This window comes from Giraffa tippelskirchi, chromosome 5 (genome assembly GCF_054371585.1).
Source record: "Giraffa tippelskirchi isolate mGirTip1 chromosome 5, T2T-mGirTip1v1.2.pri, whole genome shotgun sequence".
Lineage (NCBI taxonomy): Eukaryota > Metazoa > Chordata > Mammalia > Artiodactyla > Giraffidae > Giraffa > Giraffa tippelskirchi.
This window is the reverse complement of record NC_137279.1, coordinates 89318102-89606459: the sequence shown is the minus strand read 5'-3', so window position 1 is coordinate 89606459 and position 288358 is coordinate 89318102. Positions and strand designations below refer to the sequence as shown.

Genomic DNA, 288358 nt, shown 5'->3' with positions numbered 1-288358 from the left:
ACTACCCAAAGCAATCTATACATTTAATGCAATCCTTATCAAGCTACCAATGGTATTATTCAGAGAATTAGAACAAATAATTTCACATTTTGTATGGAAATACAATAAACCTCTAATAGCTAAAGCAATCTTGAGAAAGAAGAATAGAACTGGAGGAATCAACCTGCCTGACTTCAGGCTATAACTGCAAAGCTACAGTCATCAAGACAGTATGGTACTAGCACAAAGACAGAAACATAGATAAATGGAACAAAATAGAAAGCCCAGAGATAAATCCATGCACCTATGGACACCTTATCTTTGACAAAGGAGGCAAGAATATACAATGGAGTAAAGACAATCTCTTTAACAAGTGGTGCTGGGAAAACTGGTCAACCACTTGTAAAAGAATGAAACTAGAACACTTTCTAACACCGTACACAAAAATAAACTCAAAATGGATTAAAGATCTAAATGTAAGACCAGAAACCATTAAACTCCTAGAGGAAAACATAGGTAAAACACTCTCTGATATAAATCACAGCAGGATCCCCTATGACCCACCCCCCACAGTAATGGAAATAAAAGCAAAAATAAACAAATGAGACCTAATTAAACTTAAAAGCTTTTGCACAACGAAGGAAACTATAAGCAAGGTGAAAAGACAGCCTTCAGAATGGGAGAAAATAGCAGCAAACGAAGCAACAAAGAATTAATCTCAAAAATATACAAGCAACTCCTGTAGCTCATTTCCAGAAAAATAAACCACCCAATCAAAAACTGGGTCAAAGAACTAAACAGACATTTCTCCAAAGAAGACATACTGATGGCTAACAAACAGTTGAAAAGATGTTCAACGTCACTCATTATCAGAGAAATGCAAATCAAAACCACAGTGAGGTACCATTTCATGCAGATCATACTGGCTGCTATCAAAAAGTCTATAAACAAATGCTGGAGAGGGGGTGGTGAAAAAGGAACCCTCTTACACAGTTGGTGGGCATGCAAACTAGTACAGCCACTATGGAGAACAGTGTGGAGATTCCTTAAAAAAACTGGAAATAGAACTGCCATACGACTCAGCAATCCCACTGCTGGTCATATACACCAACGAAACCAGAATTGAAATAGACACGTGTACCCCAGTGTTCATCACAGCACTGTTTACAATAGCCAGGACATGGAAACAACCTAGATGTCCATTAGCGGATGAATGGATAAGAAAGCAGTGGTACATATACACAATGGAGTATTACTCAGCTATTAAAAAGAATGCATTTGAATCAGTTCTAATGAGGTGGATGAAACTGGAGCCTATTATACAGAGCAAAGTAAGTCAGAAGGAAACACACCAATACAGTATATTAATGCATATATATGGAATTTAGAAAGATGGTAATGATGACCCTCTATGCGAGACAGCAAAATAGACACAGATGTAAAAAACAGACTTCTGGGCTCTGTGGGAGAAGGCAAGGAGGGGATGATTTGAGAGAATAGCATTGAAACATGTATATTAACATATGTGAAATAGATCATCAGTCCAGGTTCAATACATGAGATAGGGTGCTCAGGGCTGGTACATTGAGATGACCTGTGGGATGGGATGGGGAGGGAGGTGGGAGGGAGGGTCAGGATTGGGAACACATGTACACCTATGACTGATTTATGTGAATGCATGGCAAAAACCACCACAATATTGTAAAGTAATTAGCCTCCAATTAAAATGAATAAAAAGAAAAAAAAAGAATTGCAACTAGATTGAGAAAGATGGAAAAGAAAAAAAGAATAAATAAAATGGCCTTTGTACCAGGAAAAAAAATTATATAACTAGTACATAATTTCTAACACAAGCCTGTTATACAGTAAAGACTTAAGGCATACATGTTTTCTCCCTTGATATCAGAGCAAGACCCACCAGGCTAAGAGGGAATCTAACATCATAGCCCTTGTATGTGTGAATTCTGATTAGGAAGACATCCTAGGATGTTGGCAGTGTGAGTAACAATGACCATCAACTCAATGTATGTAAATCCGTACCTCTAGCTTTTGGCAGAATTTGGAATTGTTCTGATTCACAACAGCCAGATAGGCTAGTTCTGTATAGAATCTCTGTGTTAGGTCCCACCTTTGAAATAACTTCAGAACTTATACTTTCAAAACGCTCTTTTGACCAGACTTGAGTTAGAGAAATTGAAGGTATTCTGGTGAAGAGTAACAGTGACTTCAGCATTTCGGACAACTGGGGACTAAATAAAGACTCGGGGAAAGAAAGTGGCACCTACTTATTTCTAGACACCTTTTCATCTGTATAATCATATTGTAGAATTCTATAAGTTGTACAGTACATGACAGTGCCACATCTAAGGAAGTGCCGTTCACATCTTAGGCATCATAGGTTTATGATTATTTCCCAAGAGAGACAGTAAAATAACTGGCAATTCCTGACAGCAGTGTCTAGAGGAGGGTATGCTTTTTTCTCAATACAGAAAAGCACCTTATAGACTAATGGCCATCTCTGTATACTCTTCGCTGAAGGTCCTAACTTTGCTCAAGAAGTTTTTCTTCTTGTAACCTGATTCATTAGAAAGAGGAAGAAACAATGGTAGATGTCGATGTATGGCAGAAACCACCACAATATTGTAAAGCAATTATTCTCTAATTAAAATAGTTAATTAATTTTTAATAAATAAACAATGGCAGAAGAACTAGACCCAAATTCTGACTCTGCAGCTTTCTATTTTTACATGCCTGAGCAAATTAATCCCATCTTTATGTGCCATCGTTTCTTCATTTACAAAATAGGGATGATAACTCTCATCCTGCCTACCTTACAGGTTTCACTGAAGATCAAGTAAAATCCTGTATGCACAAGCACCTTATGAAGTGTAAAGTATGTGCAAATATAAAGAATTTTATCAGTGTGATATTAAGTCCCAGTCTTTATGCCCCATGTTAATGGTGGTGTAGAGCATGAGGTGGTAATAGAAAAGAGAAACAGTATACAGGCATGGCTCAGCACAGCTTCTGCAGTGTTGGGGTGAGAGAGAAGTGTACTTGTACCAAAGTTTGTAAGCAATAACATGACGGGAAATAGTATAAGCAACAATTAAATTGACAAATCTCAGCTTCCTTTCTCAAGGTTCTCCAACCTCAAAGCAGAGTAAAATTTCTAGAGCTTTTTCCAAGGTGCCTAACATGATTCTTGCCTGTTTTGTATTATTTGGCAGAAGTAAGAACTGACCAGACACTCAGGACCTTCTGGCTGGTGTCATGGGAATAGGACTGGCAGTCTGAGAGGAGACATCTCCTGAGACGACATTGCAAGAACATATCTCACAGGAGACTCCTGGTGTTGTGGAGAATGTTCCTGATCATAAACACTTTGGTGGGGTGAGTATATGAAGAGAAGCTCTCACAGTCTGGATGCACTGACGGTTGAGTGGTATCTTCAGTGTGGCTGTGTGAAATGCATCTCTGACCTCCTTGTTCCTTAGGTTGAACATGACAAGGTCCACCAGGGAGTGGACTGGTTGTTTCTCTGGAGAACTCTAATACAATGAGTGAATCCCACGGAGGGGCATTGCAGATGGCCACATAGTGTTCATACTGCATAGCTGTGTGCAGGAAACAGTTTTTGGTTGCACAGATGAAATAGAAGAGCCAGATGGCATAGTTTTGAATGACAATGGGCTTTAGAGCTCAGGATGACAGAAAATGTAGGGAATAATGACCAGAGTATAGCAGGTCTCGGAGATGGACAGCATGCTCAGAAAGAAGTACAACAAAGTGTGGCTGTGATGACTCAAGCAAATAGTCACGAGGATAACATTGCCAGAAAGAGTCAGCAGGTGCAAAGGCAAAAGGTCAAAAAACAGAACAAGCCCATGCTACCACCTAAAGCTGGAGAAATCTTTAAAGAAAATCTCAGTAACAACAATAGTGGTGGTGGTGATTCAGTTGCTAAGTCATGTCAAACTCTTGTGACCCCATGTACTATAGCCTGCCAGGCTCCTTTGTCCATGGGATTTCCCAGGCAAGAATAAGGGAGTGGATTTTCCAGGCAAGAATACTGGGGTGGGTTGCCATTTCCTTCTCTGGGGGATCTTCCCAACCCAGGGATCAAACCCAGGTCTCCCGCATTGGCAGGTGGATTCTTTACCAACTGAGTCACCAGGGAAGCCCCAAAAGCGGTAGTTTGGCACAAACTCTAAGGAAGATCTGCATCTGAATGAGCTGGACAAAGGAAAGGGAGGGGTGAGGCTCTAACCACACAGTGGATTACACAGTACTCTGAGATGCACTCATGAATAATGTTCCAGGAGTAGGGGAACATCAGTGCTCTTCCACTGGCCAAAAGCTCCAGCATCCTTGGGAATAAATTAATAAATTCCTCATGATTCACTGAATTTAGGACAGGGGTTGAAAGAAGGAAATTTTTCAACATAAAATGAACAGCAGAATTATGAAAACAACTACACTACTTGACCATTACAGAGACAAGTTCAGGTCAAAGAAGATGAAGGTGTTGAGTGAACTTCACACTTCAGCTCCTCCTGTGTTCAGCTTTGATCTGGGCCTCTGATGAAAAAATGAGGCAGCAACACAGCGAAGAATGATGAATATCTGTGACTGATCCACTCATGTCTGTCAAAATGTCTGCCAACACAAAGTATGAGCCCCGGGAGTATGGCAGAACAGTATCTCGAGCCCTGGGCTCTCTTTTTCTCAGCCCTGCTTCTTTGTGTAGAGAAGATGACTAGTACATGGCCAGGCCATTCAGGCTACCATGCTAACCATATATCAAGACACAGAGGTCAATGTTCTTTTAAGGTAAAATTTGACATGTCTCTTTCTTGATCTGTACAGTATATTCCCTAGAGAAATAGAACAGTACCTGGTGTTAAAAGAAAATGATGTTTACTTCTGTAAATCTCTTCCTAATGTGAAAATTTCCATGAAAAGTGTACATAGAGGTGAGTGAGTTATTTTTCAAGGATTTTTTTTTCTGCCCCTAAGCCTATACTTCACCACAATGGCTGATAATGTCATCCCTGGGACTGTAATCCTCAGTGGCTTTCACTTTCACATTCCCCCTGTGTTTCTTTTAGTGTCCTGTTTCCTTCAAAGATCTCCAGCATGGACATTATCTCATTTTGCTTTCAAGTCTTGTAGATGAGAATTCGTATCTCCTTGGGGAACTCTGAGACACTAAGCATCATCTTTGCTTTCTTATTACCAACAGTAATGGGCTAGTCCCATATCATGGGCATCTGCAACCCATTCTTACTCAATTCAAGAACTGGAGGACTTGTGTTCTGCTGGCATCCTCACTGTGTGCAACAGGATTGCTTCTATCACTGGTTCAGGCTGTGGCCCTTCTCTAGCTAACCTTTTGTGATCCACTCACTGATCATTTTCTCTATTATGTCTAAGTCATGTTGGACTTGTTTCTGCTAGTCCAATCACTGATCTTGTTACTGACAGTCTTCTGACTACTACTTTTGCCATTGTCCTTTGACTCTTATGCCTTCATTATCTCTACTGTTTTCAGAATAGCATTAGCCAAGTGCCTAAAGAAGACATTGCCTCTGTGTTTCCCATCTCACCATGGTGAGCATCTGGTAAAACTGTACATTTAGAGCTTAATTTAAACATGGTAGTGAGATCAGCAAAGGGTATGATTAGTTGATCTCAATGACCAACGCTAATCAGAGTCTGTAACACTTAAATATAAAGGTGTCAAGAATGCCTTGACAAAATTGTAAATAATAAAGCTCTTTCCCAGGATTATTAAAAAGGTATTAAAATCTCTTCTCAATAGTGTCGCAAATTTTTCATACAGAAATATTGCAAATAAAGCCATTGAAGTCAGTTTCAGGTTAACTGGTAACATGCCATGTGACACAATGAGGGCTAGCATAAAGTGAGCTTTAAGTACAAACTTCAAAATAAAAATTCTTACAATCTCAACCTATTGTTAATGAAAGAATATAGATTACTCCACAGGGCTCTAAATTGACGCCCACTGATTCTAGTCCCAAGAGATCTCTATGAGGACAAAATATGGTCTATAGTATAAAGTTCAAGCTTAAAGTGTTGAGTTTATAGCATACATTGAACCATAAACTATAATAAAACATATGTACATTAGTTTATACATGATATATGTATATCATATCCAACTCTTTGTGAACCCATGGACTGTAGCCCACCAGGCTCCTCTGTCCATGGGATTTCCCAGGCCAGAATACTGGAGTGGGTTGCCATTCCCTTCTCCAGGGGGTCTTCCCAATCCAGGGATCGAACCCAGGTCTCCTGCATTGCAGGCATGTTCTTTATCATCTGAGCAACCAGGGAAGCAATAAAACATATAGCTAAGTAAATATAGAATTAATTCAATTTGGATGCTTGAAAGGGAATTTATTCGAAAAAATTTTTGTAAAAAAAATCTGATTGGGAATTTTTGTTCCACACATAAGGAACAGGGAACACACCATTTTATCCTAACAATTAATGAAAGGCTGAACAGGCTGAACAATCAACAATTCTTGAATCCATAAGAAAGATGAAGACACAGGAAAACCTACTACCTTGAGGACTGAAGAGACAGGAAAATATAAGGAGTCAAATTTCATGGGAAGAGAGATGCATGAATGAAACCACTATGGGAGCCAGAGCTGGAGTAGGAAAGGAAAGGTTGCCTTTTTGTTGTCTTTAGAATACTGATTCCTTGAAAATACTACCCAAATAACCTACTGATAAACAAGGTTGAGTTTATTCTTACTTTGGTAAGGGAGAATACCACCCTGACAAAGTATTAGTGCAAGTTAGACAGAAGTGAAAAGTAAGGCTATTTATAAAGTTTTGGAGTATGTTTTATATCAGTCTTTCAATTCATGGACTTAATTAGGATTGGGTAAGGAACATGATATAATAGTTTTGGACTGGTAAACTCAACATAGTAATACTTTTGAGACTGGAGTTTCAATTGCCTTAGAGAGTTAACAGTCATTTGATGTTATTTATTAAAAAGTTGAACAATTCAGATGTGGTACAAATATACAATAGAATATTACTCAGCCATAAAAAGAGTGAATTTGAGTCAGTTCTAGTGAGGCTTTTATACAGAGTGAAGTAAGTCAGAAAGAGAAAAACAAATATAGTATATTAATGCATATATACGGAACTTAGACAAATGGCATTAATGAACCTATTTGAAGGGAAGGAATGGATATGCAGATATAGAGAACAGACTTGTGGACATGGTAGGGGAAGGAGACAATGGGACAAATGGAGAAAGTAGCATCGACATATATATATTACCATATGTAAAATAAATAGTTGATGAGAAGTTGCTATATAACATAGGGAACCTAGCCTGGTGCTCTGTGATAACCTAGAGGGGTAGGATGGGGGAAAGGGAGAGAGGCTCAAGAGGGAAAGGATACATATAGAATTATGATTGATTTGCATTTCTGTATGGCAGAAACCAACACAACATTGTAAAACAATTTTTCTCCAATTAAAAAATAAATTTAAAAACATGTAGAAAAATTTTCAAAAAAAGAGAAATGATATAGATGAATCTATTTGTAGGGAAGGAATGGAGATGCAGATATAGAGAACAGACTTGTGGACACAGTGGTGAAAGGAAAGAGTGGGAGGAACAGAGCAACATATATACACTACCATGTGTAAAGTAGGTAGTTGGAGAGAAGTTGCTATATAACACAGGGAGCCCAGCCTGGTGCTCTGTGATGACCTAGAGGGGTGGGATGGGGAGCAGGAGGGAGGCTTAAGACATATATGTATTATTATGACTGATTTGTGTTGTTGTACAACAGAAACCAAGACAACATTGTAAAGCAATTTTCCTCCAATTAAAAAATAAATTTTAAAAATCAGAATATTGGCGGGGGGGAGGGGAGGAGAGCTGAACAGTTCAATGGTCATTGACATAAGTTTATGGTGGAAGTTCCTAATAATAAACTTTTGTCTTCCTGGGAAAGAATTTTTTAAAATAATAAGGCCACATTGAGAAAGATAATGCAATAGTAGAGTTCTATTACTGAAAACAACTGAATAGCAAAGCCATGTTAAGTAGTTACCCTTCTCCTTGCACCCCTCCACCCTATATTCTTTCCAGGAAATAGATAGTATGCAAATAGAGATGCCGTATATATACTAGCTGGGCTTCCCTGGTGACTCAGAATCCGCTTGCAATGTGGGAAACCTGGGTTCGATCCCTGTGTTGGGAAGATCCCCTGGAGGAGGGCATGGCAACCTGCTCCAGTATTCTTGCCTGGAGAATCCTCATGGACAGAGGAGCCTGATGGGTTACAGTCCATGGACACGTAGCAAAGAGTCGGACACAACTGAGCGACTAAGCACACATATATACAAGCTAATAAAAAAAAATATGTGTTCACATACACATTAATACTTTCTCCACTATATTTAACAATATCTGCAATGAGCTCCATAGAGTACTTAAAGAATTATCTGAATTTTTTCAACGGTAGGATAACTTTTGACCTTATAGATAGGTCTTTTTTGTTAACTAAGTTTATTGCTAATGGATGTTTTGGTCTTGTTTCCCCCAGCTGTTGTCATTGCAAACAATTCTGAAACAGAAAACTCTATAAACATGCCATTTCACACATAAATGAACACCAGCAAGTGAAAATGCAAAGTTAAAAACTATGTGTATCCTAAAACTTAATAGAGTATTTAATAGACTATTGTTCTTCTCTACAAAATTTCTATCAAATGGTCTCTCACAACCAATGTGTCAAAATGCAGTTTGCAATCATTATGCCTATAGAGAAAATAGATAGTAATGAGAGACAGTAGGGCCTGGTGGTTAAAAGCATAGACTCTAGATTCACACTGCCCAAGACTGAATTCTGTTTCCTCCAATTCCTATGTAACCAAAGGTAGGTTACTTAACTTCTCTGTTTCTGTTTCCTTATCTTTAAAATGGGCTTAATGATGGCATCTTCTTCACAGAGTTGTTGTGAGGACTAACTTGTTGATTTATGCAAAGTGGTCGGGAAAGTGGCACCTATTAAAAGATATATAAGTAAACTCTAAGTATATATAATGTTTGAGGCTTCTCATTAGCAGAGATCCTTAAACATGAAGTAGTTAACCAGGGCTTCCCTGGTGGTTCAAACAGTAAAGAATCTGCCTGCAATGCAGGAGATACAGGTTTGATCCCTGGGATAGGAAGATCCCCTGGAGAAGGAAATGGCAGCCCACTCCAGTATTCTTGCCTGGAGAATTCCATGGACAGAGGAGCCTGGCAGGCCCCAGTCCATGGGGTCGCAAAGAGTTGGACACAACTATGTGACTAGCACACACACACACTTAACCAGGAAGACTTCCAATGATCAGTTTAGAGTAGGAATTAGAAGCTAAAACTAAAAGGCAATACCTACAGGAAGCTTGCATGAATGCAGTTAATTTTATATCTTATTCAGTATGGTTATGCAATTAACTCCTATATTTTTCTGTGAGATTAGCTTAAAAAATTCAAAATTGATCTTGAGGGGAAAAGAACCCCAAAGAAGAGTATTAATTTATTTGTCCATCAAATATTTCTGATTCCCCTACTATGTGCTACGATCTATGGATTCAATGGCTACTGCATACTTGTTTCTCGATAACTATTTATTGAATGGAGAAGGCAATGGCACCCCACTCCAGTGTTATTGCCTGGAGAATCCCAGGGATGGGGGAGCCTGGTGGGCTGCCGTCTACAGGGTCACACAGAGTCGGACACGACTGAAGCGACTTAGCAGCAGCAGCAGCATTTATTGAATGAATAATGAATTGGAAAGAATCCCTGATGTTAAAAAACTCAGAACATCATTAGAGAAGAAGGATAAGTGGGGATGAGAGTACAGAGTAATGAGTGCTGTGATGGAGATTAGTACAGGATGGTATAGAAGCATAAAGGAGGGGCATCTAACTCAGCCTTGAGGTCAGAGTGTACTAACAAAGAGGTATTATCCAAGGCAGTGAGGGAAAGGCAAATGATGCATGTGTCACTGGGGGCATTTAGAGGGACCAGTGCTTATAAAGATACAGATGAAGCAGCAAGAGAATCACTACAGTTCAATAGTTAAGGACAGAGGCTCTGACATCATAGATTCCTATGACTGAATCTTATTTCACCTTGGGCAAGGTTTGATCCTCTCTGCACACACTTTCTGCATCAATACTAGTCCTTAACTCAGAAGAATGCGCGAGGCTCAAACAGGTTAATGCATAGAACATTAAGCAAAATGACAGACGCAAAGTAAGATCTAAAAAAAATGTTGGCCATGATTATTATCATTATTAAAGAAAATCATGTCACTTTTAGGGACAAAAGTGTCCCTCTGAAGGAGTGTAGGGCTCTGCGGTTTAGAGCAGCTTTAAAGAGGCTGAGTCCTCGGGGCCTCCTGTAAGGAAGAAGGAGAACCCAGCTGAGAATGACCCTGAAGTTGAAGAGTGCCTTGGCGCGTGGGATTTTCCAAAATACAAAGGTTGAATTTGATTGAACTAAATATGTCATCACGTTCTTCCTAGTATTGTGTAAGCCAAATGAGCCTGTATTAGCTCTGTTCACACCATTCATAATGCACTGAAGTGAATTACATCCCCTCTCTGCTTCTGCCACTGCAGACTTCAGAGTCTCTGTCTTATCAGGCTACTTGCACAACGGACCCCTTGCCACTCTCTCGAGAGCATTTCCCAGCTCTTCCCTGAACCTTCTCAAGTAGCATGGGTGAAGAGTCACCTGCGCTGCACGAAGGTGAACCAAGGATTTGTGTGAGGTTTCTTGCTTTTGTTTGTACTGCTCCCTAATTAAATCCATTAAAAAAAACTTTAGGCAAGGATGCCCACTTTCACCACTACGATTCAACATAGTTTTGGAAGTTTTGGCCACAGCAATCAGAGCGGAAAAAGAAATAAAAGGAATACAGATAGGAAAAGAAGAAGTAAAACTCTCACTGTTTGCAGATGACATGATCCTTTACATAGAAAACCCTAAAGAGTCTACCAGAAAATTACTAGAGCTAATCAATGAATATAGTAAAGTTGCAGGATATAAAATTAACACACAGAAATCCCTTGCATTCCTATACTCCAATAATGAGAAAACAGAAAGAGAAATTAAGGAAACAATACCATTCACCATTGCAACAAAAAGAATAAAATACTTAGGAATATATCTACCTAAAGAAACAAAAGACTTATATATAGAAAACTATAAAACACTGCTGAAAGAAATCAAAGAGGACACAAACAGATGGAGAAATATACCGTGTTCATGGATTGGAAGAATTAATAAAGTGAAAATGAGTATACTACCCAAAGCAATCTATAGATTCAATGCAATCCCTATCAAGCTACCAATGGTATTTTTCACAGAACTAGAACAAATAATTTCACAATTTGTATGGAAATATAAGAAACCTCAAATAGCCAAAGCAATCTTGAGAAACAAGAATGGAACTGGAGGAATCAATCTGCCTGACTTCAGGCTCTACTACAAAGCCACAGTCATCAAGACAGTATGGTACTGGCACAAAGATAGAAATATAGATCAATGGAACAAAATAGAAAGCCCAGAGATAAACCCACGCACATATGGACACCTTATCTTCGACAAAGGAGGCAAGAATATACAATGGAGAAAAGACAATCTCTTTAACAAGTGGTGCTGGGAAAACTGGTCAACCACTTGTAAAAGAATGAAACTAGAACACTTTCTAACACCATACACAAAAATAAGCTCAAAATGGATTAAAGATCTAAATGTTAGACCAGAAACTATAAAACTCCTAGAGGAAAACGTAGGCAAAACACTCTCCGACATAAATCACAACAGGATCTTCCATGACCCCCCTCCCAGAATATTGGAAATAAAAGCAAAAATAAACAAATGGGACCTAATTAAAATTAAAAGCTTTTGCACAACAAAGGAAACTATAAGCAAGGTGAAAAGACAGCCTTCAGAATGGGAGAAAATAATAGCAAATGAAGCAACAGACAAACAATTAATCTCAAAAATATACAAGCAACACCCGCAGCTGAATTCCAGAAAAATAAACGACCCAATCAAAAAATGGGCCAAAGAACTAAACAGACATTTTTCCAAAGACATACAGATGGCTAACAAACACATGAAAAGATGCTCAACATCACTCATTATTAGAGAAATGCAAATCAAAACCACAATGAGGTACCATTTCACACCAGTCAGAATGGCTGCTTTCCAAAAGTCTACAAGCAATAAATGCTGGAGAGGGTGTGGAGAAAAGGGAATCCTCTTACACTGTTGGTGGGAATGCAAACTAGGACAGTCACTATGGAGAACAGTGTGGAGATTCCTTAAAAAACTTGGAATAGAACTGCCATATGACCCAGCAATCCCACTGCTGGGCATACACACTGAGGAAACCAGAATTGAAAGAGACGCGTGTACCCCAATGTTCATCGCAGCACTGTTTACAATAGCCAGGACATGGAAGCAACCTAGATGTCCATCAGCAGACGAATGGATAAGGAAGCTGTGGTACATATACACAATGGAATATTACTCAGCCATTAAAAAGAAATACATTTGAATCGGTTCTATTGAGATGGATGAACCTGGAGCCCATTATACAGAGTGAAGTAAGCCAGAAAGAAAAACAACAATACAGTATACTAATGCATATATATGGAATTTGAAAGATGGTAATGATAACCCTATATGAGAGACAGAATAAGAGACACAGATGCATGGAACAATTTTATGGACTCTGAGGGAGAAGTTGAGGGTGGGACGTTCTGGGAAAATAGCATTGAAACATGTATATTATCATATGTGAAACAGAACACCATTCCAGGTTCGATGCATGAGACAAATGCTCAGGGCTGGGGCAATGGGATGACCCAGAGGGATGGGATGGGGAGGGAGGTGGGAGGGGGGTTCAGGATGGGGAACACATGTAAACCCATGGCTGATTCATGTCAATGTATGGCAAAAATTACTACAATATTGTAAAGTAATTAGCCCCTAAGTAAAATAAATAAATTTATTAAAAAAAAAAAACTTTTGGAATAACTCATAGTAACTTCAAATTATACTTTCTTTTTAATCAATAACTCTGAGAACTTTGTGCTTTAATCATACTCTATGCTCTCTTTTTCTAATGCATTGGTTTTCATTTTCTCACTGAAATTTACCTGCCTCTTCTTGACAGCTGCAAAGAAATCCACGCCATTTATTTTCATTTGACTTCGGATTTTCACACCTTTGAAGAGTATATACATTTCTATGAAGATAAATAACCATTTATCTTGACCTTTATTACTTACATCTAATATACTCATAATAGATAAATCTTTTTCATTTTAATGGCTCAAATGTTACAGAGTTCTTCCAAATTTTGAACTGAAAGTGTATGATTTCTCTTATTTACACAGCAGATGGTTCATCTAGGCTCTTAAACAACTTATTCACCTTATAAAAGCCACACTGCTTTTCCTCCATAGGTGATCCTCAATGTTCTACAGTGTATTATAGAGGCCAACATTAACCCCCACCCACTGCCACACACAACACATCGTCCTTCCCTTTTAGATTTTGCTGTACGTATTTCAACTCTGACAGTTCTTCTTGGATATGTCTTTTTTTTTTTTTTTCCCTCTTCTCAGTTGATACCTTTTATTTTTTTATTTTTTTATAAATTTATTTATTTTAGTTGGGGGCTAATTACTTTACAATATTGTAATAGTTTTTGCCATACATTGACATGAATCAGCCATGGGTTTACATGTGTTCCCCTTCCTGGACCCCCCACCCACCGCCCTCCCCATCCCATCCCTCTGGGTCATCCCATTGCCCCGGCCCTGAGCCCTTGTCTCATGCATCGAACATGGAATGGTGTTCTGTTTCACATATGATAATATACATGTTTCAATGCTATTCTCCCAGAACGTCCCACCCTCACCTTCTCCCTCAGAGTCCACAAAATTGTTCTATGCATCTGTGTCTCTTATTCTGTCTCGCATATAGGGTTATCGTTGCCATCTTTCAAATTCCATATATATGCATTAGTATACTGTATTGTTGTTTTTCTTTCTGGCTTACTTCACTCTGTATAATGGGCTCTTATGAGCAGACACACTGACTGCCTTTGTTCCAGATTATTATTTCAAGGGTATTTTTTTATAGTGAACAGCCTTGGAAGATGGAGCATAGGGCAGGTTTAATGCACATTATCTCAGATTCAGGTTCCTTAAGCTCAGAGTTCTGCCTTTCTAATGTAACTTACTAAGTGTTCAGGTAGTCCTGGCTCTCTCTGTGTTGTAAGAATTGGGGCTCAGAGAGGTGGTGCAAATGTTGATATTATTGCTGTGAGTAATAACGTCTTTTGTCTCAGTCCAAGGTATCTCATGGCTTTTGCCTGCATTCATGGAACTATGGCAGGCTCACTGGTAAGCATGGAAGGAGGGTCAATCTCAGATCCTTGAGAGTTCTCAACAAAGACTTCATTCCAACTTTCTTAATTCTTTAAATGTGGCTCTTCCAGAACATGCAGAGTGGGGGTTCCTTCTCCACTCTGCATAGCAAGGTCAGTGTCTCTCCCACATTTAGGTAAAATACTGGAGATTTACATTTTCCAGAGATATTTGCAGAACTAAAGGAAAATGCTGTGTAGAAAATAGGGGAAGAAGAGAAAGCCCACGTATCAAGCAGAGAGATTTCCCCTCAGTCTCCTTCCTATCTCTCATGGTCTCCCACAATTCTGGCAACAAAATGTATAGTCACCAGAAAGAACATTAGAGGAATCCTCCCTGGGGAAATGGAGAATCCCCAGAAAATACATCTATAGATGTTTACATGAGTACTTCTCAGTGAGAAATGATTTGTCACTTTATTGCCCTGTATACATAGATATACATCTAGAATTTCCTATTGGTTCATTAAAGCTCCTCTCTTAGATATAAATGAAAAATCAAGGTGGTTTCTAACATGAAAGACCATGATGGAACAAACAGAAAAATATATGAACATTGGAGAAAGGAGAGACAATGCATAGAGAAGAGAAAATATTTAAATATATGTGCATGGGTATTTACATGTATTTAATATTCTTAAAAAGATGAGAAGTAGAAGTGAAAGTCACTCAGTCATGTCCAACTCTTTGCGACCCCATGGACTATACAGTTCATGGAATTCTCCAGGCCACAATACTGGAGTGGGTAGCCGTTCCCATCTTCAAGGGATCTTCCCAACCCAGGAATAGAACCCAGGTCTCCCACATTGTGGGCAGATTCTTTAACAGCTGAGCCAAAAGGGAAGCCCAAGAATACTGGAGTGGGTAGCCTATCCCTTCTCAAGCAGATCTTCCCGACCCAGGAATCAAACTGGGGTCCCCTGCATTGCAGGTGGATTCTTTATCAACTGAGCTATCAGGGAAACCCAAGAAGATGAGAGAACAGAGTGTATTCACAAAATTTAAAAAGGCTTATATAACAAAAAATTGTTATAAAAGATAATTTATTCCACTAATAAATTCAAAAATTGGAAGAGAATGTTGAAAAAAATCTTCAAGAAAGTGTATCAAAAAGAAGGAAAAAAGTTAAATAATGAAAGAAAGAATACAAAGTGTGAGGATCAATAGAAGAGGTTTAAATGTCCAACAAATAACAGATTCAGAGCAGTAAAAGAGACAATATCAATGAAAAGAATATTTCACAATATTAAAGATCATCAGGACTGAGTGACTAACATAGTGGGAAAAAATAACAGAGAATATATATTGAAAAGTATCATCTTATAATATCGAAATTCTAGGGATAAAAAAGAAATGCTAAAAGTTTACAAAAAGAGAAAGGGAGGGAAAAACATCACATTATAAAGATTGATAATTCAAATGAAATTAGATTTTTTAACAATCACACTAGAAGTTAGAGAGCAATGAAGCAATGTCTTCAATATTATAAAAGGCAATTACTTCTAAGCTAAATTAATATACTTGGCAAACTATTCACAACATATGTGAATATAATAAAGATATTTTCACAAAAGTAATATTTCAAGGAATATATACCACATATTTTGTTTTCAGTAAATTATTGAAAAGGTACACCCTCAAAATGAGGGATCAAGGAAATAGGGAAATTAACATTGGCAAGAGTTCAGGAGATCTCAGGATGCTGGTGGCCAGGCATATGAAAAGGTACTCAATACCCAATCACCAAGGAAATGTAATTTAAAACTGCAATGTGATATCACTTCACATCTGTTGGAATACCCATTATCAAAAAGACAAGAAATAACTAAAGCTGGCAAGGATGAAAAGGGGACCCTTGTACACTACTGGTGGGAATGTAAACTATTTACAGCCACTGTGGAAAATAGCATGGAGGTTCCTTAAAAAATTGAAAATAGGGACTTCCCTGGTGGTCCAGGGTCTTCCCTGGTGGCTCAGCTGGTAAAGAATCCACCTGCAGTGTGGGAGACCTGGGTTCGATCCCTGGATTGGGAAGATCCCCTGGAGAAGGGAACAGCTACCCACTCCAGTATTCTGGCCTGGAGAATTCTATGGACTGTATAGTCCATGGGGTCACAAAGAGTCAGAAACGACTGAGCTACTTTCACTTTCTGGTAGTCCAGTGGTTAAGAAACTGCCTTCCAATGCAGGGGATGCAGGTTTGATCCTTGGAGGAGGAACTAAGATCCCACATTCTGTGGGGCAACTAAGTCCACATGCTGCAACTAGAGAGCCTGTGCATCACAACTATTGAACCTATAAACTCCATAGCATGTGCACCAGAACTAGAGAAGCCCCATCATGCTGCAACTAGAGAAAAAGCCAGCACACCAGCATTATTCACAATAGCCAAGATGTGGAAACTAAGCATACATCAACAGATGAATGAATAAAGAAAATGTGGGATAATTTAAACACATCTATATACACACATTCATGCATACATACACTGTTGCTGCTGCTGCTGCTAAGTCGCTTCAGTCGTGTCCGACTCTGTGCGACCCCAGAGACGGCAGCCTACCGGGCTCCTCCGTCCTTGGGATTCTCCAGGCAAGAACACTGGAGTGGGGTGCCATTTCCTTCTCCAATACATTTAAGTGAAAAGTGAAAGTGAAGTCGCTCAGTCGTGTCTGACTCTTGGCGAGCCCATGGACTGAAGCCTACCAAGCTCCTCCGTCCATGGGATTTTCCAGGCAAGAGTCCTGGAGTGGGATGCCATTGCCTTCTCCCACATACATACACAGTGGAACATTATTAAGCCAAACAAAAAGGAGAAAATTATGGTATTTACAACAGGATGAATAAACCTGGAGGATATTATGCTAAGCCTAAGTGAAATAAACCTAACACAGAAATATAAATACAATATGATCTCACTTTTATGCAGTATCCAAAAAATGTTGAACTCACTAAAGCAGAGAGTAGAATGGTGGTTGCCAGGGGCAGGGAGAAAAGGGGAACATGTTGGTCAAAGGGTACAAGTTTTCATTTTAAGTCAGTTGTATAGTTTGGTGACTATAGTTAATGATGCTTTATTGAATACTTGAAATTTGCCAAGAGCGTAGATCTTAAGTGTTTTTAGTACATAAGAACACACAAAAAGGTAATTATATGAGGCAATGGATGTGTGAATAATCTTGACTGTGGTAATCATTCACAATGTAAATGTGTATCAAATCATCACATTGTAACGTTCTAAATATATACCATTTTTGTCTGTTATAATTTAATAGGTGTGGGGGATGGGAGGACTCCTGGTAAGGGAAAACTCCAGGATTACAGCAGCAGGCCTACAGAGCTACCCAAGAGTTGGATTAGCAAATGTGGGAAGAGATAAGCTTAATATAAAAAGAAACTGATTCATGTCAATGTATGGCAAAAACTATTGCAATGTTGTGAAGTGATTGGCCCCCAACTAAAATAAATAAATTTATAAAAAATAAAAAAATAAAATAAAAAAAATAAAAAGAAACTGAGAATTTCCTAGCAGTCCAGTGGTTAGGACTAGATTCTCTCACTTCCAGGCCCCTGGTTCAATCTATGGTCAGGGAAATAAGATCCTTCAAGCCATGCAGTGTGGCCAAAAATAAGATAAAAAGAAACAAACTAGGAGTCCAGCTAACAAGATAGATAGATAGACAGATTAATGTGACTTGGGAATATTACCTGATATGTTTGACTATATCTAACTATGTCGTTCAGTAGCTAAGTCATGTCTGACTCTTTGAAACCCCATGAATTGCATATTCATATTCATGAACTGCATATGCATATTCATATCTAACTATGGAAGAAGGTTTTGTTGTTCTGGTGGAAGATCAGAGACTGGATTAATTATAGCTACTTGAAAACTAAACAAATGAACTTGTCAACTGAAAAAATTACACAGCCTAAAAGTTGAGAATTACATTATATTTGGTGGACAAAACCGAGGACTTAAACTCAGGACACAGCCTCTCAGATAACTCTGAGAGACTACTCCAAAGAGGTGAGAGAGGAGCCAGGATATGTAGGCATTTTTGAAACAAAAATCAGATGGTAGGAGCTTCAAAAGATTATTGTTAATTACGGAAAACTGAGTATCTCAAGTTAAGGAATTTAGTGCTTTTCTATGTATGGGCCCATGGAAGAGTTTGGACTCACTTAAATCATCCCTTTGATATACACCTTATCATCCAGAGTCATGCGTGTGTGTGTGTGTGTGCTAAGTTGCTTCAGTCATATCCAGCTCTTTGCAACCCCATGGACTATAGTCCACCAGGCTCCTCTGTCCATGGGATTCTCCAAGCAAGAAAACTGGAGTGGGTTGCTGTGCTCTCCTTCAGGGGATCTTCCTGACCCAGGGATCAAGAGTCTCCTGGATTGGCAGCCAGGTTCTTGACCACTAGTGACACATGGGAATCCCCATCCAGGTCCAGTATTCATTTTGTCCCCGTTACCAGTCCCTTCAGAGTGCACTGTTGGGGTGGGGGTGGCTGTGGCGGCTGAGACTTGGCAGGAGGCATTCTGTTTCCATCTCAAGTTCCCTCAGGGCTCATCCCTGGGGGTGGCTGTAATGTGATGGCTTGATGGCAGCAACATCCTTTGTTTACTGATATGGCAGGCAACATTTTTCATTCACAGACTCAATTACTAAAATTTAGCAAGAAAACAATAATTGCACTGAAAGAGATGTACATTTATGACTTGCTGCATGGCTCAGTTGTAATATTTGCATATTATAGTAATGTATGTTCTGAAGGTAGATTTATTTTTGCTGAGAGTATGTCAAGAGGAGCAGTATTTGCACATGTTTGTCTTCATGTGTAAAAATGCTGGTGTTGTAAATGAGCTAGGAATAGATAATGTCTAAAATTTAGGAATTAAGAAATACTATTACATGCATTTTATATATGTTATAGCAGAAATATGAAGGTTAATAACATGAGAAACAGAGAAGAGTTGAAAATAGGTGCTTCTATGAAGGAAGAATTATGAGTGGATACACAAAGTATTTTAATAATATACTATTTTGTACTTTTAATTCTACATTTGAATTATTTATCAAAAGTAAAATTAAATTGTAAAAATTAAGGTTAACTATTAGATAAATAGAAAGGATATATATATAACTTTCTAACCAGAAAATGGAACAAACTAATCAGTCAAAAAAAAGATTTATTGAGAAACAGAGATTAAGAAATCTTAGTGGAGAAGGAAATGGCACCCCACTCCAGTACTCTTGCCTGGAAAATCCTATGGACAGAGGAGCCTGGTAGGCTGCAGTCCATGGGGTCGCTAAGGGTCGGACACGACTGAGCGACTTCACTTTCACTTTTCACTTTCATGCATTGGAGAAGGAAATGGCAACCCACTCCAATGTTCTTGCCTGGAGAATCCCAGGGACGGGGGAGCCTGGTGGGCTGCCGTCTATGGGGTCGCACAGAGTCGGACATGACTGAAGTGACTTAGCAGCAGCAGTGCATGGAAAATACAAAATAAGATGGCAGTAATGTTTAATAACTTCTCTAATTATAATAAATGTGACTGAATTAAGCTAAGCGATTGGATTACAGAGGCTCTCAGACTAGGTTTTGATAATCTACACTACACTATTAAAATAATATGTCACAGGTTGAAAATGAAGAGGTTGAAATGTTATCCAGGAAAATACTGACCAAAAGAAAATTGATATAACATTACGAGTATCAGACAAAATATCTTTCTAAGTGAAAACTTCAGCACTAATGCCAAAGAAGCCGAAGTTCAACAATGCTATGAAGACCGACAAGACCTCCTAGAACTAACAACAAAAAAAGATGTCCTTTTCATCAAAGGGGACTGGAATGCAAAATTAGGAAGTCAAGAGATATCTGGAATAACAGGAAAGTATGGCCTTTGAGTACAAAATGAAGCAGGGCAAAGGCTAAGAGTTTTGCCAAGACAACACACTGGTCATAGCAAACACTCTCTTCCAACAACACAAGAGACAATTCAACACGTGCACATCACCAGATGGTCAGTACCAAAATCAGATTGATTATATTTTTTGCAGCCAAAAATGGAAAAGCTCTATACAGTCAGCAAAAAAAAAAAGACCTGGACCAGGCTGTGGCTCAGATCAACAGCTTCTTATTGTGGAATTCAGTCTCAAATTGAAGAAAGTAGGGAAAACTACTAGGCCATTTAGGTATGACCTAAATCAAATCTCTTATGATTATATAGTAGAGATGGTGAATAGATTCAAGGGACTAGATCTGGTAGACAGAATGCCTGAAGAACTATGGGCAGAGGTTCGTAACACTGTACAGCAGGTAGTGACCAAAACCATCTTCAAGAAAAAGAAATGCAAGGAAGCAAAGTGGTTGTCTGAGGAGGCCTTACAAATAGCTGAGAAAAGAAAAGAAGTGAAAGGCAAAGGAGAAGGAAAAGATATACCCATCTGAATGCAGAGTTCCAGAGAATAGGAAGGAGAGATAAGAAAGTCTTCTTAAGTGAACAACCCAAAGAAACAGAGGAAAACAATAGAATGGAAAAGACTAGAGATCTCTTTAAGAAAATTGGAGATACTAAGGGAATATTTCATGCAAAGATAGGCACAATAAAGGACAAAGGTGGCAAGGACCTAACAGAAGCAGAAAGGATTAAGAAAAAATGGCAAGAGCAAACAGAACTATACAAAAAAGTTCTTAATGACCCAGATAACCAAATAGTGTGGTCACTCAACTAGAGCCAGACATCTTGGAGTGTGAGGTTAAGCGGGCCTCAGGAAGAATCACTACAGAGTTAGTGGAGGTGATGGAATTCCAACTGAGGTATTTCAAATCCTAAAAGATGATACTGTTAAAGTGCTGCATTCTTTTTGACAGCAAATTTGGAAAACTCAGTGGCTACAGGACTGGAAAAGGTCAGTTTTCATTCTAACCTCAAAGAATGGCACAGCCAAAAAATATTCAAATTACCATATAATTGCACTCTTTTCATATGCTAGCAAGATTATGCTCCAAATCCTTCAAGCTATGCTTCAGCAGTATGTGAACTGAGAAATTCCAGATGTACAAGCTGGATTTAGAAAAGGTAAAGGATCCAGAGATCAAATTGCCAACATACTCTAGATCATAGAAAAAGAAAGGGAATTCCAACTAAAAACATCTATTTCTACTTCATTGACTATGCTAAAGCCTTTGATTGTGTGGATCACAACAAACTGTGGAATATTCTTAAAGAGATGGGAATACCAGACCACATTACCTGACTCCTGAGAAACTTGTATGCAGGACAAGAAGCAACAGTTAGAACCAGACATAGAACAACGGACTGGTTCAAAATTGGGAAAGGAAGAAATACATCAAGGCTGTATATTGTTCACCCTGCTTATTTAACTTATATGCAGAATACACCACGTGAAATGCCAGGCTGAATGAAGCACAGGCTGGAATCAAGATTGTGGGGAGACATATAAATAACCTCAGCTATGTAGATGACACCATCTTTATGGCAGAAAGTGAGGAGGAATTAAAGAGCCTCTTGATGAAGGTGAGAGAGGAGAGTAAAAAAGCTGGGTTAAAACTCAACATTTCAAAAAATGAAGATCATGGAATCTGGTCCCATCACTTCATGCAAATAGATGGGGAAATGTGGAAACAGTGTCAGATTTCATTTTCTTGGGCTCCAAAATCAATGCAGAGGGTGACTACAGCCATGAAATTAAAAGATGCTTGCTCCTAGGAAGGAAAGCTATGACAAACCTAGACCATGTATTAAAAAGCAGAGACCACTTTGCCAACAAAGGTCCATCTAGTCAAAGTTATGGTTTTTCCAGTAGTCATGGATGGATATGAGAGTTTTAATTCAAGAAGCTTGAAAAAGAAAAATAAACCCAAAGAAAGTTGAAACAAATAATAGTGAAATAAAGTTAAATTACTAAAGCAAGTACAAAATAATTGTTGTTATTTAGTCGCTGAGTCATGTGTGATTCTTTGTGATCCCCATGGACTGCAGCAATAGTAAATGTGATCCCCATGAACTGCATTATAGTAAATATTATAAGGCTATAAATTTCTTTCTGAGAACTGCTTCAGATTTACCTTTTTCATTTAATTGTGATGCTGGAGAGGACTCTTGACAGTCCCTTGGACTGCAAGGAGGTCAAACCAGTTAATCCTAAAGGAAATCAACCCTGAATATTCATTGGAAGGACTGATGCTGAAGCTGAAGCTCCAATACTTTGGCCACCTGAAACAAACAATAATGAAATAAAATTAATTAAAATACTAAAGGAAATATAAAATAGAAATAAAAAAATTGATCTTTGGAAAGATTAACTGAAAAATATAGTCTCTAACAACTATGATAAATCAGAGAGATATCATAAAAAAATCAAATAGGAAAAAAGATAAGAGGGCAGATACAGATGAGTAAAATAATTGTAAAAGCATACTTTGAACAACTTTTTATTAATCTATTTGAAAAAGAATGCAAAATGGGAAAATTCAGAAGAAGATATAAATTACCATAACTATACCATGAAGCAATGGAAAATTTACTCGAATAATAATCCTTAAAAATGGAAATAAAGGAAAATCTATTCTCTCACAAAACAAGCAAGCAACAACAAAAAAGACACCAGGCTCAGGGCACAGAAAAGAAGCAAAATGTCCCCAGCATTTAAACAGTTTGCTGATTGAAAACTTTTGGTACCAAAGTTAAAGTAGGAAATGATAATTATTGACCAATAAGGAATGAATAAAAAAATAGCAACCTGAATTCAACAATGTATAAAAAGAACAAGCATGGTTTTCTTTTAAAATAAATAAATCAACATCAGAACAGTCTATTAATGTAGAAAGAAAGCATATTAAAGAATAAAAAGAAAGAAAGCATTCTAACCAATTAAAGAAAGAAAGCACATTAAAGAATAAAAAGCATAAAAATTGTATCAGTGGTTACAGAAAAGGAATGAGGTCATTGAACAGATTGTTAGTGATAAACTTGCAAACAAACCAGGAATAGAAGGGAACTTCTTCAATGTGATAAAGTTTATCTGTCTGAGATTTACAACAAGCATCACATTTAATGGTGACTGAAACATGAGAAGCACTTAAATTAAATTTGTAAAAAGACAAAAAGGCCTCTATAACTGCTTTTATTCAATCCTGTATTATAGTTCATAACTAATGCAATAAATCAAAAGAGGTAAGAGATTTTTTAAAAAATCAGAATGGAAAAGACAAAACTACCCAAACATACCAATGGCGTACTAATTCCATTCTCAGAAAAAGAAAAAACAAACAAACAAGAAAACCTACCAAACTTCCATCCATTCCAGATTTTTCAGTCTTTTTCAGATATATACAATAAGAATCATATATTTTTTAAAAGTAATTTCTCAGTTCATAATTTCAATATCAGGGTTTCTTTTCCTTTCTCATGGGTTTTGACTCCATTTCTATTTCTAATTTCAGAGATACGTATTTAAACAGAGCTACCACAAAAACTGTGAAGAATGGACATTGATTAATGCAGTCCAAGATTTAATGATTATTTTAAAGTCTTGCTAAGATCTGCTGCCAAGCTTTAAGCCTTCCTTTAGCTGCTCCCTAAAGGATTTCAAACAGTTCTAATGAGGCTATGCACTGGTCATTCCTAAGTTATAATAAATATGCTATGTATCTATTTCTTAGCTCTAGGTCTCTGGACCTCAATGGCTTATGAGCCTGAGTATTTGCAGTTTCTCTTGGATAAATGTTTGAGAGCCTTGAAAGAGATTACGTGGAACTGAATCAAATGTCTAGCAACTATCCCATGCTGTCAGCCTCTCTCAGTTTACTTGGCTTATCAAAACACCACAATGAACTGCCTTGCTTTCAGGTATTCATTTCTCATTCCACTGGTGTTTAGGAAAGGAATCTTTCCTACTTTTGGTGTCTCTAAGAAAAAGGCATAAGCAGAGTACCAGAACTAGGGATTAGAAGAATCCAAGTTTCAATGGAACCTGGTAGAATTGATATCGGATTCTCCTTCAACCTCTGGAAAGGCCCATCTTAGGCTTGCATTATACAAGGCAGACAAGGCTGGGCCTACTGTCGCTCAGTCATGTCCGACTCTTGCAATCCCATGGACTGTAGCCCATCAGGCTCCTCTGTCCATGAGATTCTCCAGGCAAGAATACTGGAGTGGGTTGCCATTTCCATCTCCAGGGGATCTTCACAACCCAGGGATCAAACCCAGGACTCCTGCATTGCAGGCAGATTCTCTACCGACTGAGCCATGAGGGAAGCCAATGAAATGCTTAAATGCTGGGAAAGAGAAAGAGGGCAAATGCAGGAAGAATTCCAATGGGGGCCTTCCTTCTCATCTCACTCAAGAAGGTGCTCAGCTTTTCCTGTGCAATGCACAGTGATGCTGATAGCTTACAGTGAACGATGTCAGATTTGTGATCTCCAAAGAAGAAGATTTAGATTCAGGACCAGGGACCAGGGGTGATCACTCAAGAGCTTTTGTGTAGCAAAGTTTTATGAAATTATAAAAAGGGACAGAGAAAGCTTCTGACACAGACATCAGAAGGGGGATGGAGAGAGCCCCCCCCCCCTGCTAGTCTTAGCAAGGGAGCTATGTACTTTTTCAGTTGGTTATTACAGTAAATCAAAAGAATGTCTCAATGCTGCAAAGGTCTTACTAGGCCCACTACCACAATTTACATTTTAAGATAACAGAATTATAACTAACAATAGAAAGATCTTACCAGACCCACTTACCATTCAGTATCATGGTAATCTAAGTCTATACCCTAACCAGTAACGCTGAAGAAGCTGAAGTCGAACGGTTCTATGAAGACCTACAAGACCTTCTAGAATTAACACCCAAAAAAGATGGCCTTTTCATTATAGGGGACTGGAATGCAAAAGTAGGAACTCAAGAAACAGGAGTAACAGGCAAATTTGGCCTTGGAGTACAGAATGAAGCAGGGAAAAGGTTAATAGAGTTTTGCCAAGAGAACACACTGGTCATAGCAAACACCCTCTTCCAAAAACACAAGAGAGGACTCTACTCATGGACATCACCAGATGGTCAACACCAAAATCAGATTGATTATATTCTTTGAAGGCAAAGATAGAGAAGCTCTATACAGTCAGCAAAAACAAGGCTGGGGGCTGACTGTGGCTCAGATCATGAAATCCTTATTGCCAAATTCAGACTTAAATTGAAGAAAGTGGGGAAAACCACTAGACCATTCAAGTATTACCTAAATCAAATCCCTAACGATTATACAGTGGAAGTGAGAAATAGATTTAAGGGACTAGATCTGATAGACAGAGTGCCTGATGAACTATGGATGGAGGTTTGTGACATTGTACAGGAGACAGATATCAAGACCATCCCCAAGAAAAAGAAATAAAAAAAGAAAAATGGCTGTCTGAATAGGCCTTACAAATAGCTGTGAAAAGAAGAGAAGTGAAAAGCAAAGGAGAAAAGGAAAGCTATAACCATTTGAATGCAGAGTTCCAAAGAATAACAAGGAGAGATGAGAAAGCCTTCCTCAGTGATCAGTGCAAAGAAATAGAGGAAAACAATAGAATGGGAAAGACTAGAGATCTCTTCAAGAAAATTAGAGATACCAAGGAAACATTTCATGCAAAGATGGGCTCAATAAAGGACAGAAATGGTATGGACCTAACAGAAGCAGAAGATATTAAGAAGAGGTGGTAAGAATACACAGAAGAACTGTACAAAAAAGATATTCATGACCCAGATAATCACGATGGTGTGATCATTCATCTAGAGCCAGACATCCTGGAATGTGAAGTCAAGTGGGTCTTAGGAAGCATCACTATTAACAAAGTTATTGGAGGTGATGGAATCCCAGTTGAGCTATTTCAAATCCTGAAAGATGATGCTGTGAAAGTGCTGCACACAATATGTCAGCTAATCTGGAAAACTCAGCAGTGGCCACAGGACTGGAAAAGGTCAGTTTTCATTCCAATCCCAAAGAAAGGCAATGCCAAAGAATGCTCAAACTACCGTACAATTGCACTCATCTCACATGCTAATAAAGTAATGCTCAACATTCTCCAACCCAGGTTTCAACAATACATGAACCGTAAACTTCCAGATGTTCAAGCTCGTTTTAGGAAAGGCAGAGGAACCAGAGATCAAATTGCTAAAATCCATCGGATCATCGAAAAAGCAGAGGAGTTTCAGAAAAACATCCATTTCTGCTTTATTGACTATGCCAAAGCCTTTGACTGTGTGGATCACAATAAACTGTGGAAAATTCTGAAAGAGATAGGAATGCCAGACCACCTGACCTGCCTCTTAAGAAACCTGTATGCAGGTCAGGAAGCAACAGTTAGAACTGGACATGGAACAACAGACTGGTTCCAAATAGGAAAAGGAGTATGTCAAGGCTGTATATTGTCACCCTGCTTATTTAACTTATATGTGGAGTACATCATGAGAAACGCTGGGTTGGATGAAGCACAGCTGGAATCTAGATTGCAGGGAGAAATATCAATAACCTCAGATATGCAGATGACACCACCCTTATGGCAGAAAGTGAAGAAGAACTAAAGAGCCTCTTGATGATAGTGAAAGAGGAGAGTGAAAAAGCTGACTTAAAGCTCAACGTTCAGAAAACTAAGATCATGGCATCTGGTCCCATCACTTCTTGGCAAAGAGATGGAGAAACAGTGGAAACAGCAGCAAGTTTTATTTTTCTGGGCTCCAAAATCACTGCAGATGGTGACTGCAGCTATGAAATTAAAAGACGCTTACTCCTTGGGAAAATAGTTAAGACCAACCTAGACAGCATATTCCAGTACTCTTGCTTGGAAAATCCCACGGACGGAGGAGCCTGGAAGGCTGCAGTCCATGGGGTCGTGAAGAGTCGGACACGACTGAGTGACTTCACTTTCACTTTTCACTTTCATGCATTGGAAAAGGAAATGGCAACCCACTCCAGTATTCTTGCCTGAAGAATCCCAGGGACGGGGGAGCCTGGTGAGCTACTGTCTATGTGGTCGCACAGAGTCGGACATGACTGAAACGACTTAGCAGCAGCAGCAGCAACAGCAGCAGCAGCAGACAGCATATTAAAAAGCAAAGACGTGACTTTGCCAACAAAGGTCCATCTAGTCAAGGCTATGGTTTTTCCAGTGGTCATGTATGGATATGAGAGTTGGACTATAAAGAAAGTTGAGCGCCAAAGAATTGATGCTTTTGAACCATGGTGTTGAAGAAGACTGTTGAGAGTCCCTTGGACTGCAAGGAGATCCAACCAGTCCATCCTAAAGGAAATCAGTCCTGAATATTCATTGGAAGGACTGATGCTGAAGCTGAAACTCCAATACTTTGGGCACCTGATGGGAAGAGCTGACTCACTGGAGAAGACCCTGATGCTAGGAAAGATTGAAGGCAGGAGGAGAAGGGGACAACAGAGGATGAGATGGTTGGATGGCATCACTGACTCAATGGACATGAGTCTGAGTAAACTCCCGGAGGTGATGGACAGGGAGGCCTGGCATGCTGCAGTCCATGGGGTCGCAAAGAGGGGGACATGACTGAGCAACTGCACTGAACTGAACTGAACCAGATCCAGTCCCACAATATACATTTTAAGATGACAGGATTAGTCAGAATGTTCTTAACAAGGAGAAACATGTCCTGGAGCAGGATACATTGTGGTTATATAATCATTGGTACAGAGTTTAAGGAAAAACACATCCTTGAGCAAGGTGAGTTGTTTTGTTGTAAAATCATTAGCTTTGGGCTGAAAAAAACACAAATGTTTTGTGTGCTTAAGACAAAGGAATGTAGAAAAAAAAAATCTGTCTTTTTCTCCTCCTAGAGAGCCCCAGAACCCTTCCTCATCCTCCTCCTTCCCCCCCTTCTCCTCCTCCTCCCCCTCCCCCTCCCCTTTCCCCAGGACCCCTGACTTCTTATCATCCTACCTAAGAATTAACTCTCTCAATGCCTTGCAGTCTGACAGGCAAAACCAGCAGGACTAGTATGTAGGACAGATTTCATGTCTTTGTTCTGCTATGTTCCATGTACCTTGATGTGAGAATCACATAATGAGTATTTGTTGAAGGATCAGTGAATGAATGATTCACAGTTTCCACAACATTCAAACTGGAAAGGACCTCAGAGACAGATCCTTTGACCCTGAGGGTACAGAGACCATAGCCTGTGAGTGGCTTATCTAATAAACCTGCACCCTTAAACACAGTTGGGTTCCACAACGTTATAGACCCTTTCTACAATGATGTTCATGGAGTCAAGAGCTCCTCTTCATCCTCCATCCACCAAGCAGAGCAAGACCAAGGTCTAATGAAACCATTTGTTCCTATGGAAACCCTAGATCATCTATGTAGGGGAACAAAACATGGCACACCAAAATGTCTCTCTGGCATGCAGATTATTTTGAGCTGAAAACAACTAAGCCTCAAAAGGCTCAGGAAGAACATTTGACCTTCCCCCAGCTGCCTTAAAGAATGTAAATGGAGGACATGTTCCAGGAAAGGAGCCATCACCATAGATAACTGTAGTATGAACCAGGTGGTAGACAGGGAGGAACCTAGGAATGTCTGTTTATTAAAATTTCTTTCTGCATTCCATTGTCTTTGCAAGGCCAGGCAAACATTGATTTACTAAACTTTTGCTTTTCTATCTATGTGGATTGCCTTTCTTCCCTTTGAAGTCCCAAATCACTACCTGCAACATTCTTGTTTGTCTTTGGTTGAAGTTGGTATTTAAGGTGAAGTTTTTGGACATTTTGGCAAGTTACTCAGTTTTCCTGGGTTTCTCTCACACATTTGTTGTTGTTGTTTAGTTGCTCAGTCATGTCCAACTCTGTGGCAACCCCATGGACTGTAGCCAATAGGCTCCTCTGTCCATGGGATTCCCAGGCAAGAATACTGGAGTGGGTTGCCATTTCCTTCAGGGAATTTTCCCCACTCAGGGATGAAACTCATCTCTCCTGCACTACAGGCAGATTCTTTACCACTGAGCCACTGGGGAACCCACTTCTTTTATATATACATGTCATTAAAACTTGTTTGATTTTCTCATGTTAATCTGTCTCACATCACTTTAATTCTTAGACTACTAGAAGAACCTGAAAGGACAGAGGAAAATTTCTTCCTCCCTGACACCTACATACTATCTACATGAGCGGGTTGATGAGCTCCATTGTTAATGAGATCTCCAGACATTACAGTGTTTGGATCTTGTGAATGTTACCTTGGGGAGAGTCACTGTGACTTTGGGGAGAGGGACCGCAGAGTCCTGGGGCACAAGAGAATTGTCCTCTCTGACAGACTGCAATCCGGATGAAAGGAACAGGGCTATGAGGAGGCACAGGAGAGCTGATATTGCTTTCCATTTGTTACTCCCAGATCTGACCAATCAGAGAAAGGAATTAACAAACTGACCCTGGTGGACCCTGTATTTTTCTTTTAGTCCTCCCTTTCAGAAGATTCTCTGGGAACCTTGTCTGCCACACAGAGCGGGAATCCTGCCAGTCCTTGTTCTATACTCACAAGTCTTCAGTTCAGTTCAGTTCAGTCGCTCAGTCACGTCTGACTCTTTGCAACCCCATGAACCACAGCATGCCAGGCCTCCCTGTCCATCACCAGTTCCCGGAGTTTACCCAAACTCATGTCCATTGAGTTGGTGATGCCGTCCAACCATCTCATCCTCTGTCACGCACTTCTCCTGCCTTCAATCTTTCCCAACATCAGGGTCTTTTCAAATGACTCAGCTCTTCCCATCAGGTGGCCAAAATATTGGAGTTTCAGCTTCAACATCAGTCCTTCCAATGAACAGACGACAGTGCTTCAGCCCTGCTTGTGAGATGTAAGTTACATTCCATGACTCAGCGAAGCATGGTTCTTGTCTGGCTAGATGTAGCTTTATGACCCTTGCCTCATGGACTATCACCTTCTTATTTTCTTTCCTAGGAATGTTGTCAAGTGGAAAAATGAATGTACAGCTGTGTCACAAAGCTTGGGAAATAAAGACCATTATAAATACTAAAAAAAATCATTTAGGAAGTGTTATTTGGGCATTAGTTGTATAACAAATCTTAGAAGTTTCAAAGAACTTAGCTGATGAATTTGGCTTAACATATATGGATGAAGCATGGTAATTGGGCGCATCCAGTCCCATCTTCTCCCCTCAACCCTCTATCACATTCCTGGCCTGTAGGGACTGAAGAAGAAAAATGGAACATCTGATTCTGGTTGAGCGAACCTGATTTTCCCCCTCTATTCTAGAAAAAGTGTATTCCCTGAACACAGAAGTCCCCACCTAGTCCTGCCCCAGATATCATACAGAGGCCAGGAAGGGAGAGTCAGTGAATGGCTGGCTGGCTGGCTGGCTGGCTGGCTGAAATATCGGGTTCAGAAGGGTAGGAGTTCAAGGCAGAGGTCCTGGACACAGGCACGCCTGTAGTATTGCTGCATTGGGAACGGCTTTTCCATTCCAACCCAATGCAGATCCTCCTCTGACCCTTGGGATTCTCTCCCCTCCTTGAACATTGTGTTTCCTCCCCCACTACCTCCTTATCCTCACATCTCCAAAAGGCAGAAAAACATCCTCTAATCTGCAAGCTGCACCACAAGTATTAGCTAGGTGGAGACCAACCACCTTCTTGAAGTCAGGCTTGGGGAGGAGAAAGGAAGATAACACAATAACCTGCATGACTCATATTTTGAAATCTATGCTCACCTTTTCCAATAGTTGCCATTTATTGATGGCATGACCTACACTGGGCCCTCTGCTAAGTGCCTTATGGGCATCTTCCCATGTAATCCTCTATCAGTCCTCTGAGATAGTTATTAGTACTGTGTTCATCTTACAGGTGAATAAACTGAAGCCTAAGAGATGAGGAAATGTTTGTAAGGTCACATGTGAAGTAAGAGGAGCTGGCTTTTGGTCATAAAGATGTCTGAAAATAGACCAGCTCTACGCCCAACCCCATTTGAGAATCCAGAGTTGGAGAGAAAGGGAAAGTGAGGATTGGACTTTTCAGTTAATAGAGATTAAAGAAATTCATGACAAAAATCATCCCCAAACACAAGAGAAAGAGAGTGAGAGAGCAAGAGAGAATGAGAAGCAGGAAAATGGGGGAGGGAGGAAGAGATGGAGAATAAATATATGTGTGTTTGGGTGGGTCTTACATGCAAGAAGAACCCAGAATCAGGCAGAGTGGGGTTGGGGAGAACAGATGAAGAGAGGGAAACAGAAATGTAATGTATTGTTTGTCTATTACGTATCAAGAACTGTGCTTGGCTATTTACATACAGTAATTCATGTAATCTCCATAGTAACACTATGAGTAGATATTATCCTCTCAATTTTATAGATGAGCCAATAGAGACAAATGAAATGAGTACATAAAAAAATTAAGCATCCCTCAACTTACACTGGGAGATTAAAGCCGGGGATTTCTATGAAGTTTAATATTTTGTTGTTTCCATCTGTTTACAGTTACTGGTACTTCAAACTCTTAATAAGTTTCAGTCTCTTTACTGTGTTCACAGACTAGACAATGGAAGCAGAAACTACAGATACATTCCACAAAGAAGAAAGGAGACTTGTGTATTAGAACAAATGGTATTTGGAGAACATAAGAAGAAAGCAGGGCTGAAAAGAAAAGAGTTAGCTCTGGATCACAGAATATCCTGGGTCCGCACACTAGAATCTCAAATAAAAAAGCAATAATTAATTTGAAAAAGAAAAAGTAGTCTCTCTTCTCATGGCCTTATTCCAGACATTAGCTATGGTGGTTTAGTCGCTAAGTCATGTCTGATTCTTGCCACTCCGTGAACTATAGCCTGCCAGGCTCCTCTGTCCATGGGATTCTCCAGGCAAGAATACTGGAATGGGTTGCTATTTTCTTCTCCAGGAGATCTTCTCCACCCAGGGATTGAACCTGGGTCTCTTGCATTGCAGGAAGATTCTTTACTGGCTTAGCTACAAGGGAAGTCTAGTAGACATTAGCTATTTTGAATTTAATTTGAACAATGAAAGCAAGTAGTGTTATATATCTTTATTTACCAAGCCCTTCTGACCAGAGTTGGAGCTGGCCTCTTACCTCTCAGAAGTGTGACTTAAGTAGATTTCTGTCCCTGGCTTGGATTCTCTCTTTAGGCATATGCCTTTACATTATGTCTCTAACATTTGTTGGGCCATTGCTGGTCTAAACAGATGACTCTGGATGGAGTTCCAGGGCTGTGTCTACTCTGGTCTATCAATCAATCTATTTTTCTGGTCCATCTACCTACCTCTCCACCTTTCAACTTCTAGCCAAGCTTTTTAGGTGTTTTCACTACTCCCTTTACATATCTACTCTCTTCCCATCCCTACTATATCTGCCTCCAATGCCAGGCCCCCAAGTATCCTAAGAGGTCTTCATGCACTTGGCCAGTGTCCAAATGCTGAGAGCTTCTGTAACCCAGAGCTACCCCTACTGTGAATCCCTGCTTATGGCTGATGATGGCCCTGGACCAGTATACTGTTTCCAGCCTGGATGTTCAACCATCTCACTTCATCTCTTTCAGACCCAGATTCTCAATGCCAAGACCTAATTTCACAGCTGTGGCAGAGTTTACCTTTGAAGGCTTTTCCATTTTTGGGTGGCAGCCCAGGCTCATCCTCTTTGTGGTCTTTTTGGTCTTGTACCTGTTGACCCTTGTCAGCAATGCTATCATCTTGACAGTCATCTGCCTCAACCATCAGCTTCACACACCAATGTACTTCTTCCTGAGTGTGCTGTCCATCTCTGAGACATGTTACACAGTGGCCATCATCCCCCGAATGCTGTCCAGTCTCCTCAGCCCCCAACATATTATCTCTATTCCAGACTGTGCCACTCAGCTCTTCTTCTATCTCACTTTTGGTGTCAACAACTGCTTCCTGCTCACGGCCATGGGGTATGATCGCTATGTGGCCATCTGCAACCCCCTACGGTATTCAGGCATCATGGGCAAGAAGACTTGTATACAACTGGCAGGGGGATCCTGGAGCATTGGCTTGAGCACAGCCATCTTTCAAGTATCCTCTGTGTTCAGCTTGCCTTTCTGTCATGCCAGTGTCATCTCCCACTTCTTTTGTGACATCCGGCCCCTAATGAAGCTTGCCTGTGCTGATATCACCATCAAAGAATTGATCACTTTGCTCATCAGTCTGTGCGTCCTTGTTCTGCCCATGGTCTTGATCTTTATCTCCTATGTCCTGATTGTCAGCACCATCCTCAAGATGGCATCTGCTGAGGGTCGGAAAAAGGCTTTTGCCACTTGTGCCTCACACCTCACAGTAGTCATTGTCCACTATGGCTGTACCTCCTTCATCTACCTAAAACGCAAATCACAAAACTCCCTACAGGACAGACTGATCTCTGTAACCTACACTGTCATTACCCCGCTCCTAAACCCCGTTGTATACAGCCTCAGGAACAAAGAGGTCAAGGATGCCTTGCTCAGAGCTTTGGGCAGAAAGTCCCTCTCTTAGGTGCTAGTCATTCTCAATAACATTAAAATTTTAAATGTTTGATGAGGTGTAGCAGTGAGGGAGATAATCAAATAAGAGATAGTATGAGGGCTCCAGGTACCTAATCTGGTAAGCATCTGGGAAATCAGAGGAATACAGTGAAACAGAAGGAAAAGATTAAAATGAAGGAAGTGATGGATGGATTTTCCAAGTCTGACAGATGGGTGTACCATGCTTGATAGAAATTAGATAAGATAAAGCATATTCAGGTGCTGTACTATAACGTTAGACATTGCTTTTGTTACCCTTGGCATAAGGATTGTAAACCAGCAGTGTGGGTGGGAAGAAAATATGGTATCATAACAGAGGAATTTATATAATCTAAACTTGGCCTCAGCATGAAAATCAGGGACATGAAATAACAAGTTCTCCATTATTAACATGTAACACTTCCTATGCTATATTTTACACTATAATTTTTTACAAAATCACTCCATTAATGATCTACCCTGTGCCTATTACTACATGTATAAACCCTAGAAAGCTATGTCAGACACAGGCTCTGATGGCAAACTTACAAACTGGTTGAGAAGTGTAAATTTTGAGCAGCCAAAGCAAAACCCATAAAAACGGCTTCCTGTATATCTGAAAATTGCAAAAGAAGAGCCCTCTTCTTCATATCCATTCCCCTAACTCCAAAGAGCCTGGGTCCTATAACAAACCTTATCAATGCTCTGCCCAGGTCTCCTCTACTTGTCTGGGCCACCCATATCCAGCCTTGTGAATGCTGGAGTGCTGACACCTCATAGCTGCCCTCCTCTCTGAAGATTTGCCATTGGCTGAAAGGGAACTTTCTTAGATGTGACATATACCCCACCCCTACCCCTTACAAGGAACTGTCTACAGCCAAGGCCTGGCTAAAACAGAAGGTACAAAAGGCTCTCATGTAGTTTCAAGATGGGACCAACTTTAGAGTGTAATTGTAGAGTCCTCCGTTGAATCAGGCTGAAGTTAGACTCCAAGTGAGACCACAGCCTTGCTCAGCTCTTCCCTCATTCCACCCTGATACCCTCACTCCTTTTCCTCAGAGAATACTCCATAACCAATTATCTGCACCTGGGTCCTTGTTTCAGCCTCTGCTTCAAAGAATCCTGACCCAAACCAGGTGACACCTATATCCATCACTTGGGTGTCACTCTTTGAGTGTCTTTTCTGCATCTGTTGTAGTTAAAACAGTGCCCAGTACATAGCAACTACTCAATAAATATTAAAAGAATGAAGAAAGGGGGACTTCTCTGGTGGTCCAGTGATTGAGACTCTGTACTCCCAAGGCAAGAGCTCAAGTTCAATCCCTGGTTGGGGAACTAAGATCCCACATGCCACACAGCATGGCCAAAAAAAAAGAACAGAAAGAAGAAAGGAAGAAAGGAATGAAGGAAGACATCTGTGGACAGCTAAAACACAACTAGCATCAGCAGACAGTCCTTCTCCCTCTTTTCTTTTTTTCTTTCATTACTCCCACGTTGTTCCACCCGCGCCCCCACACCCAACCCAGCCACATACACCTTGGTGATATCCCCTTTTGGTGCATGTATTGAATATCTCCTAAAAATCAGGCTTAAGTTTACTCACTTGACTCATTTAATCCTCACTGTAAATTTATAAGGTGTTTTATTAAACTTATTTTACAGATGAGAAAACTCAGACCTGAAAAGATTAAGTAAATTCCTTAAGTTCATACTACTAGTATGTGGCAGAATCAAGCTTTGAAAACAAGCAGTTCACCCCAGAATTTATAGCTGCATTATGATCTCATGATGATTATTTGAACTGGCCTTCTCCTTTATAGTTGTTAAAGATTAAAAGAAGGAGCTCCATATATTGTGGATGTATACACATCTCAAATCTTATTTGAATGTCCTTGGATCTTGGAAAATCAGTCTGAAAGTTCAGAGATCATGTATTGTAACATGCTTTCTCCTTAGATATCTTGGTTATCCTTTCTCCACTTAGCACAGCACCAAAGATGAAAGGACAAAAGAAAATCTCAAGTGAGTCAAAGTCCACTGGAGAAAAACAGGTATCTGGACCATTAGATCATTAACCTCTGTACCCATCATCATACCCACATTTATTTTTGTTCCTGTTCCCCCTTTCAAAATGCTGACAGCCTGAAGTATAAGATGCTGAGAAAGTGCAAAATTGAAGATGGAGTACAGCCTTTGGGGCCAGAGCAGCATGCATCCCAATCCTGGGCCCAACATTATAAGCATCTGTCCTAGGGATAGTCACTTAACCTCCCTGGCTTTTGTGTCCTATCTACACAGCAGGGCAGACAATATCAACCACCCAAGGTTATTGTGAGGAGTCAAAAGAGTTACAGACGCATAATGTCTCCAGGTAGCAGGAAGCAGGATGGTTATTAGCTCTACAACCCTGCACCCCCACATTGTTTTCTATCTCACTCTGAAGGGACAGTTTTAGCAGCAGTTTTACCAACAGAGTTCTCATTCGTAGCATGAGTTCCCTCTTCCCAGGAGGTCTTGAGTTTGTAAATAGGCTTCCCCTATATTCTTTGATCCCATGTTACAGTAAAAGGCACTAACTATTCTCCAGGGTCTTCCAAGAGTTACTCCCTGTATACACCTGCCATGTCTTAATAAACCACTCAGCTGCCTTTCTGTGTCCCTACCCAGATTTCCTTGACCTGTGCCCAACCCACTGACTGGTCTAACCAAATGCTCACAGCATCAGTCATTCTCACTTCTCTCCTTGGTGCCTCAGAGACATCGCAAGGAGTCTGAGAATTCATGTATGCAATCAACCTTCATAGGCAGGATGCATAAATACTTACATAGACATGTGTGGCTATTTTTAAATGTACCATAAATCATTTGAAAGCACTAATTACTAAATTTGCAGTTCTCTTTTCAGGAAGTTTTTTTCTATCAATTGTTATAAGTAGTACAACTATTATTATCCAACCATCATTAAGCTGGAGATATAAACTGTTGGAGCTTTCACGTCGAAAAAAAATGGAGACAGGGATAGTCTGAAAGTAGATATAAGTTCAGTGCTATGAATTGAACTGTGTACCCTTACCAAAAGCCCCATATTATAGAGATTAAGCTCTTATGTGATGGGATTTGGAGACAGAGCCTGCCAGAAGTAGGTTTAGATGAGGTCAGGAGGGTGGGTGTGGGGTCCTCCTGATGGGATTCAGCTCAGTTCAGTCACTTAGTCTTGTCTGACTCTTTGCAACCCCATGGGCTGCAACATGCCAGGCTTCCCTGTCCATCACCAACTCCCAGAGCTTTCTCAAACTCATGTCCATCAAATAGGTGGTGCCATCCAACCATCTCATTCTCTGTTGTCCCCTTCTCCTCCTGCCTTCAATCTTTCCCAGCATCAGGGTCTTTTCCAATGAGTCAGTTCTTCACATCAGGTGGTCAAAGTATTGGAGCTTGAGCTTCAGCATCAGTCCTTCCAATGAATATTCAGGACTGATTTTTTCCTTTAGGATTGACTGGTTTGATCTCCTTGCTGTCCAAGAGACTCTCAAGAGTCTTCTCCAGCACCACAGTTCAAAATCATCAATTCTTCAGTGCTCAGCTTTCTTTATGGTCCAACTCTCACATCCATACATGACTATTGGAAAAACCATAGCTTTCACTATACAGACTTTTGTTGTTAAAATAATGTTTCTGCTTTTTAATGCTGTCTAGGTTTGTCATAGATTTTCTTTCAAGGAACAAGTGTCTTTGAATTTCACGGGTGCAGTAACCATCTGCAGTGATTTTGGAGCACAAGAAAATAAAATCTGTCACTGTTTCCATTGTTTCCCCATCTACTTGTCATGAAGTGAAGGGATGGGATTAGGGTCCTTTAAGAAGAGATAAAGGGGTCTCTCTACCACTCTTTCTCCACCATATGAGGACACAGAGAAAAGGTTGCCATCTGCAATCCAGAGAGAAAAGTCTTACCAAGGAACCAAATCTTCCAGCACTTTGATCTTGGATTGCCAGCCTCCAGAAATGAGAAATAAATGCCTTTCATTTAAGCCACACAGTCTATGATATCTGTTATAGCAGCCCAAGCTAAGACATTCAGGCACAACGCTGACCTCAGTTAAGTTTGTTGTGAGTCCTATTCACGGCTCTGAAAGACTCCCATTGACAGTCCTAAAATATCATTAGGAGGGCTTAGACCTGGGATCCTAAACTACTGTGAATGGCATGAATAAACTAGAACTACTTGAATATGGCCCCCAAATAAAGCAGTTTATAGCAGATCTTCTTGGCTGTTTCTGCAGTTTTGTTTCTATAGTCACCACACACTCATTTCCATTTAGCACCAAATAGGGAAGCCTGGCGTATTGCAGTCCGTGGGGTCACAAAGAGTCAGACATGACTGAGCGACTGAACTGAACTGAACTGAACTGAACTGAACCAATAGACTTACTGTTGATGGAGTAATAGATTACTCATAATTTCTCCTCTGTAAAATGAAATAGTACCAATGACTTTATAGGGTCGTTTGGAGGATTGAGACAAAAAAGTGTGAAAGTATTCAATAAATATTAGCTGACTCAGAATCTGAAAACCTCTTTTTCCCAAGCACCACATTTTTATACCATCTACCCAGTGGCCCACTTCCAAAATATTTCTGATTTGTCCCAAAGCAATGGCATCATAAAGCACTGAACTATTTTGCCCAATTCTACTCTTGCTGCTGAGATCCCATAGCCACCAATCATACCTAATGAAAGAACATTAATATAAAGATCATTTATTTGATTTATCTGTTATTACAAAAAGCTATGCATATTATGAATAATCAGGGAACTGATGTGAATGAACCTGACGGGAGTAGTTTATATATATAATGATTTGTTCTTTCTTCTCCCTTGATCCACACATTGATTCAGTTATAAGCCCTCTTGGTTCACCTCATATGTCTGTCCTACCTCTCCCTCTCATATGGGCCATTGTCAACCCATATAGATCAATCCCAATTATCTCTGACCTGACCCGTTGTGTCAGCAACCACACTGCTTCTTTTCACCAACCTCAAATCCATCTTTGTACTGCTGCCAGATCAATCTATCAAATTCCAGTGCTGAGTATCTTTTTTTACCAGCATGAAAGCAAAATCACCAGAGAAACAAGAAGAGGGTGCAGGGTAGCTGATGAGGGCTGGTGGTCCTTTAGAGGCAAGTTGCTAAGAACAGTGAAGCCCATGAACAGGAGGGGTAAGTGAAATAATTTGAAAGGCCCTTAAAAGTGATGAAGTTTCTGTGTGTGTGTTCAGCTGTACCTACTCTTTGCGACTCCATGAACTATAGTCCACCGGGCTCCTCTGTCCATGGAATTTTCCAGGCAAGACTATTGAGGTGGGTTGCCATTTCCTACTCCGGGGGATTTTTCCAACCCAGGGATTGAACCCACAACTTCTGTGTCTCCTGCTTGGCAGGTGGCTTCTTTACCACTGTGCCACCTGGAAAGTCATTCTAAAATCTTTTGTAAGCTGGTCTTACTTTACCTACAACGTATTTTTCTGTAATCAACCTGAGTCTAATCAAGAACCATCTTCTTCCTGTCCCACTTACTTGAGGCATTATTTCAGTCCACTTGTCTATCACCTGTAACTGTATAATCATATGGGATTTGATTTAGGTCATACCTGAAAAGCCTAGTGGTTTTCCCTACATTCTTCCATTTAAGCCTGAATTTTGCAATAAGGAGCTCATGATCTGAGCCACAATAAGCTCCAAGTCTTGTTTTTGTTGACCATATAGAACTTCTCCATCTTCGGTTTCAAAGAATATAAGCAATCTGATTTTGGTATGGACCATCTGGTCATGTCCATGTGTAGAATCATCTCTTGTGTTGTTGGAAGAGGGTGTTTGCTATACCAGTGTGTTCTCTTGGCAAAACTCTGTTAGCCTTTGCCCTGCTTCATTTTATACTCTAAGGCCAAACTTGCCTGCTACTCCAGGCATCTCTTGACTTCCTAGTTTTGCATTCCAATCCCCTAGAATGAAAAGGACATCTTTTCTTGGTGTTAGTTCTAGAAGGTTTTGCATGTCTGTAGAACTTCTCAGTTTCAGCTTCTTTGGTGTTAGTGATTAGGACATAGACTTAGATTACAGTGATGTTGAATGGTTTGCCTTGTTAACAAACCAAGCTTATTCTGTCATTTTTCAGATTGTACCCAAGTACTGTATTTTGGGCTCTTTTTGTTGACTATGAGGACTACTCCATTTATTTTAAGGGATTCTTGGCCACAGTGGTAGATATAATGGTCATCTGAATTAAATTCACCTTTTCCTGTCCATTTTAGTTCACTGATTCCTAAATGTTGATGTTCACTCTTGCCATCTCCTACTTGACCACATCCAATTTATCTTGATTCATAGACCTAACATTCCAGACTCCTATGCAATATTGTTCTTTATAGCAGTGAACTTTACTTTTACCACCAGATATATCCACAACTGAGCACCATTTCTGCTTTGGCCTGGCCTCTTCATTCTTTCTGGAACTATTTTTTCACTCTTTCCCAGTAGCATAATGGACACCTACCAACCTGGGGGGCTCATCTTCTGGTGTCATATCTTTTTGCTTTTTCATACTGTTCATGGGGTTCTTGAAAGGAGTACATTAACACTGTATACTGTCACTTTGATTATTTAACTTAGGTGCAGAGTACATCGTGGGAAATACCAGGTTGGATGAAGCACAAGCTAGACTAAAGATTACCAGGAGAAATATCAACAATCTCAGATATGCAGATGTTACCACTCTAATGGCAGAAAATGAAGAGGAACTAAAGAGCCTGTTGATGAGGGTGAAAGAGGAGAGTGAAAAAGCTGGCTTAAAACTCAACATTCAAAAAACAAAGATCATGGCATCTGGTCCCATCACTTCATGGCAAATAGATGGGAAAGCCATGGAAACAGTGGCAGATTTTATCTTCCTAGGCTCCAAAAGCACTGTGGATGCTGACTGCAGCCATGAAATTAAAAGATACTTGCTCCTTGAAAGAAAAGCTATAGCAAATCTAGACAATGTATTAAAAAGCAGAGGCATCAATTTGCCAACAAAGGTTCATCTAGTCAAAGCTATGGTTTTTCCAGTAGTCATGTATGAATGTGAGAGTTGGACCATAAAGAAGGCTCAGTACTGAAGAATCGATGATTTTGAACTGTGGTGCTGGAGAAGACTCTTGAGAGTCCCTTGGACAGAAAGGAGATCAAACCAGTTAATCCTTAAGGAAATCATCCCTGAATATTCATTGGAAGGACTGATGCTGAAGCTTCAATCCACTCATTGGAAAAGACCCTGATATTGGCAAAGATTGAGAACAGAAGGAAAAGTGGGCAACAGAGGTTGAGATGGTTGGACGGCATCACCAACTCAATGGACATGAGTTTGAGCAAACTCTGGGAGATAGTGAAGGGCATGGAAGCCTGGCATACTGTGGTCCATGGGATTGCAAAGAGTCAGACATGACTTAGTGACTGAACAACACCAATCACCTGTAAGTGAGCCCTTCAAAGGTTTATAAAGTATCTCATTCACTGCTGTATGCCCACCAATGAGCACAAGGCCTAGCAATATGCTTAGTGCTCCAGGAATGAATGGGCATAGATAAGTACCTCATGTTAAAGGAAGAAAATGTTACAAAGTAATAAAGTAACTCATGGAAAGTCTTCAGTGAAAAGTAAATTCTGAGGCTGAGACTTGACAAACTAGTAGAAGTTTGCCAAATGGAGAAGAGGAGATAATCTGAGTAATGAGAACAATATTCAGAGCCTCATCTCTGTTTCCTAACCCCCAAGAGAGGATCCTTGGATCTAAAGACAATGTCTCCCAATTCTGAATGTCATAGGGGTGGAAAGACAGGCAGCATGAACTGTTCTCTGCAGAACCATGGCCATATTTGACTACTTTCATTCTAAAGAGAGAACCCTGCGTAGAAATCCTGCCTATATAAAAAAAAAAGGTGGGCGGTGGGGGGAGGGGGGGTGCTAAATTTCATGAGATCCAAAGTAATATGGTTCCAAGCTTGAGCTGCCTAGATTTGTAAACTATGGATTTCCAAGGGACATATGTAAAAAAGCACAATGTACTTATTCATTATTTTATTATTAACACCACACTAACCAACCGAGCTAACTGGCCAGTAATAATGTGTTTATTCAAACAAGTTACAATGAACTAAATAAACCAACTTCCTCTAATTCTGTTGCTACTTGAAACAAAAACTCTCCCCAGACTCCCCAAACGCCAGCCCTAGTATTGGGTAAATGAGCCCTACACATAATGAGCCCCCCAGGAACCTACTGTCTGAATCCTCCCAGCCCCAGGGTGTCTAAGGATGTCTACAGGGAGTCACCTCCAGGAGCCCCACTGGCTGCTCCTGGGGGAACGCCTTCTTTGGCTTTGAAGATTTCTCCACACAGGGGCTGTAAAGGATGCCTGCAGCTCCCAAGCCCGGCCACGTTTCTGCCAGTTTGTATTTACCTGCTACCGGCTCAACCTGTCACAGTTCTTTTTGGTTACCTTGCCCTTCCCTGACCTTCACACTGGGGGTAAGGGAGTCAGACACTTACATCCTCACTCCTCAGCCTCCTCGAGCTGAGCTGTCTTGCTGTGCCTCAGCACTAGGCAGTCACAGGCAAGTGTGCTTTAGAAAAAGAACTGACTTGTGTGTTATTGCTCACGGGCCGACTTTAATTTATGGCGCATAACAGTTCTTGTCATAGCTGGGGTAGGTCCTCATTAGGCTGTGTTTGCTCTTCTTGCCCTTGATTTTCTTGGAAGAATTATAGGCTCCATAGAGTGGTGGATACCAACCAGGTTATAGCAGCCATTCATCCACTTCAAGACAGTTAGACTTCAGCCAGAATCAGATGACACTCTAGCCCTGGGTTTCTCAGGAGAAGCCCTATTGGTATTTGGAATAGGACAGTTCTTCCTTGGGTGGGATCATCACATGTACTGCAGGACATTTAGCACCACTAATTGCTAGCAGCATCTGTGACCATTGCATCTGCCTGCAATGTGGGAGACCCGGGTTCGATCCCTGGGTTAGGAAGATCTCCTGGAGAAGGAAATGGCAACCCACTCCAGTACTCTTGCCTGGAGAACCCTACGGATGGAGGAGCCTGGTAGGCTACAGTCCATGGGGTTGCAAAGAGTCGGACACAACTGAGCGACTTCACTTTCACTTTCTGTGACCATCATTAGAACAATCAAAAGCTCTAACACACATTTTTTTATTTCATAGTAGAGGTGTCATACCACCCCATGGCTGGACCACTGCCTAGTTTATGCCTTGAGGCCTCTCAGAAGATAACTGTCTTTAGCCATGCATTTTAGAGTCAAATGAATTTTCCTATTGGGAAATATTTCCTGTTTCAACTTTACTCTCTTTTAGCATTCTTAATGTAAGTGATTAACAGCTGGTCTTCAATTTCTCTTAAATAATTTTTTATGAACTAGAAGGAGGTCTCCATGTCTACTAAGCTTCCTCACTGATATGATTTACTTTATGCAAAAAGTCTTTTCTGAATATGCATAAGGAAATCAGAATATAATTTAAATAGCCTACAGGAGCTTACTGTCCAAAAGGGACCTAAATGTGAAATATTACATGAATTGGACTGAGCCCCATCTTTCAACAAAATGATGTACGTTTAGTGTAACTCTGTTCTTTATATTCAGAGCCTGCTTTTACTTTAGATGAAGGACACATGAATTTGCTGCATCTTCCCTGGTACGATTGTTCACCTCTGCAGAGTAGGTGTATTCCTACTCACAAAGTTGTATTGGCTGTAAATTTGTCTTCTAGTTTAGGGAAAATGAAGATGTACCATGGTTTACAATATACATGAGTCAGTGCGGTGAAGCGTCAGCCAACTTCCATCATTCAGACAACAGTGTGGATGGTGGCTGGTTAGGAGTCACCTTTTCCTTCTTGAAAACAAGATGAACATTTCTGAATCTGCTTTGCTTTTATTTCCTAAACGATGTGCAAGGGGATGATTCACAGTCTTGAAATAAAAGAACTTTCCAGTCATTCCCTAAACAAGTTGTTTTCAAGCATCAAATTCATGCATAATCTTGAGTCAGTGAGATATGCAGATGTAAAAGGTATAAAGCCACAGAGAGCACAGAGGAGGGATGACAATAATCCAAACAAACATGAAAATTTCAGAGGACAATATGCATTAATGGAGGAGAAGACATGCATTAGTCTTGAGGACAATTTATTTAAGAGGAGGAAGATAGAAAGAGCATTCCAGATAACAAGGATGAAGAGTATGGTGAAGTGGGAATGTAGATGGTTATACAGTGCAGGGGAAAAAACTTAGATGATTCTAGCATGCATAGGAAATTGTATTGTAATAGATGGCCACAGAACAAAAATATTTTAAATGAAGATAAGTAAACCTAAAGATTAACTGTATTCCACTGCCACTGGAAAATATATCCCCAGGTTTATAAAGGAGAACAAAGTTCAATCAGTTTCAGAAATGGATTAAACTGCTTTACTGAGATTATGTAACTTTTGTTCTTCTACATTTCCAATCTAGTGGCCACTCAATGAAGAGAGAGAATACCACTCTCACCACTGAGTTTGTTTTACAAGGTTTCTCCAGCTTCCATGAGCACCAGCTAACTCTTTTTGTGATGTTTCTTGTACCGTACATCTTAACCCTAGCAGGTAATATAATTATTGTGATCATTATCCAAATCGATCATCATCTCCACACTCCTATGTACTTCTTCCTCAGCATGCTGTCCACTTCAGAGACTATATATACACTAGTTATTCTTCCAAGAATGCTGTCCAGCCTTGTGGGTATGAGCCAGTCCATATCATTGGCAGGTTGTGCCACACAGATGTTCTTTTTTGTAACCTTTGGGATCACTAACTGCTTCCTGCTCACAGTGATGGGATACGACCGCTATGTGGCCATCTGCAGCCCCCTGAGATACACAGTCATCATGAACAAGAGGGTGTGCATCCAGCTGGTGTGGGGGGCCTGCAGCTTCGGGTTGATTGTGGCCATGACACAGGTGACATCTGTATTCAGGTTACCTTTCTGTGCCACAAAGGTGGCCCACTTCTTCTGTGACATCCGACCTGTGATGAAGCTCTCTTGCATTGACACAACTGTCAATGAGATCCTGACTTTGATAATCAGTGTTTTCGTGCTCGTTGTGCCTATGGGTCTGGTCTTCATCTCTTATGTTCTCATCATTTCCACCATCCTCAAGATCACCTCTACCGACGGCCGGAAGAAGGCCTTTGCCACATGCGCCTCCCACCTCACTGTGGTCATTGTCCACTATGGCTGTGCCTCCATTGCCTACCTCAAGCCCAAGTCAGAGAACACCAAGAATCAGGATCAGCTGATCTCAGTGACCTACACTGTCATCACCCCACTACTGAACCCTGTGGTGTACACCCTGAGGAACAAAGAGGTCAAGGATGCTCTGCTCCGAGCCATTGGCAGGTAACTTTTCTGACAGTTTGGGGATGGGTTTTCTGAGGCTCTTAGCATTCTAAGCAGGACTGTGAGGAGCTGAGCCCCATGTCCTTGGCTCCCAGAGACCTGCCCCTTGTGGAGGAGGAAAAGAGAGGAACAGAAACAGCATCCAACTAGGAGTCTGGAAGCTTTAAATAAAGTCTCTGGATGAAGCACTGGCCCTGTTTTGATGCATAATTAAACAAACAAGGATGGGATATGCCTGAAGAAGAGGTGAAGAGTAGTGTGGGCCAAGGATTTTTCACTGACCTCTTGGTTTCCTTGTGGCTCTCTGCTTAGTGAAGAGGGTCCTTTAGAAAAAAAACAGAATCAAGGACATACATTCTTCCCTATTATCCCTTCCTTCCTTCTTAAGAGCATGAGAATGTCTCAACCTGGAGTCTCTGTTGGAGTCTGTTTACACATGACGTACTAAGTCATAAATCACTGTATGGACAGGAAAAGTAGCCTCAGGATGAGATAGCCCAGGGGAAAACAGATTTCCTCTCCCAGCTGCTTTAATTTATCCCAGTTTCTAGCAAAACTGTTTCTTAAAGATGGTGACCACTGACAGTTTAATTAGAGATCCTAGCGATTCCAAATCTTGTCAGCCATGTTAACAGTCATTTGAGGACACATCCCAAGATCCTCCCAGGTCAGTTCAGCTGCCATTAATTCAGAAAGCAAGTAATGGGCAGTGCGGATGAACCTGTGGGCTGGGTCTGGGGAAACAAAAATGAAAAGAAACCTTATTGCCTGGCTTCAAAAAACTCAAACTCTAGTGGCAAAGACAAACATTTAAAGATACAGATTTGGAACTTCCCTAGTTTAACCACTTCCAATGGTTAAGATTGGAGAAGGAAATGGCACCCCACTCCAGTACTCTTGCCTGGAAAATCCCATGGACAGAGGAGCCTGGTAGGCTATATAGTCCATGGGGTCGCTAAGAGTCGGATACGACTGAGCGACTTCGCTTTAACTTTTCCCTTTCATGCACTGGAGAAGGAAACGGCAACCCATTCCAGTATTCTTGCCTGGAGAATCCTAGGGAAGGCAGAGCCTGGTGGGCTGTCGTCTATAGGGTCGCACAGAGTCGGACATGACTGAAGCGACTTAGCAGCAGCAGAATGGTTAAGACTTCACCTTCCAAAGCAGGGGGTGCGGGTTTAACCCCTGGTCAGGAAGCTAAGATCCCACATGCTGGGCAGCCAAAAAACCAAAACATAAAACAGAAGTAATATTGCAACAGATTCAATGAAGACTTTAAAAACGGTCCACATCAAAAGGAAATTTTAAAAAAATATGTAGTTTCAGTTCTACATGTCAAGTGGTATATTGACAACTGAAGGGAAATAGGAGAGAGAGAAAGAAAAAGAAACTTCATTGGAGATGTCAGAAATCTTCAGAGAGGAGATGATCTGTAATCTGGACTGGTTTTAAAACACTCACAAGAAGAGATTGTCTGATGGGCAAGTTTTTATAGGAAAAGAATTTCAAAGAGAAGCAATAATACATTCACATGTATGAAAGTAAGAGGAATGTTCAGGAAATGAAAAGTGACTGTGTGCTGACACCAGGGTACAAGAAAAGAAATGGAGAGAGATAAGACCAGAAGGGTAAGATGGAGTCAGATTGTGGAGGACTTGTGGAAGGAATTCTAGCTTTAACTTTTAAACAGTGAGAATCACCTAAGACTCAGGAAAACTAGGATTCAGTTTATGAGACATCTATGTGAATTTCTGACATCCTTGTTGTCCTTACTTAGCTTCACCAAAACATCTGAGAAGTTGTATGAATCTATAGACTCTAAGCCAAGAAAATAATGGGGCAAAAGGAAACAAGGCTATAATATTTGGAGGTCACACATAGAAATAATTATGCCCTTGTGATGAAGTTGAATTAGACAGTCATAGAGAGCAGAGGAGCAGAGGCTGACCAAGGAACTTCATGTAGATTTGGGGCTTGTGATTCAAATGAGTACCCGGTGAAGAGAACAAGGGACTAGCTGTCAAGTCAGTGTCTAGGCTAGACCTCAGACATGGAGGCATGATGGCCCCTGAACACAACTTCCACTAGGATTAAAGGGTAGACTCAGAAGAGCCTTCAAAAGAAGGTACAGAGACCCAAACAGCACATGTGTCCGCTCTACAGACCATAACAGAAATACCAGGCCCACTCTCAGGATCAATAGAGGCAATGACAACAATAAAACTATACCTAAAGTTCTCTAAGAATATAAAATGGCTAAAAGAAATTAAGAGAAATTGTTAGCTGGAAAATAAAAAAAAAACTGAATAATTAAAAACAAAGTATTGCAGGCAAAAGGTTTGACAGTCATTCAATAAACATTCATGGAATCTTTACTATATGCCAGATGCTGGGCTAGACATGGAAAATATCAAAATAAACTGCACTATTCCTTGAACAAAGGAGCTCCCAGTCTTGCAGGGGAGATAGGCTTACACAGAACTCACCATAATTCAATGTGATAGAGAAATGGGCAAAGCATGTTTAATATTTAATGACAAAGACATAAACCTTGGGATACTTTTTTGTGATCTATATAAAGCTAATCTCATCAAACCAAGAAAGAGTCTTGCATGCTGAGCTTCAGTGAAATAAATGTTTGTTACCTGGGCAATAAGGCTGTCTTGATCTATGTATGGGACCATCTCCTAGGGCTAAGGGCTATGCAGCTGCTGACGGGCATCATTCAGAATACCTTATCACTGTGGACTTCTAGAATATTTATTACCCAGGTTTTCCAGAAACCTTGTTTGAACAGAATATTTTCACAGTCACACACTATAGAATCAGATGTTTTCAACAGCCTTTGCCACAGCCCACTCAGGACCCAGCCACAGAACTTCTTCTGACCTGCTAAACAGTTCCAGCCTCTCACTGAATATTTGGCTGGATTAAACAACCCAAAGAGAACCCTTCCTGTTCCTTGGGATTATTTTCGTTACTACTCATGCCTAGGATCATTTTATGGCAAGTAACTCTTCCATAATGCGGCCCTTAACACAAAATGCTTTTCCCGAAATTATCTCACGAGGTCTTCAGAACAGTCCTTGGAGGAAGGCAGGGATAAGGCTCCCAACTGTACAGATAATATGGCTAAGACATAAAAAGGGTGAAGGCAGAATTGAATTTGCACCACCTGGCTGGCATTTTCTGTTTACGTAGTGTATATGGTAAAGAAAATGCCTGTAATTCAGGAGACACAGGATTGATCCCTGGGTCAGGAATATTCCATGGAGAAGGAAATGGCAGCCCACTCCAGTATTCTTGCCTGGGTAATCCCATAGACAGAGGAGCCTGGCGGGTTATAGCCCATGGGGTCGCAATGGGGACATGATTGAGCAACTAACACTCACACAGAGTATATCACCATTCAAGGGCAACTCACAGTATGGATAGTGATGGACAAGAGAAATCAAGCTAAGCAAAGTTCAAATCCCCCAGGGCCTTAGACTTCCCAAATAAAGCAAAACCTCCTCCCTAAACCTTTTTCAAAAGAGAAGAATCCTCTGTGAAATAGCCACCTGGGATCCTCATTCTAGCCAATACAGATCCTCAAAGGAAGAGCATTTCCAGCAGCAGTTCAAGCTGTGCAGTCTTATTCATATAGAATCTTTAAAGATTTTAGGGAACATGAGTATCTACTTTCTCCCATATTAAATCAAATCCAAGAAGAGCATTTACAGCTTCACAAGCAAACCTGGCCATTACTTAAAGGTGTTAGATCCAGTGCTAAGTGCTGGGAGTACAGTGGTAAATTATGCTAAATGCATTATACGTAGTATATAAAATACATAGTGCAACATATAATATACAAAAGCATTATATAAAATATAATACATATATTTGACAGAATGATAAATGCTAAATGAAAACTTTAAACAGGTAATGAGAGCACAAAAGTAAGAAACTTTTAGTTCTAGTAAATGTTTTTTAATCAGAAATAAGGGAAGACAAATTCAGGTTCTTGGCCAGTCAGTTCACTTCTCCTTAATCACATATCACTCCCTATCACTGGTAGGCTACATATTTAATAGAGAGATTTGTAAGTCACTACTGTGGTCCATGGTGCTCTCATTTGTTAGAGAACCTCCAACAGCTCAAGCTGTAAGGCTGGTAAGAAACTCAGTTCTAACTCAAATAAAAATAAATATTCTTTACGTCTTTACTTTCCCAACCCTACTGAGCAAATCCTTAGATTTGCTTAGACAAATCTACTTCCCATAAGAGGAGAGTTCTCTTTTTGTAAATGCTGGGACAACATGGTGGACTTTGGTTTGGAACCCAGTTGTACCAGTCACGCACTGCCAGCTGCACCATGAGGAACAGGAAGAGTGGAAGTCAGTAGACTGAATTCAAGCCCTGGGTCTCTCAATTATTAACTCTGTATTCCTGGTTGAGTCACAAATGTTCTCTCAATTCCACAAGGTCCTGTGAGTGAATCTTTAACCAGCATCTCAGCTCATGGAAGTGAGGGGAGATGCAAGGCCTTTAGGATGAAAGTAAAATACGAGATGAGATGGAGGGGATATAGAGAATATTGAAATAGATTTCTGACTCATTTCTCATTTTTTAATTGAAGTATAGTTGACACGCAATATTGGTTTCAGGTGTACAGTATAGTGGTTCAACATTTGTATACATTATGAAATAATCTCTCCAATAAAGTTTAGTAATGATCTGTTACTATATAAATTTGTATTACCTACGCTGTACATAACACCCCCATGACTCATTCATTGTGTAAATGGAAGTTTATACCTCTTAATCCACTTCACCTATTTGGTCCGTTCCCACAATCCCAGCCCCTTTGGCAACCACCAAAGTTTTTATTTTTTTCCATAAGTCTGTTTCTGTTTGTTTTTTTAGACTACATATATAAATGAAATCATAAACGAATTGTCTTTTAAAAAAATCTTTACTTATTTATTTTCAGCTGTTCTGGTTCTTTGTTGATGTGTGGGCTTTTTCCTAGTTGTGGTCAGCTGGGGCTACTCTTCATTGCAGTGTGCAGGCTTCTTATTGCAGTGGCTTCTCTTGTTGCAGTGCATGGCTCTAGGGCACATGAGCTTCAGTAGTTGTGGCATGTGGGTTCATTAGTTGTGGCTCCTGTGTTCTAGAGCACAGGCTCAATAGTTGTGGCACACCAGCTTAATTGCTCCACAGCATGGGGGATCTTCCCAGATCGAGGACTGAACCCCTGTCTCCTGCATTAGCACATGAATTCTTTACCCAGGAGCCACCAGGGAAGCCCATATTTTTCTTTCTTGGCTTGACTTATTTCACTTAACATAATAACCTCTATGTCCATTTACATTGTTGCAAATGGCAAGATTTCATTCTTTTTTGTGAATGACTAATACTTCAGTGTGTGTGTGTGTGTGTGTGTGTGTGTGTGTGTGTGTGCGCATCACCTCTTCTCATGTACTCATCTATCAGTGGGTACTTAGGTTGCTTTCATATCTTGGTTATTGTAAAATTATGGTGCAATGAAAATAGGGGTGCATATATCTCCTCAAATTAGTCTTCTTATTTTCTTTTTATAGATACCCAGGAGTAGAATTGTTGTATTATATAATAAATGTGCTTTTAATTTTTTTGAGGAACCTCCATACCATTTTCCATAGTATATGCCTCAATTTACATATCCACCAAGTATACAAGGGCTTCTTTCTCTCAGCTTCACCAACATTTCCTATTTGCTATCTTTTTTTTTAAATAGCCATTCTGACAGGTTCAAGGTGATATCTCATTGTAGTTTTGATTTGCATTTCCTGATAGCTAGTGTTATGGAGCATCTATTCATGTGGTCTGTTGGCTGTCCTATGTGTCCTCTTTGGAAAAATGTCTATTCAGGACCTCTACTCATTTTTTAATCGGACTGCTTTTTTTTTTGTATTGACTTGAATGAGTTCTTTGTACATTTTAGATATTAACCCCTTAACAGATATATCATTTTATATATCAAATATCTTTTCCCATTCAGTCTTTATGTTTTGTTGATGGCTTCCATCACTGCACAAAAGCTTTTTAGTTTGATATTTATTTATTTATTTTTAACTTTGTTGTCCTTGCCTAAGGAGACAGATCCAAAAAATGCATTACTTAGACCAATGTAAAAGGGTTTACTGCCTATGTTTTCTTCTAGGAGTTTTATAATTTCTGATCTAATGTTTAAATCTGTTATCCATTTTGAGTTTACATTTGTATACAGTATAAGAAAGTGATCTAATTTAATTTTGGCAGCGTGTAGCTGCCAAGTTTTCCCAACATCATTATTGAAGAGAATTTTTTCTCACTTTCTATTTTTGCCTCATTTGCCATAGATCAGTTGACCATATGGGTTCTTAGATGGCATAGTGATAAAGAATCTGCCTGTCAATGGAGGAGATATGGGTTTGATCCCTGGGTCAGGAAAATCCCTTGGGGTAGGAAATGGCAACTCACTCTAGTATTCTTGCCTGGAGAATTCCATAGGCAGATGAGCCTGGCAGGCTACAGTCTATGGGGTTGCAAAGAGTCAGACATAACTGAGTGACTGAGAGCAACTGATCTTATAAACACTGGTTTCTTTCTAGGCTTTCTAGTCTGTTCCATTAGCCTATGTGTCTATTTTTGTGCCGGTACCACACTATTTTGGTTCTATAGCTTTATAGTGTAGTTTGAAATTGGAAAGCATGATATCTCCAGCTTTGTTCTTTTTCAAGATTTTTTTTGACTATTTGCTATCTTTTGTGTTTCCATACAAATTTTAGAAGTATTTGTTATACTTCTGTGAAAAATTCTATTGGTATTTTGATAGGGATTCCATTGAATCTAGAGACTGCTTTGGGTAAAATAGCAATTTGGACAAAATTATTCTTCTACTCCATAAGCTATATGTTTCCACTTATTTGTATCATCTTCAATTTCTTTCATCAATATCCTATAATTTTCAGAATACAGGTATTTGACCTCCTTGGTTAAATTTACTCCTATTTTATTCTTTTTGATGAATTTTAAATTGGTTTTCTTAATTCTGCTTCCTGATAGTTCTGTATTAGTGGATAGAAGCACAACAGATTTCTGTATATTCTTATACTGCTAATTTAGTGGATTTATTAATTAGTTCAAATAGTGTTTTGGTGCAATCTTTAGGGCTTTCTATATATAAGATCGTGTCATCTACAGTGACAGTTTTACTTTTTCTTTTCCAATTCAGGTTCCTTTTATTTCTTTTTCTTTTCTGATTGTTATGGCTGGGACTTCCAATACTGTATCAAATAAAAGTGGTGAGAGAGGGCATCTTTGTTTTGTTTCTGATGTTTGAGGAATTGCTTTCAGCTTTTCACCATAGAGTGTGATGTTGGCTGTGGATTTGTCATATATGGCTTTTTTTATGTTAAGGTATTATGTTAAAGTATGTTCTCTCTATACCTACTTTGTTTGGAGTTTTTATCATAAACAAATGTTCTATTTTTTCAAATACTTTTTCTTCATCTCCTTTGTTTTGTTAACGTGGCATATCACATTGGTTGATTTATGGATGCTAAGCCATACTTAAATTCCTGGAATGAGTCCCACTTGAACACGGTGTATGATGCTTTTAATGTGTGTTGAGAATTTTTACATCTAAGTTTGTCTGGGATATTGGCCTGTAATTTTCCTTTTTGTGATGCCTCTGTCTAGTTTTGGAAGTAGGGTAATGCTGGTTTAATAAAATGAGTTTGACAGTATTACTTCCTCTTCAATTTTCTAGAATAATTTGAAAAAGATAGGTATTAACTCTTCTTAAGATGTTTGGTAGGATTCACTTGTGAGGTCATCAGAACCTGGACTTTTGTTTTTGGAGAAATTTTGATTAATGATTTAATTTCAGTACTCTTCATTACTAATTTCATTAATCTATTAAGATTTTCTATTTCTTCATGATTCAGTCTTGATAAACTATGTACTTCGAGACGACTGAGCGACTTCACTTTCACTTTTCACTTTCATGCACTGGAGAAGGAAATGGCAACCCACTCCAGTGTTCTTGCCTGGAGAATCCCAGGGACGGTGGAGCCTGGTGGGCTGCCGTCTATGGGGTCGCACAGAGTCGGACGTGACTGAAGCGACTGAGCAGCAGCAGCAGGTGTTTATCTATTTTTTCTAGGTTGTCTAATTTGTTTACATCTTAGTGTTCATAATATTCTAATGGTGCTTTGTGTTTCTGTCATGTCAGCTGTAATTTCTCCTCTTTCATTCTGATTTTATTTATTTGGACTCTCTTTTCTTCTTGATGAGTCTGGCTAAAGGTTTGTTGATTTTATTTATCTTTTCAACAAAGCAACTCTTACTTTCATTGACTTTTTTCGATTGTCTTTTTAGTCCCTATCATATTTATTTCTACTCTGTTCTTTATTATTTCCTTCCTTTTATTAACTTTGGACTTTACTTTTTCTTTGTCTTGTTCCTTTATGTGTAATATTAGATTATTATATATTTGACGTCTTTCTCATCTCTTAATGTAGGCCTGTATCATTTTAAACTTCCCTATTAGAAGTTTGCTGAGTTTGCTGTATCCCATGGATTTTGGAAAGTTATGCTTCCATTTTCATTTGTCTCAGATATCTTTTATTTGTATTGATAAGGAAGGGAAGAGAAATTACTGTGAAATATATTCAGATCCTTCTCCATAACAAAGACCTACATGTCAAGGAAAACAACTGTGCTATATAGCCTCATCATAGGTTGAGGAAGGAAATAATCTCCAGCCTTCTTTTATCAATGAAGTTTTTTGAGTGAGGAACATAGTTAATAGAGGTCAGGACTTCAAGGAAATAGATAGGGAATTCCATAAGGAAGTAAAGACCTGGAGAAAATATCTACACTACTGGAGAAACACAAATGAAGGTCATGACCCTGAGACATTGGCCCACTTAAAGACTGAAATTTGATAGGAAGGTACTAGAATAACCTTCTCCCCCACACCTTACCACCACACAAACAGGGGGCGACGATAATAATAGTGAACTACAACTGAGGGCTGCAAGACACAAACTCTATAAAGAGAGAGAGATTAAAAAAAGGACACTAGAGGAATTTGAAGCCTCTAGTCCGATTAACATAAATCCTCACTTTAAAACATTAAAGTCCTATTTATATCACTTCCTATTACTCAGTACAACATGACTAGCTTTTAACAAAAAATTACCAAGTCAAGCTGAAAGAAAAGAAAAACAGTCTGAAAAGATGAACCAAGCATCAGAACAAGGTTCAAATATATCAGAGATGTTGAAATTATCAGAAAATTTAAATAACTATGGGAATTTTAAATATATATTAAGCATTCTAAAGAAAAAATGGACTTTCCTGTGGCTCAGATGCTAAAGAATCCACCTGCAGCTGGGGAAACCTGGGTTAGATTCCTGGGTTGGGAAGATTCCCTGGATAAGGGAATGACAACCTACTTCAGTATTCTTTCCTGGAGAATTCCATGAACAGAGGAGCCTGATGGGCTACAATTTGTGGGATCACAAAGAGTTGGACATGACAGTGACTAACACTTTCCCTTTCACTTTCTAAAGGAAAAAAGTAGACCGTATGCAAAAACAGATAATGTGAATAGAAAGTCTAAGAAAGAATAAAAATAAATTCTATAAATCAAAAGCAAAGTAATAGAAATGAAGAATATCTTCCATGTGGTTATGATTAGACTGCACAATACCAAGAAAGGAATTATTGAGCTTGGAAACTTGTCAATAGAAACTTCCCAAACTGAAATGTAAACAGAAAACATATGTGTAACTGAAATAACAAGAGGAGAAGGAAGAAAGGATATAACAGATGATATTCATGAAGTAATGTTGCCTGAGAACTTTCCAAAATTGATGTGTGCTGTGCTTAGTCACTTAGGTTGTCTGACTCTTTGCGACCTCATGGACTGTAGCCCACCAGGCTCCTTTGTCCACAGGGATTCTCCAGGCAGGAATACTGAAGTGGGTTGCCATGCCCTCCTCCTAATAGGTGTCAAATCACAAATCCAGGAATCTCAAAGAACACCAAGCAGGATAAATGCCATCCCTTCCACCAAATAAAAACAAACAAACAAAAAACACTTAGGGATATCATATTCCAACTGCAGTAAACCAAGGATAAAGAAAAAAAATCTTGAAAGAAGTCAGAAGAAAAAACAAACATCTTACCTACAGAAGAACAAGGAGAAGCATTAATACAGATTTCTTGTCAGAAATCATACAAGCAAGAAGAAAGTAGTGTGAAATATTCAAAGTTCAAAGAAAAAATTTCATCCACTTAAATATCAAAATAGAGCAGAATTATTCTTCAAAACTGAAAGAGAAATAAACACTTTTCCAGACAAAAAAACCCTGAGAATTCATTGCCATCAGATCTGTCTATTAAGAAATGTTAGAAGAAGTTCTTCATGAAGAAGGAAACTGATATAGGTCAGAATAAAGGATCAACAAAGGAAGAGCAGGGAGTATAAATAAAAGTACATAAAATGTAATATTTTATTTTCTTATTCTTAGTTGATCTAAAAGATAGCTACTTATTTAGAGCAAAAACAGTAACAATTAGTGGAAGGAATGACAGGAATATCACAAGTGACAGAAGGGAGGAACTGGAAATACTCTAAGGCAGGGGTCCCCAGCCCCTGCACCATGGACTGGTGTTGGTCCATGGCCAGTTAGGACCTGGGCTGCACAACAGGAGGTGAGAGGTAGGCAAGCTAGAGAGCAAAGCTTCATCTGTATTTACAGCCACCCCCTGTTGCTTGTATTACCGCCTGAGGTCCACCTGTCAGATCAGGGGCATTATATTCTCATTGGAATTGAAACCCGACAGTGAACTCTCCACGGGTTATGCACTGCTTATAAGAATCTAATGCCTGATGATCTGAGATGGGGCTAAGGTAGTAATGCTAGCACTGGGGAGTTGCTACAAATCCAGATTACCATTAGCAGAGAAGTTTGCACAGAGACCATAATAAATCGATTGTTTGCAAACTGCTTACCAAAACCCTATCAGTGAGTGGCAACTAAAGAAAGCTAGTGGAGGTGATGAAATTACAGTTGAGCTATTTCAAATCCTAAAAGATGATGGTGTGAAAGTGCTGCACTCAATATGCCAGCAATTTTGGAAAACTCAGCAGTGGCCACAGGACTGGAAAAGGTCAGTTTTCATTCCAATCCCAAAGAAAGGAAATGCCAAAGAATGTTCAAACTTCTGCATGATTGCACTCATCTCACATACTTGCAAAGTAATGCTCAAAATTCTCTAAGCCAGGCTTCAACAGTTTGTGAACCATGAACTTCCAGATATTCAAGCTGGATTTAGAAAAGGCAGAGGAACCAGAGATCAAATTGCCAACATCGGCTGGATCATCAAAAAAGCACGAAAGTTCCAGAAAAACATCTATTTCTGCTTTACTGACTACACCAAAGCCTTTGACTGTATGGATCACAAGAATCTGTGGAAAATTCTTACCACACCACCTGACCTCCAGAGAAATCTGTGTGCAGGTCAAGAAGCAACAGTTAGAACTGGACATAGAACAACAGACTGGTTTCAAATAGGGAAAGGAGTACATCAAGGCTGTATATTGTCACTCTGCTTATTTAACTTATATGCAGAGTACATCAGGCAAAATGCCAGGCTGAGTGAAGCACAAGCTGGAATCAAGATTGCCAGAAGAAATATCAATAACTTCAGATATCCAGATGACACCACCCTTATGGCAGAAAGTGAAGAAGAACCAAAGAGCCTCTTGATGACAGTGAAAGAGGAGAGTGAAAAAGTTGGCTTAAAACTCAACATTCAGGAAACTAAGATCATGGCATCTGGTCCCATCACTTCATGACAAATTTATGGGAAAACAGTGGAAACAGTGAGAGACTTTATTTAGGGGGGCTCCAAAATCACTGCAGATGGTGACTGCAACCATGAAATTGAAAGACGGTTGCTCCTTGGAAGAAAAGTTATGACCAACCTAGACAGCATGTTAAAAAGCAGAGACATTACTTTGCCAACAAAGGTCCATCTAGTCAAATCTATGGTTTCGCAGTAGTCATGTATGAATGTGAGAGGTGGACTATAAAGAAAGCTGAGCACTGAAGAATTGATTCTTTTGAACTGTGGTGTTGGAAAAGACTCTTGAGAATCCCTTGGACTGCAAGGAGATCCAACCAGTCCATCCTAAAGGAAATCAGTCCTGAATATTCACTGGAAGGACTGATGCTGAAGCTGAAACTCCAATACTTTGGCCACCGGATGCGAAGAACTGACTCATTTGAAAAGACCCTAATGCTGAGAAAGATTGAAGGTGGGAGGAGAAGGGGATGACAGAGGATGAGATGATTGGATGGCATCACCGACTCGATAGACATGAGTTTGAGTAAGCTCTGGGGGTTGGTGATGGACAGTCCATGGGGTTGCAAAGAGTTGGACACGACTGAGCAACTGAACTGAACTGAACTAGTGACAGGCTTTAAGTCAGAATCTGATGCTTATCTTAGTCTGCACATGGCCCTCCCATGATTTTATTCACCACTACTGTCCGTGCCTCTTTCCCACACTGTGCACTTGGTCTCAGCCACAGTTTTGGTAAGTCTATGAGCTAACCATAGCCAAAATGAATCAGAAAACAAACATCACTGGAAATCTTCTTCGAAAAGGGGGAAAGACCCAATGATGAGACAGAAGAAGACCCTGGACTAAGCAATTATTGAAGACCGCAATTTCATCAAATGTGCCTGCACTGAGAACATCATTCTTAGTGGCTAATTGCATTGCTAAAGCAAGAGCCCTTTACTATTGGTGAAGAGTTGATCCTGCCTGCCATTAAGGACGTTTATTGAGAACTTTTAGGAGAGGCTGCAGTTCAAAAGATGGCACATGTTCCTCTTTCAGCTAGCACCATAACTAGATAAATTGATGAAAGAGAAGAGGATATTGAGAGACACAATTGTCAGAGAGGATTAATGAGTCATCGTGGTACACAATCCAGGTAGACAACAAGGCAACGATGATTGTTTTTGTGCAAGATATTTTTGAGAAGGATGTGCATGAGGATATGTTATGTGCACTTTTGTTGCTAACCAACATTGCAACTATAGAACTATTCAAGTCTTTGAATGATTACGTATCAGGAAAATTGAAATTGGTCATTTTGCGTTGGTATATGCATGGACAGAGCAGCTATCATGACTGGATTGCTTTCTGGTTTCGCTACTTGGGTCAAACAGGTCACTTCTGAATGTGAGTTTATGCACTGTGTCATCCACAGAGAAATGCTGGCTAGCCAAAAAATGACACATGAACTTAACAATGTTTGGCAGGATGTGATTAAAATGATCAATCACATTAAAGTACGTGCCTTTAACTCACATCTGTTCACACAACTCTATGAAGAGATGGCCGCAGAGCACGCGTCCCCTCTCTTATACACAGAAGTGAGGTGTCTTTCTAAAGGTAGATCACTGGCCAGAGTTTTTGAGTATGAGAGTCACTCAAGAGACTTCTTTTAGACAAGCAGGCACCACTGGCAGCACATTTCATAGTATGGGTTGCAAAACTTGCTTACTTGTATGACATATCGAGCCTGCTCATCAAACTCAATCTGTCACTTCAGGGGAAAACAACAACTGTGTTCAAGTCAGCAGATTAAGTGTCTGCACTCAAAGCCAAACTGGAGTCATGGGGGTGATGAGTGAACACTGGGATTTCTGACATGTTTCAAACATTAGCAGAGATTTTGAAAGAGACTAAATTAGCGCATTCTTTCTCCCAGTTGGTGCATTATCACCCATCTCAGCTTTCAAAGAGCTTGAACATTACTTCCCAACCACAAAACACTTCAGAACTGGGAAAGGATGGATCCATGACCCATTTGTTAATAAGCCAGGTAACTCGACTTTGCCCATGCTAGTAGAGGATCATCTGCTTGAAATCACAAATGACACTGGCCTTAAGAGTATGTTGCAACAACTTCAAAGCTCCATACATTCTGGCTTAAAGTCAAGGCAGCATATCATGGGATTGTCACAAAAGCAATGAAAAAGTCTGCTTCCATTTCCAACATCCTATCTTTGTGGAGCAGAGTTTTCTGCAGGGCAGCAACCATAGCAAGATTATGGAGTAGACTGGACATAAGCAACACACTTGAGGTGTCACCATGTCTCCCATCACCCCCAAGAAGGAACCATCTGGTTGCAAGAAAACAAGCTCAGGGTTCCCACTGATTCTGCATTATGGTGAGTTGTATAATTATTTCATTATATGACACAATGTAATACTAATAAAAACAAAATGCACAATAAATGTAATGCATTTGAATCATCCCCAAACCATCCCCACCCCCTGGTCTGTGGAAAAAATTTCTTCCACAAAACCTAGTGCCAAAAAGCTAGAGAGCACTGTTTTAATGTTTGAAATACATTAAATAAAAGATAGATCAGAGTAGACTTTTAAAAATCAGACAAATTTATGGGTTATTTACAAGGAAACCATTCATATAGCTTTAAGAGATGAAAAAAGATATGACAGGCTAATACTAATCAAAAGAAATTGAGTTTGGTAACTCTTAATTTCAGACAGAATAGACAAAGTAGAATTCAGAACTAGGAAAATTGTCTAGAATAAAGGGTATTACATAATAATAAAGGGATATATTCTATGAGAAGATATAGTAATCTTAAATATGTATGCACTTAAGGGCATCAAAATACGTGAGGAAAAATTCATAGCAGAAAAGAGATAGAGACAAATTTATTATTATAGTTGAACACTTTACCTTTCTGTCAATAATCAACAGACTAAACAGGCAAAATAATAGTGTAAAGGCTACATGGAACAAATAGTGTAAAGGATACATGGTCCAATTTGGGAAAGGAGGATTTCAAGGCTGTATACTGTCACCCTGATTATTTAACTCATATGCAGAGTATATCATGCGAAATGCCAGACTGAATGGAGCACAAGCTGGAATCAAGATTGCCAGGAGAAACAATAACAACCTCAGGTATGCAGATGATACCACTTTAATGGCAGAAAGTGAAGAGGAAGTAAAGAGTCTCTTGATGAGGGTGAAAGAGGAGAGTGAAAATCTGACATAAAACTCAACGTTCAAAAAAACTAAGATCATGGTATCCAGTCCCATAACTTCATGGCACATAGATGGGAATAAAGTGGAAACAGTAACAGACTATTTATTTGGTCTCCAAAATCACTGTGGATGGTGACCAGAGCCATGAAATTAAAAGACATTTACTCCTTGAAAGGAAAGCTATGAAAAACCTAGACAGTGTATTAAAAAGCAGAAACACTATGTTGCCAATAAAGGTCCATATAATCAAAGTTAAGGTTTTTCCAGTAGTCATGTACAGATGTGAGAGTTGGACCATGAAGAAGGCTGAGCATAGAAGAATTGATGCTTTTGAACTGTGGTGCTGGAGAAGATTCTTGAGAGTCCCTTGGACAGCAAGGAGATCAATCCTAAAGGAAATCAACACTGAATATTCAGGACTGATGCTGAAGCTGAAACTCCAATACTTTGACCACCTGATGCAAAGAGCTGACTCACTGGAAAAGATCCTGATGTTGGGAAAGATTGTGGGCAGGAGATGGGGGCCACAGAGGATGAGACAGTTGGATGGCATCACTGGCTCAAAGGACATGAGTTTGAGCAAACTCCAGGAGATAGTGAAGGACCAGGGAAGCTTGGTGTGCTGCAGTCCATGGGGTCGCAAACAGTCAGACAGGACTTAGCTACTGAACAACAACAAAGGATACAGAGGAACTGAACAGAACTATCAATTTTATCTTAATAGTTGACATTTATAGAATTGACACTTATAGAATCCTCAATCTGAGAACACTGAAATACAAAATCTTTTTAAGTTTGCATGTAACATTCACCAAGACAGACCACATCCTGGGCCATAAAACACAATGTAACAAGTTTGAAAAGACAGAAATCACACTAAGTATATTCTCAGACCACAACCGGATTAAACCAAAAATCAATGACAGAAGATAGATAGAAAATTCTAAAATAACCCCAAATTTAAAAATTCTAAATAGCTCAAGTCAGAAAAGTTTAAATTGTAACTTTAAAGATATATTTTGAAAATAATTAAAATTTATCAAGGTTTGTGGGTTGCAGAGAAAGTAGTGCTTAGAGGGAAATTATAGCATTAAATGCATATTTCAGAAAATAAGAAAAATTGGGCATCAATAACCTAAGTCTTGCCTTAGTAAGCTCTACAAAGAAAAGTAAATTAAGCCTAACACAAGCAGAAGAAATTATGAATGTGACAGCAGAAATCGATTAAACTGAAAACAGAAAAGTAATGGAGAAAATCAACAAAGTCAAAGGCTGGTTATTTGAAAGGTCAGTAAAATTGATAAACCTATAGACAAGCCAACCAAGAAAACAGAAAAGACACATATTAACACTATCAAATGAAAGAGGGATCATAACTTCTGACCCACTGACATTAAAAGGATTATAAAGGAACATGAAAAGCTATATTCAGAAATTTGATAACTTGGATGAAATAGGTCAATTCCTTGAAAAACACAAAGGACTACAATGCATGCAAGGAGAAAGAAATAGCCTCATGTATGTCAAAGAAATTAATTAATAATTAACAGTCTTCCAAAAATTAAACTGCCAGGCCCAGATGATGTCACAGATAAATTATACTAAAAATTAAGTAATTAAAGAAGCAATAATATCAATTCACTACAATATCTTCTAGAAAGTAAAGGCAGAGAGAATAATGCTTAAGTAATTCTATGAGGCTGCTGCTGCTGCTAAGTCTATGCAGTCGTGTCCGATTCTGTGTGACCCCATAGATGGCAGCCCACCAGGTTCCGCCGTCCCTGGGATTCTCCAGGCAAGAATACTGGAGTGGGTTGCCATTTCCTTCTCCAGTGCATGAAAGGGAAAAGTGAAAGTGAAGTCGTTCAGTCGTGTCCGACTCTTAGTGACCCCATGGACTGCAGCCTACCAGGCTCCTTCGTCCATGGGATTTTCCAGGCAAGAGTACTGGAGTGGGGTGCCATTGCCTTCTGCATCTATGAGGCTAGTATTACCCTAATACCAAAACCAGATAGATATCAAAAAACAAACAAAAAACATAAGTAGCATACTAATACTTGTCATCAATATTAATGAAAAAAAGTTCAGCAAATACAAGCAAGTTGAATCCAACAATGTATGAGATAAAGTATACATCATTCAATATATATATAAAGTATATATATATATATGTATACATAAAGTATACAATATTCAAGACTAAGTGGTACTGGTAAAAGAAAACATGGATCAATGGAACAGAACAGAAATTTTAGAAATGACTCACTGTTTTTTGTGGGTTTTTTGCAAAGGCATTTTAGTGGCAAAAGGATAATCTTTTCAACAAATGGCACTGGAATGGTTAAATACCCATATATTAAAAACACCAACAAAATTCCCTAGTCATAGATGTTACACATTACACAAAAATTTAACTTAACATGGATCAGAGACTTCAAATGCAGAGTGAAAAAACTATTACAAGAAAATATAGGAGAAAATCTATCTAACCTTAGGTTTGGTGACGATTTTTTAGATATACCCCTAAAATTACGATCCATGAAGAAAACATGGTAAGTTGGACTTTATTAAAATTGAAAATGTCTTGTAGAAGACACTGTTGAGAGATGAAAAAACAAGTCACAGACTGGGAGAAATATTTCCAAAACATTTATCCAATAAAAGGCTTGTATCCAAAATATACAAAGAACTCTTAAAACTCAGCATTAAGAAAACAAGTGATCCAATTTAAAAATGGGCAAAAGAGCTGACAGCTCATAAAAGAAGATCTACAGATGGTAAATAAGCATATGAAAAGATGCCCAGCATAATTTTTCATTAGGGAAATGCAAATTAAAACAGCAATGAGATATCATTACAAACCTATTAGAATAACTAAAATCCAAAAGAGTGATAACAGCAATTCCTGGTGAGGATGCAGTGCAACAGAAATTCTCATTCTTTGAGGGCTGGAATGTAAAATGGCATAGCCACTTTGGAAGAGAGTTTGACAGTTTCATACAAAAGTAAATATATTATCACTATATCATCCAGCAACCACATTGATAGTTATTTACCAAGTGAATTAAAACTTATATCCAGACAAAAACCTGCACACAAAGGTTATATCCAGTTTCTTCATAATTGTCAAAACGAAAGGCAACCAAGATGCCCTTCAATAGATGAGTGAATGAACAAGTGTACATCTATTCAATGAAATATTTTTAAGAAATTTTAAAAAATTAATGAGCAATCAAATGATTGGAAGACACAGGCATATCTTAAATGTTCATTGCTAAATGAAAGAACCCAGTCTGAAATAGCTATATACTGTATGGTCCCATTTATATGACATTGCTGAAAAGACAAAACTGTAGAAACTACAAACAGGTCAGTGGTTGCCAGGTGTTTAAGAAGGAAGGAAGGTTGAATAGGAGCATAGGGAAATTTTTTTTTTGCCAGTGAAACTATTCTGCATGATACTATCATTGGGGATACATGACACTACATATTTGTCAAGCCCGTAAAACTTTACAGTAAAATGAACCTTACTATATGAAAATGAAAGAAAAATCTTTAGGTGTTTGAGATCCCAGAATGCAATGCAGGCTGATGCAAAATAACCCACTGTATTACAAATGTACAAAACAACCTCACTGAAAGGGGTAGGGGAAAGGTGCTAACCAAAGTAACTTTGGGAAATGAGTGAAGTCTATAGGATTAAAGGCATAAGCACTATCTTCTAACGTTTAAAACTATTTCCCACAGGGATTCAGGCTAACAATTCTTAAAGTGCTATAAATTTATACTGGAATTGAACAATTAAAAAATGGACACCACATGGTAGAAGCCAGATTTTTCACTGTTAAGATGTGAAGTTACAGACAAGCAAGAGAAGGCTAAAATGATCTACATGGTAATGGATCACAGATGTCTAGATTTTGGTTTCTAACACAATTCTCTAAGAAAAGGAATAATCCTTAGATAAATGGCTGATTCTAAAACTAGGGCCGTAAAGATGCACCATGATCCTGACCATCTTGTAGTGCCTGAAAGTAAGAAAGTGCTCACACAACTCAGTGATTTGGATATGTCAAGGCAAAGAAGAGCCAACTGAAAGAGCCAAATCTGGGACAATCTAAAACATATAAAGTAGTATTAGATTACAAACCAAAAGATAAAATAAATATCCACATGTTAATATTGATATGACATAAATAAATTACTGAATAAATAAATGGAGGACAATAGACAAATCTCCTGGGCAGAATTCCAAATAATTTTTACACACACTCTACTCTCAAGGAACTAAAGCATAACTTTCCTCTCATGTACATAGTAGCTTTCTTCCAAGGAGTCCAATTAAACGGTGAGATAAAAAGAGCACCTTAGTTCAGAAATCTGTAAAACACTACCTCATCCAGGTAATCAAGATTAACATTAACAGTGGTAAAGCCATACTGATTGGATGTTCCCTAAATATGACGTGATGAGAATGGTACTTTTTCTCTGTTCTTTCTCTCAAAATCTAAAACCTCTGGTAATTTTCTTTTCCCTGAAGTCTATTTTATCTGGTACTAACATTTACACTCCTATGTGCTTTTGATTAATTTCTGCATGATTGTTATCTTCCATCCTTTTATTTTCTATATTTAAAGTTAGCTTCTTCTAGACAGTATATAGTTAGGTCATATTAAATCCACTCTAATAATCTGTTTTAACATGGTATATTTAGAAGATATTTAGACCATTTACATTTAATGTTATTATTGATATGTTAGGGCTTAAGTCTACTCTTTTATATATTGTTTTACATTTTACCTCTGTTTTTTTTTTTCTTTCTCACGCTATCCTGTGAGTTACTCTAGCATATTTTAGAATTCCATTTTGATTTTTCTATATCATTTTGAGTGTATCTCTTTGAATAGCTCTTTTAGTGGTTGCTCATTTGGGTAAATAATAAAGAATAGGGTTTCTAGATCATATGGTAAGTACACATTTAATTTTTTTAATTAATTAATTAATTTTTTTAAAATAAATTTATTTATTTTAGTTGGGGGCTAATTACTTTACAATATTGTAATAGTTTTTGCCATACATTGACATGAATCAGCCATGGGTTTACATGTGTTCCCCAACTGCCAAACTGTTTTCAAAAGTAACTACACCAATTTGCTTTCCCATTATGAATTACAGTTGCTCTCCATTCTTGTAAGCTGTTGGTATAGTCAGTATTTTTTAGTTTAGTGATTCTGATAGGTATAAAGTTATATTATAGTGCTTTTAGTTTATATTTCTCTAATGGATAATAACATTGAACAACTTTCGTATATTTATTTGCCTTCCTTTTATCTTTTTGGCACAGTGTCTGTTCAAATACTTTGCCACTTTTAATTGAATTGGTTGTCTTTCTACTCTTAAATTTTGAGAATTCTTTATATAGTTGGCCCTTGAATGTGGGAATTGGGGGCACCCATCCTCTACCAGTCAGAAATCCATGTATAACATTACAGGCTGCCCTCTCTATCTGTGTTTCAACACCATGGATCATATAGTACCATTGTAAAGATTTATTGAAAAACATCCACATATAAGTGGACCCTCATAATTCAATCCAATGTGTTCAGGGTCAACAGCATATTCTGGATACAGTCTACTGTGAGATAAGTTATTTGCAAATATTTTATTCCAGTGTGTTGCTTGTTGTTTTTAATTCTCATTAGTTACTTTCACAAAGCATTTTTTAAAATTCAGGTAGAGTTCTGTTTAACAATTTTGTCTTTAATGATTGTTTTTGATATTGTGTATGAAAACTTGTTGCCTAACTCCAGTTCATGAAAACTTTCTAATGAAAATTTTATGTTTTAAGGTTTTATATATAGTTCTAGGATAATCTGAATCAATTTTTATATGATATATGAGGTTTAGGTCAAGATTCACTTTTTTACATATGGATATCTAATTGTTCCAGTATCCTTTGTTGAAAATTTTATCCTTCCATGGAGAGCAATATGGAGGTTCTCTAAAAAACTAAAAATAGAGCTACCATATATGATCATGCAATCCCACTCCTGAGCACATATCCAGAGAAAACACAATCCAAAAAGATATATGCACCCCCAATGTTCACTGCAGCACTATTTAAAATATCCAAGACATGGAAGCAACCTAAATGTTCATTCACTGATGAGTGGGTAAATATGTAGTATATATATGTACAACAGAATATTTCTAAGCCATTAGAAAGAATGAAATAATGCCATTTGAAGCAACATGGATGAACCTAGAAATTATCATACTAAGTGAAGTAAGTCAAAGATAAATATCAGATGCTATCACTCACATGGGAAATCTAAAAAAAAAAATACAAGTGAATTTAATCTACAAAAGAGAAATAGACCCATAGACATAAAAATAAACTTATGAAAAAAAAAAAGAAACTTATGCTTACCAATCGGGAAAGGGGGGATTAACATATCTATGCTACTGTATATAAAATAGATAACCAACAAGGATCTGTGTGTTTGTGTGTGTGTGTGTGTGTGTATAACTGAATCACTTTACTGTACACCTGAATTGTAAATCAACTATATTTCAATAAAAAAATTTTTTAAGTTTATCCATTATTTACTGAATTGCTTTTACACCTCTATCTAAAAAACAACTCTACATATTTGTATAATATTGACTATTCTAATACAGGAATAAGTGATATATCTCTTCTAAGATCTAACCCCCACACACATACACATACACAACATCTCTTGTGTATTGCTTCATTTTGTCTTCATTTGGTCCAATTATTTAGGAATGTTAGCAACCAACAGGCCATACACAGACTTCTACTGTGTCTTTGCAGTCTTCTCAAGAGAGTGGAGAAGCTTCCCCAACTTGCATTACTCTTTGTTACCTGAAAGCAGAGACAGACTTGCTTATGCATGCCCTTCATAATACCAGCAGCCCCTCTTTCCAACATCACACTAAATACAGAAAACACAACATCCCTCTCCAATCTCTTCCTTCACCTTCTCTATCCCATACAGATCCCTTCACAGAAGTTCTTTCACATACAAGTTACTTTATATAAATGGATTCCTGTGGGCCTGACCCTGACATATCTGAGTCCCAATAGAAACACAACTTAGCCTCAAAATGAGACCCTCATACTACATTCAGAATATTTTTCCATGTTTTCAGATGTCAGTGATGAAATGACTAGATGAGTAGAACTTGAACCAAAGTGATGAGAGCAGGATAAACCAGGCTCTAGTCCAAGATTTTAGGCTTCCCCAGTGGCTCAGTGGTAAAGAACCCACCTGCCAATGCAGGGGATGTGGGTTTGATCCCTGGGTTGGAAAGATCCTCCAGAGGAGGAAATGGCAACTCACTCCAGTATTCTTACCTGAGAAATTCCATGGACAGAGGAGACTGGCGGGCTACAGCCCATGGAGTAGAAAGAGTCAGCAATGACTGAGCAACTGAGCATGAGCAAGAGTCCAAGATTTAATTAGAACAAAGCATGAGGAAAAAGGTGGAATGCAAGATTGCTCTCATCATCCCCAGCAGAGAACCATGAGATGATTCACTAAAAAATGAGTTCAGTTCCACTTTAAGTGGAAATACTCAGCAGAAAGTTGGAAATGTAGGTGCAAACCTCTGAGAATATAAAATGGGGAGCTATCAATGTAAGGTGAAAAAGTTAAGCTGTGAGAATGAATGATTTCTCTGAGAGAGAAATCAGATAGAAAAATGAAAGACCAAGGATTGAGCCTTGAAATAAATGAGTAGCATTCAAGTGGCTGACTGTAAAGAACAGGTGACAAAATATATCAATTTAAGCAGAAAAGGGCTAATTGAAAAGGGGTAAAGAACTTTCCTCTGATGCAGACATCAAATTAATTTTGGTTTTAATGTATTTTTTTGCTTGTTTTGCTTTGTATGCAGTTGCTCTTGTTGTGTTTGTTCTGGTATTGATGCTCAGTAGCATCACTATCCCTTGACCTAGCCTTGCTTTATCCTCCTGAATAGGAAGGAAATATTCAGGTAAGACTGAAATTTTACACTAGCATCAACAATATGATACACCATAATAATCATTTTCCAACTTTATCCTTTCAAAAAAGAGATCATCCCTGCTTCAGTTATATGGCTACCAGATATTTTCTGATTATTTGCATCAACACATGACTATGCCTTGCAAAACAATCCTAACAGACTCCCTATATATCCAGGAATTCCACAGATTATATACAAGGTTTTCAAAATAAGTGTTTAGTTTTCCAATTATAAAGTAACATATGCCCATTCTGGAAAAATTAAGATTCTATAAAAGCACATAAGTAAATATGAATGATTCAAAAATTCAACTAACTGGACATTACAGTAAGCACATTGTCTATAGTCTGTTTAAAATATTATTAAGATAATATTCTGTATAAAAAGTCACATTTTATTTTTTCACTTACTATAGTAAAAGCTTTTGGCTATACAATTACAGGTTATTCATAAGCATAATATTTAAAGGCTTCAAAATGTTCCATAGTATAGCTGCTTAATATTTTCAGTCATTAATTACTTTTCAGCATTTGGACTTCAATCTCATTTTTCTTCAGTACAAAAAAAATTGTAAGAAATTGTGGGCTCTAATTTTTAAAAGAATCCATTTTGAGCCATTCTCAAATGAAACAGATTTAATATGAATATCAATTTCAGTTAAATGCAAAAGAGTGATGTTTCACTGGGTTCTAATATGTTAAGTTCCCCTCTATATATGAAATTACCACAGTTCACAAAAATGGTCCAATGATTTTTTTTTTCTGAGTAATGAATACAAACCTAGAGTTAATCCTTCCCTTCGGTGTATTAACCCCCAAATCTCTCTTCTAATAACTCTTAATTCCTTTCCTTAAAAAAAAAAATCAACCAAATTACTTTCAATCATTATCTGCCACAAAGTTTACTGGTTTTTGGTTATTTACAGATATTCTGTACAATAATGAGAGAAGAGCATCTATCTTAATTATATTCAAGTACACAGATCAGTGTACCTGTTGCTTTAAGAAATTATCTTAAGGCTTTCCTGATGTTTGCTTCTGTGACTTGATTCTAATGAAAATGTGTACACTGGGGTTGGGGTGTGTGGAATCTTAGGCAGATGGTTATGACTGTAGCTTAAAAATTCGTTGACCAACAGTTTGGAAAACATTTTTCAACTAAAGTGATTTTTGCAACAGGCAATCTGAGTAAGTATAGTTTCAAAACAGAGCCATAGAGAGTTTTCTCCACAACCTCTTCTCCTTCTATACCTTATGCTTTATTTTTGTCTCCTCATCCCTCTTTACCTACAAAGCTATAGTGTAGATCTTCAGTTTGGCCCTTATGTGGCCTCACCAGACTAGAAAAGACATGGAGCAATCTGGTACAGTCTTCATTTTATAGGTGATGTACCTGAGTCCTGAAAAACTTACAGGACCTGCCCAACAATGTGTAGCTCCTAGTTTGTGGCTGATTTGAAAATGTCATATTTTTCAAAAAGATGGAAAACTAAAAGTTAGCTAAAAATGTATCCCCCTGGAATAGGAAGTGATTCAGTAGAAAAATGTGAGATGACTTCAGGCTTTAATTAAAAAAAAAAAAAAAAGCTTTTGAAACTACAAATGCAAAGGCATGAATAAGCCAATGAAGAGCTAGGACACAAGTCTGATTCATGGTTCCTCTGCTCCACCCCAGCCACCATGAAGGGAAAGATGGCGATCTGGAAACTTGTTCTTCCCAGTAATCTTGTACTGAATACTTGCAAGGCTTATGGGTTAAGGCATTTTTGCCAGGTTGCAAAAAATTTGCACATATTCTCTCTTATCCTAGGATCAAACTTCCAATATATTTTCTTTCCAAGGCAAACAAGATCTTCCCCAAATTGACTTTTCCTCCACTTTATTTACATAAATAGTTGGAACTTTTAAATGACTGTTTGTCTTACTGAAGAAAGAGAAAAACAAGAGGGAAAATATTAGGTTCTGCTTTTGGGGGTGCTCAATGACTCAAGTCAATGAAAGCTTGAAGACAAGATACCTCTGTCTCTCCCAGTGTGACTAAGCACCTAGAATCATGTTTTGTACAACCCAGTTCACCACTAAATATCTAAGGGAGGAAAGAAATATCTAAGGAAAAGAGTAAGGGAAAGAAGGAGAAAGAAGAGAAGAAAGAATCATCGTGGATGAAAACTAACCATGTGTTGGACATTTGACTTATAGTCTTATTTTAGGCTAACAAAGATTTTATCTCTATTTAGCTGTTGAAGGGAATAAAGTTCAAATTTCATTTCTAGTTAAGGGGTCATGAAGAGAGAGATTTAAACTCTTACCACTTCAGTTTTCCCTGTCTTCATGACCACATTTTCCTTGGATTATTATCAACAACTTCCTAAGAGATCTCCTGGCTTCTATTCCTGCTCCACTCAAAACAGTCAGTACTCAACAACCAGAATCTTTATAAAAGGTAAGTCAGATTGCAGTGATCTCTGCTTTAATTATTCTGATGGCTTTCCTTTGTACCTAGAATAAAGTGCAATGCCTTTTCTAGGTCTGCAAAGGCCTACCTTACCTTTATCTCTAACCTCACAATCTCATTCTCATTTACTACCCTCCAATGACACTACAAAACCTAAATATAGCTTTCGGTACTTCAATTCTCTATTCCCCTTGCCTTCAGTGCTTTTTCCCATATATCTGGGGATGGCAATTCATGGCCTACAGGCCAAATTCAACTCCCAGACTCCTGTCTGTTTCTATAAATAAAATTTGATTGGTACACAGCCACAGCCTTTCAACTGTTTTATCAGTGAATGCTTTTGCATTCAATGCATACAATGGCAGACTTGAATAGTCAGGATAGAGACCACATGAGCTGCAAAGCCTAAAATATTTACTATCTGGTCTTTTTCAGGGAGAAAGAAAAAGATTGCCAATCCCAGTCCTAGATTGTGGTCAGGTTGGTTCTATCTTGTCACCCAGAAGAGATGTCCATCTCAAATGTTCAAAGAGAGGTCTTCCCTGACTATCCACCCTAGAATAGCTCCTTGCCACAAATCATTCCATCTTGTATTATAACACTTATGGTCCTTATAACACATATGGCTTTCCTGGTGGCTCAGCTGTAAAGAATCTACCTGCAATGCGGAAGCCACAGGAGACATGGGTTCAATCCCTAGGTCAGGAAGATCCCCTGGAGGAGGGCATGGCAACCCACTCTAGTATTCTTGCATGAAGAATCTCATGTATAGAGACTGGCAGGCTACAGTCCATAGGGTCTCAAAGAATCAGACACGACTAAAGTGACTTAGCACACATTCACTCACAGTGGCTCAGAGGTAAAGGATCCATCTGCAGTGTGAGACACAGATTCGATCCCTGGGTCAGGAAGATCTCCTGGAGAAGGAAATGGCAACTCACTTCCATATGCTTCTCTGGGAAATTCCATGGACAGAGGAACCTGCTGAACTATAGTCCATGGGCTCACAATGGAGTTGGACACAACTTAGCAACTAAATAACAACACTTATTTTACTCATTTATTTCTTTACTTGTTTACTATCTAATGCTCCTTTTAGAATATCTGCTCCAGGAGAGTTATGAGGCATTCTAAATTTTATTTACAACATTTGCAAGTTATTAACATAGAATAATCTCTTGATAAATATTTTTAATAAGTGAATACATGATGGAAATGCTTGGTTTTTATTATTCCAAAACTCAGTATTTTCCACTATGTTATATTTTCTAACAACAAAAGAATGTTCTGGCCAAAAGAAAGAACAATGTATAATTAAGCAAATTTTGTTCAATCCTGCAGATCTATTTTAGATTCAGTAAAGATAGACATCATACCGCCCTCAGGAAAACCATAAAGTCTATGAAATGTAGAGTACACATTTGTAGGGTGCACTGCAACTTAATTGGCAGGGCCATATCACAGATCTATCTGTAACCACCAGACAAAAGCATCTGGAAGGTTTCCATGGGGAGAGAAGTTTATTCTGGATGAATCCTAGAAAACACTTCAAAGTAAGCAGTTTGTCTTTTGAGCTCAGCAACTTTGTTTTTCTCCTTACAGCAATCCCCTTCTTCCGTTAATGCAATTGCTGACCTCCTGCTGACTAATCCTGGTGTATTTAAGACACCTAGTTCAAAGCCCACAAGCAAGACAGATACCTATGCTCCTGACACTCTTTTCCTTTTACTCTTCTTGATACTCAGTCCTAAAGACCTTCATTTGCTACTGAATGTTGATAGTAATACACTAGTCAGGTAAATAAAGAGCTGATGGCAAGTCAGCTCATGGATTGCACCTCTGTGAGTGGGCCCTTGTCCTAGAAAGTCAACTGCCTTTACTTAAATGGTCATTAAGAAATAAGTTATTTCCAATCCTTGGTAAGCCAAGTTACCAGTACTAACTTTACTTCCAGGATATCACTGAATGTGTAATACACTACCAAATGATTCTCGTTTGGAGTCAGAATGACTCCAACTAATTGGAACATCTGAATCACTTAACAAGTCTGTAAAGTGAAGGTCTAGGATTTGATGATCTCTAAGTCCTTTCAGTGACAAGAACCTATGTTTCTAAGATGACCACCAGAGACTTCAGGGCAGAGCAAAAGTGTGTGGATTATGGACATTGAGGTCACATTGGTGGGAGTTATAGTGCTGTATGCTTTGTGGAAAATTTCTTAATCTTTCAGAGCCCTGGTTTCCTGGTTATACTATGGAAGTAATAATGCCCACCTTTTCTGTGGTTATGAGATTGTAACATGCTAATTGCGTATAAAGCACTTAGAATTGTACCTTGCTAACAAATGGAAGCTATTTTCATTAGTATTTTTCTAATATGTTCTAATTTCAATAAATTTATGGTAGTATAATACTGAATATCGCATTAATTGTATTTTTACGAAACTATCATCTTAGAGAAGAGGCAAAACATACTAGCAATAAATTTCAGAAAACTGGAAGAGCTGAGAAGAAGTGATAATATGAACCAACATAGATTAGGTCATATATCAGAATTCAGGGGGCTAATTAGCACAGTTCCACAAAAGAACTATGACTTATTGTTGACCTTAAATCAAAACACCTGTTCTCAAAGGAAGCTATTACGGACTGGAGCTGAGAGGGACTTGAGTTGACCTTTACCCTTGAACTGATGGGCTGCTCCTGATAATGTAAAACAAATAGAACCTGTATTATGGAAACCAAGATTTAGAAAGGAAGGTACAAGTTGTAGGTAGTATTTTTTAGTCTAAATGTGGTTAGACAGTGGCTCTCCTATGATACCGAGAAGGCAATGGCACCCCACTCCAGTACTCTTGCCTGGAAAATCCCATGGACAGAGGAGCCTGGTAGGCTGCAGTCCATGGGGTCGCTAAGAGTCGGACACAGCTGAGAGACTTCAATTTCCCTTTTCGCTTTCCTGCATTGGAGAAGGAAACGGCAACCCACTCCAGTGTTCTTGCCTGGAGAATCCCAGGAACGAGGGAGCCTGGTGGGCTGCCATCTATGGGGTCACACAGAGTCAGACACGAGTGAAGTGATGCAGCAGGAGCAGCAGCTCCTATGATAAGGAGACTTGAGACTTGGTAAAGCTCCTTATTACATTTACCAAATTTTTTAGCATTGAAAACCTTTACTTTCCAAACTTATCCAATTTATTCTGTGTAATGAAATGAAGAAAATCATATTTCCCCAAATTCCTCTTAGGGAGACTTTGTATTTATTCAAAAGAAATTACTTTCTTTGGAGTATGAGACCCTAAGGAAATGCTCAAGTAACACAATACAGCAATTAAATTGTTCCGCCTAATAAAAGGATGAGGAATTTTAACAAGAGAGGATTCTAAAGAGGGAGAAAGGGGCCAGTAAGGCAGAAAGACAATATGAGGAGTGAGTGAAAGGCTTAGTGGGGAGAGAGAACCCCTATTGGTTGAGTGGCAGAGAAAAGAATTAGGAAAAGATCAGAAGTGTCTAATTTGGAGGGGGTGTTAGGCTGTTTGCTTTGAGTGTGCAATGTAAACTCCTTCCTCTGTTTCCTGTAAGGGATCTTCAAGAACACCATCTTTATTGCTCACTTGTGATTTTATGGGTTATTTTGTAGACCTGGAGAAGGGCTGAGCTCTGTGTTCAAGTTAGTACAGGGAGAAAACAATGTTCCTGGGAATCGTAACTTAAGAGAACAGTGAGGATGAGGGAGGGAGAGCTAATTTCTAAGTCAGACATAAGCATATTTCTTTATGGTTTCTCATAATATTTTTAATGAAGTTTTTAAAAACTGACTCATCTATACTAGTATATAGAAAATTAAGACCAGAGAGACAGGAAAACTCAAAATCGTGATAGGAATACCCTCCCAAAAGGGAGTCAGAAGATTAGAAGGTGGAGTTCAGGGAACAGTTCTGTAACCTTCCCATCAAACTATCCACCCCTCCCCTACCAGATACCTTTCCAGCTTATCCTTCAGAGAATTTTACCCTTACTTTATCTATGACAGTGCTGTCCAAAAGAAATATTATGCAGGCCACATATGTAATTTTAATTTTTCTAGCAGCAAAGCTTCAAAAAATGTAAAACTAGAGAAGTAAATTTAAATAATATATCTTATTTAACTTAATATTTCTAAAATATTACTATTTTACCATGTAATAATCAGCATAAAATTATTAATGAGGTATTTTTACATTTTTTACACAAAGTCTTTGAAATTCAATGCATATTTTATATTTGCAGCACAGCTCAGTTCAGACTGACCACATTTCATGTGCTCAATGGCTACATGTGGCTCATGGCTACAATTCTGAACAGCAGATAATTGAAGATATGAATCCTATACACAATTATAATCTCAGACAAGTAGAGGTCATTTCCAGCTGTATCCATGGACAAATGGACAGTGAATTCATGTTGGCAATATTAATTGTATAGCATTTAGACATGGAAAATTTATTCTTAAATTATGAATAAGTGGTTTAAGCAAGTGAACCCAATTATTGCATATTACTACATGTGGCTATTGAAATAAGCACTTCCATATATTACCACATTTAATCCTCTCAAAAAAACACCTGATGAAGGATCATTATTGAGATTGAAACAGTAGACCTGTGTCCAATATCCATTTCACCCTTCTTCTCATTTGCCTTTCTGAAGGGCAGAGAGCGAAATGCTAAATGCTGTATTTCCCAGACTCCCTGGAAACTAGGGTTCTCAATGTGATTTAGAGTCAATCAGATACACATATGTGAGACCTGAAGGCTGGAATTGAGGCAGAGACTGCATTTGGTGGGGGGGCACAGGAACTGAGTTTTCAGCAACAGAATTAAAGAGACATGCCATTGTCCAGTCTCTGCTTGTGAATATTGAGAAGCAGAGTCCTAGGGATCTGTGTTGCTGGGACAGATCAGAGCACATACAGCATGGGGAGGCAGTGGCAATAGTGGTAGTGTCTTTCTAATTAAGTAGACTTTTGAATGTTGTGATTTCCCAGTGATAGCCACAAATTGGGTAGGTTCTAAAAGAATCTGCATCCTAACTCTGAAAACAAAAGCAAAAAAACGCAGGAGTTTCCTGGATGACTCAGTTCTGCAGTGTCAATGCAGAAGCTATTCCTCAGTGCTCTTGGCTAGATTCTGTCTCTCTCTCCCAGTGGTTCCATAAGCCATTTCCACAGACCACCACACTCACCCTTCACATCAGTGATATGCTAATTAGGTGGGATGAGTTCAAGATGGATAACATACTGAAGGGTTTGGTAAGACACGTGTACTACAGATGTGTGTGTGTGTGCTCGGTCGTATCCGACTCTTTGCGACCCTATGGACTGTAGTCCACCAGGCTCCTCTGTCCATGGAATTTTCCAGGCAAGGATATTGGAGTGGATTGCTATTTCCTACTCCAGGGGATCTTCCCAACCCAGGGATCAAACACGTGTCTCCTGGATCTCCTGCACCTCCTGCACTGGCAAGCAGATTCTTTACCATTGTGCCACCTGGGAAACCCTCAGTACTATGGAGAGAGAGAAATAAATCCTGAACATTGAGAAATTTGCCATTTCAATTTTAGAGGTCCATTGATCAGAGTCATGGCATGACATCCCCTCCAAAGCTAACAGCAAATGACTATACCTTACCACATTTTGTGGTATTCCTTACCACCAAATTGAAAGCGCCAATGCCTGCTATGCCCCTTTGAATTCTGGAGGCAATATGGTCCCCATGTGGGTATAATGTTCTGGCCCTTATATTACATGAGAAGCTTCCAACTTGGAGCTTGACCTACAATATGAAAAGGCTCTGTTGCAGATCCAGGTTGAGGTACAATCAGCTATCACTTAGGTTGTATGAGGTGGCACAACTTATTGTGTTGGAAGTGTCAATGATAGGAAAAAGTGCAGTGGAGAATTTATGACAAACTCCAGGAAAAGGATCGCAGCACAGGTCTCTGTGCTGGTTTTGGAGAAAGGTTTTGGAGAAAGGTCGTACCGTCTAGAGCAGAGAATTACATGCACATTCTTGGAAAACCTACTTGGGCCCTGGTAGAAACAGAATGCTTGATAATAGGACACCAAGTGACCATGCATCTCAAAATGTCCTTTAGGAGTTGGATGCTATTTGACCCACAAAGTCAGAAAGTCAGTATCAATCCATTATAAGATCCAATAGTACATGTGAGATTTGGTACAAGTAGGACCCAAAGGCACACGCAAGCTCCAGAAACATGTAATCTAGATCCCAGTGTCAGCCACCATGGTTGCATCAGCAATGTTCTCCTTCAACTCACTGTGATGGTTGTTGGGTGGGGGTTTTGTATAGCCAGCTACAAAGAGGAGAGGGGAGCTGCTGCTTGGTTTATGAATGTGTTGGATCAATATGTGAGTGCAAGTAAATAATACATGGTGGCTGTACAGCCCAGGTGCTGAATAACAACCTATGACTGCCATCTGGACTTTTTCCATCCAAAGACTAGCAACTAAGAAAAGGAGACATTATCCTGGTCAGGTTAATCAACCCTGATCAGCAGGAAGAGATCTTTTTGCACAATGGGGACCGGGAGGAAGATATGTGGAACTTGATGATCCCCTCAGACACTTCTTTGTACTCCCTCGTCCTATGGTAATTGTAAATGGCTGGGTCAGCAACCTCTGCCTGTGAAGGATATGATTACCAGGAAATCAGAAATCTCAGGTGTGGAGGTTTGGTGACACCACAAGTGATCCACCAAAACCTTTAGTGGTGATAGCTGAGGATGAAGGAAACTTAGAATTGATAATTAAGGAAGGAAAATGATTAGTATCAGTTGTGGCTCCCAGACCAATTGCAGTGATGAAGGTTGTAATTTTCTTTAGTGTCCTCCATCTTCTAGGTTTTCCTTCAAGAAAAGAGACCGAATGGAACAGTTGATAAGCTACCTCTTGAATCCACTTTGGATATGGATCTGTGCAATGCAAGGTATGGACTGTGGCAGACATGGATCTAAAAGACTCTTTAGATTCCCCTTTCAAGAAAGGATTTATCGCCTTTGTCGCCTGTATGTGAGGAGTATGGATGGCTGAGATCCTCAAACTCCATCAGATCCACCTGGACTTCTGAGTCAAGGTGACAACACTTGTGGGAATCCCTCCAGTCAAGACTGCGGTAAAATGGCCCAGCCATTTCCACCAGTGTGGGATTTCTGTAATAGGCAGTAATTTTGCCACTGTTCCCTACTGGGCCAGCAGAAACTGTCAGATATATACCATGATCTGATGACTCACGCTCCCTAACCTTGCTTCCTCCCTTTTCCTTTCATAGGTGTTCCCTTTACAATAATCTTTTGTCCTCCTACTTCCAACTCAGATTCTGCTTACCAGTAGGTCCAACCAAAGCAAAGGGTCTTCTCTCTTGGTAGAGAGAAAGATTATAAATAAATATATAAGTATAAAATATAATGTTAAAATGTGACTTCTAAGGAAATAATACAAAACAATGGGATTTGTGAGTAATAGAAATACTATCAATAATGGGTAGGGCTTCCCAGGTGGTGCAGTGGTTAAGAATCCGCCTGCCAATGCAGGAGACACGGGTTCGATCCCTGGATTAGGAAGACCCCCTGGAGTAGCAAATGGCTTCCCACTCCAGTATTCTTGCCTGGAAAATTCCAAGGACATCAGAGCCTGGTGGGCTATTGTCCAGGGAGTTGCGAAGAGTCAGACACAACTGAGCATCTGAACACACATGCATTATTAGTGGGCAGGCTTTTAAAGCTTATCTCAGAGGATACCTGTGAGTAGAGACCCAAATAAAGTACAAATATATGACATACAAATAAATATTTGAAGATAGAATGAGTCTGCCTTTGTCTTTTCCCACATTCACCACACTGAATTTTCCCAATCAACTTTAGCCCTGTTTGTCCCATTTTTAGCTAACGATTTGCTATTCTGCATCACCAAGACTATCAAGATATTTTGACCTGTATTCTTTCAAGTATCATCTCTTAAACCAAATATGTCTCTGCATCTTTATTTTTCCTTTCTTTGCCTGTGACCCTCTCTCTGGGGAAGAGTCTGCTCTGATGGCCAACACTAATCTCTCCATTTGTAACCGAAGACAAGCAACGTAGTGGTGTTCTCGACTGCCAAGAAAAAAGTTATACATTTCTTCCTCCAGGGAACACTGCCATTTTCACAGAGAGGGAACCAGAAACTGCTGATGCTTCATAAAATAAGACAGATGAATCTCAGAACCACATTGCAAAGGACATGTTCAGTAAAGTGTTCGTTAATTCATCACTTAGTGACCACCTGCTTATATGCTTGGTTTTAGCAGTGATAATAGAAAGATAGCCAGGACCCCAAATCTTTGACCAGCTGTCTCCTGCTATAGATTCTTAATAGGATATATTAAGAATTCTTAAGAGGGCACATTCTTATAGACTATTAATAGAGCATATTTTGCGCAGATGACACTCTAGGGAAATGCATACAAGTGTCTTATTTTGATAACCTGGACTGGTTCACATATGCTGCTTGCAATGTCCTTCAGCCAAACTAACTTAAAGTCTAACATAAAGCCTTAGAATGATGTTTTGGTTTTTTTCTACCAGGTCTACTCTAGGAATTTTCCTGTATGATTTTTTTTTAATGAAATAGTACAATGAGGGACAGAAAGATGATCTTAAGAGTAAGAACCTGTCTTTGTAAGGCCCAGAGAAAAATGACCCAAGGAGCTCACTCTGTGTTTCCCTCTTTGTCCAGTACAATTGACCTTTCCTGGTGCATAGGTGCTACAATGCCAGAGGAAGTAGATATATTACTGCTCCAGCCCTGTTGGAAACAAGATAGAAAGAACTAGGAAAAATCCCAACTCACAATCTTCTGGAAAAAACATATCTAACCTCTTTGATCTATCTATTGTAAGATAAACCCACTCTTAGCTCTCTAACATCAACCAAATCATAGATCCCCAAGAAATCTAATAACTTCATTTATTTTATGACTGACAGTTATGCCTCTTGTCAAGGATTTACCCTGCTTTTCATAATCTTTCAGAAAATAAATATCCATATGATAAACAATTGAGAAAGCAATATTATATGAAGTCTGGCATTTTCTGTCTAAGTAGTTCAGAATTTCCATTCAGTTAGTTCTCTTGCCATTGTTGTCTGGATTTCTCTGACGAGTGGCCTCCACTTACAAACATCACCCACTTAAAACTTGCAGCTCCAGCTTCTTCCTCTCTCACAACAACTTCATCCACATTTCTGAAATTGAGATTTCCTGCCATTGTGGAAACAATGAAAACTTTAGTAGCCATGGTGATGAACTCGTACAAATCTTTACCCACTTCACCACTGGATGATTCATTCACTTTCTCTAGTTTAAAAAAAAATTAAGTCTGCTACTTGTCCAGAACCCAAATATAGCATCATAAACTTTAAAACAATTCCTTCCTATGTATACTATACAATTTGCAATGTGTTCTTGTTCATGATATATACACTGATCCTAAAAAAGTCTTGTGAAGTAAGCACAGTAGGAACTATTAGCTCCATTTTATTGAAGGAAAATGTGGTACACCTTTTTGTGAATTTACCAAACTCCACTTTCCTCAGGGTAACTACCCTAATCTCTATGTCTTACTCCTCAATACCCATCTTTGTATAATATGGCCCTATCTCTGGTCAAAGTTGGTTGAATCAGGAAATAACCCAACTGAATCATTCTCATTCCCTCAATTAGTAATCTGAAACTGGGACAGAAATAGAGATGGGGAGAGAAATGTTAAGAGAAGTGGGGACAAGCAAAAAGAAACAAGAAGTGGTAGGAAAAGGTGAGAAGAAGCTGTCCAAGTGGGTGGAACTGTAACATTAGAGAGCTTTTGTCAGAAAAAGTCACAAGAGTAGGTAAGAATTACATAGATTGCAGAGAAAAATAGAGACCAAAAAGTGAGAAAGAATGTTAAAACTTCAATTTCCATGGTCTATGGTCTTCTTAAAGTCTGACTATATTCTTATCCACGAGCTTTATGAGATGTTGTCATAACTCACAACGAACTTTTCTTTTCCTTAAGCGAGGCCTGATTTCTATATTGGCAACCAACATGAAAAATGTGATTCAAAGTGATTAAATTTATCCAAGATTACATTGTCAGGTAGTGGTTACAAAATCCAAAATCAAAGTCTAGTTCCCAGACTTCTAGTCAATTAATTATGAAGAGTTATTCTGTGCTAGAGACATCTACTTAGATCAAGAGATAATGAATACAGAAAGGTTTGTGCATTAAATTCAGAAGGAGAAAGCACAGAAATGGAAAAAGTCAAGATGATTGTAGGTTGACTGGTGTTTTCCCAAAGATACATCCACCTGGTACCTATAAATGTGACTTTATTTGGTAAAGGCTTTGCAGATGTAACTAAGAATCTTGAGATGAGATCATCCCCGATTATGATGGGCCTTAAATTAAATCCATTGGCAAGTGACCTTATAAGAGAAGGAGAACACGGAAGAAGACATACAGGAGAAGTCAATGTAAAGAGAAAGGCAGAGACTATGGTGATGTAGCCGCAAGCCAACAAACAGCAAGGACTGACAGCAGCCACCTAACACTCAAAGCCAGAAAAGAGGCATGAAATGGACCAGCCCTGAGGATGCGTGGATTTCAGACTTCTAGCCTCCAGAACTGTGAAAGAATACATTTCTGTTGATTAAGTTACCACGTTTGTTATAGCAGCCACAGTGAACTAATACAATGATTAAAAGTATAAATAAATAGAATGAAAAGAAATTAGAGAATGAGAAGTTAAGAATAAATTATGAGAGCATGGGATATTCAAACTACAATGTCCACATGAGAAGGCAAGGGGTTAACAATCACTTGGTTTTGTTTGGGGCATCTACCTTTATTTAACAGCTATGAAGTGTCAGGTGGGAAGTGCCTGTGGAGGATACAGAGGCTGGGAGAGGGTGCTGAACCCTAAGGAGCTCACAATTTGTAAGCCTGTATTGGAGTTGGACTATTAAGATTCAGCCTACCAAGTATTATTAAAGTATTATTCTAAAGTTGCTTTTCCTTTTTTAATTTTTGTAAAGAATTATTGAGGATTTTTTTTCTGCTATGTCTTTATCGGTATTAAATAAAACATCTCTTTTTTTCCCTTTTTCGTTAAAACCCACATATGTATTATTTGCTCCTCTACCACGCCCATCACCTCCAAAAAGAAAGTGAGATGTTTCTCATGCTAGAAGCTCCTTGATATGGGAGAGAGGTAAATAGCACTCTCTGTTTAAGTCTGAGGACTAGAAATCTTTGTGTTTCAAAAATGGAGCCCACCAAGGTGATCAGAATGGCTTGGCAACATGTAGGAATGATGGAACTTGTGGCTTTAAGAGGAGAAGTAGATGGCACAACTCCAAGGAAGTTTAGTTCCCTAGAAACGGGAGAGGATCTGGCAGATTGAAAGGGCTTGATGTATGGAAATCTGCAGGCTCCTCATACACAGCACCCCATAAATAGATTTCAGAGGGAAAACAGTTGTATGAATACCCATGGAGACTAAACTTTATTTAAAAAAACAGTTTCATATTATGTTGAAATCAGAATATCTAAGGACATCCTTTATTTGTTGCTGCTGAAAGGAGAAAAAGTAGATCATGGGACATGAATAGTTTCCTTTCCCTCTTCTTTCTCCTTCACAAAAAAAAGAATAACCTACATGATCTACAGAGTAATGAGTCATATTAACATATGGCTGATTAGTTCATTTGCAATTTCAGTGAAAAATTCATTCTTATATAACGTATAATGTGTAAGATTTTTATACACAAAATGAACAATGTATGTATTATATGCTCCCCAGGTAATGGTTACATCTTAGGCGAACTTACACAACTTGCATAGAGGTTAGGTATTTAATGAAAGAATATTCTGGGAGGAATTTGTGACAAATAGCTCCAAAAGAACTTGTGAGTATCTCAGAAAGCTTCTTACTTCTTCTTAATAGAACAGAGTTTCTATACATTTAGAAGCAGGGGCTCTTTATACTCTGTGTTTATAGTCACTGGATTGTAAAGGTCTCAACCTCTTCTCATTTACCTTACTAAGAAAAGAAATGACCATTCTGTGGTGACCAACATGGTAAGGAAATCTAAAAATAGAGTGAATATATGTATATCGTATGACTGATTCACTTTGCTGTATTGCAAGAAACTAACACAACATTGTAAAGCAGCTATACTCCAATAAAAATTAATTTAAAAAGAAATGACCAACTGTATGCTAAAAAAAAAATACAAACAACATGACACAACAGAAATCTTTCTTCTTTGGGTTATCCATTATAAATTGTACTTTAAAAAAAATTTGACCATGGCTAAATGAAAGATCATAATTTCTTCCCGTAACACTAATTAATGTTAGTGCAAGCATAACTGTAGTTTAGGACTGTGAATTTTTTTTTTCCCGGTTTCCCCCCACACACACTTTTTTTTAATTTTTTTTATTTATTTTAGTTGGGAGCTAATTACTTTACAATATTGTAGTAGTTTTTGCCATACATTGACATGAATCAGCCATGGGTTTACATGTGTTCCCCTTACTGGACCCCCCTCCCACCTCCCTCCCCATCCCATCCCTCTGGGTCATCCCAATGCCCCAGCCCTGAGCATTTGTCTCATGCATCAAACATGGAATGGTGTTCTGTTTCACATATGATAATATACATGTTTCAATGCTATTCTCCCAGAACGTCCCATCCTCACCTTCTCCCTCAGAGTCCATAAGACTGTTGTATGCATCTGTGTCTCTTATTCTGTCTCGCATATAGGGTTATTGTTACCATCTTTCAAATTCCATATATATGCATTAGTATACTGTATTGGTGTTTTTCTTTCTGGCTTACTTCACTCTGTATAATGGGCTCCAGTTTCATCTCAATAGATCCGATTCAAATGTATTCTTTTTAATGGCTGAGTAATATTCCATTGTGTATATGTACCACAGCTTCCTTATCCATTCGTCTGCTGATGGACATCTAGGTTGCTTCCATGTCCTGGCTATTGTAAACAGTGCTGCGATGAACATTGGGGTACACGCGTCTCTTTCAATTCTGGTTTCCTCGGTGTGTATGCCCAGCAGTGGGATTGCTGGGTCATATGGCAGTTCTATTCCCAGTTTTTTAAGGAATCTCCACACTGTTCTCCATAATGGCTGTACTAGTTTGCATTCCCACCAACAGTGTAAGAGGGTTCCCTTTTCTCCACACCCTCTCCAGCATTTATTGCTTGTAGACTTTTGGATAGCAGCCATTCTGACTGGTGTGAAATGGTACCTCTTTGTGGTTTTGATTTGCATTTCTCTAATAATGAGTGATGTTGAGCATCTTTTCATGTGTTTGTTAGCCATCTGTATGTCTTCTTTGGAGAAATGTCTGTTTAGTTCTTTGGCCCATTTTTGATTGGGTCGTTTATTTTTCTGGAATTGAGCTGCAGGAGTTGCTTGTATATTTTTGAGATTAATTGTTTGTCTGTTGCTTCGTTTGCTATTATTTTCTCCCATTCTGAAGGCTGTCTTTTCACCTTGCTTATAGTTTCCTTTATTGTGCAAAAGCTTTTAATTTTAATTAGGTCCCATTTGTTTATTTTTGCTTTTATTTCCAATATTCTTGGAGGTGGGTCATGGAGGATCCTGCTGTGATTTATGTCGGAGAGTGTTTTGCCTATGTTTTCCTCTAGGAGTTTTATAGTTTCTGGTCTTACGTTTAGATCTTTAATCCATTTTGAGTTTATTTTTGTGTATGGTGTTAGGAAGTGTTCTAGTTTCATTCTTTTACACGTGGTTGACCAGTTTTCCCAGCACCACTTGTTAAAGAGATTGTCTTTTCTCCATTGTATATTCTTGCCTCCTTTGTCAAAGATAAGGTGTCCATATGTGCGTGGGTTTATCTCTGGGCTTTCTATTTTGTTCCATTGATCTATATTTCTATCTTTGTGCCAGTACCATACTGTCTTGATGACTGTGGCTTTGTAGTAGAGCCTGAAGTCAGGCAGGTTGATTCCTCCAGTTCCATTCTTCTTTCTCAAGATTGCTTTGGCTATTCGAGGTTTCTTATATTTCCATACAAATTGTGAAATGATTTGTTCTAGTTCTGTGAAAAATACCATTGGTAGCTTGATAGGGATTGCATTGAATCTATAGATTTCTTTGGGTAGTATACTCATTTTCACTATATTAATAGGACTGTGAATTTTAAATCATTATAACTAGGCTCAAACACACCTTTATTAATCAAAGTGGGAACCATTACAATAAGCACATTTTTGTATTGAGAAATAAGTTTATTTTTTCCTATGGCATAAAAATACATGCTTTGGGATTCAATGAACTCTTGGAAAGCATTTTCTGAGTCCTGCTGGTTATGGAAGCATTTTCCCTGCAAAAAGTTGTCTAGATGCTTGAAGAAATATAGTAGGTTGGTGAGAGGTTGGGGGAATATAGTGGATGAAGCAAACTTTCATAGCCCAATGCATTCAGCTTTTGAAGCATTGGTTGCACGACCTGTGGTGAGGTGTTGTCATGGAGATGAACTGGACCCATTCAGTTGACCAATGCTGTCTGCAGACTTTGCAGTTTTTGTTGCCTGTCATCGATTTGCTGAGCATACTTCTCAGATGTAGTGGTTTCACTGGGATTCTGAAAGTTGTAGTGGATCAGACAGGCAGCAGACTACCAAGCAATGACTTTTTCTGTGGAAATTTGGCTTTGGGAAGTGCTTTGGAGCTTCTTCTCAATCTAACCACTGAACTGATCATCGTCAGTTGTCATACAAAATCGACTTTTCATCACACATCACAATCTGATTGAGAAATGGTTGTTGAATAGAATAAGAGAAGACAACACTTCAAAACAATGATTTTTTTAATTTACAGTCAGCCTTTGAGACACCCACTTATCAAGCTTTTTCACCTTTCTAATTTGCTTCAAATGCCAAATGACTGTAGTGTGGTTAACGTTGAGTTCTTTGCCAACTTCTCATGTAGTTGTAACAGGATCAGCTTCCATGATCCTCTCAATTGGTCATTGTCAACTTCTAATAGCCAGCCACTATGCTCTTTATCTTCAAGGCTCTCATCTCCTTGGTAAAACTTCTTGAACCATCACTGCACTGTACATTCATTAGCAGTTCTTGAGAGCATTCATTAGTATTCATTAGCACTATTGATATTGTGAGTTGTCTCCACTGTTTTATGACCCATTTTGAACTTGAATAAGAAAACTGCTCAAATTTGCTTTTTGTCTAACATCATTTCCATAGTCCAAAATAAATATAAAGCATACAGCAAATAATGTCACTAGCAAAAAAAAAAAGAAAAAAACCAAGAAATGTACATTAAAACAATGTATAACATAGCCCCATTTACTTGAGAACATATTCCAATATCAAATGGCAAATTTCAACAACACAAAACTCATAATTACTTTTGCACCAACCTCCCATAGCCAAAATGAAAAATGAGCAAGGTCTTGTAGGTCTTCATAGAACCATTCAGCTTCAGCTTCTTCAGCATTACTGGTCAGGGCATAGACTTGGATTACCGTGATATTGAATGGTTTGCCTTGGAAATGAACAGAGGTCATTCTGTCGTTTTTGAGATTGCATAGAATGTATGTGTATGACCACAGAAGTAAGTGATGGACGCAGTGTGAGAACAAAACTCACTGGGAGCTAAGACAAAAATCAATGCCTTCAAGGAAGAAGGAGGGGAAATGTCCTGGGAGCAGCAATGGGGAACCAAAAGCTATCCCATCCTCATGCTCAATTATAACAAAGGATGCAGGAGAGAATGTCTGCTATATAAGGCTGGAGAAGAAGCAACACTATCAAGGGAGATCCAAGTTTCAGTGTGAGCAAAAACATAAAACATCCAAAAGATGTGGTTTAAGATAGAAAACTTTTGCCAGGGATGGGTCATGGTTTCCTCATGGGAAAAGTTTGGGAGTTGAGAGGGTTGGAGGGCAAGATAGACTGTGACTAAAGATTGGGTCGTGAAGGATGGCTTGGTGTACTTCTGTGGGTGCGTGTAAACTCTTTTGAACAGCACCTGGCTTCAAGTCAGTGCTGTGTAAATGTCAGATATTATTAATATTTTGGTGATTCCTGTGAACACAGAGATACAAGAAACAATGGTATTAGCCCCAATAGACATTTGGGTTTAGGAATCAGCAAACTAAAATGGACTGGAATGGGTGAATTTAACTCAGATGACCATTATATTTACTACTGTGGGCAAGAATCCCTTAGAAGAAATGGAGTAGCCATCATAGTCAACAAAAGAATATGAAATGCAGTACTTAGATGCAATCTCAAAAAAGACAGAATGATCTCTGTTCATTTTCAAGGCAAACCAATCACAGTAATCCAAGTCTATGCGCTGACCAGTAATGCTAAAGAAGCTGAAGTTGAATGGTTCTATGAAGACCTACAAGACCTTCTAGAACTAACACCCAAAAAAGATGTCCTTTTCATTATAGGGGACAGGAAAGCAAAAGTAGAAAGTCAATGAAACATCTGGAGTAACAGGGAAATTTGGCCTTGGAGTACAGAAAGAAGTAGGGCAAAGGCTAATAGAGTTTTGCCAAGAGAATGCACTGGTCATAGCAAACACCCTCTTCCAACAACACAAGAGAAGACTCTACACATGGACATCACCAGATGGTCAATACTGAAATCAGATTGATTATATCCTTTGCAGCCAAAGATGGAGAAGCTCTATACAGTCAGCAAAAACAAAACCTGGAGCTGACTGTTGCTCATATCACGAACTCCTTATTGCCAAATTCAGACTTAAATTGAAGAAAGTAGGGAAAACCACCAGACCATTCAGTTATGACCTAAATCAAATCCCTTATGATTATACAGTGGAAGTGAGAAATAGATTTAAGGGACTAGATCTGATAGACAGAGTGCCTGATGAACTATGGATGGAGGTTCTTGACATTGTATATGAGACAGGGAGCAAGACCATCCCCACAAAAAAGCTAGGCAAAAAAGCAAAATGGCTGTCTGAGGAGGCCTTAGAAATAGCTGTGAAAAGAAGAGAAGTAGAAAGCAAAGGAGAAAAGGAAAGACATACCCATTTGAATGCAGAGTCCCAAAGAATAGCAAGGTGAAGAAGTCAAGTGGCCCTTAGGAAGCATCACTACGAACAAAGTTAGTGGAGGTGATGGAATTCCAGCAGAGCTATTTCAAATCCTAAAAGGTGATGCTGTTAAAAGATCTGCACTCCATATGCCAGCAAATTTGGAAAACTCAGCAGTGGCCACAGGACTGGAAAAGGTCAGTTTTCATTCCAATCCCAAAGAAAGACAGTGCCAAAGAATGTTCAAACTACTGCACAATTGCACACATCTCACATGCCAGTGAAGTAATGCTTAAAATTCTCCAAGCCAGGCTTCAGCAATAGATGAACCATGAACTTCCAGATGTTCAAGCTGGATTTAGAAAAGGCAGAGGAACCAGAGCTCAAATTGCCAACATCCTCTAGATCATTGAAAAAACAAGAGAGTTACAGAAAAACATCTATTTCTGCTCTATTAACTATGTGAAAGCCTTTGACTGTGTGGATCACAATAAACTGTGGAAAATTCTGAAAGAGATGGGAATACCAGACCACCTGAGCTGCCTCTTGAGAAACCTGTATGCAGGTCAGGAAGCAACAGTTAGAACTGGACATGAAACAACCGACTGGTTCCAAATAGGAAAAAGAGTATGTCAAGGTTGTATATTGTCACTCTGCTTATTTAACTTATATTCAGAATACATCATGAGAAATGCTGGGCTGCATGAAACACAAGCTGGAATCAAGTTTGCCAGGAGAAATATCAATAACCTCAGATATGCAGATGACACCACCTCTATGGCAGAAAGTGAAGAAGAACTAAAGAGCCTCTTGATGAAAGTGAAAGAGGAGAGTGAAAAAGTTGGCTTAAAATTCAACATTCAGAAAACTAAGATCATGGCATCCTGTCCCATCACTTCATGGAAAATAGATGGGGAAACAGTGGAAACAGCAGCAGACTTTATTTTTGGGGGCTCCAAAATCACCTCAAATAGTGACTGCAGCCATGAAGATCAAAAGACACTTGCTCCTTGGAATAAAAGCTATAGCCAACCTAGGCAGCATGTTAAAAACCAGAGACATTACTTTGACAACAAAGGTCTGTCTCGTCAAGGCTATGTTTTTCCAGTACTCATGTTTGGTTTTGAGAGTTGGACTATAAAGAAAGCTGAGCGCTGAAGAATTGATGCTTTTGAACTGTGATGCTGGAGAAGACTCTTGAGAGTCCCTTGGACTGCAAGGATATCCAACCAATCCATCCTAAAGGAAATCAGTCCTGAACATTCACTGGAAGGACTGATGCTGAAGCTGAAACTCCCAATACTTTGGTCACCTGATGCGAAGAACTGACTCACTGGAAAAGACCCTGATGCTGGGAAAGATTGAAGGTGGGAGGAGAAGAGGATGGCAGAACATGAGATGGTTGGATGGCATCACTGACTCAACGGACATGAGCTTGAATAAACTCCTGGAGTTAGTGATAGACAGGGAGGCCTGGCGTGCTGCAGTCCATGGGGTCGCAAAGAGTTGGAATGACTGAGCCACTGAACTGAACTGAACTGAGACTTTTGGGATGATGACATTGATGAATTTGTCATTTGGGGGGAAAGATGAGGACAGAGATTTCATAAAATCATGTGGAGTTCTGGTTTTGTATCAACAGGAATAAGTACAAGAAAAGGGAATACAGAACACTAGATCATCAAAATCTCATAAAATTAAAGAAAAGCTATTAAGAAAAAATCCAAAAACCTTTACAGAGAAAGAATGCCTTCAGGAGACTTGAAATTTTTTGAAATTCCCAAAACCTAGAAAATAGGGCAGCTGTGAGTACTGGATGTATACACATTCTCTGATACTCCTTTCTTCAAGGTGAAATTAATTCCCCTCCCCTGAATGGTGGCCCAAATTTAGCGACTTTCTTCTAACAGAATAGAATGTATAAAAGGGATTGCAGGTGACTTCTGAGATTCGTTCATAAAATACATTTTGGACTTCTCCTTGTTCTTCTTCTTGGACCACTAGCTCTGGAGGTGTCCAACTACCATGTCCTGAGGATACTAAGCAGCCCTATGTAGAAGCACACCTGGGAGGAACTGAGGCCTCTAACCACCAGCTCTGATTCACCAGTCATGTGAGCCAGCCCACAGGGAAGCAGATTAGATGGGCCCAGGTCAACACCTTGACCTCCTGAGAGTATCTGAGCCAGAACCACTGAGCAAAGACAATCCCAGAGCCCTGACTCTGTGAAACTGTGTGTTGTTGTTGTTCAGTCACTCAGTTGTGTCCGACTCTGTGACCCCATGGACTGCAGCACACCAGGCTTCCCTGTCCTTCACTATCTCCCAGAGTTCAGTCAAACTCATGTCCATTGAGTCAATGATGTCATCCAACCATCTCAACCTCTGTTACCCTCTTCTCCTCCTGGCCTCAATCTTTCCCAGCATCAGGATCTTTTACAGTGAGTCGGCTCTTTGCATGAGGTGGCCAAAGTATTGGGGCTTCAGTTTCAGCATCAATCCTTCCAATGAATATTCAGGGTTGATTTCCTTTAGGATTGACTGGTTTGATCTCCTTGCTGTCCAAGGAAACTGTGTGAGATAATGTTTATTGTTGTTTTAAGCTGATAATTTTTAGGGTAATTTGTTATGCATTATTTGATGGCCGATATTTTATTCTTGAGCTCGAAATTAGACAGGACTTACATATTTTGAAATCAAAAACACTGTTTATTCCTTTACTCCCTTTTGAGGGCATGACACAGTATCCCCTCTACCCTTAAGCTGGATGTATATTAATTTAGGAACAGGATGGAGATGTGGTGGAGGGAGAGATTTTTCTCTTCACCCACTTTCTGAGCTTTGACTAAGAGACATCTTATCCTGAAGGAAACTGTGCACCATGTTTGGACAGCAGAAGGTTGAATTTCTTTTTTGTTTCATCCCTCAAAACACAGAAAAGAAATGAATTTCTTAGTTTAGTAATGCTCAGGAGTTAAACTGAGAGGCAGTCACTCTTGGAAGTATGAAAGATCAGACTCTCCATAGATGTTTGACCCTGAGGCCATGTCATCCAGGGCTTCTCTTCCGTTGGTTTTATTTCTACTACAATTTATTGAATTTTCCTCTTAAGCTACAAAAGCAGTACTACATATTTGTTGCAACAAAACAACTGCTATTGTATAAAGAAAACCGCAAACAATCTTCCCCTTTTCCCCCATCCCCAAGGCAATAAATATTAATGGTTTGTTCTGCATTCTTTTATCCTCTTTTGCTATACACATGGACAAAAATATATACTTTCCTTTGCTTTATTTTCATCTGTCCTATACCACATGTGCTATTCATCAATAAGCATTGTCCCTTAAAATATTTTATATATGCCACTTCATATTAATACAAATAAATCTAACTCATTGTTTTGCATAGCTGCATAATATTCCATAATGTAGATGGGCTATAATTTACTCAACCATTCTACTGATGATTAAAAATATTTATGATTAAGAATATAACATAATCATCTTTTTAGGTATATTTTTACCTATGGGTACCTATAGCACTTTATAGACCTTATTCTTCAGTGATTCCTGAGTCAGTGGTAAATTTTAAGTTTTATAATAATGTTCTAGATAATTGTTAAAGATGCTGTACCAGCAATGTGACAGAGTTCCTGTTTCTCCATATTCTTGACAGGGCTAAAGAGTTAGAACATTCTGCTATTTGTAATAAAAATGGTATCCCAATCCTCTTTTGACTTGTATTTCCCTATCTGCTGCTGCTGCTGAGAAGTCGCTTCAGTCGTGTCCCACTCTGTGCGACCCCATAGACGGCAGCCCACCAGGCTCCGCCATCCCTGGGATTCTCCAGTCAAGAATACTGGAGTGGGTTGCCATTTCCTTCTCCAGTGCACGAATGGGAAAAGTGAAAGTAAAGTCGTTCAGTCGTGTCTGACTCCCAGCAACCCCTCCTGAATATCTTTTCATGTGTTCTAGGACACTGACCATTCTTTTCATCTTCTGAGAGCAGTAAAGAGAAGGTAGTTACCTTTTTTTTTGCTTTTTAAAGTAACAGGCTTGCTTTTAGAGCAGTTTAAGTTCAGTTCAGTTCAGTCGCTCAGTCGTGTCTGACTCATTGCGACCCCATGGACTGCAGCACACCAGGCCTCCCTGGCCATCACCAACTCCCAGTGTCCACCCAAACCCATGCCCATTGTGTAGGTGATGCCATCCAACTATCTCATCTTCTGTCGTCCCCTTCTCCTCCTGCCTCCAATCTTTCCCAGCATCAGGGTCTTTTCCAATGAATCAGCTCTCCGCATCAGGTGGCCAAAGTGCACAGCAAAGTTACAGATAGTACAGGAAGTTCCCACATACCCTCCCCTTCCCAACACACACACACACACACACACACACACACACACACACACACATATTCAGCCTACCCCACAACCAACATTTGTTACCCATGAACCAATACTGAGACATCACTGTTAACCAGTCTACAGTTTACATTAGGGTTCTCTCCTTGAGTTGTACAAAAAGTTTTGAAAAATTTATAACATATATCCACCACAGTAGAATGACATCGAGGTTTCATTGCCTAAATAAAATCACCTGTGTTCCACCTATTGCTCCTTCCTTCATAACCTCTGGGTTTATATGTATATATGGTTTACACACGCAGTCTTCCAACATGCTTTTAAGAGAACAGTTCTGAAATAGATGAGGTAGAAGTGGGTCTCAGGCCCTCAGACTGTGTTCTCCAGTCAGATGATGTCACTGGTTGAACTCCACACACTGGAGGGACTGTAGGCAGGGCTTCAGGGTCAGACAGCCTCAGGCTGAGCTGTGTAATCAGGCAGGACCCCAAAGATGGATAGAGCCTCACTCTGGGCTTTGTAATCAGGTAGGCCACTGGCAAGGTTCCACTGTTGAACAAAGTCTCTGGCTAGGCTTTCTGGTTGGACAGGACATCTAGCTGTATCCTGCAGCTGGGTGGAGCTGGAGACTCTTCTTCATGGTTGGCAGGTCACTTTCTGGGCTACCTGGTTGGGTGGAGCCACAGATTATTCTCCATGATTGGGTAGATTCACCAGTTGGGTTCCCTGTCTTGATGAGGCCACAAGCTGTGTTCAGCAATCATATAGGGCCATAGCTGGGCTCAGGCTGCCCAGGGTCACTGTTTAGGCTCCCTAGTTGAGTGAAATCAGAGGCTACACTCAACAGGTGAGAAAGGCTGCTGGCTTGACTCTTGGCAGTAAGATGGGCTCCAGGGCTGCCTAGGTTCTCTGGCCAAGCCCTCTGTCCTGACAGGACTAGAGGCTATGCTCAGTAGTTGGGATGGGCTGTAAATTTGTTTTCCTGCCTGGGTACAGCCAAGGAAAAGACTTCACTGCCAATAGAGACCATTGGCTGGGGTTCTGCAGATGGGCAGGTAGAGCCACATGGGCACTGATACAAACGGGAATGTGATCCACCAAGGTCTGACTGCACCTTTTCTCCACCTCTTTCTCATCCCCAGTGATCAAGCCCCACAGATTCCCACAGTGATTCCCCATGATGCAAGATCCTAGTGAGCCTCCCGGGAAGTGTATCCAAAGCTGAAGGGAGCAAGATGTCTATCTTGCTCTCTTTTCCCAGTGGGGAAACTGTAGGTCCTGGGAAGCCGTCCCTTGGTGTGGTTCTGTGCCAGTATGGGGAGTAGCAATGCCCTCGAAGTGAAACCTCTATTCTTCCCCTTCCAGTGCAGTCCTTCTCCATCTCTGTGGTCCAGAAATTTACTTCAGCTTCACTCTGAGGCTCTGGGATTTTTATACAGTGGTGTCTTGTCTATGGATAGTTGCTAGTTGGTCTTCCCATGAGGGGGACTAAAGTTGGAAATGATCTTCGTTGCCATCTCAATGTTACATCCATGGGCTCCCAGATGACACCCAAAGGGGCAAGAGTAGGTAAATGGTCCAATTCCAGGTCCAGAGCCAAGACTGTTTGCATATCCCTTGATGCATAGGTGGTCATGACTCCTCCGAGGTCCCCTGGCAGATAGTGCTCATGACAGAACCAAAGCCAAACATGGCTACAGCTCCATCTTTAGGGGGACAGAGCTGTTTCCAAGTCTGCATTTGGGACCATGGTCAGAGAATCAGCCACCTCAGTAAGACAGCCTCAGTCTTGGACTGCTCTAGGGTTTCACAATCTCCTAACTGGATCCCCAAGCTCCCACAAAGGCACTTTTGTCTGAGGATGGATGCCAAATTATTGTTGTTGATTGGGAGATATAAATGAAGGGTGTCTTATTTGACCATCTTGCTGGCATCACCCTCCCCAACTTATTTTATGAGAGAATGACCTTAAACTAGAATCTGGCAATGACAACAGTAATATTCAAAACTGGTAATACATCAAAATCATGTTGGATATAGTCCAGGAATACAAAATTGGGTTGACACTTTAACAATCAATTCATTTTGCCACAATTACAGAAATAAAAACTGTGCCATCATCTCAATACATGCAGAAAAAGCCATTTATGAAATTTAGCATCCAATCATGATGAAACTCAGCAAACTAATACCAGATGAGAATAATGAAAATACATTGTAAAGCACAGATTTATTTTGTGACATCATTCTGGATGTTCAAAATGTGTTTTGGTTTACTCCTTAATTTTTCTTTGCTCAGGGTGATAAAGAACTGATTCATGAAGAGCTTAATAATTATACATGAAAGACTTCTGTTTAGAAAAAAACATTTCACAAGCTCAACAGAGTATTTAAGAAATTAACTGAGTTTAATGGGCAACTTGAAACATAAGCAACTCAAAAGAAGTATTAGAAATCTAAGGATGATGTTCTAGTAACAATGCCATTCAAATGTCAGTCATATTTATTTCCCAGTTTGTGGAAGGGGTTTGGTGAACCAAAACATTTCAACCAGAATTCAAAGATAGACTCTTTTCTACTACCCTAGAATATCAGCACTGGAAACTTATCTCATATACACACAAAGCAGAATCCCAGACAGTCAAATCTCTAATCACTTCCACAAAGATTGACCCTTACAGAACCCATAGGAATCCTGCTCCTGTCCCAAGATGGTTTTGAGGTAAGCACCCCACAAAGTGTCCCTGCCAGAGACCCTTCCTCACCAAAGCCTTTCCATTCACCAGAACCCATCAATGGGCCAGGGGACTCCCAGCACTAGCACTGAGGAGCACTGGAATGGCTAAGGTTTTGATGATTTCACAGGCAATATTGTAACACTATGGTACAAGTTGTATTCTCCAATACTAGACCTCATAAGAACTAATTTACTGTCCTTGCTGGAAAAACTAGAGAAAAGGTGCCTGAAGTTAAGGGAAAAGTCAGTGAAGGCTCAACATCAAAGAATATGTTTCTGCCAGAGTTTCCCCCAGCTATAGAACCAAGCTCATGAAGCGAGTAATAAATTCTTAAGGGGACAAAATTCCCTTCTTATCTATCCAAAATAAGACACAAGCTGGAAAATATTTACCCAATAAAATGTCTGATAGGAAAAGAATGGATGAAAACCTTTTATGAGCAATTGTTTTCCTCTCTTTCCTGAATGTCCTCCAGCCCACTCTACTGCCTCTCCTATTTGTCTGGGCAAAGGCGAAGGCCAACAACCGTGTGGGCACATGCAACACAGCCCCCTCACAAAGTGGAATTAAGTTTCCCACCAGTGAGTTGGAGTTCCTGTTACAAAGCTCAGAACTTTCAGGGTTGACATATATAGAATGGGAGGTGGAGGGGAATGCAAAGTTATCAATAATCTTTGAAAGATTTTTCACTTCTGCACACAGGTGTCAAGTGCCTGGCTTCAATAAGGGAGGAGGGGAAAGACCCTTGTCTGAGAAATCAATGGTGGTTAATTATTAAAAATATTGGTTATTGCATACATCCCAACTTCTGTAGCCCAGATTCCAGGAATGAGAAGATCCAGAATCATGTGACAGCATTCAAGTCCAGGTAAGAGAATAGAGAAAAGATGAATACAGCTAACAGCTCAGGTCTCAGGAGCCCAAGTTTGGAGGTTCTTGCTTCACTCTCAAAGTACAGCTCTGCTTGACCTTCCTATTGTCACTTCTAGTTAGCCATGGGAAGGTGTCCGTGAATTCTGGCCTGTGAGCTGTGGGACAGACTCTTACTGCATGCGTGTTTGCTTCTCTTATCCTGCTCAGAACATTCATTCCCTAGAACAGTGTCCTCCATCTTCCTCCCTTCCTCCTGCTTTCTGAGTACTCACTATGTATTTAAGCATTGTTAGGTGCTGGGGTGAATACAAAGAAATGTAAATCTATTCTCTGAACTCCAGAGGCTTACACTTCCTCTACCAGTATAGATTAATTATAAATTCCCTTTTAAAGTTTCAGACATGCCCTTCATTGCACTTAATCTCCTTTCATCATCATCTCTATAGACACGTAAGAACCTCTCCCTCTCTTGAAAGTGTTAGTCACTCAGTCGTGCCTGACTCTGAGACCCCATGGACCGTAGCCCGCCAGGCTCCTCTGTCCATGGGATTTCCAGGCAAGGATACTGGAGTGGGTGGCCATTTCCTTCTCCAGGGGATCTTCCTGACCCAGAGATTGAACCGGGGTCTGCTGCACTACAGGCAGATTCTATACTGACTGAGCTACGAGGGAAGCCCTTGCCCCCTCTTCCTAAGAGCGAAATAAAACATCTGTTGTATTTTTTTTTCTTGTTGTCAGGCTCAGATATTGTAACATCATTGGCTGTGAACTCTGATTTACCCACAACTAAACTGTGAAGCTGAGGACTCAATACACTGGATTCTATTGGTCTCTCCTTCCCATGTCACTGGTTCCAAAGAAAGACTTGGACAGCTCTGTCCTCAGTCTGCTGGATGTCATCCTTTGGTTCATTTCTTCTTTGCACACCATGCCCCCACTGAACTATCCATCAGGGGTCCCCCAGCCTCCCCTGTCCTCAGTACCCCAACCTCATTCAGCATCCTCACACCCAGCATATTGTATCACCTCCTACTTAAAGAGAAGATTTAAATGGTCCTTCCATTTGGAACCGTAAGCCTCATATATTAACCCTCCCTTTCTGGCCTGGTCTTCTCTGGAGAAAATATACCCTTACTGCTACCCAAAACCCAGAACTAAAAACAGCTCTACAGATAATTTCTGCTTCAGAGAGTATAGTCTGAGAAAGACGTGGAAGCTGCTGATATTTCATGAGGCTGTGGAGTCAGCATCATGTTAGGGGGAAAATGCACTAAGTTGCTAATTCTGCAGACCGTGTTCACCACCATTAAACTTTCATATCTTAATTGTAACAAATTTAAATTTGATAATTTAATAAGTTTCTGTTCAAGTTTAAAATCTTGCCTGTTGTTGTTACTCAGTTGTTTAAGTCATGTCCGACTCTTTGGAATCCCATGGACTATAGCATACCAGGCTCCTCTGTCCTCCACTAGCTCTAGGCGTTTGTTCAGATTCATGTCTATTGAGTCAGTGATGCTGCCTAACCACTGCATCCTATGCTGGCCCCTTTTTCTTTTGCCTTCAATCTTTCCTAACATCAGCGTCTTTTCCAAAGAGCCAGCTCTTCACATCAGGTGACCAAAATATTAAAGTTTCAGCTTCAGCAACTGTCCTTCCAATGAATATTCAGGGTTAATTTTCTTTAGGATTGACTGGTTTGTTCTCCTTGCAGTCCAAGGTACTCTCAAGAGTCTTCTCCAGCACCACAATTCAAATCCATCAGTTCTTTGGTGCTCAGCCTTCATGGTTCAACTTTCACACCCGTACATAACTGGAAAAACCACAGCTTTGGTTATACAGATCTTTGTCAGCAAACTGATGTCTCTGCTTTTTAAAACACTCTTTAGGTTTGTCATTGCTTTTCTTTAAAGGAGCAAGTGTCTTTTACTTTCATGGCTGCAGTCACTGTCTGCAGTGATTTTGTAAGCTGAGAAAAGAAAAATCTGTCACTGCTTCCACTTTTTTCCCTTCTATTTGTCATGAAGTAATGGAACTGCATGCCATGATCTTAGTTTTTTTTAATGTTGAGTGTCAAGCCAGGTTTCTCACTCTCCTTTTTCACTCTTACTAAGAGGCTCTAGTTCTTCTTCACTTTCTGCCATTAGTGATTTTGCTACTAATGTGGCTCAGATGGTAAAGAATCTGCCTGCAATTCAGGAGACCAGGTTCGATCCCTGAGTTAGGAAGATCTCCTGGAGAAGGGAATGGCAACCCACTTCAGTATTCTTGCCTGGAGAATCCCATGGACAGACAAGACTAGTGGGCTACAGTTCATCGGCTCACACAGAATTGGACAGGACTGAGCAGCCAACACTTTCCTTTACATTTTCAAAGACTTATTAGTACCTAGTACAAATCTGCATATGGTAGATACTCAACAAATTTCTTAAGAAAACATTTTTCCCAAATGCAGCTATATTTTGATTCTTTTTGAATAAACACATTGACATTAAAAATTTAAAGTCAAAAAATGGGCCAAAGAACTAAACAGACATTTCTCCAAAGAAGAAATACAGATGGCTAACAAACACATGAAAAGATGCTCAACATCACTCATTATTAGAGAAATGCAAATCAAAACCACAATGAGGTATCATTTCACACCAGTCAGAATGGCTGCTATCCAAAAGTCTACAAGCAATAAATGCTGGAGAGGGTGTGGAGAAAAGGGAACCCTCTTACACTGTTGGTGGGAATGCAAACTAGTACAGCCATTATGGAGAACAGTGTGGAGATTCCTTAAAAAACTGGGAATAGAACTGCCATATGACCCAGCAATCCCACTGCTGGGCATATACACCGAGGAAACCAGAATTGAAAGAGACGCGTGTACCCCAATGTTCATCGCAGCACTGTTTACAATAGCCAGGACATGGAAGCAACCTAGATGTCCATCAGCAGACGAATGGATAAGGAAGCTGTGGTACATATACACAATGGAATATTACTCAGCCATTAAAAAAAATACATTTGAATCGGTTCTACTGAGATGGATGAAACTGGAGCCCATTATACAGAGTGAAGTAAGCCAGAAAGAAAAACAACAATACAGTATACTAATGCATATATATGGAATTTGAAAGATGGTAACGATAACCCTATATGCAAGACAGAATAAGAGACACAGATGCATGGAACAATTTTATGGACTCTGAGGGAGAAGGTGAGGGTGGGACGTTCTGGGAGAATAGCATTGAAACATGTATATTATCATATGTGAAACAGAACACCATTCCATGTTCGATGCATGTGACAAGGGCTCAGGGCCAGGGCAATGGGATGATCCAGAAGGATGGGATGGGGAGGGAGGTGGGTGGGGGGTCCAGGAAGGGGAACACATGTAAACCCATGGCTGATTCATGTCAATGTATGGCAAAAACTATTACAATATTGTAAAGTAATTAGCCCCCAACTAAAATAAATAAATTTATTTAAAAAAAAAATTTAAAGTCATAATTATAATTATATGGCATAGGTCAAAGAAGAAATATCAAGATAAATTTGAAAATATTTTGAACTAAATGAAACAAAACATCAAAGTGGGATTCAGTAACAACAGTGCTTAGAGTGAAAATTATAGCATTGAATACATATCATAGTAAAGAAAAAAGACCTAAAATCAATAATCTAAGTTTCCATCTAAGGAAACTAGGGAGAAAAAAGGCAAATTAAACCTAAAGTGGAAGAAAATAAATCATAATGATTATTGAGGAAATCAATGAAATTGAAAACAAGAAATCAGTAGAGAAAAATCAATGAAACAAAGACAGTTACTAATCTACTATTAATCTATTCTGCAAAATATTCTGCAAAATGCAAGTCAGGAAGCAGCAGTTAGAACTGGACATGGAACAACAGACTGGTTCCAAATTGGGAAAGGAGTACTTCAAGGCTGTATATTGTCACCCTGCTTATTTAACTTATTTGCAGAGTATATCATGAGAAATGCTGGACTGGATGAAGCACAAGTTTGGTCGGGATTGCCGGGAGAAAGTTCAGTAACCTCAGATATGCAGATGGCACCACCCTTATGGCAGAAAGTGAAGAACTAAAGAGCCTCTTGATGAAAGTGAAAGAGGAGAGTGAAAAAGTTGGCTTAAAGCTCAACATTCAGAAAACTAAGATCATGGCATCTGGTCCCATCACTTCATGGCAAATAAATGGGGAAACAGTGTCTGACTTTATTTTGGGGGGGGGGGTCCAAAATCACTGCAGATGGTGACTGCAGCCATGAAATTGAAAGACGCTTGCTTCTTGGAAGGAAAGTTCTGACCAACCTAGACAGCATATTAAAAAGCAGAGACATTACTTTGCCAACAAAGGTCCTTCTAGTCAAAGCTATGGTTTTTCCAGTAGTCATGTATGGATGTAAGGGTTGGAGTATAAAGAAAGCTGAGTGGCAAAGAATTGATGCTTTTGAACTGTGGTGTTGGAGGAGTCTCTTGAGAGTCCCTTGGACTGCAAGGAGCTCCAACCAGTCCATCCTAAAGGAAATCAGTCCTGAATATTCATTGGAAGGGCTGATGCTGAAGCTGAAACTCCCAATACTTTGGCCACCTGATGCGAAGAGCCGACTCATTTGAAAAGACCCTGATGCTGGGAAAGATTGAAGGTGGGAGGAGAAGGGGATGACAGAGGATGAGATGGCTGGATGGCATCACCAACTCAAAGGACATGAGTTTGAGCAAACTCCGGGAGTTGGTGATGGACAGGGAGGCCTGGCGTGCTGCAGTTCATTGGGTCAAAAAGAGTCGGACGTGACTGAGCGAGTGAACTGAATTGAAAATGTTCTTTGCACAATAATAATACAATCTTTATAGTACAATCTTTTATGTACAGAAGGTTCATTTGGTTCTTTTATACCTTTCATTCTTCTCATTACCTTCATGCTTTCTTTTAATCCTTGAGTGTATATAATATTTGTAAATGTTTTAGCAACCTTACCTAATTTCATCTCCTCTTTCATGTCTAGATCTCTTTCTTCTGATTTTCTTCTCACTATAATTGACATTTTTCTGCTTCTTCATATACGAAGTAGTTTAGTGAATGCTAGAGATTTTGAATTTTATGTGTAGTGTGCTGTATTTTTTCCTTTTATACCTTTAAAAAAACATTGAACTTTGTTCTGTTATGTATGTAGGTTACTTGTGGATCCTATTAAACTTGACTTGATTGAGTTCTCTGTTTGATAGGGCAGGACTCATTAGTCTTTACTTTAGGGTTAGCATGGCTTTATCCTGAAGGTATAGTCTTACTAGTGTCTCCATTAAGGACCCAGTTTGTTCAGTTAAACTTCTCTTCTCTAGTTGGTCAAACACCAATGTCTCCCAACCAAGTACAAACTTCAGAACCTCTGTTTACCTTACATTTCCCCTTAATTATTCTATGCCAGCCTTTTAATGCCTGGCTCTGCATATGCATAGCTTAGTATTCTTCTAAAGACCAAGAGATACTTATGTATCATTCTGCAGCTTTTATTCTGTAGAGCTTCCTCTTCTCTTCTGCTGTGACCCACATGTACCAGCCATACTGCCATCTCTAAATTTCAATTTTTGTTTCTTCAGCTCAGTACAACCATGTCTTCTTCTTAGACTCCCCTTCACTATGTCATGTTTTGTGAAGAGCCTTTAAACAAAAGACCAGGGCAATCATGAAGCTTAACTTTCATGTTTTCATTCTCTCCATAATCACATTCTTTCACTGCCTATTGTCCCAAATCTGAAAACAATTGATTTGCATGCTTTTCCCACTTTATTATTTTTGTGTGTGTGTGATGAAAGGACTAATAGAGCAGTAGTTACTCCCTCCTAAGTGGAAGAAGCAATACATAATTGATTTTACATTTTTTTGTGTGTGCCATTTATCAATGTATTTCCCTTCAACTTCAAATTTGCCTTCACTGCTTGCTCTGAAGAAACTGAGCTGGGCTCTTGACAGCTGGTACAATGCTAAGCGTTGTCAATTCAGGACACTATTAGACACATTGCAGGAGGAAGGGACCTTCCTTCACATTTCCACTGTGCTTCATTTGGCAGTTTTCTTCATCATGACTTGGCTTCTCCAGCCAGCATCAAGTTCCTGCAACATGGGCAGATACTCCAGCTCTGCAGTGCATGGCAATCAACAGCACTTAGAAATAAACAATTTACTTTAGGATGGCTCTTTGCGTAGTAGAGCATCTCCAGCAAGACAGCACCTTCAGAATAGCTTTCCCCAGTACAACAGAGGGCAGATTTCTAGCATGTTCCAAAGTTTAGATTTCATCCAAATTCTCCCAGTATCGCACGCTGCAGTGTCTCTACCATATAGTGAGTTGATGTTGTGGCCTCTCCAATAAGGTATGGATATTAGCCCTTATGCAGGAAAGGTTGTCTCTTCCTTGAGTGTTGTTGGTTTTTAACATTCATTATTATTAATTTTTTTTTGAATGAGGTTTCTAAATCAGAGCAGATTTCTTATTATGCTCACCTCACAGTCAACAGTCAGAATAGCATTGGATCATAAGTCTCTCCATATTTGCAACCCTGCAGAGTGATGTGATAAGAGCCAGATGGAAAATATATCCTACACAAGTGGCAGGATAACTCTGTATTCAAGTGATGGAGAAATATAAACATCTTCCCTTTATAAAGGGCAAAGAGATTATTTTTCTTCCTTCTCCTTCTGAGTATCTCCTTGGAGACAGAATGCAAAGAATCCTTACTCTAATCCTTTGTTATGTAAATAAATCTCTCCAGGAAGAAGATAGAGTGTCTATGGCTTTAACAACCTAGAGATTTCATCATGGTTCCAGGCTCCACCCTTTTTGAAATGTAAACAAGCAGAGAGATAATGAATCACTGCAGACACTGACTGCAGTCATGAAGTAAAAAGATGCTTGTTCCTTAGCAGAAAAGCTATGACAAACCTGGACAGCATATTAAAATGTGGAGACATCCCTTTGCTGATGAAAATCCATATAGTCAAAGCTATGGTTTTTCCAGTGGTCAAGTACAGATGTGAGAGTTGGACCATAAACAAGGCTGAGCACTGAAGAATCGATGCTTTTGAACTATGGTGTTGGAGAAGACTCTTTAGAGTTTCTTAGATAGCAAATAGATCAAACTAGTCAGTCCTAAAGGAAGTCAACCCGGAATATTCATTGGAAGGACTGATGATAAACCTGAAGTTCCAATACTTTGGCCACCAGATGTGAAGAGCAGACTCTTTGGAAAAAACCCTGATGCTGGGAAAGATTGTAGGCAGGAGGAGAAGGAGGCAGACAGAGGATGAGATGGTTGGATGACATCATCAACACAATGGACTTGAGTTTGAGCAAGCCCTGGGAGATAGTGAAGGACAGGGAAGCCTGGCATGCTGCAGTCCACGGGGTTGCAAAGAGCAGACTTGACTTAGTGACTGAAAAACAACAACAAGGTGCCTTACCCAAAACCATTTGACTCTTGGGAAGATAAGAGAAGCTTATTGTAAGGAAATAATTGCCTCCATCATTACAGAAACAGATGGGCTCAGTTCCAATCTTCATTGAAAGAAGTAAAATGTTCCTAGGGGAAATGAAAGCAAACCTTCTACCCTGATAGCTTATGCATTTCCATGGTTCAGAAAACTGAGATTTTTATAGGATCACTAAAAAATGTAGAAAAAATCTGTTCTCCATAATACCCTATATTAGCCCTAGGGATAGTGGCTGGATTTGCTATTCCTGCATTCTTCGGGATTATCTTAGATTCTATCCAATATTCTCATTGCTCCAGTCCCTTGTAATAGTTGTGTGTGTGTGTTAGTCACTCAGCCCTGTCCGACTCTTTGCAACCCCACGGACTGTAGCCAGCCAGGCTTCTCTGTCCATGGGATTCTCCTGGCAAGAATACTGGAGTAGGTTGCCATTCCCTTCTCCGTTGTAACAGTTACTAATTCTTTATATTAAACTCCTATTCAAATTATAAAGTGAAAGTGAATGTTGCTCAGTCATGTCCAAATCTGCGACCCCATAAACCATATAGTCCATGGAATTTTCCAGGCAAGAATACTGGAATGGGTAGCCTTTCCCTTCATCAAGCAGCATTTGTCTATTTGGGCCTTGACTGATACAGAATTAGAACTCACCATCTTATTCTAAGACATCTAAAATAATTGCTATTTTCTGTTCAACAGGTCCAATTTGTACAATATCAATACACTAGTATATATGATGTTGTATTAAATGTCATGACAAGCAAGATTTCTGTGGTCTATAGTATGATGTGCTGTGCTTAGTTTCTCAGTCGTGTCTGACTCTTTCTGACCCCCATGTACTGGGGCCCACCAGGTTCCTCTGTCTATGGGATTCTCCAGGCAAGAATACTGGAATGGGTTGCCATGCCCTCCTCCAGGGGATCTTCCCAAGGAATTGAACCAGGGTCTGCATTGCAGGCAGATTCTTTACCAGGTGAGCTACCAGGGAAGCCCCTATAGTTTGATAGGGAGCAGTAAAATTGTCATAACCCCGAAGTAAGACTGCAAATACACTACTGGGCCTTCCAGGTAAAAGCAACTGTCACATGCTATGTGGATTTGCTCCCTCAGAGACACTACATATGGGAAAGCAATAGCAATTGGCATCACAATCAGATTAAGTTTACAAAAGCCCATGACCATTCTCTAACATACATCTGACTTATTTGCAGCCGAAGTGAAGGAATTAAACAGCAATGTGATGGGTATTATCATCCCCACTTCTTTAGGTTTTTTATGGTGCTATTCATCTCTATAATTCCCATAGTAAAGCGATATTCTTTCTCATTTACTATCTTGAAAAGGAATAGTAAATGAGATGGAATTCCAGTTGAGCTATTTCAAATCCTGAAAGATGATGCTGTGAAAGTGCTACACTCAATATGCCAGCAAATCTGGAAACCTCAGCAGTGGCCACAGGACTGGAAAAGGTCAGTTTTTGTTCCAATCCCAAAGAAAGGCAATGCCAAAGAATGCTCAAACTACCGCACAATTACACTCATCTCACACGCTAGTAAAGTAATGCTCAAAATTCTCCAAGCCAGGCTTCAGCAATACGTGAACCGTGAACTTCCAGATGTTCAAGCTGGTTTTAGAAAAAGCAGAGGAACCAGAGATCAAATTGCCAACATCTGCTTGATCATCGAAAAAACAAGAAAGTTTCAGAAAAACATCTATTTCTGCTTTATTGACTATGCCAAAGCCTTTGACTGTGTGGATCACAATAAACTGTGGAAGATTCTGAAGGATATGGGAATACCAGACCACCTGACCTGTCTCTTGAGAAATCTGTATGCAGGTCAGGAAGCAACAGTTAGAACTGGACATGGAACAACAGACTGGTTCCAAATAGGAAAAGGAGTACGTCAAGGCTGTATATTGTCACCCTGCTTATTTAACTTACATGCAGAGTACATCATGAGAAACGTTGGGCTGGATGAAGCACAAGCTGGAATCAAGATTGCTGGGAGGAATATCAATAACCTCAGATATGCGGATGACACCACCCTTATGGCAGAAAGTGAAGAAGAATTAAAGAGCCTCTTGATGAAAGTGAACGAGGAGAGTGAAAAAGTTGGCTTAAAGCTCAACGTTCAGAAAACTAAGATCATGGCATCTGGTCCCATCACTTCATGGCAAATAGTTGGGGAAACAATGGAAACAGTGGCTGACTTTATTTTTCTGGGCTCCAAAATCACTGCTGATGGTGACTGCAGCCATGAAATTAAAACACACTTACTCCTTGGAAGGAAAGTTATGACCAACCTAGACAGCATATTAAAAACCAGAGACAATGGTTTGTCAACAAAGTTCCGTCTAGTCAAGGCTATGGTTTTTCCAGTGGTCATGGATGGATGTGAGAGTTGGACTGTAAAGAAAGCTGAGCACCAAAGAATTGATGCTTTTGAGCTGTGGTGTTGGAGAAGACTGTTGAGAGTCCCTTGGACTGCAAGGAGATCCAACCAGTTCATCCTAAAGGAGATCAGTCTTGGGTGTTCATTGGAAGGTCTGATGTTGAAGGTCTGAAACTCCAACACTTTGGCCACCTGATGCAAAGAGCTGACTCATTTGAAAAGACTCTGATGCTGGGAAAGACTGAGGACAGGAGGAGAAGGGGATGATAGGGGATGAGATGGTTGGAAGGCATCACTGACTCAATGGATATGGGTTTGGGTGGACTCCAGGAGTTGGTGATGGACAGGGAGCCTTGGCATGCTGTGGTTTATAGGGTCGCAAAGAGTCATACATGACTGAGCAACTGAACTGAATTGGACTGATCTCAAAAAGGAGAGAAAATTCTAAGGGCTTTGTTTGAATACCTGCTACCAATATGACCCATATGTTAGGGAACCACTGTTGGGGATTCTACCAGTCACTAAGCATATCTATTCTAATTTTACATTAGAGAACTGAGGAAATAACCACCAGGTGAATCGCTCTGTGTCACATCAGAGCTAACACTGCATCTATAACCTGACTTGAGTCAATACAGTGGAGCATCAAAGTCTATCAACTAGCTCCCGAATCAACATCAATTCAAAGATCAAGAGCCCCTTGACTGAAAGGGAGGCCAAGTCTCCTTGAGGAAGGGTCCTGCATAATTAACACAAACACACACATTGTAAATTTTCCACCAAATCTTTCCCCAAAGGGACATATGCCCATATAGTAGAGTGGCTTCACTGAGGAATAGGAAATACCCAGACCTATCAAGGATTACTTGACACTGACCCAAAATTTATGTTAACATTTTGGGACCCAAAATCTCACTGTGGCTCATCAATCAAAATGATGGCTTATTGGGGTCAGGTGGACAAAATGGCATGCCCTGTGGATGTCAGTTAGTCTCTTTTCCCAGCCACCTTAATGTTTGTTCAAAAGCTCCCATGAACAAAATGGCCATGTTAGCAGAGGTGGAACCTACACTTAGGCTCCACAATATGGACTTACCCTTAACAAAGTTGATCTGAATTATATCATTGCTGAGCACCTTATCTACCAAAAGCAGCAACAAATAATAACTCCTGAATGTGATATCATTCTTTGTTAAGAATCAATCTGGTGGCAGGTTGATTATAATAGCTCTCTTTCCCCATGGAAGGGGCAGAAATCTGTCTTTGCTGGAACAGATACAAATTCAGAAAATTGATTTGGTTTCCCTTCCCATAATGCTTTCTGCCAGTCCTGGACATTTGTGGCCCCACACACCATTGAACCAACAGTAATCCCCTGTTACAATTAATCCTTTATATTAAACTTTCATTATTCAAACTGTGGTTTCCCAAATGGACCATGACTGATATACTTCTTTTTATATTAAGTAATCAAACTATTTTCCAAGTACTGTTAGCTGAATTACACAAGTTTTAATGTCTTACATCTTAGTTTTTATTCAGTTCCAAATATTTTTCAATTTCTCTTATAATCTGTTCTTTAACCCATCAGTTATTAGTCTGTGTGTTAAATTCCAAATATTTTTACCTGATTTTTTTGTTTGATTTAAAATTGAATTCCACTGTGGTCAGAAAACATACTTTGTATGATTTTAATACTTATATTAATCTTATTTTATGATTCATATGTTCTCTCTTGCTTCCATGTGCACTTGGAAAGTGTAGTCTGCTGTTGGTTGGAAGGTTCTATAAATATCAAAAGGTCAAACTGACTAAAACATGGAAGAGCTATTCTATTTGCTTATTCACTGCCTACTCATTCAACCAATTACTAAGCAAATATTGAAATCCCCAATCAGGATTGTAAATTTATCTATTTCTCTCTCTATTTAACTTAGTTTTTGTTTAACTTATTTTAGAATTCTATTACTAGGAGCTGTGTATTTAAGATTGTCATGTCTTACTGATGAATTAGCTTTTTATTTTAATAAAATCTCCCAATTTTATTTATGGTAATATTTCTTGTTTTGAAATCTACTTTGTTTGATATTAATGAAAACTGAAGGTGAAAGTAAGGCATTTTTAGATAAGTGAAAACTGGGATAATTTCTACAGCACTAGAAATTGCTAAAGAAGTTGTAGAAGGTAAAACTACTCTAGTATAGAGTTTGCATGGACATGAGTTTAAGCAAACTCCAGGAGATTGTGAAGGACAGGGAAGATTGCAGTCCATGGGGTCACAAAGAGTCAGACCTGATTGAGTGACTGAACAACAACAAACGTTATATCTTTATCTACACTTATTCTTTCAATTCATCTGTGTATTTTTATTTCAGTTTGTTTTTACCCACTGTGACAACATCTGCCTTTTCATTGACCTATTTAGTACGGCAGACCTTTGAACAACATAGGTTTGAACTGTGCAGGTCCTCTTATAGATGGAATTTTTTCAACACATATACTACTATATTTATAATCTGAGATTGGTTGAATTCATAAATGTTGAACTACAGATACAAAGTGCCAACTATTGGACTTCCCTTGGCACAGTGGATATGAATCTATCTACCAAGATAGAGGACATGAATTTGATCCCTGGTCCTGGAAAATTCAAAAAGTCATGGAGCAGTTATGCCCATGTGCCACAACTATTGAGCCACCACTCTAGAGCCTGTGAGCTGCAACTACTGAGCCTCTGTGCCACAATGACTGAAGCCTGCACACTCTAGGGTCTGTGAACCACAACTACTGAGCTTGTTTACCTCAACTAATGAAGCCCATGCACCCTAGAGCCTGTACGTCGAAACTGCTGAGCACACATGCTGCAACTATTGAACCCTGAGTGCCAAAAACATGTTCTCTGCAATCAGAGAAGCCATTGCGATGAGAAGCCCATGCACCACAAAAGAGTAGTCTCTGCTCACTGAAACTAAAAGTCCACAAGCAGCAATGGAGATCCAGCACAACCAAAAGTAAATAAAATTAATAAATAAAATTTTATTTAAAAAGTGCCAATTGTAAAGTTATATGTAGATTTTCAACTGCTGGGACAGGGTGGGGGCAGGGAGTGTTTGAGTACCCTTAATCCCCATGTCATTTAAGGATCAACCATATATCTAGATTGAATGTAGTGCTTAATACAACTGAATTTAAGTCTAATGTTTTGCTATCTTTTCTATTTGTCTCATTTGCTAGCTATTCCCCTGTTCCCTTATTCCTTAAGTATTAATATATTTCTTAAATATTAATACTTAAATATCTTTACTATTTTATTTCTGTATTGTTTTCATAGGTATGCCTCATTGCATTATTCTTTTCATTATTGTTCTACGAATATGCATTCTTAGTACAATCTTTCTTAGTTAAAGTTGTACCACTTCTTGTTAAACAAAGACATCTCATAACAGTACAGTTACACTTATCTTTCTATATGCTATAGCTGTCATGTATATGACACATTATTAGCCTCTCAATATTATATCATAATATTTTCTTTAATATATCCTTTAAAATAACTGAAAGAAAAACAAGATATCTTTATTTATCCACATATTATTATGTCCAGTGGTCTTCAGTACTTTCTATAAATCTATAGCTTGAATCTGGTATCATATTCCTTCAACCTTAAGAACTTCCTTTAGCATTTTTGATAGTGTATAATTATCTCAATTTTCAATTATCTGAAAATATATTCACATACATATAATTTCTGAATGGTATTTTTTACTGGATATAGAATTCTAACTTAACACTAAAAATGTCATTTAACTCTGTTCTGGTCTCCATCGTTTTTGATTAGAAGTCAGTGAAATTATTATTGTTCCCTTACATGTAGTATACCACTTTTACTGGTGACATCAAGATTTACTTATCTTTAGTTTTAAGAGTCACATCTGATGTACTTAGATTTGGTGTTCTTTTTATTTATCCTGCTTGAGATTCACTGAGATTCTTGGATAGTATTTCTCATTAATTTGGATAATATTTCTCATTAATTTGGCCAATGCATCTCCAGATATTTTGTGACACATTTTGTTCTTTATTTGAGACTCCAATCACTTGGAAATTAGACTTCTTATATTGTGTATAAATCATTGAGATTTTTCTTTTCTCTGTTCTTAGATCAGTAGAAATTATTGAATCTGACCTTCAAGTTAACCAACCCTTTCTTTTACCAACTCCAGTTTGCTGTTGAGCAAATTAGTAAATTTTTCATTTCAAATATTTTAACTTTCTGTTCTATAAGTTCTTATTACAGTTTTCATTTCTTTGCTGAGATTCCACACCTGCTTGTTCATTAAGAGGATATTTTCCTGTAAATCTTTGAATCTATATATATATTGCCTTGTTTTTAAGCACCTGACTGCTAATTTGGGCCATCTTAAAATTGACTTCTATGGATTATTTTTCTCTTAATCATGGAGTCATATTTTTCTGTTTATTTCAATGTTGAGTGTTTAATTGTATGCTGGACATTGTAGAAGATACATTATAGAAATTCTTGGATTCATTAATCTTGGTGCACTTGCTATCTTTGAGTTGGCACAATTGTCAGTAAATCTCCCTATAGCATAGTGTTTTAACATGCCAAATTCATTCACCTTGACCCGACCCAAACAATATATGAAAGGATGACATCACCAGCTGAGTTAGGCCATTTTCTTCTCTGAGGTTCTATGGTACTCTGTGTATAGCACTAATCACACTGTATTAAGACAGGTTGCAAGAAGATTGTGAGTTACTTAAGAGAAGCCAAGTCAAGTGACAGTCGCTCAGTCATGTCTGACTCTTGGCAACCCCCTGTACTATACAGTCCATGGAATTCTCCAGGTCAGAATACTGGAATGGGTAGCCTTTCCCTTCTCCAAGGGATCTTCCCAACCCAGGGATCGAACCCAGGTGTTCCACACTGCAGGTGAATTCTTTACCAGCTGAGCCACAAGGGAAGCCCAAGAATACTGGAGTGGGTACCTATCCCTTCTCCAGTGGATCTTCCTGACCCAGGAATCGAACTGGGGTCTCCTGCATCACAGGTGGATTCTTTACCAAATGAACTATCAGGGAAGCCTTAAGAGAAGGAAGGCTTAAGAAGAAGGGAGACTTAAGAGAAGGGCTCAGGTCTAATCTCTTCAGCTGGTGCCTAATTGATACTCAGAGTGGATATTCATGTCATATTTGTTGATGCAACAAACAGAATCATTTAGAAGGTCATAAATCATATGATGCTAACACAAAATTCACAAAATACTGGAATATGTGGGTTTTTAAAATTTTTATTATAATTGAAGGATAATTGCTTTACAATATTGTGTTGATTTCTGCCATATATCCACATAAATCAGCCAAAAGTATACATATGTCCCTCTTGAACCTCCTTCCCACCTCCCACCCCATCCTACCTTTCTAGGTTGTCAAAGAGTACTAGTTTGATCTCCCTGAGTCACATAGAAAATTCCCACTGGCTATCTGTTTTACATATGGTAATGTGTTTGTGGGTCATTTAACTCAGAAACAAAGATACTAATATAAGCTCAGTGTCAGCTGAAAGTATCAATGAACCACAGCACAAGGTAAATTTAAATGCTCATGGTAAACATTTAAAGAAATATATTAATGAGGTTCAATATACCTTGTTTACAAAGGCAAGAAAAGAAATCAGAACATTTCAGGAAGAGTCAGCAATACTGGCTGAAATGAAGCTCTAACATGTAAAACAAACTTTACTCATTCATCATACCTTATTCTCTGATAAAATTCTCTGTGTGTGTGTGTATTTGTACATATGAATAAAGAAAGAACATGGAATTTAGGATTGATAATTCAGGCTCACTTCTTTTTTAATCCAACTTTTATCTCTAATGGTGTATGCACCCTTAGGAACATCCCTTAATCTTCCTCCAGTGTATTTATCTGAAACTGAGGTAGTAATATTAATCTTATAGGAGTGGTGTTCTAATCAAGTGAGATTATGAATGTGAAAGACCTTTGTGAATGTAAAGAGCTACATAAATATTAGAGATAGTTATAAAATAATTCAAATGAAGCATTATTACCTTTGACTACGGCAAGCTGGTTTTAGAAAAGGCAGAGGAACCAGAGATCAAATTGCCAATATCCGCTGGATCATTGAAAAAGCAAGAGAGTTCCAGAAAAACATCTATTTCTGCTTTCTCGACTATGCCAAAGCCTTTGACTGTGTGGATCACAATAAACTATAGAAAATTCTGAAAGAGATGGGAATACCAGACCATCTGACCTGTCTCTTGAGAAACCTGAGGAACAGTTCTAACTGTTGCTCCTATGCAGGTCAGGAAGCAACAGTTAGAACTGGACATGGAACAACAGACTGGTTCCAAATAGGAAAAGGAGTACGTCAAGGCTGTATATTGTCACCCTGCTTATTTAACTTATATGCAGAGTACATCATGAGAAATGCTGAGCTGGAAGAAACACAAGCTGGAATCAAGATTGCCGGGAGAAATATCAATAACCTCAGATATGCGGATGACACCACCCTTATGGCAGAAAGTGAAGAAGAACTAAAGAGCCTCTGGATGAAGGTGAAAGAGGAGAGTGAAAAAGTTGGCTTAAAGCTCAACGTTCAGAAAACTAAGATCATGGCATCTGTTCCCATCACTTCATGGGAAATAGATTGGGAAACAGTGGAAACAGTGTCAGACTTTATTTTTTTGGGCTCCAGAATCACTGCTGATGGTGACTGCAGCCATGAAATTAAAAGACGCTTACTCCTTGGAAGGAAGGTTATGGCCAACCTAGATAGCATATTTAAAAGCAGAGACATTACTTTGCCAACAAAAGTCCGTCTAGTCAAGGCTATGGTTTTTCCAGTGGTCATGTATGGATGTGAGAGTTGGACGGTGAAGAAAGCTGAGCGCCGCAGAATTTATGCTTTTGAACTGTGGTGTTGGAGAAGACTCTTGAGAGTCCCTTGGACTGCAAGGAGATCCAATCAATCCATCCTAAAAGAGATCAATCCTGGGTGTTCATTGGAAGGACGGATGTTGAAGCTGAAACTCCAATACTTTGGCCACCTCATACGAAGGGTTGACTCATTGGAAAAGACCCTAACACTGGGTAGGATTGGGAGCGGGAGGAGAAGGGGACGACAGAGGATGAGATGGTTGGACGGCATCACCGACTCGATGGACATGGGTTTGGGTAGACTCCGGGAGTTGGTGATGGACAGAGAGGCCTGACGTGCTGCAGTTCATGGGGTCGCAAAGAGTCCGACACGACTGAGCGACTGAACTGAACTGAACTGAACTGATGGCATTCATCACATCTAAAACTCAAATGTTCTCTCCCCTCACAAAAATATATGTGCATACTCACACACATACACACACACAATTCCACATGTGTAAATACTTCAGCAGCAGCATCATAACTGATCTAGGATCTTGCATGCTTTAAATATGCATTTTTAAAAATTGTGTGCAACACACTACCTGTCTTATTTTGGCTTCACTTTATCTCTCTTGCCCACCTCTCTCCTCTCTCCTCTTGGAAACATTTATACTTATTAAGAACATGTTTTATTCTACTTATTGTTGGTAGTGCTGCAACAATTTTCTCTAATCCATCATGCACTGCAAGTGGGGAGTGTGAAAGGATATCGGGTGAAACTGGTTTTTCCCTAGAGAAGCTACAAAGTCAACATTGTGTAAATCCTATTTAAGAACATTTAAGATCCGTAAGAGTCTGGTTCACTCTTTTTTTCCCTCAAAGGTAAGTATTGAAAATATCTTAACTCTTGATTTTACATGTCAAGCTATCAGTTTTAAGTTTGTCATTTTTCTGGTTACGGCTAAGACATCAACCCACTATTAACCCAGATTCCTTCAAAAGAAGGATTTTTTCCCCCAGCCCAATTTTAAATGACTAATTAACAAAAATATATGAATGTCAACCGAGTTTATGGAGCAAGTGAGACCTGATTATAGGCAGTGCTGCAATGGGGAGAAGTAATTTCAAGTATGCTCCCAAGATTGTCACTTCTACTTTGTTTTTTCTGTTTACATAGGTGAGGGAAGTCTTTATAGGAGATAGAGGGAATATAACAGGCCATCTCTATCAAAACAAAACAAAACTGGAAATCCCTGGATAAGACCTTATACTAAATATTTGCTCACATATTCAATATATGCATATTTCCAAAAGTATATTAAGCACCTATTATTTGTCAGGCTAATAATCAGCATGGCAATGGGCATATAGAGATGAATAATACTCACCTGCTAGTACTTCTAGCTTTTTCAGGCTTTATGTCTCTGCTCAGGCTCTTTTCTTTCCCTTGATTGTCTTCCCTCGTGCCTCCCAGACTTCAGTTGACCTAGCGCCACGGAAAGTTAATTAAATATCATCTCTCTGAATTACTTTCTGACCTTCTAAATAGATTTTGATCATTTCCCTTTTTTTTGTACAACACTCTTGACCCCAAACAACAATCCTATATGTACACCAATAGCAAGTTTTGGTATTTTTCTTATTTTCTCTGTCTTCCCATTGGACTGTGAAGAACTAGAAATAGAATCCCTGCATTGCTCAGGATTATAGATGCAGAATTACTTAACTGCTCAAAACAGTGTTTGAGAAATGCACAGAGACTGAATAAATATATGATATTACGGTTACTTTTCTGATGAGCAGAAAAGCTAAACTAAAGAAGTGCTGAAACAAGAGAGGTTTTGCAAGGCACAAGAGACCCAAGATGAAGAAACATGTGTAGAATGAAATATTGGAAAATTATGATAACAGAAGAAGATAATGAAGACAGCCCCCACATTACCAGCAATCTAAGTATTATGAATTCATTATAAAATTTTAGTAAAATCTTGTCATTTAAAGTTTACATATAACAAAAACTACCTACATAAGTGTGCACATATAACTTGGATAAAAGTAGCAAATTTCAAGACCTAAAAAAAATGCGGACACACAGGTGCACACACACACATAGGTGATTCACTGTTCCTGAGTCATCCTACTAGAAGGACCTGGGACCACACAGGCATACCTACTCTTGTACTATTTGCTGCACTTCTACTGTAGAAACTGCTTCCTCCAGTGAGTCTAAATCCATGCAAAGTGTGTGAACAATGAACACTAATGGGCAATTCATTCATCTGTGAGGTGTGTTGAGGAGGGGCAGGAATGATGTTTAAACACTTAAGAGAACGGAAGGGATGGGATGGAAGAAAGCCAGAAAACTCTCAATAAAGAAAATCACAAATATATCTCTACTATCTACATATTTCTCCATATCTGTATATACATTGATTTATATACATATCTACATACCAATGTGTGTGTCCACATTTTTTTAGGACTTAAAATTTGCTACTTTTATCCAAGTTATATGTGCACACATATGTAGGTAGTTTTTGTTATATGTAAACATTAAATGACAATATTTTACTACAATTTTGTACTTTAAAGTGTGTCAAAATATGCACACCACTACTATTATAAAATAGATAACTAATAAGAACCTATTATATGGCAGAAGGAACCCTACTCAGTGATCTGTGGTGACCTAAATGGGAAGGAAATCTAAAAAAGAATAGATATGTGTATATGTATAACTGCTTCACTTTGCTGTACAGCAGAAACTAACACAACACTGTAAAGCAACTATGTTCCAATTAAATTTTTTGTTTTTTTTTTTTTTTTTTTTTTTTCCCCAACATTTCTTTTTTTTTTTTTTTTTTTATAAATTTATTTATTTTACTTGGGGGCTAATTACTTTACAATATTGTAATAGTTTTTGCCATACATTGACAAGAATCAGCCATGGGTTTACATGTGTTCCCCTTCCCGAACCCCCCACCCACCTCCCTCCCCCTCCCATCCCTCTGGATCATCCCACTGCCCCGGCCCCGAGCCCTTGTCACATGCATCGAACATGGAATGGTGCTCTGTTTCACATATGACAATACACATGTCTCAATGCCATTCTCCCAGAACGTCCCACCCTCACCTTCTCCCTCAGATTTTTTTAAAAAATAAACTTTTTTTAAAAAAGAAGACCACATGTGCCTTCATATATATATATACACATACATACATACATATACTTCATCGCAGTGTAGATGAGTTACGGTGTTTCAGGCGCCCAGGAAGGTGATTCAGATGTACAAATACACATACTGAAATTGTTTTCCATCATAGGTTATTATAAGACATTCACTATAGTTCCCTATGCTCTACGGTAAGTCTTTGTTGCTTGTTGCATATCTATTTTTTAATTATAAATCTAGCATTCTATTCATACTAAGTCAAACAAGTGGAATCAAAATGTCATAATTTTTTTAGTCAAGCAAACATTCATGTTTTCTAAAAAATATATATTATACATGTTTATATACATATGTATTGAAGAAGGAAATGGCAACCCACGCCAGTATTCTTACCTGGAGAATCCCAGGGATGGGGGAGCCTGGTGGGCTGCGATCTATGGGGTCGCACAGAGTTGGACACGACTGAAGCAACTTAGCAGTAGCAGCAGCATATACATATGTGTTAAAAAAGCTTTTCTAATACACACTTGATAAAGCCTTGAGAAGGAAAATCAAAAAAAAAAAGAGAGAAATTAGAGAACATAAACTAAATGAAATGCAAGCACTGAATATGAAGTAGAAAAAGTGAAACAAACCAGATAAAATTAAAAGATCATCATATAGTCCAGTTGCTTTTAAACATGACTGCTCGTTAGAAATGAATCTGGAGCTCTGGAGGAAAACAAAAATGCAATACCTGGTCATTTGTATTTTTCAAAAAAGTTCAAGATAATTCTGATATGCACTTGGATTTTAAAAAGTGATTACAGATTTTTCTGTTAAAAGACAGTTTTGGTGATATAGATCTCTATTAATTTTCTGTTCACCAATCATGATACTGAAATGGAAGAAAGTGGAGAAAACCACTAGACCATTCAGCTATGACCTAAATCAAATCCCTTATGACTATACAGTGGAAGTGAGAGATAGATTTAAGGGACTAGATCTCATAGACAGAGTGCCTGATGAACTATGGACAGAGGTTCGTGACATTGTACAGGAGACAGGAACTAAGACCATCCCAAGAAAAAGAAATGCAAAAGAGCAAAATGGCTGTCTGAGGAGGCCTTACAAATAGCTGTGAAAAGAAGGGAAGCGAAAAGCAAAGGAGAAAAGGAAAGATATACCCATTTGAATGCAGAGTTCCAAAGAATAGCAAGGAGAGATAAGAAATCCTTCCTCAACGATCAATGCAAAGAAATAGAGGAAAACAATAGAATGGGAAAGACTAGAGATCTCTTCAAGAAAATTAGAGATACCAAGGGAACATTTTATGCAAAGATGGGCTCAATAAAGGACAGAAATGGTATGGACCTAAGAGAAGCAGAAGATATTAAAAAGAGGGGACAAGAATACACAGAAGAATTGTACAAAAAAGATCTTCACAACCCAGATAATCACGATGGGATGATCACTCACCTGGAGCCAGATATCCTAGAATGTGAAGTCAAGTGGGCCATAGGAAGCATCACTACGAACAAAGCGAGTGGAGGTGATGGAATTCCAGTTGAGCTATTTCAAATCCTGAAAGATGATGCTGTGAAAGTGCTGCACTCAATATGCCAGCAAATTTGGAAAACTCAGCAGTGGCCTTCTGCTGCTGCTGCTGCTGCAATGGACTCAGGACTGGAAAAGGTCAGTTTTCATTCCAATCCCAAAGAGAGGCAATGTCAAAGAATGCTCAAACTACTGCACAATTGCACTCATCTCACATGCTAGTAAAGTAATGCTCAAAATTCTCCAAGCCAGGCTTCAGCAATATGTGAACAACTTCCAGATGTTCAAGCTGGTTTTAGAAAAGGCAGAGGAACCAGAGATCAAACTTCCAACATCCTCTGGATCATTGAAAAAGCAAGAGAGTTCCAGAAAAACATCTATTTCTGCTCTGTTGACTATGCCGAAGCCTTTGACTGTATGGATCACAATAAACGGTGGAAAATCCTGAAAGAGATGGGAATGCCAGACCACCTGACCTGCCTCTTGGGAAATCTGTATGCAAGTCAGGAAGCAGCAGTTAGAAATGGACATGGAACAACAGATTCGTTCCAAAGAGGAAAAGGAGTACATCAAGGCTGTATATTGTCACCCTGCTTATTTAACTTATGTGCAGAGTACGTCCCAAGAAACACTGGGCTGGAGGAAGCACAAGCTGGAATCAAGATTGCTGGGAGAAATATCAATAACCTCAGATATGCAGATGACACCACCCTTATAGCAGAAAGTGAAGAAGAACTAAAGAGACTCTTGGTGAAAGTGAAAGAGGAGAGTGAAAAAGTTGGTGTAAAGCTCAACATTCAGAAAACTAAGATCATGGCATCTGGTCCTATCATTCATGGCAAATAGATGGGGAAACAGTGGAAGCAGTGGCTAACTTTATTTTGGGGGGTTCCAAAATCACTGCAAATGGTGATTGCAGCCATGAAATTAAAAAACGCTTACTCTTTGGAAGGAAAGTTATGACCAACCTAAACATCATATTAAAAAGCAGAGACATTACTTTGCCAACAAAGGTCCGTCTAGTCAAGGCTATGGTTTTTCCAGTGATCATGTGTGGATGTGAGAGTTGGACTATAAAGAAAACTGAGGGCAGAATTGATGCTTTTGAACTGTGGTGTTGGAGAAGACTCTTGAGAGTCCCTTGGACTGCAAGGAGATCCAACCAGTCCATCCTAAAGGAGATCAGTCCTGGGTGTTCATTGGAAGGACTGATGTTGAAGCTGAAACTCCAATACTTTGGCCACCTGATGCGAAGAGCTGACTCATTTGAAATGATCCTGATGCTGGGAAAGATTGAGGGCAGGAGAAGAAGGGGATGACAGAGGATGAGATGGTTGGATGGCATCACCAACTCAATGGACATGGGCTTGGGTGGACTCCGGGAGTTGGTGATGGACAGGGAGGTCTGGCCTGCTGCAGTTCATGGGGTTGCAAAGAGTCGGACATGACTGAGCAACTGAACTGAACTGAACTGAACTGAATCATGATACAATGGTATTGAGTAATAGTTACATAATCACAATAGTAAAAGATGTTTATCTTTTTTCACAGTCAATAGTCAGACAAAAAAAATAAAAGATCGTTACAATTGCAAGCTATAATGGGAACATGATTAACTTAATAATATAAAATAATTACATACAATGGGGAGGTGGTTAAGCAGAGTGATGTGGTAAGTAGAAGAGCATATAGGCACATGTTCTCATTCACTCAGTCAGACTATGTCTTTTGATTGGTGTATTTAATCCATTTACATTTAAGGTATTTATCAATATGTGTGATTCTTTTACAGTTTTCTTAATTGTTTGGGGTTTATTTTCTGTAGATCTTTTCCTTTTCCTGTGTTTCCTGCCTTGAGAAGTTCCTTTGGCATTTGTTGAAAAGCTGGTTTGGTGTTGCTGAATTCTCTTAACCTTTGTCTGGAAAGTTTTTGATTTCTCTACCAAATCTGAAGGAGAGTCTTGCTTGGTAGAGTATTCTTGGTTGCAGCTTCTTCTCTTTCATCACTTTAAATATACCATGCCATTCCCTTCTGGCTTGTAGAGTTTCTGTTAAGAAATCATCTGATAGCCGGATGAGAGTTCCCTTTTATGTTATTTGTCATTTCCCCTTTGTTGCTTTTAATGTTTTATCTCTGTCTTTAATTTTTGTCAGTTTGATTATTATGTCTTGGTGTGTTCCTCCTTGGGTTTATCCTGCCTGGGACTCCCTGTGCTTCCTGGACTTGGCTGACACTTTCCCATGTTTCTTTTCCCATGTTAGGGAAGTTTTCAGCTATTAGCTCTTCAAAATTTTCTCACCTCCTTTCTCTCTCTCTTCTCCTTCTGGGGCCCCTATAATGTGAATGTTGATGAGTTTAATGGTTTTCCAGAGGTCTCTTAGGCTGTCTTCATTTCTTTTCATTCTTTTTTCTGTATTCTGTTCTGTGGCAGTGATTTCCACCATTCTGTCCTCCAGCTCATTTATCTGTTCTTCTGCCTCAATTATTCTGCTATGGATTCCTTCTAATGTATTATTCATCTCTGTTTGTTCTTTAATTCTTGTAGGTCTCTGGTAAACATTTCTTGCATCTTCTCAATCTTTACCTCCATTCTTTTTCCAAAATCCTGGATCATATTCACTGTTATTATTCTGAGTACTTTTTCTGGAAGATTGTTATCTACACTTCATTTAGTTGTTTTTCTGGGCTTTTATTTTGTCCCTTCATCTGGGACATAACTTTCTGCTTTTTCATCATGATTAAGTTTCTGTAATATGGTTTTTGTTTTAACTGCTGTGAGGTTGTGCTGCTCCGTGCTTCTTCTGTCTGCCCCCTGATGGATGAAGATAAGAGGCTTGTGAAAGCTTCTTGATGGGAAGGAATGGTGAGGGGAGAAACTAGGTCTTGCTTTGGTGGGCAGGGCCTTGCTCAGTAAAGATTTAGTCCAATTATCTGCTGATGGGTTGCACTGCCTCCATGTAGTTGTTTGGCCTGAGGTGACCCAGCCCTGGGGTCTATGGGCTCCATAGTAGGATTAATGGCAAACTCTAAAAGGGTTTATGCCAAGGGGAAACTTCCAGTGCCCCCATCCCTGTGGTGAGCTCCTGCTGACCCACGCCTCCACAAGAGGCCCTCCAACACTAGCAGGTAGTTTTGGTTCAGTCTCCTGTGGGATCTTTGCTTCTCTCCTCTGAGTCTTAGTGCATGCAAAAGTTTGTCTGTGCCCTCCAAGGCTGGAGTCTCTGTTCCCCCAGTCCTCTGGAAGGTATATAATCAAATCCTGCTGGCCCTCAAGGCCAGATTCCCTTAAGATTCCCAGTCCCTTTGTTGGATCCCTAGGCTGGGAAGACTGATGTGGGGTTCAGAACCTTCACAATAGTGAGAGAACTCCTTTGGTTTTATTATTCTTCAGTCTGTGGGTCACCCACCCAGTGGGTATGGGATTTGATTTTATCATGATTACACCCCTCCTGTCATCCCGCTGTAACCTCTTCTTTGTCTTTGGAGGTGTGGTACCTTTTTTTGGTGGGTTCCAGTGTCCTCCTGTCAGTAGTTATTCAACAGCTAGTTGCAATTTTGGTGTTCTCACAGGAGACGAGCACAAGTCCTTCTACTCCACCATCTTGAACTGCAAGCCTCTCAATATATCCACATGTGCCTTCATATTATCTATCTACTCTCCATTACCCCTGAGTCTCCCAGGTGAGAACCACTTACATGTTCCATTTCCCCAGCTTAATGAAAAATAGCAGTGCCCAACAGACAAAAAATAAACAGGGTTAAAGAATGCTTCTCCAAAAGAGTTTAAGAAAATTATGGATGCAAATGGTCTATAAAAGAGGGAAGTTGGATTCTGCAGTATGTCTCTGCTAGGATTTGAGGGAAGAAATATATCAGAGAAAATTCTTTGAGAATATGATAGAAAAGGCACATTCATACTTGAGCACAAAATTTAGTAAATAATTCCATGAAGTTCAAAAGTCCCCTGAAGCCCTTATAACACTAATCCTGAAGGCACTATGAGCCTCAGGTTGAGGAACCTATTCTAGAGGGACACCAGTGATGGTTACTATTGAGACTCTGATGTCAGCCATGATGTCACCCAACTATGAGAGCCCGCCACGAAGGACACTGGACAAGGAACCCCAGCCCTGCTGATCTCCTCACATTGAGACCTATGGAACAGAGAGTAAATTACAGTCATACAGAAGATGCAATAGTACTATTTGTATAGTTCAGAACAGAGAAATAAAACTGGAAAGTAAGAGACAGGGAGTGACCTGGGGATGAAATCACAACAAGAGTGTGCAAAAAGACATGTTTCCATATCAATGTTTCTTCATATCTTTCAGCTCTGTCTCAGAGCAGAGATAAACTAGTAATCAGATGCACACACACAAAAAAATTTCTTACAACCTTAATCACTGAGTATATAAAATAAGGTAGATCGAATATGCTGATTTTTCTATACATTAGTATTGAGAGAAGAATGAAGTCTGCACTATTTTCTGAGAAAAGTGAATTCCAATGGCATTTGCCTTAGACTTTGGAATCAGAACAGCCAATATCTAAGACAACTACTTCAATGTCACTTCAGCTATTAAATAGAAGTATGAAATCTGAAAGGCTTCCATAGATTGAATAGAGAAGACTCTTTATAGAAAGGGCATCTGGATAAAAGTACAGTTACAGAGAACAGCCATCAATATGTTCTCTCCCAGTTTAGCCTCTAGGGAACAACAGAGATTTTTGCTTTGATTTCGAATAAGGAAGAGAGACACATAGAAATGAATAGGAGCCAAGGAACTAACATGGCTGGATAACAACAAGTGACAAGATGAGAGTGAAGCCATTATTCAGCAATCAGTTACTACTGTTTCAGTTTTTTTTTATCTGTGACAACTGTTCTTCACGATACCAAAAGGATGTTTAAGTTGTTATAATAAAAATCAGTCAATTGAATATATAATTATGTATAATTATATGTGAAAGATATTTCTAATGCATTGACCTTATTACTTCCAAGTATATGTTCACATTAACATATAGCCTCTTGATGAAAATGAAAGAGGAGAGTGAAAAAGATGGCTTAAAACTCAACATTCAAAAAAATAAGATCATGGCATCCAGTCCCATTACTTCTTGGCAAATAGATGGGGAAACAGTGGCAGATTTTATTTTTTTGAGCTCCAAAATCACTGCAGATTGCTACTGCAGCCATGAAATTAAAAGACGCTTGCTCCTTGGAAGGAAAGTTATGACCAACCTAGACAGCATATTAAAAAGCAGAGACATTACTTTGCCAACAAAGGTCCATCTAGTCAAAGCTGTGGTTTTTCCAGTAGTCATGTATGGATGTGAGAGTTGGACCATAAAGAAATCTGAGTGCCGAAGAACTGATACTTTTGAACTGTGGTGTTGGAGAAGACTCTTTAGAGTCCCTTGGACTACAAAGAGATCAAACCAGTCCATCCTAAGGGAAATCAGTCCTGAATATTCCCTGGAAGGACTGATGCTGAAGATGAATACTTTGGCCACCTGATGCAAAGAACTGACTCATTGGAAAAGATCCTGATGCTGGGAAAGTTTGAAGGCAGGAGGAGAAAGGGACAACAGAGGATGGGACTGTTGGATGGCATCACCAACTCAATGGACATGAGTCTGAGCAAGCTCCAGGAGTTGGTGATGGAGAGGGAAGCCTGGCATGCTGCAGTCTGTGCGGTCACAAAGAGTCAGACATGATTGAGCAACTGAACTGAACTGACTGATACCTTGACATGCTTAAAAACAATATCCTTCACAAAATTTATTCCATATCATAATGTTTGTCACATTACTTTTAATTTTACATATGCTAATATGTGTGGTGGTAGCTCACTGTGATTTCAATCTGCATTTCCCTAATGGCTAATATTGAATGTGTTCTCATGTACTTGTTTGCCATTAATTAATCTTTAATGAAATATCTGTTCAAATCTGTGGTCCATTTATAACTTGGTTTGTTTGCTTTCTTTTGAGTGCTTTTTTTTTTTTTTTGAGTGTTCTTTGTATATTCCAGATCCAATTCCTTTTCACGTTTGTGAAATGCAAATTTTTTCTAGGTTGTTATCTTCTCATCTTAGTAGTATGTTCTGAGGGGTAGAAATTCTTAATTTTGATGAGATTGTTTATCTTTTTTATCTTTTATGAACTGTGCTTTTGGTGTCATACAAAAAAAGAAACCTTTGCCTAACATAAAGGCACAAATATTTTCTCTTAAAAGTTTTGTAATTTTAGATTTTACATTTAATTCTACCATATTTTTGAGTCAGTTTTGTATAAAGTGCAAGAGGTGGGTCATAACTGGTGTTTTTGCACATAGACATCCAGTTATTCCAGCATGAATTGATAAAACACTTTCCATTTTCCACTGAAATGCCTTTGTTTCTTAAAAAAAAGAAAATGAAAACAAACAGTTAACCATATAGGTACAGGTTTCTTTCTGGACTCTAGTTTGTGCCATTAATGTTTTTCTGTCTTTATGTCAATACTCTTCTGATTACTACATTTTTAAGACCCTTTCTCTGTGTTATTATATCCTCATTTTTAATACTGTAGAGTACTTTTATGAAATTTGTAAATGCTTATTTTATTTTGGCAAAATAAAAGCCTTTAGATTAATAAAACCTACTTCTCTTTTATAAAAAAAAAAAAAAGAAGTGCTACCCTTTTCTGAGGCTGTTTATTTTTCAATCAGTAGGAATTAAGAAAACCCTTTCTGAAATGATTGCTACAGGGCAAGTGATTTAGCTTCTGAGAATGAAAGCCATCCTTGGGCTGTCTCTGCTGCTTCATTTCCTAAGACCTCTTCCACATCTGTTCCAGCTGCCTCTTCTCACATCTCCTTACCAGACTACATCAAGGGTCTGACTGTCTGAGAGGAGCCAGGTAAAATGAAGGCCAAAAGAGGTCTCCAAACAGAACTCCTCAGGCACAGAAACAAGTAGTCTTACTCTGGCTTGGAATGATTCTTGTATCTGCTGACAAAATTCATCAGAGCAAAAACCTTGCTTTCTGCTTTGCCCCTAGAGCATGAGAAAGAAAAGCATTTCAACTCTTTGACATTATTCTCCACAAACATTGTATTTGATGAACTTGTGTATCATGGCATGTTTGTGAATAGACACATTACACTGAGCCAAAGGTCTCCTGACAAAACAATTCCATCTGTTAAGAAATGTTTCTGCCTACAGCTCTACGCAGGGCATCCTTGACCTCCTTGTTCCTAAGACTGTAAACAACAGGGTTCAGCAGGGGAGTGATGATGGTGTAGGTCACAGAGAGAAGAAGATCTTTTTCTATTGCATTTTCTGATTTGGGCTTGAGGTAGGCAATAGCAGCACAGCCATAGTGGACAACGACCACAGTGAGGTGAGAGGCACACGTGGCAAAGGTCTTCTTCCGGCCCTCGACTGAGGGTATCTTAAGGATGGAAGAGATAATGAGGATGTAGGAGATGAAGACCAAGACAACAGGCACAATAATCACAAATGAACTTACACCATAATTGATGATCTCATTGATAGTGGTATCAATACAAGAAAGTCTCATGACTGGGTAAATGTCACAGAAAAAGTGGTCCACCACGGTGCCACAGAAGGGCAAGTTGAACATGGCCGTTACGTGGAAAACTGCCATAACAAGACCAGCGCCAAAGGACCCACAGACTAACCTAGCACACACTCCTTTGTTCATGAGGACTGAGTACCTCAGGGGCTGGCAGATGGCCACATAACGGTCATAGGCCATTACTGTGAGCAAGAAGCAATTATTAGCAGCCAAGATGGCAAAAAAGAACATCTGAGTTGCACAGCTTCCCAAAGAGATAGGCTGGTTATAAAAAATGAGACCAGAAAGCATTCGTGGGATGATGACCAGTGTGTACGCTGTCTCTGAACTAGACAGCATGCTCAGAAAGAAGTACATAGGAGTGTGGAGGTGACGGTCAATGCAGATGACAGTCACAATGATGATGTTCCCAGTCAGAGTGAAAATGTAGGTGGTGAGGAAAACCACAAAGAGGGTTATCTGGTGATTTCCAAAGATGGAGAATCCCAGGAAGATGAATTCTGCCACTTCTGTGAAGTTCTTTCTCTGCATTCTGCTATATCAGTGTCCTAAAGCAACAGAGAGAGGCAGTCATCAAGGGGAAAATTCCCATCAGCAACTGGACTTCATAGTAAGGGACAATGATAGCTGAATTGAGTGGGCCCAGTTCCCCCTTTGCGACCAGCAAGCTCATGTATATGACCCCTGCATAGAAAGAGAAAACTATGGTTGCCTCTTTGGGGTTTATACATGTAAACACAATCACTAGTTGCAAACTTCCCCTGTGCATGGAGACTTCTGAGCAAATGCTCACAGCACTGATGTTGGGAAAGGGAAGAGAGAGCCAGGAAAGAGTAGTGCCCTGTGTCCCAATCAGTAATGATGTCTACCACTTAAAACAAACTCTAGGAACAAGAGGCTTACTAATGAAGTGCAGGTCAAGAAAACAATAAAGATGAAAGTTTTGAGGGGCAATGATATAGCAGAAGGAAGTAATCTGAAAGATGAACCTTGATCAGTCATCACTGGATCTCGTGACAGGGCCACCAATAACTTTTACACAGTATTTCAGTTGAGTTTCGAATCTAGAAACCTCAATTCAGAGAAAGAATGTGGTCCAAACATGTCATCACACCCTCAAAGAACTGTAGGACAATTTGTGCTGTGATCTCTACACTGAAATTGTTCACTCAAGTCCTGCCGCAATAATCTTTTTTGCTGACTCCAGTAGTCCTTTTTAAGAATGAAGTCAGGAAGAGAGGTAATTGGTAGAGCACAGTTTAGTTTCCACTGTAGTAAGAAAGGGGGAGGACAATTCAAGTTGTGAGCAAGGGAATGTAAGCATCATAGTTCAGTGGAGGAGGAGAAAGGAGTCTGCCAGTTGCTAGGAGCTGAATTGGCTTATCAATTTTTAAAAATTTGGTGAACACAGAATTTGATATAATTATAAGAAATAGAGTGCACTAGTTCCCTCTACCAAAAAGCCAGAGTACACAACCTGTGTGGAGAATGTACATTTGATTTTGTGGTTCTCTACAGTGATCATTCCATTGATCTCCCTCTTTTCTTATTCAGAATTACAAAATAGACTTTCTCTCCCACCTGCCATAATTCCCTGAAAGTTGGTTTCGTCGTGGTCACTCCTACCAAACTGTTCTCTCAAATGTCAAAGAAGTCTCCATTGCTAAAAGTGTCAGACTTTGCTTTTTCCTCTTTCTCTTTTCCCTCTGATTCATTTTACACTTCTGAAAACTGTGCCTCCTGGAAATATTCTCTGACCTTAGTTTCCATGACACCACACTAGTTTTCTCTTTTCTCAGCACTAATTTAGTTCTCTCCCATGAAGCTGCTCATTCAACCTATATCGTAATGGAAATGCTGTTCTTTGGTCAATCCTTGGCCTTTGCTTTTTTATTTCCACACTCTCTTCAGTTTTTTCAGTTATAATTTCCATGTTAATTGCTCTCAGATCTCTACTTCTATCATCAATCTTTTCCTCAAAGAATCCTCTGGATTCTTCTACTTACGGGTCTTGCTGACATAACACATTTTTTCAAAAACTAATGAACATTTATCCTCTTATATTTGGGACATACCCTCTACATCTTGGGCTTCCCTGGTAGCTCAGATGGTAAAGAATCTGCCTGCAAATTCAGGAGACCAGGGTTCAATCCCTGGGTTGTGAAGATCCTCTGGAGAAGGAAATGGCAACCCACTCCAGTATTCTGCCTGGAGAATCCCACAGACAGAGGAGCCTGGCAGGCTACAGTCCGCAGGGTCACAAAGAGTCAGACACAACTGAGCAACTAAGCACAAGCACTCTTCATCTTAACTTCTGTCTTTCTTGATGACCTCACCATTATTCCAGGCAACCGAGGTCAGCATTTTGTAGTCATATGTACCTCATCATTGCATTCAATGGAATTCTATCTTAAATAATATCTATTGTCTCTCCCAATGCCTGGATTCACAATGACCCTCATAAGACTAGGGTACCAAATCCTCTAGTCAGGAAATAAAACCTATTCCCATTCTAAAACATATATGGAAATGCAAAGAACTACAAAAGCCAAAGCAATTTCAAAAAAAAGTTTAAAAACTTACACTATTGCAATTGAAGACTACAGTAATCGAGGCAGCATAGTATTGGTATAAGGATAGACATACAGCTCAGTGGAACAAAACACAGATCAAAAATGATCCATATATATATGGTGAATTAATTTTTTTACAAAGTTTTTAAATATCTTAATAATAGTATTATCAACAAATGTTGCTGTTACAAACAATTGGATAGCTAGACAGAAAAAATAAACCTCTAATCTTACCTCACGCCATATACAAAAAAAATCAAAGTAAATCAAAGACATAAATATAAAAGTTAAAACAAAAATTCTAGACAAAAATATGTGACAAAATCATGACCTTGGAGTGAGAAAATGTCCTAGACACAAAATAAAAAAGCATAAACTATAAAAGGACAAAATCACAAACTGAACTTCATCAAAAGCTTCTATTCTTCTAATAGACATTGTTAGAAAAATGAAAAGGAAAGCCACAGACTGGAAAAAAATATCCTCAATATACATATCTAAACTTGTATTCAAATGTATAAAGAATTCTTAGAGCTCAATACTAAGAGATATTTTTTAAATTGGAAAAATATTTAAATAGACATTTTATTTTATTTTATTATTATTTTTTTTAGAGATAATGCCATTTTATTTTCCATCTGAAATATCTTTCTGCCTTCTCCCCTGCTGTTGTTGCTGTTGTTCAGTTACTAAGTCATGTCCAATTCTTTGTGACCCCATAAAGCACACCAGGATCCCCTGTCCTTCACTAACTCCCAGAGTTTGCTCAAATTCATGTCCATTGAGTCAGTGATGGACTAGTTAGATTAGTCAGTCAGTCTAACTATCTCATCCTCTGTCACCCTCTTCTCCTTTTGCTTCAATCTTTCCCTATTACCTCCACCAATTAAAATCATTCATTATTCAGATAATTGCCCCTTCTTCCGTCGAATTGTTCACGATCGCTCTGTTAAATACCATCTCTCCTTCTTGGGAATGCCTTCTTGTGTAAATAGACATTTTACATAAGAAGATATACAAATGGTGAGTAAGTACATGAAAGAATGCCCAACATCATAGCCTCATTAGCCACCAGAGAAAGGTAAAATAACACCATGAGATACCACTCCATGCCCACTCAAATGGCTAAAATTAAAAACTTGACAACCCCTAATGTTGTCAGGGAAGCAGAAGAATTGGAGCTCTAAAATATTGATGGTGGTCTTATAAAAGAGTACAACCAATTTGTAAAACAGTCTGGCATATCTTTAGAAAGATAAATACATGCTTACTCCATGATTCAATATTTTTCCCAAGTATATACACAAGAGAAATTAAAACACATGTCCATATAGAGAAGTGAACATGAATATCCTAGAAGCCTTATTCCTAAAAGCCAAAAACTGAAAACCACTCAAACTTTTATGGTGTATCTATACAATGAAATATTGCTCAGCAATAAAAGGAACAGATTACTAATACAAATAACATGACTGATCCTTTCAAGCATATATTAAACCAAAGAAGTCAGACACAAAAGAGTGGATACAACGTGATTCTATTTATAGGGCACTATAGAAAATATAATTTTAATCTACACTTGCAATAAAGCAAGAGGTGGTTACAAGAATTGTTAGGGAATTGACTGCAAAAGAACACTAGGGAACTTTTAGGGATGAAGGGAATGTTCGTGATTATGATGGTAGTTACACAGTCACATAAAGTTATCAAAATTCACCAAAATGTATACCTATATTGGTGCATTTTGTTATATTATTTACAGTAAACATGGTGTTTATAGCATTGTATAACTATATATTACAATAGGATGTAATGTAATATACCTCATCTAAGTTGATTTTTAAAAAGATTCTCATTTGGCCACAAATAAGCTTCTATGCCTGCAAATTTGTCACTGCTAGATCTACAGTTCTTTAGGGGCTCACTGTGATGTTAGAAACATGGGAATTGGCTGGGACTTGGGCAGTCTGGAACCTGATGTGGAATCTGTTAATGTCATAACACGTGGTCTTGGGGACTTCCTTGAGGGCCCAGTAGTTAAGACTCTGCCAGTGCAGGGGGCATGGGTTCAATCTCTTGTTGGGGAATTAAGATCCCACATGCTACAAGGGGTGGCCAAAAAAAAAAAAAAGAAAACCAAAAAGCATGTGGTCTTGGGCAAATCATTTAAAATTTTTCTTGGTATGGCTCTATGATAAGAAGAAACTATCCAAGTATTTTTTAAAAGTCAACAAAAACAAAGAAGAAAACAGTGTGAGACAATGGAAGATGAGAAAGACAGAGAGAAATGTATTTCTAGATTATCCTCTTGGGAAAACAAGAACACTGAAACAGTAAAATATAATGAAAAGATAGAATAGCAAATGTTTTAATCATGAAAATTACATTGCAAATAGAAAAAGAGAAAAAAGCTTGAAGATGCAAAGAGAGAATTTCATTTACAAGGAAAGAAACTATTACGGAATGCATTGATACTTACAACAAATCATGTATGTTATTTAAATCAGAGTGAACCTGTTAGGAAATGAGAAGGAACTTAAAACATGCAACTTTGGCCAATCTCACAAAAAATATTACATGTGACTTATTCTTGCAAAAAAACCAAAAACTCTATGACCTTCTCTCCAGAGACCTTGAAACACAAATTTCAAGATGCCAGGGACTCTTTAAAAATCTATGACTATTATAGCTATCTGAAGAAGCCAGAGAAAAGAAAAACACTTGGTCATAGGATGGGAAAGAATCTGCCAGGCTGTGCTTTTTTTTTTTTTTTTTTAAGACATGAGCCCAGTTTGCTTGTCTTTGCAGTTTCCCATCCCGGAACTCCAGATCCTGGCCCAAAAAGGATGCAGGAGCACAAGGGACTAGAGTTTGCTTAAGTTAAGACACACATACAGGTAACCCAAGCATGCTGCAAACTTAATCTGAAAGCATCTACAAAAGCAAAAAACCCTGGTGCTTCTTCAGGGCTTTATAATCTCACAATCACTTTCTCTCTCTCTAGATAGCTTAGAGAAAAAGAGGCACATGATGTGCTCACTGGCCCTGAAAGTTATGTCTGTAGGAGGAGGAGAAGGAAAACCTATAAACTCAGACATCATGAGAAGAATCTCCAAGGAAAAGCCATGTTGACTAGCCCAGTTCTCCAGGGTCTCTTTTCCTCAGAACTTCCTGAGTGTCTCAAGGGAACCAGTAGAGTCAGATTCCAGACAAGTGTCAAGGGATCTTATTAAAAAGAGGACTTTATTTTTTCCAAGTGGTTGGTGCTTTGTGATCCTGAAGCCATCCTCTCAGATAGTGTCTCTGTCCCTACCATGGACTTTAGAGGAGGAGAGCTTAGCCTCTATAGTGTTTCCAAGAGAGGGCACTTAAGTACATAAACAGTATTTCCCAAGGACACTCATTTGTTAATAAATTCCATTTCCATTTTAGTAAGACAGATTTTCTTAGCCTGAGTATTAGCAGTTAGATTCCTTCTGGGAGACTTTCCAACAAATATGTCATGTTCCTGGCATCCAGAGTCCCCTTTTGTTGTTATTGTTTAGTTGCTAAGTTGTGTCCAACTCTGTGTCCCATGGACTGTAGCCCGCCAGGTCCCTCTGTCCATGGGATTTTTCAGGCAAGAATACTGAGTGCATTTCCATTTCCTCCTCCAGGGGATTGAACCCATGGTCTCCTGTCTTCTGCATTACAAGTGGCTTCTTTGCCTGCTGAGCCATCCATAGTTCCCTATCTTTGCCCAATGCCCACTCCTCTGGACTGATCCAAGTCCCTTTCCCCTGAGTATCCTTCAGGACTCTTCCAAGACTGTGGCAAATAATGTTTTAATTTTTCCACTTGATCTATGCTTATTCCTCCCTTTCCTACATGGAAGTTACAAAATGGTGTAAAGGCTTTAATGTACTTTTACTTCCTCCTTATATCTTATGGTATAAGGTCATTCTATCAGACTAGAAATGTACACCTCCAATTTAATACACACACACGCCAGGATCATAATCAAGCAGTCATGTTAACTATGGCACCTGTTTCTATCCAGTTATATGTTCTCAAACCTCCAGAGCATTTCAGTGGAAGTCAGAGTAAGGAATTCTTTAATAGCCCCAAATCCTATTCTATATTGTTTCAAATCCAGTAACCTCTTGTTTCAGTCTTTCCTTTTACAGTGTTTACAAAGTTTACAGTGACCTTTATATCTTGCATAATCCTTGACTTTAGAAGTTATCCGAAGCATATTCATAAATTCTTTAGCTAATCCTCAGTTATCTCCAACATTGGGCTTCCCTGGTGGCTCAATGGTAAAGAATCCACCTGCCAAGCAGGAGATGTGGGTTCAATCCCTGGTTTGGGAAGATCCCCTGGAGGAGGAAATGGCAACCCACTGCAGTATTCTTGCCTTGAGAATTCCATGGACAGAGGAGCTTGGTGGGCTATAGTCCTTGGGATCACAAAAGAGTCAGACATGACTTAGAGCCTAAACAACAACAACAATCTCCAACATCTCTGCTCCCTCCTAGTTTAAGTTTCTCTCAGGTCTTACAAAGGCAATACCATTACTGATTTCTATTCCCCCAACACTTGAGATTTTTAACAAGATTTCAAACTTATAGAAAAATTGCAAGTATACTACAAGGAACTCCTACATACTCTTTCCTGGATTCACCAATCGTTTATATTTTGCCCCATCTGTCTCATCTAAATCTAACTCTAAAGGAGTTGAGAGTAAGTTGGATACATCATGCCCCTACAGCCTTAAATACTCCTTTGAAAGTTTCCTAAGAAAAAGGAAATTTTATCACACAGCACAGTGAAATTACAAAGACATGGAGTCAAGAACCACTGTCACTCATCTCGACACTTACTGGCAGGAAACAGAAATTAGACCCAGATTTCAGTTCTGCATATCACAATGCCAATGCTTCCCCTTCCAAAATGTAAAATATCATACCCCTTCCAATTCTTCCTAACCCTGTAATGCTTTTGCCCAAGGCCCTGAGAAAGAATAACTTATCTGAGAAAAGAAAGAGCAGGAGGAGAATTAGACACCCCCCCAACCTTACCTCTTCTCCTTCCACCTGATCAAGAACATTATTTCCCAAAGAAGCTAATCTCCTGAGTTAATGATCACCCAATGCTCATGTCCATCTAGAAAATCTACAAAGATTCATCCCCATTTTTCCCATGTCCCAAATAATTTCTCTTACTTTCCTTTTTACTGACGCTCAACTATCTTCCCAGGCAAGACAAAGTACCACTTTCTCTTTAAATTTCTTCCCCCTCCTCAAATTTATAGAAAAGTTGAAAGGGCAATATAAAGAACTTTTTCTTGAACCGTTAGAGTAAGTTTTTGAGACAGGGCTCATCACCTTTAAATACTTTAGTAGTCCCTACAAAAAAAGGACATTCACCTACATACCACAAAGCCATCACCCCAATCAGGAAAGTAAAAATGACTCACTTTCATCTAATCCTTGGATCCCATTCAGTGTTTTGCCAGGTGTCCCAAACATAAATCCAGCTCAGAATCAAGCTCTGCATTTATTGGCATGCTTTGTTAATCTTCTTTAGTTTAGAACAGTCTCTCAGCAATCCTTTGTCTTTCATAACTTAGATATTTCCAAAGATTACAAGTCAGGTATTTTATTAAAAGTCTCTGAAGTTTAATTTGTCTAATGTCTTCTCATGATTAGAAGCATGTTACAGATCTTTGGCAGGACAGAAGTGATGTTGTGTGTTTTTCACTGTGTGCTATCAAGAGGCACATGGTTCTGAGTTATCCCACTTCTAATGATACCCAGTTGGATTCCTTAAAGCGGCATAAGTCAAGATTCTCTACTTTGAAGTACTCTTTCTCTTTTAAATTAATAAAATATTTTTCAGGGAGGTAGTTTTGATAATTGATAAATATCATTTCCTGTTCTTTATCAACTATTTATCTATATCATTTTAGATTCATTGTTTACATTGTTTATTCAATATATTATAATTATTTTGACAATTTATATTGATTCTTAAGTTATCTTCAGTTTGTTCAGTGGAATCGCCTTTGAGCTGACTTTGGTGTCCTTTTGACACATTCATCTCATTCTTTGATCATTTCCTTCCTTTCTGGTTTTAAAAACAAAAGTCAGGACTCTGTGTTTCCCTGCCTCAGACCTAGAATTAACCATTTCTCTAAGCATTACTGGTTCTTTTTACTGATATGCAGTATGTAGAAAGGAAGTTTGGGATCTGTTTTCAGGCACTTGCATTGGAAACAGCTTGGGAACATGCAACTCAAATACACACACACACACACACACACACACACACACACACACACACACAGTGAAAACCATGAATTCACAGCAATATCTCTAATTTCTATCTTTTCCCTTATCTCTTCACTTATTGTAATTCCACAAATTTATATCAACATTATAATTCAACAAATATCTAATGAGTCCCTAGATGTATATGAAGCAAAGCACTAGATGATGGGTGGAATCTCAGAGATAAGGATAAAATAGAATATTTTGTAAGATTTTGTAAGGGTGTTTAGAGGAATATACAAATAACTATATTGTGAGATAATACTGTAATAATAGAAAATGCCATAATAATGACTTTCAAGAACTTACTCTGTAAAAAGCATTGTGTATTGCTGGCTACTAAAACCCCACAAAGAGTGGCAACTTATATTACTGTACACATATGAGGAGTTAAGTGTTCAAAAACTTTCAGTATTTGCTTAAGTTTCCAAATTTAGAAAATGAGAGTGCTCTGCTTGGAGTCCATATTTGTCCAACTCCAAAATCTTTTTCCTTCATCACTATGGCATTCCGAAGATGGAAATATCCCATCTGTCAGGAGATCAGGAAAGATTTCATGAGGCAAATGGCATATAAGATAGACTTTTAAGAACTGGGGTTTTGAGAAACAGATATGTCTGAAAGCTACTTAGATTACGGATAAGAGAATGAATCAAAGAATTTAAAGGAGAGACACAGGGCATATATTCAAAAGTAGAAGACTTTGAGTACGCAATGGAATTTGTGAAGGAAGTAAGACAAGACCAATAGATTGGAAAAGAACTGTAAATGGTTCTAGACCCCAGCAAAATGAGTCTGTGTTTCATTCAAGATGCAAAAGGTAACCTAAGCCCAGCTCCCCCACTGAACCTCACCAAGGTTATTAGAAGAATGACAATGTGGAGAACTGCTTCCAGGAAGTGACAATTAGGGTCTGGCCAGCTTTACAGATTAGAAGAGAAGAAAAAGAGATTCTGGAAGGCAGTTACTGAATCAGGGCAATGAGGCTGGGAGGTAAGGCGGAGTAAAGGGGATGAAGTACTGACCAAACAAAAGGGGAGTGGTCAGGAGGAGAAGAACCAAAATAAGATGTAGAACAGTTGAATGGGATTAAAAGTGGAATAGATGGAATAATATCTATGCATAAACAACTTCAGTTTGAAATATGGAGGGGAAAGCAAGTTGAGTTATTGTAATTCCAACACTTGATGGTTGTAACTCCAATACAAAAGAAATGGAGGTTACTGGATATAGCCCAGCAAAAAAGCCACTCTCTTATCTGCAAAACCTAAATACTGCATGGCACACAAGAGATGTTCATAAAAATTGTGTTTACATTTAAAAAAACAATTGTGTTTAGTAAACGTACACCTGAATGCATGTGGAGGCAGTATCACCACATACAGACACAGAACATCACCTTGACAGGCTTGGGGCAGAAAAGAACAAAGCTGTCAGATTCTGACATCTGAAGATGGTGAATGAGGGTCTGGGAGGTCAAGTCATAAGGAGAAAGGGAAAAGAAAAAGGGAAAGATGAAAGATGTCTCAGGACAATTCTTAAGAAGCCAGAGGTGGTGTCCCCCACTGCTCTGAATCTCTGTAGCAAAGTGCTGGCATGTCATACTGAATTAGTAACAGAGAAGTGGATTCAGTGGCTACAGCAGAAACCAGAATCCCAGAACGCCCCACAAATAGACTACTTCACAGAAGAATAGGAGGAAAAGAAGTCCCTGCACCCACAGCTCACGAGAGGCCTGAGTTCAGGCAGACTCCCCATCCACCCACATGGCTCAGGAACTCCCAGCAGTGCACAGGGCCATCAGCAGAGGGCCCCTGGAGAGTGGAATCAGGCCCTTCTGATGTGGCCCGTGTGGCCTCTTATCTCATCCATAACACCACAGCTCCACACCACTGTCTCCCAGCACAGAATCTGGGTCACAGTGGAGTGGAGCTCTGGCTGTCCTCTGTATCTAATAAGTAGCTCGCATTGATTTTCCAGCCCTTCCTTCCCCACCAGTAGCTCTGACCATTGGCACCAGGGTGCAGGCCTGGAAAATCACTCACATTATCAGTGCTCTCCGTCACCCCACCCACCCAGAGGTGAATATAAACCCTGAACAGCCTGAGGTCTGAGTATGAGAATCTCTACATAGGTGAGTCAGAAGCTGGCTAAATAACCAACCACCGTGTTGTCTGCTACACTCATCCTGGTCACCACTGCTTCTCTAACAGCCCCAGGCCAAGAACATAGCTGCTGCTATGGGTCTCTGTTACCAGTCTCCCAGAAGCCTTTGCTCAGGCAGGTTAGAAGGTCAGGGTACATAAGTCTATGTGGTAGGGAAAGGGTGAATGGAGAGATCATGGGAAGGAAAGACTAGAGGTTATTAAATACATGACTGAATTTATGATTTCTCCTGTTGACATTTTAGGTGAAAATTGTTGTATTCCCTTCTTTCTCCCACAGACATGAGTAGGAAGGTGTTTATTTTTCCTAAATGGTCTAGTAACACTCATGTGAGCTTGATCACCCAGCTGAAGAAACCTCTGCAGAACTTCACTCTGTGTCTTTGTGCTTATCCTGACCTCTCCCCATGCCTCAAGCCTGTCCTCCTACAGCTACAGGTCAATAAAAATGAGATGACCTTTTCTCCTTTCTTTTTTTTTTCTTACTGCACTGCATCTTCATTGCTGCGGGCAGGTTTTCTCTAGTAGCATCAAGTTGGGGCTACTCTTTAGTTGCAGTGCATGGGCTTCTCATTGGGGTGGCTTCTCTTGTTGCAGAGCACAGGCTATAGGCACTTGGACTTCAGTAGTTGAAGCACATGGACTCTGTAGTTGTGGCGCACAGGTTTAGTGGCCCCATAGCATGTGGAATCTTCCCAGACCAGGGATCAAACCTGTGTCCCCTACATTGGCAGGCAGATTCTTAATCACTGGACCACCAGGGAATCTTGAGATGATTGCTTTTAAACCTAGGACTGGAGAGTAGAGTGTTATCTTGTGGTGATAAGATTTTCTCCAAGGTCTATAAGGAGTTCCTTGCCCAGGTGCACGTCTGTGCCAGTAAGGAGTCATCCTCTGGTACTGCCAAACTCTGGGTCAACAGGTAGCTTTGGGTGAGAAAGGGACTCAAACAGGGTTACTCTGTGGGGACTCACCCCATATAGTCCTGGGGCAGGAGCAGAATTCCTTTTGAGGTGGGTTTGATCAGAGCCAGGCCTTTGTGGGAGAGATTGGACTGGGGATTTGTATCTGTCCATCTCCAGAAGAGACTGACTGGCTTGCATGTGGAAGTATCTTCATCTGACCCAGTGTCCTGGAGTGGTGGGCACCGAACAGTGAAACGCAGGATTATGTGCTGACCAGGCATCAGAAGTGGAGTTGAAGTTCCGTTCCAATAGGACAAAGATAGCAAGAAGGAAAATTACCCACAGGAAAGACTAGCTCTAAAGTCAACTACACTTATCCCCTATGGCTATTGCTATTTTCTTTGAAATATCCTATCTATTGAACTGCTTGATTTACAATAAAAGTACAATGACTCCTAGCATTTGTTCAATATTTTTTTATGGCCCCAAACATCTTTTATTTAAGGCTCATATTTTTAAGTTGTGTTGTTATTCAGAAAATAAGGAATAACCAGTGTGCAATAAAAACAAAATCTGTTGTAAGAGGGGAAAAAAAAGTAAAGGGTTTAACTTCTACTAGTAAGAGAAGGTTTTGGACTTCCCACTCAAAGGAGCTTGTTCTTATTTTACTCACAACTATTTATCTCTGTAGAATTTAACTGAGGACCTGCTAATTTGGATTTCCAGGACACAGTTAGTAGAAACAGAAGGGTAGAACAGGTCGGGGGATGCTGTACTCACTATGTAACAGCTATGGCTCCTCCTTCCTCTGGGGCACATCCCCAGAGCTGATCTAATAAAATACACATCTGGAAACCAGGGGAACACAGCTGTCTGGGGCCACATAGTCCAAGGCAAATCTTCACCTCCAGTAGCCCTTGAGTGCCTGCGTGCTAAGTTGCTTCAGTTGTGTCCAGCTCTTTGCGACACTATGGACTGTAGCCTGCCAGGCTCCTCTGTCTATGGGATTCTCCAGGCAAGAATACTGGAGTGTGTTGCCATACCCTCCTTAGGGGATCTTCCTGACCCAGGGATTGAACCCACATCTCTTATGTCTCCTGCATTGGCAGGCAGGTTCTTTACCACTAGCACCACCTGGGAAGCTCCCTATAGTCCCTGGAATGCCGTAAAATAATCACTGACATAACAGTGTTCCAAAGTCATCAAGAAAATACATTATGAATAACCCTCATGTCACCTTTGCTTAAAACCCCTCTAAGATTCTCAGGCACTTATAGCAGAAGTTAAATATTTTGGCAAGAAACATGGGTTGCTGAAGGATTCGACTACTTGTCTGAAGGCCCTGCATATAAAATATTCAGCCTATTGATTGGTATGTAATACATGTCAATGATATTGCAATTAATATCTGGGAGATAGTGAAGAACAGGAGAGCCTTCTGTAATATTCATGAGGTTGCAAAGAATCAGGCATAACTTAGTGACTAAACAACAACAAAAATTATAATCAACAATGCATCATTTGTTTTATTATTGTGATTAATAATAATGTAATAAATAATATTAATAACATCATATATACTGCTGTTATATATTTTAGTATTATTTTAGTATTCTAGTATATGTTAGTATTTTATTGCCATACAAAATACTATAAATAATAATATTAGTATGCTATATATATTGCTTACTATATTATTATTGTTGTTTTTATGTGAAACACATGACACACTATCCTGCCCTTAGTCGGTGCTTAGGGAGAGTGGGTTTCTATTCGGTCAACTCCTTTCCCAAACAGAAAAGAGCAAAAGATGCTAGATTTAGGAGGGGGTAGTCCCAGTTTAGCACATCACAGGGGCACTAGCCTTAGTTTGCAGAGAGTGGAGTCAATGAAGATAAGAAAACAAGAATTCAGAAAGAGTCCAAGGGTTTAACCCACCTCATCATCCTCTCCCTCCCACCAAAAGTTGAAACCAACCTAAGAGAAGACTTAATAGGTGATGAAAGGCATAGACACAGGCACAGCACAATGTAATCATAACAGAAGATTTCACCACACTAACAAATTGAAAGATTAAAACCATATGATTATCTCAATAGATGCAAAAAAGCCTTTGACAAAATTCAACATCCATTTATGATAAAAAAAAAAAAAAAAACCCTCCAGAAAGCAGGAATAGAAGGAACATGTTGCTGCTGCTGCTAAGTCACTTCAGTCGTGTCCCACTCTGTGCGACCCCATAGACGGCAGCCCACCAGGCTCTGCCGTCCCTAGGATTCTCCAGGCAAGAATACTGGAGTGGGTTGCCATTTTCTTCTCCAGGGCATGAAAGGGAAAAGTGAAAGTGAAGTTGCTCAGTCGTGTCCGACTCTTAGCAATCCCATGGACTGTAGCCTACCAGGCTCTTCCTTCAATGGGATTTTCCAGGCAAGAGTACTGGAGTGGGGTGCCATTGCTTTCTCTGAGAAGGAACATACCTCAACATAATAAAAGCTATATATATAAACCCACAGCAAACATTATCCTCAATGGTGAAAAATTGAAAGCATTTCCCCTAAAGTCAGGAACAAGACAAGGGTGCCCACTCTCACCATTACTATTCAATATAGTTTTGGAAGTTTTGGCCACAGCTATCAGAAAGAAAAATAAATAAAAGGAATTGAGATTGGAAAAGAAGAAGTAAAACTCTCACTGTTTGCAGATGACATGATCCTCTACATAGAAAACCCTAAAGATTTCACCAGAAAATTACTAGAGCTAATCAATGAATATAGTAAAGTTGCAGGATATAAAATTAATACACAGAAATCCCTTGCATTCCTATACACTAACAATGAGAAAACAGAAAAAGAAATTAAGGAAACAATGCCATTCACCATTGCCACGAAAAGAATAAAATATTTAGTAATATCTCTACCGAAAGAAACAAAAGACCTATATATAGAAAACTATAAAACACTGATGAAAGGAATCAAAGATGACACAAATAGATGGAGAAATATATCATGTTCATGGATTGGAAGAATCAATATAGTGAAAATGAGTATACTACCCAAAGCAATCTATAGATTCAATGCAATCCCTATCAAGCTACCAATGGTATTTTTCACAGAACTAGAACAAATCATTTCACAATTTGTATGGAAATACAAAAAACCTCGAATAGCCAAAGCAATCTTGAGAAAGAAGAATGGAACTGGAGGAATCAACCTGCCTGACTTCAGGCTCTACTACAAAGCCACAGTCATCAAGACAGTATGGTACTGGCACAAAGACAGAAATATAGATCAATGGAGCAAAATAGAAAGCCCAGAGATAAATCCACGCACCTATGGACAACTTATCTTTGGCAAAGGAGGCAAGAATATACAAAGGAGAAAAGATAATCTCTTTAACAAGTGGTGCTGGGAAAACTAGTCAACCACTTGTAAAAGAATGAAACTAAAACACTTTCTAACACCATACACAAAAATAAACTCAAAATGGATTAAAGATCTAAACATAAGACCAGAAACTATAAAACTCCTAGAGGAAAACATAGGCAAAACACTTTCCAACAAAAATCACAGCAAGATCCTCTATGACCCACCTCCCAGAGTAATGGAAATAAAAGCAAAAATAAATAAATGGGACCTAATTAAACTTAAAAGTTTTTGCACAACGAAGGAAACTATAAGCAAGGTGAAAAGACAGCCTTCAGAATGGGAGAAAATAATAGCAAACCAAGCAACGGACAAAGAATTAATCTCAAAAATATACAAGCAACTCCTGCAGCTGAATTCCAGAAAAATAAACGACCCAATCAAAAAGTGGGCCAAAGAACTAAAGACATTTCTCCAAAGAAGACATGAAGATGGCTAACAAACACATGAAAAGATGCTCAACATCACTCATTATCAGAAAAATGCAAATCAAAACCACAGTGAGGTACCATTTCACACCAGTCAGAATGGCTGCTATCCAAAAGTCTACAAGCAATAAATGCTGAAGAGGGTGTGGAGAAAAGGGAACCCTCTTACACTGTTGGTGGGAATGCAAACTAGTACAGCCACTATGGAGAACACTGTAGAGATTCCTTAAAAAACTGGAAATAGAACTGCCATATGACCCAGAAATCCCACTACTGGGCATACACACTGAGGATAGCAGAATTGAAAGAGACACGTGTACTCCAATGTTCATTGCAGCACTGTTTATAATAGCCAGGACATGGAAGCAACCTAGATGTCCATCAGCAGATGAATGGTTAAGAAAGCTGTGGTACATATACACAATGGAATATTACTCAGCCATTAAAAATAATACATTTGAATCAGTTCTGATGAGGTAGATGAAACTGGAGCCTCTTATACAGAGTGAAGTAAGCCAGAAAGGATAACACCAATACATATACACCAATATATATACTAACGCATATATATGGAATTTAGAAAGATGGTAACGATAACCCTATACGAGAGACAGCAAAAGAGACACAGATGTATAGAACAGTCTTTTGGACTCTGTGGGAGAGGGCAGGGGTGGGATGATTTGGGAGAATGTTATTGAAACATGTATATTATCATATGTGAAATGGATCGTCAGTCCAGGTTCGATGCATGAGACAGGGTGCTCGGGGCTGTTGCACTGGGATGATCCAGAGGGATGGGATGAGGAGGGAGGCGGGAGGGGGGTTCAGGATGGGGAACACATGTACACTCGTGGTGGATTCATGTCAATGTATGGCAAAACCACTACAGTATTGTAAAATAATTAACCTCCAATTAAAATAAATAAATTTATTTTTTTTAAAAAAAGGAAAACAGAAGATTTCAGAAAGAGATGATCAAGTTAGAGTTAGCATCTGAGCCTACAAAGATTTCCTAAAAACTGAGGAAGAGCTGCTACAATGGGTTTCTTATAAGTCAGGTCCCATGAGCCTCCCCACCAAGTAGTAGGGAAACAGGTAAATAAACCAAGAAAAGCAGATGTTTCACTGATATACAAAATATTCAGCTTCTCTTTGTTATCCCCCGACTTAACTATATGTTTTCTATTTATGATACATCTCCCCTTGATTTTATATCTTGAATACAGTATGCAAATAAAGACATGATCCTCCCTGTTCTATTTAATTAAATATAATGAGAATAACTTTCTGCAAACATTAAATTAACACAAATTCTGAAGGAATTGGGCAGGGAGAAAAGATAAATGTTTCATTTTATATAAAAGTATAATTTTCTAATTGTTACAAATATATATATGAAAGCTGCTCAGTCGAGTCCTACTCTTTGCAATCCCATGGGCTGTAGCCTGCCAGGTTCCTCTATCCATGGAATTCTCCAGGCCAGAATACTGGAGTGGATAGCTGTTCCCTTCTCCAGGGGATCTTCCCAACCTAGGGATCGAACCCAGGTCTCCAGCATTGCAGGCAGATTCTCTGCTGAGTCACCAGGAAAGCCCATATATATATGGTGCTAGTGGTAAAGAATCCACCTGCCAATACTGGAGATGTAAGAGACACAAGTTCAGTCCCTGGATTGGGATGCTTCCCTGGAGAAGGTAATTGCAGCCTGCCCCAGTATTCTTGCTTAGAAAATTCCATGGACAGAAGAGCCTGGTGGGTTACAGCCCATGGGTCACAGTGAGTTGGACATGACTGAGCACACAGCACACACACATACAACACACACATACATACATACACAGACACATATGTGGGGCTTCCATGGTGGTCGGATGGTAAAGAATCTGCCTGCAATGCAGGAGACCCAGCTCCAATCCCTAATTCAGGAAATTCCCCTGGAGAAGGGAATGGCTACCCACTCCAGTATTCTGGCCTGGAGAATTCCATGGATGGAGCAGCCTGGCAGGCTACAGTCCATGGGGTTGCAAAGAGTCGGACATGACTGATCAACTAACACTTATATATAATCTAAGAAAAAAGAAAGGGGTTCTTTATATCCAGAAAGCAGAACATTAAAAATCCAAAACATCTGAAACCAAAACCACAACCATTACCAATTTATTCATTCCCGTGTAATTAATTCTTATTCTGCTTGATCTTGAGTGAGCAGTTTTATGAACCTGTCAGTTTCTCTATTAGAGTTCTAGAAATACCAACACAGTCCAGTGGTATGATCTCAAAATTATGTAAGCAAAGCCATCAGAATTCTCTAGCCCAGAGTTCTTGTCATAGTCTTTTCCAAGGGTCTCTGAGAAGACAAAGCATTCTGGCCTATAGATAATGGCGAATACTTCCAGGGAAGAATCAGAGCAAAACAAAATCTGTCTGTGGGTGATAAAATATTTAAAATGGAATGGTTAAGATCTGGTAACAGTTAAGTTGATAAGAATATTTGGTTGTCTCTATGACACTCAACATTATAGAATAATTACTAGAATAGTGATTGGACATCTCATGGATGTCCTAATTTCTAGGAAATTAATGCAACTTTTGAAATACTTACATTTATATCTACCCATACAAATATAACCTAAATTAACATCACTCCTTATTTGGAAGACGACAAGCCTTTCCATTCAATAACCCAACCTATCAAATAAACCAAATTAGTATAACATCTCTCTTTTCACAAGGTGAGAGAACAAATCCCTTGACACTTTCCATGGGGTCTCTGGAAAATCTAAGTCAGTTTGGAGTCAAGATAATTTCATTTAGAATCTGTCTTGGGAAAGGCAAAATTGTCAAAAGTGTAAAAAAAAAAATACCCTTAGTTCTTTGAAAAGTGATGACTTGGTTTTCTTAAATAATCAAGGATAGGGTTAACATAAGGCATACAAAATTATGCTGATAAAAATCTTTGTTTCTTAGGTGGATGACTTAAAAGGTAAAGATTGTAAAATATTTTGCAATCTATTAAGAACAAACCAACAATTGAAGAAAACTCTGTTATATTAGTAGAAAGAAAAATGGATTCTAGTTTTGCACTTACATTTTTTAGCTCATCTTTAAAACACCTTATAAATAAATCCATTCAATCTTAGCCACAAATAAAACTACTTTTCCTCTAAATCTCCTACAACTTTCTATATCCATTCAATTTTTTCCCCTACATTTTTCTCTTTCTCACTCTGGGGCAAATAGTCATTTCACTTCAGGACAAAATTATTCTATTTTTCCTTTACTGAAGACACATGCTTCACATATTGCAAACTTTTTCTTATTGAAACATATCCTACTTTTCTGTATATTTTGCCTGAAAAGGTTGTTCCCTTATTATTTTTTGTAGTTTTATTTTCCTACACTTATTATAATTTTTTAGACATTAGTAACCCTTCTTTCACAGAAAAAAATCTAGGAAGTAGACAACTATGAACTGCCTGTCACATACCAGTATTCTGTGGTAGACTAACAACTTTTCTGAATATACAATTTTATAGGTCTATACTTCCTCATATTTTTCAATGTGGCAAAAAGAACATATTGACAGACTCAAATATATTTAGATTCTCTATAACAAACAAAATTCAAAAGCGAAAAGCACATAAACTTAAATGTATATTCAGTAATGAATTATTTAGTAGTTCAGGTTACTTAGAAATGATTGAGATGTTTAGTGAATATCTATTACTTAGCATAACTCCAAGATTGTAGGTTATCAAAAAAAAAGATTTTGGAAACTATTTTTAGGCAGACACAAAACTGCCCATCATCTCCAATTATTTCCCTGTTAACTATTTTTTACAGTGAGTATCAGGGGGAAAAAAAAAACTGAAAAAACAAGTTAAATGCTTAGGAGTTTTTTTCTTTGTTTTACTTCTGTTCTGGATTTACATGAAGCAATGGATATCAAGGAGTTCGTTTTTACTGCATCTCTACTTATACATTTGTTTTTTAGATTGAATTGATAAAACTTTTATGATCTTAAACATTTAGTAGATATCATATTACATTATTTGACCAGTAAACCCAAGTAGAATGAAAATGTATGCTTGTATTATAGTCAATGCTGATAGTCAGAAGGTATCGCTGTTTTTACTCAGTCAACAGTATTAAGATAATCTTCAAAAATTTGCTCAACTCACAGTTTTTGGGTTCGTTTCTATAGTTCTAGAAGATTTTTGTAATATTTAATTTATATAAACACTCATTTACCTCTAAGCTGATTTAAATAGAGCTCTTTACAGGATTTTATAAATTTGGTAATACCACTCAGAGGAAGGAAAATATCACAGATGCATAACATATGTACACACATCCATAAACATATGTACAGACAGGTGCAAACCGATCTTATATCTTTCCATCTAAAATTTTAGCCATGAGCCAGGTAAACAAAGTGACACAAAAACTCACTGGTTTATTTCCACTCTCTGTCTAAATCATGTTTCTGACAAATGGAACAAGTCAAGGCTAACCACTCTTTATGAGAGTTAAATCCTTTTACCAATATTCACGGGACTTTTGCCCTGTGTAATGGACACTAGACTACATTACAGGTGAGAGACTTAGGGAATGTGAAGCAGCTGCTGTGAAGCTGTCTCCAAGGTCTGACCCAGTTAAAATATCCAGTCTGTTTCCAATGACCTTCTTTATTTTTCTTTTCAGCCTCATGCAATTGCTTTTGGGGGTCCCTGAGTCCCTTGAGGGGCTTCCCTGGTGTCTCAGACAGTAAGAATCTGCCTGCAACGTGGGATACCTGGGTTTGATACCTGGGTTGGGAAGATCCCCTGGAGGAGGACCTGGCAACGCACTGCAGTATTCTTGCCTGGGGAATCCCCATGGACAGAGGAGGCTGGTGGGCTACAGTCCATGGAGTCCCAAAGAGTTGGACATGATTGAGTTCCTTGAGAGCCCCAGGGGACAGAGAGCAACAAGTCTAAGTGCCTGAGAAGCTAGAGTGAGAAGGAAGAGGGTCTGGCATGGTGGACAGAGGATGGAGGGGCCTGAAGAAGGGCACAAAGGATTCAAAGGAGTGGAAGGACGTATTGAAGGTGGTGAAGGAGGAAGGATGAGTGGAAGCAGTGGTAAGGGAGAAGTCTCAGAGGAACAAGATTGAGCAGATCCTCAGTTTCCCACTGAAGTTCCCATCAACATTAGTAAAGTCATGCCAGCAAGAAAGCAAGCAGAAGTTAGCAGAACATATAGTCATATGAGTTCAAGAAGAGTGTTTCAGCTGACAGAGAAGCTCCACTGGGAGAAACAGAATCAAAAAGAGAAAACAGAGGCCTCAAAAGAGCCAGGGGGGGAAAATTCCCAACCTAAGACTCAAGGACTAAATCCACACTTGACAAAAAGAGCCAGAAAGAAATTTTCTAGCCCAGGAAGTCAGAAAGTGAATTTCCACTTGAAACAAAAAACCAAGCCCAGGACTCAGGGAGTGAATTAATCTTACTCAAAATAAAGAGCCAGAAAGAAAGCCTGACAGCCCAGTGCGTATTAGTCATTGAGTTGTGCCCAACTCTTTGCGAACCCATGGACTGTAGCCTACCAGGCTCCTCTGTCCATGAGATTTCCCAGCAAGAATACTTGAATGGGTTGCCATTTCCTTCTCTGGGGGATCTTCCCAACCCAGGATTGAACCTGAACCTGGGTCTCCCGTATTGCTTCTGTCCACACTGTTTCTGTCCTTTAATGTGCACATCTTTGTGAAATGTTCCCTTAGTATCTCTAATTTTCTTGAAGAGATCTCTAGTCTTTCTCATTCTACTGTTTCCCTCTACTTTTTTGCATTGTTCACATAGGAAGGCTTTTTTTAATCTCTCCTTTCTATTCTTTGGAAAGCTGCGTTCACATGGGCATATCTTTCCTTTTTTCCTTTGCCTTTAGCTTCTCTTATTTTCTCAGCTATTTTTAAGGCCTCCTCAGACAACCATTTTGCCTTTTTCCATTTCTTTTTCTTCCAGATTGCTCTGCTCACTGTCTCTTGTACAAAAAGGACAGAAACAACTTAGACCTAAGAGAAGCAGAATTATTAAGAAGAGGTGGCAAGAATACACAGAACTATACAAAAAAGATCTTAATGACCCAGATAATCATGATGTTGTGATCACTCACCTAGAGTCAGACATCCTGGTATTCAAAGTCAAGTGGGCCTTAGGAAACATAATTATGAACAAAACTAGTGGAGGTGATGGAATTCCAGCTGAACTATTTTAAATCCTAAAAGATGATGTTGTGAAAGCGCTGCACTCAATATGCCAGCAAATTTGGAAAACTCAGCAGTGGCCACAAGACTGGAAAAGGTCAGTTTTCATTCCAATCCTAAAGAAAGACAATGCCAAAAAATGTTCAAATTACCACACATTGCATTCACTTCTCATGTTAGCAAAAGTAATTCTCAAAATTCTCCAAACCAGGTTTCAGCAGTACGTGAACTGAGAACTTTCAGATGTTCAAGCTGGAGTTAGAAAAGGCAGAGGAACCAGAGCTCAAACTGCCAACATCTCTTGGATCATAGAAAAAGCAAGAAAATTCCAGAAAAGCTCTATTTCTGCTTCATTGACTATGCTAAAGCCATTGATTGTGTGGATCACAACAAACTGTGGAATATTCTTTAAGAGATGGAATATCAGACCACCTTACCTGCCTCCTGAAAAACCTGTACGCAGGTCAAGAATCAACAGTTAGAACTGGACATGGAACATGAAACAGACTGTTTCCAAATCGGGAAAGGAGTACTTCAAGGCTGTATATTGTCACCCTGCTTATTTAACTTATATGCAGAGTACTTCATGAGAAATGCTGGGCTGGAGGAAGCACAAGCTGGACTCAAGATTGCTGGGAGAAATATCAATAACCTCACATATGCAGATGACACCACCCTTGTGGCAGAAAGTGAAGAGGAACTAAAGAACCTCTTGATGAAAGTGAAAGAGGAGAGTGAAAAAGTTGGCTTAAAGCTCAACATTCAAAAAATGAACATCATGGCATCAAGTCCCATTGTGTCATGGCAAATAGATGGGGAAACAATGGAAACAGTGAGAGGCTTTATCTGGGGGAGGCTCCAAAATCACTGCAAATGGTGACTGTGGCCATGAAATTAAAAGACGCTTGCTCCTTGGAAGAAAAGCTATGAGCAACCTAGACAGCAATTTAAAAGCAGAGATATTACTTTGTCAACAAAGGTCCATCTAATCAAAGCTATAGTTTTTCCAGTAGTCATGTACAGATGTGAGTGTTGGGCCATAAAGAAGGCTGAGCACTGAAGAACTGATGCTTTTAAACTGGTGTTGGAGAAGACTCTTGAGAGTCCCTTGGACTGCAAGATCAAAACAGTCAGTCCTAAAGGAAATCAATCCTGAATATTCATTGGAAGGATTGATGCTGAAGCTCCAGTACTTTGGCCCCCTGATGCAAAGAGACAACTCATTAGAAAAGACCCTGATGCTGGGAAAGATAGAAAGCAGAAGGGATGACAGAGGATGAGGTGGTTGGATGGCATCACCAACTCAATGAGCATGAGTTTGAACAGGCTCCACGAGATAGTGAAGGACAGGGAAGCCTGGCATGCTACAGTCCATGGGGTTGCAGAGTTGGACATGACTGAGGGGCTGAACAACTCCTATATTGCAGGCAGATTCTTTACCATCTGAGCCACCAGGGAAGCTACAGCTTAGTAGGTACCTCACAAATAAAGAAGCCTCAGCCTCTAACCCAGCTTCTAGAGTATCCTCAGAATCTTAAGAACCAAAATCTGTCAGGAGGCTGCCATCTGGGGCACCTGCTCAGAATTTGGACTCACCAATGGACCCTGAAGAATCAGACAGAAATGAAGACAAAGTCTTCAAGGCTGTTGATTGTTTCAGCCTGGGTAAGAGGCCCAAGGGTCCAATGATGTATCTTATCTAAGTCATGGCATATGTACTGCCAAAGAAAAGCCAGGACCAGACAGTAGATGAGGCAGTAAAAATTGGTCTTACTCAGAAGTACTGCATTAGCAAGAAGAGACCTCAGTATAGAGCTGAGCTCCATTCCAAATACAGGAAGGGCAAGTGGGCATTTATAATCAAGGAGCAGGGTGGGGGTCAGGATGTTCCAAAGAGGATGCATCATGGTAAAGAACACTATGATTCAACTGACTTGACAAAATTCTTGCTGATGGCAGACCAGGGTGAATAGATATCAAGGGTGGAGGATAAGGAACTTGATTAGATATCAAGAGTGATCAGATATCAAGTGTGAAATGTTGTTTCTCGATTGACTTTACAGGATTCTTGCTAAAACCAGGCCTGACAAGAACAGACACAGAAGTCCACCATTAAGTAAAGAAGAGGGCTTAGGAGAGCCTGACTAAAGGTTGGTCAAGGAGAGAGCCTCTGTCACCTTAAACCCTGAAAGATGTCCAGGAGGTAGGTGAGCTAAAAGTCAATAAATCTCCCATGGGACGCATGTGGGAGAAACAACCAAAGATCTTTCACTAAAATTCCCTTTTATACCTCTGGTCACCATCCCTAGAAAATGCAGAGAAGAGGATGACAACAGGCACCATTATTCAATTATTTCAGATTATCAGCCAAAGAGATGGCATATTGTCAGGTCAGACCAAGTTTTAAACTAAATAGAACATATTCTCCCTATTACCTGCCAAGTTCTAGCTCATGTAGAATACCAGAAAGTTATAGTGTGAGGAAATTACTCAACCCCACTACACAGATATGCTTACTTGGAACTGAAGAAAATGTGTGTTAACAAGGATTTTTATAATGGTAAAGGCTGTGTTTGTTTTACAGACTCATCTTCTTTGAAACATGGAGCAGTTCTCAGAGCTGACCACACACGTTGATATCATGTAGTCACTGTATTTGCTCATTCACCTAATCAATCACTATTTCACATCTACCCTGTGCCAGGTGCTATGCTAGGAACAGGAGGTACAAAGCTGAGAAAAATGATTCCTGCCCAAAGAGTGTTGTCACTGGAACAAATTCTTTCAAGTCAACCATTAACCAATGTACTTTCACCACTTAATGGTAAATAGAAGGGGAAAAAGTAGAAGCAGTGACAGATTTTATTTTCTTGGGCTTCAAAATCACTGTGGACAGTGAGTCCAGCCATGAAATTAAAAGATGCCTGCTCCTTGGAAGAAAAGCTCTGATAAACCTAGGCAGTGTATTAAAGAGAATAGACATTACTTTGCCAAAAAAACTCTGTTTAGTCAAAGTTATGAAGAAGGCAATGGCACCCCACTCCAGTACTCTTCTGGAAAATCCCATGGATGAAGGAGCCTAGTAGGCTGCAGTCCATGGGGTCGCTAAAAGTCAGGCATGACTGAGCAACTTCACTTTCACTTTTCTCTTTCATGCATTGGAGAAGGCAATGGCAACCCACTCCAGTGTTCTTGCCTGGAGAATCCCAGGGATGGGGGAGCCTGGAGGGCTGTCGTCTGTGGGGTCACACAGAGTCGGACACGACTGAAGCGACTTAGCAGCAGCAGCAGCAGCAGTCAAAGCTATGGTTTTTCTAGTAGTCATGTACAGATGTGAGAGTTGGACCAAAAAGAAGGTTGAGTGTGGAAGAATTGATGGTTTTGAAATGTGGTGCTGGAGAAGACTCTTGAGAGTCTCTTGGGCTGCAAGGAGATCAAACCAGTCAATCCTAAAGGAAATCAACTCTGAATATTCATTGGAAGGATTGATGCCAGAGCTGAAGCTCCAATACTTTGGCCACCTGATGCAAAGAGCTGATTCATTGGAAAAGATCCTGATGCTGGGAAAGATTGAAGGCAAAAGGAGAAGAGGGTGGCAGAGGATGAGGTGGTTAGATAGCATCACCAACTCAGTGAACATGAGTTTGAGCAGGCTCCAGGAGATAATGAAGGAAAGGGAAGCCTGGCATGCTGCAATTCATGGGGAGTCAGACATGACTTAGCAGCTGACAACAACTAAACAATGGTTTCTGAATTTTAACCTTTCTCCAGCCTGCAATTAATGCTATACCTTTTCTCATAATCTCTCTGAAGAAGAAACCCTTTCCGTAAATGTTAATTCTCACTGGGAATGTCTATGAGTCACAGTAAAAATAGTTTCTTTTAACAAACCTAATGGTATTAATACTTTGGCCATCTCATGCGAAGAGCCAACTCTTTGGGAAAGACCCTGATGTTGGGAAAGATTGAGGGCAGGAGGAGAAGGGAGTAACAGAGGATGAGATGATTGGGTGGCAGCACTGACTCAATGGACATGAGTTTGAGCACAAACTCTGGGAGACAATGATGGACAGAGAAGTCTGGTGTGCTGCAGTCCATGGGGTCGCAAAGGGTCATACTTGACTAAATGACTGAACAACAACAGAATGTTGTTGAAGTTTATTAATTTCTTATTAATTGAAGTGAAACTTCTGGACATCTTTCCTGGGTACTTTCTGTAAGTATCAGATACACTTACAGATGGCAAAGAAAGAAAAAAAAAAATTCAACAAGGAAAACAATTGTGCTGTTAAAAATACACCAGAAAGATAGAAGGATATGGACAGCCCAGAGGCCCAGAATCATAACTGGAGAAAGACAGCATCAGAGATTCTGATAATTTCTGACCCTTCTTGTTGTCCAAGGGTCAGTCAAGACCTTTAGAAAACAATCTGTATACTTAATGGCCTATGATAAATGCCCAGTTGTAAGAGCCATAATCATTAATATCAAAGTCATTTTCTTTGGTCATCTGCTGCATTCATAAAGGGATCTACTTACTACACAAGGGTCAATCTAGCTTCAGAATAAGCTACTTTTCCAAGATAAAAAAGCATGTGCAATAATACCCTATCCCACTCCTCTCTATCCACAATTTACTTAGGTAAATTCAGTGTAAATCCCTGAACTTGCACCTATAATAAAATTTAGCTTCAGGTTGAGCTGCCATGAAAAGAAGAGAAAGATGTGACCTGGAAGTGTTAACTGTTAGTTCCCTTTGTAGTGGAGACTGGGCTTTTTGGATGGCCCAGGAAAATGCCCAATGTGGACATGGTAAGAGAAACCAGGCCTGGACACTTTTAACCACTGACTGGAGAAAGGTAATAGCTCATTGGGTTATAAACTGACTTAATTTGGGCTTCAGAAAGTTTTCCAATACCCTCCAAGCCTATGAATACTGGGTTGCACCACTTGAAATTATTACTATTTGTAGTTAAAACAATCAAATATCAGCTATTTCATGCAGTTCAACCTAACAAATGCCCAGAGAAACAATGTCACAGTTGGAGCAGTACTATATTTGCGTCTGAAAAAAATATAATGGTAGGAGTCAATGTTGACTGATATACTGCAGCTGATATATTACATGAGTCCTATAAGCTACAGAAAGCCCATTCAGCTATGTCTGCGCTTCATAAATGCCCTCCAATGGAAACAGAATACGCTGCAATGATGTCTTCCTGCAATGTGGCCTCTTGGGTACTTCTCTCCCACCCCACAAGCATGGACAGATAGAAGAAAGCATTCAGAGAGAGAAGAGTGAAGATGGAGTGGGAGAGAAAAGGAAGAAAAAAGGGAGAGGTAGGGGGAAAATGTTATATAAGTTGAGAGTGCTTTCAGCTAGCAATACCTGAACTCTTTCTGGATTGACAATGGCTTAAACTAATGATACTTTTTCCTGTCTCTAATACTAACAAGTTCAGAATAGGAGGTCAACATGGTGCATTTTTTATGTTTCTTTCTAAAATAAGTTGACTCTAACCTCAGAGGTCACAAGATGGCTTCTGTCTGTCTAGCCTTCACGTTCATGCTCCAAGCAGGAAGAAGAGGAAATAGTAAAAGAAATATTTATCCTATTTTTCAGAAAAGCAAGTGTCCCTAGAAGCCCTGGATCCCACCTACACCATGCAGAAATCTTTTACATCTCGTTGGCCGTAACTGTGTTACATGGACACCTACATGAAAAAAGACGTTGGAACAGTGGGTATTTGGTGGAAAGCAAGGCTATGACATCATTGAGTTTTCCTGAAGCAGCATTCCCATATCCAATGAACAGTTTCATGGATTTCAGGAGACAGTTGTGAAGACTTCCCTGGTGGCCAAGTGGTTAAGAATCTGCCTGTCAATGCAGGAGATATGGGTTCGATCCCTGATCTGGGAAGATCATACATGCTGCAGAGCAACAAAGCCCATGCACCACAACTACCAAGCCCATGCCTGACACAAGAAAAGCCACCATAGGAAGAAGCTCACACACCTAATAAAAAGTAGCCCTTACTCACAAAAACTAGAGAAAACCTATTTGTAGCAGTGAAAACCTAGGGCACCCAAAAATAAATAAATATTTTTAAAAAGAGATAGCTGTTGTAACCATAGCAGGAAGAAAACTGCGTGTTCCAGAGTCCGGTCGCTAGCTATGCTGCTGCTGAGAGGTCTTTGCCCCAGCGGCATCAGTGGCTTCCTGAACCTGGATCACTATCAAGTGACCTCCTGACTCATTACCTTCCTGACTCTTGCAGAGACAGAAGCAGCCCGGGCTAGCTCTTTCAAAAGTCTTGTTACAGAAATTTGTTTCTAGAGGCCCAGCCTGGAGCCTATTCTCCAGCAGTCCTCCACAGTTTTGTAAACACTATGATCTTTCAAAAATCTTTCTGTTTAGAGTTTTTGCTTCCTGCAACAGAGCCCTAACTGATGCATGAGTCTACTGTTCCTACCATAGGTAGTGAAGTGGAAAGACAGCTTTGTGGGGCCTCAGCTTCTGCCCAGGACTGTCAAGGAGAAACTAACAAGAATTAATATCCTAAGCTACCTGAACTTCCCCAAGTGGACTCATATTTACTCTCCAGGCCCAGCTTTGATTGCAAAGATCTGAATCTTTATAAGTGTCCATAGTTCTGGCATTATTTCTTTCCTGAACAAATGACACTTCTTTTGCATCTGCAGGTTTTGGATTTCCTCTTTTGTTAGTTTTCTTTCCCTCATATACAGTGACTTCAAGACTAATATCCTGATACGTGGATATATCACAGGGTATTCAGTCTCTGAAATTCATAATCATTTTTGGAAGCTGTTTCCCTACAAAAAAAAATTAATTTGTAATTTGTTAATGAATTTCTCCTTTCACAGAAGTACCTTTAAAGATAGAGACTAGAAAAAGAGATACACAAAAAGTCTTTGCTGTAACTGTTTTCACTAGGGCCAGTTGTGGCTGGTCCTCAACTGAACCTCAAAGCCACCAGAACACAAGCTTTCCAAGGAGAGGGGGCATGCAAATTTACCACTCTGTGTTCAGCATCTAGAACAAAGTCTGAGACATACTTGAGGCTTAAAAAAATGTTGAGTAAATGAATGTATACTGACACAGAAACCACTCCCCACCCAGCCTCCAATACCAGTCACCAGGGCAAAGTCATTGGAAATGATACCATCCTCACGTATGTCTGCACACTGTCCTTCATCCTTTTAATCAGTGTACTTGGTTTACTCTGGATAAGATTCTCAGCGTATGAAGAAAGTATAGATTGTGGCCAACCCCCGGATCCAAAGGGGTTCCTTTTGGCTCTTGGATTCACCACTTCCCAAGGTTAATCTGACCTCAGTGAAGAAAGCCCTAAAAAATCTCACTAACCAAAACTGCACTTTCTTATTCCTAAACAGAAGCAGGTCAGGGTATGGATCACCTAGGTAATTTCTCAGATTGCAAACTATAAATTGTAGTTAAATAGCACTAAAATGTGATGAGATAGACAAAATTATAAAATTTAAGAAATTAGATTTGAAGAAATATTTTTGACTTTGGTTGAAGGAAATGAGAGAGAGAGAGAGTATGTGACAGAGAGAGAGAGAAAATGTTATGTAGGAGGATAAGACTGCCAAGGAATATGCTTATGTAATAACAGATAATCTCTAAACTACTAATAGCTGTGTTAGTAGTTTAAAACACAAGCATTTATTATCTCACATAATTTCTGAGGGTCAGAAATGCAGGAGCAGCTTAGCTGTTAGTTCTGATCCATGATCTCTAATAAGGTTGCAAACAAGATGTCATCCAGGACCACAGCCATCAGAAGGTCTGGTTGGCACTGGTGAAGCCACTTTCAAGATGACTCACTTACACAGCTGTTAGCCAAAGCCTAAATTCCTTGCTGGATCCTGGCAGAAGGCTTCAGTTCTTCACCATTTCCTGGGTGTCCTTATGACATGAGTGATCAACAGTAGGTAAGAAAGTAACCAGGAAAATGCAGTGTTATGACCCAGGCTCTGAAGTCACCCTTTGACACATACACATTTTTCTACTCATTAGAAGAAAGTCACTAAGTCTATTCCACACTCAAGGGAAAGGAATTAAGTACATCTTCCTAAAGTGGAACATATCAAAGAATTTGTAAACACTATAAAACAACAACTCTGTTAAGAAATGTGGAAATGGTTAAGTATAGGGTGCTTGCTAAATTCAGTATGCAATTTTAGGGCTGAGTGGTGTTGGGAGATGCACAGAAGACTAGAAGAAGTTTGCCTTTCTCTTTATTCCCCAAGATTGCCTAAATTTTCCTCTAAATTAAAGCTTGACAACTATTTAAATAATGCTACCCAACTTGTGAAAGAAAGTATACAAAGATTGAAAGATAAGGTAACTGGACAGCTCAAGTACCCTTTTGCCTTCCTGGCTCACATAAGGGGAGAAAAAAAGAAAAGAGTAAAATTTTTCTGAAGGTCACAGCCTACAAAACAAAGATTTAATTACCTCTCCTCTCTAAAACCGTACCAAAAGTATCAGACACCCAGTCTAATGACAGTAGATTGTGAGTGAGAGAGCAATAAGACAGACTATTTAGGAAGCAGCTTGCAGAGAACTCCAAACAAAGCATGGAGAAAAAACAAAGACCTAGAGAAACTACAGCTACAGCAAACAGTAAATACAACCTATCTCTTAGCCAGATAAACATGTCTGAAATCTCATACTAAAGACCTATTTACCTTGTTCCTATTGCCTATATCATGCGTAGCTTACAATAAAAAAATTACAAGGTATGATAAAAGACAGAGAAAGAGTCTGTAAAGAAAGTAAGCCTCAGAACCAGACACGGATATGGCAAAGATTTTAGAATTATCAGACTGGAAATTTTAAATAACTATGATTAATATGCTAAGGATTCTAATGAGAAAAGTGGACAATATGCAAGAAAGATGGATATTATAATCAAAGAGATGGAAATGCTAAGAAAGAATCAAAGGCAAATGTTAAAAATCAAAAATATTTTAACAGAAATGAAGAATATCTTTAATGGACTCATCAGCAGACTGGATATGGTTAAGGAAAGAAAGAGTGAGCTTGAAAAGCTGTCAATGAAAACCTCACAAACTGAAATTCAGAATTAAAAATAGAAGAAGCAGAGTAGAATATCAAAGAACTGTGACAATCACAAAAGATGTAACACATAGAAATATCAGAAGGAGCACAAGGATAAATATTTGAAGAAATAATGACTAAATTTTCCAAAATTAATGACACTAAACCACAGATCCAGTAAATACAGAAAACACCAACTAAAATAAATAACAAAAAATCTACACCTAGGCATATTATTTTTAAACTGCAGAATACCAAAGGCACCAAAAGCACTTACCATTATATGCATAGTGGTAGAATCAAAGAGGAGGGGAAAAGAAACTAAAAAAAAATAATGCTGAATATTTCCCAAATTTGAGGAAAATTATTAATCTACACAATCAACTCTAAGTAGGATAAATACAATGAAATACCCATTCAGATACATCACTGCCAAAATGTCAAAACCAAAAATAGAAAAGCAAATCTTAAAAGTAGCAAGAAAAAAACAACTGGAATCATATACCCAAGAGAATCCCAATCAGATTAACAAATGACTTCTCATCGAAAGTAACTGAAACCAGATGGCAGTGGAGCAGTAGAGTCAAAGTCCTAAAAGAAAATACTGTCAACCAAGAGTCCTATATCCAGTAAAGCTACTTTGCAAAAATGAAAGCAAAATAAAAACATTTCTAGGTAAACAGAATATGCTGTTGGCAGACCTGTCTTAGGAAAAATACTAGAGAAGAGGTTCCTCAGGCTGAAAGGAATTGAAACTAGATGAAATTTTTTTAATTATTTTTTATTGAAGGATAATTGCTTTACAGAATTTTGTTGTTTTCCATCAAACCTCAACATGATTCAGCCATAGATATATGTATATACCCTCCCCTCTGAACCTTCCTCCCATCTCCTTCCCCACCCCACTCTTCTAGGTTGATATGGAGCCCCTGTTTGAGTGAAACTAGATACAATTTAAACCCACAGGAGAAAAAAACAAAGAACTCCATAAAGGTACTTATATAGAAACTATAAAAGATGATATAATCACATACTTCTCTGTCTCTTTTATTTTATTTTATTTTTTGGCCATGCCACATGGTATGTTGGATCTTAGTTCCCTAATTAGGGATCAAATCCACACATTCTGCCTTGAAGTCATGAATTCTTAACCACTGGACCACCAAGGAAGTCCCCATACTTCTCTTTCTTATCTATACTTATTAAAAGAGGAATTGCATAAACAATATCTAAGACTTTCACTTCCAGGAATTTGATGTACTCTTCTCTATCCTCTAAGTAAAAATAAAAACCCTGGACATTGCGTATGAAATAAACATAAAAAGACTAAAAGATGGAGAGGAAGAGAAAGAGAAAGAGAAAGACCAGCTAGAGACCACACAACCTGAGGTAAGATCACTGCATTTTCTTTTGGCCTCGTACACCCAAGACTGTAAACTAGAAAAGCCAGTAACCTGAAATACCAATGGATGCAGACAAAAAGAGGTCCCCTAGAAAGGTCTGCTATCTCTAGACAAAAGGACCAGTAAAAGGATATCCTAACAAGACAGAAAATCTTAGAAAAATGACTACTCTGTTCAAAACAAACACACACACACATGCACACACACCACAGAAAAACTACTTCCCCAGCTGCACTTCTCACATCAAAAACCAAGTGGAAAGCCCCAGCTTCCACTTTTGCTGGTCTGTAAAGAGACATTACAGCCCCTCACTAGAATGGTATCAAAAAAGACAATGTGTAGCCAGGAATTTCACCTCTGATAAGCAGTAAGAACTCCCTCCAGTGGTCTCAGGGGAGACCAGGTGGGCAGCCTAGACTTTGACCTTATGCAAAGGTCATAGGTGTTTCTACCGCTCCCTACAGGGGTGTATCAGAGAGGGCCTAATAGAAAATCAGGATGTTCACCACCATCCGGCAGTAAGAAGGCCATCACCTACAATGTAGTGAGACCTCACAGAAGGCCATAAAGCAGTGCCCTACCTCTCACAGCCAGAAGGTTATCAGTTCAGGTCTAGTGGAGAGCCTGAACTCTCACCCCAACCCAGCAGTGTAAGGATTCAATCATTCTGTTGTCAACAAAGGCTGAGCAGAGGACATGGACTTCCACCCCACCTGGAAATCAAGAGGTGGTCACTCCTTCCCTTCAGAGCAAAGTTAGAGGATACCTGCTGAACCATAAGCTTTAAATAGATTTAGAGTCTTGTAACGTAATAGTCAAAATATTGAAGTTTCAATCAACCATCATTCATCATACCAAGACCCAGAAAGGCTTCAAACTAAATGGAAAAAGACAATCAACAGATACCAATGCCAACATGACATATATATTAGAAATATCTGATAAGGATTTTAAAGAAAACATAAAAATGTTTCAATGAACAATTACAAACACGCTTGAAACAAATAAACAAAAAAGCTCACAAAAAAATGAAAGGGTGAAAGTGTCAGTTGCTCAGTCGTGTCCGACTCTTTGTGACCCCATGGACTATAGCCCACCAGGCTCCTCTGTCCATGTAACTTCCCAGGCAAGATTACTGGAGTGGGTTGCCATTTCCTTCTCCAAGGGCTCTTCCTGACCCAGCGATCGAAACCGGGGCTCCTGCACAGCAGGCAGATACTTTACTGTCTGAGCCACCAGGGAAGGGAAGTCTCAATTAAGAAATAAAAGATATAAAAGAAGAACAAAATAGAAATCTAGGAACTAAAAATACAGTAATCAAAATTAAGGATAAATTCAACAGAAGAATGAAAAGAACAGTAGAAAGAATTTGAATTTGAAGATAGAACGATAGAAAATATCCAATCTGAACAACTAAGAAAATCAACTGAAAAATAATGGATAGAGTATAAGGAACAAGACTATAATAAAAGATCTAATGTTCATGTCATCAGAGTGCCAGGGAAAGAGGAAAAAGAGGCTGGAACTAAAAAAATTACTGGAAGGCATATGACTGAAGTGTCCTAAATTTGTCAAAAGACATAAACCTACAGACTCAAGAATCTGAGCAAACCCCAAAGAGAAGAAACCAAAAAAATATCCACACTAAGATACATCATAGTCAAACTGCTGAAAGCAAGAGGCAAAAAAAAAAAAAGTTGAAAGCAGCCAGAGAGAAACAATGAAAACAGTTTGAATGACAGTGGATTTCTCATCAGAAACTGGAGAATGGGAGGAAGTTGCACAATATTTTTCAAGTGCTGAAAGAAATGCACTGTCAACCCAGAATTCAATATCTATTGAAAACAGTCTTCAGTGATGAAAGAGATATCAAGACATATTCAGAGAAAGGAAAGCTTAAAATTCATCACTGGCAGACCTACTCTAAAAGAATGGCTAAAAGTTCTCTAAATTGAAATAGAGTAAAAGAAATATCCTTGGAACATTAGCAAGGAAGAAAAAACACAGTAGGCAAAAATATAATAGACTTGTCTTCTCCTCTTGAGTCTTCAAAATTAAGTTTGATAGTTGAAGAAAAATATTATAATCCTATCTGATATGGTTACCAGTGTATGACGAGGAGATATTTAAGATATGAATGGGAGGGTAAAAGAATATCAGTCATAGTTACATAAATCTATACATGTGATAATATGACACAGCAGTGAACACACACACACACCTATGTCAAATTCCTGATTATGATGTAGTAATATAATTATGTAAGAGGTAATCAGTGGGGAAAACTACACTTCTGTGGAAGGTACTCAAGGCTTCTTATACTACTTGGAAACCTATGGCTGTCTCATCCTTTGAGACCAGTATAATCCTGACCTTAAAACCAAAGACTTTACAGGAAACCAAAACTCAGGTTAGTATCCCTTCTGAATATAGATGTAGAAATCCTCAATCAAATACTAGCAAATTGTTGTCAGCACAACACAAAAAAGGATTATATGTTATAACCAAGTGGGAATTAACCTAAGAATGCAAAGCTGATTTAACATTCAAAAATTAATTATAAGGTACCTTCACACAGCAGAGTATTATTTAGCTATAAAAAGGAATGGAGTACTGACACTAGCTACGACATTGTTCAGATGAATCTTGAAAAGTTTATGCAAAGTGAAAGAAGCCACATGAAAGATCACAAACTAGATGATTCCACTTATATGAAATGTCCAGAAGAGGCAAACCTATAGAGACAAATTTATAGAATAGTGGCTTCCTAGGACTCGGGGCTGGAGGGAATGAAGATGAAGAGTGACTGCTACTAGGTACAGGGTTTCTATTTAGGGAGAGAAAATGTTATAAATTTAAATTATGGTGATGATAGTGACTCTGGATGAAAACTGAAATCTGCTAAATTGTATATTTAAACGGTGAATTCTATGAACTACAAACTGTATCTCAATAAAGATTTTTCTAAAAAAATCACAAAAATTCTTTGCAATCTATGGATAATTTAATAGAGGCAACAGCCCTCATGCATCTCAGAAATTCCTGAGGATACTAATGCACCACAGCTCAAGACATAATAACCTCTCCAGGAAATTTCTAAGTGAGTATACTTTGTTTACAAAGGCAAAGAACAGGATAATATCTTTGAGAAATCTGCCATATGACTCAGCAACCCCACTCCTGGGCATATACCCAGAGGAAAACAATAATTTCAACACATACGTGCACCCCAATGTTTATTGCAGCACTATTTACAATAGCCAGGACATAGAAGCAACCTAGATGTTTATCAACAGATGAGTAGATAAAGACAATGTGCCACATATATACAATGGCTAAGAATATTACTTAGCCATAAAAAGGAACAAAACTGCCATTTACAGAGATGTGGATGGACCTAGAGACTGTCATATACAGTGAAGAAAGAGAAAGCCAAATATCATTTGTTAATGCATATATGTGGAATTTAGAAAAATGGTACAGGAGAAACTGACACAACATTGTCAAGCAACTATACTCAAATAAAAATTTTTAAAAATAATAATGTTTGAACTGAGATGTATTTGGACCTAGAAAGGATACGTTCAGTTGTCTGAAAATAGGTTTATATGCATATTATTCTTTACCCTGTGAGAATGGATAAATGAGGTAGTGGAAAGAGAGATAGAATACATAAGTCTGGATGTGGAATTTAGAGTTAGTCCACATGGGTGGGTCTGAAGCCCAATTCTTTCAAAGCCCCAACCTGTCACTTATTGTATGAACTTTGGTGAGCTTCTTCATCTCTTTTTATGAGTGTGGGCTATGGAGACAGAGGGCCTGAGTTCCAGTCCCAGAATTCCACTCCCCTATGTGAGTCCTAGGACAAACTTCTTACCCTCCATGCCTAAAATGCAACATATAATATGACATATCTCGGGAATTTCCTGGCAGCCCAGTGGTTAAGACTCCACCCTTCCATGCAGGGAGCGTGGGTTTGATCCCTGGTCAGCAAACTAGGATCCTGCATGCTGCACAGCACAGCCAAAAAAAAAAAAAGAAAAACAATTTTATATATGTATATATTATGTATACACATATGCACATACACATACTTCAGTAATGTTTGAACTGAAAGGTATTTGGACCTAGGAAGGCTGTATGGTGTGTGTGTGTGTGTGTGTGTGTGTGTGTGTGTGTGTGTGTGTGTACCTAGGAAGGCTGTGGTGTGTGTGTGTGTGTGTGCGTGTGTGTGTGTGTGAATATGTTACCCAACTCATAGAGTTGCTGTGAGGATTAAAAGACTGAACATATATAAACAACCCAGAGCAGTATTTATCTCATAAATTAGCTCTACCCATAGTGATCTGGTCCCATCACTTCATGGGAAATAGATGAGGAAACAGTGAAAACAGTGGCTGACTTTATTTTTGGGAGCTCCAAAATCACTGCAGATGGTGACTGCAGCCATGAAATTAAAAGACACTTACTCCTTGGAAGGAAAGTTACAACCAACTTAGATAGCATATTAAAAAGCAGAGACATTACTTTGCCAACAAAGGTCCGTCTAGTCAAGGCTATGGTTTTTCCAATAGTCATGTATGGATGTGAAAGTTGGACTATAAAGAAAGCTGAACTCTGAAGAATTGATGCTTTTGAACTGTGGTGTTGGAGAAGACTCTTGAGAGTCCCTTGGACTGCAAGGAGATCCAACCAGTCCATCCTAAAGGAGATCAGTCCTGGGTGTTCATTGGAAGGACTGATGTTGAAGCTGAAACTCCAATACTTTGGCCACCTCATGTGAAGAGTTGACTCATTGGAAAAGACCCTAATGCTGGGAAGGATTGGGGGCAGGAGGAGAAGGGGATGACAGAGGATGAGATGGTTGGATGGCATCACCGACTCGATGGACATGAGTTTGGGTAAACTCCGGGAGTTGGTGATGGACAGGGAGGCCTGGCATGCTGTGATTCACGGGGTCGCAAAGAGTCGGACACGACTGAGTGACTGAACTGAACTAAACAGAACTGATATTGATAATAGCAGTAGCAGTAGTAGTAAAATGGGGAAAATAATGCTTACAAAAGTATTACACCCCTCAAATTAGAAAACACATGTAAAATACAAGTTTCTAAGTTAATTAATATATAATTTTAAGGAAGTATTAATAAGTAATGTGATTTTCTACTACAATGTTTGTCACATTCTAGACTTTCAAATAGTTTCCTTCCCCCAGTATCACCTGTCCGCCACCACCACCCTCCACACACAGACACACACATGCGTGCACCAGCAGCAGCAGACTGCACTGTGGACTGATATCTTTTAAATCTGCTTTTATGAAAACGTGGTTTGTGTGCTGGGCTCATCTTTTGGTTCTTTAGCTAAGGCTCATCTCTTCTGCCATGTACTCTCTTCTTCCAAAGGCACTTGTGCCCTTCATGAAGACTTTGTTTGACTTACCGTTGGGTTTGCTGAAGCTGTTTTCTCCCTTAATCAGTTTCTTATAGGTTGAAAAACAGGGAGTAGGAGGAGAACTTGGCCTAAGCTAGAGGGATCTGATGGAAGAAAGAGCCCATAGAATTTTTCTTTCCTAGCATGTTTTTTTTCTCCTTTTCACCTTAGATAAAGAAAGACTATAAGGTGGCCAGAGAAAATAAGGCCAGATGCTTCTACTGGCTACAGAACACCAAAAAAAAAAAAAACAAATACAAACACAAGGCATGGTACTTTGTAGATGCTCATGAGTTCATCCATCCAAAGTTGTGTTAACAGCCCCATGCTGGGTACCAGGAATACAGAGATGGATGCAAGCATGCCTCTCCTTCAGGTTCCTTCAAATCTGAGCTAGCCATGCTATTCCGTTTGCTTACCACCATCCTTCTCACCCTACCCAACTTCAATTCACTTAGTTGAATACTCTAATCCTTCATTGTGACTTCATCCTCTCCTGGATTACACCAGGTAGAACTGAGTGCTCATTCCTTTGTGACCAAACTCTCCTCCAACACTCCCTACCACCCTGGTCTCTCTAGTTGTGTACCCATCCCAGCTTCTGCATACAGACACTCCTCAAAGATACTGTGAATCCAGTTCCAGATCATCAAAACAAAATGAATATCACAATAAAGAGATCCACACAGTTTTTTTGGTTTCTCAAGAACATATAAATGCTATGTTTACACTAGACTGTAGTCTGTTAAGTGTGCAATAGCTTTATGTTTAGAAAAACAATGTACTTAATTTAATTAAAAAGTAATCCACTTGGGAAAATGGTACCAACTGACTTGCTCAACACAGGTTGCTGCAAACCATCAGTTTGTAAGAAAGAAAGCACAGTATCTTCAAAGCACAATAAAGAAAAGAGCAATGAAGAAATATGCCTGTTTTTTTACTGGTGGTCTCTCTCTTGAGAGCCTGAGTTCCTTAGGGATACAGAATCTATCTCCTTAGGACAGTGATTGACACATTATAAATACTCAGCACTTAGATTTTGAGTGAAAGTATGACAAATTTTCTATTAAAAAATACATATACATCCCTAATAGACTAAACCGTGATAAATAATACTAAAATACTTAAAATACATGCAAATAACTATGTCAACAGACAGAAAGGAGCAACTAGTGCTGCCTGGGTTGGGCAGGAGTGGAAGAGAGAGAATAGCTGTTAGTGATGCTGACTATGATCAGTCCTGAATATTCATTGGAAGGACTGACGCTGAAGCTGAAGCTCCAATACTTTGGCCACCTGATGCGAAGAACTGACTCATTGGAAAAGACTCTGATGCTGGGAAAGGTTGAAGGCAGAAGGATAAGGGGACGACAGAGGATGAGATGGTTGGATGGCATCACCAACTCGATGGATATGAATTTGAGCAAACTCCAGGAGTTGGTGATGGACAGGGAAGCCTGACATCCTGTAGTCCATGTGGTCGCAAATAGTCAGACATGACTGAGTGACTGAACTAACTGATGATGATGAAGGCAGCTCTGATCAATATATTTTCTATTATGCACTCTTGTCACTCCTCTCTAGCCACACAAGACTTCCTGTCATTTCTCAAACATTCTGGGATTTTCCTGACTTAAGCTTTTGAATTGTTTTGTGATGATTTGGATCAAGATGTATTTATAGATATGTGTGTGTGTGTGTGAATGCATGTATACAGCATTACAAAATATACTACTTACTATGGGTCTGAGTTAAAATACCTTTACAAAACCCTAATCTAGAGCAATCGATTTTTATCTTTGGCAGATCAGAGACTTCTTTGAAAATCTGATGAAAAATGCACATGTGCCCATGCTCACAATACTTTGCACACAATTTCAGAGAGTTCACAAATGCCTTTAAATCTATTCAAGAACCCCTTAAGGATCTGTGGACTCCAACTTCAGAACTGCTCTTTATGGTACATCAGGTGATGATCCTAAGACACTGGCATCACCTATTAATCCTCCCAGTCAACTGTGTGAAACAAAACAGAAATTCCTGGAGAAGGCAACCACTAATGCCTGAGACTCTTGACCTTAAGCAGTCTGTTGAAGAAAGGAAAATCACACATGGCCAAAATGTACCTCAATCCTAATTTTGAGGTTAAAAATATGACAAAAGTGTTCAAAATGGAATATGGAAAGATTGACCTTGGAGCTGAAATAGCAATGTGTCATTTATATCCAAAATATAGAAATATGTAAAAATAGATGTTACTATACTAGCTTTTTCCAACAAATTTTCTAGTTCTAACAGTCGAAGTATATAAAAGTTTCTTAATTAAACACATAACCACCCATCTAGTTTAAAAAAAAAGTGTAATATATGAACAAAGAAGAGCTCTTCAGAGCAAGAACTCTACTGGGAAAAGACATGGGACGGGAATGAACTTATAGCCCGCACTTACCTAGTAGAAGGGAAAATGGGCATTGATATGGGCTTAATTTATTGGAAAATGCTAGCAAAGAGCAATCAAAGTCACTTGCCCAGAATTAACCACATCTACTCCAAATAGCTACCACATAGCCACTATAGAATTAACAATTCTCAAAGGCTTTAGAGGAACAAGAAGATAAACTTTTCTAAAAGAGTTCTAAATTTCATGTCAATGTATGGCAAAACAAATACAATATTGTGAAGTTAAAAAATAGAAAATAAACTAATTAATAAAAAAAAAAAAGAGTTCTAAATGAAGACATCATTCCTTGAGAAGAGACACCCCCCTGTCCTCCCTGTGCCATTTCCAGGGCTATAATAATAATGTCACTTTAAAGGGACTTTTCCTCCTATAAAACTAAAGGATACTCCACCTTAATACACACTTTAAGTGGGGATGAATTCATGGAAAGAAGGATCTCTCTTGTTGCAACTGTTTTTCAATGAACAAATGGTTAAGGAAGTGAGTGAGTGAGTGAAAGTTGCTCAGTCTTATCCGACTCTTTGCGACCCCATGGACTGTAGCCCACCAGGCTCTCCTCTGTCCATGGAATTCTCCAGGCAAGAATACTGGAGTGGGTTGCCATTCCCTTCTCCAGGGGATCTTCCCAAACCAGGGATGGTTAAGGAAAGTCATTTTGAAATACCTATTAAGGATCATATAACTGAGATCATGGAAGTGGGGGAAGTCTCAGGTGGTCCATGGGACTCTTTAACTGAAGTCACTGCTGTCACTAGGTCTGTGCCATGCATGCACGGACAAAAGTCAAGCAGCAAATGGCCAAGTGAAGTGGAAGCCAGGAGGATTTTCAATTAACATGTTCCTCCATAAAAAGAAGTCAACGTTCTCCTGGAGTGTTACCGTCTCTGTAGTCATGTGCACCCTGATCAGAAAGCCTGGCTCCTGCCTTCTTTATAGAGTATAAGTAGAAGAGCAGGCTAAGTCTGTGAACCAGCTCACAACACAGCTTTCTATTTGGTCTACTCGTGAGCTGTGAAATGTCTGTAAGCAGGAAAAAACACTGGCCAGGACTAAAGGTCTCCTGATGAAATGAGTCAATCTGTTAAGAAATGCTTGTGTCCACAACTCTGTACATGGTATCCTTGGCCTCTGTGTACCCAACACTGTAAACAACAAGGTCCAACAGCATATGACAATGGTGGAGATCTCTGAGATGGTCTATGTTCTACTGAATTGACCAGTTCGGGCTTGAGTTAAGTGACAGAGGCACAACCACACCAGACAACGACCACGGTGAGGTGGGGGGCACGGGGGCAAAGCCCTGAGCTGAAGCAATCCAAAGCATAGTGGAGGCGATGAGGGCGTTGATGCAAATCCATGAACACCTGAATGTATGTGTGGGACATAAACTGTTTATGTCAGGGATAGGAGTGGCAATAAAGGAAAGTTTAATATACTTTAGTATCACAGAAGTATAAATGGAGCAGAGATGACATCTAGATAACTACTACACCTGAGCCAATACTAAAGAAAACACACATCAATGGGGCACACACCCTCTTGTTCACAAACTCTACATCTCAGGAATTTTCACATGACCACATAACAACTGGTGGTGGTGAAGAAGACAAAAAACAGAAAGAAGGACATAGCCAATGTGGTGAAAGCCAGAACAGTGCTGTTCCCTGATGAAGTGAAGATAATGCACAACACTCACAAAGCTGGAGATGCCCAGCCAGGTGAGGTTCTTTCTCTGTATTCTGCAGTTTTAGGAATGTGAATTAAATGGCTGAACATGGGAAAATTCTCTTGCCCTGACATGGACTCTAGGTCCTAGGCAGAAATATGGCATAGGGCAGAACAAGATGACAAGAGTGAAACAAGACAGCTCTAGCTAAGATGTCTTCCATGTGTGTATTCTCTGTAAAACTAAGAAATATATTCCTATAGAGAGAGAGTCTTCTCTTCAACAGACTTAAGACTCAGTTCCACTGAGTTCCTGCCATTATTTTTTTCTTCTTTTCATAGCGCCTCCACAAGATGCTATACTCACAAAGGGATGATGAACAAACAGCAAGGAGATGTGTATGGCTGGCCAATGGGTTATAAGGAATAAAAAGAAAATAATTTTAATGGATAAAAAAACCTACTTCATCAATCAAGGTATATTTTTATAAATATGAGAATGAAGATGAGTGATTCCAAACAAATGAGTGATAATTCAGGGATGTAAAGAAGGACAAGGTTGAGAAATGAATACTGTGACATTCTGGAGGGGCATGACAGTTGAATTCTGAATTTAGAAGTGAGATTTCATTGAGGGAGGCTTATCTAGACAGAGGGCTGAACCTAAAAGTAGATAGAAGATGACAAATTTATCAGGCAATTTCTTTTACCAACAAACCCTGAAACTAGGAACAGAGAACTGAGATCAAGGGAAGACTCCTGTATATCAGCAGGACGTGGAAAGGAAGAGGTGGGTTTGTGACGCTGCCAGAATTGGGAAAGGGAGGCAGAAGTCAGCCAGCAGCTGCCTGGAACCTGGCATTTAGAGTCTGAAATAGCTTCTTTAGTGGAAAGGTCAGTCATAATCTCAGGTGAACACTGATTTTTCTCTGTCATTGGATGAAATGTTATGGGGTGAGAAGCAAAAACACAATAGCGTCTCTGTCAAAAACAATCTATAGTCTGCATGGAAAACACACAATGGATCCCAAGTCCCCTATAGAAATCTTGCTTCTTTCCTTTTGTTCCTTGTCAGAATTACTGCACAGGTTCCTAAGGAAGGAAAGACCTCCCTTTTCCTCCCTCCACCATCCGCTGCAACCTGGCTTCTGCCACATTCACTTTAAGGAAATTGCTCTTTCAAAGGTCACCGATGATGTTTTTATTGCTAAATCCAGCATCCTTTCTACTTAGATCTGATGCATTTAATACCAGTCGACACTGCCTCCTAGAAACTTGCGCTAACTTGGTTTCCATGACACTATACACACCATCCTTCTCTCTGTCAAACTGTTTTTTTGTCTCTCTCCCTGACTCTTCTCTTGCTTCCAACTCCATAAAAGCAAATGCTCCCCTACGTCAGTACTTGGTTCCCTGACCTTTGCCCTCCTCTCCCTTCCACTGAAAGAGATCATCTGTTTTCGTTTCATCGTCACTTATTTGTTGATTCTGCTGAAGTTTGTATTTCTAATCCCAAGTGGCACTCACATATGTCAGATTCTCCACTGGCCTGTTCTATATGTAGATCATACTATCATTTCAAATTTAGCATTTTAGGAACCAAACTTATCATTTATCCTGCACCTCTTCCAAATGAACGTCCTCTCAATTGTTCTATTTGCATTAAAAGGACCATGTTTTTCCAAATTATACGCAATCAGAAATTTAGAGTAAAACCTAATTCAGTTCCATAGTCTATTTCTCTTTATTTTTTTTTTTAAATCTCAGGTTTGCACTTTTACTTTTACTGAAAGACCCTGCCACCAGTCTGAAACTGTTTACCTTTGATTTTACTCAACCACCTCTCAGGATGATAATCAGTTACTCTTAATGTCTCCACTGTCTCTTTTCATCTACTACAAATGCATGCCCTTGAGTTTCCTTATGGCCAACAGAACACATACAAGTAATTCTTTATTCACACCAAAATCTGTGCTCTTCTCCAACCTCACGTTCTTTCCTCCTCCAGTCTCTTCCTTTTCAGTCTTTCCCAGGGGTTACTGTGACTTTGTGTCTTCTGTAAATACCCCAGGCCTTAGAAGGTATCTTTCAAGTATTTTTTAATCCCTTGGTAACCCAGAGGAGCCTGGCAGGCTACAGTTCATGGGGTTGCAAAGAATCAAACACAGCTGAGCAACTAACACACAACATATGACCTTCAGTTAGATGCCACATCTCTGCCTTTTTCCAGATCTGAGTTTATGCCATGCCCTTTCTGTGGCACTGCCAGTGCCCTGTTCTCCCATCCTCTCTGAAAGCAAGTTTTATTGCATGCCAGCTGAGGGCATCAGGACAATACTCTTTGAGGCACACCAGTGACCCTGCCTCTTTCCAGTGTTTTCCATCTTTACTCCCCTATCGTCAGCCTTTCCAGAGCTACCCAGACAGGGACCAGCACTTCTCACCTAAACTTTCACTGGCAGGAAGGCACCCAGAAGCCTCTCAGCAACCACAGGGATTGGTTCACATTGAGAACTCGACCCAGTTCTAAAGACTCAGGATTCATTGTCCTATATTCTTACATCAGGACTTTCCTTCCTGCAACAGAAAGAATCCAGAGTTTCCACTTTGAATATGACTGAAGCTCAGGCTGTTTTCTTCCAAAGCCTAAGAAACATATTCCAAAGAAGGAAATTAAAGAACAGAATCAGGCCCCCCTTCTCCTTCTGTTTTCCCATTCTACTCTGAAACCTACTTTCTAGACCTGCTGGTCTCTTCACAGGAACTGAACATACCATTTTCACATCCAAGTACAAACTCTGGCACTCGACCCCAGTAGCCATATTCCTAGGCCAGCTCCACACCCACATCTCCCATTAGAGAAGACTCTCTTCCACATTGATCTCCAAACCGTCTTTGGTTGACAGAATGATATTTCATAATTTCAGATGAAAACTAGAAGCAGTTGGTGAACCCTATATTCTCTAAATTTCATGGCATACATTAATTAGCATATGGGAAGGGGAAGAGCCTAGTACCTGGATTCCCAGTAAAAGTTGCATCCCATTTCCTATTTCGAGCAGATCTTCTTATGTTACTCAAGTGGATTTGAGGTTTTGGTTGCTACTAAACTGTTTTATGTAAAAATTCCTCTCCTTTGCTTGAATTATATGATTCCACAAATATTAATACATACTGGGTTCCTTCCATGTTCAGAAATAACGGTTAAGTAAAACGGGTGAACTAAAAATAAATAAGACCAAATACTCAGCTTCAATTAAGAGATGATAAGAGATAAATATGGGCTTCCTTGTTGACTCAGATGGTAAAGAATCCTGCCTGAAATGCGGGAGACCTGAGTTTAATCCCTGGGTTGGGAAGATCCCCTGGAAAAGGGCATGGCAACCCACTCCAGTATTCTTGCCTGGAGAATCCCCATGGACACAGGAGCCTAATTGGCTACAGTCCATGGTTTTGCAAAGAGTTGGACATGACTGAGCGACTAAGAACAAGAGATAAACACACTAACATCTATAAATATGGGAAAGACATCCATAAAACCTTCAAAATTACAACAATAATCATCCAGACACCATTCCATGAACTTTATGCATATTATAATACCTCATTTATGCTCACTGTGAGGTGGAAAGGTTTATCTTTGTTTTGCAGAAAAGGAAAGGAAGGTTCAGAGAGGTTGAGTAGCTTTCACAATAGTCAACCACTAGCAAATTTTACTCCAAAGTCTTTGGTCCTAACCTCATGGGGAGTTGGAAAGAGGTGAAATAATGTTTAATTGAGACATCAAGGATGTCTTCATGAAATGAATTACTTTAGAGGTTGATTTTGAAGAGTAGTTAGGATTTAAAGAAACAGAGATGGATAAAGAAAATTCAAGACAAAATGAAAGCAAAAAAAAATATTAAAAAATAGAAAGAAATTAGGAAAATCAGGTATGTATGAAAAAGAGCAGTTAGAGGTATTTGACCAGAAAACAGTGTTTGATTAAGAGATTAAGCCTAGAATGGAGCCAGACTGTGAAAGGCACTGGCTTTCAAGCTGAAGGATCTGCATTTAATTATGAGACAATAAGGGGTATAATCCCAACTCCAACTAACCCTTACTGTGCCACAAGCCATATAAGGTTTTACCACCTGGGATTTAGCTTAGAAAAAATTAGAGAGTGGTAACTGCCCATAGTTCAGTGGTAGAAGGATAATTTGAACAATGGTAGAGAAAGAGTGTTTTGGTGGCAATTGTTATGTCAAAAAGGCTGACCAGAAGGTCTGCCATAAATTGAGAGATGAGAAAATGAACAAGAGACAGCACAAGAGGATGAACACAAAGATTCCATAGAATTTAGGGACAGGGAAAAAGGAAGATAATGCAGCTAGAAAGGAGAGCTTTAGTTTGATTTCTTAGAGGCAGAACAGGTTTGAGTGGTGGCCAATAGCATAGTTTAAGTAATAGCAGAGGGGATAAAGATAGAGGTCACTGGGGTTGTGCCACCACTCAACCTCCAGGACCTAGTGTAGCACCTGGGCATTAATACTAAATGCAAGTGTAATATATTAATGGGGTTATCACCAAAGATTAACATAAATGAACCCTCAATGGCCAGGGACCCAAAGAAGAAGAGAGGAAAACCAAGTCAGATGCTGACATCTCTGCAAATAGTAAAGAGGTTACAAGAAAAATCAGTTGCAATGAGGGACGGAAAACTCTGGCATAAAGAAACATCATGATAAGCATGACAGTGGCCATGGAAGTTGGAATATGCTAGGAGTATGAAACACTCACCTGCTGAATTAACTAGCCCTAAAATTGGACAGTACTAGACTTTCAGGTCCATGCCCAGGTGTCACTAAACTTGAAAGCTTTCACACAGCAAAAGAAACCATAAACAAAAAGAAAAGACATCCCACAAAATGGGAGAAAATATTTGCAAACAAAGCCATCAACGAGGGATTAGTCTCCAAAATATAAGAACAGCTCATGCAGCACAATGTTAAAACAACAAACAACCCAATCAAAAAATGGTCAGAAGATCTACATAGACATTTCTCCAAAGAAGACATATTAATGGTTAAGAGGCACATGGAAAGGTGCTCAACACCACTAATATTAGAGAAATGCAAAACAAAACTGCAATGAGACATCACCTCATACCAGTCAGAATGGCTATCATTAAAAAGACTATAAACAACAAATGCTCCACCAAGGGTGGAGAGAAGGGAACCCTCCTATACAGTTGGTGGGAATGTAAATTGATACAACCACTAGGAGAACAGTGTGGAGGTTCCTTAAAAAACTAAAAATAGGGTTTCCCTGGTGGTCCAGTGGTTAAGAATCCACCTTGCAATGCAAAGGACACTGGCTCGATCCCTGGTCCAGGAAGATCCCATAGATCTTAGCTGCATGCCACAACTAGACCCTGCAAGCCACAACTACTGAGCCCATGTGCTACAACTACTGAAGCCTGAGCACCAAGAGCCTGTGCTCTGCAACAGGAGAATCCACAGCAATGAGAAACGTGCACACTGAAGCAGAGGTTACTCCCCACTAGCTGTAACTAGAGAAAGCTGTGTGCAGCAACAAAGACCCACCACAGTCAGGTTCAGTTCAGTTCAGTCGCTCAGTCATGTCCGACTCTTTGCAACCCCATGAACCGCAGCACACCAGACCATCCTGTGCATCACCAACTCCCAGAATCCACTCAAACCCACAGCCATCGAGTCAATGATGCCATCCAGCCATCTCATCCTCTGTCATCCCCTTCTCCTCCTGCAATCAATCTTTCCCAGCATCAGGGTCTGTTCAAATGAGTCAGCTCTTCGCATCAGGTGGCCAAAGTATTGGAGTTTCAGCTTCAACATCAGTCCCTCCAATGAACACCCAGGACTGATCTCCTTTAGGATGGACTGGTTGGATCTCCTTGCAGTCCAAGGGACTCTCAAGAGTCTTCTCCAACACCACAGTTCAAAAGCATCAATTCTTCAGAGTTCAGCTTTCTTTATAGTCCAACTCTCACATCCATACATGACTATTGGAAAAACCATAGCCTTGACTAGACGGACCTTTGTTGGCAAAGTAATGTTTCTGCTTTTTAATATACTGTCTAGGTTGGTTATAACTTTCCTTCCAAGGAGTAAGTGTCTTTTAATTTCATTGCTGCAATCACCATCTGCAGTGATTTTGGAGCCCAAAAAAATAAAGTCTGACACTGTTTCCACTGTTTCCCCATCTATCTGCCATGAAGTGATGGGACCGGATCCCATGATCTTAGTTTTCTGAATGTTGAGCTTTAAGCCAACTTTTTCACTCTCCTCTTTCACTTTCATCAAGAGGCTCTTAAGTTCTTCTTCACTTTCCGCCATAAGGGTGGTGTCATCTGCACATCTGAGGTTATTGATATTTCTCCCGGCAGTCTTGATTCCAGCTTGTGCTTCATCCAGCCCAGCGTTTCTCATGATGTAATTTGCATATGTTAAAAAATAACTTAATAAGTAAATAAAGTTTTTAAAACTAAAAGTAGAACTACCATATGATCCAGCAATCCCACTTCTGGGCATATATCTGAAGACAACCACAATTTGAAAAGACGCCTGCACTCCAGTGTTCATTGCAGCATTATATACAATAGCCAGGACAGAGAAGCAACTAAATGTCCACTGACAGAGGAATGGATCAAGAAGACATAGTACATATATACAATGGAATATTGGTCAGCCATAAAAAAGTAGGAAATAATACCATTTACAGTGACATGGATGGACCTAGAGATGATCATACTGAGTGAAGTAAGTCAGAGCAAGACAAATATCATATGCTATCACTTATATGTGGAATCTAAAAAAATGGTACAAATGAACTTATTTACAGAACAGAAATAAGTCACAGTTGTAGAAAACAAACTTATAGTTTCCAAGAGGGAAAGAGTTGGGGAGATAAATTGGGAGACTGGGATTGAAGTATACATACTACTATATATAAAATAGATAACTAATAAGAACCTACCATATAGCACAGGGAACTCTACTCAGTACATTGTAATAACCTATATGGGAATAAAATCTAACAAAGAGTGAATATATGTATATCTATAACTGATTCACTTGGCTGTACAGCAGAAATTGACACAACATTGTGAATCAAATATACTCCAATAAAACTTTGTTAAAAAAAAAAAAAAGAAACACCATGATAATCAAAAGAAGAAACAGAGCTGAGTGACAGTAACAGAAAGCTCTAATCTTCAGGGAGACAGAACATGCATACACTCTAAAGCTCTCACTCCCCTCAGCAATACATATTGAATTAATCAAAGAGGAAAAGATTCCAGGGTCTTCAGTAGAAATAAGAATCCCAGAATATCCACAAGCAGAAGACACAAGGCCATCAGACTAAGGGGCCCCTGAAGAGTGGAGTCAGGCCCTCCTGATGTGCCCGGCATGGTCTCTCATCTCTTCCATAACACTATTCTCCACACCACTCTCTCCCAGCACCAGAATCTGTGTCACAGTGGGGTGGAGCTCTGGCCATCCCCAGTATCTAATAACTAACTTCAAATTGATTTTCCAGCTCTTCCTTCCCCACCAATAGGTCTGACTGTGGCATCAGAGGGCAGGCCTGGAAAATCACTCACACGTTATTGCTGCTCGCCATCCCCCATCCTCACCTGGAGGTGCATATAAACCTTAAAGAGCCTGAGATCTAAGAATGTGAATCTCAGAAACTGGGTGAACAACCACTGTGCTCTCTGTACCCTCATCCTGGTCACTGTTGCTGCTATAACAGCCCCAGGCCAAGAACATGAACAAACTGATGCTTTGGGTCTCTGTCCTCATCATCCTCCCAGAAGCCTTTGCTCAGACAGGTAGGGTGGTCAGGGTATGATCCAGGAACATGAGATGAGAAAAGATTGAATGTTCTTTTTTCCCTGCATTTATGGTAAAGGTCACTCTGTTTCTTCCTATCTATCCACAGACCTCAGAGGGAAGGTATTTGTGTTCCCTAGAGAATCTTCCATTGACCATGTGACCCTGATCACAAAGCTGGAGAAACCTCTGAAGAACTTGACCTTATGTCTCTGAGCCTATAGTGATCTCTCCCAGGCCTACAGCCTCTTCTCCTACAACATCTATGGCAAGGATAACGAGCTACTAGTTTTTAAAAACAGAATTGGAGAGTACAGTCTATACATTGGAAAAGCCAAAGTTACTGTTAGAGCTACCTAGGAGTTCCCCAGCCCAATGCACATCTGTACCAGCTGGGAGTCTTCCACAGGCATCGCTGAATTCTGGGTCAACGGGAAGCCACTGGTGAAAAGGGGCCTGAAACAGGGTTATTCTGTGGGAGCTTACCCCAAGATTGTCCTGGGGCAAGAGCAGGATTCCTATGGAGGAGGGTATGATAAGAGCCAGTCCTTTATGGGAGAGATCGGGGATTTATACATGTGGGACTCTGTCCTGTCGCCCAAGGAAATCCTACTTGTGTACCAGGGTTCCTCCTTCATCAATCCCACCATTCTGGACTGGCAGGCTTTGAAATTCGAAATCAAAGGCTATGTTATTGTCAAACCCCTGGTGTGGGGCTGAGGTCTGGAATCAATGAAAGCACTTGAAAATGAAACAACCAACACCCAAGAGTTCTGCTTAAAGCAACTGGACACTAAACTGTAGATCTGTAGCTCTTTCTTCTTTGAATTTCCCATCTACAAGTATGCTTAATTAGAAAATGTATTATGCCACCTGCATTTGTTTAGTGCTTGCCATAGTCCCAAACATTTTCTTTTATATCTACTTATTTGAAAATTGGTATTTAATTAACCAGAAAAATCAGCCTGCAAATTATGAGGAGGGAAATCTTTAAGTAACTAAAAAGATATGGCAGAGCACTCAATGAGTATGGTCAGTAGCAACACTTACAAGCTACTAATAATCATTGCATTAACAATTCAAAATTCATGTGGAGTTGCAACAGAAATCTTTCTATTTGGTTTTCCAGCTACAAAATCAAAAAGAGGTCTGAGCTTCTGCCAAGGAGACAACTATAATGAGATAAGCAAGCAACAGTTGAGAACTTGATAGCAAGTAATGAGATGGGGAAAAAAATTAGAACCAGCAGGAATGAAAACCAAAAATGTTTAAGAGTCTGGATCATTTTGGGTAAAGGCAAACATACTTTTTTTTTTTTTCCCCCTCAAAAATCCCAGTGGTACCATCCAATGACTGATTTCCATAATACTGTCCTGAAGTCATCAAGGCTCTTGCTCACATGAATTCCCAGTTGAAAATCCTTCCATGGATCCCCACTTCACATAGGATGTAACTTAAACCCTTTGACATGCCCCCCATAAACTTGTCTCAGCTTATCTCTTTAAGATACAACTCTTAGCATAGCAACAGGCATCCCAATTACAACATTACAAAATAATTATCAGATGCTATTATTAGTAGTTATCTTCATTATTATGAAAACTATGGAGCAGAGTGTCTAGCATATCCTCAACAGATATGAATTCCCTTCTCAGAGAAGCAAGGACTCCAAAGAAAGTTTAGTTACATACGAGAAATAAGGCAGGCTTTGCCCACAGATAACAGACATGAAGCAAAGGGAAGTCAGAAAGACAGCATCCAGTAGAGCTTCAGAATAACCAAGTGATTACTTCTTTTTTTCATTTTTCTTTTTTCCCAAGTGGTTACTTCTAACTCACGTGTCCATTCACCCAGGATGGACAAAGAGGCAGGCACAGACACAATAAAGTAGGCTGGAGCACTCAACAACATGGCCCCGGGGCTGGTCATACTGGAAGACTCTATAAAGGAGTTTTCCCTAATAAGAGTGTTTGCAACTTTCTCTATGTTTTATATGGGAAACTCCATGGAGAGTTCTGAGGTTAAAGCAACGAGGTCTGCTTGGGCTTGGGATATGCCTTAGCTCAGAGTGAGGATTTTAAAAAAAGATTTTCTCTTTTTTTCACTAGAAAGCACCAGTATGTAGTCACCTTAGAAGAGCAACATGGAGACTTTCTAGGAATTCATGGTACTTCCTCTTATTTAGAGAGAACAGGTGTCCAAGGACACTCAAAGGAGAAGGAAAGCTGAAACATGATCTCAGTCACCTTTAATTCTTACCATGTTGTCATGCTAAGTCGATTCAGTCTTGTCCGACTCTTTGAAGCCCTATGGACCATTGTTCACCAGGCTCCTCTGTCCATGGGATTCTTCTGGCAAGAATACTGGAGTGGGTTCCCATGCCTTCCTCCAGGGGATCTTCCCAACCCAGGGATCTAGCCCTTGTCTTGTAACATCTCCTGCATTTGCAGGTCAGTTCTTTACCACTAGCACCACCTGGGAATATGACTAAATAGCTGATTAACTTGTAAACTAAACTCCATTTGTGTTCCAGAATTTTCCCTCTAGGATTTCTCTGGCTGTGACCATTCTTCTGTGAGTTCAGTATGGGAGATGCTCAGGGATTCCATCATACACTGGGACAGTAATCAAGCACACGCATCACGTCACATACAACCACAGGATCCAAAGCAAAACTAATCTAATGTTACTGGTAAGTTACACTAAGGTCTATAGTCTACAAGGGGCTGATCCAACTGTATCTGGAGCAAGGAGACAAAGGCAAATATTTCATCCAGAGCTCCAGAGCTCTAGCTGCTACAGCAACTTCTCATTGTAACCTCATGGGGTTCTTGTAAGGATTAGAAGTGATGACACAACACCTACTCAGTACATGTTCCGGAACCATGTAAGTGCAGAAAGCTATGACAAACCTAGACAGTGTATTAAAAAGCAAAGACATCACTTTGCCAACAGAAGTCCATATAGTCAAAGCGACTTTTTTTTCCAGCAGTCATGTATGGATGTGAGAGGTGGACCATAAAGAAGGCTGAGTGCCAAAGAATCGATGGTTTCAAATTGTGGTGCTGGAGAAGACTCTTGAGAGAGTCCCTTGGACAGCAGGGAGATCAAACCAGTCAGTCTTAAAGATTTCCTGAATATATATTGGAAGGACTGATGGTGATGCTCCAATCCTTTGGCCACTTGATGCAAAGAGCTGACTCATTGGAAAAGACCCTGATGCTGGGAAAGATTGAAGGCAAAAGAAGAGGGCAACAGAAGATGAGATTGGTTAGATAGCATCACCAACTCAATGGACTTGAATGTGAGCAAACTCCAGGAGATAGTGAAAGACAAGGAAGCCTGGCACACTGCAGTCCATGAGGTCACAAAGAGTCAGATACAATATAGCAACTGAACAACAAGTGCTAAGTGCCAGCTATGACATAAAAGAGACTGAGACTTACTACCTAAATCTTTAAACCATCTGCCTTAACTTCTTGGTATATTCCTACAAACAGAAAAATTCATGCTCTATTTTCAGCCTCTGCTCCCAAACCTACCCCTTACCTAACCAAACCCATGTATGTCCCCTGTTAGTAGCAGAAATAGGGTAAAGCTCTTCACATAGACATTGAGAGTCATCACATCTGACTTTTACACAAGTACATTTTCATTGAGAGTAACTAAGCAAGGGCAACACACTAACATAGATTCAAAAGAACAAAAGATAGTGCCATGTGACATTCAACACATCTTTGTCTGAGGTGAGTTTTTTTTTTTCTCCAGGAGAAAAAAAAAGTCAGGCCATGTGAGACCAGAGCTTGCCCAGTGTTCCCTGCATGATCCAATTGTAATGAGATATCCAGGCTCATTTCAGGATTCTGACTCCATTCAGACTCATGGGATACACAGTAAGTCTCTTGGCAAATAAACCCAGGAGATGAGAGCTAGACCACAGGAATACTCCTGAGAGTCCCCTCCAAGTCAGACTTTAAAGGGACTGCTCCTTGAAGGTCAGATTTGCTCAGTGTGAATGTGTCAGCTTATGCTTCAGCCAAAGTGCAATGAACTGTGAGTGATATAATAAAGTAATAAGGCTGACCTAGACCCTAATATGGAGAAGGAAATGGCAACCCACTCCAGTATTCTTGCCTGGAGAACCCCAGGGACAGAGGAGCCTGGGTGGCTGCCGTCTATGGGGTCGCACAGAGTCGGACACGACTGAAGAGACTTAGCAGTAGCAGCAGCAGACCCTGATAAGGCTGAGTTTTGTATGATACTAAGTTTCTACCAGGGCTTCCCTGGTAGCTCAGATGGTAAAGAATCTGCCAGAAATGCAGGAGACCCTGGTTCTATTATTTATCTAGCAAAAAATGACAATCAGTTTTCTTGGCATTGCAGTGACTTCTTGTAAATAAGTCATAATTGCCTGCTATGCCCTATAATCAGAAAAGAGCACAGGCAGATTCTACAGACTCAAGAAGGTAAGGGGGTGGATTTTTCTGGGTATGGGAAGGCTTCTGCCCCAAGAAAAGTCATCACTCTCTTGTTTATTCAAATAGTTCACATAGTCATCAGTTACTTAAGAAGTCAGCTTCTTCATTCCTGGCACCTTACATCTATTTTCTTTAATGAAAGGGAAAGAAAGGACAGGACAAGATGGAAAGCCTGGCAAAAGACGTCATTTTTTTTTTTTTTTAGCAGCACGACTCCTTTTAACTCAAAATACAATTATAGAGACTTAGCCTACCTTGCATAGTTTATTTTTTTTAAACACAGATTCGGTTTCTAAGCACAGATTTTGCTTATAAAGATCTAGATATTTTTAAGAATCCATGGGTTTTGTCATAATTTCTTCCCTTTGCAAATGGTATTTCCTTTACACCCTCAAATTGTGCTTTTCCCCTCTATCTTATTTTTCTTTTTCCTCTAGTCAGAATATCGGCTTCATGACTAAAATTTTGATGCATGAGCACATTTCAGTATCCTTACTCCCCCACAGGGTTTTTGTCCTTCTGGAGTGTTTAAATCATTTTGAAAGCTCCTTTCTGTTCTATATAGTGCTTTTGAGATTGTCTACTAGTGTGTCACTTACACAGAAACACCCCTAGGGTTCAGGCACAGAGAGGACGCAGATTTGGATGGTAGAAGGGCTGCTGCTCCAGTGTCCAGCTGCAGTCACTTCTGGCTGGGCTGGCTCACGAGAGTAACCAAGATGAAGAAAGGGGGTGATCATCTGGTGCTAAAAATATCCTTGAGCACACTGACACCTGTTCTAACTGCTGAGAACTCATCCCAGACAATCTCCACTGGTATAATCAGCCCACCCTTTCCACACACCACTTCAGCACCATGGTGCCCTCTGCAACTTCTCTCCTCCCAAGGTGAACACTGGGGATTGTTCACTGAATTGACTCCAGGTAAGAATGTAATGCGATTTACTCCCACATCCCATACTTCCCCATCTCCTTCACTGGGGCCTCCCTCACCTCCAGAGGCAGTTAACAGCCCTGTGCTGGTTATTTCAACAACACCTATCTTTACGGTAACAATTTTGGATCGTGCTTTTTAAAAAGACAGGTTAAAAAATGAGATAGGAAGCAACTCTCCTTCATCTTCCATCTTATTCCTTCATGCCACAACATCCCTGAAGATGTGACAAGATGGAGTGACCACACCCTAGAACTCCTGACATGTAGAACAATCGTTGAGAAGAAAGCTTAGAGAAACATTCCAGGTGTGATGAGCATATGACACCCAGCCTAGGAAGTACAGCCAATCACCAAAGTACACTGTGCTCAGTCGCTCAGTCATGTCCAACTCTTTGCAATCCCATGGACTGTAGCCTCTGTCCATGGAATTCCCCAGGCAAGAATACTGGAGTAAGTTGCCATTCCCTTCTCTAAGGGATCTTTCCAACCCAGGGACTGAACCCGGGTCTCCTACATTGTAGGCAGATTCTTTACTGTCTGAGCCAACAGGGAAGCTACTGCTGTGCTTAGTCGCTCAATTGTGTCCAACTCTTTGTGACCCCATGGACTGTACTCCACCAGGCTCCTCTGTCCAAGGGGATTCTCCAGGCAAGAATACTGAAGTTGGGTTGCCATGGCCTCCTACAGGGGATCTTCCCAACCCAGAGATTGAGCCCAGGTCTCCCTCACTGCAGGCACATTCTTTACTGTTTGAGTCACAGAGAAGCCTGCACTTTATGGAGGGTGAATCCCAGTTACTGCAGCGCTATTTGTTTCTTTTGTCCGAATGGAATGTTGAGGCTTGGGCTGTACCTGAGCTACTCAGGCAGAAGAAATGATAGCTCCCTCCAGTGACAGGGCTTCACTCTTCCCTCGCCTACTACACACCTTGCCTCTAAATAAATGCACATGGAAAGAACACTGCTTTGAACATTTGCATTGAACATTTGCATTACATATTCCCACACGTCTTGATCTGGCCTTCTTTTTGCATTTTTTCACCACGTTCTAAGAATATCCTGCCTTAAGATAGTCTTTCATTGTCTGTTCAATCCAATTCAAATGTGCACCAAAGGCAATAAACTTATTTCTCCCCTCTCTTTTTTCTCCTGGGGTTATGTACCTGGGCCACATTCCCTGGTCATCAGCCATCCTCTTTATAACTTTATAATTTATTTGAAGAAGGTAACTTTATAATTAGCTGAGGCATGCTTAACAACAAATCTGGCTCATTTGGGGTGAAAGCAGTATTTTTCAGGCCCTAAAGACTCCAGGGATTTTTTTTTTCCGCTTCTCTTTCTCTTTCAACTCAATTCAGCTTACTATTTTCTTTTTCTTCTCTGGCTCCAAATATGCCTGCAGCTTTCCTGGCTCAATTCCTTCTTAACTATTTTTTGTAACTCATTGCAATACGTTCATCAGTAAAGGGGGAAAGCACATAAGATCTGATGTTATCATCGATGACATGTTAAAGTTTCCGTTTCCTCACTGTAACCTAGCTTTCTAGTCCAAGACTCAACTGAAATTGGCCACTACATCACCAGTGACCTCTTTCTTACTCAATTTAATATCTGTTTTCAGCTGTCATCCTCCTTTACTTCTCCATACTATGAGCTATACTTTTATACTCAGAGTTTAAATAATTTAAAATAAGGCCCATAATCCTCAATGTCAATACAGCCATTAAAAAAGTTTCGTATAATCTCACCCCTACTCAAACATAATGGTTAACCCATAATATCAGCTGTATATTCTTTCAGACATCTTCATATATAAAAATATGCATTCACACACACACACACACATATTTTTAACCATATGGCAGCATACCATGTTATTGTTCTTTAAATAGCTTTTTTTTTTTTTTTTGCTTTTAATGCATTCCACATGTCTGTCTGTGGTAATCCACCAGAGCAGCAGTGTTCATCACAACTTTTACCAAGGAAGGAAATGTTTGATATGTGTGCTGCCCAACAGAGTAGCCACTAGTCACATGTTCTTTGTTAGTACTTGAAATGTGGCTACTATGACTGATGAACTGAATTTTTCCTTTAAGGAGCCACAGCTGTATAACTCTCATTCTTCCTGAAAAGCTTAGAGTTGCACTGACGCTTTCATCTCTATCTATCCAGTTGGTATCTCAGCAGCCTTTTTAATACAAGTTACTTTATTTAGTGGCACACTCATTTCTACTTTATTTTGTTAACATTTATTTTTGACTGTGTCAGGTCTTAGTTGCAGCACATGGGATCAGCATTGCGGCATGTGGTATCAGCACACAGGCTCTTTGTTGCAGCTCACAGACTTAGTTAGTTGTCCCACAGCATGTGGGATCTTAAGTTCCCAGATCAGGGAACAAACCCATGTCCTCTGCATTGGAAGATGAATTCTTAACCATTGGATCACCAAGGAAGTCCCCCTCATTTCTACTCTAAATGTCTGCCTCCTTATATTCCATGACGGAATACTTTCCAGAATATCCACATTTTCTATATTGTGCTTCCTAGATTCCCAGGAAAGATTCACTAAGAATCTAGATTCCTAGATTGCTAGTGGAAGTTTTCTAGATTTTCCAAAATCCTCCAGCCTTCTCATATGACCTTGTTCCTTGTGGAAAGTGATTCAAACTACCATTCTAAATATGGTGGCAATCCCAGAGTCCCTCACCAAATTTCCAGGAAATACTGTATGTGCTTGCAAGGGAGAACAGAACAAGAGAGGTCCTTGTGTTTCTTCCAGTCATTACCAGCAAGAAGTTTTTCTTCCTGCCTTTGGATTTCACCTCTTGCACATGGTACCCTTTTTCTGCATGGCTATCACCCACCTCTCTCCACTTCCCAAATACCACTAACTCAAGACTGTACACATGACAAATTTAAATGAAGGTTTAGGGCTCTTGGGAAACTTTACAACACAATATTGTTTAGCAAAAGGAGAATAGGGTGGCAGAGGATGAGATGGTTGGATAGCATCACGGAGTCAATGAATATGAAATTGAGCAAACTCCAGGAGACAGTGGAGGACAGGGAAGCCTGACATGCTGCAGTCCATGGAGTCACAGAGTCAGACAAGACTTAGCAATTGAACAACAACAACATAATTTAGCAAACAATTTTAAATCAATTATTACAATGTTTTTATTTTTAAGTTCCCTCTGCCAAAAAGAAATTGCTATTTCTTTCATTCAAGGTCCAGCCTTCTGACATGTTGCTGATCTTCCTCTCTTTTCCAACAATTTCCCCTTTTCTCCTTTGTTTACTCACCCCTAAACCCTCAAATCCCTGTTAATACTTTTACAACAAAGCAAATTTGCCAATGGTTTGTCTCACCTAGACCATCTGGGCTGGGCCCCAAATCCTTCATCTTCACTCTTGCTAATGTGTCCCTAAAGACCAGCTCTCCTGAGATTAATTTTGTACACTGTTCTCAGAAATTTCTCCTAAGTGGCACCAGTGATTTTAATTCAGTAAGTCTAACTCTCTCATCTCCATTTTGTTTTTCCAACTTCTCACACTTTCCCTAGAAGAGAAAGGCAAAGCTAGGATGGTGTACACTCAAGGGTACTGTGGCTTATATGGCATTAAAACAAAACAGTCTTTCATCCACTCTCTACAAAAACAACATATTCAGCATAAGAACCTGAAAGGATGTGTGCAGTAGTCTCACATATTGGTCATCCCTTAGAGGCTTAACAAAAGATAATGGAGACAGCAAAAACTGAAAAAAGGGAGGGGGCTAAAGAAGCCATAAAGCTATGCCAGCACCCTACTTACTGATTATACAGAGAGGACATAGGCTCACGTGTGCATATCTGTCTGTCCTCTACATCCTTCTCTCTATCCCTCTTCTAGAGTCCACACCACAATGGAAATTTCTTGATGTTGACTCCTTGTATTGCTTTCAGACACTGAAACTGAAGAATGCAGAGAAAACACCTCACAGAAGTGACAGAGTTCATTTTCCTAGGATTCTCCAGATTCCATGAACACCAGATTACCCTCTTAATGGTTTTTCTCATCCTGTACACATTAACCTTGGCTGGCAATGCCATCATTGTGACCATCATCCGCACTGATCATCACCTCCACACTCTCATATACTTCTTCTGAAGAATGCTGGCCAGTTCAGAGACCATACACACACGACCATATACACACTGGTCACCATTCCACAGATGCTCTCTGACCTCGTAGCCCAGAACCAGCCAATCTCCCTGGCAGGCTGTACCATTCAAATATTCTTCTTTCTTACCTTAGCCATCAACAACTGTTTTCTGCTCACGGGGAAGGGGTATGACCATTACGTGGCCATCTGCAACACTTTGAGATACACACTCATCATGAACAAGAGGGTGTGCATCCAGCTGATGAGCGGAGACTGCAGTATTGGCTTGGCCATGGCAGCTGTCCAATATCCACACTTACTTTACCCTTCCATCACAGAGTGGTTGGTCATTTCTTCTATGACACTCTCCCTGTCATAAAATTCTCCTGTATTGATACCACTACCAATGAGATCATCAATTTTGTTGTCAGTGTATCTGTGATCCTGGTTACCACGGGCCTGGTCTTCATCTCCTATATCCTCATCATCTCCATCATCCTCTAGAGTGCCTCAACTGAAGGCCAGAAGAAGGTCTTTGCCACCTGTGCCTCCCACTCACTGTGGTCATTGTCCACTATGGCTGTGCCTCCATTGCCTATCTCAAGCCCAAGTCAGAAAACTCTGTAGAACAAGACCTCCTTCTCTCAGTGACCTACACCATCGTCACTCCTCTGCCAAACCCTGTTGTTTACAGTCTGAGGAACAAGGAGGTCAAGGATGCCCCATGCAGAGCTATGGGCAGAAACATTTTTTAATCCATCAACCCTTTTTATAAAGAACAGTATGTGTTCTTGATGCATTCAACCGCAAGTCTGTCTTGTGCAATCTGTCCTGTAATGAGCTGTGCATATCTTGCTTCAACACCTTCACTACAAAAATTGTCAACTTTGTCTCCATATATCTCAAACTTTTGTCCAAGCATTTTCAATTTTTTGAGTATATAAGAGGTCAGGGAAGATGGGCATGATTTTTTAAAAAGCACATCCAAATTTTCATGGTGGGGCAGTGGAGTTCTTTAAAGCATATTAATGTGAATATTTTATGTTTGAAAAAATTTTAATCTCTATTACTTTCATAATACAACCTACAGGAAATAACACTTGGACAAAATCTACCCAGCAAGGTAAGAATAGTCAGTAGCAAGGAAGAACTTTTGAGAAAGATGAGATGTGTGTTATTTCTTTTTAATTAATAAAGTTGGAAATCACTGATTTAGGCCTCAGAATTTCAGCCTTTATTATTTGGTTTATACTAGAGCCTTTGCTTCCATCCAATATCTTCAGAGTGCTAGCCAGGGCTATAAATTGTGAAGAACTCTTACCTCTCCAATCTGACTGTGCTAGTCTGTTCTCTCAGCTGCTGGTTCTCTTCATGGAATCAGTTTCTCTCTAATCATCATGAAGAATAACGAATTGGTCAAAAAGAGCCATATATTTTTTGGATTGAGAACCATAAAGATATTCTTTGCTGGCACACACCATGGCACTTCCTGGATAGTACCATAAAGAAGAATTAGAACAAAACCAACAGCACCAGTAGTCAGAAGTAGTTCAGAGATTTGTTTAGTCACTCAATTCACCAAAAAAAAAAAAAAGGCTAAAAAAGAAAATAATATTTATATCTACTTCTACTAGGTATCCTTTAAGGAAACAATCCTTCTCCCCCAGGCTTCCAGGGAGTTTTTCTGGTTTTATGCCACTGGGACATACCTGCTATACTGTTGCCTTGGGTGGTGCTAGGGAGAGTTAAAGACTCTGGTCCTGTGCATTTTTCTACTAAAGTATTTTGTGTTTAAAAAAATTGCTTCTCTGCTCATCCCTTAATTCTGTCTTCTTACTTAAGAGAGTGACTTCCTTTCCCCTGTACTGAGAAAGGGTAGGTAACTTTCAAGGAACTCATCTACAGTAAGATCTAGCTTTACAGACTTCAGAGAATCTAGGTGGGAAGACCATACTTCTTCCAAGGCCTGGTCACCTCTAATTTCTGTCCTGTGTCATCGAAATTTCTGCATCATAGAAGCAAGTCTTCCTATAGAAGCTCTTGAAAGGTCAAGAGCTGGGTTTGAAAATCCTGGACTTGCCATAAGTCTGCCCTGACTGTGCTCTTAGGATCAGCCCTCTATGAAGCTATCTCTCCTATGCCTAAAGACAGCACCCCCTGAGGAGTGGAGGCATGTCTTCCTCCAAAATGAGACTGTCTCCTCTGAAAGTATGAAAGACCCCTTTTATAAATACAGTGTTTTTAATTCTGCCTCACTAGTCATCAAAAAGCATTTTTAATCCCCTTACCTTATTTATTCTGTACTGACTGTTATCCAGTTATAAATGCTACCTTACATTTTCTACAGCAGCATCATTTACCTCATTCCCAGCTAGGAAATTAGTTACTCTTTTTTATTTGCCTCTATAGTTCTTTGTGCAAAATTATATTAGGGTAGCATTTTTCTCATTGTGGTTTTGTTGCTTATGAGTCGGTTTCTATCACTGAATCAAAAAGTGTATCAGGATCAGATATATGACATGCCATATAAAGTTAAGAATCAGAACTGTTTCTCTCACTGTTATGCCCCATGACTAGTAAAGTGCTAGGTAGAATGGGTGCTTACTAAATCCTCATATAATAGTCAAGCACCAACTATGTACCAAGCACTAGGCTTGGACTTGCTGGCATGTTTTGATCAGCTATACACATCTATTATGCCTTTCTGGGTTCTTTGCAGTTGGCCTTCACCTAAAAACAAAGTAATAAGCAGATTCACAGAGGTGGGGTCACTTCGGTCCGTAATTTCTCCTTCTCTGGATTTTCTATAAGCCAACCGCTATAAGCCAAGTTGCTTCAAGACCCTCCTCATGGTCAGTATTAATTTAGTCACTGTGCTACTAATCCCTTGTTGTTGTTGTTGTTTAACCACTAGGTCATGTCTGACTGTTTGCAACACCATGGATTATAGCTCACCAGACTCCTCTGTCCATGGGATTCTTCAGGCAGGCATACTAGAAAGGCTTGCCATTTCCTTCTTCATAAAGGACATGGAGTTACCATAAAAAAAAATCATTCCTACACATACTAGGGTAGGACCTTCAAAGTGGAGTGAAGTGAAGTGAAGTCACTCAGTTGTGTCTGACTCTGCGACTCCATGGACTGTAGCCCACCAGGCTCCTCCGTCCATGGGATTTTCCAGGCAAGAATACTGGAGTGGGTTGCCATTTCCTTCTCCAGGGGATCTTCCTGGCCCAAGGATTGAACCCAGTTCTCCCACATTGCAGGCAGACGCTTTACCATCTGAGCCACCAAATCTTTGAGGACATTCAAATCTTATTTAGTAAAAAATAAATTTTTAAACAAAGAGTCAAATGCCATATAAAATTAAGAATCAGGACACTTATCATAATGCCCTAAGTAAAATAAGTCAGAAAAATGAAAATAGTTTATGAACTCACTCGTATGTGGAATTTTAAAAAGAAAAAAAAAAACTCAAAAAAAAAAAAAAAAACCTAGAACAGGTGGTTCTGGTTTGGGTGGTTGCAAGAGGAAGGGATAGGGGTGTTAAATGAAAGTGATCAAAAGGTACAAACTTTCAGTTATAAGATAAATTAAGTTCTGAGACTGTAAGAAGCAACATGATGACTTGGTAACAATACTATACTGCATATTTGAAAGGTGCTAAGAGTAGATCTCAGCAACTTAGGAAGTTGCTAAGAGTAGAACTTAGCAGTAGCCACAGAACTAGAAAAGGTCAGTTTTCATTCCAATCCCAAAGAAGGGCAATGTCAAAGAATGTTCAAACTACCACACAATTGCACTTATTCCACATGCTAGCAAAGTGATGATCAAAATTCTCCAAGCTAGGCTTCAACAGTACGTGAACCGAGAACTTCCAGATGCTTAAGCTGACCTCTGGTCAGATTGGTCAGATTGCCAGTAACCACTGGATCATAGAAAAAGCAAGAGAATTCTGTAAAAACATCTATTTCTGCTTCATTGACTATACAAAAGCCTTTGACTGTGTGGATCACAACAAACTGTGGGAAATTCTTCAAGAGATGGGAATACCAGACCACATTACCTGCCTCCTGAGAAACCTGTATGCAGGTCAAGAAGCAACAGTTAGAACTGGACATGGAACAACGGACTAGTTCAAAATTGGGAAGGAGTATGTCAAGGCTGTATATTGTCACTCTGCTTATTTAACTTCTATGCAGGGTATATCATGCAAAACACCAGGCTAGATGAAGCACAAGCTGGAATCAAGATTTCTGGGAGAAATATCAATAACTTCATGTATGTAAATGACACGACCCTTATGAGAGAAAGCGAAGAGAAACTAAAGAGCCTCTTGATGAAGGTGAAAGAGGATAGTGAAAAAGCTAGCTTAAAACTCAACATTAAAAAATGAAGATCATGACATCCAGTCGTATCACTTCATGGCAAATAGATGGGGAAACAATGGAAACAGTGACAGACGTTATTTTCTTGGGCTTCAAAATCATTATAGATGGGGACTGCAGCCATGAAACTAGAAGATGCTTGTTCCTCCGAAGAAAAGCTATGACAAACCTAGATAGCATATTAAAAAGCAGAAACATTACTTTGTCAACAAAGGTCTGCAGAGTCAAAACTATGGTTTTTCTAGTAGTCATGTATGGATGTGAGAGTTGGACCATAAGGAAGGCTGAGCAGTGAGGAATTGATGCTTTTGAACTGGGATGTTGAAGAAGACTCTTGAGAGTCTCTTAGACTGCAAGGAGATCAAACCATTCAATCCTAAAGGAAATCAATCCTGAATATCCATTGGAAGGACTGATGCTGAAGCTGAAGCTTCATTAATTTGGCCACTTGATATGAAGAGCCAACCCATTAGAAAAGACCCTGATGCTGGGAAATATTAAAGGCAGGAGTAGGGGACGACAGAGGATGAGATGGTTGGATGGCATCATTGACTCAATGGACATGAGTTTGAGCAATCTCCAGGAGTTGGTGATGGACAGGGAGGCCTGGCATGCTGCAGTCCATGGGATCACAAAGAGTTGGACATGACTGAATGACTGAACAACAGGAAAGAGTAGATCTTAAAAGTTCTCATCACAAGGAAAAAAATGTGTAACAACATGTGGTAATAGATGTTAACTAAACTTAATGTGGTAATCACTTCACAGTAACTTCAGTTCAGTCGCTCAGTCGTGTCTGATTCTTCGCGACGCCATGAACTGCAGCATGCCAGGCCTCCCTGTCCATCACCAACTCCCGGAGTCTACCCAAACCCATGTCCATCGAGTCAGTGATGCCATCCAACCATCTCATCCTCTGTCGTCCCCTTCTCCTCCTGCCCCCAATCCTACCCAGCATTAGGGTCTTTTCCAATGAATCAACTCTTCTCATGAGGTGGCCAAAGTATTGGAGTTTCAGCTTCAACATCAGTCCTTCCAATGAACACCCAGGATTGATCTCCTTTAGGATAGATTGATTGGATATCCTTACAGTCCAAGGGACTCTCAAGAGTCTTCTCCAACACCACAGTTCAAAAGCATCAATTCTGCGGCACTCAGCTTTCTTCACCGTCCAACTCTCACATCCATACATGACCATTGGAAAAACCATAGCCTTGACTAGGTGGTCTTTTGTTGGCAAAGTAATGTCTCTGCTTTTAAATATGCTATCTAGGTTGGCCATTACCTTCCTTCGAAGGAGTAAGCGTCTTTTAATTTCATTGCTGAAATCACCATCTGCAGTGATTTTGGAGCCCAAAAAAATAAAGTCTGACACTGTTACCACTGTTTCCCCATCTATTTGCCATGAAGTGATGGGACCAGATGCCATGATCTTAGTTTTCTGAACGTTGAGCTTTAAGCCAACTTTTTCACTCTCCTCTTTCACTTTCATCAAGAAGCTCTTTAGTTCTTCTTCACTTTCTGCCATAAGGGTGGTGTCATCTACATATCTGAGGTTATTGATATTTCTCCCAGCAATCTTGATTCCAGCTTGTGTTTCTTCCAGCCCAGCATTTCTCATGATGTACTCTGCATATAAGTTAAATAAGCAGGGTGACAATATACAGCCTTGACGTACTCCTTTTCCTATTTGGAACCAGTCTGTTGTTCCATGTCCAGTTCTAACTGTTGCTTCCTGACATGCATACAGGTTTCTCAGGAGACAGGTCAGATGGTCTGGTATTCCCATCTCTTTCAGAATTTTCCACAGTTTATTGTGATCCACACAGTCAAAGGCTTTGGCATAGTCAAGAAAGCAGAAATAGATGTTTTTCTGGAACTCTCTTGCTTTTTCGATGATCCAGCGGATATTGGCAATTTGATCTCTGGTTCCTCTGCCTTTTCTAAAACCAGCTTGAACATCTGGAAGTTCACAGTTCATGTATTGCTGAAGCCTGGCTTGGAGAATTTTGAGCATTACTTTACTAGCATGTGAGATGAGTGCAATTGTGCGGTAGTTTGAGCATTCTTTGGCATTGCCTTTCTTTGGGATTGGAACGAAAACTGACCTTTTCCAGTCCTGTGGCCACTGCTGAGTTTTCCAAATTTGCTGGCATATCGAGTGCAGCACTTTCACAGCATCATCTTTCAGGATTTGAAATAGCTCAACTGGAATTCCATCATCTCCACTAGCTTTGTTCGTTGGGATGCTTTGACTTTACATTCCAGGATGTCTGGCTCTAGGTGAGTGATCACACCATCGTGATTATCTGGGTCATGAAGATCCTTTTTGTACAGTTCTTCTGTGTATTCTTGCCACCTCTTCTTAATATCTTCCGCTTCTGTTAGGTCCATACCATTTCTGTCCTTTATCGAGCCTATCTTTGCATGAAATGTTCCTTTGGTGTCTCTAATTTTCTTGAAGAGATCTCTAGTCTTTCCCAATCTGTTGTTTTCCTCTGTTTCTTTGCACTGATCGCTGAGGAAGGCTTTCTTATCTCTCCTTGCTATTCTTTGGAACTCTGCATTCAGATGGGAATATCTTTCCTTTTCTCCTTTGCTTTTCACTTCTCTTCTCTTCCTAGCTATCTGTAAGGTCTCCTCAGACAGCCATGTTGCTTTTTTGCATTTCTTTTCCCTGGGGATTGTCTTGATCCCTGTCTCCTGTACAATGTCACAAACCTCTGTCCATAGTTCATCAGGCACTCTGTCTATCAGATCTAGTCCCTTAAATCTATTTGTCACTTCTACTGTATACTCATAAGGGATTTGATCTAGGTTATACCTGAATGGACTAGCGGTTTTCCCTACTTTCTTCAATTTAAGTCTGAATTTGGCAATAAGGAGTTCATGATCTGAGCCACAGTCTGCTCCCGGTCTTGTTTTTGCTGACTGTATAGAGCTTCTCCATCTTTGGCTGCAAAGAATATAATCAGTCTGATTTCGGTGTTGATCATCTGGTGATGTCCACGTGTAGAGTCTTCTCTTGTGTTGTTGGAAGAGGGTGTTTGCTATGACCTGTGCGTTCTCTTGGCAAAACTCTATTAGCCTTTGCCCTGCTTCATTCTGTACTCCAAAGCCAAATTTGCCTGTTATGCCAGGTGTTTCTTGACTTCCTACTTTTGCATTCCAGTCCCCTATAATGAAAAGGACATCTTTTTGGGGTGTTAGTTCTAGAAGGTCTTGTAGGTCTTCATAGAACTGTTCAACTTCAGCTTCTTCAGTGTTACTGGTCGAGGCATAGACTTGGATTACTGTGATATTGAATGGTTTGCATATATCAAATTGTCATGTTGTATACCTTAAACTTACACATGCTATAAGCCAATTAGGGGCTTCCCAGGAGGCACTAGTGGTAAAAAACCCACCTACAAATGCAGGAGACGTAAGAGACGTGGGTTCTATCCCTGGGTTAGGAAGATCCCCTGGTGGAGGGCATGGCAACCCACTCTTGTATTCTTGCCTGAAGAATCCCATGGACAGAGAAACCTGGCAGGCTACAGTCCGTAGGGTTGCAGAGTTGGACATGACTGAAGCAACTTAGAACAGCAAACATAGATCAAGTATAACTCAATAAAAACTAGGGGTGGGTTGAGGGAAAGAATCAAGGCGCCTCCAAGGTATTATACTTTTGGGGAAATGACAAATCCATTATGAGGCCAAAAATCCTTCCACAGTTTTAGATTTTGAGTCATTCTAGAGCAAAGACTATGCCCCTTTGTTGCTGGCCATTCACCACCTCAAATTTCTCACCACCTCATTTTCCAGCCCCTATTTCATCCTAACGTTAAGGTAGTATCAGAGGAGAAAGAAAACACAGAAATACAAACCATCAGCCATAAAAAGCTTGGTGGTGGGGAGCATCTATCTCTGGAAAATGAGAGAGGGGAGAAAGAGGCAGGAGATGACACAGAGGCATGGATCAGTGACTTATGTCACTTGGCTCTCACTCTTTAGAATCTCAGCCCCAAAGGAAAGAGGAATTTCAAGTGTTGTGGTGTATAGTGGAAGATGACTACCATGTGTTTACTACAGGGCAGGCACTATGCTCACCTACATGATTTCACTTAATAATAGTATTTCAACTTTCTGGTACTTTGCATTTCATGACAGTCTTCAAATATAATATCCCATGTGCTTCTTACAGTAATATTATAAAGATGCACTCTTAATCCCACTTTTTAGGTTAATGGTAAAAACGTTAACTGACTTGCTTCAAGTCACACAGTTGGTAACTGACAGAACTAGGATTGATACCAAGATCCACTAGTAGACTTTAAACTATGTCTTCATCTCTGTATTACCACCATTTCTCATCTTTAATCTTTCTGAAAAATGCTGTACTCTCCTTTTGAAAGACATTATATGCTGTGAGTTATCCTGGTTTCATCCTGGACATCACTTCTATCAAAAAGTCTTCTCTAAATAATTTATGAAGTGTTCCTGCCATGAGCTGCCACAACTCTCTAAGCTGATGGCTGCCTTAGCAGTGCATTAAAGTTGCCCACCTCCTAGTCTGCTCCCTTACCACACAGCAAACCCCTTGACAGAAGAACCACTTCTGTATCCCCAGTACGTAGCACAGTTCTCTGCATAAGACAGATCAATAAATATTTATCAAATATGAAAGTTAAATGCATAATGAGCACACTTGAAACTGCTTCTTGATGACTAAGTATTGATGAGTGTCCACTGCTCTTCTGTGCTATGAAGCATCCACGTTCTCCAGAGAGCAGCTTCTGCCTTTGTTCTGAAGAGCTCACAGACTCTTCTGCTTTGGAAATTTCATGTTTCTCTCTTGTGATTATTTTTTTTCTTTTCTTGTTTTCTAGATATGAGCTGTCACATTTCTGAGATGTCAGTGTGCTGAACTGTAGCAGCAAACCTTTCTTATATACTATTTCCAAACTGCAGTAGAGGAATAAAAGCAGAGGAACCATAGATAGAATTACCTGAAAAGTAGCTTCCTTGAGAGAGAGCATTGCACAGAGGTGAAAAACAAGAATCTGAAATCCGACTGTAAGGGTTCTAATTTTACCTCTGTCCCTCCTAGATGTTCTCATTTCTCTATACATCTATTCCCAGATTTTTTTTTTTATGGGGCAGTTGACAGTACCTAAGGAGATAAGTATCATTATTCCCATTTTTAGAGCTGCAGTTTAGCAAAGCTAAGTAAAATTTAACCTGTTCAGTAAAGGTATATTTCATGTTAGACACTTGGGCTAGAGTAATATTCAGACATCACAAACCCTGCCTTCATGGTGCTAGGAGGGGTGTCCAAAAATTAAGCAAAAAGTGTTAAATCTCATGATTTGAGAAATACTGGATGTTATGGGAACACATTTCCTTACCAGGGTCAAGGAAGAGCTACCAGAGGAAGTAAGGTTTAAGCCTGAGATCTGAAGGTTTAGTAGGAGTCAACTGGATGAAAGGCTGAAGAAAGGTCTGGCAATGCAAGATCAAAAGTATATTCCAGGCAGGGGAGGCAGCACTTACAAAGGTATGTAAGAGAAAAACTGAATTATGAAAAGATTAGTAGTGCTGGCATATAAAATTCATGGGACAAAGACAGGAGAGCAAATTGGAAAGTTGGCAGTAATCACATGATGAAGGACTTTATAACTCGTAGCAAAGAGTATATATACTAAAGACGATGAAGAGTATTTAAATGTTCTTAAGTAAATCAGTGATGTGGTCTATTCAGAAAGTTCACTCTGCCAGCAGAGCAAAAAATAGATTATAGAGGGGAAGACTGGCAAAAAGGCTGACTGGGAAGCCATTACAGGACCACAAAAGACACACAGTGGTAGATACTGGGCTGGTGTGGAGGCGGTGCTGATGGAGAGAAATGGACAAATTTGAGACTTGTGTGAGGTTAAGACCAACATCTCGTGGTTACGGATTAAATATGGGGGTGGGGTGGATAATGGACTCAAAAAGGACCCTGAGACTTCTGATTTCTGGCAACTAAGTGGACTGTGGTGTCCTTAACCGATACAGAACACCCTGGAAGGGAAGCAGGCTGGGATATGAAGACAATGACAATGAGTTTGATTTTGGACTTTTAAGGTTGAAGGGTCTCTGAGTATTCAAGTGGCAGCATCCATGAAGCTGGATCCATAGATCTGGGGCTCAGGAAAGTGTTTTGAGATAGAGTTGTAGGAATTATAAGTATACGGATGGGTTTTTTTTTTTTTTTTAATGGGAATGAATGTATTCACTCAGGGAGAATGTGTAGAGGGAGAAAAGTCTACCTCGGGCAGAGAGCTGAGAAGAATCACACCAGATGGGATCCTGATGTAGGCATGTGGGACTGGTGTTAAAAATAAAATAACTACCAGGAAAGCAGGAAAGCAAGGAGAGGATTTCTCCATTCTGAGTGCCAAAGTCTTCAGTGATTGGTAAGTTCTTCTGTTCCTTATGCATGAAGAGGAAGCCTTTCTGGTTCCTTCTACTTCCCAGGACAACCACATGTAGGCCTGCATGGCATATGGTGCCCTTTTCCCTTGTGAATAAGTGACTAATAGACAACTGCCAATCTCATCCATCCAGGGTCAGGTGGTGTGTGTCTGGGCATCTTATACCATTTAGAGTAGAATCTTTGCTTTATCAACAGGGTGAATACATGGTGATCAGAACACAGGGTAGATGTCATGACAAGAACATATAAATTTCTTATGATCAAATAAATCCACTGAGTGGGCTGGACTTGAGATAATTTGCAGTTTCCCCACCTGAGGGCAACTCGACAAGGGAGGTCTAGCAGCCGAAGAGTGCCAAGATCTCTCAGGAGTAGAATCTCAGAGGAAGGGGACTGTGCATTTTCATGTCAAGAAACTGTCAGGGAGGGTCTACAGGGCCTTCCAAAGAACTCATGCGTGCACCGGAGCTGCACCCAAAATCTGTCAATGACAGCAAGAGAACTATGGTAACCACTCACAAGGGGCTACAAACAAGGCTATCAATAGAGCTAAGAGTTACTTGCCTCTGTCCCTCTTCTTACCCACTTCAACACCTTGAAGATCTAACTCTCAAAGCATTGAGAAATTTCAGAGCCAGACTACCACTCTCAACCATAATTTCCAAGGTAGCTAAAGTAGAAAAGGAAAATAGTAAAATAGTAGACTGTCTTTCTACCCCTGTTCCCCAATGCAAAGAACTGGAGTAGGAGGAAAATCACAAGAATAAACTGTTGTCCCCACTGATCTTTGTATCCCCAAAGCCACAAGTCTTACCCACTACAGGGCCAGCAAAGGGGAGGTCTCAACTTTTAATGATTAAAAGAGAAGGAAACATTGTGGACTCTGTCCCAAATATCATTTAAAGGCAGGAAACAGAAATTCTACAAAGCCTGGTTGGAAACAGAAGTTGGAGACAGGAGCAGGGGGGAGAGTCAAAATATTTATGCTCATCCAACTGTGTTACAAGTGATCAATAAACTGATTACACATAAATAGAACTCTGTAAAATTGTTAAGCTCTCAATGGAATCCATCCAGAAACATGTGAGATTCTGCTCAGCCTTCAGAAGTGAGAGCTTTGTACACATTTGCAAAACTGTATTATTCAGATGTGCAAGGGACTAGACCTGCCATTTTATAGAAGCTCAATAACATTTGTTGCACAAGAACAAATGCATGGATGAAGTAGGGTGTTAACTGCAAAAAAAGTGGGGCAAACTATGAATGAGGTCAGGGTCTCAACTGGCCTAAAACAAAGCTTTGCCTATATATGCAAGAACCTTTTACTCTCACTTATGCAACAAAAGACATCCCCAAACAGGTCTGTGGGCTTCCCTGGTGGCTCAGATGGTAAAGAATCTGCCTGAAATGCAGAAGACCCAGGTTCAATCCCTGGGTTGGAAAGATTTGCTGGAGAAGGGAATGGCAACCCACTCCAGTATTCTTGCCTGGAGAAGTCCATGGACAGAGGAGCCTGGTGGGCTATAGTCCTTGGGATCGCAAAGAGTAGGACATGACTGAACAATGAACACACCACCACACTAACCAGGTCTGTAAGAAAGAGGAGAGCAACGAAGAGATATTGAATTTATCTAATTATTTAGATGTGTTCCTTCTCAGGCACTTGTATGGTAAGAACAATAAATCGCAGACCTGGGTTCGTATCTAGTAGACCCTTCCTATCCCTTTAACTGTACCTCTTTACCATCCTCAACCTACTACCATTCCCCTTATTTAAGGTACCATGAAATCTCTGGGAAACCTTTGAGAGCTAAGAGCCAACAGGCAAAGAATGAAGCTTCCACTGAGGCTATGAGCCTGATGTAAGCAACAGACTTGCCATACCAGTAAAAAAGGCAGCTTCGCCCGGTCCTTACCAGAGACCCACATCTTCCTGTACTTAATTCAGAGGCTGCCTCCACAGGGCTCCTGAGAGACTTGGTGAGGGCGTAGCTTGAGAGCTTCCTATATAGCTAATTAACATTCATAGTAATAAACTTGGACTTGTAAATTTAGTCTCTGGGTATCACAGGACAGTCTTTATGTAGCTGAAGTAGTAAGTTGCCAACAGGAGGTCTAGGGAAATTATTAACTTCTAGTTCATAGCAAATTACTATGTGACCAGTCTTCATTTGGAGACCTACATTATCACTGGTTTGGGGGCAGGTTTACCTTCCTGGAGCTTGGATCTATAATCATAACTTCCTAAGCCTTCTTCCCTGAGGGGAACAGAGGTTATGACAAAGAAGGAAAGGACATAAAGATGAATTAAATGTAGCAGTATGAAATGTTGGCTGTATATACATATATTTGAACATCTAGCCCTTTTTTTTCTTTTCTATAACAGAAGAGTTGACTATAAGGCATGAAAACATTTCTTCAAGTATTAATGATTTGTCCCTGTTTTAATATAGGTTATTGGAGTTCTTCCCAATGGGAACGGGCTGAAACTGGAAGAGGCAGGAAAGGAACAAGGAAAAGTGGAGAGTTCCGAAGACTGGGATCCAGAGAGAAAAGTGACTCAAGAGAAGCCCAGGAAGTAATGGCCAAGTTGGGCCAGAGAAGCACAGAGAGGGAAGGGCATTGTTTGGGCACCTAGGTGCGCTGAGACACTATGGATCACCTGCCTAGCCTCCACACATGGCCCACACAGAGGGCTCATGTCGGGTGATCTTCCAGTCTTCACCCACAGAAACAGAGCCACCTGGACCTGTTCTGCACCTGCTGACCAGGGACAAGATCTAGTCTGTGCATTTTAATTGTGGCAGAGTATTCTATTATATTTGTTTAATCCATCCTCTAGTAACAGATATTGAGTTTGGTATTAATCCTTTTCTGTACTAACAGTGCGGCATTTAATAAACCTCTTCACACCATCTGATACACATGCAAGTATAAACCAACACAGACAACGGAAAAAGTAAGACACTATTAAATATATTAATATAACATTGTAATTCCCCAAACCTGAAAATTCATGCATATAAAACCAATAAATTTCTAAGAATAGATGCAAAAAGAGATATACATTAGAGATAGTAGAATGATTATAGGAAGGTGTAAGAGAGATAAATCATCTGAACTATAACAGGAAGTTAAGAGATTAAATTTGATAAATCAATAAGAAGCATAGAAATAGAGAAGTAAATACCAGAAGATATAGTTAAATGAATTCTAGGAAGTAGAATTTAGGGGTGAGGAGGGACAAAGTAGGAAAACTGCTGTTTTTCATTATAAGCTTTTTAGTACTGCTTGATTTTTAAACTGTGGGTATGTATTACCATAATAAGAATACAATTTGGAAATAAAAGTAATAAAAGTCAAAACAAAAAAATTAGCCTTAAGGGCACAGATATGGAAAATAATGTATTATGATTTTGAATTTCAAATCCAAGGGAACTTTTTAAGGGTTTAAATGTATATAAAATTAAATCTCCCTCTAGGAAAATTACACTACCACAGTAATAAATGAGACTGCTCTTTTCCTCATATCCTCACTAACATTAAGAATTTACTTTTTTAAGTCATCATGGTAGGTTTCTGAAGAAAGTCAGGGGGTGGTTGTTTCTTCAAAATGAATATTTATAACATTAGTCTCATACACACACAGCCTAGCTACATAATTTTTGAGGCCCACAAAATGAAAACACAGGGTCCTTTGGTTTAAAATTATGAAGAATTTCAAGGCAGCACTATTAGAGCTTTCAGCCAAGTTCAAGGCCCTTCTAAGCACAGGTCTGGGCAACTGTGCAGGTCACACACCTATGACACCACGCCTGCACATACATAGCATCTATATTCTATTACTGAATTTCTAAAGGTGAAGAACCTAGGAATTTTCACTTTTATTTAAGAATCTCAAGTGTTCTTAGTCAGGGTTCCCAGGAACTAAACTTTAGGAACTGCTCTAGACCCACCCATAAGAATCACAGAAGCACTGAGAGCCACCTCTTAATGACAAAAACAAGCTGAGCTGGCTTGAGAAAAAAATGTAATTATCCATGGAGCACTTTTCAGCCTTAATTCACCAATGAAATAAGATGAAGGATAACTGTCCCTTGAACAACACAGAGGTTGGGGCATCAACCTCCACTGCATCTGACTTATAGTTGGCCCACTTTATTCACTATTCCTCCATATCTACAGACCGAACCAACTGCAGATCATTTAGTACTGTAGTATTTACTACTGAAAAAAATCCAGTAAATGAACCTATACACTTCAAAACCAGTAGTGTTCAGGAGTCAACTGTATGTGCCAAAAGACAAGAACTGCATGATTCCACAGGCAGAAGGCCCTGAATTCACCAAGGTTTAGTACATGAACTTTGGTTGTTAAACAGGGTTACTAGCTGGCAAGACAGGGTCCTAGTTCTTATATCTGGAATGGACAAATCAGGTCACTGGAACAGAAAGCCAAAACAGGGAAAGTAAAGGAATTAATCCAACCATTACTTCCTGAGGTTTTCTGATATAGAATCCATCTCCAAGGAGCTCACAATCCAGTGAGTGACTTACACAAGTGGGCTGACACTGATACATTTTCTAATAGAGTTGGGTGTATGCACCATGGGAATAGAGTGGAAACATAACAGAGGAAAATAGGATGGGGAAGGAGAAGACAGCAGAATCGCGTAAAAAAAGAATGGGAATCAGAGAGGGGAGGACGTGGAGGGAGAAGCTGCAACAAAAATACTGAAGAGTCAGAATGAAAGAGCATGAGGTGTTAGGGAAGCAAGGAGAGGCTCACCTGGATGACAGTCACCTAGATGGTGTTTAAGGTAGGATATCAAGGATCAAAGCCCTGCACCAAAACAGGGGCACCATCAACAGGTCACCAAATTAAGGGTATCATATAGGCAACCAGCCCCATGGGACCTGACTCTGGAGAAAGACAGGCAGAGAAATTCTGCTTGGCTTCTCACCCCAAGTCCAGAATTAAGTTCCCAGGTTCTCTGAAAACTACTGGGACAAGATTCTAAACAGGGATCTAGAGATCCCACCTTCAGGAATCAAAGGAAGCCATCAAGAGTAGATGAATGTGAACAAGGAGGGAAGACCGAGAATTCTTCCTTCCCAATTTCCCTATGTCCCTCACATGGCTGAGAATTAACCCCAAAATTGACATCCACATGAGTGTGTCACCCGAACAGGCCAAGATAGGTCGTACCCTTCCCTTGAACCCAGCCTGCACCAGAAGCTAGAGCTCTGAGGTCTGAAACAGCACATAAGAACAAAACGACTTCTACATTCATTCCCTGAAAGCTCTAGCTGTCATATAGGCAAGTTGCTATATCTTTTTCCCCCAGTACATACCTATTTTGCGGGGGTGGGGGGGTATGTCCAATTATCATAAATTACTTATGCCATTACTTAATCCATTACAGGTATCCTAGAACTTATTTGTTTTAAAAGACCTTGGGAGAAGTGGTTACAGGTTATTTTTCTTGCATAGTCATTTACACATAAATCATATTTACAGAGGATTATCCTATATCACTTATTTGAATTTGTTTCTTTACAAAACAAGATTTCTTCCCAGGCCCAAAGCTTATGTATAAATATCTGGTTTCTCTGCAGTCTCAGATTGTCAGTACTTCCCTCCCGTCCCAATTCTTTAGCTTCCCATTTTTCCCCTATGTGCATTGCCTTCGTGGACACATCATTTGCTGTCTCAATTTTTAGAAAAACAGGAATATTTCCGTGGTGTTTTATTCCTATTGAAATTTCTTCCTTGTGGCTATTTTTAGTTTGTATCATCACGCTGTTTTTGCTTATATTTTTGAGACTCTTTCTTAATATAGTATGTGTAAAGTTCCCTGATGGCATCATCCTTGTATGGAACTACTTCCAGACCTCAGAGAAAGAGAGTCCAACATATGGAGTGTGGATAACTACAGTGGCTCAGGGTGGGAAAAAATGACATGACTTGGTTGACTGATCCTATAATAAACCTGAGAATTATATATACACAAAGTCACCTTCCAGTCCTCTCCAAATCTAAACCACAGCTTATCATTAAAGAAAAGATGGTTAAGAGTAGATATTTACCCAACCACAACACTGGGCTATGATAAGATTTGCTATTTTTTGTTTTGAAGTCCAGCTTTAACATTTGGAAGGCTGAACTGTGATGTAACTTCATGTGGATAAAAATACATGCACATAATGTCCTGACTCATGAAACAAAAGAGTACATGGAAGGTAGCAAAGTATGAAGCACTGAGAAGTGTGATTCTGATTGTTCAGAAGAGAGGGACCTTAGTAATCTCACCCAATCACTGCTCCTACCTTCTTGTACAGAAATGCTTAGGAAGACAGATAGATAAAAAGCCTACTAGGCCCACACAGTTGGCTAGAGACTTGCCTGCTTGGGAAAGAAGGAGCTAGAACAGGCTTCCGGTTCAAGATGGTGGAGTAGAAGAACATGCACTCATCTCCTCCTGCGAGAGCATCAAACCCACAACTAGCTGTTAAACAGCCATGGACATGAGAATGCTGCTGCTGCTGCTGCTGCTAAGTCGCTTCAGTCGTGTCCAACTCTGTATGACCCCATAGACCACAGACCACCAGGCTCCTCTGTCCCTGGGATTCTCCAGGCAAGAATACTGGAGGGGGTTGCCATTTCCTTCTCCAATGCATGAAAGTGAAAAATGAAAGTGAAGTCGCTCAGTCTGTCTGACTCTTCGTGACCCCATGGACTGTAGCCTACCAGGCTCCTCCATCCATGGGATTTTCCAGGCAAGAGTACTGAAGTGGGGTGCCATTTCCTCCTCCATGAGGACACTAGAACTTATCAAAAAAAGATACCCCACATATGAAGGCAAAGAAGAAGCCACAGTGAGACAGTAGGAGGGGCACAACCACAGTAAAATCAAATCTCATACACACCTGGTGGGTGACCCACAAACTGGAGAACATTAATACCAAAGAAGTTCTCCCACTGTTGTGAAGGTTTGGAACCCCACATCAGGCTTCCCAGCTGCATACCTGATAAAGGGACTAGGAATCCCCAGGGAATCTGATCTTAAAGGACATGGGATTTGATTACAAGACTTTCACAGAACTGGGGGAACAAAAACTCCAGTCTTGGGTGGCACAAACAAGACCCTGCATGCACCAAGCTTCAGAGGAAAGGAGCAGTGACCACACAGGAAACTGAACCAAAACTACCTGTTAATGTTGCAGGGTCTCCTGTGGAGGTGGAGGTTGGCAGGGGTTCACCACAGGGATGGGAAGACAGCAGCAGCTGCCTGGGAAGGTCCCCTTTGACATTAACCCTCTTGGAGCTCACCATTAACCTGATCATATCAATCCTGAATACTCAATGGAAGGATTGATGTTGAAGCTGAAGCTCTGATAATTTGGCCACCTGATGTGAAGAGCCGACTCTTTGGAAAAGACCCTGATGCTGGGAAAGATTGAGGGCAGGAGGAGAAGGGGATGACAGAGGACGAGATGATTGGATAGCATCACTGACTCAATGGACATGAGTTTGAGCAAACTCCAGGGGATGGTGAAGGACAGGGAAGCCTGCCATGCTGAAGTCCCATGGGGTCACAAAAAGTTAGATACGACTGAGTGACTGAACTGAACTGAACTGAGCAAGGGCATGCTCACCAGTCCCTCCCATCAGGAAGTTTACACAAGCCTCTTAGCCTCCTCCATCAGAGGGCAGACAAAAGAAGCAAGAAGAACCACAATCACACAGGGACTAAAACAAAACCACATTACAGAAACTTAATCAGCATGAAAAAGAAGAAAGTTACATCCCAGATGAAGGGACAAAATAAAACCCCAGAAAAACAACTAAATGGAGTGGAGATAGCAACTTTCCAGAAAAAGAATTCAGAATAATGATAGTGAAGATGATTCAAGATTTTGGGGAAAGAATGGAGGCAAAGATTAAGAAGATGCAAGAAATGTTTATCAAAGACCTACAAGAACTAAAGAACAAGCAAACAGAGATGAATAATACACTAGAAGGAATCCACAGCAGAATAACTAAAGCAGAAGCACAAATAAATGGCCTGGAGGACAGAATGGTGGAAATCACTGCCATAGAATAGAATATAGAAAAAAGAATGAAAAGGAATGAAGACAGCCTAAGAGATCTCTGAGACAACGTTAAATCCACAAAGATTCATATTATAGGGATCCTAGAAGGAGAAGAGAGAGAGAAAAGACCTGAGAAAGTATTTGAAGAGATAATACCTAAAAACTTCCCTAACATGGGAAAAGAAATGATCAAACAAATCCAGGAAGCACAGAGAGTCCCAGGCAGAATAAACCCAAGGAGAAACACCCACAGATACATAGTAATTGAACTGACAAAAATTAAAGACAAAGATAAAATATTAAAAGCAAAAAACAACAAATAACATACAAGGGAACTCCCATCAGGCTATCAGCTGATTTCTCAACAGAAACTCTACAACCCAGAGGGAATGGCATGGTATATTTAAAGTGATGAAAGGTAAGGACCTACAACCAAGAATACTCTATCCAGCAAGACCTCCTTCAGATTTGATGCAGAAATCAAAAATTTTCCAGACAAGCAAAGGTTAAGAGAATTCAGCATCACCAAACCAGCTTTACAGCAAATGCTAAAGGAACTTCTCTAGGCAGAAAGCAAGAGAAGGAAAAGCTGTATCTATAGAAAATGAACCCCAAACAATTAAGAAAACAGTAATAGGATCATACATATTGATAATTACTTTAATTGAAAATGGATTAAATGCACCAACCAAAAGACATAGACTGGCTATTGACTGTGAAAACTGATAAACATCTTTTACTATTTTGATATGTCACTATTACTCATTTTAATACCATTATATTAATATCATGATTGGTCAACAGAAAAATAATAGAATTCTATATCACACAAACTACCATTTAATAGAAAAATCTGTAATCACTTTTTAAATTCCATATGCATATCAGAATTATATTGGAACTTTTGAAAAATACAAATGCCCAGGGGCTGCATTTTTTCTTTTTTTAGGCAGAGCTCAAGATATGTTTCTAATGAACAATCATGCTTAAAAACAACTGGACTATATTAGAATCCTTTACTTTTATCCAGTCTGTTTCACTTGTTCTATCTCATATTCAGTGCTCCCATTTCATTAATTTATGTTTTCCAATTTCTCCATCTCTTTTTTTTTTGGATGTTCTTTCTCAAGCCCTCATCAAGCATGGTAGAAAATCTTTTGTATACATACATATAAATAATATGCAGAATATATATACCTTAGAAAACTTATGAATTTTTGCCTAACTAAAAAATTTATGATATTTTTATTACACTTGTTTGACTTAGTATGAATAGAATGCTAGATTTCTAATTTTAAAAACTGGATATGCAACAAGCAACAAAGGTTTACTGTATGGCACAGGGAACTATAGTCAATGTCTTATAATAATCTATAATGAAAAATAATTTCAAAAATAATATATGTGTTTATATAAAACTGAATCATATGTAAAAAAAAAAGCATTCTACTTTTTGAAATTTAATAGTGTTTATCTTTTTGCCAGTTTTTCTAAGTGTCCTATGGAAATCTAATAGCAATGTATAAAATACAAAATTTTAAATGTGTTTGCATAGGGTGTGACTAATATAAATTAATTAAAATATATTATGTTTAAATCATTAATAACACCATTCAAGATGCTTTTATTCTTAGTTTTTTTGCACTTGATAAAATAGTCTCAGAGAAATGTTAATACATCTCACAATGATTATATATTTTTTCTTTTCCCTTATATTTCTTCTAAGTTTTGCTTTATTTATCTTTGTTTTTGTTATTAAGCTGTCTAACGGTTTATGATGTCTATCTTCTTCGTGAATTGTACCTTTTTTCATTAAAAATATTCATCTTTGTTTCATTCAAAATAAATTTAAAAAAAGAAGGAACTAGAACAATATGAATTTGGTCTCACAGGTAAAGCTGGGATATAAGGGACATTAAGATGGGTAGAAGGACAGCTACAGAAGCGCAGGAATGTCACCACTTCACCTGATCATACAGATCCTACCACTCAACTCACATTTTACTGTATATGTAAGGAAACTAAGACTCAGAGTAGTCAAGATCAGAAAGGTAGCTATTAGTAGCACGCTTTACATTCACCCCAGTGTGCTGACCTAAATTGAATCTCTTATGATTATACAGTGGAAGTGACAAGTAGATTCAAGGGATTAGATCTGATAGACAGAGTGCCTGAAGAACTATGGACAGAGGCTCATGACATAGTACAGGAGGCAATGATCAAGATCATCTCCCCAAAAAAAAAAAGGCAAAACAGCAAAATGGTTGTCTGAGGAGGTCTTACAAATAGCTGAGAAAAGAAGAGAAGTTAAGGCAAAGGAGAAAAGAAAAAATATATACATCTGAATGCAGAGTTCCAAAGAAGAGCAAGGAGAGATAAGAAAGCCTTCCTCAGCGATCAATGCAAAGAAATAGAGGGAAAAAATAGAATGTGAAAGACTAGAGATCTCTTCAAGAAAATTAGAGATACCAAGGGAACATTTCATGCAAAGATGGGCTCAATAAAGGACAGAAATGGTATGGACCTAATAAAAGCAGAAGATATTAAGAAGAGGTGGCAAGAATACACAGAAGAACTGTACAAAAAAGATCTTCACGATCCAGACAATCACAATGGTGTGATCACTCACACTCACCTACAGCCAGACATCCTGGAATGCGAAGTTAAGTGGGCCTTAGAAAGCATCACTACGAACAAAGCTAGTGGAGGTGATGGAATTCCAGCTGAGTTATTTCAAATCCTAAAAGATGATGCTGTGAAAGTGCTACACTCAATATGCCAGCAAACATTGACAACTCAACAGTGGCCACAGGACTGGAAAAGGTCAGTTTTCATTCCAATCCCAAAGAAAGGCAATGCCAAAGAATGTTCAAACTACCACACAATTGCCCTCATCTCACACGTTAGTAAAGTAATGCTCAAAATTCTCCAAGTCAGGCTTCAGCAATACGTGAACAGTGAAATTCCAGATGTTCAAGCTGCATTTAGAAAAGGCAGAGGAACCAGAGATCAAATTGCCAACATCCGTTGGATCACAGAAAAAGGAAGAGAGTTCCATTAAAACATCTACTTCTGCTTTATTGACTATGCCAAAGTCTGACTATGTGGATCACAACAAACAATGGAAAATTCTTAAAGAGATGGGAATACCAGACCACCTGACCTGCCTCCTAAGAAATCTACATGCAGGTCAAGCAGCAACAGTTAGAACCAGACATAGAACAATGGACTGGTTCCAAATTGGGAAAGGCTGTATATTGTCACCCTGCTTATTTAACTTATATGCAGAGTACATCATCAGAAACGCTGGGCTGGAAAAAGCACAAGCTGGAATCAAGATTGCCTGGAGAAATATCATTAACATCAGATATGCAGATGACACCACCGTTATGGCAGAAAAAGAAGAGGAAATAGCCTCTTGATGAAAGTGAAAGAGGAAAGTGAAAAAGCTGGCTTAAAACTCAACATTCAAAAAACAAAGATCATGACATCCGGTCCCATCACCTCATGGCAAATAGATGAGGAAACAGTGGAAACAGTGGCAGACTTTATTTTCTTGGGCTCCAAAATCACTGCAGATGGTGACCGCAACCATGAAATTAAAAGACAATTGCCCCTTGGAAGAAAAGCTATGACAAACCTAGACAGCTTATTAAAAAGCAGAGACATTAATTTGCCAACAAATGTCCATCTAGTCAAAGCTATGGTTTTTCCAGTTGTCATGTATGAGTGAGCGATTTGGACCATAAAGAACACTGAGCACCGAAGAACAGATACTTTTGAACTGTGCTGTTGGAGAAGACTCTTGAGAGTCCCTTGGACTACAAGGAGATAAAACTGATCAATTCTAAAGGAAATCAATCCTTAATATTCATTGGAAGGACTGATGCTAAAGTTGAAGCTCCAATATTTTGGCCACCTGATGCGAAGAACTGACTTCTTTGAAAAGACCCTAATGCTGGGAAAGATTGAAGGCAGGAGGAGAAGGGGACAACAGAGAATGAGATGGTTGGATGGCATCACCAACTGGATGGACATGAACTTTAGCAAGCTCCAGTAGTTGGTGATGGACAGGGAAGCCTGGTGTGCTACAGTTCATGGGGTCACAAAGAGTTGGACATTACTAAGCGACTGAACTGAACTGTGCTGATTACTCTACCACAGTTAGGCTGAGAAGGTCTTCTTGTGAACAGTGGATTAGAGTGCTGACAGCCTGCAGCAAGGGAGGCCCCAGAATGTAATGGAAAGTCTAGGATAAAAATAGTGTATCAGACACACAATTCAGAGGAACAGTCATGAGCAAGGATAACTAAGGACAGAAATGAATTAAAACATAACAACAAATTTTCCAAACTAACGGAGGTTCTATTTCAGCCACTTAAATATCATGTGAATTTCTGAGCCAAGAAGTTAAGCAGGGAATGGTCAACCCAACTCCATGGAGCTTTTTCATATGGAAACTAGAGATAATCAACATTGCTGTATCTCACAAAGTTAAGATATAAAATTTAACAAACATTTCTCTACTATATATAAAATAGATAACAAACAGGGACTATTGTATAGCACAAGGAGCTCTACTCAATATTCTGTAATAAACTATATGGATATGAAAAAAAAGAATATATGTATATGTACAACTGAACTACTTTGATGTACACCTGAAACAACATTGTAAATCAACTATATTACAATATAAAATAAAAATTAAATTAAAAAAATTCCCTATCACTTACTATAAATTAAACAACATGTTAGCTGCTGGAGATATGCAATCAAGACATTAATCTTGTCCACGACAGTTTTGCACTTTAGTATTAGACATGTGAAAACACTGTTTAAAATGTAAGGTATCAGGGCTTCCCTGATGGCTAGTGGTTAAGAATCTACCTGCTGATGCAGGGGACACGAGTTTGATTCCTGATCTGGGAAGATCCCACATGCCTTGGAGCAACTAAGCCCATGCACCACAACTACTGAAGCTCATACACCCCAGAACCCATGCACCACAGCAAAAATCAACCCCTGTTTGCTGCAACTAGAGAAAGGCTGCATGCAGCATTGAAGACCCAGTGCAGCCAAAAATAAAATAAATAAATCTTTTAAAAAATAAACAACCCACAATTTATATGGAAATACAAAAAACCTCGAATAGCCAAAGCAATCTTGAGAAAGAAGAATGAAACTGGAGGAATCAACCTGCCTGACTTCAGGCTCTACTACAAAGCCACAGTCATCAAGACAGTATGGTACTGGCACAAGGACAGAAATATAGATCAATGGAACAAAATAGAAAGCCCAGAGATAAATCCATGCACCTATGGACACCTTATCTTTGACAAAGGAGGCAAGAATATACAATGGAGAAAAGACAATCTCTTTAACAAGTGGTGCTGGGGAAACTGGTCAAACACTTGTAAAAGAATGAAACTAGAACACTTTCTAACACCATACACAAAAATAAACTCAAAATGGATTAAAGATCTAAATGTAAGACCTGAAACTATAAAACTCCTAGAGGAAAACATAGGCAAAACACTCTCCGACATAAACCACAGCAGGATCCTCTATGACCCACCTCCCAGAATATTGGAAATAAAAGCAAAAATAAATAAATGGGACCTAATTAAAATTAAAAGCTTTTGCACAACAAAGGAAACTATAAGCAAGGTGAAAAGACAGCCTTCAGAATGGGAGAAAATAATAGCAAATGAAGCAACGGACAAAGAATTAATCTCAAAAATATACAAGCAACTCCTGCAGCTGAATTCCAGAAAAATAAACGACCCAATCAAAAAGTGGGCCAAAGAACTAAACAGACGCTGCTCCAAAGAAGATGTACAGATGGTTAACAAACACATGAAAAGATGCTCAACATCACTCATTATCAGAGAAATGAAAATCAAAACCACAATGAGGTACCATTTCACACCTGTCAGAATGACTGCTATCCAAAAGTCTACAAGCAATAAATACTGGAGAGGGTGTGGAGAAAAGGGAACCCTCTTACACTGTTGGTGGGAATGCAAACTAGGACAGCCACTATGGAGAACAGTGTGGAGACTCCTCAAAAAACTGGAAATAGAACTGCCATACAACCCAGCAATCCCACTGCTGGGCATACACACCGAGGAAACCAGAATTGAAAGAGACACGTGTACCCCAATGTTCATCGCAGCACTGTTTACAATAGCCAGGACATGGAAGCAACCTAGATGTCCATCAGCAGACGAATGGATAAGGAAGCTGTGGTACATATACACAATGGAATATTACTCAGCCATTAAAAAGAATACATTCGAATCAGTTCTAATGAGGTGGATGAAATTGGAGCCTATTATACAGAGTGAAGTAAGCCAGAAAGAAAAACAACAATACAGTATACTAACACATATATATGGTATTTAGTCAATTGGTAAAGATAACCCGGTATGCGAGACATCAAAAGAGACACAGATAAATAGAACAGTATTATGGACTCTATGGGAGAGGACGAAGGCGGGACGATATGGGAGAATGGCATGGAAGCATGTAAATTATCATATGTGAAACGAATCGCCAGTACAGGTTCGATGCATGATACAGGGTGCTCGGGGCTGGTGCACTGGGATGACCCAGAGGGATGGGATGGGGAGGGAGATGGAAGGCGGGTTCTGGAAGGGGAAAACATGTACATCCATGGTGGATTCATGTAAATGTATGGCAAAACAAATACAATATTGTAAACTTAAAAAATAGAAAATAAACTAATTAAAAAATAATAATAAACCACCACATAAATTATTGCAACTATTATTATTGTAATTATTACTAGGAAAATAATGAAACAACTATACTATCAAATATCTTAGAGATAAAGTTTATCTTGGGGGATAAGAGAGAGTAGCTGGTGGAAAGAGTAGTTGGAGAATCTGGTTTCCAAAATATTAAGCCACAAGTGACAAGGAGGCTTGTAACAAGAAATATGACACATAATAGATACTCAGCAAGTATTTTTAAGTGAATTAATAAGATTAATTTATCAAATTGTCAAGTGAAATATCCATGATGAATCAGAATATGCTGAGTGGCAGCCGGAGGAAGAAAGAAAATTAGAAATGTAGATTTGGGGAAATCCACTGGCAGTCCAGTGGTTAGGACTCTGTATTTCCACTGCAGAGGGCCTGGGTTCAATTCCTGATCAAGGAACTAAGATCCCACAAGCCACACAGTGTGGGAAAAAAAAGAAACGTAGATTTCATAGTCACAACAAAAGGTAACATTTATTTAACACATTTTGTCTAACAAGATTATTCTAGAAACTAAATTCCAATTAAAAATGCACTTAAATAAAGATTGTTCTAAATGTTTACCAAAAATAAACTCATTTAATCCTAATGAATATTCTTGTTCTCAGGTTGCAGGTGAGGAACCTGAAGCAGGGAGAGGATAAGGACTCACTCACCATCACATAGCAGAGTCAGGATTTAAATCTTGGCAGTCAGTCTCCACATGGGCCAAAGAACTAAACAGACATTTCTCCAAAGAAGAAATACAGATGGCTAACAAACACATGAAAAGATGCTCAACATCACTCATTATTAGAGAAATGCAAATCAAAACCACAATGAGATATCATTTCACACCAGTCAGAATGGCTGCTATCCAAAAGTCTACAAGCAATAAATGCTGGAGAGGGTGTGGAGAAAAGGGAACCCTCTTACGCTGTTGGTGGGAATGCAAACTAGGACAGCCACTATGGAGAACAGTGTGGAGATTCCTTAAAAAACTGGGAATAGAACTGCCATATGACCCAGCAATCCCACTGCTGGGCATATACACCGAGGAAACCAGAATTGAAAGAGACACGTGTACCCCCAATGTTCATCGCAGCACTGTTTACAATAGCCAGGACATGGAAGCAACCTAGATGTCCATCAGCAGACGAATGGATAAGGAAGCTGTGGTACATATACACAATGGAATATTACTCAGCCATTAAAAAAAATACATTTGAATCGGTTCTACTGAGATGGATGAAACTGGAGCCCATTATACAGAGTGAAGTAAGCCAGAAAGAAAAACAACAATACAGTATACTAATGCATATATATGGAATTTGAAAGATGGTAACGATAACCCTATATGCGAGACAGAATAAGAGACACAGATGCATAGAACAATTTTATGGACTCTGAGGGAGAAGGTGAGGGCGGGACGTTCTGGGAGAATAGCATTGAAACATGTATATTATCATATGTGAAACAGAACACCATTCCATGTTCGATACATGAGACAAGGGCTCAGGGCCGGGGCAATGGGATGACCCAGAGGGATGGGATGGGGAGGGAGGTGGGTGGGGGGTCCAGGAAGGGGAACACATGTAAACCCATGGCTGATTCATGTCAATGTATGGCAAAAACTATTACAATATTGTAAAGTAATTAGCCCCCAACTAAAATAAATAAATTTATGAAAAAAAAAAAGAACCTAGTTACCATGCAATGCTGTTTTCCTGTTCTGGCAACAAAGAAATTATAAATGACTAAGATCAGATGACGGCTTCTTTATAGTGAGAAAGGGAAGAAAAATTGTCAGGAGCCCATACAGATCCAAGGCTGTAAGGAGAGAAAAGGGCTAGAATGTGAGAAAGCAGTAAGGTGATATAGTGGAGGGATAGAGGCCAGAAGAGCCTGTCAATCAGAGTCTATGGAAGAAAACAGTGTCCACAGTACCTATGTAAAACGAGGAAATTAATACAGGAAGCTAGTTACACAGGTAATGGAAGAGCTAAGAGCTTGAGAATCCTCACAGGATATAATAAGACAACACAGGGATGAGTAACATCAAAAATCTGATACCACCCTTAATTTGGAAGGACTAAGAGAGAAAGCAGTGTCTTAGCCTGGATTATCTGCTCTCCACCCTATTCCCACCACATATCAAAGCCCAAGAATGGAGTCTATGAGCATGTAAGTATATGCATATCCTAAAAATCAGTCAGAAAACATCAAAGAATCCAAAAGAAAAATGGCAAGAGGCCCGAGCCGGCACTTCACAAAAGAGGATATACAAATTGCAAATAAACATGTGAAAATGTTCCACTCTTCAGACTCAGGCAGAGAACAGACTTATAGTTGCCAAGGAAGAGGGAGGGTGGGGTGGGAGAAGGACTGGGAATTTGGGATAAGCAGATGCAAGCTATTACATATAGAATGTATAAAACAACGTCTTACTGTAGGACAAGTTCCGTCTTACAGCAAGATCCTAGCACAGGGGACTATGTTCAATACCCTGTGGTAAACCATAATGGAAAAAGAATACAAAAAAGAATGTGTGGGTGTGTGTATCTGTATCACTTTGCTACATAGCAGAAATTAATACAACATTGTAAATCAACCATACTTCAATTTTAAAAATGTTTTACTCTATTAGTAATAAGGGAAATCAGATTTTAAACCATAATGTCTTAGCTTATTCATTCCACTATAACAAAATACCACAGACTGAGTTGCTTTTAAAAAATAGAAATGTACTTCTCACAGAGGCAGTAGTTCCCAGATCAGAGTGCCAGCATGGATAGGCGAGGGCCCTCTTCCAGGTCACAGACTTCTCATTGTGTCCTCCTATGTGGAAGGGGCCAGGGAGATTTCTGGAGTCTCTTTTATAAGAGTACTAATCCTATTCATGAGGGCTCTGTCCTTATGACCTAAGCACCTCCAAACTGTCCCATCTCCCTATCATCATCTTATAGATTAGGATGTCAACACATGAATGTTGGGGGGAATAAAGGCATTCAATCTGTAGCACACAATGAGATAACTCTAGACACTTGCCAGGATAGTTAAAATTTTTAAAGCAGATAATGGCCAAAGTTGATGAGGTGGGGCATCTGAAATGCTCACGCACTGCTAATAAAATTTACATAAAATTGTACATAACTACTTAGGAAAATTATGTGGTAGTTTCTATTAACACAAAATATATATTTATCCTATGACCCAGCAATTATATTCCTAGGTATATACCCCAAGTGTTAGTCACTCCGTCGTATCCGACTTTTTTGACCCCATGGACTGTAGCCCACCAGGCTCTTCTGTCCATGGAATACTGGAGTTGGTAGCCATGCCCTTCTCCAGGGGATCTTCTTGACTCAGGGGTTGAACCCAGGTCTCTTGTATTACAAGAAGATTCTTTACCATCTAAGCCACAAGGAAAGCCCCATATACCCCAAATATATACATATTTTCACCAAAAGATGTGTACACTAATGTTCATGAATGCGATATTCATAATAGAATGCAATATTCATAATAGTCAAATAGTGGAAATTTTCCACATTTCCATTAAGTGCAAGGAATAAATTGTATTATAGTTACATATTAGAATGCAACAAGATTGAATAAGTTATTACTATATGGGACAATGTGAATGAATCTCACAAACATAATGTTGAGGCAAACAAAACAATGCAAACTGCTTGATTCCATTTTATATAAGTCCAAGAACAGGTATAACCAGTCTATGGTGTTAGAAGTCAGGATAGCAGTAAGTTTCAGAGAGAAGAGTGAGAATAGTCATTGGCAGAAGGCATGAGGAATGCTTCTGGGGTCCTGGGTACATTCCACTTCTTGTGGACCTAAGTGGTAATTACATGGGTATGCTCATTTTATGATAACACATAATATGCTCATGACTTATACATGTCTATGTATTTGTATGCATATAATGCTTCTATTTTAAAACCTTTAGAAAAAGATAATGTATGTAAAGCAATAAATATAGTGATTAGCAGGTGTTAGGCTCTTGATATTAGCTATAATGAATAAAATGATGGAAGCTCAACAATATGCATTTGTAGTATTCTGGATCATCTGGTTGATTGATTGATTGATTGATCTGGAATCTGATTGAGTCCCTTATTAACATCCTGCAGCCAAGGCTGGAGTAGAGAAAATGTGTAGGGTGAAGGACCCAGAGGAAAGATTGTTAGAGCAGCCATGCCATTTGGAAGAATGAGGAAAGTACCAATCCCATCACTTCTCCCAGAAGCTCCAGTGAGCCTTCTGTCACTTCCTCATTGTATATAGAGAGGGAATTTGCCTTAGATAGTTCTTTAATATTTAGTCATTTGGGACACACTTATCCTCACAAATAAGCATTTTCCTTTTCTCCATTTCACATAAATTAACACTTACCACCTTATGCATAATTAAAACAGTTAGTTATAAATGTTAAAACAAGTCCTGCTCCCTTTTTTTCCCACTTTTTTGCAAAGAGAAGGATTCTTTAACTTTTTTTCAAAGAGAAGGATTCTACCTTCTCTTTAGATACAGCTCCTGCTTTGCATTAAGTTTTGCCTCTCATCTTTACCTCCTAATTTCAGAATTCCTTAGATTACAACTCTTGCCCAATTTAACTTTCAAGGCTGTCAGCAGTGAGTGCAGAACCTTGAGGAAAATTTCAGTATTACAGAGTTCTTCTCTCTCAATTGGGCAATCATCCTTACTCAGCCTCATCTATGCCCATTTCCTTACAGCCTCTTCTCGGACAAAGAGTCCAGGTTTGCCTCCCAAGTTACACTCCCTCCTTTCCTCATGTAGGAAGATTTTGCAGTCTAGCTGGCACACCTGCTTCACTTCACCAAATACATTCCTTACTTGACGACACGCTTGAGCCACATTTCTAATTGGCCTGTCTGTTTAAACCCTAAATGAAAGGTTCCTGCCAACAAGCAGGCTCCAAGCTCCCTGGACAGTACTTCTCCAGTTGAATATTTACACTGCCCCATCCATCAAAACAGAAAAGTCCTCCCTTGTTAAGTGCTGTATCTCTAGCACTGTGCCTTAGCAGGCAATCCATCCATATTTGTTTTTTTGGATTAACACCCTGCAGTTGGGACAGCAGATGTCTTAGGCATAGTACCCCTGCACTGTTTCACTTCACTAGAGACACAATGGACAATAAGGCATAGGGCCTGAACAGGCAGAAAGATGCTAAGCCAGTGCCCTGGTTCATAAAGCCTCATATAAAATAGCAAAATCAGCATTAAAGAGTGTAAAAGCAAACCATTGTGCCTACAATTGGCAGGTCAAAACTAGATATGTCTGAGGCAAGAATTAAGAGTACCGGTGCAGGACTTCCCTGGTAGCACAGTGGATAAGAATCTGACTGTCAGTGCAGGGGATATGGGTTCAATCCCTGGTATCGGAAGATTCCACATGCCACAGAGCAAGTAAACCTATGCACCACAACTACTGAGCCCATGCTCCAGAGCCTGCAAGCCACAACTACTGAAGTGCATACACTAAAGCCCATGTTCCACAATAAGAGAAGCCACCACAGTGAGAGGCCCGTGCATCACAGCAAAGAGTAGCCCTGCTCGCTGCAACTAGAGAAAGCCTGAGTGCATCCATGAAGACCCAGTGCAACCAAAAATAAATAAAGTGCTTTAAAGGAGTGCAGGTGCAGAGTTAAAGAGTTCCTAGTACTTAGGACAGAGTAAATATTCAATATTTATCACACGAAAGAAAGAGTGAATGAATTAAATAGGGCTTCATGGGAACTAAGGAAATTAAAAGCCAAGGGTACAAATTATAGTAGGCAATTGTAGACCACCATTGTAGGAAGTAGATTATTACACCCCACTACACAATGTTACTATCACAGTACTGTACTAGTACAAAAGTAGTACTGGGCTGTGAGATAGTCACAGAATTCTATCTTCTTTATATCCTGAAATCTGGATTTCTCTCCAAACATTCCCCTGAAATTGCAGTCACAAAATCTGGCTAAACACAAACCCAAAGGCCATAAGTAATAATATAGCAATATGCTCTCCTACAACAATAAATGAGTGTCTCTTTCCCACATATTTCCCAACACACTGTATTTTCAAACTTTATGATCTTTTTCAATCTGATTGATGAAAATTAGCATCTCAGTGAAGCTTATTGTGTATTTTTCTAAATATAAAGGAGGTTACACATATTTTCATGAGTTTATGAGCTGCATGTATGTCCTTTCCTCTGAACTATTTAATCTGTGCCTTTTACTTCTTTTTCTAGTGAGTTCTTGGTCTATTCTCCAACAATCTAAAAGTCACTTACATGGTACAGATCTCATTCTTTTGGAATATAACTTGTAAACATTTTTCCTAGATAATTTATCTTTTGACTATGCTTTTTTCATGATGGATTTTAATATAGTTGAATTTATAAATACTTTCATGACTGCTGTATTTTATGGCATGCTTAGACAGGCCTTATCTTAACCAGAATCTTTTTTTAACATTTCTTGATTTTTCTAGTCATTACTGTTTTTTGCACTTAAATTTTTAATCCACTTCAATCCGTTTTGATCTATAAATATTAGGCAAGCATTGCACAGCATTTATCAACATATTTCAATACCCTATACTGAATATTCTTCCTTCGCACTACTGTTTTGAATAAATTCCTTTATCAGTACCTAAATTCCCACATGTATTCAGGTCCATATTTAGGCTTTCTATTCTGATATATTAGTCTACTCAAATCCTTTATGATCATATAGTGGAGGTAACAAATAGATTCAAGGGACTAGATCTGTTGAGTGTCTGAAGAACTATGTAGACAGAGATTCATACATTGTACAGGAGGTGGTGACCAAAGCCATTCCTAAGAAAAAGAAATACAAGAAAGAAAAGTGGTTGTATGAGGAGGCCTTACAAATAGCTGAGAAAAGAAGAAAAGTGAAAAGCAAAGGAGAAAGGCAAAGATATACTCAACTGGATTCAGAGTTCTAGAGAATAGAAAGGAGAGATAAGAAAGTCTTCTTAAGTGAACAATGCAAAGAAATAGAGGAAAACAATAGAATAGGAAAGACTAGAGATCTCTTTAAGAAAATTGGAGATAGCATGGGAACATTTCATGCAAAGATAGGCACAATAAAGGACAAAAATGGCAAGGACCTAACAGAAGCAGAAAGGATTAAGAATAGATGGCAAGAATGCACAGAAGAACTGTACAAAAAAACATTCTTAATGTCCTAGGTAACCATGACAGTGTGGTCACTCACCTAGACCCAGACGTTCTGGAGTGTGAAGTCAAGTGGGCCTTGGGAAGCATTACTAAGAACAAGCTAGTGGAGGTGATGAAATTCCAGCTGAGCTACTTCAAATCCTAAAAGATGATGCTGTTAAAGTTCTGCACTCATTATGCCAGCAAATTTGGAAAACTCAGCAGTGGTCACAGGACTGGAAATGGTCAGTTCTCATTCCAATCCCAAAGAAGGGCAATGCCAAAGAATGTTCAAATGAGTGCTTTTTCAAATGCTTTTTCATTTCAGATGCTAGCAAGATTATGCTCAGAATCCTTCAAGCTAGGCTTCAGCAGTACATGAACTGAGAAATTCCAGATGTACAAGCTGGATTTAGAAAAAGGAGAAGAACCAGAAATAAAATTGCCACATCCATTGGATCATAGAAAAAGCAAGAGAATTCCAGAGAAATATCTACTTCTGCTTCATTGACTACACTAAAGTCTTTGACTGTGTGCATCACAACAAACAACAGAAAATTCTGAAAGAGATGGGAATACCAGACCACCTGACCTGCCTCCTGAGAAATCTGTATGCAGGCCAAGAAGCAACAGTTAGAACCGAACATAGAACAACTGACTGGCTCAAAATTGGGAAAGGCTGTATATTGTCACCCTGCTTATTTAACTTACATGCAGAGAACATCATACGAAAAGCTGGGCTGGATGACTAACAAACTGGAATCAAGATTGCCAGGAGAAATATCAACAACCTCAGATAAGCAGATGATACCACTTTAATGGCAGAAAGTGAAGAGGAACTAAAGAGCCTCTTGATGAAGGTGAAAGAGGAGAGTGAAAAACCTGGCTTAAAACTCAACATTCAAAAAAACAAAGATCTTGACATCCAGTCCCATCACTTCATGGCAAATAGAAGGGGGAAAAGTGGAAAGAGTGGCAGATTTTATTTTCTTGGGCTCCAAAATCAATGTGGATGTTTACTGCAGCTATGAAATTAAAAGATGCTTGCTCCTTGGAAGAATAGCTATGATGAAACTAAACAGTGTATTATAAAGTAGAGGAATCACTTTGCCTACAAAGGTCCATCCAGTCAAAGCTATGGCTTTTCCAGTAGTCATGTACAGATGTGAGAGTTGGACCATAAAGAAGGCTGAAAGCCGAAGGATTGATGCTTTTGAACTGTGGTTCTGGAGAAGACTCTTGAGAGTCCCTTAGACTGCAAAGAGATAAAACCAGTCAATCAATCCTAAAGGAAATCAACCCTGAATATTCATTGGAAGGACTGATGCTGAAGCTGGAACTCCAATACTTTGGTCACCTGCTGTGAAGAGCTGACTCATTGGAAAAGACCCTGATGCTGGGAAAGATTGAGGGCAGGAGGAGAAGGGGGTGACAGAGGATGAGATACTTGGACGGCATCACGGACTCGATGGACATGAGTTTGAGAAACCTCCATGAGGGGGTGAAGGACAGGGAAGACTGGTATGCTGCAGTCCATGGGGTCACAAAGGGTCAGACACAACTTAGCAACTGAACAACACCAACAACGTATGTGCTAGTATAAGACTATTTTGTGTAATTTTATGTTTAATGGTAAAAATTTTTCTGGCTATTCTTTTTAATTTTTCTATGTGAACTTTGGAATCAACTTGCCTTATTGAAAACAAAGAACAAAAACAAACCAAAGAAGTCCTCCTGGTGACTTAGTAAAATGACACTAAATTCCTGATTTAACTTCTATAACCCTATCCAATAACATGGCATCCTCTTCCATTTGTCAATCTCCTATGTCCCCCAGGGGATTATAATGTTTCCCTCAACTAAACCTTGTGCATTTCTTTAGATGGCTCTTAGAAACTTGTTGCTGTTATGATAATTACATTCTTCATCATATCCTCTAACCAGTGATAGTTTGCAGATAGAAAGAAAGTGAAGTCGCTCAGTCGTGTCCGACTCTTTGTGACCCCATGGACTGTAGCGTACCACACTCCTCCATTCATGGGATTTTCCAGGCAAGAATACTGGAGTGGGTTGCCATTTCCTTCTCCAGAGGATCTTCCCAACCCAGGGATCGAACACATGTCTCCCGCATTGTAGGCAGACACTTTACCATCTTAGTCACCCGGGAAGTTTGCAGATATGAAGGCTATTATTCTCTTTACATGGATTATATATCCACTCATCTTTCTAAATTCTCTTATCTGAATAAAGTTTCACGTGATTTGGGGGATTTTTCAATCCAAATTCCCTCTCTCCTTCTCTCTAGTTATATAGGTTAGTATCTCTATAATGACGTACAAAGTTTTTCATGATGGTGGACATCATCTAGACATGTTTTTGCTATTGATCCCTTAATATGACAAATTATATCAAGCATCCTCTTTCTGAACCATTTGTAATCCTGAAATAAACCCCATGTGGTCTTTATATATTATGATTTTAAAGTGCTACTAGCTTCTATTTCCCAGGATATTTGCATCATTTTTATAAATGAGATTAATCCATGGGTTTTATATCACTTTTTTAAATCAATTCTATGCTTACTTCATGAACGAATTTGAATGTTTTCTTTTACATCTTCTATAGCTGCACTGTTCAATACAGTAGCCAACAGCAATATGTGGCAACTTAATTTTAAATTAATTAGAATTAAATAAAATTAAAATCCAGTGCTCCTTAAAACTAGCTAAAATCAAGTGTTCAATAGTCACATGTGCCTCCTTACACTGGTAGTAGAGGTAGAACATTTCTACCACCACAGAAAGTTCTAGTGGACAGTGAGGCTATAGAACAGCTTAAAAGGTAATCAAATTATCTATTATTTAATGATACAGTGCTTTCCAGGAAGATCTCTTAGAAAAGTTTCTGTGTTTTTGATGGAAATTAATATTCTCATTTTTCTATTTTCCTGAAATTACTTGTGATGATTTACATACTCCTAGAAAACTATCCAGTTCTTCAATGTTTTCAAATTTATTTGAATAGACTTAGAAAGCTAGCCTCTTATGGTTCTTCTTTTCTTTTAATCTGTAGGTATTTCCTCAATTATCTTTTGTTATATGAGGAATCTGTGCTACCTGCCTATTTACTTTATTAGATTAGGTGATAGTCAACTACAATTGCCAGCTATTTAATCAAACACTTTTATCTAGATGTTGCTGTAAAGGTATGCTGTAGATGTGATTAAAGTTTATAATCAATGTAGTTTAAGGAAGATTTTCCTAGCAATCTGAATGGGCATGATTCAATCAGTTGAAAGATTTAAGAGCAGAACTGAAGCTTCCCACAAGAAACTCTGTGATGGACTGCAATTTCAGCTTGTGCCAGAGTTCCAGCCTGTCCTTCCTGATGGCCTGCTCCATGGATTTCAGACTTCCCTGGATTGGACTCACAATCGAGTAAACCATTATGCTTTTCTAGTGGAGCCCTGACTGATATGGATTAGCTATTAATTTTTCTTTTTTAGTAATTTTTTATTACTGATTCTGTTTCTCTAGTGGAACCCTGACTTTCTATAGATCAATAAAACATAAAAACCAATAGCTAATGTTTCAAAGGGTTTCCTTGGTGACTCAGACTGTAAAGAATCTGCCTGCAATGTGGGAGACCTGGGTTCGATCCCTGGGTTGGGAAGATTCCCTGGAGGAGGGCATGACAATCCACTCCAGTATTCTCAACTGGAGAATCCGCATGGATAGAGGAGCCTGGTGGGCTACTGTCCATGGGGTTACAAAGAGTCGGACACAACAAGCTTCATTTACTTACTGAAAAAGAAAGTGAAAGTTGCTCAGTCATGTCTGACTCTTCAATCCCATGAACTGTAGCCTGCCAGGCTCCTCTGTCCATGGGATTTTCCCAGACAAAAACACAGTAGTTTCATCATTTTTCTGTTTCCTAAATCATTCATTTCTGCACTTATCCTTAAGTCCTTTATTCTGCTTTCCATAGGATCATTCTATTGGGTTTTTTTTTTAAGACTTCTTGAGATTTTTGTAATATTCTTTCATTCTTTGTTTACAAGATAAATTTTGAGATGATTACTATTTCCCTAAGCACTGCCTTAGAAGTATTTCATAAGCTATTACAATGGAGTTCTAATGTTGCTATTGAATTTCTAAATATTTTGCACTTTGGGGTTTAGATTTTTTTTCTCTTGAGTTGTAGAGTAGTTGAATATTGTTTTATGAGATAGGCTGTTTTTCCCCACAAAATGGGAAAGGTGGTGATTCTTATTTCCTTAATTTGTTCATGATCAAATATGTTCTCTTATGGACTTATGATTAGAAAATTTTTCCATTCCTTTTATATTTTCTTGAAATTTATTATTTTATTTACGAATTAATGTACAGCCAAATTCAGTGACTATGCCATGGGAACTTGAATGAAAAATGTTTACAGCTATACAGTTAGGTATATCAATTTGAACTTCTGTAATTTCATTTATAAATGTTCATGCTATATTATTGAAAGCACATTTATAAATGTTTCTCTTCATTATAAATTGCACCCTTGATAATTACAAAGGGCATTTTGTTTTGTTTTGTTTAATGCTTTTTGTCTCTGAATTCAACCATTTCTGATATTCTTTTTGTTTGAATTTGCCTAATGTAACTGTCCTCATTTTCATTTTCAACCTTTCTGAATCCCTTTTAGAATTGAGTCTTGTGATTCAATCTAATCCTGTTCTTTTGAATAAGTTTGATCTACTTATATTTATTGACATAATTTGTGTTTTTATTCTGCAATCATATTCTATTTGAAAATGTGTGTTAACAAAGGAAGCACTATTATACACTAAAATCTGGGTGTTTTTTTTTTTACCTAATATATAGTCTATCTTTTCATTCCTATGTGGATGTATTTTTTTGTGATAATGTAAATGTTTTGGTGTTTTTTGCTCTTGTAGTTCTCTTTATAAACATTCTTCATACAATACCCTTAAAACAATCTTCTTAGCATATAATAGTTATCATGAAGTACATTTTTTCTTCATCCCTTTTAGTTCCTTCTCCTCCACTATCCAATTTTAGTTTATTGCATTATGTTTGTATTCAAGTAGACTTATACATATAATACTTGACATTTCGGTTTTATATTGCATCTTTTGATTTCCATCTACAAAAGATGAGGAAATCAACATGTCCGTACTACCTTCTACTTTCTACTTTTTTCTTTCTATTGTAAAATACAGGTATTAGATATACAATTATATCATTTATACTGGCAAAGTATAGAACATTTACAATCTTTTTGGGTCCCTTAATTGTCACAATTGCTAAATTCTAAGTATACAATTATATTATTCTTTCCATTCTCTTTGCTGTACATATTGTCATTTCTTAGTTGGCTATGTTTACCCACCTGTAGATTTTTGAAGGGCTAATGAAGATATTATTTTAATTTTTGCACATTAAAAATACAAAAGCAAAAGACAAAAAGATCTTTTGCCTTTGTGTTTAAGAAATGATTTGTATGGAGGCAATTTTTTAGCTCAGGTTTTCTTAAAGAATTTTGCAGGCACTCACTGTTATACTTCACAGCTCTAGAGAAATTTGATGTTGCTCTAACTTTTCTTTCTGTCATAAATGATTTGACATTTTTGCATGTCTTCCAAAATATCTTTATTTCAATTTTCTTCTTCTTGGATTCCAATTATGTGTATTTTGGATCTCCTTTACCTAATTCAATACGTATCATTTTTCTCTTTCCCTAAGTAAAGTTTCACTGTACTTCCATTTCATTTTCTTTTTTTTCCCCCTGATTTCTGTTCTTGGTATTCCCTTCCTAGTCTTCATCAGAGTCCTCAGCTCCATCTATTCTCCTTGCTGTCCTTTAAATTTTGCTTTCATTGATGTGATATATGTTTTCTTCTACTTCAGTTCTTGCTCCTCATTGCTTAGGTTTTATCTTTTCCTGAACTGTTATATCTGTTGCAGTGTTTGTATTGTGGAAAAAATTTCATTACATGTTTTAACTTGGGAATTATTTCCTCTGTAAAGATGTTTTACTGAGATCTGTTCTTCATATTCCAATTGTTTTCAATTCCTTCAATGTTCCCATTTTCTTGTCGTACTGTAGTAGAGACCCTGCAATGATTCCTTTTCTACCAACCCATACTTTTCAAAAATTATTTACTTCTTCATTCAATTTTGGCTGCACTGGGTCTTTGGTACTACACATAGGCTTTTTCCAGTTGTGGCAAGTGGGGGTTACTCTTCATCGTGGTGTGAGAGCTTCTCATTGTGGTAACTTCTCTTGTTGCAGAGCACAGGCTGTAGGTGCCCCATGGCATATGGTATCCTCCTGTACCAAGGATTGAACTCATGTCGCCTGCTTACTTATCTTTGACTGAGGCTTTTTTCCTGAACCTGGACTATGTTCCATGCTACCTGAAGTCTTTTTTATGATCTTTGGCTTTGGTTATACCATTTATCAACTGATTTTCCCAACCAATTTAGATAGCTGTAAAATTCTTCAGTGAAAAATCTATCCTCTTCCTGACTATATGCCACTAAGACGTAATGTTTCCACACACAGCTTGCTACATGATTTCTCACTTAATCCCACTTTGTCAGGTTCTGGAACAAACTGTGTCCGTGAAAGTTTCTCCTACCAGTCCATATGCTATACTTACCATTACTGAAAGTGAAAATTTTACTTTTTACCTCCCTATGTACTTTCATCTTTAGAGACACTCTTTGCTGGAAAACTCTCATTTGCTCATGTGTATGACCCTGCTTAATTTTCTCTGCTTTTAGAAGCCATCCCATTTACTTTGTTTGACATTTTTAGCTATTGCCTAATTTTTCCAAATATATAAAATTATATTTGGATTTTGATTCTCACTCCCCTCATTGTTTTTACATCATTTCCAGGGAAAGAAAGAAAAGGTCAACAGTATGCTACTAACTTCGAGCAGAATGTGTTTTTCAATTAAAATTAATTAATTAATTAATTAAAAAAATAAAAAAAATAAAATTTGAAGCATAAAAAAAAAATGATTACAAACATACTGGTTCAACATCCAAAGAATTAAATTTTTTTTTTTTAAATTCCAGACAAAGTAGCACAAGAAGGCAAATTTTTTGTTAATGTCTTGGCTTGGGAGTCATTAGATCATGTGCACTATGTAAATTCACCCCTTCATGGATCACAACCTTGTTGTGGTGAGGGGGCTTATGTAACTCAATGAAGTTATGAGCCATGCTGTGCTGGGTCACCCAAGATGGATGGGTCATAATGAAGAGTTCTGACAAAACGTGGTCCTTGGGAAGTGGAAATAGCAAACGACTCCAGTATTCTTGCCTGGAGAATCCCATGAACAGCGTGGAAAAGCAAAAAGGTATGATGCCAGAAGATGAGCCTCCCAGGTCAGAAGGTGTCCAATATGCTACTGGGGAAGAGCAAAAGGCAATTACCAATAGCTCCAGAAAGAATGAAGCAGCTGGGCCAAAGTGGAAATGACACTCAGTTGTGGATGAGTCTGGTGGTGAAAGTAAAGTCTGATGCTATTAAGAACAATATTGTATAGAAACCTGGAATATTAGGTCCATGAATCAAGGTAAATTGGATGTGGTCAAGCAGGAGATGGCAAGATTGAACACTGACATCTTAGAAATCAGTGAATTAAAATGGATGGGAAGGGGTGAATTTAATTCAGATGGCCGTTATATCTACTACTGTGAGCGAAAATCCTTTAGAAGAAAGACCTCGGGTGTCAATTTTTAGGGGGTACATTTTTTCACCTAATGCTTAGGTTTATATCCATTTCCTTGTCACTTCTTTATTTTGGTAAAAAGTGAAAGCCACTCAGTCATGTCTAACTCTTTGTGACCCATGGACTGTAGCCTGCCAGTCTCCTCTGTCCATGGAATTCTCCAGGCAAGAATACTGGAGTGGGTAGCTGTTCCCATCTCCAGGGATCTTCCCAACCCAAGGATTGAACCCAGGTCTCCCTCATTGCAGGTAGATTCTTTACCATTTGAGCCACCAGGGAAGCCCTTATTTTGGTAACAAATAGGGTTTTTCCTAATTCTCCCTTCCCTGAACACACAGTCAACCAAGGGTTCTAAATTTATACAGAAGCCCCCATCCTACCTCTTCATCTCCCAAAGCATATTTTCCTTTACCTAAATAGGTGTTAAAGCCCAAACCAATCTCTTGGAGCTCTTACTACTTTAAGGCCAGGAACTAGGCAAGGATCTCAGGTCCTAGACAGTACAGTCAGGCAAGAAAAGTAAATCAAAGGCATCCAGATTAATTAAACAAAATACTTCCTAATGAATAGCTCAACAGTAATGAAACTTCCCCTCCCCTAATAATGCATAGCTATTAAATGCTTTGGCACTCACCTGTGACCTGTCCTTCAAACAAGTAAAGGCTCTGCACAGAGAAAGCCCCTATCTCAGGTCTTTGAACAAAGAGAAAAGCTGAGGATGGCCTGGCATAATTCCAGACTTCCACAATAGACAAGATTTTTTTTTTAACATGACATCCAGCCAAACCCAGGAGTAGAATAGATTATTATTTTCCACACCAACGTAAAGATTTCCTCACTCAGTCATCAGTGTGGGCCTTCAGTGGTTTTCCTTTCCCTGCCCTCATACACTACAGGGTATCCTACCCCTCAGCCATAGTAAGACCTCCCATTTGGACGGAGCACCTTGGGGAAAGGCATTTCAGAGGGAATTCAGGCTGGAAAATTCTGTCAAGCCTACATGGTGAAGAGAAGTATTTCAAAATTATACTACAACCTCCAAATTATCAACCAGATGGAAGGGCAAAGCAAAGACTTTCTGGAACACGCAAAGATGGAGAACATTTACTGCTCATGTAGCATTTCTTTAAAGAAAAAAAAATATTCTAAATATTTTAGCAAAAACAATCAGGAAATCTTAACATGCTTCCAGTTTAGGAACAGCAGGCAAAATTACTCAGGAAACAACTAAAACACAAGATAATGTCTTTAAAAACAGAAAGAAAGAAAAAAAACCTTTTTACCTACAGAAAAAATAAGCAAGAAAATAAATATAAAACAAAATTGAAAGTAAAATAGAAAACTGAGGAGATAAGTGAACAAAGGAATCTGATTTTGCCCTAAGGGTATTTGCCAATTCTAGCCAATTTGAATTTTTTTTCAGTGGTCTCAGAGGGCAAGAAGAACAGAATCAACACCAAAGACCCGCACAAGATGAGAAACCTAATAGGAACCTCTCCCTACGATTAACTGAGACCCTAAGGGGCCATATCCTTAGGATAAGAGTGAACCAGAAGTAAATAAACACTTGTGCAGTCTTGCTATATGGGTTTACAGCACTGCACACTCAAGGAATCTCAATCCTTGAACTTGGACAAAATGATCCTAGACCAGCCATCCCCCCAGACACCTAAAAAGCAAATGCAAATCCTCTTTGGAGGAAGAGATGATCATCCTATATATCAAATCATTCATATTAATATTTTTTTATTTACAGTAAGAATAACATAAATCGGGCACTTGAGGAAGCAGACTCTATGAACAAGAACCAGAAAAACAAACATCAGCAAGTTATCCCCAAAGCTTCATATATTAACATTATCAGACACACTATAAAATGACTATGCTTGCTAGGTTAAAAGAAATTGAAAAACAAGCTTGAAAATATCTGCCCTGAGAACAGGAGAAAATAACATGACATATCTGGAGAAGAACCGAATAGAAATTCTAGAACTGAAAAATAACTGAAACTAACACTACAATGGATATATTTAAGAAACAGATAACTCCATAAAAGAAAGAAATAGACAACTCTATAAGATAAATCATAAATAACCACTGTGCAGCACAGAGCAATTAAAAAGGTAGTACTGACCTAAAACAAATAAGCTAACAGTTATTTCTCCAGCAAAGATGGGTCAACTTGGGATTAGCAGAGAATTGCAATTAAGAGTCTTCAAAACAGCAAGCCACATGCAGGTCCCCACACAGGAAGGGAAAGAGAATGATTTTATAGAGAAAAGGAAGTTGGGAAGGCTAAAGAAAACAAACGATCAATGGCTTTTCATCAGCAGAGTTGTTGCCAGGAAAGGATTCTTCCTGTTGGCCTCTGCTATCACCACAGGGCATGAAAACTCCCCCTCCTGGTCTCCCAACTCTACTTACTTGAGGTCTCTGTTTATTATCTTTTTACAGTAGAAATCATCAAAAAGACAGAAAAATAGAGTGAGGCAGTGTAACCGACATTTAATCAGATACCCAGAAGAAAAATAGAGGCAACAGAGTACACACAATATCAAAAGGATAATTGCTAAGACTTTTCTACAACCAAAGAAAGACACCAATCTAGACATTTAAGAACACCAAAGCTCTCTAGTAGAATAAGAAATTTATATCTAAATATACCCACTATGTAACTGCAGAAAACAAATGACAAAGAAAAAAGTTATAAGAGCCAGATACCCTCACCAACAAAATATCCTCTAAATAGTTTTAAAGAAAATCTTAAATAGAGCAACAGAATCGAGAAGTGATTTTATAAGACAACTGCCAACCTAAAATTCAACCCAGTAAAAACTCTCAAGAATGAAAGATGTTATAAGTAATAAAGTAAGCATGATGTGCCATAATCTATCTACCAAATTGACAAAAGCTAAAAACTAAGATAATGCCATGTTTCAGCAAAGATGTGCAACAATTTGAGCTCTCAGAAACCTTTTACTACTGAAAGCATAAATTAGTATCATCACCTTGTAAAACTATTTGCCATTTTCTAGCAAATTTGAAGAATGAATTTATTATAACTTACAACTCCACTCTTAAGTAAATGCCACCAAAAAAATGATTTACCTGTGGTGGCATAATAAAGAATATATTGTCTTTGTTCCTGGTTTTAGGCACAGAGGTTCAAAAATCCTTGGATTCCCTGTGTGATAAGAGCATCTTTGTTACGCTAATGCAATGACTCGTGGTGGGCCCCTAGCTAACTTCAAGACCCATGTTGGTCATCAGCAAAACAAGCACATCATTAGAAAGTTATGACTTTAAGCCTCTTGACCTCTAGGTAGAAGAGGGAGGCTGGAGATTTAGTTCAGTGCTTAAAACAATTATATCTGTATAACAAAACCCCAATAAAAATCCTGGATATTGAATTGCAATAGAACTTTCTGGTTAGTGGACACATCAATGTGCTAGGAGAATGATGAACCCAGATTTCACAATGAGAAGGCTTGGAAGTTCTGCATGCCCCCCACCGGCACCCCCGACATTCACACACCCAAAATACTTTGCTCTATGCATCTCTGACTTTTTCTGATCTGTACTCTTTATAATAAAACTGTAATCATAAGTATTGTGTTTTCAATAATTTCTATGAGTCATTCTAGCAAACTATCAATCTGAGAATATCATAGGAACTCCCAAATGTACAGCCCTCCAGTCAGTCAGAAATGCACACTGCCTCCAAGACTGCAGCTGGTATCAAAAATGAGGCTAGTCTTCTGAAGAACTGAACACCTGTGAGATCTGAAGTAAATTCCACGTGGTCAGCATCACAATTTTCTACTGAGGTGCACCCCAGTTAGGATAGAAACCAAACATTTTGAAACTCCTAGCTGGCCAGGCAAAAGTGTGGAAGATCCCTGAAATTTGCAGCTGGCATCTGAAGTGAAGACTATTTTGAAGGACTATGCCCTTTAATTTGGGAGGTCTGCAACAGCTCTGGATACTAAGGGTCAAAACTGAATTGAATTGTAGAACATCCAGTTGGTTTCAGAGAACTGATGTCAGAACATATGTGTATACCAGTGTGACTAGAGCAGCAATGTTTAGAGTGTTCCAAAACCAGGAATGATTCAAAATACATCAACAGTATAATTGATAATAAATTATGGAATGCATGTATGAGTTACAGCTATATATCCACAAAACAGATGAATATTAAAGTTATGATGCTGAAAAAAATAAACCAGGCACAGAATAACATACTATATAGTTCCACATGTAAAGCCAAGAAAAAAAAAAAAAAACTAAATTAACTATTATTTGTGATGCAAACAGTAGATAGTAAACAGATAGCAAAACTATAAAGCAAAGAAATTATTATGATACAAATCGGGAAAGTGTTTTCTTCTACTGGGAAGGGACAAAGTCGTGATTGTCAAATGACACATAGGCAGATTTTGGGGTGCTAGAAATAGTCTACTCGCTAACTTTTACTTATTTCTTGGGTTGGCTATTTTTCCTGAACGTATGCTATATTTCATCATTTTCAAAAGTTTTTAAAAAGTAAAAGTAGTGATTAGGAAAAAACCTATGAAACCCAAAGATAGGTTTATATAGTTGTTGAGAATGTTGCAGTGAACTATTCAAATAAAAAAGGGTTTCATTAAAAAGCAAAATTTAACATAAAATAATGCAAAGCTTAAATTAATTTAAAAACGTGCATTGAGAGGAAGTAAAAGGATGCTTTAAAAAAAGTTGCTTAGATGAAGATTACACAGAGATAATATCATGACATGCATAAAAATGTAGATTTAGCTTATTTGTTAAAAATAATACCTGGCAGAATAGAAACAAAGTTTGACTTTCAGACTAGTGCATTAATCTTTAATGTTTAACCTTAAAATCATCTGCTACAGAACCACTTGTGAAATAAGTTTAAAATGCAGATTCCTAGGCAGCTTACCCTTGCATGTACAAACTCATAAGCTCTGAAGAGTCCATACATCTGCATTTATGAAGTACTTTGGATGATTTTAACTATGCATACTGCTACTGCTAAGTCGCTTCAGTCGTGTCCGACTCTGTGAGACCCCATAGACTGCAGCCCACCAGGCTCCACCATCCCTGGGATTCTCCAGGCCAAGAATACTGGATACTAGCATTACAGAATCACTGTACTAAGAGGAAATGGCACAGGAGAAAAAAGCAAAACAAAACTAAAAAATATTGGTAAAGCCAACAAAAGGACTATACAACAGTTACAAGATTGCATTGTCAACAGCAAACATAAAATAGGGTGGTAAGACTAAATACAAATTTATCAATAATTACAGCAAATGCAAACAGGTTAAATTCCCCTAGAAAGAGAGTCTGGCTTCTCTGGTGGCTCAGGCAATAAAGAATCCACCTGCAATGCAGAAGACCTGAGTTCAGTCCTTGGGTTGGGAAGATCCTCTGGAGAAGGGAATGGCTATCCACTCCAGTATTTTTGCCTGGAGAATCCCCATGGACAGAGGAGGCTGGTGGGCTACTCTCAATGGGGTTGCAAACAGTCAGACACAACTGAGAAACTAACACTTTCACTTTTTTCCCCACAGAAAAAGATTAAGTCTCTGAAATTGGGTTAAAAAAAAAAATTGTTAATCCAGATAGACACTACTTATAAAAGATAGCCTTAAAGACACATAGAAAGAATTTGGAAATAAAAGAACAGATAGAGATATACTAGATAAACTCTACCAAAAGAAAAGCAAGACTGGCAATATAGAAAAAGATAAAATCAAATTTAATGAAAAATTCATTTAACACAATAAAAGTGATATATTTTAGAGTAAGTATAAACCAAGATTTAACAGTTACAAACCTTTATACAACAATATATTGAAATATATTAGGAATATGAGGAGAAATTGTCAAATCCACAATGATAGGGAAGACTTTAAAATGACTTCTACAGAAAATTACAAATCAAATAGACAAAAGAGAACTCAGATGATTTAACAAGATAAATAAACCTGTTATTAGATTTATAATATTCTGTACCACACAGAATACATATTTTTCTCAAATATCTCTGAAACTCAGTATTTTAGGGCAGTGTTACTCAAAGTGTAGTGCCCATACCAGTGCTATGCTTTAATTCCAAAATGTGATAATTCTAGAAGGTATATCATTCCAAGTTACTCAACACATAATTTAAATCAGCTGACTTTTTCTTCTTTCTTCCTTTTCTTTATTTTGTTTAAACAAAATATTCATTTTGAACAAAAAGGAGCATTGATTTATGTCCTGTGCAAACACCTTATCACAATGAAGATGGGTAACTAAAACACCAAAAAACGAATTTGAGAAAAAACATTATCCATTGAAAAATTTTTAAATTTTACAGTGTTTTGAGGACCATCCACAGTGTTTTCCACAGTAGCTGTATCAACTTAGATTCCCACCAATAATGCACAAGGGTTCCCTTTTCTCGGAGAAAGATAAATACCATTTGATTTCATTTACATGTGGCATCTAGAAAAACAAAATAAATGAACAAACAAAACAAAAACAGGGTGTCTCACCCTTCACTCTTACTCTAACAACAGGCTCAGAGACACAAAGAACAACCTTGTGGTTGCCAAGGGAGAGAGAGTCAAAACAGTTGAAGGAGATTAAGAGGCACACATTTGCATTTATAAAACAAGTCACAGAATGTAATGTACAGAACAGGGAATATAGTCAACAATATTGTAATAACTGTATGCTGACAGATAGTAACTAGACTTTTTGGGCTGATCATCCTGTAATGCATAAAAATATCAAATCACTATGCTGTACACCTGAAACTAATCTATTGTATAATCAATTCTAGTTCAATTTAAAAACAATAAAATTGAGAGATTAAAAAATAAATAAGATTCTTTTTAAAATAAAGCATTTAAAACATGAGAAATTCAAAGCAAACTCACAGATCCTTTAGAAATTAATGGCAATAAAAACACAATATTTAATAATATATGCGATGTGATCCAAAGCAGCAATTCAAAGTTATCACATGGCTTAAATGTATATCAAGTATGAATGAATGTAAATTAATTAAAAACTCAATTTAAAAGGTCAATAAAATGATAAAACAAAAATATTGAACAAAAATACTAAAACAGTAGACAAAAGACATAAAGATAAATGAAACCAATAAACTGGAAAAGAAAAGAGTGGACTCTGATCAAAACTATTTAAATGTGATTCTTGGAAAATGCCAGCAAAATAAGCAAAGCTCAAGAAAATATGATTGAGGGAAAAGTAAAAACAAAACCCTTGCCAAGGCTGAAAAAGAAGCTGGACAACAAACTGCGAGAAAGGAGACACAAATGTAAAGAACAGACTTGAACTCAGTGGGAGAAGGAGAGGGTGGGCTGATTTGAGAGAATAGCACTGAAACATATACTCTGCCATATGTAAAACAGATAACCAGCGCAAGTTTGATGTATCAAGCAGGGCACCCAAGGCCCGTGCTCTGACAGCCTGGAGGAATAGGGTGCGGAGGGATGGAGGGGACACACGTATACCTCTGGCCAATTCATATTGAAGTATGGCAAAAATCATCACAATATTATAAAGTAATTATCCTCCAATTACATAAACAGATACATTTAAAAATTTGAAATGAAAAAAAAAAAAAAACTGTGGTTCTGGAGGACCAGATTGTGGCTACAATGTTAGTTTTAAAAGGATGGAGAAATTCCTAACTGCAGGCAGACAGGCAGACATATATACTTGTGATGACATTAGATAATTCACAGTGAGAGAAAGACAAATGAGACACCCCAGGCCTTGGCTCAAAATATGAAGAGAAAGTAAGGGGTATTTTATGACTATGGTAAATGATCCTCTTACTGCCTGTATTCACTAAGCTAAGACCGTTGAAATCCACTTTGAGAAATTCATTTTGTAGGCTGACAAATTAAAATGCCTGTTGAGTTCACAACCTCTCCAGATTTCTTATATGAAAATTATAGCACTGATGAAAAAGAGTGGATTCATGACCCATAGATGTAGTTACTATTGAGGAACAAGAAATGGAGAACTCTGACTCTCCAAGGCCCTATGAAACAATTCCCACTTCACATGCCTCATTGCTTCCTGCTGCATCTTTGAAGTAATATAGCAATCTCCACTATGTCTCGCCCTTCACTGTTATTCTATCAATGTCTAAAAACTAGTATCCAAGAAGGAGATACGCAGAATCAGATTAGAGAAGAAAGTAGTCCCAACTAGGCAGAACTGCAAAAAACATGCTAACCTCTCATAGGCACACTCACCTGCGATAATGCATTCAGAGTGTTAGATCAGGCAGACAGATATGGCTCTGAAAATGGTCTGGGTTGTTTAATAGAAACCTGGACCTAATCTTGGCCCAGGCAGCACTCAAGTCCAGAAATCATGGGCCCTATATAGCAAAAGACATCCAAAGACTGCCGAAGATAGTTAAATTATATGCATTAAATTTTACCTATTTGATTCCTGCTCATTTCTTTGATCCTTTCATTTTGTGTATGTATAAACTTCTGTTACCTACCTATATGTGTTATATTGATGTATATATATGTGTATATAAACCTCTTTATTTCTTTTAAGAATCAATTAGCAAGGAAAGACCTGAATATTGAAAAAGACTTCTGAATAACCTGGATGGTTTTTTCCTCTTGTGTCTGCAGCTTGGGAAACAGCTGAAATAAAATGGGATGGGAATGAAAGAACCCTAAGGGTAGGTGAACCAGATGGCACTACAGGACCACCGAAATAAACTAGGCATAGTTTATGCAAAAATCAGGGCTCATGAAAGTCTATAAATACATATATACAATTGACTTTCTCTGTAAAGTCTTCAGAAATAAATCAAATAATAAAACCTCAGTTGGTTTGTACAATCTAAAAATGTTTTAGACACTCTAGGACAAGTGAAGAGAAGAATGACTCTAACCAGTACAGCAGAGAGTTACCAGCTTATTGAGAGCCTCCCACTCAATTCCTAGGCCACAGTTCTGAGGTCCTGATATAAAGGAAAGTCTCTTGAAGTGATAATATGACCCATGGAAATAAAACTTTCATGTTAGGAATACCAGGCAAAAGCCAATGGACCCTACCCTGTCTGCTGTAAGATTCAAAGCAAAGCTGCTTTCTGGGTTTAACTGAAGGTATTAGTACCACCATTAAAGATTCCAAAGGGGCAAATATGTTGATTCTTATTAATTTCTACTCAAATTCTTGATAGAACTATTACTAAGGATGATTGGTTTTAAAGAATGCTGACAGAACTTACAAAAATTAACTTGAAATGGATTCAAGACTTAAATATAAGATTTGAAACCATAAAATTCCTAGAAGGAAACATACGGAGATAGCTCCTTGACATTGGTATTGGCAATGATTTTTTTTGGATTTGACAAAAGTACAAGCAACTAAAGCAAAAACAAAATGGGACTACGCCAGAGTAAAAAAGCTTTTGCACAATGGAAAGAAACCATCATCAAAATGAAAAGGCCACCTACAGAATGGGAGAATATATTTGCAAATCATGTATCCAGTAAGGAGTCAATATCCAAAATATAAGAAACTCACACAGCTTAATAGCAAAAGAAAACCCACAAAATTTTAAGCGAGCAAAGGACTTGAATTTTACCAAAGTAGATACACATGTCCAACAAGTTTATTAAAAGGTGCTCAACATCATTAATAACAAGGAAAATGTAAGTCAACTATAAGGAACCATCAGCTCACACCTGTTAAGATGCCTTTTATCAAAAAGATAAGAAAGAAGTCTTAGCAAGGGTGTGGAGAAAAGGGAACCCTTTTGTTCTGTTGATGGAACTGTAAATTGGTGGTACTAGTGGTAAAGAATCTGCCTGCTAATGCAGGAGACGCAAGAGACCCCTGGGTTGGGAAGATCCCTTGGAGTAGGAAAAGGCACCCCACTCCAGTATTCTTGCCTGGAAAATCCCATGGACAGAGCTGCCTGGTGGGCTACAGTCCATGGAGCTGTAAAGAGTTAGGCACAACTGAGCACACTATGAAAAACAGTAAGGAGGTTCTGCAAAAATGAAAAATAGAACCACCATATGATCCAGCAATTCTACTTCTAGGTATATGTCTAAAGGAAACAAAATCAGTTACCGCATAGAGACATCTGCACTCCCATTTTTTTACAGCATTATTCACAATAACTAGGATATAAAATCCACCTAATTGTCCATCAATAGTTAAATGTGTAAAGATGTGGTATATACTGAGCCACCAGGGAAGCCCAATATGCACTTACAATGGAATATTATTCACCATGAGAAAGATGTAAATCCTGCCATTTGCAATAGCATGGATGAATCTGGTGGACTTTATGCTAAGTGAAGTAAGCCAGACAGAGAAAAACAAACTGCTCAACCTCATTCAAATGTGAAATCTTAAAAAAATATTAAAAAGTCAAACTTATAGAAATAGAATGACCATTATTAGGGCCTGGACGGTGGGGGAAGAGGTGCTAATCATAGGGTACAAACCCTCAGTTATAAGATGAGTAAGTCCTGGGGATCTAATATATAGCATGGTGACCATAGATAATACTATACTGTAGACTTGAAATTTACTAAGAGAATAGACTTAAGCATTCTCACCACACACATAAAAAGAGGTGATGGACATGCTAATTAACCTAATCACAGTGATGATTTCATAATGTATATATGTATCAAATCATCACATTATACACTCTAAATATGGAAGTACAATTTTATTTGTCAATTATATCCAATAAAGCTGGAGGGAGAGGACAAAGAATACTGGTGAAACTTTCAAACTTAAACAGTCACTCCATTGTGGCTGCTATTTATATACACGTGCTAAGTTGCCTTGGTCATGTCCAACTCTTTGCGACCCCATGGACTGTAGTCTGCCAGGCTTCTCAGTCCATGGGATTCTCCAGGCAAGAACACTGGAGTGGGTTGCCATGCCCTACTCCAGGGGATCTTCCCAGCCCAGGGATCAAACCCATGACTCTTATATCTCCTACATTGGCAGGCAAGGTCTTTACCACTAGCACCACCTGGGAAGCCCATTTAAATATACAGATACCACAAATAGTCAATGCATCTTTGCAGTTTAAACACACAGAGAAAACAATTTGTCATTTGTTCCTGCGTGGCAGAGATGATAACTTTCACCTTTGGAATGACATTTGACACCATTTAATCTACAGTAGCCTTAATCATCTTATTATTCCTCAGTTCACACAAGCTCACTATGTTGGCAAAGTCATGCTGATAAATCCCTGAAATAAGAAGTACCAAGCACCTTTCATGTTCTAGTAAGCCCCACATGGTGAAGTCCACAAAAGTAGAGAAAGATCTGTCATTTCAGAGTGGATCATTCAGAAAGAGCCTAGAAGATATTTGTGTCATACATAGTTCTCATAAAAGTACCCCACTGAAGACAAGATTCTTAACAGAGTCAAGAGAACATTTTGTTGTTGTCAATCACCCCCCCTTCTCTAGTCATTACAGTCCTTGCTAAGTGGACTAATAAACTGTAAGGCCACGATGACCAGGGCAGAGGGTATACATAGACTCAATATCATGGACTTCACTCACCAAATCTAACTTGGTTACTCCAATGCTGAACTCCCAACTCTAAAGTGGAAACTGACTTTATCCTCCACCATAAATGGGGTCATAATTTATTTTCAAAAAAAAGATATACTAGGGGTTTGGCTTTGTATCCTTGATCATCCCACATATGCAAGCAACATCTGTGACAGATATACAAAATCTCTTATTCACTATTATGGTATCCTACATAATAACGCCTCTGATTGAGGGACACACTACAATGGAAGTGAAACAATAATCTGACACCCAAGGAAGGAACTGTCCAAATCATTTCCTATTCAGTTTTGACTTATGAAAGACTTTCACAATGATATATTCCTCTTGTGGCTCTTTCAGGAATTTTTAAAATTATCTTTTCATTTTTGTGTAAAATATGACAAATGATTAAAAGTTTCAAAATTATATTACCATATTACTAAACATTACATTTAAGATTCATTTTATACTATTTTTAATAATTCATAATATAAAAAGACATTTTCACTTTTAACAACTGACATGCTATTTAATTTGCTTGAAGGTACATATAAATATCTAATTGCATTATACATATTAAAAATTGATATTAATCATGTTTGAATTGGAATGCAAATGAAACTCACTGTAAATAACACATTGTTGGATATAATCATGACAAATTTTATCTCTTAATACAGAAGATGCTTAATGTACTACATAAGAGTTTTAATTACTTGAATGCCACTTAAAGATTTGGTAAGACCACCTTCAGGTAAGTTTACTGAATTAGTACCATTAACTTATATTTCAACATCAAGCTTCATCTCTTATATTTTTCACAGTCCATTATGGGTATTAATTAAATAGCATCTACCTATGAATCAAATCATTTAAAACTATATAGTGACCACAACCATGAAGCAGGGTTTGAGCATGTTGATCTGATGGCCAGTATCCACTGGATCATAGAAAAAGCTACGAAATTCCAGAAGAACATCTGTTTCATTGACTACACTAAAGCCTTTGACTGTGTGGATCACAACAAACTGGAAAATTCTTCAAGAGATGGGAATACCAGACCACCTTACCTGCCCACTGAGAAATCTGTATGCAGGTCAAGAAGCAACAGAACTGAACATGGAACAACAGACTGGTTTCGAATTGGGAAAGGGCTATGTCAATGCTATATATTGTCACCCTGCTTATTTCACTTATATGTAGAGCACATTATGCAAAATGCCAGACTGGATGAAGCACAAGCTAGAATTAAGATTGCCCAGAGAAATACCAATAACCTCAGATATGCAGATGACATCACCTTTATGGCAGAAAGCGAAGAAGAACTAAAGAGCCTCTTGATGAGAGTGAAAGAGGAGAGTGAAAAAGCTGGCTTAAAATTCAACATTCAGAAAACTAAGATCATGACATCTGGTCTCATCAATTCATGGCAAATAAATGGGGAAACAATGGAAACAGTGACAGACTATTTTCTTGGGCTTCAAAATCACTGCAGATGGTGACTGCAGCCATGATATTAAAATACATTTGCTCCTTGGAAGAAAAGCTCAACCTAGACAGCATGTTAAAAAGCAGAGACATTGCTTTGCCGACAAAGGTCAGTCTTGTCAAAGCTATGGTTTTTCCAGTAGTCACGTATGGATGTGAGAGTAGGACCATAAAGAAGGCTAAGCACCGAAGAATTAATGCTTTGAACTGTGGTGTTGGAGAAGACTCTTGAGAGTCCCTTGGATAGCAAGGAGATCCAACCAGTCCATCCCATCCTAAAGGAAATCAGTCCTGAATATTCATTGAAAGGACTGATGCTGAAGCTTCAATACTTTGGCCACCTGAACTGACTCATTAGAAAAGACCCTGATGCTGGGAAAGTTTGAAGAAAGTTTGAAGGTAGGAGGAGAAGGGGATGACAGACGATGAGATAGTTGGATGGCATCACGGACTCGATAAAAATGAATTTGAGCAAGCTCCGGGAGCTGGTGAAGGACAGGGAAGCCTGTCATGCTGAAGTCCATGAGGTCTTAAAGAGTCTGAAATGACTGAGCATCTGAACTGAACTGATCTGACTGCTATTAGCTCATTCTATATATACTTAAAGGTGTCAAAACTGTTTCACTTCCAATAGGAAAACTAGACAACATTAAATATTTTGATAACTGCTTAACCAAATACCATTACTAACTCTAACAACATAGACTTTCTTGGATATAACTTTGAAATCCTAGGAGTTTGCAAACCATCGGATGGAAAATGCTAGCGTAGTTTATCACTCTAAGACTCCACCATGACACCAGCTCTGAGACACAATCTGGGCTGCTACATTACAGATGTTATTAAGCTCTTACAAGGGATCAGATGAATATTTTCACAGCTGCACAGTCACACACTTGACAACCAAGACATGGAGAGGGCAGTGGCACCTACCTACTTATACTTACCTTAATTTCAAAAAGGACTTAAGACAGATTGCAAAAGATAAATAAAATTTGACAACATTAGTTCAAAAATAAGTCAATGAGGCAATTATATTTAGGATAAAGGAAAAATAAGGGTGAATAATTGAGTGTTCTAGAAATGTTAATACCTAAGGGAAGAATGTTTATACTAGAAAACACAGTAAAGGTCAATTATAGCTCAATAAAACTAAAGGGAAAAAAAATCAATTCTCCTGATTTGGTACAGAGACAGCCACTTGGTCACTTTGGAGTCATCAAGCCACTAAGAGAGGAATCAAAAAAGGAAGTTGGCTGGTGTGTGACTAGCTCCATGGGAAATAGAATAGATACTCTGAAGTGGGAATTAAACATTTTAGAGAGTTTTAGAGACTGATAGAGATCATGTGACCATATTCTGCCCCTTTTTCCAAACTATCTTGTTGAAATTTATAAACACTCAACACCAAACACCATATTCAGATTGAATCACACCCAGTTGAATCTGCCACAATACCATGTGTTACAAGGAAAATTCCTTGTTGTGTTGATCATTAATATTGGGCATATAAAAAGCCAACTCAAATCTTTAAAGACAAGAACACCAATGGCTTAGATACATTGAGAATAAAGGTAAGTCTACAATGAGGGGGAAAAAATCACAATAAGATAAGGTCTAAGACAAACAGAACATAGAATTGGCAAAGTCAGAAATCCAAGTTCAAGACAGTCTTGCAACCAATAACAAAAATAAGGGCTGCAGCTTCCTTCTATTTTTCATTGCTTACTATTTGAACACAATTATCATCTCTTTTCTTTATCAATTCAGTTTAGTTCAGTCACTCAGTTGTGTCCGACTCTCTGCAACCCCATGGACTGCAGCACGCCAGGCTTCCCTGTCCATCACCAACTCCCAGAGCTTACTCAAACTCATGTCCATCAAGTTGGTGATGCTATCCAACCAACTCATTGTCTGTCGTCCCTTTCTCCTCCTGCCTTCAATCTCTCCCAGCATAAGGGTCTTTTCCAATGAGGCAGTTCTTCGCATCAGGTGGCCAAAATATTGGAGCTTCAACTTCAGCATCAGTCCTTCCAATGAACACCCAGGACTGATTTTCTTTAGGATTGACTGGTTTAATCTCCTTGCAGTCCAAGGAACTCTCACGAGTCTTTTTCAACACCACAGTTCAAAAGCATCAATTCTTTTGTGCTCAGCTTTCTTTATCAGCCAACTCTCACACCTATCCATGACTACTGGAAAAACCATAGTTCTGACTAGACAGACCTCTGTTGGCAAAGTAATGCCAACAAAGCATTTTCTTTATCTTTATAAATATGGATTATTATTTTTTTCCTTCTTTTTCCTCCTACTCTCATTTATCATTGTACATAGAATGTGGTGGTGTTTATTTTGTACACAGATTGCAGGATTTTGGTATGCGACACAACAAACTGGAAAAACAATGGCATAATAAGAGCCCAGATTTAAGGAAAGAGAGGCAAATAATATTGCCTCAAGAACAGTAAACAGTCTTGATTTGGGGCTTTCTCCAACAAGTGGGACCAGCAGTGATACCTATACTATCAAATCCACAACCTGATCACACCTAATGATTTAGGGGCAGACACAGGACCCAAGCTGAGATGGCAAAATTCTCTCCCAGGAATCTGGAACTTGGAGTAGAAAATGAGCACAGAGACTGAGATTTCTGAGTTGCATTAACAGTAAAGACCCATGGAGCAGGTCCACAGATTCTGCTGTTGTGAAACACAAAATGGTCCACTGCCACTATCCTTCCTCACTTTAACCAATCAACAGTTCTCTCCATTTCTGAGATACTACAATTCCCTTTCGCTAAATTCCTCTGTTGTTAATGTCCTCTATGCTTTAGAGGAGCTTAAATCAGTAAGAATTGTGGATTTTGTTTCTTACAAATATAATAATTAGTACAAAGTCAATAAAATTCTAATCATTTCCAACATGATTTTTTATGAAATGCATTAATTCTAAAATACATACCTAACTCAGGCAGAAGCGAGGCGGCTGCGACGGCCCGGCGCAGAAGCGAGGCGGCTGCGACGGCCCGGCGCAGAAGCGAGGCGGCTGCGACGGCCCGGCGCAGAAGCGAGGCGGCTGCGACGGCCCGGCGCAGAAGCGAGGCGGCTGCGACGGCCCGGCGCAGAAGCGAGGCGGCTGCGACGGCCCGGCGCAGAAGCGAGGCGGCTGCGACGGCCCGGCGCAGAAGCGAGGCGGCTGCGACGGCCCGGCGCAGAAGCGAGGCGGCTGCGACGGCCCGGCGCAGAAGCGAGGCGGCTGCGACGGCCCGGCGCAGAAGCGAGGCGGCTGCGACGGCCCGGCGCAGAAGCGAGGCGGCTGCGACGGCCCGGCGCAGAAGCGAGGCGGCTGCGACGGCCCGGCGCAGAAGCGAGGCGGCTGCGACGGCCCGGCGCAGAAGCGAGGCGGCTGCGACGGCCCGGCGCAGAAGCGAGGCGGCTGCGACGGCCCGGCGCAGAAGCGAGGCGGCTGCGACGGCCCGGCGCAGAAGCGTGGCCGAGAGGAGCTAGGCCGGGCTGCGGGCCGGGGGCCGGGAGCCAGGGGCGGCAACCGAGAGGGGCTAGGCCGGGCCAGGGGCCGGGGCGGCGGCCGAGAGGGGCTAGGCCCGGCCGGGGGCCGGGGGCCGGGGGCCGGGGGCCGGGGGCCGGGGGCCGGGGGCCGGGGGCCGGGGGCGGCGGCCGACAGGGGCTAGGCCGGGCAGGCCAGGAAGCAACAGTTAGAACTGGACATGGAACAACAGACTGGTTCCAAATATGAAAAGGAGTACGTCAAGGCTGTATATTGTCACCCTGCTTATTTAACTTATATGCAGAGTACATCATGAGAAACGCTGGGCTGGAAGAAACACAAGCTGGAATCAAGATTGCCGGGAGAAATATCAATAACCTCAGATATGCGGATGACACCACCCTTATGGCAGAAAGTGAAGAAGAACTAAAGAGCCTCTTGATGAAGGTGAAGGAGGAGAGTGAAAAAGTTGGCTTAAAGCTCAACGTTCAGAAAATTAAGATCATGGCATCTGGTCCCATCACTCCATGGGAAATAGATGGGGAAACAGTGGAAACAGTGTCAGACTTTACTTTTTTGGGCTCCAGAATCACTGCTGATGGTGACTGCAGCCATGAAATTAAAAGACGCTTACTCCTTGGAAGGAAGGTTATGGCCAACCTAGATAGCATGTTTAAAAGCAGAGACATTACTTTGCCAACAAAAGTCCGTCTAGTCAAGGCTATGGTTTTCCCAGTGGTCATGTATGGATGTGAGAGTTGGACGGTGAAGAAAGCTGAGCCCTGCAGAACTGATGCTTTTGAACTATGGTGTTGGAGAAGACTCTTGAGAGTCCCTTGGACTGCAAGGAGATCCAATCAGTCCATCCTAAAAGAGATCAATCCTGGGTGTTCATTGGTAGGTCTGATGTTGAAGCTAAAGCTCCAGTACTTTGGCCACCTCATGCGAAGGGTTGACTCATTGGAAAAGACCCTAATGCTGGGTAGGATTGGGGGCGGGAGGAGAAGGGGACGACAGAGGATGAGATGGTTGGATGGCATCACTGACTCGATGAACATGGGTTTGGGTAGACTCCGGGAGTTGGTGATGGACAGAGAGGCCTGGCGTGCTGCAATTCATGGGGTCACAGAGAGTCAGACACGACTGAGCGACTGAACTGAACTGAACTGAATTCTAAAATTCACCTATACAACTAAATGCACAAGAACCACCAATAAAATGTGGGAAAGAGAAAATAATGACTGGAATAACTATTCTGTCAAAGAGCAAACAATAAAGTTATAGTAATTTAAATATGTTATTACTATATATATTCACCAAAAGAAAGAAGTCCCAGAAACATTCACCTGTATGTAAAATTTTAAATAAGCAGTGACTTATTCAATAAGTAGTATTATTAAAACAATTTTTTATCCACACAAGGAAAAAAAGTTGCTAGATCTCCTTTCACAACATAAATTGAATCCAAAATGATTTAAGCTATTAAAAAATTTAGCAGCAAAAGCATTAAGAAATTTTTAAGTATATATTATAATCTTTGAGTGTTTTCTTAATAAGACATAAATTAATAAAAATTTTACTCTAAGAATCTGAAATTTCTACACAGTTAAAGAACACCACAGAGTTTTAAAAATAACTGATATACCTGGAAAGACATTTTGTAAAGGTAAACTCTGACAAGAATTAATTGCTTTAATATATACAAAGAACTCTTAGAAACTAAGAGAGAAAAACAATATGGTAGAAAATGAGAAAAGAATTTGCAAAGGCTAGTCATACTAGAAATACAAATGACCAGTAAACACAGAGGCTCAGTCTTTTTGGAAATCTGAGATGTGCAAAATTAAAATGATAATTAGATGCAATTTTTTTACCTATCACATTGATAAAAACCTTTAAAGTTTAAAAATACCAGATGGAAAATATTGGAAATGGGAGAAAAGCAGCACTTACATGTTCATTTGGTGGGGATGTCAATATTTTACAGCCTCTCATAGATGGCAATTAAGGAACATCTAACAAAATATTAAATTATATAGCCTTTAATCTAGCAATTCCACTTCCAAGTATTCATAAAAAATACACATATACATATACAAAGCTATACATTTAAGAATAGTCAGTATTCTAAGGAATGGCAAGGAAGTGGGGAGACATAATATATCTGTCAGATAAAATTAAAGCCACCTTGAATACCAAGAGCGACATGCTGGGAAGGCTAAAATGGAAAGCAAGTGTTGTAAAAGACTGTCAGAATCCCACAGTGTCCATTCCAACTAATGAACTCTGCAAAATCTCTGTTGATAGCAGAATCCAAGCCTACAAGAGAAGCTGGTAGAAGAAATACACAGGAGAAGGGCAGGGCTGAAAAGCACTGTGAATAAAATCTGGCCAGTGCCTGGTAGCACAATGTTGAATATGGGAGCAGTAATCTGGGCATAATAGAGTTTGTAGGAAGAAATAAGCCTGAAAAAGGAAATAAATAACCTTAAAGTTCAGATGGAAGATCCATCAGCCCAGCAAAATTACCATGACCATGAAAAAGAAATGGTTACTTTAGGCAGCAGATCAGGAGCAGAGAGAAGAAAATTGAAAGAGTGGCCAAGAAGCCATTAGAATGCTGAGAGGAGAGCCAGATGATGAATTTGACCTCTATTAGTTTGTGGGGGCTGCCGTAACAAAGTTCCACAGACCAGGTGCTTCAACTACAGAAATCTACTTCCTCACATGCCAGAAGTCCCAGATCAATGTGTCAGTCAACTGGTTCCTTCTAAGTCCTCTCTCTCCTTGACTTTCAGGTAGCTGGCTTCCTCCTGAATCTTCACACGAGCCTCCCTCTGTGTATCTGTGCCCTAACCCCCTCTCCTCATACAGACATCAATCATATTGGATTAGGGCCCACCACATGACCTCATATTACCTCTTCAAGGCCCTATCCCCAAGTACAATCACAATCTGAGACACTGAGGATTGGGAATTCAACATGTCAGGGGAACACAATTCAGCCCATGACAACCTCCTCACAGTTTCAGATATCTGTCTAGAATGTACCCCCTGCCCACTTCCAAATACACTTTTCCTGGCCAATTCTTATTCATCCAGCCGGAGGCAGCTTAGATGCCATTCTCTCAGGGGCATTTTTCTCAAACCACAGAAATGCAACCTAAATTGGGCTCCTTTGTTTTACTTTCTCAGAAAAGTTAGTTTGCGAAAAGTATTTGTTCTTCATATCAGCTATCATAGCTCATAATAATATAGCCATACGTCTGGGGTGTTACTTTTTGTTGCTGTTGCTAAGTCTCTCTCCTAGCACCCTGCTAGACTTTGGCTCTGTGAAATTTCAGTTCACTACCACACCAATAGTTACATAGTCCCTAACTGTATTTAACACAATTAAACTAACTGTTAACTAACTAAATTAACTAACTGTACCTAAATTACACTAATTATTGTTAGTCCCAACAATAGTTTAACACATTGCGAGTTTACTATATGCTACTTTGCTACACACACACACACACACACACACACACACACACATATACATATCTTTTACTCCTCTAACATCTCTATGACATAGGTATTATTATCCTTATCTTATAGATGCTGAAAAATGAGGGATTTATCAATGTGCTTAAAATTACATAGAAAGCAAGTAGCAGAATTGGAATTTTGGATGCTTAATAGATATTTGTTGAACTGTGAATAAATAAACCTAACTGCCCACAAATATGGGCTTCCCTGGTGGCTCAGATGGTAAAGAATCTGCCTGCAATGTAGGAGACCCAGTTTCCATCCTTGGGTTGGGAAGATCCCCAGGAGAAGGGAATGGCTACCCACTCCAATATTGCCTGGAGAATTTCATGGACAGAGGAGGCTGGTGGGCTACAGTCCACAGAGGGGTCACAAAGAAAGTCAGACACAACTGAATGACTAACACTTTCACTTTCATAGGGAAAATAAATGATTTACCTATGCTGTGGAATATTAAATGGTCTTTGAAAGAATCAGATTTATAAACAATAGCACGTATACCCAAACAAAATAGAGCTGATAGTAATAATAGGGATTTAACAAAAGACTATGATATCCCTAAGAGGTGTAAGATTGTCCTGCACACACACACACACACACACACACACAAAATCAACTGAGATACTGGAAATTTAAAATCTATTGTTGAAATAACACTCCAAAATATATGGGTTGAATAATACACTGGGCATAACCACAAAATGAAGTAGTGAGCTATAACATCAACCCTTAAAACACCGTTCCCCTAAAAAAAAAAAAAAGACTGAAAAGTATGAGGTAAGGAAATAGAAGAAGGCTGAGCGCTGAAGAATCGATGCTTTCGATCTGTGGTGTTGGAGAAGACTCTTGGGAGTCCCTTGGACTGCAAGGAGATCAAACCAGGGAATCCTAAAGAAAATAAACCCTGAATATTCATTGAAAGGACTGATGCTGAAGCTGAAGCTTCAATACTTTGGCCACCTGATGAAAAGAGCCAACTCAATGGAAAAGACCTTGTTGCTGGGAAAGACAGAAGGCAGGAGGAGAAGAGGACCACAGAGGACAAGATGGCTAGATGGCATCATGGACTCAATGGGCATGAATTTGAGCAAGCTCTGGGAGATGGTGATAGACAGGGAAGCCTGACTTGCTGCAGTCCATGGGGTCACAAAGAGTTGGACATGACTGAGCAACTGAACAATAACAAGGAAAGAGATACAGTGCACAAGTTTCAACATCCATTCCCAAGGCCCACGACAAACTAGACAAAAAAATGGCACAACCTAAGGAGCCCAGATTGAAAGAAACAGTGGCAGATGATACTGCCTCAAGATACAGTAAGAGGATACAATTTGTGTTTCAACACACTGCCTTCTGCCCTCAGCTATTTTTTATGAGAAGTCAGCTGTTAATTGGGCTTTTGTTCCCCTGCATGTGATGAACCATTTTTCTCTTACTGCTTTCAATATTTTCTTCTTGTCTTTGGCTATCAACAATTTAACTACAGTGTTCTAAATGTGGATATTCTTGTATGTTTTCCTATTGGAGTTTGTTGAGCATCTTGCATCTATTAATATATATTAGTATTTTCAAAGTTAGGACATTTTCAGTCATTATTTCCCAAAAACAGTTTCTTCCCATTTCTTCAGTTATTTTCTTCGTTTTTCTCTCTTCTATCAACGTCCATTGGTATGCTTGACATGCTTGATATCTTGGTCTTCAAGGGGCTGTTCATTTTTCTTCATTTTTCTCTGTTATTCAGATTAGGTAATTTTTATTTATCTATCTTAGACTTCATTGTTTCTTTTTCTTCATCACAAATCTGCTATAGAGAACCTGTAGTGAATTTTTCCTTTTGATTACTGTACTTTTCAACTCTAGAATATAAATTTGCTCCTTTTTAAATAATTTCTCTCTCTCTTGTTGAGTTGTTTTCATCATACTCTCCTTTAATTCTATAAAGATGCTTTCCTTGAGTTCTTTGATCATATTTATTAAAGTTGCTTCAACATCTTTGCTAAATTCAACTTCTGGGGACACTTAGAATCTATTGTCAACTCTTTTCCTAATATAAGTCACACTTTTCTGTTTCTTAGCTTCATAAGTTTTGTTGAATAAAGGACATTTTAGGCAGTATATTAAAATAACACTGCATTCTGACTACACACACACACACACACACACACACACACACACGTTGCTATTGTTTTCTCTTGTTTGCTTACTAACTTGTCCAAACTAAATATGTGTAGTCTATCTACCCAACAATGTGTGGCAACTTTTTATATTTGTTCTTATATTTTTTCCTTGTTCTGTTTTTAAGCCTGACCTCCTAAGGGCTACCCTGTGTCTGAATAGCTTACCACTCAAGCAAATATTTTTCAGGGATTGTGTCCAAACCCTTGGGCCATTAAGTTTGCTGATGCATCAATGTGTAGGCTGGGAAGCACATTCAAACATCAGACTGTATTCAGATTTTCACTGGCTTTTACTTTACACTAGGTTCTCTTACATCTTCTCCACGTAAGTGTGAGTCTTCATGGGCAGAGACGTGCAGGCAGTTTGGAACTACTCCAGTTGCTGTTAAATTGAGATATATGCAGACTTTATCAAACTCCCTCTAGCAGTCTCACATTCTTGTTTAAATTCCCAGCTAACCTGTTGGTCTGTTGGCTGTTCCAAGCAGGAGCACAGCCTTAAGCTAGACAAGACATTCGCCCTCCTTGTTTGCTGACCACTGAGATCACTATCTTAACTTTTAGTGCTTCTATCCAGTGAGTCTCTTTCAGCTCTGGAAACCAGGCTTCTGGATTCATGGCCCACCCCACCACTTGCCAAGAGATCTGAGAGGGATGAAGATGGACTATCTGAGACTGTTACACAGAGCAAAGTCAGAAAGAGAAAAACAAATATCACATATTAATTCAATTAATAGAATATAAAAAAAATGATTTGATGGTCTTACTTGGAAAGCAGAATTAGACATACAGATGTAGAGAACAAATGTATGGATATCAAGAGGGAACGGGGCGGGGGTGCGATGAATTGAGAGATTGGGGTTGACGTATATACATTACTGACACTATATAAAAGATAGATAACTAAGGAGAACCTATTGTATAGCTCAAGGAATGCTGCTTAGTGGAGAACTCCGCTCAATGCAATGTGGTGACCTACATGAAAAGGAAATCCAAAGGGGATATAGGTATGCATATAGGTGTGCTTATAGCTGATTCACTTTGCTATATGGTAAACACTACACATTGTAAAGTGTAGTAAACATTGTAAAGTAACTGCTGCTGCTGCTAAGTCGCTTCAGTCGTGTCCAACTCTGTGCGACCCCATAGACGGCAGCCCACCAGGCTCCTCTGTTCCTGGGATTCTCCAGGCAAGAATACTGGAGTGGGTTGCCATTTCCTTCACCAGTAAAGTAACTATGCTCCGGTAAAAAAAATTTTTTTAACGTTTTGAGTGGGCAGAACATGGAATCCCTGGACAAGAATGCCAGACAGGCTGTTCTTACAGAGTTCAGTAATTTTTGTAAATAAAAGTTTCTAAGTCTGTTGAATGCTTTTAGTGAATTCCGAGTATTGAAATGATTATTTGTGACAATTTTGTCCTGCTTGGTAGTTGCTTTTTAGAGAAAAGATTTCTTAACCTTCTAATCCTATCCTGTTGTAGATGGATTCATCTAAAATTTAGTTTTCAACTAAATGTTTTGACTGTAAAACATTATTTGGAAGGACTGATGCTGAAGCTGAAACTCCAGTATTTTGATCTTGTGATACAAACAGGTGACTCATTGGAAAAGTCCCTGATGCTGGGAAAGACTGAGGGCAGAAGGAGAAAGAGGGTGTCAGAGGATGAGCTGGATGGATGGCCTCACCGATGCAATGGACATGAATTCAGGCAAACTTCAGGAGATGGTAAGAGGCCAGAGAGGCCTGGCATGCTGCAGTACATGGGGTTGAAAAGAGTCGGACACGACTGGGCAATTAAACAACTTGAAATTCAAGTATCAAAAGAAGTGTTTGGAATGTTTAGGAAATGAAAAATTAGTTAATGTGCTTAACTAATTTGATGTATTATTAAATTTGAGGCATTATTAAATAAATATGTGTAAATGTGTATGTTGAAATATAAGAATAAGGAGTAGAATGCTTAACTTCTAAATTATTAAAAGGTAAATGCTAAAATAAAATCTTATCAATTCAATAAGAGGCAGGAGGGAGAAGAGGGAAATTACACAAAATTCTAAATACCAAAGCCAACATCAGTAATCATGAAATATGATTAGAAAAATCTAATATTAAAAATTGCAGATTCTCTGATTATGTAAGCAAAATAAAACTATGCTGTTTACCGAGGCAAATTGAAAACAGAATGACGAAATAAAGAAAACAACCAGTACAGGAAAGGAACTACGGGACAAATAATAAGGAATAAAACTAGAACAACAGTACTGAAATCAGACAAAATAGGATGAAAACTTTTAAAAGAAAGAAATGGGGATATTTTATATAATAGAAATAATTTTAATAACTGACATATTTTATACTAACATTAATAATACTTTATATTCATATTTATCAGAAATAGTCATGAAATATATGTAACTAGAAACATAGCTTTGAAATAAAGTATTGATAAGGTAAGAAGAAATAATATAACCACAATACGAATTTAACAAATCTATAGTCTCAGTTCAGTTCAGTCACTCAGTCGTGTCCGAATCTTTGTGACCCCACGAATCGCAGCATGCCAGGCCTCCCTGTCCATCACCAACTCCCGGAGTTTACCCAAACTCATGTCCATCGAGTCAGTGATGCCATCCAACCATCTCATCCTCTGTCGTCCCCTTCTCCTCCTGCCCCCAATCCTTCCCAGCATTAGGGTCTTTTCCAATGAGTCAACTCTTCACATGAGGTGGCCAAAACATTGGAGTTTCAGCTTCAACATCAGTCCTTCCAATGAACACCCAGGACTGATTTCCTTTAGGCTGGACTGGTTGGATCTTCTTGCAGTCCAAGGGACTCTCAAGAGTCTTCTCCAACACCACAGTTCAAAAGCATCAATTCTTCGGCGCTCAGCTTTCTTCACCGTCCAACTCTCACATCCATACATGACCACTAGAAAAACCATAGCCTTGACTAGATGGACCTTTGTTGGCAAAGTAATGTCTCTGCTTTTAAATATGCTATCTAGGTTGGCCATAACCTTCCTTCCAAGGAGTAAGTGTCTTTTAATTTCATGGCTGCAATCACCATCAGCAGTGATTTTGGAGCCCAAAAAAATAAAGTCTGACACTGTTTCCACTGTTTCCCCATCTATTTCCCATGAAGTGATGGGACCAGATGCCATGATCTTAGTTTTCTGAATGTTGAGCTTTAAGCCAACTTTTTCACTCTCCTCTTTCACTTTCATCAAGAGGCTCTTTAGTTCTTCTTCGCTTTCTGCCATAATCCATAGTCTATGGGTGGACTATGACACAGCTCTCTGAAAACAGCAGATTAATTTTTTTTAAGATATAGAAGAATTAAATAAAATGTAATATTAATCACATATACACATAGACACATACATGTGCTTGTATATAAGAACAGGTGACTGTTGACAGAAAACAGACATTTTGACCATATATCAGCCATAAAGCAAATTTCAACCAGTTCCAGAAAGCTGACATCATGTGTCACATCCACTGACTATAATATAATTAAAATGAAAAGCAACAGCTAATAAATGAAACTCTCCATTGCCTCCAAGATATTCTTTAAATGAATGTTAAACTTGGAATAAACTAGAGTTACACACAGCAACACTTCAGACATGTACAAAAAGTACACACACAAAAATTTTAGTTATAAATGCATTTATTAAAAAATATTAAAGTTTAAAATAAACAATCCATGCTTTTAATTCAAAAAGCAAAGGGACACTGATGAAGGAAATAAAAGATGACACAAAGAGATGAGAGATATACCATGTTCTTAGATTGGAAGAATCAATATTGTGAAAATGAATATACTACCCAAAGCAATCTACAGAGTCTGTGCAATCCCTATCAAATTACGCATGGTATTTTTCACAGAAATAGAACAAAAAAATATCACAATTTGTATGGAAACACAAAAGACTCCAAATAGCTAAAACAATCTTAAGAAAACTGGAGCTGGAAGAAGCAACCTTCCTGTAGTATAGATTTAAGACTATACTACAAAGCTACATTCATCAAAACTGTATGGGTATGGTACAAAAACAGAAATAGAGATCAATAGAATAAGATAGAAAGCCCAAAGATAGACCCATACACTTTTGGGCACCTTATCTTTGACAAAGGAGGCTAGAATATACAATGGAGAAAGACAACCTCTTCAACATGTGGTTCTGGGAAAACTGGACAGATATATGTAAAATAATGAAATTGAAATACTTCCTAACACCATACACAAACTCAGAATTGATTAAAGACCCAAGTGTAAGGCCAGAAACTAAAAAATGCTTAGAGGAAAACATAGGCAGAACACTCTGACATAAATCACAAGTTCCTCTTTGATCCACCTCCTAAAGGAAATAAAAACAAAAAATAAACACATGGGACCCAGTTAACTTTAAAAGCTTCTGCACATCAAAGGAAACTATAAACAAGGTGAAAACTCAAGCCTCAGAATGGGAGAAAATAATTGCAAATAAAACAACTGACGAAGGATTAATCTCTAAAATAAACAAGCAATTCATGAAACTCAAGGCTAGAAAAACAAACAACCCAATCCAAAAAAAATGGTCAGAAGACCTAAACAAACATTTCTCCAGAGAAAACCTACAGATGGCCAACAAACACATGAAGATGCTCAACGTTGCTCAATATTAGAGAAATACAATTCAAAACTACAGTGAGGTATCACCTCACACTTGTCAGAATGGCCATCAAATAATCTACAAACAATAAATGCTGAAGAGGGTGTGGAGAAAGGGAACCCTCTTGCACTGTTGGTAGGAATGTAAATTGATACAGCCCCTATGCAGAACAGTATGGAGATTCCTTAAAAGATTAGGGATAAACTATGATGTTACCCAACAATCCCACTACTGAGCACATACCCTGAGAAAATCATGGTTGAAAAAGACACATGTACCCCAGTGTTCATTGCAGCACTATTTACAATAGCCAGGACATGAGGTATAGACATAGATGAATGGATAAAGAAGCTGTGGTACATATATACAATGGAATATTAGTTCAGCCATAAAAAGGAACAAATTCGAGTCAGTTCTAGTGAGATGGATGAACCAGGAGCCTATTATACAGAGTAAGAAGTAAGTCAGAAAAACAAATACCATATATTAACACACATATATATGGAATCTAGAAAATAGTACTGATGAATCTATTTACAGGGCAGCAATATGGATCCAGACATAGAGAAAAGACTTGTAGACACAGCAAGGGAAGGTAAGAGTGGGACAAATTGAGAGAGCAGCACTGAAACACATATTACCATATGTAAAACAGATCTTACCATATGTAAACAGATTTACCATATGTAAACACATCTACTTCTGCTTTGACTACACCAAAGCCTTTGACTGTGTGGATCACAACAAACTGTAGAAAATTCTTCAAAAGATGGGAATACCAGACCACCTTACCTGTCTCCTTAGAAATTTGTATGCAGGTCAAGAAGCAACAGTTAGAACTGGACATGGAACAACAGACTGGTTCCAAATTGGGAAAGGACAACGTGAGGCTGTATACTGTCATCCTGCTTATTGAAATTATATGCAGAGTACATCATGCAAAATGCCAGGCTGGATGAAGCACAAGGTGGAATTAAGATTGCTGGGAGAAAGATCAATAACCTCAGATATGCAGATGACACCACCCTTATGACAAAAAGCAAAGAAGAGCTAAAGAGCCTCTTGATGAAAGTGAAAGTGGAGAGTGAAAAAGTTGGCTTAAAACTCAACATTCAGAAAACTAAGATCATGGCATCCGGTCCCACCACTTCAGGGCAAATGGATGGGGAAACAATGGAAATAGGGACAGATTTTATTTTGGAGGGTTCACTGCAGCCATAAAATTAAAACACTCTTGCTTCTTGGAAGAAAAATTGTGACCAACCTAGACAGCATGTCAAAAAGCAGAGACTTTACTTTGCCAACAAAGGTCTGTCTAGTCAAAGCTATGGTTTTTCCAGTAGTCATGTATGGATGTGAGAGCTGGACTGTAAAGAAAGCTGAGCACTGAAGAATTAATGCTTTTGAACTGTGGTGTTGGAGAAGAGTCTTTTTTTTTTTAATTAGTTTATCTATTTTTTAACTTTACAATATTATTTTTGTTTCGCCATACATTGACATGAATCCACCATGGTTGTACATGTGTTCCCCTTCCAGAACCCCCCTCCCACCTCCCTCCCCATCCCATCCCCCCGGGTCATCCCGGTGCACCAGCCCCGAGCACCCTGTACCATGCATTGAACCTGGACTGGCGATTCGTTTCACATATGATAATTTACATGCTTCCATGCCATTCTCCCATATCATCCCACCCTTGCCCTCTCCCATAGAGTCCATAATACTGTTCTATTTATCTGTGTCTCTTTTGATGTCTCACATACAGGGTTATCTTTACCAATTGACTAAATTCCACATGTATGTGTTAGTATACTGTATTGGTGTTTTTCTTTCTGGCTTACTTCGCTCTGTACAATAGGCTCCAGTTTCATCCACCTCATTGGAACTGATTCAAATGTATTCTTTTTAATGGCTGAGTAATATTCCATTGTGTATATGTACAACAGCTTCCTTATCCATTCGTCTGCTGATGGACATCTAGGCTGCTTCCATGTCCTGGCTATTATAAACAGTGTTGTGATGAACATTGGGGTACACGTGTCTCTTTCAATTCTGGTTTCCTCAGTGTATATGCCCAGCAGTGGGATTGCTGGGTCATATGGCAGTTCTATTTCCAGTTTTTTGAGGAGTCTCCACAATGTTCTCCATAGTGGCTGTCCTAGTTTGCATTCCCACCAACAGTGTAAGAGGGTTCCCTTTTCTCCACACCCTCTCCAGGATTTATTGCTTGTAGACTTTTGGATAGCAGTCATTCTGACGGGTGTGAAATGGTACCTCATTGTGGTTTTGATTTGCATTTCTCTGATAATGAGTGATTGGAGAAGACTCTTGAGAGTCCCTAGGACTGCAAGGAGATCCAACCAGTCCATCCTAAAGGAAATCAGTCCTGAATATTCACTGAAAGGACTGATGCTGAAGCTGAAACTCCAATATTTTGGCCACCTGATTTGAAGAACTGACTCGTTGGAAAAGACCCTGATGCTGGGAAAGATTGAAGGCAGGAGGAGAAGGGAACAACAGAGGATGAGATGATTGGATGGCATCACTGACTCAATGGACATGAGTTTGAGTAAGCTCTGGGAATTGGTGATGGACAGGGAAGCCTGGCATGCTGTAGTCCCTGGGGTCTCAAAGAGTCGGACATGACTGAGCAACTGAACTGAATGGGAAGTTGCTGTACACACAAGGGTAAATGTATACTTATGCTTGATTCATGTTGATGTATGGCAGAAATCAGCACAATATTGTAAAGCAATTATCCTCCAATTAAAAATTACTAATTTTTTTAAGAAAGATAAAATCATATGCTGGACACACTTTTACTCATATTGAGAAGATCTTGCCCAGATCAAAAATCTTATTCATGTGAAAAATATCTATTCTTCACAAATAAAAGCAGCCCAATAAGATGGGAGGTATTAATAATATATTAATTCAGTTCTTATCTTTAGCAGAGTTGGGAAAATAAAATGTGTAGAAGCTTGACCCCCCACACACAAAAAAATAAAAATTTTTAAAAAGCAAGGAAAATGTCAAAATAAGCTCTCAAAGAAAATGACATGAAAGTAGTAGTGATGATAAAAGCAAATATTGTTAAAACACAAATAAAACAGACTAGAAATTCAGGTACTAAAAGCAAAGGCAGATTACTGGAAAAAAATGAGTGAAGTAGACCATATGTTTGATCAGAGACAAAGAAGGTATGAATAAACCATAATAGGAATGAGAAAAGAGATAAAACTACAGAGAGAATACTACTATATGAGTTTATACTATACTGACAAAATGAAATCTAAATGAATTGGATGGAATCTAAATAAAATGAACTTTCAAAACTGGAGAAAGTATAGAAATAAATGTTAAAAGACCAACATTATAGAAGAAATTGAAAAGTCTACAAAGATCCATTCTCCTTAAAATGCACTGATCCCAGATGGTTTATGAATAAGTGCTAGGTTACTGCTAAAAAATAAATCCTTCCCAAAATATGCCAACTGTATCAGATTATAGAAAAAGACAAAAGCTAAATAACTCATTTTATAATGCTAATATAATGATACAAATTCCAGACAAGAAGAGAGTAAGAAAACTGTACACTGATCTCATGTAAGAATGCAAATATAAAAATTTATATAAATATTAACAAGTCAACTTCATCACTACACTGAATGGAAAGTACGTACATTACTTACAACCAGACAGCATTTATCCCAAGAATGCAAGAATGTTTTAACAGGAAAAAAACATTAAAATACTCTACCTAATTAAGTGAGCAAAAGAACATATTAAGTAACTATACTGAGAATTTAATAAAACTTAAATCCTCAGTTAAATTAACAAGTTAACAATAGACAAGAACTTCATTTGAGAAGCATATTTAACAATAAACTTGCAAATATTCTTAACATGGAAACAAGCATTACAAATTAAGAACAAAAGAGATGTCTTCTCTCATACCTACTATTCAAATTATTTAGTGATCTAAGCAATAGACAATAATAAAAACAAATTATAAATATTGGGAAGGAATATACAAAACTAAAATTGTTTGCAAAGGATAGAATTACTTATCCAGAAAATTCAAAACCACCAACTAATAATTAGAAGAGAGTGACCAAATACACAACAAGTCCCCCCCCCCAAAAAGTATTCCAGTTCAAAGGCAACATTAAGATAGTAAGAAGATCTTTAATAATAAAGAGCAAACTACAAAAATAATTATATAGTATAAAAATTAAAATAAAACTGCAGGGACTCACTTTACCAGGTATCAAAACATAAAGTCTATTATCTAGCATAGTATATTATTAGGGCTATAACAGACAGATAGAGCTTGAACACAAGAGATCCAAAAACAAATAAATATAATTTAATGTTTGGTAAAGGTTGCATTCAGATTTGTAGGCAAAAAGACACATTGGTCAATAGACAGTATTGACACAATCAACTACGATTTAGATACAAAATAGTGTCCAAGTTCACAATATTCTCAAAAATAAATTATCCATATAAGCATAGGAATATTTAAATTATAAAAATATATATGAAACTAGTTTATGAATTGGTTTGCTTAAAAGGTCTAAAAACAAAAATAAAGTTAAAAATTGATATATTTGGCTACAAAGATTTAACTTCTGAAGACATCATTAAAACCTTAAATGACAAGACACAGAGGAGTAGAAAACATTCGCAAAGCCTATAACTGACAATTTGCACCTAAAAATCTAAACGAGGAATAAAATGGCAAATGAACCAAGAAAAAAAAATGGGAAAAACCTTTATAAGTACTTTATAAGGAAATACTTTGTAAGTATGTACAAAGAGTCATGTACATGAATAGTTGTAAAATTATGAGGGATTGGGACCAACTGTCTATAAGGAGGAGAATTTCAAAATAGTCACTTATATTAAGAACACTAATACTATAAGGCAATTTTTTAAAGTGAGGTAGCCAAATTTGCATTCCCAGGGGAAGATCTCCAAAATATATTGTTGAGTTTAAGAAAAAAAAAGTTGCTGAACGGACAAACAATTAATCTCAAAAATATACAAGCAACTCCTGCAGCTCAGTTCCAGAAAAATAAACGACCCAGTCAAAAAATGGGCCAAAGAACTAAACAGACATTTCTCCAAAGAAGACATACAGATGGCTAACAAACACATGAAAAGATGCTCAACATCACTCATTATTAGAGAAATGCAAATCAAAACCACAATGAGGTACCATTTCACATCAGTCAGAATGGCTGCTATCCAAAAGTCTACAAGCAATAAATGCTGGAGAGGGTGTGGAGAAAAGGGAACCCTCTTACACTGTTGGTGGAAATGCAAACTAGGACAGCCACTATGGAGAACAGTGTGGAGATTCATTAAAAAACTGGGAATAGAACTGCCATACAACCCAGCAATCCCACTGCTGGGCATACACACCAAGGAAACCAGAATTGAAAGAGACGCGTGTACCCCAATGTTCATCGCAGCACTGTTTACAATAGCCAGGACATGGAAGCAACCTAGATGTCCATCAGCAGACGAATGGATAAGGAAGCTGTGGTACATATACACAATGGAATATTACTCAGCCATTAAAAAAAATACATTTGAATCAGTTCTATTGAGATGGATGAAACTGGAGCCCATTATACAGAGTGAAGTAAGCCAGAAAGAAAAACACCAATACAGTATACTAATGCATATATATGGAAATTGAAAGATGGTAATGATAACCCTATATGCGAGACAGAATAAGAGACACAGATGCATAGAACAGTCTTATGGACTCTGAGGGAGAAGGTGAGGGTGGGACATTCTGGGACAATAGCATTGAAACATGTATATTATCATATGTGAAACAGAACACCATTCCATGTTCGATGCATGAGACAAATGCTCAGGGCTGGGGCATTGGGATGACCCAGAGGGATGGGATGGGGAGGGAGGTGGGAGGGGGGTTCAGGATGGGGAACACATGTAAACCCATGGCTGATTCATGTCAATGTATGGCAAAAACTACTACAATATTGTAAAGTAATTAGCCCCCAACTAAAATAAATAAATTTATTAAAACAAACAAACAAACAAAAAAAGTTACTGAAAAATAACTACACTTTTATTTATGTTTAAGAGGAGAGGCGATCTGGGAGGATAAATACAAAAGTAATAAGATAAAAGTACCTCTAAAAGGGGTAAATGGGATTAGTAGAGGTCATTAATGATTTTTGTTCTTGTTTGGTTTTAACTTCATCTATAAAGTCTGAATTGTTGATGATGAAAATATATTCATTAGCAACTAAACAACAACTATCATTTTGTACAATCTTATTAAGAAAATGTTTAAAAAGAAGATATATACCCAGCCCCACATGGCCCAGTTGCAAAGCAAGTAAGCAACATAGCTAAGAGACTGCATATGTGCCTCTCTTTTTCTTGTGAGTTCTTATGAGAATCTATATTTGTAGGATAAAAATCTGCAGTGACCCTGGGAGAAACTAATGGGCTACTCCTCATGTTCTCTGGATTGGCAAATTGGGAGGATATGAAAGTGGGATCAGCTAGAAAATTTTAAACTATGTAATGAGATCATCCTTGGTTAGTCTGCAATGTAGTCCCTTAAGAGTTTCAGAAAGGAGCTTCTTGGGAAAGGCCACCTTTGGTTCTGGAGGGGGAAAAAATCACTTGAAGGTCCTTTTAACTTTCTGATGTATTTTTAAGCCCTCCCATTAAACTTGGAAAAGATGTTGAAATAATCAAATGTGAAATGTTTCAGCTGAGCAGGCTGTGCTCTGTTAAGTGATGTAAATTGCATGTGCCATTTAACATATCTTTATCTTTGCAGATTGTATTCTAATAGGTAAATTTATCTTCCCTGTGTGTGAGTTTCTTACTGATTCTTGGGAGGTCCGTCTGCTATTTTTCAAGTCCTTACTCACCAATAGAGGAGACTAGAAAAGATATTCACATTTACTGTTTCACCATTGGAGAAGAGTGAGGAAAAAAATTAGGCCAGATTGTTACCCTGAGTGGACTTATGTCCCTTAAGTGATGTTATTTAAGACAAAATAATCCAGATAGTGTCAAAGGGACTTATGTCTGTCTACCACGGGAAGCCTAAGGATAAGGCCACACATCAGAACCTGTGTGTATTTCAGCTTCCCAAAGGAAATGAGCAGGTGGGCAAGTTTTCACAGGTGAATTGGGGCTTCCCCTAAAGAGTCAAGTCAAGTCACTCAGTCATGTCCAACTTTTTGTGACCCTATAGACTGTAGCCCTCTGGGCTCCTTCGTCCGTGGGATTCTCTAGGCAAGAATACTGGAGTGGGTTGACATTTCCTACTCCAAATGTAAAGAGATTTACACCTAAAGAGAGTAAGAAACTATTCCATGTCCTGTGCTTCTGGAAGCTGGCTCCTAGATTAAAAAGGTTTAGGTTCAAAAGTACATATTGAAAAAGAAAAAAAGTACACATTGAGGTGGAGAGGGAAGGTACCCCTTTAATAACAGATGCTCAGGGGCATCTGTATAGTAGAACGCACAGCCAGGCAAAGACTGGTCTAATAGGGCACCCTTATAGAGTAATCTGTGCCCCCAGACTCCCAAACTAGATTCACCTTAGGTCTATTTATCTTCCCTGTATGTTCATTAATCTGTTTCCTTATTCTCAAAGTTTCAGGTTAAAATTGGGTATTTCCTTGCATGGAAGGTTTAAGGCAATAGCCAAGAGATTTTGTTTTTCTGGGGCTTGGGGTTTGTTTGGATTTTTAGCTTGAAAATCCTCTAACAGAATTTAGAAAAGTCTGTGTACCTTCTCATAACTGCTAACATAACTTCTGGCATATTATAAATATTGCCATTTTTAAATCCAACTGTTACATCATTTGTTAAATACATTCCACAGAATATTAAAATTTCATATACTTCATCCATTAAAACATCAACAAGCTCTATTTTAACAGTCAAAACTTTATATCATTTCTTTTCCTCATAGAACTTATATTTTTAACCCACTTACCCACAGAAATTTATCATAATGTAAATTTTATGTTTGAAAGTATTTTATTGACCACCTGATCATAATTCTCTGCAACAAAAGTATATTAATAAAAATTCATTTCATTTCCAGTGGCTGTAAGGATCTAAATGCTAGAGTTTCTTCTAATTAGGTTATTATTCCAATTTTATTTGTAAGTGATTTTGATAAGTAATTTCAAATTTCAAACTTATGTTTTAGCAGGGAGTGCATTTCTTAATGAGATAGATATGGCTTTTTAAAATTAGTTCATATATACATAGATGAACACTTTTCATTAATAGGGACAATTTATCAGTTTTATTCATATATATATATGTTAAAGTAGGTGCAAATGCAAGGAGTTTTATAATAATGCCCTTCATTTTCTTTCATTCTTTACAAGATACATACAAAAACAATAATCAACAAAAATTAAATCACCTATCCACTGACAACCCCTCTAAAGCTTCCTTCAGCTTCAAGGGAAGAAGAATTGAAACTATTTGAGTTGCAAAATGCTTTGCTACCAATCACTGCAGCCATTCACTTTCTCAATACCAGCACCAGTATTCTCAAGCACCCCCTTGGTTGCTCCCTAGAAGCTTTTCCATCCCAGGCCAATGTTCATAGTAAGACCTAGAATGGATGAGACTGATGCCTTTCCTTAACAAACTGTAAAAGTAGAAGAGTGGAAGGGGTGTCAGAAAAGAGAGTCTACAGACCACTGGCATAGTCTCAGGCAGATCAGTTTTATGATAGCATACAGAAATTGAGAAGCCAGAATCGTCATTCCTGTTACTCCTTGGAAGGCCATAATGTACCACCAGGGAAATATTTACCCTAGGTTGAAAACAGGTGGAACAGGTGAAAAGGGTAACATCCTGGTCTTGAGATAGATAGATGCTAACTACAGAATGGTTGAGGCACAGATGCCTACCTGAGGTGGCAATGATATTGAGTATATTTGCAGAATTATTGATCATTTCAGAGATTCCCAGAAATATTTGGCAATAAAAACTGGGTTTCTTGCAGTCAGTGTGACAGGATCCCAGAGTATTTCAGCATGTATTTGAAACAACATCTGATTTTTTAATAACAAGAAAAAGCTGTTCTCCTTATTCTCTCAATTACCCAAAAGCAAGAAGAAAAACAAAATGGCAAATTCTACCTTTGATTAAAGCTCAAGATGTCTGTAACTCTGAACACAATATAAGAAGTGTGGCTGCCATATGCAATGAAGATAAACCTGGGGTATAGGAAGATAACCAAAGCAAGATGCATGTGGCTGTAAATGAGAGAAAACGTAGAGAAAGCATCTTGAAATATACTTAAAAAGGCAAAAGAAGAAAAACACTGAAAGGTACACTGTATTTTTAAATAGGAAAACTCAACTTGACAATTTCAGCACTTTCATAATCTATATTTTTGTACAATCTTAATGAAACTATGAATAGGCCTTAAAATTAGACAAGCTGATCATAATGTTCCTACAGGAGACAACAGAATCAAGAATAATCAAGATTCCATAAAGGGAAAACAATGAGAAAGAAATGCTCTAGGAGATATTTAACCACATTATAAAGCTAGAGTAATTAAAATAGTGTGGTGCTAATACATGAAGAGACAAATCAATGAAACAGATTAGAAAGTTCAGGGAAAAAAACAAATTTTTAAACCATACAGGGATTACAATAAAAGTTAGTTTTCAAATTGGAGAAAATATGGATTATACAATAAATGTTGTTGGGACATCTGGATAGTAAGCAGAAAAGAAACATTTGGCTTAATACTCCATACTACATAACAGGAGAAAATCCAAATTGAACAAATATTTAAATTTTAAAACCAAAACCATAAAAGCACTATAAAAAAACGGAAGAACATTTTTATCATCTCAAAATTGGAAAGGTCTTTCTACGGGTGAAGTCACAAAAGAAAATAATGATAAAACTGAACTCTGCAAACATAAATATGCATACATGGAAAAGCCACCATCTATCAAAAGATAACTGACAAACCTGGAGAAGTTATTTCCAACTCACATTATATTCAAAAGCCTAATTTCTTTCTTATATAAGAAAAAAAAATGATGTTCAAAGAAACCAAGCATGAACAAAGGATATCAAAAGATAATTGTTCACAGAAAGGAAAAATCAAGCAACTCTTAAAAATTAAGGGGAATTCAACCTCAATCTCAATAAAGAAAATGCTAGTCAAAACTACAAGCTCTAAGTTTTCACTTGTCACATTAGCAATGGGCAAAAACCGGGGTGCACTGGTGATCTTTGAGTTGTCTTCCGACTTCAGTTCCATCCTTCCAAATTCTGGGATGTTGGAGCTGGGGCTGCTCACCACATCACTGCTTTGCTATCTGGAGCCCTGGTAGGCTCTGCCGATAGAAGGTACTGGAGGGGAAGTAGGGTGGGGAGGCTGAAAGCAGAAGAGACTGTCTGCCTTCTCGACTTCCTGCTCCTGCAGTTGACCCAGCAGGTTTTTCTCACTTGCAGCTTTAGTGCTTAACCATTGCAGTAGTTGAATCCAATTAGTAGTTTTTCCATCACTTTAAATATAGCTAATGGGAAGTTACTGTATGACACAGGCAGCTGAACCTGGTACTCTGTGACAAGATAGAGGGGTGGGATGGGGGCTTCCCAGGTGGCACTAGAGGTAAAGAACTGTTCTGCCAATGCAGGAAAGGCATAAGAGATCTAGGTTCAATCTCTGGGGTCGGGAGGATCCCCTGGAGGAGGGCTTGGAAACCCATTCCAGTACTCTTGCCTGGAGAATCCCTTGGACAGAGGAGCCTGGTGGGCTACAGTCCAAAGAGTCCAGACACAACTTGAAGTGACTTAGCACACAGGCAGAGGGGGAGGATGGGGTAGGGGGTAGAAGGGAGGTGCAAGAGGGAGGAGAAATATGTACACTTATGGCTGACTTGTGTTGTTGTATGGCAGAAACCAATACAACATTGTAAAGCAGTTATCCTCCAATTAAAACTAAAATAATTTTTTTTTTAAAGTTAGCCTCACCTTAAGCCCAGAGGATGGATACCTAGGATGGAGCCAGAACGGCCATAGAATTAACATCAGGACAACCGTGTATGTCAGCCCTGCACTGAGGCCCCATCCCAGGGGCCTCTGCTCCTTAGTGAGAGGAAGTGCTGGCATCTAGTCGAGGTCACGTGCGGAATCTCACCCAAGGAGTCTGAAGACCAACTCGCTGTCTGTCGCCCGGAAATGCTGTTCTGGCTTGCCAGCCAACAGGGCTTCCCTGGACCCATGCAGGCAGCGAGGGAACCCCTTCCCCTCCAGCAGGGGAGCCAGGCAGGTGGGAGATTTGGGACATCCAGACAGCATGGAGCAGGTTCACCTGCTCTTGTCCTACTGCCAGCATCTTGGCCAGATGAAGGTACTTACAGATCCCCGTGTTCAGCTACTTGGTCTTTTTATCATCTGCTCTGGAGAAGGAAATGGCAACCCACTCCAGTATCCTTGTCTGGAAAATCCCATGGACAGAGGAACCTGGTAGGCTACAGTCCATGGGGTCGCAAAGAGTCGGACACAACTGAGTGACTTCACTTCACTTTTTCCCTCTCAGTGAACCATCTCTAACCAATTAGTCCCTCGGTTGCAGTTTGGTCGGGTCCCCAGGGTCCTTCCTCCAAGCTCACAGCACCAGTTGAATAAAATCCTCTTCCAAAAAGGTCTGTGTTCAATACTGTGAGGTTCCCTCCTCTAAGCTTCTAAGTTTTAATCATCTCAACTTCTTCACGTGCTCCTCCAGCCTTACAGATGGCAGCTGCTTTCTGCAATTGTTACTTCTGTGATAATTTAGTATTCTCTCCTTGTCTTAATTCTCTTCTTCACAACATTGTACCAAGTTAACAATTCTTCACATAAAACTCGGTTTAAATAATTGATATAGCATATGATTGAGCTTCCCTGAGGGCCCAGAGGTAAAGAATCCTCTGGCCAATGCAGGAGACATGGGTTCAACCCCTGGGTCAGGAAGGTCCTCTGAACATGGAAATGGCAACCAACTCCAGTATTCTTGCCTGAAGAATCCCATGGACAGAAGAGCCTGGTGCGCTACAGTCCATAGGATCACACAAAGTCCGACACAACCAGGCAAATAACTTTCACTTCATGATTGAATCTTAACTGGTACCATGGCTAAAGGTGTGGGGACATAGGCAGTCTCATACATTATTGGCATTAACTGAAGCACACAACCACACACACAAGAAAACTGGCAATTTACCATTAATTTCACGTCTAGGAATTTATCAGATTTATTCATTTGTGTATGAAATACTGTGTATGAAAGGAAGTTCATTGTAGCTTTGTTTATAAAAGCAAAAGATTAAAAAGTGGATCAATAAAGAAATGTTAAATAAATTACAATGTATTCATTAGTGAAACATTTTGCAGATTTTTTTTAACTTTTTACACATATTTCTAGTTTATCTCTTTGTTCCAGTGTGACAGTATCAACATAATTGACTCTGAAACTGATATGATATATACTCAATAGTGATTTTTCTTTCAATTGTTCTGGTTAGCAAAGAAGAGGTCCTTTGTTGATGCCTTCCTAACAACCGCTCATATCTGGAATTTATGTAAATGGCATGCAGTGATAAAGATTTAAAATAAATGTTGGCAGCCAAAGACATATTTTTTCCCTTCCTTCCTTCTGTCATTCACCTGCACATCAACTCAGGATACCTAACAGATTAAGGATTGTGTTGTTATAAAAGTAACACCAGCACAAAGAACCTTCTTTCCAAGGTGAGATGTAAGTATTCTAGGGAGATTTCCAGTTAATAATCTCTTGTTTGGGATATAGTCAGTACTTTCTCTTTAAAAGTGTGTTTTCAGTAGCTCACTAGAAATAATGAGTTCATATTTCAGGCAAGAAATGTATTGTCAAATGTTTGCCTTGATATAACTTGTAGACCCTTGATATGACTCCCAGTCTTAGGCTAGCTGGAATCTGGATGGTTTCTAGCATGAGGGAGGATTAAAAATAATTTTTAAAAAGTTCTTTGCTGTACCAATATGGAATGATCTCCAAGATATTGGTAAATGCAAAACAAAAAGTATAAAACAATGTCTTTGTGCATCTGTTTGCATTTTTTTAATGAAAAAGAATATATGTTTGTGTAGAATAGTTCTAGAACAAGAGACTGGATGCCTAAGGAAGAGGGATGGGAGAGAGACATAAATTTGCTATATACCCTTTTGCACTTCTTGAATTTTGTAATATGTACATGTATTACCAATAGTAATATATATATATAATGCAAAAAATCATTAAAATATCAAATCAGAGGTGGAATACAGAGGATTTTCTGGTTCAAAATTGCCAACTATGCAAAAATATGTATCTATTCTCTCTGTATCCCAAAGCCACATTAGAAAGGTGTTAAATTCACAACAATGAAGAGAACAGGAGGGAAGCTATTAGCAAGCAAAATATTTCTAAACATTTCTGGAAAAGGAAAAAGCAATGAAAGATTTTGAATCTGGGCAAAGGAAACCATAACCTGGAATATATGAGGGAGGAGAAGGGAGCTAAGGAGACTAGGAGAGGCAAAAGTCTACCCAGGAGAATCTAGAAAGACGCCAGCCTGCCTTCAGGACTCTGGGAACCACACGCAGTGGAAACTAGAGCCTGGAAACTGTTAATAGTATCATCCTCCACAGTCTCTTGCATAATGTTTGACCAGAATAGTTGGCAGATAAGTATTTTACATCCAGGCCAAAGATCAGTACATAAACAATGGGCAGTTTTCTAAAAGAAACTCATCAAAATAGAATAAAAGGAGCTAGTCATGGTCCTGAGGTCCCAAAGGTCTGAAAGCCTTTTAGGTTGTGTTGCTTGAGAATCCCCCAGCCTAATGACTGGCTCCCCAGTCACGCAAAAAAGAAAGTCCACCAATGAATGCGCACACACACACATACACACACACACACACCTTTTTCTCTAGTCTTAATTTTAAATATGATGCATAACAAAGTATCATTTTGTATGTGGGAAAGAATGAAGTATGAAACAAGAGTGCCATAACAAAAAGTAACTCTGAAAACAGCACAGATTATTTAGGGGACAGAAAAGAGAATTTAAAAAGGAAACTAATATTCTCAGACATTATAATCTCATAGAATGAGAAGACAATCATTGGTTCCCACCCCTGAAGTTCCCTAGATGAAATCTAAAACCAACCCCTGAATATAGAAGGCAAAGAGAGACTGAAGAAAGAGGCAGACCACTCCAGATTGGTAGATGGCAGACTTAATAAGCAAGGAAACTTATGCAGAGGTCTGTTTTGGGCATCCACAAGATGAGTAGGTCTCCAGGCCTGCCCATCAGAATCTTGAAAATTTCTATAGATGTCTTAATGGGAGTCAGTTGCATTTTTAGTCCACATAGTCTCAGCAACACATTGCTCTTTCCAGGCTCCTAGTATGGGAATGGTAGGCTGAAGGTACCTTCCAAGGACAAGGGAGGGGTGAAGAGCCTCTGATTGCCTGAGGCCAGCTCCTGTATCAACTGGTGGTCACATCCTCTTGATGACCTTCCCCAACATGAGTGTTACGGAAAAGGCGTAATCAGAGAACCCAAAACAAAGCACTTAGAAATAAATATATATAGTTGCCAAATTGAAAAGTATTAACAAAAAATTACAATATAAAATAAACTCTCTCTGAAAATGGAATCTAAACACAAGGAGACAGAAAGTAAATTCATAAAAACATCAACCCAGAAGTTCCATAATCAAACCATTGCAAATTCTTGAAAGAGAAAATATAGAACGGGTAATTATTAAAGAACTAATGTAAGAAATTCCCAGAATTAGGTAAACAACTTTCCAGAATACGATGGCACACTAAATGTGTAATATAATAAATGAAGAGAAAAATACCCACATCCAGTCCCACATTCTTGAAATTTCAGAACCCCGTGGGTCAAGAGACTAGCCTAAAATTTCCTGAAGGGAAAAAACAGTTCACTCAATAATGAGAAGCAAATTGACATCCGACTTGGCAAATCAACATGTATTTTAGAAGATAAACTCTCCAAAGAAATAAAGCAAAAAGTATTTTCAATTTAGAATCTGACAGTCAATCTATCAATTCAATATGAGAAAACAATAATAACTTTTTTTTCCCAGACATGTAAAGACCCAAAACATTTATCTCCCTCATATCATACCCTTTCTTGGGAAATTATCTTAAAACATACTCCAACAATTTAAAAGGTAAACCAAAAAAAAAAAAAAATTATATATATATATATGCAATCAAAAAACTGGGACTCCAACCTAGGAGGGTAACAAGAGAGGAAGACTCCAAATGACATCTTTTCAACCAACCCAAAGAGTAATCAGCTCAGATTAGAGAAAAAAAAGATAGTTGGTTCCAAAAGAGAGGTATCAGTAGATCAGGGTAGTAAGGATAAAAAGATATCTTTGGTTCAACAATATCATTACTGCTACAAAGACAGTCACAATATAAGAAAAAAGTCAATTAGAAATTTTTTAAAAAAAGTAGAAGGGAAATATATTCATATCATGTAATTTGGCTCTGAAGTGAACAATTGTCACAAAATCATAATCATATCTGTGCTCTTGAGTTTCAGCTTTAAGAATCTATAGACAAAGCTCATAATCTTTATTATTTCAATATACTATAAGTATTATTAAAATTTAGTGACCTAAAAGTATAGAAGGTGAAAGTGAAAAGAAGAGGGAAGAAGTAAAAGGAATGTAAGAATATTAATTTTTTCATCCTGTAAAATATAAAGTGAGGAGTAGAGAAATAACGATGTATAGTATCTCTGCTGACTAGAATTTCTAAGTAAATATTACAAAGTAAATATTACTGTTGGCTAACAGTCTCACTAAAATGGTGATGTACCTTCATTGGGGGGAAGTGGTGAATATGTGCAGTCTTGACTCTATCGTGAAAGGGAGTCTATAGATAATGTTTAAAATTGATAAAATAAGAAATAGCAATGTAAGACTTTTATAGAAAAAGAGACTACCTCCATAAAAACTTAAACAGTCTGAAAGTTCAAAATGATTGCCTTTGTGGAGTGGGACTGGATGTAGAATGATGAGGCAAGAGACCATTGCTTTTCTTTAAAACTCTTCTACACTCTTTTATCTTTTAATTACAAGCATGTATTAGTTGGATAAAATGTAAATATATCCATTAAATTTTAAAGGAAGTGTTACTTCACATATTTGTGAGGTTTTGGGCATTAGGGTTTCATATAGATGTGAAAAATATGAACAGGACTAGTAAATATGTTATAAGATCATTTAAACTGAATTAATAATCTTTCAAAAAATCATTTTCTTCAAGGATCGCAGTAAGAAGAATGGATCATTTGAAAACTGCATTGAATTTCCTAGCAACTCCCAAATAAAACTGTTCTTTCAATTCCCAAAATGTTAGCGGGTTAAGATAGGGGAAAAAAACAAACACCGAATAAGATATGAGACCAGGATTTAGGCCCCACATCTGAATCTGACCATATGACTTTTAGAAAAGCCATCCTCTTTCCTGAGCTTGATAAGCTCCTCTGCAAAGTGAGACGGTTGTGCTAGATTAGTGGATCTCAAAGGAGGTGATATACCATGGGTAAGTGGATAAAAGAGTAAAGGATTTCCTGAAAAATTCAAAATGCATTCCAGTTTTCATCGCTCTCATTCTTAGCATTTCCTCATAGGCACATCATATCCTTTTATGCATCTGTAACTCACAATGTCTTCTTTGTACTGGGTGTGCAGCCACATTCACAGTGGGGGGATTCCTACCACAGTAATCTCCTGTAGGCAGCTGCTTATCTCTTCTGTACTACAGATGTCAGAGAAAGCAACCCATTGTCAGTATCCCTCATGTCTTGTAGTGATGCCTCTAGAAACTGCTTCCTTTTTCTCACCATCCTTTGAGTGCCCCTGTGTTTTTCACAGTGGATGGAACTGAAATGGAATGAGGCATCTTCCACACTAATATTTATTCCCATCATTTTGCCTTTCCTGTTCCTTTTTGTCATTTTCTTTTCTTTCACTCTTCTGTTGCTTCCTACAGCTTGACTCTAGTTCAGCTCTCTCTGGGTCTACTGACAGAAGGTCATCCTGCACATCCATCATACCAAGTGTGTATAATTCTATACTCCCTCCTGCAAAAACTAGAAAAATGCCTGTTCCCAGTGTTTTTCTATCTCCTATAAAGCCCCTCTTTTGCAGACTCATCCTGAGTTCCCTTCCTCAGTCCTGGAACCTCCCCTAGACATTGACCTCTCCCATTCTTTCAAGAGAGGCCACAGAACACACTCTTTACCTCTCAAGAAAAGCCACATTTAACTTTCTGTCAGAGAAACTGCAGGCTTATTGTTTATGAACACCCTAGACCTGAATCCTAATCCCAAACATTCTTCCAATGCTGTATTTTCTCTTTTTTCAAGCAAAAGACCTCTATACCATCCTGGGCACAATTTTGAACTTACAATTTTGAGCTAACAATACATAAAATGCCACTATAAGCTAGTGCTCCTGGGGTGCCTTTAGTCCACTTAACATCTCAAGAGAAAGAATACTACTGAAGCCTTACCTGTGATACATGGAAACAGAATCAAAAGATGTTCTAAATAGCAAGCATGAATAAACTCACCTCTATGAAAGAGAAAGAGAAAAAGATAAAGGAGAAAATAAGTTCTAAGAAAAATACTTAACACAAAAGAAGGAATAAAAGCAAAAAGCACACACTTCTAAAGATTTGTACCCAGAATACATTAAACTATTTGATAACAGCCTATTTACCCTCTGGTAGAAATGAGAGAAAATTAGGTCCCTAGCTTGATGGAAGGCAATCTTTAAACCTTCCCAAGTTTTCTTCATTTTATTCAAGTTTAGACCTCTACTTCCTTTTTTCTCCTAATTGTAAACTTTTGTGATTATACCCTATCTTACACTCTACACTTATTTCCCTTTATCTCAGGGAAAGAATCTAGATCAGTGTTATCCAATACGGTAGCCACATATGACTATTTAAGTTAATTGAAATTAAATAAAACGTAAAATGCAATTCCTGAGTCACACTAAGCCATATTTCAAGGGCTCAGTAACCACATATGTCGAGTGGCTGCCATACTGGACAGTGTAGGTTAAAACTTTTCCATCATTGCAGGGCTTCCCTGGTAGCTCAGTTGGTAAAGAATCTGTCTGCAGTGCTGGAGACCCAGGTTTGATCCCTGGGTGGGGAAGATCCCCTGGAGAAGGAAATGGCAACTTACTCCAGTATTCTTGCCTGGAAAGTCCCACAGACAGAGAAGACTGACAAGCTACAGTCCATGGGTTTGCAGAGTTGGATACCACTTAGTGACTAAACCACCACCATAATTGCAGAAAGTTCTACTGGACAGTGCTGGTTTAGAGGAATTTTCATTTAAGTCAAGCCTGACCAAAGCCCCTTTGTAATAATGGTATAGAAACGTAACATTGCCACAGAGGATTTGAAAAGTTTGGAGCCAAAATGCCTTGCCCTTTTAGACGAGGTTAAAACTTTTGGTACTATAAAACAAGATGCAAGCAGTCCACATATAAAAGGAGCACTAACTTGGATGTACACACTTACGGAAACTGTGAGATGGAACAGGAAAACAGTCATTCAAATATTGATAAATAAGTCTGGCATATGTGAACTGAATGGAAGGTATTTGTGTTCCGGACCAGAGTTCTTGGCCTCCTTAATCAAAAGAAATTGATGAGACCAGACAGGGAATTCAGGCAAGGCTTCATCAAAACTCATACTGCAGAAAAAATAAGTAATAGGTTCCCTTGTTCACTCCCCAAGGTGGGAGTATCCTGCTTTTGCTCCCAGCTCCTCAAAAGTGGCAGTTAGGTTTTGGTCTTTTTGTATCTGATTGTTTATAATTTGCCCCAATGACACAAGCACAATTATCTTCAGCCCCTATAGTTTTGTATTCAATACTTTGTTGCTCAAAGAGATGTTTGTCCAGGTTTGACACTGCAAAAAGGGTCTCAGGTCCCTGGTCTCATCCTGTCTCTCTCAGACACAAAGTTGAAAGGCAACATAGACTGAATACTGCAGGACTACAGTACACTGTACACCACAGGGAACTGTATACTAGACACCCATGTGCTCTCTGCTTCACATGGCTGTCTAGCTGTGGGACTGAGTGTGGGCTGTCATCTCCCCACATTCCACTCACCATGTCATGCACCCAGCACAGCGTTAACCCCCCATTCCACCAAAATATAGGGACTAGCCACAATCCAGACAAGCCCTGTGAATTATTTTTTTTAATTTATCTCCTTTAGAGTCTGTTATATCTTCTGTAAAATGAATGTGATAGACTGAATAGCCTGTCTATGTTCTATGAAACCTGTGAATATATTACCTTTGCAGATAAGCTAAGGATGTTGAGATGGAGAGATTATGCTGGTGTCCAGGAGGCTCGATATAACAACAGGGAGGAAGGAGGTTGGAGAGAAGGGAAAATGCTATTTCATTGCCTCTGGAGATGGAAGAAGGAGCCACAAGCCAAGGAATGTAGGTGCTCTCTAGCTGCTAGAGAAGGCAAAGAAACAGATTCATCCTTAGAAACTCTAGAAAGAACACAGCCCTGTGAGCCTACCCACTTTCAACTTCTGACCTCCAGAACTGTAAGATAATAAATCTGTGGGCTTCCCTGGTGGCTCAGTGGTAAAAGGATCCACCTGCCAATGCAGGAGACCAGTTTGATCCCTGATCCAGGAAGATCCTGCATGCTGCAGAGCAACTAAGCCCTTGCACCACAGCTATTGAGCCTGTGATCTAGAGCCTGGAAGCTGCAACTACTGAAGCCCACATGCTCTAAAGCCCATGCTCCAAAACAAGAGAAGCCAATGTAATAAGTCCAAGCACTGCAACAGAGCAGCCTCTGCTCACTATAACTAGAGAAAAGGCCTTGCAGCAACAAAGACACAGCACAGCCAAAAATAAGTAAATAAATAATTTTTAAAAAAATAATAAATTTGTGTTGGTACTGTGTTAAGCCACTAGATTTGTAATAATTTGTTACAGCAGTAATAGAAAGCCAATATTGGATGCTGGATTATGTCTAAAGCCCTTCCCAATGTAAAAAATAAATTCTATAATTTTGATTCCTTCTGGAAAAAAAAAAACATATAGACTACCTTTCACTTAAGAAGACATGTGCATTTGTGATGTTAATGAAGAGCAGAGAAAGGAAGTCCAGTGTCCACAGTGATTCCAGGTATAAAGCAAAAATTCCTCAGTCTAAGACAGGACCCTGCTGAGGTGTCAGCTCCAGTAGGTACACTCAGGATGCTGCTGTCAGACAGAGTCACGGCCCCAGGACTGCAGCTGGGGTTGGAGAACATTCCACTATGAACCCCATATATTGGCAGCCCCCAGCCCAGGACATCAAGACTGAAGTTCCATGATGATAGACATTGTTATTTACTTCTGATGACAACACAAAGTCTCACAATTTCACATCTCCAGTGTTTCCTACCAAAGACTATTGTAATTGTCCAGTCACTAAGTCATGTCTGACTCTTTGTGACCCCATGGACTGCAGTATACCAGGCTTCCCTGTCCTTCACTATCCCCTGGAGTTTGCTCAAACTCATGTCCATTGTGTGGATGATGCCATCGAATCATCTCATCCTCTGTCATCTCCTTCTCCTCCTGCCTTCAATCCTTCCCAGCATCAGGATCTTTTCCAATGAGTCAGCTCTTCACATCAGGTGACCAAAGTATTGGAGCTTCAGCTTCAGCATCAGTCCTTCCAATGAATATTCAGGCTTGATTTCCTTTAGGACTAGTTCTTATCAAAGGTCACTCCTCCCTCAAAAAAGTGATCTGCTTCTGCTACAGAATGATGCTTGCCTCTATCCCCATAAATTATCCCTTCTCCACACTCCTCTTCACCATGGGCCTCCCATCCACCCAGAGCTCTGTAATTCCCAAAGAGATCCTCAACTTCCAGATGTGCAGCAAAGCAAGAATGGCCTAGAGACTTGGAAGAAGGCTGCCACTCCACTCAGTGAGTGCTATAGACATCAGTCTTTTCCCTTATGAGCGAGTCTTTGTAGTCTGGGCCCAGGCGTCACAAAGAGGCTGCACCCCCAGGCAGGCAGTGTAGACCTGGACTGAGTGATGAAGACCATTGGTTTCTTTTTTTTTTAATTGGAGGCAAATTACTTTACAATATTGTAGTGGTTTTTGCCATACATTGACATGAATCAGCCATGGGTATACATGTGTTTCCCATCCTGAACCCCCCTCCCGCCTCCCTCCCCATCCCATCCCTCAGGGTCACCCCAGTGCTCCAGCACTGAGCACCCTGTCTCATGCATCAAACCTGGACTGGCGATCTATTTCACATATGGTAATATACATGTTTCAATGCTATGCTCTCAAATCATCCCACCCTCTCCTTCTTCCACAGAGTCCAAAAGTCTGTTCTTTACATCCGTGTCTCTTTTGCTGTCTCACATATAAGGTCATCATTACCATCTTTCTACATTCCATATATATGCGTTAATATACTGTATTGGTGTTTTTCTTTCTGACTTACTTCACTCCGTATAATAGGTTCCAGTTTCATCCACCTCATTAGAACTGATTCTAAAATATTCTTTTTAATAGCTGAGTAATAGAGTTTTACCAAGAGAATGCACTGGTCATAGCAAACACCCTCTTCCAACAACACAAGAGAAGACTCTACACATGGACATCACCAGATGGTCAACACTGAAATCAGATTGATTATATTCTTTGCAGCCAAAGATGGAGAAGCTCTATACAGTCAGCAAAAACAAGACCGAGAGCAGACTGTGCCTCAAATCATGAACTCCTTGTTGCCAAATTCAGACTTAAATTGAAGAAAGTAGGGAAAACCACTAGACCATTCAAGTATGACCTAAATGAAATCCCTTATGATTATGCAGTGGAAGTGACAAATAGATTTAAGGGACTAGATCTGATAGACAGAGTGCCTGATGAACTATGGATGGAGGTTTGTGACATTGAAAAGGAGTCAGGGATCAAGACCATCCCCATGGAAAAGAAATACAAAAAAGCAAAATGGCTGTCTGAGAAGGACTTACAAATAGCTGAGAAAAGAAGAGTGGCAAAAAGCAAAGGAGAAAAGGAAAGATTTTTCCATTTGAATGCAGAGTTCCAAAGAATAGCAAAGAGAGATAAGAAAGCCTTCCTCAGCAATCAGTGCAAAGAAATAGATGAAAACAACAGAATGGGAAAGACTAGAGATCAGATCAAGAAAATCAGAGATACCAAGGGAACATTTCATGCAAAGATGGGCTCGATAAAGGATAGAAATGCTATGGACCTAACAGAAGCAGAAGATATTAAGAAGAGGTGGCAAGAATACACAGAAGAACTGTACAAAAAAGATCTTCACGACCCAGATAATCACGATGGTGTGATCACTCACCTAGAGCCAGACATCCTGGAATGTGAAGTCAAAGCATCCCTATGAACAAAGCTAGTGGAGGTGATGGAATTCCAGTTGAGCTATTTCAAATCCTCAAAGATGATGCTGTGAAAGTGCTGCACTCGATATGCCAGCAAATTTGGAAAACTCAGCAGTGGCCACAGGACTGGAAAAGGTCAGTTTTCATTCCAATCCCAAAGAAAGGCAATTCCAAAGAATGCTGAAACTACCACACAATTGCACTCATCTCACATGCTAGTAAAGTAATACTCAAAATTCTCCAAGCCAGGCTTCAACAATACGTGAACCGTGAACTACCAGATGTTCAAGCTGGTTTTAGAAAAGGCAGAGGAACCAGAGATCAAATTCCCAACATCCTCTGGATTATTGAAAAAGCAAGAGAGTTCCAGAAAAACATCTATTTCTGCTTTCTTGACTATGCCAAAGCCTTTGACTGTATGGATCACAATAAACTGTGGAAAATTCTGAAAGAGATGAGAATACCAGACCACCAGACCTGCCTCTTAAGAAACCTGTATGCAGGTCAGGAAGCAACAGTTAGAACCGGACATGGAACAACAGACTGGTTCCAAATAGGAAAAGGAGTACGTCAAGGCTATATATTGTTACCCTGCTTATTTAACTGATATGCAGAGTACATCATGAAAAATGCTGGGCTGGAAGAAACACAAGCTGGAATCAAGATTGCCGGGAGAAATATCAATAACTTCAGATATGCAGATGACACCATCCTTAAGGCAGAAAACGAAGAAGACCTAAAAAGCCTCTTGATGAAAGTGAGAGAGGAGAGTGAAGACGTTGGCTTAAAGCTCAACATTCAGAAAACTAAGATTATGGCATCTAGTCCCATCACTTCATGGGAAATAGATGGGCAAACAGTGGAAACAGTAGCTGATTTGATTTTGTGGGGCTCCAAAATCACTGCTGATGGTGACTGCAGCCATGAAATTAAAAGACGCTTACTCCTTGGAAGGAAAGTTATGACCAACTTAGACAGTATATTAAAAAGCAGAGACATTACTTTGCCAACATAGGTCCATTTAGTCAAGGCTATGGTTTTTCCATAGTCATGTATGGATGTGAGAGTTGCACTGTGAAGAAAGCTGAGCGCCGAAGAATTGATGCTTTTGAACTGTGGTGTTGGAGAAGACTCTTGAGAGTCCCTTGGACTGCAAGGAAATCCAACCAGTCCATCCTAAGGGAGATCAGTCCTGGGTGTTCATTGGGAGGACTGATGTTGAAGCTGAAACTCCAATACTTTGGCCACCTGATGCAAAGAGTTGACTCATTGGAAAAGACCCTGCTGTTGGGAAGGATTGGGGGCAGGAGAAGAAGGGGATGACAGAGGATGAGATGGCTGGATGGCATCACCTACTCGATGGACATGGGTTTGGTTAGACTCCAGGAGTTGGTGATGGACAGGCAGGCCTGGCATGCTGCGGTTCATGGGGTCACAAACAGTCGGACATGACTGAGCGACTGAACTGAACTGAACTGAATATTTCATTGTATATATGTACCACAGCTTTCTTATCCATTCGTCTGCTGATGGACATGTAGGTTGCTTCCATGTCCTGGCTATTGTAAACAGTGCTGCGATGAACATTGGGGTACATATGTCTCTTCAATTCTGTTTCCTCAGTGTGTATACCCAGCAGTGGGATTGCTGGGTCATATGGCAGTTCTATTTCCAGTGTTTTAAGGAATCTCCACACTGTTCTCCATAGTGGCTGTACTAGTTTGCATTCCCACCAACAGCGTAAGAGGGTTCCCTTTTCTCCACACCCTCTCCAGCATTTATTGCTTGTAGACTTGGATAGCAGCCTTCCTGACTGGCATGAGATGGTACCTCATTGTGGTTTTGATTTACATTTCTCTGATAATGAGTGATGTTGAGCATCTTTTCATGTGTTTGTTAGCCATCTGTATGTCTTCTTTGGAGAAATGTCTGTTTAGTTCTTTGGCCCATTTTTTGATTGGGTCGTTTATTTTTCTGGAATTGAGCTGCATGAGCTGATTGTATATTTTTGAGATTAATTCTTTGTCTGTTGCTTCATTTGCTAGTATTTTCTCCCATTCTGAAGGCTGTCGTTTCACCTTGCTGATAGTTACCTTCATTGTGCAAAAGCTTTTAAGTTTAATTAGGCCCCATTTGTTTATTTTTTATTTTATTTCCGTTACTCTGGGAGGTGGGTCATAAAGGATCCTGCTGTGATTTATGTTAGAGAGTGTTTTGCCTATGTTTTCCTCTAGGAGTTTTATACTTTCTGGTCTTACATTTAGATCTTTAATCCATTTTGAGCTTATTTTTGTGTATGGTGTTAGAAAGTGTTCTAGTTTCATTCTTTTACAAGTGTTTGACCAGTTTTCCCAGCACCACTTGTTAAAGAGATTGTCTTTTTCCTTTGTATATTCTTGCCTCCTTTGTCAAAGATAAGGTGTCCATAGGTGTGTGGATTTGTCTCTGGGCTTTCTATTTTGTTCCATTGATCTATATTTCTGTCTTTGTGCCAGTACCATACTGTCTTGATGACTATAGCTTTGTGGTATGGTCTGAAGTCAGGCAAGTTGATTCCTCCTGTTCCATTCTTCTTTCTCAAGATTGCTTTGGCTATTCGAGGTTTTTTGTATTTCCATACAAATTGTGAAATTATTTGTTCTAGTTCTCTGAAAAATACCATTGGTAGCTTGATAAGGATTGCATTGAATCTATAGATTGCTTTGGGTGTTATACTCATTTTCACTATATTGATTCTTCCGATCCATGAACATGGTATATATCTCCATGTATTTGTGTCATTTTTTATTTCTTTCATTAGTGTTTTATAGTTTTCTATATGTAGGGAAGACCATTGGTTTCTTTATCTGTGCTTATCTGGTTACATAGGATTTCTCTCTCTCACACTCTCTGTCATTCTCTCTCTCTGAAAAAAAAAGAATGTGAAAGTCTATCAGTCACGTCCAACTCTTTGTGATCCCACGACCTGTAGCCTATCAGGTTCCTCTGTCTATGGGATTCTCCAGGCAAGAATACTGGAGTAGGTTGCCATTTCCTTCTCTAGGGGATCTTCCAACCCCAGGAATTGAACCTGGGTCTTTTGCATTACAGACAGATTCTTTACCATCTGAACCAGCGAGAAAGCTCTATCTTTCCCTGGAAAACAGAAAAGCCTTTTGTGCCTATGTCTGTGGAAGTAAAAAAAAAAAAGGAAGAAATAGGAAATTGAATGATCTGAAACTATCACAACATTGTTAATTGGCTATATTCCAATACAGAATAAAAATTTCAAAAGAGAAAAAAAAAGCAGAAATTGAATCATCTATTATATGTATTTAAGGAAAATAATGTAAACTAGAAATTTACTCCAACTCTTCACCTCACAATTCTGTGGATGCTCAGCTCCATTCTCTCTCTCCTGTGCCCACATAAAGTTTATTGAAGTCCACAGCATGGTGGACCAGAGCTCAGGCATGGGCTAGGTTGCAAACAGGCTGCTGGTCAGAGGCCCAGGGCATGGATGAGGACTAGGAAACCGTGAGAGTTTTGCCAGTTTCACTCTTCCTGTTGTTGTTTTGGACAGTGAGGATGTTCATGGCTGAGTTCTCAGAACTTAAATGTCTTAGATAACCTCAACTCCAAGTATTGGCTAATGTGTGAAACACTCTCCAAAACTATCTCTGAAGGCTTTGTTTTGGTGGCAAAGGGAACAGGATCATTCCCGAGTCAGGAAAATGACAACTTTTCTATTAGAGATTTCAGGCATTCCTGGAGCTTCAAATCTCTATAGTCATGCTTGAAAACTCAGGAAAACTTCATTCTATCTGCCAGTTTAAGGGAATCATTCAAAATATGAAAAAGATTTTTAACACATGTATTATTTAGAGAAATAAGCACTTAGACAAAATATTTATTCTGCCCACTAATTCAAGCCACAAATCTCTCAATTGCTTTGTATATCTAACCACCAGTTAACATTCCCCCTTAAGTCCTACTTAGATCTACCTGGGTCTCTCCAACATGAATGTCTTAGACATACGCCAGCTACTATCACTTCCCACCTAGATTTCCAACAACGCTCTTACTGTTCTCAAAAGTACTCTCATCCCCCTTGAAAGCAGCTTTCACAAAGGAGCTGGAATAATCATGCTAAAACAAAAACATCAACTCTCACAATTAAAACACATTATTAGCTCCCTGTATTTTAATTTTACAGCCATAATAGAAAAATAAGACAAGAAAAAATAAGCTCGGGATGGGTGTTATGTGAGCCAACTCCCTTAACTTTAAGGTCCTTAGCATACATTGCAAGCTCTTCACCTATTGGAGCTGTGTTTAATCCTCTAACTTCATTTCTCTCCACACCCCACCCTGAACCCTAGCATCAACCCAAGGCTGGTTGATCTTTCAATTCTTAAAACATGCTGCTATCTCTCTTAACCCCAATGTTTGCACATGTTGTTCATCCTTTTTATTTTCCACGTTATTGATTCTGACTCACATCCTCATTTGACCAGCTAACACTCGCTCTTTTTCCATTTTCAACTTAAATGAATCATCCTCCAAGAATGATTTCTGCACCTCCCAACTCTAAATAAGATGACTCTCCCAAATTTATCAACTGTATTGTCATTGGCTGTTAACTTGTATGTATTGTTCACTATGACAATGTCCTTGAAAATGGTAGTAAGTCTCTGTCATGTGTGCTATTATGTCTTAGTGCCTAGTCCAGAGTCTGTAGATAACTGCTGAATAGTTATGGGTCGTTCACTGCTGGATAAATAATACAGGCATACCGCCTGAGGTAGTAATTTGCCATTGCTGATGTTGAGTGTGTTCTATTTTAAGTAAGTAGCATAAAGCTTGGAGAAGGCAATGGCACCCCACTCCAGTACTCTTGCCTGGAAAATTCCATGGACGGAGGAGCCTGGTAGGCTACAGTCCATGGGGTCGCTAAGAGTCGGACGACTGAGCGACTTCACTTTCACTTTTCCTTTTCATGCACTGGAGAGGGAAATGGCAACCCACTCCAGTATTCTTTCCTGGAAAATCCCAGGGATGGCGGAGCCGTGGGCTGCCGTCTATAGGGTCGCACAGAGTCGGACACGACTGAAGCGACTTAGCAGCAGCAGCAGCAGCAGCAGCATAAAGCTTCCTTGTGTCAGGTGAAGGTTCATAACAGTGAGCAATCAACACTGTTGGAGAAATCTCCTATGGAACACATGTTCACCAAAACCCTGAGCTCTTGCCTTGCTTATACTGCGAGCTGAGGGAGGCAGACCCATGGAAGCATCCAAGGAGAATGAAGGGAACCCCAGGCTAGGAGAAGGTCAGAGACTGGCAGGCCCGGTATATATCAAGGACCCTGGCTCTGTTTTCTGCCAGCTCTCTGCGGAGGGAGCAGAGTCTCTGAGAGGATGTATGCTAAGTGTACATTTAGATCCTTGGGACTCCCATCCTAAACCAAGATGCCTGTGATCCATTTGGCAGAAGCAGCAGAGTTGCAGACCTCAAGGAGAGCTTGAACAACGGGCGTCTCTGCAGTACTCAGTGGACCTTCCTGACATATAAGTGTTAATGTAAGACTCTCGGAACCTTTATCTGACCTTGGGTCATTGGAAAGGGAACACCAATAATGACTAAGAGTGTTCAATAACTCTATGGGACATAAGCCCAGGGACTTAGTTAATTTGATTTAAAGCAAATAAAAATGTGACATTCTTGCTCACCTGAGTTTATTGAATAAGATTTATATTCACAACATAAATGAATGGCTTGATGATTTATACTGCTACATATGATGGATGAAATAAGTAATCATTCAAACTGTGTCATACCCAAAGAGAAATAAGCCTCACAATGACAAAGTTCTATCAAAGGTGCTTATTACCTGGTTTTATTCTCTCTGAACACCATTATTTTAACCTAAAAATCTGGATCCATTCTGTCATGATTTCTCAGTACAAGAATTCCTACAAGATCTTCAAAAATCTTCAGAAAAATAGCAAATGGATCCACTGAGACTGACTGAACTCACATTCTATGATGAGAACAATATGTTTATTGGTCATAACTACTTGACCTTTCAGGTTAGACCACGTGTAATGATTTTTCTCTTTTGTTTCACCTTCTTACTGAAGAATAAGAGAAAACTTAATCCCTGAAAGATAATCAACTATCATCTGTTCTGGTCACATCTAAATGCTCTTTCTTGAATACCCTGATATTCCAAAACCCCATACAATTTGACCTACTTTATTTTGATGACTTGATTATCAAGTCTCAATTTATGCTTATGCACCTCCTCAAAAGAAAGCCTGGGAAGGCTCATTCTCTATTGATTTATCTGAAACATCTGGCCTTTCCCAGACCTCATCAATCTGGGAAAGAGAATTGAATCTCATTAACTGAAAGCCTTTCACGACACTTTCCCTAACCCCAGAGCTACACTCAGTTATTTCTGAGGATCCTAGTGCTGCTTGTAGCAGTTTAGTTCCTTCTTGGACTTCTACAATCAGTCATTTTTCTGAAGCTCACCAAACCTCTCTCTCTTGAGTTTTGCTCTTGCTGCAAACACTGTCCTCTTTGAGAAGACCAATATTTATTCCAGGGATGCCAGGGCTTCCAAAGCTGCCCTCACCAGATGCCAAAGCTGGGTGCTCTCTCTTCAGTACTCAAGGCAGCAAAGTTTTGCTATCTTTCCCCATGTAGTAGGGGAAATTGATATCTCACCAGCTCAACAGAGAACCAAATCTGCTTTTATTATCCCCCATAAGGTTGAGTCCTTCAAAACTATAGCTTATTTGGTTTCTAACCATCACCCCAAATCTCCAAAATGCTCAAGAATGGATCAATGGGCCCAATAAGAAAAATAATCTGAGATATACACCCATCTCCAGTTGTTCTCCCATCTCCAGTTGTTCCCCAAATGTCCCAAGCAAATACTGTCTCTTCTCTGTAGGAGCAAAAGTCCTGAGGCATATTAACTCCTCCTGGTTCTGTTTTATTAGACATGTCCTAATGTCCTTTTACAGTCTCTGCTATATAAGAAAGCTATAACTTGCTCTAATTTTATAGTAGACCATGTGTTTTTATTTCCCTAGTCCCAACCATCTATCCCTGTCTATTTTTAACTATAGACACAGAAGCAAGAGTCTTCTCTGACAACCAGAATCCCCTAAGATTTACCAAAGCTTTACTTGATATTTGCAGAGTATGTGTGGTTTTCTATCGTCTAGCCTTTCTGTGGAAAATTCTAAAGCTGTCGAATGAGTCTTTCTCTTGTAGGTCCTTTATACAAAATTGGACAAAGTGAAGTGATCTAAAAATTACATATCAGTGGGACTTCCTTGGCTGTCCAGTGGTTAAGCCACCTTGCTTCCATGGCAGGGGGCAAGGGTTTGATCCATGGTTGAGGAACAATTCCTGCAAGCAACATTGCCAAAAAAAAACAAATAAATAAATTACATCTCAGAACCTCAAGACTTTCACTGTAAATTGATCACAAAATATTGACTCACTTAAGAAGCCATGTCCTGCTCATCATAACTTTTTCTCAAATATTCCTGACAAGGAAAAAAATGTGTTTGTACTCAAGTTCTATTCAAAATCTCACCACCCTTGAATACCTTCTTGACCCACATTCCATCCACAACTTTTCCCTCCCTTGTTTCAAAAGAAAAATAAATCACTCTATTAGTTCTTATCTCCTATAGTTCATTATTTCCTAATATATTACATTTCTCTTTAGAATATAACTGTTCATGTGTGTTTTCCTCATCTGTAAGCCACAAGGACAGAGGCTACATCATCTTCATTCATTCATTTATTCAGTCATTCATTTATTCATTTACATCTGGTTTCACTCTGTGCCAGTCACTGTATCAGGACTGTATCTCACTAAGAGACACTAAATGACTAGCTTTTGCCTGAGGAAAGAGGAAGAAATGGTCAATTAAGAAATAAATAAAGACTTTCTTGGTGGTATAGTGAATAAGAATCTGCCTGCCAATGCAGTAGATGCAGGTTTGATCCCTGGTCAGGGAAGATTCCACATGCCTCAGAGCAACTAAGCCCGTGGGCCACAACTACTGAGCTCACATGCTGCAACTACTGAAGCCCATCTGCCTAGAGCCTGTGCTCTGCAACAAAAGAAGCCCCTACAATGAGAAGCCTGTGCACTACAACAAAGAGGAGTCCCTGCTTGCCGCAAGTAGAGAAAATCCTCGCAAAGCAATGAAGAGTAAATAAACAAATAGTAATAAATTAATTAAATATATTAAAAAAGAAAGAAAGAAAGAACTTTCCAAAACCTCCAAAAAATGATTTTCCATTCTTGGGTTGCTTCTTCCTAGTACTTCTGCTGTGACACTTTAAATTGTTCTACCAGTGTATGACATTTCTCATCTCTTCAAATCAATTAAAGACTACAAAAAAATTTTAAAAAGTTATATGCAAGGACACTGGATTTGGTAACTCTGATTCCCTGAAATTCACATTCCTGAGAGGCTTCTTATCATCACTGCCTAATGTTCTCAGAGGTCCCTCTCTTCACCTTTTGACTGAACACCTCAAAATGGACATAAATCCTTCTCAATCTTCCATAACAGAACTAAGCCCATACTGTTATATTTAGAAAAACGTTAAAGGTCAGTTTTCATTCCAATCCCAAAGAAAGGCAATGCCAAAGAATGCTCAAACTGTTCTTGCCTGGAGAATCCCAGGGAAGGGGGACCCTGGTGGGCTGCCGTCTATGGGGTCGCACAGAGTCGGACACGACTGAAGCGACAGCAGCAGCAGCAGCAGCACACGTAGTAAAGTAATGCTCAAAATTCTCCAAGCCAGGCTTCAGCAATACGTGAACTGTGAACTTCCAGATGTTCAAGCTGGTTTTAGAAAAGACAGAGGAACCAGAGATCAAATTGCCAACATCCGCTGGATCATCGAAAAAGCAAGAGAGTGCCAGAAAAACATCTATGTCTGCTTTATTGACTACGCCAAAGCCTTTGACTGTGTGGATCACAATAAACTGTGGAAAATTCTTAAAGACATGGGAATACCAGACCATCTGACCTGTCTCTTGAGAGGCCTGTATGAAGGTCAGGAAGCACCAGTTAGAACTGGACATGGAACAGACTGGTTCCAAATAGGAAAAGGAGTATGTCAAGACTGTATATTGTCACCCTGCTTATTTAACTGATATGCAGAGTACATCATGAGAAACTCTGGGCTGGATGAAGCACAAGCTGGAATCAAGATTGCTGGGAGAAATATCAATAACCTCAGATATGCAGATGACACCACCCTTATGGCAGAAAGTGAAGAAGACCTAAAAAGCCTCTTGATGAAAGTGAAAGAGGAGAGTGAAAAAGTTGACTTAAAGCTCAACATTCAGAAAACTAAGATCATGGCATCTGGTCCCATCACTTCATGGGAAATAGATGGGCAAACAGTGCAAACAGTGTCAGACTTTATTCTTGGGGGCTCCAAAATCGCTGCAGATGGTGACTGCAGCCATGAAATTAAAAGACACTTACTCCTTGGAAGGAAGGTTATGACCAACCCAGAAAGCATATTAAAAAGCAGAAACATTACTTTGCCAACATAGTTCCATCTAGTCAAGACTATGGTTTTTCCAGTGGTCATGTATGGATGTGAGAGATGGACCATAAAGAAAGCTGAGCGCCGAAGAATTGATGCTTTTGAACTGTGGTGTTGGAGAAGACTCTTGAGAGTCCCTTGGACTGCCAGAAGATCCAGCCAGTCCATCCTGGGTGTTCATTGGAAGGACTGATGTTGAAGCTGAAACTCCAATACTTTGGCCACCTGATACGAAGAGTTGACTCATTAGAAAAGACCCTAATTCTGGGAAGGATTGGGGGCAGGAGGAGAAGGGGATGACAGAGTATGAGATGGCTGGATGGCATCACTGCCTCGATGGACATGGATTTGGGTAGACTCTGGGAGTTGGTGATGGACAGGGAGGCCTGGCGTGCTGCGGTTCATGGGGTCACAAAGAGTCAGACACAACAGAGCGACTGAACTGAACTGAACAAAATCCTCAAAGTTAATGCAAAATTACTCAGTTCTTAGATCTAGTACCTGGGTATGAACATTTTCAGAGCCTACAGGTTCTGGTCTACTTTTCTCCTGTGATACTGTGATTTATCATAACAAATATATATTTGGTTCTGTCTCATTTCCTAGGAATTTCTTGAAGAGAGGAATAAAGGTGCCTTTGTTATGTTAATGAGGTGGCTTTTGCACCCGACATAAGGATAGGGGCAGGATGCCACTGGAGCCAAGGGGATGATTGGAGGGTTGGCACTTCCATTCCCACACCATGACCTTAGGGGAGGGGAAAGGGGCTTGGGGTTGAGTTCAATTACCAATGGCCAATGATTTAATCAATCATGCCTATGTAATGAAGCCTCCAAAGGAAAAAAAAGCAGAAGGACTGGGTTCAGAGAGCCTCTGGGTTGGTTAGCATTTAGAGGTTGGGGAGAGTATCACCCCTGGAGCTCCAGGCCCCTTCCACATACCTTTCCCTATGCATCTCTAACAATCGGCTGTTCCTGAGTTATGTCCTTTCATAATAAACCAGTGAACTAGTAATGAAAATGTTTCTTTGAGTTCTGTCGACCACTGTAGAAAATTAATTGAATTCAAGGTGCAGGTCATGGGAACCTCTGATTTATATCCAATTGATCAGAAGCACAGGTAACAGCCTGGGTTTGTGATTGCCTTCTAAAGGGAGGGAGAGGAAGTCTTATAGAACTGTCTCCCCTAACCTGGAGGATTGGATGGTTTCTCCAGGTTGGTGAAATTCAGACTTGAGCAGAACTGTTTTGAATTGTGGGACACCCAGCTGGAGTCCTGAGCCTTGTTTGTTTGTGTGAGGAATACACACACACACACACACACACACACACACACACACACTGGAATGTGGTCCAGAAACCAAGAAAGATCTCTCAACTCAAAGGATGCCCCAAGGCAAGAGCCAAGGAATACCCTGACACATTTCTATCTTCTTCCACTCAAGTCTAGGCCCAATGGGTGATGGCCTAACATAAGAATGAGTTCCCTCTCCTTCCTGCTAAGCTCCACCTTCATCTTCCTTTGAATTACTACCATCCCATAATAATCAACACTGGAAATCTCTAGACATCTTGTGGGAGAATCAAGATCCTACTTTTGTCTGGGCCTTATCTATGAGCCCAAACTCCCAATATAAGAATAGCCCAACCTTGGGACAAGAAATAAGCACACATTAAGGATGATAGGGGCTTCCCAGGTGGCTCAGTGGAAAAGAATCTGCCTGCCAATACAGAAGACAGGAGTTCAATCCCTGGGTTGGGAAGATCTCCTGGAGAAGGGAATGGCAGCCCACTCCAATATTCTCACCTGGAGAATCCCATGGACAGAGGAGACTGGTGGGCTACAGTCCATGGGGTCAAAAAAGAGTTGGACATGACTTAGCAACTAGACAACAAAGGATGATGGAGGATATTTTTCTAACACTGTCACCTCCTGAAGGCTGCTTCTCCTTCCCAGTGTGTTATTCTATTTTTCTTCTCTTATCCATTAATCTTTCTTCTTATATGTACCTTGCCCCTTGACTGTGGACTTGCCTCTGACTAGTTTTCTCAGCTTTAACTTCAGAACACCCAACCCAGAGAACTTGGCTTGTACATGCAACATATGCACATGCGCCCAAACCTTTAAATAGGTAAGAGCCCTCAGGAGCCCCGGGAGTGCATCATAAAACGAGCCTGCCGCAAGCATGAAATATACTAGTTTTTGCTTTATCCTAAAATGAATGCATATTCTGCACTCTAATTTCTATTACATTGATCTTTTTTCGTATTCATTTTAGGTTTAAAATTACTCAAAATCACATTAAACAACCCAACCATGTCCCACCTGTCTTACTGCCCTGCAGGTAAGAAGTTGATGTACTAAGCATGTCACTTTTAATATCTGGACTGAATTGAATTGAACTGGCAGTTGATAAATCAAATTCAGCAACCAGGCAATTGCTCTTGCCTGTCTGGTTATCATAATATTTCAAGAGTCTAGGATCACTCATGTAGATACAAATAGAATCAGCCTTTGGTGGTGGGGGTTATATGAGGAGAGAGGCTCTTTGTTTGTTTGTTTTAATGTTTGATTATCATGTCTGAGTGATCACCCAGATGAGATATCAGGAAACTGCCAATAACCCGCCAACATGTACAGCTTGTAATTGGTAGAAATTGTGATCAACATATTTTCTTACGGAGAAATCAAGTAGCTTTTGTCATTTGTTCAGTTAAAATACCTGCTGATCCACCAGGCAGTTTATTTTACTATTTTGGGAAAACACTTCCCAAAGGAATGATGTTCCTTATTTTACCACCAAAGTTATAATTTTCATCACATACACATGAATAAGGAGTTTCGAATGATTCACTCTCCACAATCATCTTTCTTTAATCAATCTCAAAAATCATCTTCATTTCAGTATGTTTATTATATGCCATAAAAACTTTAATAGTTTTGCCTTACAGTTATTTATTAAGAGTATTCAGGCTCTTACAAACTGCTAGATAAGTCAAATTTGTAGCCCTTCTATCAACGATTAAGATAAAAATTTAATCAATTCACACTGTCTAGCTACTTATCCATTCTGGAGGGCATCCTTTTTCTGTACAGTTGAGTAATAAATCAATCTTCAATTTGTAAACTCTAACCTACATCTTCTCCAAAGAATTTAGTATATAGTACAAATATATATGGCTAGCAGGGAAAAAAGTACTTTCAAAACTATTTCCTTGTTCATAATAAATTTCCCTTAGAACATAACTTTTATTAAAAACTGAAAATGTAGCTACATTTTTTAAATTTAAGTTAATTATTTGGAGGGATAATTTGTCCTTTCCAAAAATTTCTCAAGTACAACAAATTACTGTGTAAAAAATATAGTCAAACCTAAATTAAATAAGTTTCTTTTAGTGAAATAACTTGAAAGCAAAACTATACAAACTATTTCAAACTTTTACAGGAAAAAATTATATTTGGGGAGACAAATATATGTGAATTTTCTTCCTAAGTTTTAGAATGGAATCTCCAAAAGTTAAGAGTATGAATATTTTTAAAGCAACTACATACCAATAAAATTTTTGAAAAAGCATGTGTAGATTTTATCATATAAGAAAAAAACATTTTATTTTCATTCACATTTAAACATAATAAAATCTGAATATGAATAGGTTTACAAGAACATCCTAAAGCTTTTAACTTGGATGCTGCTGTTTAATGCCAGTTCATGCATTCTGACAAGGGG

The 288358-nt window shown here is 39.1% G+C and overlaps 5 protein-coding genes, 1 long non-coding RNA gene and 1 pseudogene across 6 annotated transcripts; 5 read left to right on the top strand and 2 right to left on the bottom strand.

Moving 5' to 3' along the window:
- Window positions 1–33077: 33077 nt before the first annotated feature.
- Window positions 33078–34013, top strand: LOC145506978 (olfactory receptor 10J4). The gene has a single exon (XM_081492693.1). It carries the CDS (start codon window positions 33078–33080, stop codon window positions 34011–34013), a length of 936 nt encoding a protein of 311 aa, XP_081348819.1.
- An 8756-nt stretch (window positions 34014–42769) lies between these two features.
- On the top strand, window positions 42770–45526 carry LOC145507065 (olfactory receptor 10J1). The gene has a single exon (XM_081492854.1). It carries the CDS (start codon window positions 44606–44608, stop codon window positions 45524–45526), a length of 921 nt encoding a protein of 306 aa, XP_081348980.1. The 5' UTR covers window positions 42770–44605.
- A 20135-nt stretch (window positions 45527–65661) lies between these two features.
- LOC145505216 (uncharacterized) lies at window positions 65662–269673 on the bottom strand. Its single transcript, XM_081486980.1, has 6 exons — window positions 269558–269673; window positions 267008–267093; window positions 241602–241955; window positions 116611–116754; window positions 114433–114530; window positions 65662–67532 (listed from the first exon to the last, which is right to left on the bottom strand). The coding sequence occupies exons 1-4, from the start codon at window positions 269671–269673 to the stop codon at window positions 116720–116722; spliced, it is 591 nt and encodes a 196-aa protein (XP_081343106.1). The 3' UTR covers window positions 65662–67532; window positions 114433–114530; window positions 116611–116719.
- Window positions 124360–127688, bottom strand: LOC145505577 (olfactory receptor 10J5). Its single transcript, XM_081488031.1, has one exon. It carries the CDS (start codon window positions 125870–125872, stop codon window positions 124943–124945), a length of 930 nt encoding a protein of 309 aa, XP_081344157.1. The 5' UTR covers window positions 125873–127688; the 3' UTR covers window positions 124360–124942.
- On the top strand, window positions 175252–176036 carry LOC145505578 (serum amyloid P-component-like). The gene is given in 2 exon segments (XM_081488032.1): window positions 175252–175315; window positions 175426–176036. Coding segments are annotated over 2 exon segments (675 nt in total).
- Window positions 178770–198638, top strand: LOC145505579 (uncharacterized). The gene is made up of 6 exons (XR_014053122.1): window positions 178770–179062; window positions 180410–180718; window positions 194133–194319; window positions 194655–194800; window positions 195526–195701; window positions 198175–198638. It is a non-coding gene; the product is annotated as an uncharacterized LOC145505579 (long non-coding RNA).
- LOC145507779 (olfactory receptor 10J5-like) lies at window positions 184911–185628 on the top strand (annotated as a pseudogene).
- Window positions 269674–288358: the final 18685 nt, after the last annotated feature.

Coding starts and splice junctions, on each gene's coding strand:
- LOC145506978 (XM_081492693.1), top strand. CDS start 33,078: ATGCCAAGACCTAATTTCACAGCTGTGGCAGAGTTTACCTTTGAAGGC.
- LOC145507065 (XM_081492854.1), top strand. CDS start 44,606: ATGAAGAGAGAGAATACCACTCTCACCACTGAGTTTGTTTTACAAGGT.
- LOC145505577 (XM_081488031.1), bottom strand. CDS start 125,872: ATGCAGAGAAAGAACTTCACAGAAGTGGCAGAATTCATCTTCCTGGGA.
- LOC145505216 (XM_081486980.1), bottom strand. CDS start 269,673: ATGGATGTGCAGGATGACCTTCTGTCAGTAGACCCAGAGAGAGCTGAA. Junction 267,094..269,557: donor GACAAAAAGGAACAGGAAAG/GCAAAATGATGG, acceptor ATGTTGGGGAAG/GTCATCAAGAGGATGTGACC. Junction 241,956..267,007: donor CCCTCCCTTGTCCTTGGAAG/GTACCTTCAGCC, acceptor GGGCCGTCGCAG/CCGCCTCGCTTCTGCGCCGG.